The following is a 251,024-nucleotide window of genomic DNA, read 5'->3' on the forward strand; positions in this document are numbered from 1 at the left end:
CAGCAAGGGGCAGGGAATTGGGAGAGGGGCGGGGGCGGGACCCCCCAGCAAGGGGCAGAGAACCGGGAGAGGGGTGGGGGGAAGGGGCGGGACCCCCCAGCAAGGGGCAGGGAATTGGGAGAGGGGTGGGGGGAGGGGCGGGGACCCCCAGCAAGGGGCAGAGAACCGGGGGGAGGGGCGGTGACCCCCAGCAAGGGGCAGGGAATTGGGAGGAGGGGCGGGACCCCCCAGCAAGGGGCAGAGAACCGGGGGGAGGGGCGGGGACCCCCCAGCAAGGGGCAGGGAATTGGGAGAGGGGCGGGGGCGGGACCCCCCAGCAAGGGGCAGAGAACCGGGAGAGGGGCGGGGGGAAGGGGCGGGACCCCCCAGCAAGGGGCAGGGAATTGGGAGAGGGGTGGGGGGAGGGGCGGGGACCCCCAGACAAGGGGCAGGGAACTGGGGGAGGGGCAGGGAACCCATGGGACCCCCCCAGCCCCCCGCGGCCAGACACCGACCTAGGAGCAGCCTGCGAAGCCGCCTTGTCGCTGGTCCCCCCGCCCGGGGAGGCTCCCGCGCCCCCGCAGCCGAAACGCTCCGACCCCGGCCCGGGCGCTCAGCAGGACCGAGAGGCGCCGCCGGGAGAACCTGACTCCGGGACCCGCTGGGCCTGGGCGCCCACTGTGGGAACGGAGCTGAGCCGGCCCTCGGAGCCCTGGAGCCGTTCCTGGAGGATGGTCCCTCAATGGCTACGAGCCAGGCGGGCAGGGATGGGGGCCCAAGCCGCTGCCTGCCAGACGCTGGGAACGGGCGAGGGATGGATCACTGGGTGATGCCCTGTTCTGTTCACGCCCACTGGGCCCCTGGGACCAGCCACTGTCGGCAGACGGACTCGGGGCTGGATGGACCTTTGGCCTGACCCAGCCTGGCCGCTCTTATGGTCTAAAGTGCAACAGCTTAACCAAGGCTACGCCAAGTGCCTGGCTCGGGCCTGCAGACGCCTCAGCACTGTAAACGACAGGGCTAAGAGATGTTATTCAAATTGCATCTTCCATTCGGTCATAGCCCCTGCCCTCCCGCGGACCCAGCGTATCGGGAATACATGACCCGCATCACCCCAGGAAGACTGGAGTTGGAGCTTCTGAAAAATGCACGGGCTGTTGCTGTGCCCAGTGATCACTGGACTCTCCGCCCGTGCATCCTTGAGCACGCAGGGCAGCCCACCTGCCAGGTGCCGCACGGACCCTGCAGGCGGTTGCTTTAACAGCAACGCGTATTGAAGAGAGACATTGGATGTTGCAAAAGAATGGCATAGTCAAGAAAAGGCAACAGGTAATGCTAACAGTGCACTCAGAACTGGGATTAATCGCGGTTAATTTGTTTTGAGTTAATGGCTGAGTTAACTGCAATTAATTGACAGCCCTAGTTTCAAACCACTCTCTCTGAGAAGCAGGGAGCTGCCAAGAGAATGGCGGAGCCCCTGTGCTGGTGAGGCAGTGAGGTGAAGACAGCAGCCAGGCAGGGTCAGGCCACTGCAGAGACGCTCCATGGGGACACCTGGCTGCACTGGGCAGGTTTTTGAGAAGATGGCCAGGGTAGGTCACAAAGCCGAAGCACTGGCCCATTGCAGGATCAAAGGTGTGGAAGCAAATTCTAAAACTATACCAGCTCACGCAGCCTCGAAGGCTTCACACAAGGGTCACAGGGAAGCTAATGGTAACGCACAAAGCGGCACGGGGGTCTCTGCTTTCCCCCCCCACTGCTGTATTAAGGCAGCCTGACAGGTTAGGGGGTTACATTGTTTTGATCTTACAAAGTCAAACTTGGTTTTGCGGATGGTTCCAGTGAATTTCAGGCTCTCGGGTCTCACCTGGCAGCGCAGGGGCGCTGAATCAGAAGTTTTATTTTCACAAGTGGTCCTCAGGTGTTTGAATTACATGTTAACACAACCAGCCGGAGTCACTTCCTCTGGGGGTGTTTAAGATTTCACATGCATATGTCACAATCCTGTTAGACCAGAGATGGGCTGAGAGTTTCTAATGTAAACCAATCACACGCTCCCAGCTCCTCCAGCCACATCACAAAGCTGCCAGAAAGGCCAACGCCCATTTCTGCCACCTCTGCACGTCACCGTTAAGGCTGAGCGGCTAACGAAGCTGTGACATCATTCCAATCAGCTAGTCTAGCAGAAGGCTGGCGGGCAGCCAGCATCACACAGCGCCAGGGTGATCCTGGGAATTCCAGCCCTGGCAGTGGGCCCAGGCGGGTGGAGCAGAGAATAACCTCGTGTACCAAGCTGGGTTTAACAGTTGAAGTTTATTCATTTCCAGAGCCCGAGAGTGCTAAGAACTGGTTACATGAGGGGATGGTGCAGCAGCATGCGCACGTACCAACAGACCCAAAGCTCCTCCGTGCACTCACCCACTAGCCATGGGGGAACTCAGCTCCCAGCCCCCGCACAGCAGTAAAAGCTGCACTGATGTGACCCCCACAGCCCCTGGGGGAGAGGTCTGACACCAGCAGCTGGTGTGACGGGGTTTGAACTCACCCCACTGCAGGCATCTGTAGTGTTCAGAGCGGGAACCCCAGGGGCTCCCTTTACCCTCTGTCATGAACCCTTCATCCAGAGACAGGAGCTAGAGGCATGGCCCAACCGCCTGGCCAGGAGCCCAAACCCTCAGCACCAAGCAGGGCAGAACGGGGGCATCTCCGGCTGGGTTTCTCTTGTTGATCAGTTAGTCTGAGCTGGGCGGGGTTACAATGCCACTCCCAGCATCAGTGCAGGGCCAGTTCCTGAATCCCTGCCACTCAAATCCCACCTGGAGAGAGGTGTTCCTCCCCACAGAGCCCGGCCCGGGGGGTGTGCCAGGGGCTGAGCGGATCAGGAGCCATGAGCTCCCTGGCCAGGTCGGGGCTGTTAGGACAAGGAGCTGCTGGGGTGAGTGTTGGGAGAGTTTTCACTGGTGAGTGTAATGTGTACAAGCAGGCCCAGCCCCGACACCTCAGTCACCCCCCGCCCCAGGAGAAAGGCAGCTCTCAGATGCACCAGGAGGGCAGGGAGGAGAAAGGGCAGCCTGAGATCCAGGCAGGAGCGAATACACACGCGCACACAGTTATGCCAAGGTTCCCCCTCAGCGGGGCAGCAGAGCGAGTGGTTTCATGAGCTGGAACCCAGCGATCCAAGGCTGTGACCGGGAGGGGGAGCGCCCCAGCGCGCTCTGCTGGGGTCTGCTGCACACACAGGCTAGCACGTCCCTGCCCAGAAGGGGCTTGGAGAAGAGACTCAGCAACGGGCTGGGGAGGGGGGGCTGTGCAATGAACACCAGTCTCTGTGGGGGTGGCGGGTTCCCCTAGGAGAGGAGGCGGCCGTGCAGTTCACACAGCTGCTCCGGCGTCAGGACGAGCTTGTGCACTTGGCCATGCCCAGGCTGGCACGGGAAGGTCACTTTGCCAACGTACACAGTGTCTCCCTTCTTCTCCTCCTTGGCCTGGAAGAGCAGGGCGGAGGGTCAGGGGCAGCAGGACTCAGGCTGATAAAAGCCCCCCAAGCCCCCCATTACCAAGTGCCAGGAGGGTAACACTGTTATCTCCTAGGGCCAGCTCCAGAGGGTGTTGCCTGAGGGGGTTTCACACACCCCTGGGCCCGGTCGCCTTTCCTCCCTGGCAGGGACCCTTGTCAGCAGGCCCATGGAGCTCCATTCAGCCCAGAGCCACGCTGCATGGGGATGGCGTGTGCTACCCCCCAAGAACAGCGACTAGCTCCCCCCGGCTGCAGGTGCTGGGACCTGCAGCCCCCAGACTGCTACTCCGAATCCTCCAGATCCTGGCAAGGGAGCTCGTGTGCGCAGGCCATGGGAACTCAGCACAGACCCTACTCGGGCTTGGCGAGGACACCTGCCAGGCCACCTGCTCCCTCAGCTCCTGCATCCCGGTGCTGTGGGTAACGCTCCCAGGAGAGCCGCGTCTCACCTTGAGGAAGGCCAAGGATGGGAAGGTGGCGAAGTCGGTGAGGACATTGGCCCCGGGGTGCTGCAGGACCGTTTCCTTCATCACTTCATCCTGCAAGGGAGGAAAGGGGAGCAGGGCAGCATCATCCCTCCAGACGTGCACCCTGCAGGGCACCCAGCACCCCCGGCCGCAGGGGTGGGGTGGGGAGCTCCCTGCCTCTCCTGCCAGGGTCTCCAGCTGGCAAGAGCAGCTCCCCGCATCAGCCAGGAAGGGTTCGAGGACGGGGAGGCTAACCCTGCCTCGCCCAGGGTAAATTACAAGATGTCTAAGCGGCTCCGCAGGTGGCGTTCTCTTCTCCCCCCCCGTCCCCCCGACTCCCGAGTATGCAGCACGCCCAAGGCAGAGCACGCACAGAGCACACGGACATTTTCTGGGGGGTGGGAGTGGGGAAGACGTGGCTATCTGGGGTTGCAGCCGTTTTATTCACAGGTCAAAGGAAATATTTGTTCACATCAAAAAAGCACCAGGTGTAACAGTCTCCCCCTTAGATAGCAGGGGCTGCGGGTCGGAAGCGAGGGGCACCGGCAGAGCTGGGGGGGGGAGCCCAGGGCTGGGCTAGCAGGGGCTGCGGGTCGGGAGTGAGGGGCACCAGCAGGGCTGTGGGGGGAGCCCAGGGCCAGGCTAACGGGGGCTGCGAGTCGGGAGTGAGGGGCACCGGCAGAGCTGTGGGGGGAGCCCAGGGCTGGGCTAGCAGGGGCTGCGGGTCGGGAGTGAGGGGCACCGGCAGGGCTGTGGGGGGAGCCCAGGGCCGGGCTAGCGGGGGCTGCGGGTCGGGAGTGAGGGGCACCGGCAGAGCTGTGGGGGGAGCCCAGGGCTGGGCTAGCAGGGGCTGCGGGTCGGGAGTGAGGGGCACCGGCAGGGCTGTGGGGGGAGCCCAGGGCCGGGCTAGCGGGGGCTGCGGGTCGGGAGTGAGGGGCACCGGCAGGGCTGTGGGGGGAGCCCAGGGCCGGGCTAGCGGGGGCTGCGGGTCGGGAGCGAGGGGCACCGGCAGAGCTGTGGGGGGAGCCCAGGGCTGGGCTAGCAGGGGCTGTGGGTCGGGAGCGAGGGGCACCGGCTGAGCTGTGGGGGGAGCCCAGGGCTGGGCTAGCAGGGGCTGCGGGTTGGGAGTGAGGGGCACCAGCAGTGCAATGAGGGAGATGCATACGAGCGCCCCCAGCCCATGGCAGACTCTCAGCAGTGCCTTGATCTCCTGGAGCACTGGCTGCTCCCTGCTTGTGGCCTGTCCGGGGCCCTGCTGCCCGCTCGCGGCCTCGGCGCCAGACGGGGCTGTGGGGCGTTTGCAGAGACACTGATGGATCACGGGCAGCTGCTGCATTTACCTTCAGCTTGTCGATGGTGCTGCTCAGGGATTTCAGGCGGGCTGTCTGCTCCAGCAGCTGAGCGGCCGGGCTTCCTGCTGGGGGAGAAGAGACCTGGTAAGGGGAGCTCCCTGCAGGAGCGTGACTTCCCCGGAGAGAGGGTGCCGAGTCCCAGCTGGGCGAGGGGGAGGAACTGCCCTGAGCCGGGGTCTGACAGTGACCTTGGCTAGGAGCATCAGCCCCAAGCACCCTACAAGCTGTACAGCCAGGAATCCCATCACCCAGCACTGATATGCAGCCACCTCTGACTGGGGCACAGCAGCTGTTCAGCTGAGATGGGACAGCACTGGAGAATCCTGGATCCAGGTTATCGAATGAGAAACACGACACTGCAGAGAAGTTCCCATCCCAGAGGCCCATTGAAAGCAGGAGGAATAGGGAGACTAAGCCCCTGTTCCCCCGTCCTCCAGGAGGGGCCAGCATAGGAGAGGCCAGAGCGCAGATGAACAGCCCAGTGTGTGCAATGGGCAGCTCTGGGGGTCAGCAGGACCCTCTCACACAGCTCCCAGATCCCTAGGCAAGGGTGACAGCGTGGTCTGGTCCTTCAGCCCATGGGGAGCTGAGCTCCTGCCACATAAACCAATGCTGCCCATCCAACAGCAGGGTGGGTAGGGGCGGAGCCGGGTCTCGGGGGTGTTCATGAGGCCGTTCTGGGCCCTTCAGAAGGAAACCTGGTGAGGAGAACACCCCACCCCTCAGGCGTGGTACCTGGCTCTGCCCACAGGGCGTACACTGCCCGTGAGCACAGGGGAGGCCGGGGGCGCCCAAAAATCACTGGGAGGATTCACTTGGGGGACACCTTTCGCAAGGGGAGGCAGGAAATGGCCAGCCCCCCACTAGGTGCACGGGGCACTTTGGTGGGCTGCACAGCCAAGCACCCCCAGCAGGTTCTGGGGGCCCTGAATTCCTCGCGCGTCCGGCTCCCGACCGCGGGGTCTCAGAGTTCTGTCCCCTGGATACTGAGCGCAGATACACCACAGCGAGGGGCCCGAGTCGGCAGCTGCAGCCACGCAGCACCAGTCATCTCCAGAGCAAATAAAACCTTTACAGGGGCTAAAGTAACAAACAAAGATCTCCAGCCTGCTCCCCTGGACGTCCAGCGTCTGCTTCGCCTGCTCCCCAGCGCTGCCTCCCCTCGGGGAGCCGTCGGACGCAGCGAGGGGCTTTGTAAATACCACAATGGGACAGCCTGGGCTACACCCCAGAGACAGCAGCCACCTCCAGGAGAGAACAGAAGTCCCTGGCTGGTTAGCGTGACCTCCGAACCCACAGTTCTGCCCTGGGCATGGGCCGAGAGAAGAGCATGCCCGCGGGCCCCGCCCACAACCCGTCCGAGAAGGGCCCACCCGGCCTCTGCTGGCTCGGCCCTGGCGCTGACGCTGTTACCTCCAGTAAGTTCGCTAGCAGGCCTGGGCCGAGCTGCCCCCCTTGGGTCCCAGCTGACTCCGCCGACCTGCCTCCTCGGGGCACCTGCGCCAAGGAGTTGCGTGTGCAGGACGTACCCGAGCTCCTGCGTGTGACATCCACCACCTTGGCGTTGGCGCTCATCTGGTAGAGGGTCTGCAGCAGCTGGCTCGTCTTCCTGTACAGGGTGCCGGAGGCCACCTCCTCTCCCTGCCGATCTTTGGGCAGTGAGAGCTTCGGGACGTGCAGAGGGGGCAGCGCTGCCAGCTCCGTCTTCATCTGGGCTCCCTGAGCATGAAGCAACACGAGTGTAACCCACAGCTCCGCCCCGGGCCTGGCCCATTCTCCAATCGGCACCTCACCCCTGGGTCAGCCACAGGAGAACCAGGCAAACAGAGGGAGCCAGAGCTCCTTCCCAGGGATACCCAGCTACCAGCCAAGCCGTACAGTTCCCCTCGTCTGGGGGCGTCAAGACCCCCCCTCCCACTCACCCCAGTGCAAACTGCATGAGCCCAGGGGAGCAGGGACCCAGACTCACACCCTGAGAACCTGCTCTCCATTCCACACACCAGCAATTCAAGCAAAGGAGAACAGGAGCTGGCCTCCCAGAACAGAGCCCGGGGCCCTGGAGTGGGGGACTGCTGGCCTGGTGTCGCCTCCGTGCTGAATGGCACAGAGGAAGGAGGGATCCCTCCCCCAATGCCCAGCACTGTACCCTGGAAGCTGGTGGTGTGGGGGAGGGGAAGGATAAGAAACAGCAGCCTGAGGCATGGGAGCCCCTGGCATTTTATCCTTGCGAGTGGGTCTGCAAATGCCCCTCGTAGAGCAGAGGAGTCTGACGTTAGCTATTTGCTTCAGTAATGCCCTACAGCAGGGAGGTCCACAGGTTAATGGCACATTTCCTTTGCATTCCATCGATGGCCCTTTGCTCCTATAAACAGGATCCTGGTCAGCCAGTCTCCTCTAGATTCTCACCATAGCTCCAGACTAAAGCATCCTAGCTCCAATCCGTCTGGAATCCCCTTCCTCTGACCAGGCATATTGCCCTTCTCTGCTTCCCCCTGGGAGGGACCGGCTGGAGAGCAATGGGTGATTCCCGGTAGCCAGTCGGGGCATGTGCAGCCCAGGCCTGGCCGGATGAATGCCTGGAGGGCCCAGTGGTGCAAACCCCAAGAGATGCCCACACAGAGAGGCCCTCACCATGAGCCGGTTGTTCTCAGTTTTGAGGTGCTCAATGGCCAGCCGCATGGCATCGATCTGTTGGAGGAGAAGAGGCGAGTCCTTCACCTGGACAGGCCCTGAGCCACCCACCATCACCTGGCCAGCGCCGACACCTGCAAACGGGGAGAGAACATCAATGGTCAAAGGAGACTAAGGAGCTGGCCAGCAGGGGTCCGAGCATCCAGGCGGGTTTGCTGCAGCCGACGTGGTCTGTGCATGCAGGGGTCAGGCTGAGATGGGAAGGAAGAGGTGAATGTGGCCGTGCCAAGGAGCAACGACCCATCCATACGTCCCTGGCCGGGGCACAGAGCCATCACAGTCACGCAGCTGGAGCTGGAGAGCCCTGTGGCAGGGCCCTGGGGTCAAACCCATGCAAATACCTAGCAAGCAAGGGGGCCCAGCACCCTGACAACACCCGTCAGGGGCCATACGCCCAGGCCAGGATCCCACCCCTGCAGAATTGCCTCTTGTCTCTGCAGCAGAGGCTGCTCCGGCCCATTTCCAGGACAGCCTGGCACTGAGCTGGAGAGGGGATGCAGCCCTGCATTGCCCCCGGCGGAACCAGCTCTGGGCACCTTTGTGGATCCATCTCCCCTCTGTTCCCCAGCCGGTTCCTGCCCCTCTCGGACACTGGGCGGGCTGCAGGATGCTCTGGCCAGCGAGCCACGTGGCTTCCTTGCAGTTAGAACAACAGCACTGGAGTAGAATGCACGTCGGATTCCCAAAGCCTCAGAAGCCCCTTCTCACATGCACTGGGCCTGCCCTCCTGGGGCCTACAGAGACTAGGAGAGCTGGCAGGCTGGAGCAGGATACTGTACCTCTCTGCTGTTCCTCTGTAGTGCCGGGAGGGGAAGAAAGCACAGGAGAGACGAGAAGAAGCAGAATTAAAAGCTGAGGAGCAAGGCTCGAATGCAGCTCTGGCCAGAGAAGCCATTGTAAAAAGGGCACCGTCTTGCTCTGCAGATCTGCTCCCTACGCACATTCACACCCAGTCTGCTGCCTCTTACTCCAGGAGCCCCCACGGGGCCACACGGCCTTGGAGAAGGAGCTGGATTCCATCCTGGCTCCCACACTGCCTGCTGCAGAACCCGCACGGGGGCGCAGGACCGGAGTGCCCGCCTGAGTCAGCAGAGCAGGAAGTTTCCAAAACAATACAGTTCATCACTGGAGCAAATCTGGCAGGACAAACCCGCAGACCAAGATGCCACTCCTAGAGCAGCTGCATCTTGGGATGGATCCTGAGACCTGCTGACACCTCCCACCGCCTCCACTGGGCTCAGCACGCTCCGGATCGGCCTGCCGAGAGCACGAGGCAGCCAGACGGCTGTGTGAACCACAGGCAGAGAAGGAAAGATGCCAGAGCGCCAGCAATTCAAGAGAACAGAGCCTTGAGCGCAAGGAAGTGGGACACAGGACTCTCCTTTCCCAGCTCTGCCACTGACTCACTCTGGGACCTTGGAAAAGTCCCTTTGCTGTCCTGTACCACGGCTGCCCTGCTGCAAACCGGGGACCCCCGTCCCTAGCCGACGCGCAGCAAGCACTGATCAGCGGGGATGGGGCAGTGTTCTGAAGACGACAAGGGCTCCTGCTGCGATGCTCACAGCCAAGTGGTACCTGTGCATCGCGGCATCACCACCTTTCCCACTCTCACCAGACACTCAGCACAGACCAACGTGCACTGAGCTCGGGGAAGAAAACAGGCTACAATCCAGGGATCAGACCAGCTACTGCCAGCAACCCACCAGCCAGAGGCACGTCGCTGACAATCACCCCGAGGGTGGCGGGCCAGGAGGGCACCAGCGGCCAGTAGCATGGGCCATGTCCATGCTAGCACACAGCTGAAGGCGTCAGCACTGGACATTACCCCTCCGTATAAACACCAGCGGGATCAGTTCAGACCTACTAACCAATCACCTCTGGGCTCCAAGGAGCGCCTGCTGCTGGACAGACCCCTTGGCTAGTCCCAGGAGCCTCAGGTCTGGGCCACTGTTGTGAAACGCAGGCAGCCCTGGGAATCCCACGGCTCAGACTCCAGCTAGAGCCTGCAGGGAACAGGCCCTTTAAGGCCCTTGCTAGGCCCTGCCGCACTCCTGCACTCAGCCTGGGCAGGCCTGCCCCCTGCAGCTCATGCTGAGTGGAGAACTCCAGCCGTGTGCGCGGAAAGGATCCAGCTAACCCCCGCCTCCTGCCATGTCTGGAGAGGGCCCTAGCCAAGAGGAAGTGAGTGCAGCTGCTGTGCTTCTCTGCCAGCAGGGAAGGAGACCACGGGGAACCGCAGCCTCTCTGGGGAGCAACGGAGGCTGGACGCAAGCCAGGCCCGTGCTCCTACACGGGGCTCTGCTGGGATAGCGCCGAGAGACAGAACAAGGGGCTGGGTGAGGCTCTTCGACATCCACAGCGGGAAGCTGCCACCCCAGCCGTGGGAGCAAAGGGGAAGGAGGCAGCGATTGTGTGGCGGAGCAGAGGGAATTCCAGCAGCCTACCAGAGGCCTTTCCTCTCCAGCTGTCTGCTCACTGGGGTGCAGGTCAGAATACCACGGACTGGCTCTGCAATCACCAGCCAGTCGTCGTACCCACATGGCCCAGAGCCCTGCAGCGTTCCCTCCCCCTAGGCAGCTGCAGCCCGCTGGAGAGGTATTCCCTTGGCTGGCTGCCCTTGCAGTGACCCAGGAGCTGGGGGGGCAAGTGCCCAGCTGAGCGAGCACTGCCCAGAGAGGTCAGAGTGCAGGGAGGCAGTGCTGGGCCGTCACACATCACTCGGCTCATCCACTGATGCCTGGACATCTAGTTCGGGGCCTTCCAGCCTGCGGGCCAGCTGAGCCACCATGTGCACGATTGGCTCCAGATGTCTGAGGGGGCAGCCTGGTGCTCCCAGAACCGAGTGAGCTGCAAGGCCCCTGCCCCTTCCCTTCCTCAGGTCTAGAGCTCATTTCACGGGGCTCACACCAGGACCCGTCCACCCAACACTGCTCTGCCTCTCGTAGGGACACAGTGCGGCAGACTGAGTTCCCGCGGGGTTCCACTCCCCATCCGCTGGGCCTTTCCCCGGGTTTCCTTTCCAGCGTCCGGGCCGCAAGGCTGAGGCAGCCCCCCGATGCTAGGGGGGGGATGGGCGGCTCACGCACCTCCTGCAATGCCCGAGACGATGGAGGCGATTCCAGACGCAGGGGATCCCCGCAGCCCCTCGATGGTGCGCTTGGACTGGTTGTTCAAGCGCTGCTTTAGCTCCATCTTTTCCGACTCCAGCTGGTCAATGTCAGCCTGAAGAGCGTCCATGGTCTCCTCAAACTCCCTGCAGGGGGAGAGAGCAAGCCACCAGCCCAGTGAGAGACGAGACACGGCTCCGCTGGCAGAGTTCACAGCCTCGACCCAGCAGGCTTTGCAGGATCTCATCAGGTTTGGTAACTTCCAGCACCCTCCCCCAACCATACGCTCCCCAGACAGCTCAGGGCTTCTCACTCAAGAGAGGGGGGCCTCCACCCATTTCCCTGGGAGGCTGGTCTGTTCTGCAGGCGACGATCTCACGCGCAGGAAGCGTTGCCGGACAATCAGCCCTTCATCCCTTTCGCTTTCTCCTGGTTCTAGCTCTATCAGGCTGACCCACTGCTCTCTCCCTGGGAGTTCACGGCGCTCCAGCACCCGTCGTCCGGACACAGCTACGCTATTACCCGGGTCTGGCAATGGTGTGAAATACAAACGTCCTGCACCACACAGAAATGCAGCCTATTCTGAGATGCAACCTCTCTGCCCTGCCCAAACCTGCCTCACGTCAGCCACTAGCTGCCCCAGGGTAACGGCTGTGCCTAGCCACCCCTGAGCTCCAGAACGGCCCTGGAAACCATGGCAAGCTGCTAACACTGCTACCCCTTCTGCCCAGGCTCCTCCCTTAGCAGGTGCTCTCCCCTGGCCTAGACCATCCCGAATCCCCCAGGAGGCTGGGAAACCCACTCACTTCTCCTTCTTTTTGAGCAGAGCCTGGGTCTCGTCCAGCTTGGTTTGGATCTTCTCCACCCGGTCATCCGCGTCCTTGGACGAGCTGTCAAGCTTCTTCTCCAAGAGACTGAGGCGCACATTTGCTTCACTCAGCTCCTCGCCCTGGAGCAGCAGGGGAGAAAGCGAAGTGCTCCAGGCCCCTGAGGGTGGACAGCATGTTCCAGGGCCCTGGAGCGCCCACCCCCAGTTGCAGCCAATAGCCAGCACACACCACCATGTCCTGACTGGCTCCGGGGATCAGGTCAGGCGAACACCGACCAGCTAAGCACTGGCGCGTCCCTTATGGTTGATGCCACAGGCCACTGCTACAAGGGACGCTTGCGTCTCCCCCGGGGAAACCGATCCAAAGGGCTAACAGGCCCCAGGCAGCTCTACAGGAAGTGGGAGCAACCCAGGCAGGCAGCGGCCTACTGCCCAGGTGAAGTGCACTCCCCGAGGCTGCAGGGTTCTGCACTGGCCAACAGGAAAGGCAGATTAGGGAACAGACCACGGATGAGCTCACCTTGATTTTGAGCGATTTCTTCAGCTCTTTGATGACAGTCTCTCTGTCTTCCAGCTTCAGTCCCAGGCCCTCAGCATCTGTGATCTCGGCCCGGAGCGCGGCTGCCCTCAGATTGACAGGAGGAGGGGGCTGCAGGGACAAGGGAAGGGGGTTGGTCGGATATCGCCAGCTGATGGATTCCAGTGCTTGCTCATGGTGAAAACCGGGCAGGACGCTGCTGAGGGAATGCCCCCCGAATCTGCACGACAGGCAACTGCCCGGCTCCCCGAGTCCCTGACAATCCAGGGAGGGCTGGTCTCGCTGGCCGGGAAGGTGACAGAGCTAAGACACACCTACTGGTTTGTAAGCATCTGCCGAGCTGCACAGACAGCAGGGTGGGCTTCTGATGCAAGGTGCTGGCCCCTCACCCTGCGAACAGTGTCAAAGGAGAGAGCCCGCTCTGCCCAGAACACCCCCATCAAACCCAGCTACGAGGGGCTGTGCCCATCGGCATCTGCTGTGTGCGCTGCAGCGTGACCATCCGTGTCAGCACACGGCCTGCCGGAGATCAGGGTAGGCTTTCCATCTCCTCCCGCCATCCACAGGAAATCAGGGCCTCCCCTGGAGGAAGTGACAGCTCAGTTCAGCTGCCCTGGCCCAGCCCGAAGGTGCCCCCCAGCCGTGCCCCACCTTGGTCTGTGGCCGGTCGGCGTCATACTCTCCCTCCTGCATAGCAGTGGCCATCTTGTTCATGGTTGCAATGAGGACGTTACAGGACTGGCGCAGGCACTCGTAGGGGTTGATGCCCTGGCTGCCGTAGATCTGCAGAGGATGGAGAGAGAGAATTACCCCATTTCAAGGTGCACTCTGCTAGGGCCTCACTGCCAGCAAGGCTTCCTGCACTCGCTCCACACCGCTGATCACCGGCCTTGTGGTGCAGTCAGCCCCTGTGGCCACGAGGAGGCTGCAGACCGAGGGGATAGGTGAGTGGCAGGTCCCTACGCTTCAGCGTTAACTAGCTGTCACTCCACTCAGGCTCATCCCAAAGTCACCATGGGGCTGGAGTGAGATACAAGCTGCTCTGAGGCTAACAGGTATTCGTTCCCCATGGGCAGAGGGCTTAGGGAAGCTGAGAACAGGGTTCCCACCTGCTCGCTTGTTTTGAAGGCCAGATCTTCCAGCTTCACGGCCAGGAGCCCTTCGTTCTCCGTCAGCGGGGCGATCATCTGGGCCCCCGCGGCAGCCACCTCCTGCAGCACCGCCACCACCCAGGTCAGGTGCTTGCGGCAGTCCAGCAGCGTGTCCGACACCTGGGGTCAGGCAGACAGAGGGCGATTACGGGACTCGCTCCCAGCAGAGGCGAGTGGAGGCATTCACTCACCCCAACGGTAAGAGATCGCGGAGGGCAGTTCAGTTAATGTCTTTGGGAGCATCGTTAGGGAGAAGATCCTGGGCAACAGGAAGGAAGGACAGCCCAGGAAGTGAACAGGGCGGGGGATTCTTGTCACCACCTGAGCCCAAGGTTCCTGCTCTCTGCACTTGCCCTACTGGTTCCCTCAGTCCTTCCTGCTGGTGCGGCTTCCCCGGGCTGTGTGCAGTCCCTGCTGTGACACGGGCCACGTGGGCTCAGGTTCCTTTCATAGAATCATCGAATATCGGGGTTGGAAGGGACCTCAGGAGGTCACCTAGTCCAACCCCCTGTTCAAAGCAGGACCAATCCCCAATTTTTGCCCCAGATCCCTAAATGGCCCCCTCAAGGATTGAACTCACAACCCTGGGTTTAGCAGGCCAATGCTCACACCACTGAGCTATCCCTCACCCCCCATTTACCCAGGGAAGTTATGTTACCCAGACCACATTACAGATGGCAGCTCAAGGCTGTGGCTCAGTCAGGAAGCAGCAGCCAGGGCTCTCCTAGCTCGGTCTTATGCTCTACTCACTAGGCCATGTGCCTCCTGGCCATGCCTTCCTCCTCTCAAAGCAAAGACTCTGCCCGCAAGGTGACTGCAGTGTCTGTGTCCCACTCCCACCTCAGCCAGCTCCTCCCACTCCCAATCTGTTCCCTGCTAGCTGTTCTCTCTAGCGCTGCTCTGATCGGTCACGCGCCCCAGCCCATTCAGGAAAAGGGCCGGGGCAAGTCACTGCACGGCCATGTTTTTATGCAGGGCCCAGGTACACGTGTAACACAACCCGAAAGGCAGAAGAGACCCGCAGCAGCGAACGCCAGCAGTCCCAGCCAGGCAAACAAAGGCACGCGCTGGCTCGCCCACAATGCACTGATTGCACCAGCTCTCCCCCACTGCGCACTCTGCCTCTGCTCTCCCCAAGGGAGCATTCAGGCCAGGCAGGCGACAGCATCCTTAGCACCAGACTAGTACTAAAAACCCGTCGGGGGGGGGGGGGGGGTGAGATGAGGTGAGGGAGGGAGAGAAAATGGCATCTGGTGTGCAGGACTATAATGGAGCTGACTAAAGTGGGAGCCTCCCCTTCACCAGAACCCAAACGATCCTCCCCCTCCAGCCCGCAGCTGCCTCCCTCTGAGCAGCCTCCTTCCCCTCACCCCCGTGCAGCACTGCCTGCTGGCATGTGTATCCTGTGCAGGCTGCATCACCCAGCAGGAGGGTGGCTGCAGTGTTCAGCAGTTCATGGCCATCTGCGGTGCCCCTGTGGCTCCTGGCAAGCTGCCAGTGCAGCCCCGGCGGGGCAGCATTTGGCTGCCCCGTCCTACAGGAACTTCCCCCTGGGGCTGTTCGGCCCTGGCTAGCCCCACCTGCTGTCCAAAGCCAAGTGCTGCAGGTATCCCAGGTGCGTCTGTTCCGGGCATGCGGCGTCTAATCTTCTTGCAGAACTGGCGGATGTCGCTGCAGGAGGTCTCCAGGCCCTTGAGGAGGATGGCGAGGTCGGACGCCTCCTGCCCCGTCTGCCAGGCGCATGGAAGGGAGGAAGGGAGGGGGAGAGAAAGCTCAACACTTGAGATGCCGAGGGCCAGAGCATCAGCTGGCTCACGATGGCGTAGCCACTGGCTTCAATGGAGCAACGCCACCGTACGCCAGCCGCGGCGCTGGCCCCGAATGCAGAGGGGAAGAAGGGTGGCAGGAAGTCACCTGCTCACCTGCAGGAAGGACCGCAATCGACCCACTTCCACGCCCATGCAGTCCAAGGCACTCTGGGTGAACTGTGGGACAAGCACAAGCACCGTTAGTACAGGGCAAAGCAGACTAAGCGAGACGACCATGCCTGGGGACAGAGCGGGGCTGAGCTCTCTGGGATTACAGGCTGCCGAGCTCGGAGATTCTGGCTGCCCAGGAGTCTGGGCTGCTTCGCTCTAGGGGTGTTATGTTGTGAGGCACCAGGACACAGGTGCTCTCTGAAGGGAGGCCGGACAGCGCCGACTGCTCCTCTGCAGGTACCGGGCTCAGCGCCGTGTGTTCTCAACTCCTCTTCCCTGCTCTTTACTCACCAGCCCATTGGCAGGGCCCATCCCACAACATCTGTGTCCTCACCCTTCCCCCCGCACGCCCACTGGCGGGGGAGAAGTGGGACTCGGGGGGAGAAGCGGGCAGCTGGCAAGCCCACGCTAGCAGGGAAGGCGCCACAGGGAAAGAGGACGTGTTCCAAAGCTCTCATTAGGGAGGCAGCTGCAGCTCTTCCGGGCTGCAGCTCCACCTTGCCGGTCAGCCTGCCCGTGCAGTGAATCCTTCCCCAGGGCCCGCAGTAGGGGCCGTACGGCCACTACTCCACCTTAATGTGGTCCGCCAGCTGCATGGTGCAGTCTTCGGCTTGCTCCACCAGGTGGATGCTGTACAGGTGCTGAAAGGAGACGGAGAGAGGCGTTAGCACCCCCGGCGCAGCCCACCCAGAGCCACATGCCTACAACCCGTTTCCTAGCAGAGAACGGCTGGTCAGGCTGGCGCTGGGGAGCAAACGTGGGCCTGCCCCATCTGTACTCGGCCTGCGGGCAGCTGGATGTGCCGCAGACGGTAACACCGACGCAGAAGCACGCTCAGAGGTCTGCCCTTTGGTAACGGCGATAGGAACCAGACTGGAGTTAATCCAGCAGAGCCACACGCCGTCCCCAACTCCTGCACCTGGCTTCATATGTTTGGGGAGAGGGAAGTGTGCTGGGCCAGGGGGAGGAGGACAGCAGAATGGCTGCAGCAGCACATGCTGAGGGGCTCTCTGGGATACCTGGAGTGGACAATCAATCAGATGCCCCCTTGGGAACGGGGCCTGATCCCATGGATTTAGCTGAGATTCTCCTGCTCCAGTATTCTCCTCTGTGCTTGGACAGGGGGCATGGCGGGGCTGGGATTCCTGCCAAGCCTAGAGGGATTATGGGAAGTTCTGGCAGGTCTATTTCAGTCTCTGACGTGGGGACATGGCCCTGTGGGATAGCGGTGATGGCTTCTGCAGCCAGAGTCCTAGGACACCCAGATAAGGGATCCCGGCACAAGAATGGCTAGGCATCTCCCTTCCCTAGGGAGGGAATTCAGAGCACTGGAGAACAGGAGATCTCGTCATGGGCCAGCAGGGGAACCAGACCTCGGTGTTCAGGAGGCAGAGGGGAAGAAGGAAAGGTGGTGGCAGGAAGCTAGCTACTTAGCCTGCAGCCTGGGAGGGTTCCCTGAAAGCAGCAATGCCACATGGGGCCCGGCAACCCTCAACCCCACTTCGCTGCTCCCATCCTGCGCAGCTCAGACTGCCTTTCACCTGCCCTGGGGCCAGGGCCCGTGGCGCCAGAGGGGCACGCAGCCGGCACCTGCCTGCGGCACAGACCGCACCGCCTACCTGGTAGTACTTGATAGCTTTGGTGAGCGGCTCTACGTTGACCGTCTCATCCAGCTGGTCCTTGTGCAGCAGCTGAATCAGGAAGTCCAGCGAGCGCTCATGGACGCTCATCTCGGGGTAGAGCAGCCCCACCTTCTTGTAGACCTCAACGCTGCACTTACTCAGGGCCCTGGCGCGAGGAGCAAATACCATCAGCTCGTCTGGGACAAGTGTCTGGTCTCTACAGGGGCCCTGCAATCGCACGGGGGCTCTAGTTCTGGACGCCCCCACTTGGGCCTGACTGTCAGAGGCGCTGAACAGCCGCAGCTCGTCACAGCTAATGGGAGCTGCCGGTGCTCAGCATCCGTCCTAAGCCCAGGCCCCCAGCACAACCCAAGGAGGGAGGCACTTCTGGTGACTGGGACCAGCAGCAGCACTAGCCGCACGGGGCTCCGGGGAAGGGACCCCGCAAGTGAAAGTCTATTCCAATCTCTGGGCTCGCTGTCAGGTGTTGGGTGGGGAGCAGCCCCTGCGGGGCGCAGGGGGGGTTTCTCTGCGTTTCAGTGGCGCGCATGGGGAGGTGCCGGTGGAAGGATTCTCCGTCTGGCCTCGGCAGCAGTAACGTGAATGTCTGAGCCCAGGCTGCGGCACTCAGTGCTTCTAGTGGCTGTTCCCAATCCCATCAGACCTCTGGGAACGCCTTCCTGGAGACCAGAACCCACCACCCCCCTCCCTCGGCCGCTGTGTTCAGGACGAGGTGCCTCCCTGGCCCGCAGCCATTCTGGACGTGTGACGGGTTCCCCACCCTCTGCCGGAACGGGGCACCCTAGGTGCTCTCCTTGCAGAGCGCCGGGGATCCAAAGGCTGGGTGCATGATGCAGGGCACCTGGGGTACTCACTGTTCGTATTTGTGCAGCGTCGCTTGCAGGAGGCTGAGCGAATACACCAGCCCCGCAGCAAAGCTCAGCTGCTCCCCTGGGGCACCCCGCAGGCCTGTGCGCTCAGCACAGGTTTCATTCAGCTCGAACTTCTCCTGGGCCTGTTTGCTGATCAGCTCGGCCTGTTCCAGAAGAGACAGAGCAGTCTCAGCCCCGGGCTACCCAGCACGGCGACACATCCCCCCTTCTGCTCCCCGCTGCCCAGCATCCCTGCCTAGGAGCTGTACTTGCTGGGACAGGCTCCCCAGCACCAGCTGACGGGCATTTCACACTCAGTGCCATGGACCGGACCTGGGCAGGCACCAGCTTATGCAGCTTCAGTCACAGTCACTGCTGCCTTTTTATCCGATTCAAGGGGTTTTCTTGTGTTTCCATCAGCTTCACTCCCCTGCAGCCTGCCCTCCATACCCTCCCGCTTGCAGCCTCCCGCCTTTTCATCCCGGTGATGGGGTGTGCGCCTCACACTAGGCCTGCAGGAGCTGAATTAGGGCAGTGGGCCCAATCAGCTGGTTAGGCTGCAAACAAGGGAGCTTTAGGCTGGAGGCAGCTCATCAGAGAGACACTCTCCTGCTAGAGACAGGCAGGGAGCAGCAGGGCTGCAGAGACGAGTTGCCTGACATTACTCCCTGGGCGGAGGGAGTTGAGAGGCCAGCAAACCCAGAGGAGTGGGGAGGGCCAGGAGGTATGAAAGCGGCTCAGGAAAAGGCAGCAAGGTGCAGGGAATGGACCTTGGCTGCTGTGTGGAGGTCCCTGAGCCCCTGGGCTCCCCTGCCAGCCACTGTGGGAGTGGCACTGGGAGGCAGTGAAGTGGGACTGCTTGAGACTGCAGGTGAGCGGGGAACCTTGATGCCCTCCCGCTGGAAAGGGAAGAGGATGCTGCTCCTGTGTGAGAGAGAGCGAGAGAAGCTGCAGAGGAGATACTGAGGGCATGTACCTGCTGGAAGGACTCTCAGCCTTGGCAGACAGAGCTAATCCCCAGAACCACCAGGAGGCGGCGCCATCCAGCAGTGAGTAGAGCAACCCATCACAGGCCCCCAGTCCCCATCCTTCTGGCAGACAACGCCCAGATGAGATGCCCTTCAGAGCCCAGCAGTGCCGCTCGGGTGGGCTAGAGAGGCTCACTGAAGTCCTGCGGGAGGAAGGGCCTAGCTCTGCCACACAGTGCCACCCGGGGGCCAATGGAGCAGCCCTGAGCCCCTCAGCTCGCAGCACAGAAATAAGCTGAAGCGGGATGAAAACAAGCCGCTCGCTTTCTTCCTCTGCGGCTCCCTGCCCTAAACGTGTCAAAGGCGGAGATGCCTGGTGCAGGTGGGGGGGTGTCCTTCGCTACCTTGCAGATGAGCCGGGGGATGAGCAGCAGCACCAGGATGCAGTCGTGGTCCCCTCCGTGGCGCAGGAAGCTGTCAGGCATGAAGGAGGTGAGGAGGGAGACGTGCCGGTTGGCCTGCTGCACCTCCATCTGGCGCAGCTCCATCTCAATGGCCTGAAGGAGACAAAGGGAAAAATCAAACGGAGCCTGGAAGAAAGGACCAGGAGCCATGTGAGGCCGTCTCCCCAGGCCTCCAGCCTGCTCGCTGGCATTCCACGGGGGGGGCGCAGACGTGCCAGTCTGTGCAGTAGGTTAGAGTCCGAGCCACATTCCCGCCCCTGTCCCAGAGCCACATTCTCACGGCTGCTGGAGGGAAGGAGATTCCTTCTCACTATCTATTAGCTACACTGCCTTGGTGCTCATGGTCCAGAGCAGGCCCCGAAGGGCAGGGTCCCTGTCCTGGGGAGGGCAAACGTCAGTCATCCTGGCTGTACCCTTGTGACCATTCCTTCCAGCCGGCGCAAGTTCACGTCAGGGCTCAGCAGACAAAACCCCATTTTCAAGCACTTGCTGCTGTGCGAAAACCGTTACAGTTTGGGCCGACGTCTCTCAGAACAAAGGTACTCGTAACACCCCTTCCCCACCCCCACACGTTAATGCCCGATATCTCCCTCCGCAACACTCGCCCTTCCAGCACCCCGCCAAGTAGCTAAGATCTCCACTGCCACACAGAGCGCACAGGTGTCCCTGTCTGCCAGGGGTCTGCTAGCCACTCGCCCACACTGCTGGCCGTGGCGTCGATGCGGAAGAGGAGCGGTTCTCAGCAGTTACGCCATTTTGCAGACTTTTTGGTGCTCTCACTCACTGTGACGCAGCCCTTGGGGAGGCCTCTGGCACCTTCAGAACAACACGGCAGGCTTGGAAAGCTGCCAAGCACAGGAAGCTATGCTGTACGCTCTCGCCTGCACCTGGAGCACTGCCCATGGGAACACACGCACCTGGGTCCTACACACCGACACGCCCAGCCGTTCTCCGTACCTTCGCATGGGCCTTAGTCTCTGCAAATTTAATCTTGAAGTCGAACATCTCTGGCGGAGGCTGCTGTTGTTTCTCAACGGAAGCTTCTTGCTGGTTCATGAGCTCTCGGTTCACATCCTGATTGCAGGAGGAGAGGGGAGAATTGGCAGTACAACAGAACTGCCATCTCCTCGCCCCCGAATACCCGCAGGGAGACAGGCCGGTACGAGGGGATAACGGGGCAATCAAGGAAGAGGAAGGGAGTTGAATATCTGGGTGCACTCAGCTGAGGAGTCTCCCCAGCGCTGGGCCTAGCACCAGTTCCCAAGGGGACACAGGGCAGACTGCTCAGGTCCCAGGAGAACAATCACGCAGGGCGGGGAGGAGAACTAGATCCGTCTCCCCACCCGCATTTCCATGATGGTCTCACTTGCCTGCTGCCAGCGCCCCCAGGACTCCTTAGGGAATCCCCTCCACCTGCACACTTGGGGCTTCTCTTTCATGCCTGCAGCCCCCGGGACACAACACAACGCCCACATTTGGGAGCACGTTAGCCCACTGCTTCCAGCAGCTCCCAGCCTGTGCTTCCCCACTGCGGAGCAGATGGATGGCCAGGAGGCAGCAGAAACACAAGCAATCAGAGGAAGTTTCCCTCAGAGTAAACTAGTATTCAGGTTGCTCTGGCTTAGCTGGATGTTCTCGGTAAATCCCATCTAAATCAGGAGCCCAACTCCTAGGGCAGCAGCAGCTGGTTCCGGGTGCGTTTGCAGGGCCAGCAGCAGCCCCTGCAGGGTTGGTCCCGTCCCCTCTCCTCTGCAGTGCTCTTGCCTGCTGAGGGCTCTGCCTCCTTGTCACTAAAGCCCTTCCCCGAAGCAGCTGCTGCTCTGATGGGTGCTGGGCAGCAGTTCAGCCAGCTCCTCCCAGAAGCATGGCGTGCAGCCCCTCCCCTGGCCCCACCAGGCCGCAGTGGCAGGTGGTGCTCAAGGACTTTACCTGCAGGTGTGCGGTCAGCTCCCTGTATTTCTTGATGGTCTGCTGGTAATCTGCCACCGTCTCCTGGGCAGCCTCCACACGCTTCTCCGCCTCGCGGACCCGCGCCGTTGCCATGTCCAGCTGCTCACGCAGCTCCAGCTCGGTCTCCCTGGCGTTCTCCTGCAGCTCGTCATTCATCTCGTTCATGGCTTCCTAGCAGGAAGAAGGGGCTACACAGCTCGGCCTGCCAGGCCACAGGAGCGTGGGGCTTTCAGAGGAGGGAAGGGGCACAGCTTCGGGGCTGATCAGGAGATCAGCCGCAGTGATCGTGCCCAGCAAGAGCTTGGGAGATCAGCCAACCCTGGTGACTTCATTGAGCCTCGCCTGAGCCCTTCCAGCATCCCTGCTTAGGCAGCATCCAGCATGGCTCTGCCGTGTCAGGGGAACAGTCCACCCAGCGCAGCTCTCCCACTGCTGTGCCCCATCTTTTGGCCAGCCTGGCTGCAGACCTCACACAGACAAAGGAACACGCGTGGGTTCTGTCTCGCTCCTCTCTGACCCCCGACAGAGAGCTCTACCTGCTGGGCAGCTTACCAGGTCGCCGACGGTCTCGCGCAGCTCCCGGACCTTCTCCTCCAAGTCCAGGTTTCTCTCCGTCAGAGTCTCCACCATCTCTTCAGCACCCAGCGCAGCATCCACCTGCGGACCAAGGGCTCAAAAGCTTAACCCTGACCTGGACTCCCACATTCCTACACCCCTGCATAAGAACATAAGATCGACCATCCTGGGTCAACCCTATGGTTCATCTAACCCAGTGTCCTGTCTTCCCACAGTGGCCAGACGCTTCAGAGGGAGTGAACAGAACAGGGTCATTATCGAGTGATCCATCCCCTCGACCATTCCCAGCTTCCAGCAGTCAGAGGTGTAGACACACCTGGAGCATTGGGCTGCGTCCCTGACCAGCTTGGCTAATAGCCATTGATGAACCTGTCCTCCATTAACTTATCTACTTTTTTGAACCCAGTTATACTTTTGGCCTTCACAACATCCTCTGGCAAGGAGTTCCACAGGTTGACTGTGTGTTGTGTGAAGAAATACTTCCTTTTATTTGCTTTAAACCTGCTGCCTATTCAATTCATTGGGTGACCCCTGGTTCTTGTGTTATGTGAAGGGGTAAATAACACGTCCCTGTCCACATTCATGATTTTATAGACCTCTGTCCTATCCCCTCCCTCTGTCGTCTCTTTTCCAAGCTGAACAGTCCCAGCCTTTCTAATTTCTCCTTGTACGGAAGCTGTTTCATACCCCTCAGCATTTTGGTTGCCCTTCTCTGTACTATTTCTAATTCCAGAATAGCTTTTTTGAGATGGGGCGACCAGAACTGCATGCAGTATTCACGATGTGGGCGTACCGTGGCGGATATATTCTGTCTTATTATCTATGTCTTTCCTAATCACTCCTAACATTGTTCGCTTTTTTGACTGCTGCCGCACACTGAGCGGATGTTTTCAGAGAACTATCCAGTGACTCCAAGATCTCTTTCTTGACTGGTAACAGCTCATTTAGACCCCATCACTATGTATGTGTAGTTGGGATTATGTTTTCCAATGTACATTACTTTGCATTTATCAACATTTAATTTCATCTGCCATTTTATTGTCCAGTCACCCAGTCCCGGTGGCCCGCACTGCTTCCCGCAGCTCCCATTGGCCGAGAACGGTGAACCGCGACCACTGGGAGCTGCGGGCGGCTGTGCCTGCAGACAGTCAACGTAAACTAACTGTCTCGTGGCCCACCAGTGGATTACCCTGACGGGCTGCATGTGGCCCGTGGGCTGCATGTGGCCCACCACTGCTCTAGAGGAGCACAATGTTCCAGCAGGGTGAGGAGACGGGAAGAGACACTTGGCTTCAATTCTCACAGCCACTGTGGCCACAGAACCTGGGACACGAGTGCCTAATGTACTTTTATGCAACCTCCAGTCAGTTTAAAACACCTCAAAGAAATCTGTCTTCTACTGCTTTGCCAGACCTGAGCCCAACTTTTCCAAAGCCCTCTGTGCTCTGCACCGAAGCCCAGGACAAGGTTATGAGTCAGATTTATCAGAGGCAGAATGGGAGCTCACTCTCTTTACATCTGAACAAACAGGATTCGTTATTTCTCTCCCTTTGCATATTATCAAGTGGTGCCAGTGATAATTACCGCTCTCCTACCAAGCCAGGATCATGCTAGAGCTCCTGTACTGTGTGGCCTGCTTCTTCCACAGCAGACATTCGGTGCCTGCCTCTAGGAAGCCCGTAATAAGGAACCTTGCCCAGGGGGCCCCATGTCCTCACTAGAACCCCTGCCTGGCTGTGACTCGCCCGTCCTCCTGACCGCGCCGCACTAAGACAAACATGTTTAGATGGCACCGAATTCCAGAGGTAAGGAGACATCCGTTAGAACCTCCTCTAGAAAGGTTTCTAAGACTCCAGGTGCCAAGCGTCTCTTACGTTTAAGGAAGCCAGCCTGCAGCCAAGCACGAACTCGGAGTGCGACACAGCTCCAGTGCTGGAGGAGGGAGGGCAGACTCCACAGCAGGACCCCCGGGACACACCCCCTGCCGCCTGGGATGTTGCAGCAGCAAAGAGTGCTGCTCGAAGTGTGTGATTTATAAGCGAGAGCCCCACACCCAACAGTTCACAGGAGACACCAATTTGCCTGGCAGTAGTTTCCTGACCCTCTTTGAAGCCCAAAAGCACTTTCAGGTTGACTCACCTGCTCCTTCAACTCATCAATGGTTCTCTCTGCCTGCTTCACCTCCTCCTGCAGCTTCTCCTTCTGCTGACGCAAGCTCTCCAGCTCTGAATTCTTCTTCTCCATGTGTTTCTGAAGCTTCACGTGCTCCTGCTTCTCTGATGCAGACAGATCCCGCATCCTGAAACAGAGCAAACACACTCAAAGCAAATGGGAAGGGACCCAGGGACTGCGATCACAGCAGCCATTCCCTGTCCTTGCCACCACAGCCTTCCTCAGGTGTTTGCAGCCGTTCCGAGTCAGCTGGGCTATTCCTGTCCTTTCACTAGCTGTGACCATCGCATACAGGACAGCGTGCAGTCCCAGTGCTAAGATACTAGGGCAGCCATGCTGAGTGCAGAGGGAACTCATTTACTCCAAGCAGGCTCAGATTTCCATTCCGTGGTAACGGGACTCTCAAACAGGACAGCTTTGCAGCCATCAGTGCACATTCACTCAGAACAGAGATGTTTCAGCCCCTGGATATGGCTTGCAACTTAACTCTTCATGGGAACACGGCAGATCAGACTCTCGGGCTGTGACCTGAAGAGGCTAGTCAAAGAAGACCATAACAGATACATTGGTGGGACCATGCAGGGGAGGCTTTCTCCTAGGACACTACAGAGAGATGCAACATCCATTTCACAATGCAAAGCAGTTCAGTAGACACCTGACCAGGAGGTGTGCAGGACACTGCCAGAAGTCATCCCAATCTGGTCACCACAGCAAACACGCACATTATCAACCAGCTACGGTATTTAAGTAGCGTGCTCATAGCGAGAGTATCAGAGGAAAGCAGAGTGGTTGCTTCTCACGTTCTCTGCATGTATAACCTCAGCAGACCCACAGTGACCTACCCCACTTCCTACTTCTCTGAGGTTTAAAAGATGTGCCCAGAGTTAGAAAGGAACTGAGGGGCATTTGGAGGGGTGTATCTGTGTGGGACTAGGGGGTTAATACCCTGGCTCGAGAACAGAGGTCCATGGCTCACTGCTTTGAGGCAGGTTTTGTTGCCAGGTGGCAGGGAATGGAGCTTGCAGTGAAGATCTGCAGAGGTGAGATCACGGAGGAAGAGATTTAATAGGGAGGGAGCGTTATACCTGACAAGAGCTTCCTTGAGCCTCGCGTTTTGCTCTTCTAGCTGTTTGACCTGGTAGCTGGATGCAGCCCCATCCGAGCCTGGAGAAAGGGAGAAGCAGAGAGACGATACCCAGCATGCTCAGGAAAATCAGCTGTTATCCAGAGGCAGTTCTCTTAAAAGCAACTAAGTTTTTAAACCTGGGAGTGGGGAGGATAACGCACAGGGAGTTAACCCACCAGCCTATTGCCTCCTCAGCAGAGCGGCCCTCGAATCTAGCGTATGGCACAAATGATACAAGGATGGCAAGCTCAGGTAAGTCGATTAGTGGCCAGGGACTCAAACTAAGAACTACTCCATGGCACAGCACAATCTGCAATCTCAGCTCAGGGGGCTGCATGGCTAGAACTGCTGGCGCTGCAGGTCAGGCCGGAGGTGCCTGAAGCAGAGCTGTACTCTAGGGGTTAGATTAGATGGTGCTTGTGGTCCTTTCTAACCCTCGGGGTCTATGTACTTACCTGGCTGTAGCTAGTGTGACAGCGAATGTGATCCAAGTAGCCACCGCCCCCCCCATTCTCCTCCTCCATCTGCCCCACCGAAGATCCCACATCCCCTTCAATCTGTCCATCTCCCCCAGTCCCCCCATTGCAGCCCCCCTCAGTGCATCCATCTGCTGTCTCCTCAATCTACTGCTCCTTTGGCAGATGCAGGTTCTGTCCAGCTGAGCAGAGTCCTGGGGCTCTCAGATGACCATTCTGCAGGCCCTCTGGCATGGAACGCGGCTCATGCGGTCGATAGTCAATGGCTGCTCACTTCCTTGTCTGTGTATTTTTAAAGTCTGCCTTGGCTAGAAAGCCCATTAGGGAATCAAAACAAGGACAAAATATGTGAGATTGTCCCGAGTTTTGGTTTCAATGTCCTGTCCATAGAGGAGCTGAGCAGCTGGTCTGAAATCAGCAAAATGAGCAGACCCTGTGCACTACAGCACAAACAGCTCATCCCAGAGATGCTTCCAGGAGCAAGCATCCCCTGTCTGGGCAAGGGGCAATGAGAGCTGAAATGGCTGTTTTAACCTTAGCCCCTAGGTTCCCTAGTCAGAGGCCTGTATCCCGGCAGCCAGACTCCTACGCAAACTCAGAGATGATGGGACATGGCGAGTTGCTGACGCTGCTTCCTACTGACCAGTCTGTGAATAAGGGTCCTACCACTTCCTACTGGCCAGCGCTGCGAAGCCAAGTAATCGGACTGCATGCAAAGGACTGAAAGCATTTAGCTGGATGTCTAAGGAGTTATCACAGCAATCCCACAAGGGCAAATCCTAACATCAGAATGGCCAGACTGGATCAGACCAAAGGTCCACCTAGCCCAGTATCCTGTCTTCTGACAGTGGCCAATGCCCAGTGCCCCAGAGGGAATGAACAGACCAGGGAATCATCAAGTGATTCATCCCGGTGCCCATTCCAGCTTCTGGCAGTCAAAGAGGTTTAGGGACACCCAGAGCATGGGGTTGCCTCCTTGACCATCTTGGCTAATAGCCACTGATGGACCATCCTCCAGGAACTTATCTAGTTCTTTTTTGAACCGTTATAGTCTTGGCCTTCACAACATCCTCTGGCAAGGAGTTCCACAGGTTGACCATGCGTTGTGTGAAGAAATACTTCCTTTTGTTTGTGTTAAACCTGCTGCCTAGTAATTTAATTGGGTGACCCCTGCTTCTTGTGTAATGTGAAGAGGTAAACAACACTCCACACCAGTCAGGATTTTACAGACCTCGAGCAGATCCACCCTTAGTCGTCTCTTTTCTAAGATGAACAGTCCCAGTTTTTTTAATCTCTGTTAATATGGAAGCTGTTCCAGACCCCTCATCAGTTTTGTTGCCCTTTTCTGTACTTTTCCCAGTTCCAATGTGTCTTTTGGAGATGGGGCAACCGGAACCGCAGGCAGTGCTCCAGATGTGGGTGCCCCGAGGATTTACGCCGTGGCATTCTGTCCATTATCTGCCCTTTCCCAAATGGCTCCTAACATTCTGTCCCGCTGCACAGGGAGCAGATGTATGCACAGACCTATCCACGAGGACTCCAAGATCCCTTGCTTGAGTGGTAACAGCTCATTTAGGCCCCACCGTTTTCAATGGATAGTTGGGATGTTTTCCAATGTGCATTACTTTGCATGTATCAACATGGAATTTCATCTGCCATTTTGTTGCCAGTTACCCAGTTGTGTGAGACCTCTTTGTGGCTCCTCGCAGTCAACTCGGGACTTAACTGTATTCAATTATCTTGAATCATCTGCAAACTTTGCCACCTGGTCACCCCTTTTGCCAGCTCACTTACGAATACGTTGTATGACCTTGGTCCCAGCACAGATCCTTGTGGAATCCCGCCATTTACCTCGCTCCACTGTGAAAACTGACAATCAATTCCTACCTGTTGTTTCCTCTCTTTTAACCAGTTACTGATCCATGAGAGGACCTTCCCCCTTGTCCCATGATTGCCTCCTTTGCTTAAGAGCCTTTTGTGAGGGATCTTGTCAAAGGCTTTCTGAAATTCCTTGTACACTATTCACGGGATCCCCCTTGTCCATGTTTGCTGACCCCCTCAAAGAATTCTACTAGATTGGAGAGCCAGGAGTTCCCTTTACAAAAACCATGGTGACTTTTCCCCAACAAATCATGTTCATCTCTGCGTCTGGTTGAAACTCTAGTAAAGAAGAGAATCAACAATTTGTCTGGTACTGAAGTTAGGCTCACCAGTCTCTAACTGACGGGACTGCCTCTGGAGCGCCCCCCCCCCCTTTTTTAAACTCTTGGGTGAATCCCATCTGGTCCTAGTGACTTATTACCGTTTATTTCATCAATGACAATTAACTCCTCAATGACAAGGTTCCCACTGACACCAACGGGTGCAGGATGTATCAGCGTAGCTTGGTATTTATGCTGCACTCATCACAACAATGGGATCTCCCCAACATGTAGATTTACTCACCAACCCAGGTTTGCATTAAGATGGGACCCCCCCACACACCTGCAAGACCGTTTCACAATGGGTGGTCCCCACACCTCTCACCTTTCTCTTCTATCTCATGTTTCAGGATTTCCAGGTCCATTGTGAGATACTCCACCTTCTCTTTCAGGGAATCCACCTCCTGCTGCAGGGATTCAGCCCGCTCTTCCGCCATCTCCTTGTCCAGAGTTGCCATCTCGATAGCATCAGCCGTATCAGCCATCTCCTCCATGTAATGCTCCTTGGCTTCCAATGCATCTTTGGCTTCCTGCAGTCAGGCAGAAACAGGGTGAGGACACCTTGCGAAGGAAGCCTGATGGGACTGGGGCGCTCCTCAGACTCGGTCACTAACCGGAACCATTACCCAGCTGTGGGGCTCAGCTAATCCTGGCTGTGACAGAGTTCCTGTAGGGGGACTGCATGCAGTCAAATCCCAGTTAGTAAATGCTTACCAGGCGTGCAGGGGAAAAGGCCACTGCCAGGAAAACGGTCTTATTTCTGTTCCACCTCAGCACCTCTTCCCCACTCAGCCCAGCGACTGCACTTCCAACCCCTCCCACCTCCACCCTGGACCAGTAACACAGGGCCTGAGTGGCCTGGGATTCCTCCCACCCCACTTGGGAACAATAAGAAAGAAGCAGTTCCAGTAATGCCGCCGGACTCAGGCCTGGTCTACCCTGCAGAGCTCGAGTAAGGCAGCTTACTTCGACCTGTGTCTACACTAAACTGTCTCTCCCACCGATGTAAGTCACTACAATTGACTTAATAACTCAAGTGCTACACCTCTTGCGGAGGTGAAGTCGATGTAGTTTGTTTGACACGTTGTCAGTGCAGACAGTGTGCTACTTACATCGACCGTTGCTGCCTTTCAGAAACCATCCCACAATGCCCCACACTGGCAGTTAAATGGGTGCAAGTGCTCCTGGTAAGGACTCTCACGGCTGACACGAGGAGCGTAGTGTTACGTGTAAAACCGATTCAATGACTGTGGTGGCTGTATATCCATGTAACTTAGGTCGACTTAATTTTGTAGTCGAGACTTGCCTTCAGATTTAACCTTTGCATGATGAATTCCTGACTGCTCTGGTAACCAGGATGGGAGGTACCAGCAGGTTACATTACGAAGTATTACATGCCAGAGGACACAACTGTTTCATTTTCATTAAGAGAGGTTCCCCAGACCCTAACTGGGGATCACTAAAATCTAACCAAGGTGTTAACCTGACAAAAGGCAGGTGTGTTAAACACACACAAGGATGATGAGCTGGTCTGTTTGTGCAACTCACGGAATGCGCCAAGCCATGGCACCGGCTCACGGGCTGGGGCTGCATTTTCAGTACGGACACACATCAAGCATATTTTATATGTTTCTTTGTAGTAACAGCATTTAGCCTAGTCTGTTAAAATGGAGTAGTGATCTCGGATCATCCCCACTAATAAAACAAACAGCTGTGGGTCCATTCCCGTTGGATAACACCAACAGACAGTACTGAGCAGTTTGGCTGCTGTGTTAGGTTCTGAGCTTCCCTTTTATGTTCATGTCTTTCAATGCAGAATTTAGATCTAACAATAGCAATTTACCTCCTCAGGCCAGATTGCTGGGAAAGCAGGCATTGCAGAGCACTGGCGGATAATGCTCTGGCTGTGATGAAAGGTTATTTAGAAAAGGGCCTATTGCAAGGCACCTAAGCACACCACAAGTCACAATACACAAAGCATTCAAACATCTTCCAGACAATCCACCCACTCCAAGTTCTCCACACAATCTCTGTTCTATAAAGGTTCTTGTACAGCCCTCAGCACCGCAGTATCCAAGGACCTTTCAGTCATGTGTTAAGCGAAGTGACTTGTCACATGTGGTTCAGTCTCTTATTGTTTGATTTAGTTTTGAATAAATGTGTTCGTGCTGCTCTATGCTGATGTCCGAGGAGACCTGGCTCTGATCCAGGCCCCGCCCCCACTCCACCCCTTCCCCCAAGACCCCATCCCCACCCCACCTCTGCCCCGCCGAAAGGCCGCGCAGATCAGCACCTCCCGCTCCCTCCCAGCCTCCTGCCTGCCGCGAAAGAGCTGTTCGTGGCGGGTGGGAGGGAGGGGGAGGTGCTGATCTGCGCGGCCTTTCGGTGGGCAGGAGGCACTGGGGGGAGTTGGGGGGGCTGCCGGTGGGTGTTCAGAACCCATCATTTTTTCCCCGTGGGTGCTCCAGCCCCAGAGCACCCACAGAGTCGGTGCCTATGGCTGGAAGCCAAAGAGAAACTCACTCATCAGGTCCTACCTGGAGTCCAGGGAACAGAGCTCCAGGACCAAATACACTGGCTGCTAAAACTTGTGATATACAAGGTGGGTGAGCGAATATATTTTATTGACCCAACTTCTGTTGGTGAGGGAGACAAGCTTGGAAAACAGAAGTTGGTCCAATAAAAGCTATTACCTCACCCACCTGGTCTCTCTAATATCCTGGGACCTACGCGACTAACAACTCTGCCAAAGGCGTGTGATCGTAAGAATGGACCTGCCTCTCTCTCCTTGCTTTCAGGATTAGGGTCTGATAGAAGGGGCACTGGAAGAAGAAAACCCTCTCCCAGAGGGAGCACACTGAGGGCATGCATCTGAACATGGCCATACAGGAAGCACAACATTAAAATGCAATCCTGTAACCAACAGCTCCAGCATCCTGGATCTGATCAGAGGCTTGCAATGAGTTTCCCTCTTGCCGGTGCTGTGAGGATTTCCACAGTGGCTCTGTTTGTTAATACCACTAGGTCGGGCTCAGAATCCGTATGGCAAGCCACTCTCCAAAAATCATAGTGTTGGAACTGCAGTACCAGACTCCACCGACCTGGGCACATCTGGGGCCACAGTGACAGAGAAAAGCAGTAGACAAGGGACTCTCCCTAATCAAGGCGTGGGATCCTCGCTTGGTAGCCTCAGCTCTGGCTCTATGCTTGGCTGTCCTAGGTCTGTGCTTGTCTGCTGGGTCTAGATCCTTCAGAAGCCACGTTAAGCACACAGCCAGGCCTCCTAGATCAACCTGAACAGAGCCAGTCACCTCAACGGTGAGCAGAAAGCTGACAATGGACTCACACAGGGCCAGCCCCAGCTGACAGGCCTCATAAGCCTCCCATCTCAGTAGGAGTGTGCCAGGCAACCCACAGGTCCAGATGGAGCCCAGGCCACTGCATCTCCTCTCCTCCTCCTTTAAGGAATCTGACTGATTGACTAACCACAAACAAAATTTGCCCCCTAGGGCAGATGAAAGAAAAGGATGAGGAACGCGCTGAGGACACTGTGTGTGGCTGGAGACCGCTGCACTTTCTGTGGTTAGAAGGAAGAGAAGGGGAACGCCTGGGCCCCTCCGGGATGGGAGGGTAAGAGGAGAGGCCTAATGGCCACCACTCTCTCCAGAAGATTCCCATAGGGTCAAGGTGCTTCCATCACAAGCCAAAAGTGGGAATCTGCAGAGGCCACTGGCAGAAGGGACACATTATACGAAGCACTGCTTGGTTAAAGCTGGTCAGTGTGGCTCCATGACAAAACTCTTGCCTCAGATATGGGGAGAAAATAGGCCAAAATAAACCACAGTAAGATGCCACCAGGATAATGGACCCAGACATATTTAATGCCCTGTACAAATTAATTCAGCACTGAGTGTAGTTTACTTCCATTTGGCTTTTGCACTCTCAAGCCAGCACATAAGCCAACGTTTGCTATGTTGTGGTCACAGGTTGCGTTAGGGCCCACATCTCTTCAAAAGACAGGATCTGGAGGAGTTCATATTTTTATGCTAGTGGATGTATCAAAAAATAAAGTAAGAACTCCCCAATCTTATTTCCAACAATTAAATAGCCTTGAATGTACTGGTTCCCTTGACGTGTCATTAACGTGAGCTGCACCGCTCTGGTTGCTGCCACATGCCCGCCAAGAAGATGCTCACCTTTTTGGCCTCCTTTAGACGTTTCTGGAGGTCAACCTGTTGTTCCTGCATTTTGCTCTTCCACTCCTGCACCTGCTCCAACTGGATCTTGTATTTCTCCAGCTCTTTCAGCTTTGCTTTGTCTTCATTTCGCTTCATCTTCAGAGTCTCCAGCTTCTCCTCCAGGTCTCTGACTTGAGAACGCAGGTTCTCCTCCTCCTGCACAGCCAGGGGGAAATGGGAGGTTACTCTGAGAAGTAGAAATGTCATGTAACAATGCATTTCCCCAAATACCTCTAATTTAATGCACAGGCAACAAAACCTTCTAAGTCTGACCCAGTCCTCAGAATTCAGTCAACCCTTTTCCAACAGCAGCAGCATTAAAGGCCTCTTAGAATAATTTCATTCACTATGTTCTTCCATTTCCAAAGCCTGTATAATTTTTTAATCTCATTGAGTTTCAGTTCACCCACAGAACATGGTTCAATGCTTCTCGATGTGCTGAGAGATGGCCTGGCCTTCAAAGGTGCTGTGCACCTGCACTTACAAGTGACTTCACGGGGATTTGTGGGTGCTCAGCCCTTCTGAAAATCAATAATGTACAAAATTAACTCACCTAATTCCCCTCTCCTGCCCCTAGGGGTCAGAGTAGTGACACGTGCAAGGAAAAAGCGTCTCCACTAACAGGACTGGGGTTCTAATGTGACAAGCTATGTAATTTTAAATTACAGCGTGTGTAATGGCTAATGCTTTAAGGCTTATTTAAATGAAGTTTAACAACTTGCAGACACACACAAACTGCGCCCACTGTAAACTGGAGAGTTATTAGTTGATGCCATGGGGTTACTCTACTGAGTGCCAAAGGCACCCTAATCCTTTCCCATCTCTCCCCCATCAGTTGCTCCGATACGATGGGGCGGTTACTATACCAAAGGGGGTAAGCACGGCTAAGAGATTTTGTATGTTGGATTCTGAAGGTTTTGGAATCATGGCTCTGGACACTTTCATCTCTAGAAGGAAAGGCTCAGTGCAAAATCCAGCACACGTGTAATTCTTCACCCAGGTAAGGATGGAGCACTGCCCTGATCTCTCAGCAAGGTGACAGTGCCATAGAGGCATCTCGCCTCCGAACCACAAACTAGCCATTGTGTCTGACTGCAATGCCCTCTTTCAGGCTTTTCTAACCAGTGGGCTCTCCAGAGACAAGCAGGTGAGACCTTTCCCACTGAAAGATAACCCAGGTAACCAGCATCAACAGGAGGTCACTTGACTCTGTTAGGACAAAGAGCCACTGGCTGAATTTGGGCTGAACCAGTTGGGTTTCAAAACCCAGTTCAAAGACATCCTTTCCTTTTACAGGTGTAGCCCACAGAGGATTCTGGTGCCAGCAAGCAACACTCCATCTTGATCTGAGCAAAGGCTGCTCAAAGATGAAGCAGTGTATGCTGGGACCTGAAGTGTCTCCTCCGCACCAAAGTTGAAGGTGGCTGCAATCTACTCCAGTGCATGAGAATTAGGCACAGTCCCCAGGTTCCTGGCAAGCTTCTAATGCAGCCCTGTTGGGTCCCACCCTCCTGAGGTGAAACATCTCTTCCTGAAGCCCTTCACGCTGCAAGGGGACTTGGACTCTCCCTAAAACATGTGTAAGGCTAACATGTTTTTCCCTGGAAACCTATCTGCCCGGTAACTGGAGAGCTGCCTGCACGGGAAGGAAGAACATCCCTCAAGCAGCACAAAGCCTGGAAGGTATTATGCAGCCATGCTTGGGCTTTTCCTGATGGGAGAATCACAGAGCCAAGCGGAACTCCCAGCAATGCCTTCGTGACTGAGCAGACAAAGACGATCTCCCCCTGCACCAATGTTCAGCGAGCAGCAGTCACCTGCCCGATGGGAACAAATGGGTGCTGCTCAGCATGCTGATGGCAGAAAATGCCTTCAAGTGTTTCAGAAGATTCTTTGCTTGGCTACGCACCGTGCAGCTACAAGACCGGCACTCGCTCTTGATGGAAACGTGGGTCCCCCATCCATTTGAAGTCTAGTCCATTTTTTTAAATAGCTGCAACTCGTTTGGGGTTCTGCACCTGCTCCCAAGCACCCCACCAACACCTAGTGAGTTTTACAATCACATTTTCCTATTTTCTTTTTATTTATCCCCCCGGCTGCTGTGTGAAAAACCTACACAAACAGCACAAACTGATGGGCTCTGCAGAGCAACCAGTGGAATTGATGAGGCACTAAGTGTTGTCAGATACCAGAGTCTTTTCCTTCTGTGTTCAGCTGATTTGGGCATCAGTAACAGGGCGAGCAAGTGAGCAGGTTTCAGGCACAGGTGTAACGGACGATGAACCCTGAACTGATGAGGCTGGAATGCCTTTTCCCTCTACTAGGTGGTGCTTTTTCCAGCTCACAACTTCACACAAAACCTCAAATGCTTTTTCACATCTTGTGCTATTACTTCTTTGCCCTCCTGTCCTAAATCTTTCATAAGCTCGAAATTCAGCTAATTAAGAAGGTGCAGGAGGGAAATAATGAAAAACTATTTTAAACAACAAAATTGGCCTAGATAGTAATTATCAGCCATCAAACACCCATTAAATCACCCAGCCCACCTCTAAGGCCAGGGCAGGTTGTTCCCCACGGGATATTCCCTAGCAGTTTGTCCCATCCCAGAGAATGGGGCTTCTCCACCTTCCCTGGGGGAGAATATTCCTCAGCCCAGCACCCTCTCAAGGTCAGATCATCAGTCTGGATAGACAGGCAAAACAAAACACCCTTTTGACTTTCCCCATACAAGAGACCTAGAGTGTAAGCCGTGGGACAGAGTCAAGAGCCAGGGGTCTAGTCCCAGCTCCAATTTGTGTGACCTTCATCTCTGTGCCTCAGTTTCCTCATCTCTAAAATGAGATACCGCCATATTCCAGTCTCACAAACATGCTGGAAGGGTTAATGTTTGTAGAGTGCTGAGCTAAGCAGTGGTATTCTCACCATCCTGAACCTCCTTTTCAGCCTTGGGGTTTCGCCCCATATCTGCCCTTGGTCTACTCTTAGCCATGCTATACATATGCATCTCAGAAGACAATCCGTTCAAAACCCCGGATTGCTTTTGCAGGTCTTCTCTGTATTGCTTTCAGTCTGTGGTAGTGTGGGTGCCCAGAACCGACTGGGATATTCCAGATGCAGTCACACGAGTGCTGTGCTCCGTGCTCCCTGGCCGTTTTTGTTGGAGCATGGCATAGGGTGGGCTGATAAATGGTTCCCCCGCCATGCCCCCCTGCCTGCTTCCTGTTCTCTTGCCTCCTTGCCTTTGAGCACTCCCCTCCCCCTCCCCACTCGGGTAGAACGATCAGACAGCCACAGGCTGAAGTGAAGGTTCCACACCCCTGGGACATTGCCCTGTTTTACACCTTTACCTTCGTGGGGGAAGGAGCTGAAGGAGGTGCCACCGGAGAGGTCAGGGAAGGAGTTGGAATGACCGGCGCAGCCAGAGGCGTCTGAGCAGGTGTGCTGGGCTCACTGCTACTCATCTCGCCCCCTGAGGCGGAAGCGGAGCCAGAGGGCCCAGCTGTACCGCTGGATGCTGCAGAGTTGGGAGTCCGGGTAGGCTGCAAAACAACATTGTCAAGGGGGAAAAGAGTCAGAACAGCACTTGCTTTGGGAGGGATCTGCCATCACTCACCACTGTCTCCACCTTTCATTCGGGCCTCGCTTTGAACTTTGCCTCCGTGTTATTCTTAAAACAAGCCCTTCCTGGGACAGAGCACCATTACCAATTATTATGGCTGAGGGCCTGTGACTCCCAGGGCTGGTTTCAACACAGACGAACCCAGGGAGTAAAACCCTGTAGGGTGTAACTACTGCAGAACCAAAGGACTTACTGATGATCCTAGAACATGCAGGCACTGTGCGATATTCTACTTATCTGCAAGGGCCCGTGCTGGGCACGAGCATACAGTCCCCACTAAGCATACCCGATACCTTCAGGAAAGGGCTTCTGGCAAGGCTGAGGACAAGAAACATTTTGCTTCACCAGTTAGAGAGTGGTAATAGTGGGCAAGGGAATTGTAAAAATGGGCCAGTGCTAACCCAGAAGATCCACGCCACACCTTGAGTCCTATATGCTGCTATGAACAGACAACACTATGTTTTCGGTTCCCTTTATTACTGTGAGCCCTGCAGAGCTAGCACTGCTCTGGGCAAGGGAGCTGGAGCTGGGATCCTGTGCCCAGGTCTAGGGCCCACAAGTCAAGATGGATGTTGATAAATTGGAGAGGGGTCAGAGAAAAGCCATGAGAGTGACGGAAGGGTCAGAAAACCTGCCTTGTAAGGATCCTCTAAGAGCTCAGTCTATTTAGCTGAACAAGAGACATTTAAGGGTGATTTGATCCCAGCCTATAAGTACCTACATGGAGGAATAATGGGAGCAGAGGAAGGTCTAACATGATCCAATGGCTGGAAGTCAAAGCTAGAAAAACTCGGAGTGGAGATATGGCGTACATCTTTAACAGTGAAAGTAATTAACCTTTGGAACAATTTACTGAGGGTCGTGGTGAATTCTCTGTCACTGACACTTTAAAATCAAGACTGGCTGTTTTTCTAAAAGCTCCACTCCAGGAATTATTTTGGGGCAGGTCTCTGGCCTGTGCTTTGCTGGGGTCAGACTAGATGATCACAATGGTTCCTGCTGACCTTGAAATCTATGAATTTTTAGGGGACTAGAGAGGGGTAGATCCCAGGAGTGACAATAAACGAAGCAGCAGTAAGGAGTTTGCTAACGTCTAACAAAGGCTATAAAGAGAAATAATGGAGGGGCACTTATGGGGGAGCTGACAGTAGAAGAGGAAAGCCTGACACTTGTGACAAACAGACCAGCCTTTGGACCTGCAAAACTGTGTCCAATCACCCAGCCTGGGTCCAGCCAAATATAGCTTTGGATGGAGACTCTCCTACATAAACAAATGATGGACACACCTAATTCTGATAAACTTCAAGCAAGAGTGCCCCGAAGGCCTCCAGAGCCAGCCATTTGTAAATGGCATTTGCGTATTTGCATTTTCTGAACTTTAATTCAACGTATTATTCAGAATTTAGCAAACAGCTGCTACTGGGTACTTGGAGATTTTCAATTTTAAAGTCTGAATTGTTTTAATTTGCCATTTTAATCTTGTTTCTTCAGCATACCCTTGCAGATTTCACTCCTGCTTCTTGGGAAGAGTCAAATGGTCTCTTTTGTATGCTGTTCTTTGTCTCCAACTTTACGACACAACACGGAAGTTGGTAGTTTTCCTTTTAAACGTATTGCCATGATACATGGTAAATTCTGACTTCATCTAGAAGGGGCAGGGTTCCCCAAGAAGAGCCATGCTCAGTAATGAAGCAAGCCTACAACACACCATCACAGGCGTGGTAACAGTGGACACTACACTGTGATATGGGGCCTACGCAGCTGTTCTCTGGACTGGCTGAAGCTCCCAGCAGTGTGGCGTAAAAGGACTGCAATACAGGTGAGGAGACGAAGGGAATCTGGAGTCTACAAAAAAGCAGCAAACTTCTCAGAAAGTGCTGACTAGTGCTTATCTTCAACTCATAAGAACATAAGAAAGGCCAGCCTGGGTCAGACCAAAGGTCCATCCAGCCCAGTGTCCTGTCTGCCGACAGTGGCCAATGCCAGGTGCCCCAGAGGGAGTGAACCTAACAGGTCATGATCTAGTGGTGATCTCTCCTACCATCCATCTCCACCCTCTGACAAACAGAGGCTAGGGACACCCTTCCTTACCCATCCTGGCTAATAGCCATTAATGGACTTAGCCTCCATGAATTTATCCAGCTCTCTTTTAAACCCTGTTATAGTCCTAGCCCTCACAACCTCCTCAGGCAAGGAGTTCCACAGGTTGACTGTGTGCTGAGTGAAGAAGAACGTCCTTTGATTTGTTTTAAACCTGCTGCCCATTAATTTCATTTGGTAGCCCCTCGTTCTTATCTTATGGGAACAAGTAAATAACTTTTCCTTCTTCACTTTCTCCACACCACTCATGATTTTATAGACCTATATATAACTCCTCTCCGACATGCATTTCTAACGGACCCATCGCTGTGGTATCGAGGTGTGTTAGAGTCAGTCAGCTAATTTATTGAGGGTTAGTTTCATTTTATCCCTTGGCATTGGCTCTTTGGCGCACACACCACATTTGTCAAGTCTCAGGGCTGGTCTACACTGACCACTTACCTCGGCATAGCTATTTCTCGGGGGTGTGAATAACCTGAGGTCCACTGCACTAGGTCAATGGAAGGATTCTTCCATGGACCCAGCTTCCACCTCTCGGGGAGCCTGATTAACCACAGCCATGGGGGAACCCCTCCTGGGGCTGCAGCGAGTGTCTACATGGCAGAACTACAGCTTTGTCACGGTCGCATTTTAAGCTTAGACACAGCCTAACTCCCAGCTCAGCTCTGCATTAGCTAGGATACAGCCAGGCCATCACTCCAGATCAGCATGGGCACCAGCGCTCGAGAACCATTTACGGCAATGAACCAACGCTGCCTGAACCTTCCTGAGCAGCATTGTTCACCGGGACATTGAACTCTGGCCCCCCAGTAGGCACCATGCTGCAGAGTCTCCGGAGTGAGCGCTCTGGGCACATGACGCAGAAGTCTGGCCTACACAATGAACTGATGGAGGTACAGTGCCCTATGGAGAAGCAGGCTGCTCCATGTTTCCCTCTGAAACTAGGAGCATCCAGCCTTGGTCCTGGGAAGAGACCTTGTGGCACCAGCCTTTGCCAGGCATATGCCACCTCTGAGAAGCAGGCTACTCTACACAAGCAAATCTCTTTGCTGAAAGGAATTTTCATAGTACTTTGCAGATAAAACCGCATTGCCAGATCGAGCTGTCAGCGTCCGTGGGATCAGGGCAGTGTCACCAGTGGACAAACCTAGGCGAGTCTCCAGGGAGTGACACTGCTAAAGGGCTGGAAGTATTGGGGTGCTTAAAGGCCACCAACTGCAGCTTGGAACCTGGACCTCCCGAGGCGGATAGGGCCAGGGGGAGATGTTGGACCTAGAGCTTGTTGAGACTGGTAACACCTCTCTAGGGGAGGGTAGGACACCAGGTGTTCTGAGAGCAGCATTGGCAAGGCCCCTATTCAAAACACCACTGGATACTAACAACCCTGCTAGCTATCAAATGATGCTGAACCTCCCGTTTTGGGAGGAGTTCATGGTGAAGCAGCTCTGGCACTGCCTAGAGCCCTCTGACTTCAGACCTGGGTCCGGGGCAAACTGCATTAGTGGCACCAGCTGATGGACTCTTCCTAGCCAAGGCTGAGGCTGTGGTGTGCAGGAGGAGTTAGAATACTTATCACTGATCATGAGGGGCTATGGACACATCTGTGACCTGTCAGAGTTCGCTGGAATTGCCTAGGGAGTGGCTCTGCTCCCTGTGGACAGAGAACCCCACTGGTAAGTGGATAGCTTTGGTTCTGACAAAACACTTGTCTGGGGTCCTGCAGGGTTTAATTCAGTCTCCCCTTCTGATCAGGGTGTACCAGGGGACACTAGGAGGGGTAGTAAGGAGACATGGGGGGAGGTGCCTTCGGTATATAACGATACTCAGCTCTGCGGAGGGAGTGTCTGCTAGCTGGCCTTGCCCTGGAGAGCTAGCCAGCTGAGATAATGCTGACAAGGCTGGGGGAAGGAGCTAGCAGAACTCATTAGTATTGGATCAGCATCTGCTATTGGTCACTATAGTTTGTAACTTGGGCTTTAGTTAGACCCCAGGTGCGACTGGATGTGGAAGCAGCAAACATCAGCAAAGGTGCCACGTTACTGTCTGGGTGGAATGGGGTGACTAATGGCCGTGTCAGTCAGATGCAAGCCTACTACACTTATCCATGCCTTTGTTTCCTCGAGATCAGACCATCATAAAGCGTTCTCCATGGGGCTACATCTTAACATCACTCAAACTGAAGGGGATGCAGAATGCAGCAATCCATTTGAGCCGTCTCTCTCTCACTGGGAGCTCCCTAGGAACTGCATTGGCTTCCGGGTGGAATTCAAAGTGGTGGCTCAAACTTCACACCCTAAATGGTCTGTCCCATAATTACCCCAAGCAGCCGCCTCTCCCCCTTGTGGCACATGACCAGAGCAGCCATCAGCCCAGGCATTCAGGCGGGAGCCCTCTGGCTGTAAGCGAGAGTATGCTGCTAGCAGGGTACAAAGGCTGCGGGACTCAAACTGGCCTCTTTTCTTGATCCCCTAGAACAGAAACGTGAACTCTGGTCACACAGCAAAGCCCATCCCTTCTCCCAGGCATTTGGGAGGGGACATTTGAGGGGAAGGTTTTATTTACTATTGGAGGAGAGAGAGTGTGTGTCATTTACTTTTGGTGGTAGCAGCAGTCTGTTATTGGCTGGACTGTCAACTCTTGAAGACAGGAAGTGTGTACACATATTTGTGCCACACCTAGATTGGTGGGACCCCAGGCCACACTGGGGTCTCTGGATGCAACTGCAATATGAACAAACACTTCCATGGGGTAATGGCTGAAGATTTCTAATATTGTCAAAAAGAAAAGGAGTCCTTGTGGCACCTTAGAGACTAACCAATGAATGCATCCGATGAAGTGAGCTGTAGCTCACGAAAGCTCATGCTCAAATAAATTTGTGAGTCTCTAAGGTGCCACGAGTCCTCCTGTTCTTTTTGCGCATACAGACTAACACGGCTGCTCCTCTGGAACCTGATATTGTCAGAGCATGAATGGGAGCCTATAGGTGGAACAACATCTTTTAATAAACCGAATGAACAAATAAATACATCTTCCCTGACTGGAGTTAGCCACGCAACCCGGTGAAATCAAAGACACAACCAGAGCCCCCCACCTCATGAGATAGAATGCAACTGTTTCGAGAGACGAGGTGGGTGAGGTGGTATATTTTGTTGGACTGACTTGTGTTGGTGAAAGAGACAAGCTTCTGAGCTACACAGAGTTCGTCTTACGTCAGTGGACGAGCTCTGTGTAGCGTGAAAGCTCGACTCTTTCACCAACACAAGTCAGCCCAATAAAAGATACCACCTCACCCGCCTCGTCTCTCTCATATCTTGGGACCAACATGGCTCCAAGCACACTGCAAACGGAGGAAGTGTTTGCCATTTACAAATCATCATGTAGCCACAGGCTTTTGGAGGATCTGTGTCCAAGCTGTAGCCTCCCCCAACTCTCTAGCAGCAGAGTTTGTCACACACAGCAGGCTCTCTCCACAGCCGTACGAAACCCTGGATGACTTTGGCGTTGTCTCCTTAAAAGAGACTACTCAGAACTCCCTCCCCAACAAACAACCTCAAGCCCCCTGTAACGAACAGCAACCAGGGAGAGCCAAGGTATAACGTTACCACAGGGACGCCTCGAGGGGAGCTTCAGCCATAAAGTGGAAATAGGATCACCCAGGCATTTTTATGCTCTAATTCATTAAATTAGTTCTGGGTAACAGCAGAGAGTAACAGCCTTGATGACAATTGCACCCTTGCAGATTCACCCCAGGGAAGCGTCTCTATCTGTAGCGATTTCCCAGGTTCCCCAAAAGGACGGGAAAAGGAAACAGACATTGGAGTTTAGCATTTAAGTAAAGATCAATGCCCACTGACCACAGCTCTTGGTTCTCACCTTGGGCCGCCTGGTGGTGGTCTGGAGGGCAACAGGAGTAGAAGGCAGAGTAGGAGAAACATTCATACAGGGAAAGACAGGAACAGAGATACACAGACAGCAGCGGCAGCAGCAGCAGATGCAGCAAAGAACAAGGTAAAGGAAACAAAAAGACATGACCACCATTAGTGTGCGTAGCATCAGGACAACATGCTCATTCCCCCATGCTCCCACGACGGCCCCAGGTGAAACAGAACCCTGATGTGGCTCACCTCACACCCAGGCTAGAAAAATCTTTCAGTCATTTGCACTCAAGACACCAAAGTTCTCCCATGGCCACCCCATCTTTAACATGCAGATGCAGGACCGCAAAGATCTTCCCATCAGGAAGTCTTCCGTCATGAGACAGGAAGCCTGACTACTTGGACAATGGAGGCGCCCTGCATGCTGACACCTGCTGTCCTCGCAGCTGCCCTCGGGGCATCCACAACCTGATCCATTTAGTGGACTCCTGGAAAGATCTCAGAAAGGCAAAGTTTGGGCTCCCTTGGCTTAGCTGGAGAAACACCCTGCTGAGTTGTTGTTGGACTGCCCAGGGTTCTCAAGGCTTCTGCTGGCAGGAGCCTGGATTTCACTCACACACACCCTTTTCCTAGACGGGGTTACTGAAGCTCAAGTGTCACAAACTGCCCAAAGAGAAGCAGGAGCAAGAGGATTCTAACTCCTTCAGTTACACCATCACAGGCTTTGCATTTTGTGAAGCTTCACCTCAAACCTGAAGGCATTGCCATTTTCCCCTTGGCTCTGAAGAATAAAATGTGTCACGTTATCAAGTAGGCCCATTCAGACTTAGGCACCTGTCCTCTGTATCAAGGAAGTTGATATAAGATTACGACAACCAATCTGGCAACACCACACCTAGGAATTTTTCACACTATGTGCCTCTCTGCTGTGTGGTTACTACACACGGACTGTCCCATTATGTGGTGCCTCGTCGACAAAGATTTAACAGAAATCGAGACACCAGGCAGGAGCGAACTTGGAGCAGCTTTCTTCAGCCAGTGCGTAGCAGGGAAAGCATGAAGGGATATACTCCCTGTCTGTGTCACTCCCACTACTGGGAGCTAATCAGACAAGGAAAAGAGCAACACTTAAAGGTGGAGCGTCTGTTCTGTCACACTTAATGGCCTGCACAATATCACCGGGGCACATTAAACCCCATTATAGGCTGCTTTCCTTTACCATTAAAAGGTAAAACAATGCACTAGGAAGTCTTAAGGTTAGCAGGACCAGAGCAGGTCAAAAGAAACCAGCCCTCATGCTCCTCCCGCATTGGGTGGCACGAGGAACGAGGCCTTTAATCACACAAAGCCTACTGGCAACTATCTGGCTGCTACATCCACAGACACGCTGGCCAGTGCAAGGCCCTGTAAAACAGCTGGCCTGTATGTGAGAGACAGGAAGACAAAGCTTCGGAGTGGTCCACATCTTTATCTGAGGGGGATGGTCTCACTCGCACGTAACTTTGGTAAACCAGGAAACACATGGCTTCTAGTAATCCCTCTCTTCCTTCTTAATATCAGAATTGCACAGAATAGTCTAAGGGTCACACAGTAAAATGCAAACCCCTTCGAACACCTGATATGAGGCACATCCTTTGGGGATAAATCCTACTTTGCTCACAATTCCAGAAGAAAACTTCCCAGAGGGTCTAACTCTGGCTAGCTGCTACTTTTAACATAGAAGTGAAAGACTTACAGCCTCCAGAGCAGTTTTCTTACTTTGCAAAACACTAATTAGGAAAGTGTTCCCACCAAGCAGTAGAAGCTAAAAAACCTGGAGATTAATTTAGTGTTGAGGACTGGCAGTGTAAGGTCTTCCAGAGTGCTTTGGAAAAGCTAAGAGTCTCTCAAAACATCCACGGGAAAACCCATTGTGTGGAATGAATCTTTGAAAACTTGATGCAACTATCTGTTAACTCTGGCCATCCCCAGGTGGAAATTCTGCAGAAGAGCTTCCATCAAGTGGCCCTGCTCTGAGAAACCCTCTCTTCTCTGGGATTTAGCAACCCAGGCATGTTCTAGTGTTCCACTCCTTGCCAAGCACTGGGCTGCCACTACAGCATGTTAAAGAGGAACTCAACAAAATCTCTATTGTCAGAGAAATGTTGCTTCAAACATGGCTCCTGCTGTCCTATTATGGAATGGTTAGCACCAAAAAAGCCAGAGCCAACAATGGAGGTGCTAGCTGGATGGGCCTCCCGGCTTCCAAGAAGCAGATATAAGGAGTTCTTGGTACTTGACAAAAATTAGTAGCCAAGGGCTGAAATATTTTAAACTGACATCCAACTTTGTACATTCAAGAAATACATCAGAACTGCCTGTTCCAACAGATGGATTTATACTAACGATAAATACCCCCGAGGGTGTTAATGAAGCCCCCTGAAAGATACACCAGCATCTCAGATCAACCAACCTTGAAATGGTCACTTCTGGGGCACTAAGGAAGTTGAGAGCATTTTTCCTAGATTAAACCATACAGGATCCTAACAAAACTTGTCTCCTGGCAGCTCTAACTAAAGCTACCCTGCCATTCCCATGAAAGGAAAAACAGCTAAGAAGTGGGCAATAGCATTTTTAATCCTTGTGCTGTTTCCCCTGTGTTATTAGGCCTAGTTTAAGGGTGGAAGTTCATCAGTTTGGTCCCAGCCCATCAAACTCACTTTGTAAAGATGATACAGCCTGAGCGGTCAGCTATGAAATTCACTGGGGGAACGGCTCATTTGTAAATGAAGGTCATAACAATGGTTCACTGATCTCATCAGGGTGTAGAACAGACTGGTCTTGATGCTGCCTAGGCAGATCTGCTGTGTGTGTCCTGTATAACATTTGCTCGTTTCTTCTAATGAACGTTATAAAAACTACAATCAAAAACTTCCCTCCCTTTGGCAGGCATTCCGGAGCCCCAGGGTATGTCTACACTGCAGCCCAGGCAGAAAGCATGCTAGCTCTAGTCCCACTGGCGTGAGTCTAACATTAGCAGCGTGACCGTTGCAGGTCGGGCTGCCCCTCAGGCTCTCAGGCCCACTCAACTCCCTAGGCTGAGCGCCCAAGCTCCAGCCCAACCTGCAACAGCCATGTTGCTAATTTTAGTGCACCAGGGTGGGACTCCAGCCGGGCTAGCAGGCTTGCTCCAAGCTGCAGTGCAGACATATCCTCAGGGTCTAGGGAGCACTTGCTGGTCGCCTGCAGAGAGCCAGCTAGTTACAGATGCTAGCTCGTTTCCAGCCAGTAAAGCCCTCTGAAATACAGCTGGAAATACATCCCGTACGTTCCCAACACTCATTTTCCATGTAAACAATTGCTGCAGGTACCACAGGGAGGTGGTAGGATTGCCAGTGGAAGGGGAGCTGGTCTGCGTGGCCACGAACAGAAGAGGTGGTGACACTCTAGTAAGAAGCGACCCACTGCTATGAAAATGTTTGGGAACCTCTGTCCCACAGCTTGTCTGATACCTGAACTTTTTGAGGTCCCAGAAGAACAGGGCTACCAACTTTACCAGTTACAGCCTAATGAAGAACTTTGGGACCGCTTAAGAGCTCAGAAAGCTCTGTATCAAGTATTCCAGCCATGAATATTTCAACAGTCGGTGGTTCTGAACTGTGCTGCATAATGCAAATAAATATTTGATGCCATTCTGTAACCTGTGTTCCTCCACATTCAATAGGAAAAGAAGTATCTGGGACCCAAAATAGAAACACCCAGGCTGGGAAAGCTTCACTGCCAGCATGCAGAAATCAGGAAAGCCACCTGCTAGCTATCAATGTCTAGAAGAGCAAAGCACGGCCTAGGAAGTCCGCCTTGCTCTGTCCCCTTCCTCTTCAATATAAAGGTGCAGCTCCCAGGCCCTACTGGTCCCAACACACACCATTCCACCTGGAGTAGAATGGTCTCAATGTGGATCAAGATAGCAGTGTTCTCTGCTGGCGGCTGTAGGTGTGTGCTGCCCCCGTATACGGGCTATGAGAGCAGCTGCAAGGCTCTTCATTTTAAGACCCCTCGGTGTGGTCAGTGGGCTCCTAGTAAGTTATCACAGGCCCAAAGCCGGGGCTCGTGAACCACGGGAGCAGCATACAGCTGGAATTCCTGTTAACTGCATGTTTCCACATAGGCTACTCATATAGCGTGTGTGAGCGCTTCCAGCACCCAATGGGTGAGCCCTGCTTGCACATTATAGGAGCTGGAAGCTGCTGAAGATAGGTACCCTAGGAACACAAACACTTTACTTCAAGACTGCAGCACCTGAGCCCATTACTCAAGTCTTCTCCAGAGGATGCTCAGCAGTTGGATAAACCTGCAGGAATTAATGTAGCTTCCCATTAACATAATTACAGGGCTTCCTCTCTAGCTGATTATTCTGGACAGTCACATGTTCTGCGCATTATTGCTAACTGTACCTTACAACAAGAAGCTTTACATGACACCTTCAAGAATCCGAGAGACCTAGCGCATGATGGGCTTGCTCACACTCTCAGAAGTAGCCAAATACAGAGCAATCATAGGAGGAACAAATCCTACCAGGAAAGGAAATTTTAATATAGGGAAACTGCATATAAATCAGGTAATGATGGCAGACTTTAAAACTTCCCTGGAAGAAATGCAGGCTGGCCCTAACAGCCATCAAATCACCAGATATGGATGTATATGGATCTTGGTTTCCAGACTTGGCCACAGCTCCGTTTTCTTTCTGCTCCCAAGAGCGATACAGAATCAGCATTTGCAAAACTTTTCTTTTGGAAGAGGATTTTAAAGGAGCTTTAAAAATAATCACCATACAGGAAAGTGTGTCACTCCCTTTGGTCAGCTTAAGATTTCAGATCCATACACCAGGTGCATTTACTGGAACAGAATTAAGAAAACACCTTCTGGCTGCTGCAGCTGAAACAATTAAAGTGGCAGGGAAAGGTGTACGTTTGCTTTTGGGCTATTTGTATTTTTAAACTTGTATTTCTAGCAGATCACTAGATGTAGATCTCACTAATTGCTCTTTTGAACTTAAAACACTGATATGCTAAAAAAACAAACATAAGGACAAAAATCAGAGTCTCTACTGTAACCTACAGAAAAATAACAGCTCGACACAGGAAATCCACATAACAATAATCATTGGAAATTCTTAAAACACAGGCAAAAAATAAGAAGCAAAAGAGTCAATTAGCCAGCACGGCCAGAGAAGAGAAATAAAAACTATTATTAGCATGCGACTTTTATACAGCAAGCAGCCGTGGGACGCTAAACCCCTGTCCTCTGATGTGAGCTGCAGAGGCACTGCATGCAACACAAACATCAGGCTGCCAGGTGAAATGGAAAAAGGACTTGAACACAAACTCAAAGGAAAGACTACAAATTAAATTCAATTGCATCGTTTTGTCATTACACACCCACCCGCCCGGCTTGTCTCCCCAGAGACGCCTCAAAACTGAGTTGGAAACTCAAAATTAAATCTCTGCAGTCGTAACATACCAAAAAAAAAAAACCCCCAAAAAACCACAAGCAAAACAAAAAATGTTTAGAAGCAGCGTTAAAAATGATCATGTGGATACAGCGGATTGTACCTTCCGTGTTGTTGGGGCCTGCCTCATCATTGCAGAAAAGACAGAGGAAGAGCGAGAAAGAGAAAGAGGGAGGCAGAGAAAGAGAACGTTAAAACATTCAATCACAACAATGCAGCTCTCTGTAGACAGTCTCTCTCAAGCACAGTCTGCCCAGGAGCGCTTGCAAATGGCTGCAGCTTTTCCTTTTTATCTGCCATCCATTGACCCTGATAATCCAGCAACCGCTTCCCGAAACCCAGACTGCTAGGGACGCCGTTAATTAGCAAGACTCTAGTGTGCTGGAGTGCGGGTCCATCCTAGCAGCCGGAGCCATGGGCCACACTTCCTTTCTCCGCTGGCCTCTCCAACCACCGCCCCGGGCTCCTCATTACATCATCACTTATGGATTTTTCCCTCCCCTCTCCAAGTTCTTAGGCAGCCCTTAGATCCAGGCACAGCACCAGGGATTGAGCTGATGCTTTCCTTCCACAGGGAGGAGGGATGCACAGGGACTAACGTGCTCCTCTGTAACCTAGCAACACTTTAGGCTCAGCTGTCTCACTGGCTAATTAGAACATTTCTTCATCCCTCCTCCAGCAATAATGGGCCCGGCTCAGCATCTACGCATGCACGCAGAACCTCTTCACATGATACAGCCCAGCCTCCCTAGCTACTGGGAGCAGTCTACACACCAACCACAGGATCTACCAGAGCCCAAGGAACTGGTTCAAGGGGCAAGTTTGTTAGTTTCTGCAGTTTCAAACAAACACAAAGTCACCTTATAGTACTGAGAGTTCACCACCCAATACTACTCCTGTGTTCCCACCTTCCCCATTCATTCTCTCTCACACAGACACTCAGCTTCACAAGCACACAGGAAATACAACAGCAAAGATTTTTTAAAGTTTATTCAATTGAATAGCTGCGTGCAAAAATAGAGCCACAGTGAAACCCGCATCAGAGACCAGCCTTGAGAACCTCCTGCCTTGAGAGTTTGCCCCCAAAGGCTGCCAGGGCATGGTCAGGAGGACCTGTTCCGCCATCAACAGGAGACACTGCAGTTAAGCAGACATTTCTGAGCGCTAACAACCTGGCTTCGGGGTACTGACAAGCTAAACCTCAGATTTAACGCCTTTAAAGTTTTCTATCATTCCCAGGCTAATACCTGCCTAGAGGCCAGTGGTTGAGAACATATTTCCCTTAAAACACAGGCAAAACCCTCACTAATGCTGTAGAACGTGAATTTAAAAGATACAACAGTCTGGAAATTCTAGGTTAAGGCTTCCGTCCTGCCTGGCATCACTCTCCTCTTCCCCCGCTCCCCATTATAACAGCCTTCCGCTTCAGGCCAGAGACCCTACAAGAGTCCTAGCCTGTATGGGGACCTGGGGAGCTTGCAGCCTGGCTATGTGGGGTAAAGGGGGTCTCTAGGCTGTATCCAAAGAGAACAGTCTCTCATTCACGCAGGGAGGGTGAAAGAGCCAAACCAGGATCTCGATCCTGTGTTCAGAGGAGGAAATCTTTGGCCCTAGATGAGGGCAAGGTGTTGGAGTCTCAGGCCTGGACCAGGAAGGCGTAGGAGGTTGCGATAATGTTCACAGGCCAGTGTGCAGAGCACCAGTCTGACCAGTGCAGAGCTGTTGTTGCCTGTAATGGAAATACTGATGGAAGAATGGTGAAAGAGGAGGGTGTCTGTAGCCTAGAGGAGGAGAGTAGGGAGGACAGTAGGGCAGTGGTGACAGCGCTGGCACATTAACTAGGAATTCCCTGATTTACAAGAAAACTATAAAGTCTAGTTTTTAAAATGATAACATTCTACAGAATAAGGGCTTACGCACTTTTTTGAAAAAAGAAAGGAAATATTCTTAGCCCTGGATCCCTTACTGACGGCATGTGTCTGGGAATTATTGACCCTAAATAACTTTTTAAACTGGGGAAATGAATTTTGTCCAATGCGTCGGTGACAGGAGTTCTCATCTAGGACTGGTGCACAGCACCAGTCCGAACGCTAGCCTGAGGTTCTGCAGATATGAGTAGCAAAAAAGGTTTGTAAAACTGAAACCAACCCCCCCGGGCCCTGTCTCATAACAAAAAATGGGTTTGTCAATCACTTCAGGAATGTCTGAAGTTCTTCTCCTCTGGACCAGAGACCAAGTATGAGACGTTTGAGGCCAAACAAAAAATATTTTGGGGGAAGATACATTTGGAGAGGGTGGGAGGAAAAATAGATTTTGGAATGAAAACAGTCTAAATATGGAGTTTCTATGACTGGAAATTTCCTCAGGTATCAAAGTATCAGTTTCAAAATCAGGCAATGAAAGAGTTAAAATCACCCCACACTGGTCTAAGAAGTCCCCGCATGTGAATAAATCTGTGCCCTCCATCCACGATCCCAAGAGATTCCCCAGCACCGGATGGGAACTATACTTACAAATAAGAGCCACACATGCAAAGTGCAATTCCAACAGTACCAGCAAAAGGGGGGCTCTTACTCCCTTAATCTGCAGTAAGAGCTTTTATTATCCAGCATTTACTATAATTAATTTTGAAGAGTAAAAGATGTTGGTGGAATCAGAAGGATTCAATATAACAGGTATCAAACTGGTGCCAAACTCACCTTGACAGTGTCCCTTGAAATGAGAGAGGGTAGGCTGCTGACATCCCTGATACAAGTTTTTTTAAAACTACATTAAAGCTCTCCCTCACCTTCTATGCCTCTTCCCCTAACAATACAAGGAAGAAGCTCCAATGGGTAGCAACACAAACTCTTGATTCACAGTTCAATGAGCCCAAATAATGCCATCATGAACTCTATATCTGGATATTCCTACCATACCATATATTTTTCAGGGGCTGCAACATTCAGATTTCAAGGTCTTATTCATAATTTTGTTGATATGTACAAAGAGAACATTTTCCCTCTGAAAATTATCTATATATTTAGCATTAAAACCACCACTTCCAAGCTCCTTCTCTGGCCTATCAAGCTCTGAAGTATCTTAGAAGCTGACAATGAGAAAAGTTATTTGAACAGACCAGCATACATAGGGCCAAAAACTGAAATGGCCACCAATCAGCCCATCTTTTAATTAAATTAACTAGACTTGATCAGAAATTTGTGTTCATTTAAAAGCACTACTAAGTGCACCGGGTTCAGCTTACAAAAACCACTCAGTAGCCTAAAGCACTGGTTTTCAACCTTTTTATCATTTGCAGACCCCTAAAAATGTTCAAAGGGAGGTGCGGACCCCTTTGGAAATCTTAGGCATAACCTGCGGACCCCCAAGGGTCTGTGGACCACAGGTTGAAAACCACTGGTGGGAAAGGGGAAAGGAAAGCAGATTCTGGTTTTTTGTTGCACATTAAGAAAATAAAACTGATTTAGGACAATAGGAGATCAGCATAACAGGCTGCTCACCGATCACAGCCCCAGTTCGTTTGGGTTTAAAAGGAGATGGATTGCTGAATATTGCTCCTATCAACGGGGAGGAAGGCCGTTTTCTTGTTAATATCTGCCCAGCTGACACTGAACAGGGCAATCGTGCATCTCTTTTGAACAATACAGTACAGGTAAAGCCCATAGCACTCGGTCAGTCTTGAACTGAATTTTTCACTTGAAGCACTATGGACCAGATTCTGTCTGGCTCTGGCCACGTCCCTTGCCCTGCAAGGCTGTGCAAGTCCTGGGAAGAAAATAAATGATGCAGAGCTTGGTTAAAGTCTGAGTACAGAAAATGGAGAGCATATCTAACAATGCAGGCCTATGTTGTGCCACCAATTTGCTGCTAAGCATCAATTTATATCTGAAACACTAAGTTGCCAGGCCAAAGATTGTGTCTTCCTCTTGGGAAGCAGCTGCAAAGCCTAAAACCCCTGACGAGTACCAATGGAGAGCACAGACAGGTCCTTCAGGGACTCAGGACTTCATTTATTGGTAGACCCTATAACATGTGACCTAGATAGAGATGACAGAGCAGAGGAGCAGCTTGTCGGCTTCTCCCAAAGGAGCATGCCTTGGTTCCAAGCTGGATTATATACACACAGAACATGACCATATTTTTCAGAAATCTGCTGTCTGGCAACAATTTACTGAGCGAGAACACCTTAGCAACAAGAGGGGATTTCTGTTTAATTATTCAAAACATTTTCCTCTGGCAGCATTATAGATAATGGATGTCTTCAAGCACAGAATCCATACTAGCTACCTACAGCATCACCATAATATGGAGGGCAGACACAAGTTAGAGATCCCAGGACGTAACACGGCTACATGCTCAGCTCAAGATGTGGTACTGCAGGCTTGGGCTTATAGTTTCCGTAGGCTGCTTCTCTGTTGTCATCTGTTGTGCGCAATTTAGATACAGCCATCAGGCTCCTGGCAGGTGGCCAAGTGCATCCATCAGGCTACTTACCCATAGTTCCTGGTGCAGGGGTCAGAACCTTCAGCAATGCTACATTGCATGGGCTAATGGAACGTGGGAGTCCACCGCACATGCCAATCAGTTAGCCAGTGGCTTAGGACCTTTCTGTTCCTGCTGCTGCGGGGTGGATAAGAGGCATCTCTAAATTCAGTAAAAGAGGGTGATGCTTTATGGGTAGATTCCTTTCACTTCCCCCAGCAGGAGATGGAGGAGCAAGGAAACATCAGGCGGGTTCAGTCAGCGCCACCTTCCATAAAGTGGCCTCTGGTTGATTTCCAGACAGGATCTCTTCAGCAAGCTGAAGGTACTGGAGCTTTTCTGGATCTCTGTGGAATTCTGATAAAGACCAGCATCTGTCTGGGCATCTACCTTGAGGCAGCAGCTCTCCACACCACACCAACAGCATCACATACTTGATGTTGGCCATGCCAAAGCCTCTATGCAAAAAGCACGTATTATCTGGTGGTGGTGAAAGCTCTGTTCCATAGCTAGCCCTGCCTTTTGCTATGGAACCTGGTAGTCCAGAACCTGTAAAGGAGCAGCTCACAAATCCCAGCAGTACTAAAAGTTAGGGCTCTGGGATGCAGTGCCTTTAAAGTTTGGCCAGTCTTACCCCTGGGCATTGCTACCCCAACCACTAAGTTCTTATGCAGGAAAGAGGGTGGGAGATGTAGATGGCAGCATCCCCAGTGTAAGATATCCCCGTTTTCTGCTCCCTGGGACAAGGAGAGAGGCGTGAGGCGTCCTCCACACTTTCAGCTACTCATCAAGAATAGGCTGCAAAGGCAAGAGCAGTTTTATGCCAAGGCTGCTCTTGACCTAGCTACTCTGGCCCTTACGAATTCCCTGAGTGGACCAAAAATAATTAATTCAATCCAGCGGTTCTCGCAAGCTGCTTTAAACGTGGCGAGAAGTTTGGATTCTCCAGATCAGAATCACTTGTTTGCTGCTGTGGACCTTTAGCAAATCCTGATGGGTCCTCAGTGTCCAAAAGGTAGCAATAGGCCTCAAGAAAATCCCTCGGCTTCCTGACCCACCTGGGATGTCAATAAGGGGCAACTGCCAGTGACAACACAGCATCAGCTACCACAGCTTGCGCCAAACCCTGGAGCAGGTGGTTCAGGAGGGCTCTGCAACTACATCTGGTTGGTCATGTTGAGCCAACAAAGCCAACTCCCAGCACACACCTCACTGCAGGATCCTCTGAACGGCGTGTTAAATGGGGCACTTCTGTCTCTGGGATTAACCTGCTGGATCAGGCTCTGACCATGCGCTGTCGTCAGGGGTTTTGAATTCTTCTGTTTGGAGCTGCCTGGAGTCAGGGGCTTCAGCAGGGGCACATCTGATGGCAGCTGGCTCTGGGGACACCCCCCATGTTTGACAGTGCCCCGGAGGCAGTGCCATGTCGGAGAAACTGCAGCTCCGTGCCTCACTGTGAGCAGCAGGGCTCTCAGACGTCTGACAAAGCAGATCTGCTGAACCTCATGGGAAGCTGAATCCAAATCAACACAGGCACCACAGACAAACTCCAGTTCCCAGGAGTAGGACTTGTCATAGGCTTCCGCTTAAAGGTTGAAAAACCAACCAACCAAAAAAAAGGGGGTGGGGGGGGGAATCCACTGAAGCAGCAGAGCAGCAGGGAAGGAGCGCTGAGCACACACCCCCAAGAGCTGCCACACGGATGCACGGTAATAACAGAGCTGCAGAAACTATTCCAAAGAGAGGATTTCCAGAGTCAAGGCCTTCACAGCGCTAGGGAAAGGAGCCACCACCCCAGGAGGGCCATGAAGAGTGGGGTGCGCCGAAGAGTTTAAGAGGCAGAGAACTGAAACAGACATCACAATTATTTGACAAAGGCAGGGTCAGCCCAAGACTGGATACCCAGAAATGGATTGTGCCAGCTGAGCAGAGCCACAGTCCATGTCTAAGTGCAAGTATCTCTCCACCTCCACTAACTGAAGCTTCTGTGAGTGCTCTTAGAGCCAGCCACAGCCAGAGAACTGATGAAGTTTTCACAGGGATTTATTTATGAACCTTTCACTCATTTTCACCCACACAGTTATAGCAGAACACACTCAGGAGTTTGCCTTTATTGTTCAATTCTACCCGCAACAATCAGTCTGTACAAATGGCGTGGGGGACCCAGATAACACACACCAGCGTACAAGTGTAAAAAGTGCAACACACTGAGTACGTTTCCCAGACCTGAGGAAGAACTCGGGTGTAGCTTCAAAGCTCGTCTCTCTCACCAGCAGAAGTCAGTCCAATCAAAGATATTCCCTCCCCCACCTTGTCTCTCTGATATCCTGGGACCGAGACAGCTACAGCAACCTTGTTTTCTAAATGGCATTCATGGGAATATGCCATTGGCAGAACGCAGTGGAATCTAAATGTACACTACACTATCGGTGTGTGTTACAGTGAAGACTCTTGTCCACTATACACTGGCCACACACAGGCCTGGTTTACACTAGAAAATGAAGTTGGTTTAACTACATTGGGCAGGGGTGTGAAAAATCCACACCCCCTGCGCAGTGTAGTTAAGCCAACCTAAGTCCCCGTGTAGAAAGCACTTGGTCAATGGCAGAATTCTCCCATCCAGCTAGCTTCTGGCTCTCGGGGAGGTGGACCCCCTACGCCGATGGGAGACTCCTTCCCGTCGGTGTAGGTAGCGTCCACGCTGAAGTGCTACAGCACCGCAGCTGGAGTGGCACAGCCATGCCGCTGTAGCATTTTAAGTGTATGCAAGCCCACAGAGAAAGACTTCTGGACTGGACTTTGAAGGCACTAACAGCTCCAGAGAATCTCTAGTTACATTAGCACATTGCCATGTTCTCAGTTTGGATAATAGCTTTAGTTGGCAATTTTACCCAAACAGTGCCCAGCACTCCTCTGGAATAAGGTCTGTCTACTAGCCAAAGGCAACTGAGAGCTGCTTGTAGGATGCCCCTTACTTGGAAGTGTGCACAGCACAGCATTCACTGAGTCACACAGAAGCTGACAGGGATGTTCTTTTCAGTTATGAGAATCAGGGATCATATGAGAAGTGGAAAGAGCCAACAGGTCGTTGAATGACTCAACGCCTTTTCTAATGCAGGTTCCCGATTTTAGAAAGCTGGAATATATATGCACCTGTCCCAAGTCGTGTCTGTGTCAATGGGGTACTGCCAGCATCTTTTACAAATGCATTAGTCCTAGGACAATTACTAAATAGGTAAAGCTAGAGAGGAGAAAACACACTGGTTCTTAAATAGAAAAGGACGACTTGTGGCACCTTAGAGACTCACAAATTTATTTGAGCATAAGCTTTCGCGAGCTACAGCTCACTTCATCGGATGCATTCCTTCCTTGTTCTTAAATGGAACAATTAAAAATTAAAAAGGTGAGAAAGCTGATCAACACTGTCCAGTACAAAATAAGCGTTCTCAGAACTGGATGGAAGGTATGCATTGAAAAGTGACTGATTTCATGGTCATAGGAAGCAATAAAGGGCTCATGGGGCCAGTTCATAAACTAAGACATTTAGAGCTTCCTAACTGCTCTGGGCAGCGGGCCCAATACATGTTTTACTTCTGGGTCTTTAATGAAAGAGCTGCTGCCAGGCCAACGCTAGAACGGTCTGTGTACGCAAGAACACTGGAACACACTTGCAACAATAAACAGCAGCTACTGGCTTGTTCTACCATCTACTGCTCTTGTTGAACTCAGCAGCTTTCAGCACGATTCATATGGAAATAGTCATGAACCTGCACCAAAAATATTGCCATTAAGTAGCAGTGCTCATTCCTTAGAGAAATTACACTGTCATCACAGCTTATAGGCTGGGCGAGAGAAACGTTTGCCAGCTAAGTGAAGAATTCACTGTAAAAGAAGAGTTCTCAAGTGCATGGGATCCATTCTGTCCCCTCACCCCACACACACACACACACACACACACGCAGGCAGGCTCAGGAAAACTGACATGTCCGCTCTGCAATCCAGATGAGAAAAACACACTTCAGAAGGATCATCTGGTTCTTCTTTCATTTAAAAAATTAAATCGGGCTTGGGTCGTTCCATTTTCTTTAAAGAAAATCAAAACTCAGAGCATCCATAAGCAGACATGCACCTGGGTCCCTCAAGGACAGAGCAGGCGCATCTGCTCAAGAAACGGAGACATTAGTACAGTACACAAACTCCCAAGAGAGGCCCCTGGGAGTGGACACTGCGTGAAGTAGTAGAACAAGAGATGTAACACGAGATGGACAAAGTAGCAGCAGCTGCTGCATGCATGAGAGACGAGGGAGCCCTGTTTGTTATGAATCTTTTGTACTTGGGCTCAGAATACAACCCTTAAAAATGAGTCCAGAGCAATGAATGTTCTGCTGACAGCTGAATGGTCTCTGGGATGGTGCAAGCAATGGGGCTGCTCTTACAGGTCACCGGATGAAGCTCGGGTAGATTCTGCATACAGAGAATTATAAAGCTCGGCTAAAATAAAGGCAGGGAACAGACTGGCTCCAAGCCACCTGCTATGGGGCAGACACAAACTATTTGATGAATCACTGAATCAACTCCCAGTAATGCGCCCTAGAAACAAAGTTTTTCATTGCCTCCATTCAGCTGTGGTGTAAAATGGACAAAGCACTAGCTGGCTACGCTCCCCCTCACAAAGGCCTCAAACTTCCAGTATCAGATGGAGCAGGCCCTCGGTTTCAGCTTCAGACAACTCTGCCAGCCACAATCTGCCCATCCGATGAAGTGAGCTTATGCTCAAATAAATTTGCTAGTCTCTAAGGTGCCACAAATCTGCCCATTGCGACTGTTCGACTGACTGCAGCCCTGAATCTCTTCAGCTGGGACCCCGCTAGCCAGTCAGGCAGCTCCCCTGGTTGGCTAATTTATAAATCTGCCGAACCGTCAGCTAAACGGTACCATTTAGTTCTCCTATCTCTATTTTAAAACGACCCAGCATCTTCTGCCTCTGTACAGCACGAGGGGCAATGGAGGAGTCTGTTTGGTCCCTCAGAGTGCAGAAATGTGGCAGAGTGGTACTGTTAGCCCATACATATATGTTAGGTGCAGTATACACATTAATAGGTATTACATGCATGGTATTAACACAGTACACATTATGGAGATGGAGCTGGGAATTAATATTAACTGAATGTATTACGCTCTTCCCACAATTCTGTTCACCCATGTCAAGCATCCCACAATGCTTTGCAAAGCTGGAGTTAGCTTCGGCATTGGAAAACAGGAAACTTACCAAAGCAAAGATACATGAATGCTTTGTACCAAGTACAGTTAGCAAGTGCTTTCCTGGCTCATCAACACTTGGAATGTAGCATTCAAAATGGAGACATGAGAAAGTATAGGGATGCACCAAGGACAAAGCTGGCACAAAGTAGTGGGTTAAACTTAAAACTTTAAGTGATGTGTAAAGAGTTTTGTAACTTCTAAAATCACACCATAAATAGTAGCAGTTGAAATGCGCATCTTTGAAGCACACCTGTGTAAGGTGAACACGCAGCAAGAATTTGCGTCCCAGAAGGAAAGTATGTACATCTCCTTCTCGCACTGTATTGCTTTATCTTTATACATTTGACTAAGTTCGGTTATTTGGTCTTGAACATTAAGAACATGTAGTCAAACAATTGGCTACATCTCTGAAGGTATGTCTACACTACGAAATGAGGTCAAATTTATAGAAGTCGATTTTTAGAAAGCAATTTTATACAGTCGATTGTGTGTGTCCCCACTAAGCGCATTAAGTCGGAGGAGTGCGTCCACAGTACCGAGGCTAGCGTTGACCTTCAGAGGGTTGCACTGTGGGTAGCTATCCCACAGTTCCCGCAGTCTCCACCGCCCATTGGAATTCTGGGTTAAGCTCACAATGCCTGATGGGGCAAAAACATTGTTGCAGGTGGTTTTGGGTACGTGTGTCACCCCTCCCTCCGTGAAAGCAACGGCAGAGAATCGTTTCGTGCCTTTTTTCCATGCGGGCGCCATACTGCTTTCAGCAGACGGTGAGGTAAGACTGCTAACCGTCATCATCGAACCACCACTTCCGCTGCCACTCTGCTCTCCTGCTCTTGTCTCGATAGCGAATTTATCCATGTTGTCTCTCATGGGCTCCCACTTTCGCTGCAACTCAGCTCTCCTGCTCTCATGAATCCACCTCACAGGTCGTCAGCCACCGCTTCCGCTGCCACTCTACTCTCCTGGTGGTCTCGCAGAGCCACTTCCGCTGACACTCTGCTCAGCGGCTCTTGTCTCGCCATGACAAGGCGAACGTGCAACCCGCTCAACTGTTGTGTCCTGGCAGCAGACGGTGCAGTAGGTCTGCAAACCATCATCATTGAACGACCGCTTCCGCTGGCACTCTGCTCTCCTGCAGACGCCATGCCACGATAAGCATGGAGCCCACTCAGATCACCGCAGCAGTTATGAGCATTGTAAACACCTCTCACATTGTCCTGGGATATGTACAGAACCAGAACCTGCAAAAGCAGGCGAGGAGGCGATGGTAGCACGGTGACAAGAGTGACGAGGACATGGGCACAGACTTCTCTCAAAGCACTGGCCCCAGCAATTTGGACATCCTGGTGGCAATGGGGCAGGCTCATGCCGTGAAACGCCGATTCTGGGCCCGGGAAACAAGCACAGGCTGGTGGGACCGCAAGTGTTGCAGGTCTGGGATGATTCTCAGTGGCTGCAAAACTTTCACATGCATAAGGGCACTTTCATGGAACTTTGTGACTTGCTTTCCCCTGCCCTGAAGCGCAAGAATACCAAGATGAGAGCAGCCCTCACAGTTCACAAGTGAGTGGCAATAGCCCTCTGGAAGCTTGCAACGCCAGATAGCTACCGGTCAGACAGGAATCAATTTGGAGTGGGCAAATCTACTGTGGGGGCTGCTGTGATCCAAGTAGCCAATGAAATCACTAAGCTGCTGCTAACAAGGATAGTGATTCTGGGAAATGTGCAGGTCATAGCAGATGGCTTTGCTGCAATGGGATTCCCTAACTGTGGTGGGGCAACAGACAGAACACATATCCCTATCTTGGGACCGGACCACCAAGACAGCTAGTACACAGACCGAAAGGGGTACTTTTCAATGGTGTTGCAAGCACTGGTGGATCACAAGCGACGTTTCACCAACATCAACGTGGGATGGCTGGGAAAGGTACATGACGCTCGCATCTTCAGGAACTCTGGTCTGTATGAACAGCTGCAGCAAGGGACTTACTTTGCAGACCAGAAAATAACCATTGGGGATGTTGAAATGCCTATAGTTATCCTTGGGGACCCAGCCTACCCCTTAATGCCATGGCTCGTGAAGCCATACACAGGCCGCCAGGACAGTAGTCAGGACTGTTCAACTTTCGGCTGAGCAAGTGCAGAATGGTGGTAGAATGTGCATTTGGACGTGCATTTGGACGTTTAAAAGCGTCCCATTGTTATTACTGCTTGCTGTGTGCTCCACAATATCTGTGAGAGTAAGGGGGAGACGTTTATGGCGGGGTGGGAACTTGCGGCAAATCGCCTGGCCACTGATTATGCGCAGCCAGACACCAGGGCTGTTAGAAGAGCACAGAGGGCGATGCATCAGAGAAGCTTTGAAAACCAGTTTCATGGCTGACCAGGCTACGGTGTGGCAGTTCTGTTTGTTTCTCCTTGATGAAAACCCGCCCTCTTGGTTCACTCTACTTCCCTGTAAGCCAACCCCCCCTCCCGCCCCCCGGCCATCACTGCTTGCAGAGGCAACAGAGTCATTGTTGTTTCAAATTCATGCATTCTTTATTAATTCGTCACACAAATAGGGGGATAACTGCCAGGGTAGCCCAGGAGGGGTGGGGGAGGAGGGAAGCACTGGGTGGGGTGGGGGAGGAGGGAAGGACAAAGCCACACTGCACTTCCAAACTTATTGAATGCCAGCCTTCTGTTCCTTGAGCAGTCCTCTGGGGTGGAGTGGTTGGGTGCCCGGAGGCCCATCCACCCCGCATTCTTGGGCATCTGGGTGAGGCGGCTATGGAACTTGCGGAGGAGGGCGGTTGGTTACACAGGGGCTGCAGTGGCGGTCTGTGCCTTTCCTGCACCTCACCCATACGCCGAAGCACATCAGTCTGATCCTCCAGTAGCCTCAGCATTGCATCCTGCCTCCTCTGATCATGCTGCCGCTACCTTTCCTCTTGATCCCGCCACCTCTCCTGTTGCTCCCGCCTCCTGTCCTCACGTTCATTTTGTGCTTTCCTAGACTCTGCCATTGTCTGCCTCCACGCATTCTGCTGGGCTCTTTCAGTTTGGGTGGACTGCATGAGCTCAGAGAACATTTCATCGCGAGTGCGGTTTTTTCCACTTCTTATCTGTGCTAGCCTCTGGGACGGAGATCCTAGTCGCAGCGTTGAAACATTTGCAGCTGTGGGAGGAAAAAAAGGGAGATTAAAACTGAAAAAGACACACTGGCCATTTAAAAGGAGGGGCTGATGTTTTCGGGTTAACATACAGTACAAACCCAACTAACCCTCCCCTCCCCCCCCCCCCCCCACACACACCCAATTCTCTAGGATGATCGCTTCATCCCTCCCCCCACCGCGTGGCTAACAGCGGGGATGATTTCTTTTCAGCCACAGGCAAACAGCCCAGCAGGAACGGCCACCTCTGAATGTCCCCTGAATAAAATTCCCCTATTTCAACCAGGTGACTATGAATTATATCACTCTCCTGAGGATAACAGAGAGAGATAAAGAACGGATGTTGCTTGAATGCCAGCAAAGACCGGGCCCACAAGCTGCCATGCTTTCTTATGCAAGGATTCCAGACTACGTGCTACTGACCTGCCATGGTAAAGTGTCCTACCATGGAGGACGCAATAAGGCTGCCCTCCCCAGGAACCTTTTGCAAAGGCTTTGGGAATACCTCCAGGACAGCTTCATTGAGATGTCCCTGGAGGATTTCCACCCCATCCCCAGACACGTTAACAGACTTTTCCAGTAGCTGTACAGGCCGCGAATGCATCCCAAGTCTGCAGGGCAAAGTAATCATTAAACACGCTTGCTTTTAAACCATGTATTATATTTACAAAGGTACACTCACCAGAGCTTCCTTCTCCACCTTCGAGGTCCGGGAGCCCGGGTTGGGAGGGTATTAGATCTATGGTGATAAACAGTTCCTGGCTGTAGAGGAAAACAGTTTCTCCGCATGCCTGGTGTGCGCTATCATCTTCCTTGTCCCCAAAATCCTCATTCCTGTTGCGCGAGACTCCCCCCTTGCAGGAGTCCACGTGCAGGGGTGGGGCAGTGGTAGGGGCACCCCTAGAATTGCATGCAGCTCATCATAGAAGCGGCATGTCTGGGGCTCTGACCCCAAGTGGGTGTTTGCCTCTTGGGTTTTTTGGTAGGCTTGCCTAAGCTCCTTAAGTTTCACGCGGCACTGCTGCGGGTCCCTGTGATAGCCTCTGTCCTTCATGCCCTGGGAGATTTTTTCAAATATTTTGGCATTTCGTCTTTTGAAACGGAGTTCTGATAGCACGGATTCGTCTCCCCATACAGCGATCAGATCCAGTGCCTCCCGTTCAGTCCATGCTGGAGCTCTTTTGCAATTCTGGGACTCCATGGTCACCTCTGCTGATGAGATCTGCACGGTCACCTGTGCTGATCACCTTGCCACACTGGCCAAACAGGAAATGAAATTCAAAAGTTTGCGGGGCTTTTCCTGTCTACCCGGCCAGTGCACCTGAGTTCAGAGTGCTGTCCAGAGCGGTCACAATGGAGCACTGTGGGATAGCTCCCGGAGGCCAATACCATCAAGCTGCATCCACACTAACCCACATTCGACCCGGCGATGTCAATTTCAGCGCTAATCCCCTCGTCGGGGAGGAGTACAGAAATCAATGTTAAGAGCCCATTAAGTCGACAAAAATGGCTTCGTTGTGTGGATGGGTGCAGGGTTAAATCGATCTAACACTGCTAAATTCGACCTAAACTCGTAGTGTACACCAGGGCTCAGTCAATAGGACACTATGCACCAGCCTGGGCATTCCATGCAACTGCCCATAATCCCGTAAGTGAACTCTCCAAAGCCACTGTCCAGGGAGGCCAGGATCCCTGAATGTGGGAACAGGACACTGCCCATCTTTCTGAGTAGAGGTCAGGCTGTATCTCATGGAAAACAGAGTAGGGCAGTGCCCACCACAACCATCTTCAACTGCTTCTGCCCTTTGCTATTTCCCAAGCTGCTTACGGAAACTTGGGCATCTCTCCCCATTACTGATTGGGGTCAGTCTCCTTAAATGACCTGCACCTTGTCTCCTCAAGGAAGAAAAAGCTGGTGCCGGAAGCTGGTCCCATGAAAATGGCGACGTTGATTACTCACATCTGACCGGAGCGCCTCAGCACATGAGAGCAGAAAAGCTCCTGGGTCCCTGCTTCCAGCGTTACCACAACCTGAACTGCCAGGCTCCTGTGCCAACCTGCACATAAACGAATGGCTTTTCCACCACTCCCTGGTGGACATGATTCCAGGCTGAGCTACTGACATTTCCAAGGCAGATACCTACAGGTTTGGGTTAAGACAGAAAGGGGTCAAGCTTTTCGCTCATTGAACCCCTCAGATGTCAGTCTTTGCAGCTCTTACGCGCCACTATTCTACTGCAAGGCTGACATTTCAGGGAGGGGGACAGTCCCAGGTATTTGAGGCAGGACTTGCTCCCTGCACAGTAACTGCTATGCCAGACCGCACTGTAGCAATGAACAGAAGACTGTGTGAGCTGTAATTTCATTCCAAAACTGGAGAGAATGGCCATCTTGCTGCCTTTAAACAGCTAGCTTACTCTCCCTTCTCCACCGACCTGTCACACTGCAGGTGGCAGGAGGTTCCAGCACTCTCCCGGTGTTGCACTCCCTAGTGAGCTGGGCCAGAAGCGCACTGCAGCTGTTCACTCAGCTGTGTTCTTTATTTGTGCAAGTGCAGCATGGGCCAAAACATCAACTGCTCCCCTCAGCAGATTCACAACGCCTGGTCTTGGCACCTCTGGCGGAATGAATGCAGAATGACAAGAGCAGCAGATACCTTTGCAGAGGAGTACGAACTTCATTGCTCTGTAAGACTTTGTGCTACTGCACAGCTCCACGGTTACCAGCAAGAAGCTCCTGGCCTCCCCCTGCACCCAGTGTGCAAGCCTTAAAGGAAACTGACCCAAAGGTGCAGCAGAAGTTCTTTGATGTGTCATGTGGAAACAGCAACTGTCTCGACCCTTGAGAGAAATAGGCAACTGGGAGCCCTCGAGAAGAGTCACTCTGACCCCAGTGGAGGCCAGGGTGGAGTTAGTGTTACTCACTGAAGGTTATAAAGAGAGGCAACACCCTTGAGGCAAGAGGCTACCTATTCCACCCTCCCTGCTGAATACTGGGATCCAGATGGCAGGCAGAGAGTGGAAGAGCGTTGATTATTTGTATTTGCTCTTTGCCCCAGTTTAAGAGGTGGGCAATCTGCCACCCAAAATAGAGCAGGAGGAAACATCTTTTAAACCGATTAAAGCCCAGCATATACCATGCACTGCAAAGAGTTACCTAATCTCATTCATACGGATTTGCCTACTAATGATGTTATTTCTTTTTAAGCATTAGTAGTTTTACCAAATAGAACCTTGATTCCCAGACACTAAAATGGTCACAAGGGCCGCAAGGAAAAGAGCCAGCAAGTTGATTGACGGTTTCAACCCTTAAAATGGAACTGTGAGGAGCAGGTGGAGAAGAAATTTTACAAATGAGCTGAGGCTGGTTTGTCACACTGGGAGGAAGTTCTAGGACATACCTGTCTGATCTCGGTTTCCATCTCAGGGTTAGTCCCACAGTGTTAGTGAGGAAACCCCACTTGCATCATGGGCTCTCTGGTATCGGTTTGATTTATAATTACTCCTTTTAGAATGAGACAATTAATACTCTGAACAGATGGTACCGTGTGTGCACAGCCTGCCACCAACCCAATTCAGCGGCGATCTTCACAATGAAGTAAGGCAAAACTGGAAAGTAAAATCAACACACACTAAAGGTTGTATAGAAAGCGTCCAGGGCCAGGAAAGCCAGAGCTGGGTGTGAGTAATAGCAGCATGCAAAATAGCAGGGACAAGAGCTAGCGGGAGAGTGAAGTAACAGGGCCAAGCGCATGCAGATCAGTAAGCTCAGACACATGCGGAGATTTCAGACTGGCCAGAGGTCACACAGGAGGTCAGAACAAAGAGGCTTGGAACAGTTACTACAGTATCGCCCAGAACTCCAAACTTCCAGGGGAGCACAGCTTCTCCTCCTGCTCTGCTCCCCATTGGTACACGGTTTTGGAAGGGACAGACGCAGTTCTGGGCTCGGATTCTCCCTCCTCCCAAGTGCCAAAGGGTTCTATAGACTGGAAGTGAAAGCGCCACAGCAGCACGAACTGGCAGCCTATATGCAATCACTCACAGGAACAAGCAGGTACCGTCTCACCGCCTCTCTCTGGCATTTCTAGTGGGCCCATCACTGTAGTATCTGGGTGCCTAGAGTGTTTGCAGGATTTCCTTGTCAAAGTTACAACATTCCCCAGTCAGACTGCTCGGCTCCGCCGAGACCCGCATAGCTTTCCTTTTGCTACAACTGCAATTTGAAACAAACAACAGATTTGTGGGGATTTTCTGGCCTTCTCTTTTTCCCTGGCTGCTGCCATGATATAACAGGGGTGGGTGTAAGGGAGGTGGCTCTTTCAGGAGAAAAGTTAGTGTCTGAAAAAGAGGGATTTGGGAAAAACTGTCATTTTACAGGTTTCAGAGTAACAGCCGTGTTAGTCTGTATTCGCAAAAAGAAAAGGAGGACTTGTGGCACCTTAGAGACTAATTGGTTAGTTTCTAAGGTGCCACAAGTACTCCTTTTCTTTTTGTCATTTGACAAGTATTCCATTTAGGGAAAATGGCGACTTGTCTTCAAAGCAGAAAGAAAACGTTCGTTAGCCAGCAGTACCTGCTTCCAAATTCAGATTTTTTGCTCTTTTGAGACAGTGTTTTCCCTATTTCTGAGTTTATCTTCTTGGCTGTCTATTTGCACAAAATATTCCAGTGTCAACCCACCTCCCTTAGCAAACTGTTACACATCGATTCAAAAACCATACCAGGCCCTATGACAACACCTCTGATCATCCAGAGCAGTCACTGTCTGTTTTCACCTCTCCCTTTAGACAGTAAATTCAATGGGGCAGAGAGTGTGTCTACATCTATGGTGCACAGCTCTGAGCACATTGTTGGGGCTTTACTCAGGAGATTTACATCCATTACAGCAATAGCTGGAAGGAAACACAAGGCAACGGAATGTGAAAGCCAAGGTTAACGTATCAGCCTAAGCTATAGGATGAAGACCACAATACTTGTGTTGGGCCTTTGGATTCTAAAGCCAACTCTTGCGTGTTGGTGTCAAGAATTTCAATACATGCACCCAGAGAGAAATATGATGGGCACATTTCACAAGTACAAATAGTTAACTCACACCCAGCACTGGTGTGAAAGCTTTACCCTGTTGCTGTGAAGAAACAGCAGAAAGTTCTCAGAACTCCCAAGAAAAACAACATTGTTTGGTTTATGAGCCCATGTTCCCTACCAGGTTGTGTGGCAGGCTGAGAAGTGGTGAAGGATACCTTCCCACAAAGCAATGCTCTTCCCCCAGTCAGTCATGTGGACTCTAATTACCTAGCATCTTGTAAGCAAGCTGGGCCAATCTAGGCGCCGGAGAAGGGGAACACATGCAATGAGTAAACATGCGACCATACAATGGAAGGCACATCAGCAATGAGTGACAATGAGCCGAGATGTATTTGGGGGCATTTCATGCGGCCAGGAGATTCTGCGATGTACAGATTAATTGCCAAAAAAATGCACCACCTTTTTAGGTTTCACTCCGCGCTGCATGAAGAGGGGACAAAGGTTAGAAGTTAGAGTTTACACTGCCTGGACAGACAACAGAAGTGAACCATTCACACACCTGCATGTTACTATTCTGAGCGGTTATACAGCTTTCCCTGCTGTTCCTGAGGAAGGTACTTTGATCTGTACTGTTGAAGTCACCAGTCCCCAATGATACATACAATCAGCACGGAAGAAAGCACCCAGATTAACCTAAACAAGTCTGTGAAAGGTGACCTGCCAGCATGTAGCAGACAACTGAGCTGGCAGTTGCCTTGAGGCTTGTGGGCTTTATCCCAGAGTGGCTATAATCAGGCTTTGGCTCCTAGGGCATTAAGGCTTCTAAGGTTCCAGGAAAGAACATTTTGAAAGGCAAATGACTGCACATGACAGTTTAGTTAATTGTGAGGCAGTGGGGCCTAGTGGAGAGAGCACTGGACTGGACTCAGGAGACCTGGGCTCTATTTCCAGCTCTGCCACTGACCTGCCAGGTACCTTGGGCAAGTCACTGCCCTTCTGTGCCTCAGTTTCCCCACCTGTAAAAAACAGATAATGCTGTAGATACTGCCCTGCTCTTTGAAGGGCCTCACACTCTACTGATGACAAACGCTAGAAGAGCTGGGTATTATTTTGTTTCCAGTACTGTCAGTCAATGCATTTGGCCCCAGAAGCCTGGGATTGCTAGGGAGGTAGGTCTGCCCCAACCTCATCCCTAGCAAACACTTCCTATTCCAAACTGACCCCCCGTTCAGCAATCTCTGCTCAGCTGCTGACTGCACTACACCTGGTGATTTCTTTGCATCTTACAGCCATCAACACATCAAGTTCCCCACTGTAAAATTAGAGCTGAGTGAATTAAAACTGGGCAGGCCTGCAGTAACCAAGAGGGATATGAAAAATTGCTCATGACTGGGTTTGGGTTATAACTAATATTTAAGCCTCAAATTATACAAAGATAAGGGCTTGAACATGTGACTTTCCCCATTAGACAGATCTGCCCTGGCTGTGTCAAATCTATCTACCAAACCAGGCAGAAATATGTTGAGAGAGAGAGAGAAACAGACAGAGAGAATTTTCTCCTTTCCCCAAGTAGCACTGACCTCTACAGACATGCTACCATGAGTCACTTTCCATATCAAAACCAAAAGCACCATCATTATTTCAATTACCACAGCTGTCAGGGTGAGGCCGAGGGAGAAGGCTACTGTTGCCATATTTACACGTGTGTAAGCCTCTTATTTCATCCATGTTAACACAGGTCCAGTGTCCACCCTCCCAGAGATTAGCAGTACCGTTCTGCTTTGCCACCTCTATTCTAGCTTTACCAAGCAGCATGCTTTCTGGCAGAGCGTTCTCAGTCTGAGGCTGGGATGACAGACGCCCTTCGGGAATATGAACAGGTGGTGTTCACTTTATATTCAAATACCAGGAGCTTTTTACATAAAAACAGATTCAACAATACATGCATTTATTTATCCTCCATTTGGATCAGGACACAACACAAGGTACAAATTCTATGCTATTATAAAGTGCCAAGGGAAGTCTTAAAGCAAAGAGAATCTCTGATTTCTAAGTGGCTGGTTTACCACGATGCAGTCACAGATTACCAGCATTTATCCCCGGGATTAGCAGAAAGGACTGGAGATAAAATTCACATGAAATCCACCCCCAGCACAGAGACACATTTAAGTGATGCAACCTATGTCAAGAAACAACACTTTCCCGGTGTTACCCATACCACCTCAGTGTGTTAACATCTGTCCATTGCCCTGCTGGTTTACTGTTAACATTGCAATGGCTTTGGACCAAGAAATAGACCATTTCATTCCATTTTGGGGCTCTCATGAGCGAGCTTCAACGATGTGTTCGAGACAATATTTTAATTAAGGCAGGAATGTTTCTTAGTGATTAAAAAACTGGAACTGGGAAAAAGGACTCCTGGGTTCCATTCTCAGCTCTGCCACCGACTGATCGGGTGGGGGGATGTGCACGTGTTAACAACAGACACTTCTCCAATCTGCATCTCAGTTCAAAGTAGAAATCCTTACCTAGGATCATAGAATATCAGGGTTGGAAGGGACTTCAGGAGGTCATCTAGTCCAACCCCCTGCTCAAAGTAGGACCAATCCCCAACTAAATCATCCCAGCCAGGGCTTTGTCAAGCCTGACCTTAAAAACTTCCAAGGAAGGAGATTCCACCACCTCCCTAGGGAACCCATTCCAGTGCTTCACCACCCTTCTAGTGAAAAAGTTTTTCCTAATATCCAACCTAAACCTCCCCCACTGCAACTTGAGACCATTACTCCTTGTCCTGTCATCTTCTACCACTGAGAATAGTCTAGAACCATCCTCTTTGGAACCACCTCTCAGGTAGTTGAAAGCAGCTATCAAATCCCCCCTCATTCTTCTCTTCTGCAGACTAAACAATCCCAGTTCCCTCAGCCTCTCCTCATAAGTCATGTGTTCCAGACCCCTCATCATTTTTGTTGCCCTTCGCTGGACTCTCTCCAATTTATCCACATCCTTCTTGTAGTGTGGGGCCCAAAACTGGACACAGTACTCCAGGTGAGGCCTCACCAATGTCGAATAGAGGGGAACGATCACGTCCCTCGATCTGCTGGCTATGCCCCTACTTATACATCCCAAAATGCCATTGGCCTTCATATCCAGCTTCTCGTCCACTGTCACCCCTAGGTCCTTTTCCGCAGAACTGCTGCCGAGCCATTCGGTCCCTAGTCTGTAGCGGTGCATTGGATTCTTCTGTCCTAAGTGCAGGACCCTGCACTTATCCTTGTTGAACCTCATCAGATTTCTTTTGGCCCAATCCTCCAATTTGTCTAGGTCCCTCTGTATCCTATCCCTGCCCTCCAGCATATCTACCACTCCTCCTAGTTTAGTATCATCCGCAAATTTGCTGAGAGTGCAATCCACACCATCCTCCAGATCATTTATGAAGATATTGAACAAAACCGGCCCCAGGACCGACTCTTGGGGCACTCCACTTGATACCGGCTGCCAGCTAGACAAGGAGGTAAGCCCCAAGGATGTTGGATCAGGCTTAAGGGAGGTAAGACACAGGATCCTTGGATGAAAGTTGCTACAGTTGGGCAGTGTCTTTTTTTTTTTTTTTTTTTAAATCTGTCTGTAAACTCTTTTGGACCTCAGATGTTTGTAAAATTATCCCATGTCCCTTTAACCTTGGGAAGACCTGAAGAAAAGGGAGACTATTTTGGCTAAAGGTATCATCTCAAAGACATGGCTGGTAACTCAACTATAGGGTGGCAAAATTAGTCCCCAAAGGACATGGAGACAGCTTTTCCGGTCACGTGCCATGTTAGATCACTGAACACTCTGATGCGATGTATTTTAGGGTTATAGCTCAAGGGGGCACAGGGTGCCTATTATTTACAATAGCACTTTCCCTTGACTCTAGTGTCATCTAGTGGCAAAATACTGTTAATCTGCAGCTCTTGAATGTAATGAGAGGCAGCAAACAGCAGTAAGACTGTCCTTCGGAGAGGTGGGAAGCTGCTCTGTGATGTCATCAAGCTTCTAGACAGTATTTTTACTAATACAATTAGGCTCTTCTTGAAGAGCAGGGTATTGCCTCAAGCAACGATCAGGGTGCTCTGCAAATCCAACATGCAATCATCAAGGGACAAAAACAGTTGTAAAATGCATTTCAGCACAAAGATGTGATCATTCCTCATGCCCAGTAAAAATGGGAAAATGGGAAAGGTCTTCAGTATCATTCAGATTACAAAGATGATGAAACCAAGGCAGAGAGGAGAAGTTATCTGCCCAAAGTCACACAGAATCAATAATGGCCCATCTACACAGGAAGTTAATTTGGATTAAGGTAGGATGTGAATTTAAAACAGAATAGCTATTCCTGATTAACTCCCTGTGTGGATGTTCTTAGACGCTCATATTCCAGAATAAGCGCATCCACACAGGGAGTTAATCAGAAACTCTTCCCTGTGTAGACAAGCTTTAAGTAGCTGAGCACTGCAGATGGCCTGAAGGAGAGCAAGGCTTGGCTTTGATGTCTCAGGGCCTAACTTCACTGTCTTGCACCTTGTAGAGTTATTTACCCCTGTGCAAAGGGGATGTAAATGCTCCCCACAGAGTGAGCGAATGGACTGTTCTGATTTGGTAGCATTTTTACAATGACTTTGCACACATGTTCCATCGCCTTCATGCTCTTAGCTTTGTGCTAACTACCATGCTGCTTGAAACAGCCTCCGCTCCCCATTTGCCGAGTCCCCTCTTCTGGTAAACCCACTTCCTTCCAGGAACTGATCCTTCTTCCTCACTCTTCTTGAGATGCTGTCCCATGACTTGCCTAAACAAGACTAAACCTTGTGAGGGCACAGAACACATCTTACTCTAAAACCCCATGTAAGTGTTGTTTAGTAACAGATTGAGCCCAATAACTTGTGTGACTATCAAGGATTAACGGGATACAGTTCTAGGACTCTGCTCTTTTTGCTTCTCATTAGACCCACACTCGCTACTGAAACAGTTTTCAAGAAGAGGGGATCAGACACCACATCCCCTTCCTGAAGAGAAGGAAATATGTCCAGAAAAGGCAAAGCAGAGAAATGAGGAGAAAGCTATGAAGTCTGGGTGTCTCACGACTTCCTATCAGTCCCACCTTGGTTCTTGGTACCACATTCTCAGAAGCAGAAAAGCAAAGGAGGTACCATGTTAACAAGAGAGAACTGCAACGAAGCAGTAGTTATCTGCCAAGATCAACATGCTAGAAGAGATGCCACAACACAGAAAATCCACATCTCAGAGATAGATATTGTGATTTCTAAGGAATTTGTGCTAATGACATGTCAGTCTAATCAATGGATAGTCCACTCCTAACAGGCCATGCTTTACACTCAGGGTACGTCTACCCTGCGGCTAGGAGGTGTCATTCCCATCTTGGGCAGACGTACAAGTGCTAACTCAGCTTGACCCAACTGCAGTGTAGACAGCCTCTGGGACTGCAAGGCAGGAGCGACCACTGCTTCGCAGGAGCTGGATTTGTTCTTATACTAAACATTCTTTAAGGTTGACTTTACTGTGAAACATTCGACTGATAATTTTCTGGACTTAGATGATTCAGTGTCTCCACAGAACGTGTCTCTCTGTATAGGTGCTAAAAACTGGATTCAGGATGAAAAACAATTGTGGCAACATGCAATGAAGGCTTGCATAGAGACGTCATTCAGAATAAAGATGGGCTTCTCAGACAAAGAGAACCACGGGCTACAAGCAGAGGTGGCTTCCAGTACTAGGCTGGGAACACTGCTGACGACAATGCCAGGAAGCTCTCAAGCAACCACTATGGATAGCCCAGTAGCTCTGAGTTTTACAGAGTAACATCTGGCCAAGGGAAGGGTCATCTCACAGAGGAGGAGATGACACGGATTTTGAGGGCATTTCCTAAGCTATTGCCATACTCCCTAGCAAGACACTTGCCATGTAATTTCAGACAGCAAATGTTGGTTCCTCCATAACTGGCCAAAGAATGGGGTTAGTAAAAACAAGACTTGCTTGTAAGAAACCAAACCTGGATCAGACAGTGGTAACTTATCAAACCAATTCCCCTTGCAGAACTGAGTGCTTGTTGTTTTGAGTGGAACAGCCTCCATACCATCAGCAGCAACTTGATTTAAATGGGCAGCAATGCTGGGGAATGCTCAGTCTAGAGCATGTGCTTTGTTAGAGATTTTGGTCCCAGGACTCATTTGGCCCTCAGCACCAAAGCATCGAAGGAATGGGCAGAGTCTCCTGGCATGGGGGAACATGCAGAGTCTCTAAATCAACCAATATGGAGCTTTGGCTCCTTTGCCTAGGATTGTGTGTCGGCTCAGAGCCAGATTATCAAGTGTCTGGGCACAGGCTTGCCACGCGCTGACAGAGGGGCGAACTGGGCAGTCAGAATGTTTAACATTAAGCCCTAAAGCAAAACCCTTTCCAAGTATCTTCAGTATTTATAGGGTACCAGTCAACAGAGTGTCATTTACGCCCCAAGATACATGCACAACTTGCCCACTCATGGGCAAAATGCTGTGCGGGCAGCTCAGAGCATTTAGCCCACCTTGTTTCCACGTGGGCAGCTATCCCAGGTCACAAGGAAACAGAGCCTGAGCTGGCAGAGCCCTAACTTGCAAAACTGGTTTCCAGTACCGAAGATGAAAGGAAGTCTGTATGTAGCTGAGCATGCAGCTTTCACGGGTATCAGTGGGCGTTTTGCATTCTGTCTGACAGCCGTAAACAGCAGTTAAGAGGATGCCCAAATAACCCTACAGTACATTTAGAACACTGACAATTTCCACAGTGAACGTTTAGGAGGAGGACTATCCACAGCATGTTACAACGCAGGAATCAGTAGATGGGATAGGCTGCATGTAGTCCAGTCTCTGACAGGGGCCAGCACCAGATTCTTCAGAGGATGGTGCAAGAAAAACCCAAGTGAGCCACTACGGAATAAACCCAGAGGTTCTCAAACTGGGGTCGTGACCCCGTTTTAGTGGGGTTGCCAGGGCTGACTTAGACTTGCTGAGGCCCAGGGCCGAAGATGAAGCCTGAGCCCCACCACCCGGGGCTGAAGCCTGAGGGTTCAGCCCTGCGTGACGGGGCTTTGGTTACAGGCCCCCTGCCTGAGGCTGAAGCCCTTGGGCTTCAGTTTTGGCCCCCCCCTGCATGGGGCGGTGGGGTTTGGCCTTTGGCCCCCCCCATCCTGGGGTGTGGGGCTCAGGCTTCGGTCCCCTCTCCCAGGGTCATGTAGTAATTTTTGTTGTCAGAAGGAGATTGCAGTGCGATGAAGTTTGAGAATCCCTGGAATAACCTGTCGAGTGGGGAAGTCTCCGCCTAACTGCAGGAGTTAGTGTTTGGCTTGTGTTATGAAGATGTACAAAACCTGTGCACCCTAGCTAGTGTAACAGTGAACGTCCGAGCCTTTTGAACGTCTGAGCAGCTCTTTGACTGCATGTGGTCAGGTTGTCCAAGGTCTCTGAAGGGTTAAAGTATGGCATCTATGCCTCTGCTCCAATTTTCCGTTGGCTTTGGAAACATACATTAAAACTAGGTTCAACAGGGGCAGGTGACCAAAGCCCACAGGTCAGTCAAGAACATGGAGACCTGGGAGACGGTTTGGAATCTGGGGGGAGCATGGGCCGTTATAGCAGGGATAAAGGAGAGACAAGACAGAACTGGGGGAGAATCGAATCAGCATCTTAGATGTCTGTATACTAATGTGAGAAGTATGGGGAATAAGCAGGAAGAACTCTAAATACTAGTAAATAAACACAACTATGACGTAGTTGGCATCAGAGAGATCTGGTGGGATAATACACGACTGGAATATTGGTATTGAATGATACAGCTTGCTCAGGAAGGACAAGCAGTGAAAAAAGGGAGGAGGTTTTGCCTTGGATATTAAAAATGAATACACTTGGACTGAGGTTGAGATGGAAACAGGAGACAGACTTGTTGAAAGTCTCTGGGTAAAGATAAAAGGGGTATACCACAAGGGTGATGTCATGGTATGGCTCTACTACAGAGCAACTAACCAGGAAGAAGAGGTGGATGAGGGGTTTTTTAAACAACAAAATCATCCAAAGCACAGGACTTGGTGGTGATGGGGGACTTCAACTACCCAGATATCTGTTGGGAAAATAACACAGCAGGGCACAGATTATCCAACAAGTTCTTGGAATGTATTGGAGACCATTTTTTATTCCAGAAGGGGAACACAGCTACCGGGGAGAGGCTGTTCAAGATTTGATTTTGACAAATTGGGAGGAACTGGTTGAGAATTTGAAAATGGAAGGCAGCTTGAGTGAAAGTGACCATGAAATGACAGAGTTCATGATTCTAAGGGATGGTAGGAGGGAGAACAGCAAAATAAAGACAATGGATTTCAAGAAGGCAGACTTTAGCAAACTCAGGGAGTTGGTAGGTAAGATCCCATGGGAAGCAAGTCTAAGGGGAAAAACAATAGAAGACAATTGGCAGTTTTTCAAAGAGACATTATTAAGGGCATAAGAGCAAACTATCCCACTGCATAGGAAAGACAAGGAAGCATGTGTAGGAAGTTTCTTACCCCACTGCGTAGGAAAGATAGGAAGAATGGCAAGAGACCTCCTGGCTTAACCAGGAGATCTTCAATGATCTAAAAATCAAAAAAGTCCTACAAAAAGTGGAATCTAGGTGGAATTACAAAGGATGAATATAAACAAATAATACAAGTATATGGGGACAAAATTAGAAAGGCCAAGGCACAAAACGAAATCAAACTATCTAAAAACATAAAGGGTGACAAAAAAACATTCTACAAATACATTAGACGCAAGAGGAAGACCAAGGACAGGGTAGGCCCGTTACTCAATGAGGAGGGAAAAACAACAACAGAAAATGTGGAAATGGCAGAAGTGCTTAATGACTTCATTTCGGTTTACACCAAGCAGGTTGGTGGTGATTGGACGTCTAACATAGCGAATGCCAATTGAAATGAGGTACGATCGGAAGAAGCTAAAATAGGGAAAGAACAAGTTAAAAGTTACTTTGGACAAATCACATGCATCCATCGAACTGGGTATTCACCCACGACAGCTTATGCTCCAATACGTCTGTTAGTCTATAAGGTGTCACAGGACACTGCTGCTTTTACAGATCCAGACTAACATGGCTACCTCTCTGATACTTGTACAAATTAGATGTCTTCAAGTCACAACGGCCTGATGAAATGCATCCTAGAATACTCAAGGAGCTGACTGAGGAGATAACTGAGCCATTAGCAATTATCTTTGAGAAGTCATGGAAGATGGGAGAGATTCCAGAAGACTGGAAAAGGGCAAATATAGTGCCCATCTATAAAAAAGGACAACCCAGGGAATTACAGATCAGTCAGCTTAACTTCTGTACTCAGAAAGATAATGGAGCAAACAATTAAGCAATCAATTTGAAAACATCTAGAGATAATAGATGTGATAAGTAACAGTCAGCATGGATTTGTCAAGAACAAATCATGTCAAACCAACCTGACAGCTTTCTTTGACAGGGTAACAAGCCTTGTGGATTTTTTTTGGGGGGGTGGGGTGGGGGGGAGACGCGAGGGAGAAAGCAGTAGATGTGGTATATCTTGATTTTAGTAAAACTTTTGATACTGTCTCACATGACCATCCCATAAATAAACTAGGGAAACACAACCTAGATGGAGCTACTATAAGGTGGATGCAAAACTGGTTGAAAACCATTCCCAGAGATAGTTATCAGTGGTTCACAGTCATGCTGGAAGGGCATAACGAGTGGGGTCCTGCAGGGATCAGTTCTGGGTCCGGTTCTGTTCAATATCTTCATCAATGATTTAGATGATGGCATAGAGAGAGTACACTTATAAAGTTTGCAGACGATACCAAGCTGGGCGGGGTTGCAAGTGCTTTGGAGGATAGGATTAAAATTCAAAATGGTCAGGACAAACTGGAGAAATGCTCTGAAGTAAATAGGACAAAATTCAATCAGGACAAATGCAAAGTACTCCACTTAGGAAGGAACCATCAGTTGCACACATACAAAATGGGAAATCACTGCCTAGGAAGGAATACTGCAGAATGGGATCTGGGGGTCATAGTGGATTACAACTAAATATGAGTCAACAATGTAACACTGCTGCAAAAAAAGCGAACATCATTCTGGGATGTATTAGCAGGAGTGTTGCAATTAAGATACGAGAAGTAATTCTTCCACTCTACTACACTCTGATACGGCCTCAACTGGAGTATTGTGCCCAGTTCTGGGCACTACGTTTCAGGAAGGATGTGCACAAATCGGAGAAAGTCCAGAGAAGAGCAACAAAAAATTATTGAAGATCTAGAAAACATGACCTATGAGGGAAGATTGAAAAAAATTGGGTTTGTTTAGTCTGGAAAAGAGAAGACTGAGATGGGACATGATAACAGTTTTCAAGTATGAAAAGGTTGTTACAAAGAGGAGGAAGAAAGTTTGTTTTTCTTAACCTCTGAGGACAGGACAAGAAGCAATGGGCTTAAATTGTAGCAACGGAGGTTTAGGTTGGACATTAAAGAAAAACTTCTTAACTGTCAGGGTGGTGAAGCACTGGAATAAATTGCCCAGGGAGGTTGTGGAATCTCTATCATTGGACATTTTTAAGAGCAGGTTAGACAAACACCCGTCAGGAATGGTCTAGAGAATTAGTCCTGCCATGAGTGCAGGGGACTGGACTAGGTGACCTGTCGAGGTCCCTTCCAGTTCTATGATTCTATGACTGGACACCCAGACACAGGAGCAGGCACCCATGTAGGTCTTGTACGAGCCACCAGAACTCCCGGACAAAGATAATTAGGGCAGTATATATAAAGCTTAACTGTAAACTAGGCACATATCCAGGAAATCCAACATGTTTTCAGCAGAAAAGGTGAATTTAAAATATGCTCTTAAAGAGTGAGTTACTTCCTTCTCTGAAATGTAAGGGTCATTTGGAGGGAAACAGCAATGTCACATTACTGGAGAGCAACAGGGGCAGGCTCTGCAACACTGAATCAAATAAAGAATGACCCCCCCCCCCCAAAAAAAAAAAAAAAGATCGAAAACAGGCTGCAATGATAGATTGTTCACCTCCCTCCCACCAGTGCGATCCCACTGAGAGAGGACTGTTTGTAACTAACTGAAAAGGTTTCTGGTCATTTGGAATAAAGCTATTTTTGATTTGCCTTGCTCTCTTGACTGACCCCAGGAGGAATCCCTTGTGTCCAGAACCAGCCCAGACTGAGCTATAACACCCAGATAACACAAAAGCTAGACTTTCCTCACTGGCCATTTTATTTGGGGGTTTCCTTTTTTGCCCCCTTTAATCTAAGATGTTCATTGGCTAAAATCCTGGCCCTGCTGTATGCATGTGTGCTAGTTCTGTGAGGCTGCAGACAGACCTTTGGTTACACTCTGGAAAGGCAGCAAGAGCTAATGAAGGGAATTCAGCAGATTAGCGTGCGCAAACCCTCCCAAAAGCCAACACACTGACGTAGTGGAATGAGTTTCTCCAAGCAGGCAGCAGGGTCTCAAGCTGAAGTACTCACCAATTTGCTGGCTTTGGCAGCTTCCAAAGATTCTGGAAATAAAATAGAAAAACAAAGAACCATAAGACGTTTGTCACATATGCCACACAGGGCTCTTAGCACATGAGCAGCATGGCAGAGGGAAGTCCCAACTCACTCTCTGGAATCCTTTGCTTCACTTTGAGAGTTAAGCCAAAGTCTAGGTCTAGCTGAAGGATCACTAGAGGTGACTATGAGGACGAATGAAAAGTCTGGGGAGAAGCAATGTCAAAACAAGCAGGCATGCTGAATTAGATGGCCTTTTCTAGGGCGGCAAGTGCACTGTGTTCTTAAGGATAACTCAAGTTGGTTATCCTTGGTGTTGATCCTGCTTTGAGGAGCGGGTTGGACTAGATGACCTCCTGAGGTCTCTTCCAACCCTAATCTTCTATGATTCAAGGAATATCAACTATTTCAAAACGTAACAGCAAGCCCATGACATCTATCCTCGCCTCTGGTTAGATGACTGCAAGATTTCAGAGAGCTTTGGATCATCTCAAGCCTAAAAAGCCCCTTTTTCAGGACCACAGAAGGACACTTGACCCTGTCTCCACCAATTCGATTCCATCTGGTAATCAAAGGTGATTATATCTCCATAAAATAGGGCCAGCTAAAGGCTTCTCAGGCCTGTAACATCGCTTGGTAAACTAAAATATGTTTCTATAGTTAGCCATGTGAAATTCTCCATATGGCTAATTTATGAGCACAAGTCAGGTATCTCACTGAGCACAAGGAAAGTTAGGCATTTAACCAGCTACATGTGTGCAAATAAAATGAAGTGCATAGAAAAGACCAGCTGTATGAGGCAATTTCTTGCTTTCTGAGCGCCTCTCAAAAGGTACCTCCCAACTTCCTCCACCTTTGTTAAATGGCCGTCTCTGTTCAGCAACCAATGCTTGTCGACCCCTCAAGAGAGGTTGCACTACACTTGATTTGCACACGCATGTAAGTTGCACACTCAGACGTATCTGTGCAGTTGCCTAAGTTTAACTTTGAAGATCTAGATTACAATGTAATGCGTGGAGAGAGTTTAATGCTTCTGGAGCTGTGATCCTGTCAGGGCTCCAACTAATCAGAGTCAGGCTTTCTCACTATTAGAATGGGAGAATCCCCGCCCAGGAGAATCCAATACACTGCAGCATATGCTGACTATTCTGTAGCTGGCATTCTTCCTTGAATTATTACACTAAAGCCCCATAAGTTGTTATGAGGGATTGTGTCCGTCGTAATTGGTCAGGTGCTCTATTTGCGGTTTCCTCTATAAAACAGCAAATGGAGCTCCTGACCAACTCTGACAATCAAGGGTGTCCTGGCATTTAAATGAACAGCTGCAAACGCTAGAGTCTGGGCTAAAATCCAATTCTAAATAAAGGGCCCTGGCATTTTCACCTGGATTCGGGATTTTTCTTCACCTCCTGTCCTGTACTGTTTGTATCTTTGATGTACCCTGTTAAACAGCTGCTGCATTCCACCCCAAAGACAGCTACAGTTTAGCGGTGAGCAAAGCGATTCCCATGTATAGGTGTGTGTAGGCATGATCAAAATATACCATTTTATCATACAACCTTGATTTAAGTGCAGAAGTTGTGTGTACTAAGCACAGGAGGAGGATTTGTTTGGGTAAATTTCATCCTTTGTTTTGTTCCTGGATATTTGATAGGTCTGATATTGTGGCTTGCAGCCCTGGTAGCTGTTTATATGTCATTCATTGTGGGTAGCACTCTGATTGCATGTCTGTAATAACGTGAATTGAAGCATTAGCTGCCCAGACAACAGACATTATAGAAGCAGCTCATAAATCAAAGACCCCAACCATCTCCACTGTGCTTCTCACACCTTTATTCCTTTTAGCAGGGAAGGTGCTAGATTTATGGGAATTGAAATCTCTGCATCGTATACTGCAGAGGCAGAGACTGCAGCAGGCGCTGGTGTTTCTATGGAAACTCCCTGGCATGGAGCCACGCTTCATGTGTCTATATTTTGCTTCTCCAAAGAACACTGCAACCAGTGCTGACCCTGTGTGCTCTGACCCCTTCCACCTTCCTCTTGGTCTCCCACCATCACCTCCACCAGCCAACTCCACAGCTCACACCTTTGAGCTACTCATTTCAAACACCCCTGTCTTATCCCTCTGATCCAGGAGTGACTGCTCCTCACCGTTCAATTCACCCTCTCTGAACTAGTATCTGCAGTGTGAGAGAGAGAGAGAGTGTGAGTGTGTGTGTGTGTCCGTCCGTGTCCCCCTCCCTCATTTTCTGAGGCAATCCCCCAGATCCCTCTGTCAATATCCACCACTCTAGCCTCTCTGGCTCTTCATTAGCTCTTCTCCTCCAACCTCTTACTTCTTCAGACAGCACCCGCTGGGATGCCTTCAGGTACAGGAGTCCAGCTACCAGCGCTGGAGAAAGCAGGGCAAACTGGAGCTCCCTCTCCACCAGGAGGTGGGCAAAGTCCAACTCACAATCTAAAAGCCTTTCTCCAGAATTTCTCTCAAACGAGGAGCTTCAGAGGGATCTATCAACACTAAACGACTGGGCAGCACAATGGCAGATGAAATTCTGTGCAAGGTAACGCACACAGGCAGGTACTAACTGAGCTGCCCCGACACTTTGCTTACACTTAATTGAAAACCCAGCACTTAGGAAAGAGACCTGGAGATAATTGTAAGCCGCTCCTCCTCAGAGTGACGTAGCGATCAAAAAAGCAAACAAAACATTAGGAATAGGAGGAGCAAATACTGACGCTATTCTAATACTATTGGCTAACTCCGTGGGATGCTCTCTCCTGGATACTATGTTCAGTTCTAGTCACTGCCTATCAAAAAGAATGCAGCAGAAATAGGCCCCCCCGGGGGGAGAGGGGGGAGGACAGCATAAGGCAATGGGGATTAATAGAGGCCTAGAAAGACTTCCATGGGAGGAGAGACTGAACATTAGGGACTATTTAGAGAGGAGACAGAAATGAGATGACAGGCTCATCATACAGGGACAAACAGAGGCCTAATGAAATTAAAAGGCAGCAACATTTAAAAAAAAACCCAGCTGCCACCCACTGCCAGCCCCCTTACCACTGGAGGCTCGTTCTGGACTGCTTCACTTAGACTGCCTTTCTCCAGGCGGTTATGGACATACTTCTTGACTCATTTACCTATCCCCCACCAGCATTCTACTTGAGCTTAAGCCAGCGTGGATTTCAATACCACTAAACACTCGAGGACTTGAGGAAGAAAACCAGTGATGTTCTCGCCACCCTGGACTTGAATCCTAACCTTACCTGCATGATGGCAAACTTGACAGCAGCCTCCCACCAACTTCAGAGGGCTCTGGATCCAGCCCTTAGCGGGGATCCGGGATGGCCTTTATAGCCTTTCCCTGGATGCTTGGTAAGATGCACTTGGAAAGTTAAACTAAAAGAGCAGTGCACCAGTAAGTGCTGTGCTTGCACCTCCACGTGCCCCAGCGGAGGCTCCCCTCTGGCAGAAGAAAGGGTAGAAGGGATGGGTGAAGATTTCCTCAAGAGGTCCAATTCTAGGCAATGCTGGATGTCTGACATATGGATCCCTCTTGGGCTGGAACGAAGGGGAGACTAGGACTCATAAGAAAGACGAGCGGACCTTACCTCTTTTGGGGACCTTTGAGGCAGAAGATTCTGGGGTTTCTGGAGATGTTGTATCTGCTCCATCTTCAAAAACCTGGATCTGAATAAATAGAACAAATTCAATGTTACCAGCGAGGAGTGGCATGAAAATACAGCAGCCCCATTCTTTAATACAACAGACTTCACTTTGTGCTGATTTTTAGCTCATTTCTTGGTGTTCCCCCCTTCCCATTTTCCTGAAAACTTATATTTAAAATGGACTAGAAATCCATTGTGGATTGGAGGACCCAGTTGCCCAAGCAATCTAAAGCAGTTTACAGGTCGCTATCTACTTCAACCCGGTCTGTGGATCAGTTTACGGTTCTGACAGATAAGGAGAAGCTAGGATTTTTTTTTTAAGTATATTTTATCTGATCTGAACAGAATTGTAAAGACTCCCACATTCCTCAGTAAGAAAAGCTGCTTTTCTCCAAGATGTAGCAACCTTTGAGGGCTCGGAATGGCAATACAATCAACACAGAGGTCCTAGTGAAAGCTGCAATGCTCTCAGGGAGATTCCAGTGCCTGAAACCAGAGACGGTCTCAGGTTTGGGGCAATGCGATGAAATCTAAAGCACTGGGGTTCTAGGGGTCTTTTTAAACAATCTTTTTTGGCCAGGCTCTTAACTGACAAATAACGGAGGACAAGAGGTTTGTTAGCAAGCAGGCAACTCTGCTGTAGCCTGCCAGTCTGTAATTGGTTCCTACTTAGATAAGGTGCCCAGGTCACCAGATACACACATCTTAAAAAAGCAAAGGAAGAGGCATTTTAATGAGACACTATGCCAGCGGCTCTCAACCTTTCCAGGCAGACTACTGTACCCTTTGCAGGAGTCTGATTTGTCTTGTGTACTCCAAGTTTCACCTCACTTAAAAACTACTTGCTTACAAAAGCAGACATAAAAATACAAAAGTGTCACAGCCCACTAGTACTGAAAAATTGCTGACTCTCTCATTTTTACCATATAATTATAATTGGAATATCAATATTGTACTTATATTTCAGTGTAGAGTATATAGAGCAATACAAACAAGTCATTATCTGTATGAAATTTTAGTTTGCACTGACTTCGCTAGTGCTTTTTATGTAGTCTGTTGTAAAACTAGATGAGTTGATGTACCCCCTAGAAGACCCCTGCGTACTCCTGGCTGAGAACCACTGCTCTATGCTATAGAAATAATGACAACGCCATTGAAGGCAGCGCAAATACTCAAAGCAGTGTTTAAAAGAAGGTGGAAAGGGAGAGGCATCCTTTGATCCTGCTGACAGGGCACCCCTCAAGTAAAACCACATGCTGCTGACCTCTTTGGATGAGTTCTGTAAAAGGGAGGGTTTTGAGCCATCTCAGCAGTGCACAAGGGAAAACTTTTCACTTGCCCTTACAGGAATCCATCCTAGGAGGAGATTATATAGTCTTGATAATGGGGCCTCCCACTCCCTCATACAGACTAGAACGGCGGCTGCATAGGATTGCTCTGCCTACAGCCATCAGACCTCTCCATGGCATGGGAATCAGCACTACTGTACCTGAGGACAAACTCTAAGGTCTCCACCTGTTATAGGAGGACTCATGCTTGAAATCCCTGACCCAGTGAACGGAAATCCCAAGTATTTTACAGCTGCCAAAACATGCGCAGGAAACACATCAGTGTAAACAACTCTCAGTGTTGACACAGTTGCTCACCGTGCTGTTCCAGGCCTTTGGTGAGCAGTACAGGGACATGGATGGGAAAGCCACGCTCAGAAACAAAGAGCAGGGAAAGAACAATGGCTCTCCCAACACCATTTCCATGCTTGGGTCCGGTACTTACAGTCTCCTGAGGCAGCTTGCCAGGATGCCAAATCTAACCCCTGCAATGTGCATCTACAAAACACAAGTCAGCCTCTCCTCCTCCTGCCATATCAAACCCAAATTCCCTCCATTAACTTCCATTTAATACTGGCTAGGAGGCACACGGTTCCAATCCAGCCCGGCTGCTCACTCGAACTGCCTGGAAATTCTCCAACAGAACAGTTCTGCATCAGGGACAACAGATTCCCTAAACAGAAACAAAGCAAAGACAGTAAGATTTTGACAAAGCTCCGACAGAATCCAGACAGGTATCCAAACCAGCCAAGTCTCCTGCCAGCTCACTCACCTAGCTCCTCAGCAGCCCACCCGGAATGCTGTCAGGCACCCTGTACGTCCAGCCTCCTGCCTGGGGGGCTAATGGGGACCCAAGACCCTGGAAGTTTGGACACTGGGGATTCCAGCTCCTCTTCAGCCCACCAGCAGAATTGTTTGAAAAAAGATTGCTAGGAAGGATTGCTAGGAAGAGATGGAATCCACTTAAAGAGCAGGAAGAGCATCTTCACAGGCAGGCTTGCTAACTTAGTGAGGAGGGCTTTAAACTAGGTTCGCGAGGGGATGGTGACCTAAGCCCAGAGGTAAGTGGGGAAGTGGGATACCGGGAGGAACAACAGGGAGGAGGGTGTAACAGGGGAGGCCTCCTGATTCATACTGAGAAAGTAGGGCAATCGGCTAGTTACCTTACATGCCTGTACACAAATGCAAGAAGCCTGGGAAACAAGCAGAAAGAATTGAAGTCCTGGCACAGTCAAGGAACTATGAGGTGATTGGAATAACAGAGACTTGGTGGGGTAACTCACATGACTGGAGCACTGTCATGGATGGGTATAAACTGTTCAGGAAGGACAGGCAGGGGAGGAAAGGTGGAGGAGCTGTGCTGTATGTAAGGGAGCAGCATGACTGCTCAGAGCTCCAGTATGAAACTGGAGAAAAGCCTGTTGAGAGTCTTTGGGTTAAGTTTAAAGGCGAGAGCAACAAGGGTGATGTCGTGGTGGGCGTGGGCTATAGACCACCAGACCAGGAGGAGGAGGTAGACGAGGTTCTCTTAGGACACCTAACAGAAGTTTCCAGATCACAGGCCCTGGTTCTCGTGAGGGACTTCGATCACCCTGACGTTTGCTGGGAGAGGAATACAGCGGTGCACAGACAATCCAGGAAGTTTTTGGAGAGTGTTGGGGACAACTTCCTGCTACAAGTGCTGGAGGAACCAACTAGGGGCCATTCTCCTCTTGACCTACTGCTCACAAACAGGCAAGAATTGGTAGGGGAAGTAGAAGTGGATGGCAACCTGCGCAGCAGTGACCATGAGATGGTTGAGTTCAGGATCCTGACAAGTCAATAGTTGGTTGCTGTGATTATTAACACAGCAGTCAATTGGTGTCATAGGGGTATGTGGCACCTCAAGTGATTAATAAACCAAGACCCTTACATAATTCATGCAAGTGTCATCAGTACCGAATGAGGGAGGAGAAAAAATAAAATTAAACCTGGGAAAAACAGACACTAAATAAAAGGGTTTCACAGTTTATCAGGTACCAGATCTGCCTTTATTTTTTTTAATTGGTTCACACAGCAAAGTTTCATTGTGAACCTAGTAAGAAAGTGCCTTCTAATTGCCTTCTATGACGAGATAACTGGCTCTGTGGATGAGGGGAAAGCAGTGGACGTGTTATTCCTTGACTTTAGCAACACTTTTGACACTGTCTCCCACAGTATTCTTGCCTGCAAGTTAAAGAAGTATGGGCTAGATGAATGGACAATAAGGTGGATAGAAAGCTGGCTAGATTGTCGGGCTCAACGGGTAGTGATCAATGGCTCCATGTCTAGTTGGCAGCCGGTATCAAGTGGAGTGCCCCAAGGGTCGGTCCTGGGGCCGGTCTTGTTCAATATCTTCATTAATGATCTGGAGGATGGCGTGGACTGCACCCTCAGCAAGTTTGCAGATGACACTAAACTGGGAAGAGAGGTAGATACACTGGAGGGTAGGGACAGAATACAGAGAGACCTAGACAAATTAGAGGATTGGGCCAAAAGAAATCTGATGAGGTTCAACAAGGACAAGTGCAGAGTCCTGCACTTAGGATGGAAGAATCCCATGCACCGCTACAGACTGGGGACCGAATGGCTCGGCAGCAGTTCTGCAGAAAAGGACCTAGGGGTTACAGTGGACGAGAAGCTGGATATGAGTCAACAGAGTGCCCTTGTTGCCAAGAAGGCTAACAGCATTTTGGGCTGTATAAGTAGGAGCACTGCCAGCAGATCGAGGGACATGATCATTCCCCTCTATTCGGCATTGGTAAGGCCTCATCTGGAGTACTGTGTCCAGTTTTGGGCCCCACACTACAAGGACGATGTGGAAAAATTGGAAAGAGTCCAATGAAGGGCAACAAAAATGATTAGGAGGCTGGAGCACATGACTTATATGAAGAGGCTGAGGGAACTGGGATTATTTAGTCTGCAGAAGAGACGAATGAGGGGGGATTTGATAGCTGCTTTCAACTCCCTGAAAGGGGGTTCCAAAGAGGATGGATCTAGACTGTTCTCAGAGGTAGCAGATGACAGAACGAGGAGTAATGGTCTCAAGTTGCAGTGGGGGGGAGGGAAGGGAGAGGGTTAGGCTGGATATTCAAAAACACTACTTCACTAGGAGGGTGGTGAAGCACTGGAATGGGTTACCTAGGGAGGTGGTGGAATCTCCTTCCTTTGAGGTTTTTAAGGTCAGGCTTGACAAAGCCCTGGCTGGGATGATTTAGTTGGGGATTGGTCCTGCTTTGAGCAGGGGGTTCCAAACCTAATATTCTATGAAAAGGAAGAAAGGAGAGCAGCAGAGTATGGACCCTGGACTTTAGAAAAGCAGACTGACTCCCTTAGGGAACTGATGAGCAGGATCCCCTGGGACGCAAATATGAGGGGGCAAGGAGTCCAGGAGAGCTGGCTGCATTTTAAAGAAGTCTTATTGATGGCACAGGAACAGACCATCCCGCTGTGCAGAAAGAATAGCAAATATGACAGGCGACCAGCTTGGCTTAACAGAGAAATCTTCAGTGAGCTTAAACACAGAAAGGAAGTTTACAAGAAGTGGAAACTTGGGACAGATGACTAGGGAGGAGTATAAAAATATTGCTCAAGCATGCAGGGGTGTAATCAGGAAGGCCAAAGCACAATTGGAGTTGCAGCTAGCAAGGGATGTGACGGGTAACACGAAGGGTTTCTACAGGTATGTTGGCAACAAGAAGGAGGACACAAAGTGTGGGACGCTTACTGAATGGGGGAGGCAACCTAGTGACAGATGATGTGGAAAAAGCTGAAGCACTCAATGCTTTTTTTTGTCTCAGTCTGCACAGACAAGGTCAGCTCCCAGACTGCTGCACTGGACAGCACAGTATGGGGAGGAGGTGAGCAGCCCTCAGTGGTGAAAGAACAGGTTAAAGACTATTTAGAAAAGCCGGACATGCACAAGTCCATGGGGCTGGATCTAATACATCCGAGGGTGCTGAGGGAGTTGGCTGATGTGATTACAGAGCCATTGGCCATCTTTAAAAAAGGGAAGAAGTTGAATCTGGGAAACTACAGATCAGTCAGTCTCACCTCAGTCCCTGGAAAAATCATGGAGCAGGTCCTCAAGTAATCCATATTGAAGCATTTGGAGGAGAAGAAGGTGATCGGGAACAGTAACATGGATTCATCAAAGGCAAATAATACCTGACCAACCTGATTGCCTTCTATGATGGGATAACTAACTCTGTGGATATGGGGAAAGTGGTGGACACGATATACCTTTACTTTAACAAAGCTTTCGATACGGTCTCCCACAGTATTCTTGCCAGCAAGTTAAAAAAACATGGATGGGATGAATGGACTATAAGGTGGATAGAAAGCTGGCTAGATCGTCGGGCTCAACAGGTAGTGATCAATGGCTCCATGTCTAGTTGGCAAGCGGAGTGCCCCAAGAGTCGGTCCTGGGGCCGGTTTTGTTCAACATCTTCATTAATGATCTGGATGATGGGATCAGTTCCACACTCAGCAAGTTCACGGATGACACTACGCTGTGGGGAGAGGTAGATATGCTGGAGGGTAGGGATAGGGTCCAGAGTGACCTAGACAAATTGGAGGATTGGGCCAAAAGAAATCTGATGAGGTTCAGCAAGGACAAGTGCAGAGTCCTGCACTTAGGATGGAAGAATCCCATGCACCAATACAGGCTGGGGACCGAATGGCTCGGCAGCAGTTCTGCAGAAAAGGACCTAGGGGTTACAGTGGATGAGAAGCTGGATATGAGTCAACAGTGTGCCCTTGTTGCCAAGAGGGCTAATGGCATATTGGGCTGCATTAGTAGGAGCACTGCCAGCAGATCAAGGGAAGACATTATTCCCATCTATTCGGCACTGGTGAGGCCACATCTGAAGTATAGTGTCCAGTTTTGGGCTCCCCAGTACAAAAGGGATGTGGACAAATTGGAGAGAGAGTCCAGTGGAGGGCAAGGAAAATGATTAGGGGGCTGGGGCACATGACTTATGAGGAGAGGCTGAGGGAATTGGGTTTATTTAGTCTGCAGAAAAGACGAGGGAAGGGATAGCTCAGTGGTTTGAGCATTGGCCTGCTACACCCAGGGTTGTGAGTTCAATCCTTGAGGGGCCCATTTAGGGATCTGGGCAAAAATTGGGGATTGGTCCTGCTTTGAGCAGGGGGTTGGACTAGATGACCTCCTGAGGTCCCTTCCAACCCTGATATTCTATGATTCTAAGAGTGAGGGGGGATTTGATAGCAGCCTTCAACTACCTCAAGTTTGGGGTTCCAAAGAGGATGGAGCTCGGCTGTTCTCAATGGTGGCAGATGACAGAACAAGGAGCAATGGTCTCAAGTTGCAGTGGGGGAGGTCTAGGTTGGATATTAGGAAACACTAATTCACTACGAGGGTGGTGAAGCACTGGAATGGGTTCCCTAGGGAGGTGGTGGAATCTCTATCCTTAGAGGTTTTTAAGGCCCAGCTTGACAAAGCCCTGGTTGGGACGATTTAATGGGTGTTGGTCCTGCCATGAGCAGGGGGTTGGACTAGATGCCCTCCTGAGGTCTCTTCCGACCCTCATCTTCTGTGATTCTATAAACAAGTTCTTCTGGATTCTGCTCCACAGAGAATTTCAAGATTTGGGGGTTTTGTTCCAAATCTCACAAAAAACAAAATGTTGAAATTCCCAAATCCTTCAGGAAACAGAATTCCCATTCTTCTCTGCACAGTTCTACTGCTCGCCAGGCCCAGGAGTTCCTGGTCACCGCATTCATGTGGAGACCAACCCCTGCCATCCAGGTGGAAGCTGCAGCATGCTGCGTTATCACAGGGCAATCACCATGGCTCCAGCCTCTATTATTTTCTTTTTTTCTCTTACTTCCCTCTGAACAAGTAAAAGCATCGTTAGCGTGCACAATCCGTAAGAGAGACTTTATGATCGCTTGCCATGGTGCTGGGGATCAACAGAGCAGCCTTGAGCTGAGGCCCTACACGGGCTCACTCTCTCTGCGTGCATCTACGCTACAAGCACCACAGAGGCACAGCTGCAGCCGTGGTGCTGGAGCGTAGACACTTGCTACAGCGACGGGCTTCCACTCCTATAGTAAATCTGTACAGGGAGACTTTGGCAAACCAGTAAAGTGCCTGAAGCCACTATGGCTTATTGCTAAAAGCAGCCAAGGCAGCAGGCTTAGCTTAACCAAGGCAGAAGGGGAGGTGGTTTTTTGGGTGCCACGGAGAGGGCAGCTTGACCCCGCGTCCTTCCTGATAAGGATTGTGTTGAAGTTGCTGATACATGCATCTTAGAAGAGCAGGATGTGCCCCAGGAATGTCTATTGGGGCCTCAAGGCTGCAAACTCTGGAAAAACCCACACCTGGTTAATCGATAATAGAAGGAGCCTCTTGCTTGCCCATTGGAACTGCTTGCTTAACAAGTCTGCTTTAAGGGACATGTCATTCTATTACTAATGTATAAATAAGGGGGGAAAGTTTGCGGTAGTGGGACTCTTCAGGACTGGACTCTCCCTCTGGATGCATCATGTGTTCCTCACCTGCCGACGGGCTGCCGCTGCGCCACTCAAGAGCCACACTCAGCTTTGGTAATTATCCAGGGTTGGGGGTGTTTTACTAACCTGTTGCAGACGTGTGTATAAGTGCTTGAGACTAAAGTAAAGCACTCTTGTGTTGTCCTGTTTGTGCCAGCCATCGATCAGTCGGACGGCGATGTCTCCCCGATTTATTCCCCGACACCACCTCGCACAGAGTAAAAGTTACCAAGGGCTTTGGGTTGAAAGAACCCCAGGTAACAAATCCACTCACTTGAGAGGCGGTAGCTTGGTCAATGGTAGAATTCTTCCATTGGCCTAATGGTGTCTACACTGGAGCTTAGAGGGATTTAACTAGGTCTCTCCAGAGTGTGACTATTTCACACCCCTGAGCTACATAGCTATGTTGACCTACATTATAGGTGCAGGCCAGGCCTCTGGAAGAGCTTAGCACCTTCTCACAGGTTTGCTACATCACCACACCTCTACCACAGAGTTTGTTTTTCCTAAAGGGATTTATCAGCTCCAAGACACTTACTGCCTAGTGTATTTAAGATCTCTGAAACTTTGTTTTTATGAACAGTCTGGTTTTGAAGCTAGCACTCCATAAACAAGTTAAAAGACTACTGCTGTGTTTTATGGATGCAGTTTCTATTTGCACTCATTTGCAATGGGGTAGGTAGGGTTTGGTTTGTTTGTTTTTTGGAGGGGAGAGTGGGGAAAGTTTATTTGGGCCTTGTAAATTCCAAGAAATAGTTTTTATGGGTTTAACAGGACTCTGGTTGCATCAATTTGATTAAAGATCTGTTTTATTAGCAAAAAAATAAGTCACAAAGTTAGAATGCTGCTCAAGAGAGCCTCATTTATTGTTAACACCCCACGGTCCCACATTGCATGTAACCACAGAGCAGCGATGCGGCAGTGGCTTTTGATGGCGACCTAGAGACGAACTACAGAGGTGAAACAATAGTTTCATTTATAGCCGAGAACAGGAGCAGGACGAGAATCCTGTTGAAAGCGCCTCTAAAAGAACCTTGTCCTTTTCTGATTATTTTTTTAAACTGATTTTTCAAAAATTAACATTGGTGTTTTAGTGGTTGCTTTTGGTTTAAACTGAAAACTGGAATCCTAATGACAGGTGTGATCCCTTGGTTATGCACTCTAACCAGTGCACAGAACAAGTAACAGAGAAAGCAGCATACACAGCATAACAACACTCCTAGCCCCACAATGTGCTTGCATCCTCTCTTTTCATGAGAAGAGACCTCACCTGCAGCAAACTCCCATTCCAGCTGACAACATTGCTATAGCAACCGAGCTGTGCTCCCTAGCAGCATCAGAAAAAATTTTGCAAAAAGAAAAGGAGGACTTGTGGCACCTTAGAGACTAACCAATTTATTTGAGCATAAGCTTTCGTGAGCTACAGCTCACTTCATTGGATGCATAATGTGGAAAATACAGAAGATGGGTGTTTAGATAAGCTATTACCAGCAGGAGAGTAGGGTGGGGGGGGGGGAGAGAAAACCTTTTGTAGTGATTAACCAATTTATTTGAGCATAAGCTTTCGTGAGCTACAGCTCACTTCATTGGATGCATACTGTGGAAAATACAGAAGATGTTTTTATACACACAAACCATGAAAAAATGGGTGTTTATCACTACAAAAGGTTTTCTCTCCCCCCCCCCACCCTACTCTCCTGCTGGTAATAGCTTATCTAAACACCCATCTTCTGTATTTTCCACATTATGCATCCAATGAAGTGAGCTGTAGCTCACGAAAGCTTATGCTCAAATAAATTGGTTAGTCTCTAAGGTGCCACAAGTCCTCCTTTTCTTTTTGCGAATACAGACTAACACGGCTGTTACTCTGAAACCAGAAAAAATTTCATTACAGAAAACAGGGAGCAAGACGTTCACCACCCAGACTCTCAGACAGTCCCAGTTTGTGCCAACCCCCCACCCCCAAAAGCAAAACAAACACAAAACTATGAATGTTCTTAACCATCTGACTGCTGGACGAGGAAAGGACTGAACAGCAGTGGGCACCTCTCTCTCCAAGCGGTTTCAATTCGTTATTATAGATTGATTCTCCTCCTCCACTTTTTTCCTGAGCTCTCAGGCTGGAGCCAGTCAGTGAAGGATATCTGTGCTCCACAGAAAGGAGCTTTATAAAAAAAGCGAACACTCTTACAGGGTAAGACTCTAAGAACAGGCAAAGAAGTTATTAAGCAGCATGCTCCCATCATACGGAGCAGACATTTTAAAACCTCTCATGGATTTGGAGTCCATCCTCCCCAGCTCTCAGCTGCCACGCTGGATTTGCCCCTCTAAAAGGATCCAAGTCCTTGCAGCTGCTTCAGAGTTCCGCTTGTACAGGCAACGGTGCTCCCAGGCAAAGTCAAACTGGCCTCACAACTGAAAGCCTCCTTTCAAATCTGGGGAAAGAGAGGCTACTCACCAGCCTCTGCACACTGGTGGGATGTGTCCCTTCCCCGCACAGCCCACAGGTGTGCCTGGGCAGAGGCAAGGCACTGCAGGTACTGAGTAACTCCTGGAAAAAGGACAGCCTGGTACACCTTGCCCGAAGAGGAGGCGAGACAAAGAGGGTAAAACAAATAATCCAAGAGGAAAGATATGGAGGCAGAAGCACAGACACAGATAGCTACCTGCTGCTCAGAGTAAGTCCCTTCCACTTCCAGGAAGAACATTTTAAGAGAGACACTTTCCTGGAACGTAGCAGAATTTGTTGAATTCCCACAGAACAGGCCAGGCCAGGAACGACCTCTGGGATCCAAATCATTAGATGGAACAACTGCAGAGCGGGATGAAGGACGAGAAGCTTTCTGAAACAAGGGGACTGGCAACACCAAGAAACAAGACAGAGACTCCCGTGCAAAGTCCCAGGGAAGAGTGTATCAATAGTGACCGCGCAAGACAGGGCCGTCAGTCTGACCCGAGCCTTGTCTGCATCTCTTCTAACCAACGGCCTGGCATAACTTAGCCCTTTCCTCCAGTCTAACAGGAATGCACTGGTGTGACGAAGCAGGACTGTTCTTAATGTTTCCTCTGAATACTGTAGGGGTGCCTATGCAGTTCTTAAGTATCTAGGGGGTGGGATAAGGGTGTATGATCGTTGCAGAGCCCTAGAGGGCAGGTGTGTGAAGGGGTCTGGACACAGAGAATGGCCGACACCCTGTTTCCTGGCAACTGATGGCCTGGGCCCTTCTCCCCTGCAAAGTGAGAGCTAAAGGGTTGGAGAACAAAGGAATCAGGTGACCTCCTGGCCCAGGAAAGGGACAAAGCCCAGAGGAGGAGGGGCTGGAGAGAGTTTCAGTTTGGGGCTGGCTGGAGACAAGGAGTGAAGTGCAGATGGGGTTGTCTGACTCACTGCCCCGCAAAATGGACCCAGCTGAGGGGTCCTGTTCTCTGCACCTACAAGCTCTGGTTTAGACCATGTTCCTGTCATCTAATAAACCTCTGTTTTATTGGCTGGCTGAGAGTCACATCTGACTGCGGAGTTGGGGTGCAGGACCCTCTGGCTTCCCCGGACTCAGCCCGGGCAGACTCGCTGTGGGAAGCGCATGGACGGGCAGAGGATGCTGAATGCTCAGAGGTCAGACGCAGGAAGGTGGAAGCTGTGTGAGCTGTGTGTCCTGCAGAGAGGCTGCTCACAGAAAGGAGACTTCCCCAGAGTCCTGCCTGGCTTCGTAGGGAGCAGTTCCAGAGCATCGCCCGGGGACTCCGTGACAACTGGTGATTGAGTGTGCATCCGTTTCTGCTCTGGATTCAAACACACTTTGCATTGCTGGTTAGTGTGAAAAGATCTACCAATGGACTGTCACATTTCTTGAATACCTCTACTAACATCTGCTTAATCAATCACTCATCCTGGTCCTGTAGCCTGAAACTTTTCTTGTAAGCTCACACATTTTCTTTCCCAGCTGAGTGAGCTAAGGGACACACCTGATAGACCAGGTACCAGTCGAGAGGGCCAGCAAAATGGCTGGCAGTGAGCACCTCCTTGCTTGATGATATTGAACATTGCTGTGACGACGTCTGTCAGTGCTGGACCAACAACCCTTTTAATCATTGTCAGAAAGGACTTCAGAACCCACCTGATGGCTCCTACTTCCAGGCCATTTACTTGCAGCTTGGCTTCCCATATAGTCCATCAAAAACATACCATCACATTTTGGACATGGGTCAGTCCATTTCGGGGCATCTGCCGAGACTCACACAGCTGGGGATGGAGGACAGAAATGAGCTCTCACTCAGCATACCGCCCTTAGCTACCACAGGGCCACAAATGTAAAGTGAGGAATAACTACTGTTAATTTTTCTCTGGAGGACACTTGGAGGCAAGGAGTCAGACAACTGTTGGATTGATTAGCAGCCATCTCTAACCCAACCATTCTGTCACGGTGGGACTAAAAATATTTTGCGTTGCTTGGATGCAGTGGACTAGCCATTCCATTGGAAAAGTGCACAAAGGGACCATTAAAGGTGAAAGGATTAAAACTGTGTTTGCACATCGCCTCGTACAACAGGGTCCCAGCCCACGACTCGGGCTCCCAGGCACCACGGTAACACTGATACTAATTAAAAATTAAAAGTTAAAGAACTTTAAATCCAAGCTACTAACCATACATGTTTAGAGTGACATGCCCCATGTTCGTCAGCGATATTACAGAGATATGATTATGGCATAACTATGATGTATTTTATGCAAGATAGGTCATGTAGGATGTCACTGAAAAGGTTCCGATTCACTGACTAGGATTATCCTATTTGTATGCATGTATCATTTTGGTACCTGAAGTTAGGAATATTGTCTATGCATCTATTACAAATGTGTTTACACCTGGGGAACACCCACTAGGCAGAATGCAATCAGTCTAGATAGCTGGCTGGGAATGGCCATTAGGGAAAATGTTAATCTTCCACTGGGGATCTTTCCTGAGGACACCACAAACAGGTTCCGAGTCATTGCTGCTGTGTCCCTACAGGGAAATGCGACCAAATCACCCGTTACTGGACTCCATCTTGGAACACCAGTGTTTTTCCACTGAAAGGCATGGGAACTAAAGTTGGAGACAAAGAGTTCCCGCCATATACAAAAGCTATTTAAGGAAGGGGAGTGACATCATCAAGGTTCTTCACTGACCCCCCACCCAAGAAACTGCTGGAAACACCTGAGGAACAAAGACTGGACTAGGGGAGAAGGGCTGAAATCAGGCTAAAGGGATTTCTAGCCTGTGAAAGGAATACCTGGACTTTTAAGCTGCAAGCAAGTGTAGCTTGCCCTCAAGAATCTCTGCAAACTGCCTAAAACAACAGAAAGCTGTTGTAAAGCCTTCTCCACATTGAGGGAGAGGGCAAATTTCACGAGCTTCCCTGTATAGTTCCCTGTGTGGTGCAAGACGGTATAATTTTGGGTTTACATTCCAGCAGGGGGTGCATGCCTTAGCAACTCGGAGGTGCCTTAGCTGAGCCTTCCCTTGCAGAGCTGATCTCAGCGTCTGTGTCCCCCCACCTGTATGTGTGCTGGTAGGGGCTTGTGGGCCTGTCACAGCAGTACAGTGTAAAAAGAGCCCAGGCTGGTGGGTCAGGCAGGCTTAGTGGTACCCCAGTTCCAGGCAGCACCCCGGAGGAACCTGTCACATAGAGTTAATTCCTCATTTAGTTTAAAATGATGTAATTTCCTGCTTCACTTGAAGGTACCTTCCCAGCCTACACTCCCAAGTTTTCCTTGCTGCGCTCATTTAGGGTATGCCCACACTGCAAAGAAAACCCTGTGGCACCAAGTTTCAGAGCCCAGGTCAATTGACTCAGGCTCACGGGGCTCGGGCTGCAGAGCTAAAAATAGCAGTGTAGACATATGGCCTCTAGCTACTGCCCAGGCTTTGAGACCCATCCCCTCATCAAGTTTCAGAGCCCAGGCTCCAGCCCAAACATCTACACTGCTATCTTCAGCCCCTGCAGCTTGAGCCAACTGACCTGGGCTCGGAGACTCAGAACCGCAGTCCTTTATTGTAGGGTAGACATACCGACACTCCTGGGAGTGTGAGAAATGCAGCTCCCCCCACTGTGGTTTTGGTGGTGTTAACGCTACTCTCTGCTTCATGAAAAACAGGGAACTCTTTGTGCAGTTCAGCGTCATTTCACGATCCCATAACCGTCACTTGTTGTGACACCCCTCCAGTAATACACAGATGAAAGACTGCTGACAGAGTATAAATGCGTCGAATGGTATAGCTAACTAGGCCTCCCCCTTCTGAAGAGGATTCCAAATTGCTCAGCCTTCACTCCATAAGTGATTGAGGGACAGGAGTCCTGGCACTGCCACTCTCCCTGGAATGAAGGAAATGGGAACTATCTTATTCACTCCCATGAATGGGTGTGGAATGTCTCAATTTTTTCCTATTTAACCAAGACCCCTTTTTGATCGGGGTGCTGCATATATATAACCATAGACACGTAGGGTGGAAGGGACCCCGAGAAACCACCAAGTCCAGCCCACTGCTCTGAGGCAGGATCAAGTGAACTTAGACCATCCCTGACAGGTGTTTGTGCAACCTGTTCTCAAAAATCTCCAAGGATGGGGATTCCACAAACTCCTTTGGAAGTCTGTTCCAGAGCTACCCTTACAGTTAGAAAAATCTTTCTAATATTTAACTTAAATCTCCCTTGTTGCAGATTAAGCCCATTACTTCTGGTCCTGCCTTTAGTGGACATAGAAAACAGCTGATCACCATCCTCTTTATAACAGCCCTTAACGTATTAGAAGACTGTTAGCAGGACCCCTTTAGTCTTCTTTTCTCAAGACCAAACATGCCTAGATTTTTTAACCTTTCCTTATAGGTCAGGTTTTCTATACCTTTTCTCATTTTTGTTGCTCTCCTCTGGAGTCTCTCCAATGTGTCCACATCCTTCCTTAAGTGTGGCGCCCAATATTGGACACAGTACTCCAGTTGAGGCCTCACCAGTGCTGAATAGAGCAGGATAATTACCTCTCATCTTACATACAATACTGCTCTTAATACACCCCAGAATGATCTTAACCTTTTTCACAACCACATTGTGACTCATATTCAATTTGTGATCCACTACAACCCTGAGATCCTTCCCAACAGTACTAGTACCTAGACGTTATTCCCCATTTTGTAGCTGTGCATTTGATTTTTTTTCTTCCTAAGGCAGTATTTTGCCCTTATCTTTATTGAATTTCATTTGGTTGATTTCAGGCCAATACTCCATTTTGTCAAGGTCGTTTTGAACTCTAATCCAGTCCTACAAAGAGCTCACACCACCATTCGGCTTGGTGTCATCTGCAAATTTTATAAGCATACTCTCCACTCCATTATCCAAATCATTAATGAAAACATTGAATAGTACCGGACACAGGCCTGATCCCTGTGGGACCCCACTAGATGCAACCTCCCCGTTTGACAACGAACCACTTGTAACTACTCTGAGTATGGTCTTTCTATGACCCTAGCAGCATCCCAATGCAAGAGGGCAAAGGGCTCACTGGCAGAGAGTTATGGATGTTCTAAGCAGTTTGGTGTACCCCACCTCATGAATATCCTAACCTGTATCTAAAAGGTGTCATGTAAGATATCAATAGAAAGCTAATAACATACTGATCATTAATATTATGGTGGGGTGTTTGTATGGAGGACGAATGCAAAATTACAAACATGTTGGGAATTATGTTCTTAAAGTGTATCTGCCAGGCAGGGCTGAAGTTATCCCTCCCCAGACAAAGGAATATGGTTCTGCCACCTTGAAGGTACTTCCAACATGCATTAAGAAACAACAGGAATGCATTTACATAGAAGGTAAACAGAACCATCAAGCTAACAAGGGAAGGAGAGAACTACTCAGCATCACAGCAGTGCGAGGAGATTGGCGGAACAGATCAATCTGCATTTTAGCAAACACCAGCAGTGGAAGAAACCAGCTTGGAACTTCCTTCACCACAAGACTCCATGCCATCTTCCTCACAGCTTGAATGAACTTTACTTTGGGGGGTAGCCACCATAAGAATCTGTTTCAAAGGTTCACTGGACTATACAAGGGACCCCAAATTATCTTTCACCTAAGACAACAATGGAAAGCAGCACTTTGGACTTTAGGGGGCATCCTGGCCAATGGGGTAGTCAGCCATCTTGCTGGAAGGTAGCATGGTCAGAATCTGATCTTGAGCCAAAACTGTAGTTTTGTTAAGTCTTAGCCCTGGTCTACACTACGGGGTTAGGTCGAATTTAGCCACATTAGGTCCATTTTAAAATGACTGCATCCACACAACCAACCCCATTCCATCAACCTAAAGGGCTCTTAAAATTGACTTCTGTATTCCTCCCCGATGAGGGGAGTAGCGCTAAAATCGACCTTGCTGGGTCGAATTTGGGGTAGTGCGGACGCAATTCAACGGTATTGACCTCCGGGAGCTAACCCATAGTGCTCCATTGTGTCACTGTGGACAGCACTTTGAACTCCAATGCACTAGCCAGGTACACAGGAAAAGCCCCGGGAACTTTTGCATTTCATTTCCTGTTTCTTCAGCATGGCAAACTCAGCAGCACAGGTGACCATGCAGTCCCCCCAGAATCGTAGAGCACAGAATGTTTCTACACTCCCCCTATCATCTCCGTCCCTGAGGTTATCGCAGATTAGAAGGTGAAAAAAACCGCACTCACGATGACATGTTTTCCGAGCTCATGCCGTCCTCCCACACCGATAGGGCACAGCTTAATGCATGGAGGCATTCAGTGGCAGAGGACAGGAAAGAATTAAGTGAGCACGAAGAGCAGAGGCAGGATGCGATGCTAAGGCTAATGTGGGAACAAACAGACATGATGAAGTGTCTGTTGGAGATGCAGGAAAGCCAACAAGAGCTGTCAAGGTTCCTTCCCCACTCTGAACTCTAGGGTACAGATGTGGGGACCTGCATGAAAACCTCCTAAGCTTACTTTTACCAGCTTAGGTTAAAACTTCCCCAAGGTACAAACTATTTTACCCTTTGCCCTTGGACCTTCCAATGCCACCACCAAACGTTTATCTGGGTTTATTGGGAAAACGTTGTTTGGAAACGTCTTTCCCCCCAAAATCCTCCCAACCCTTGCACCCCACTTCCTGGGGAAGGTTTGGTAAAAATCCTCACCAATTTGCATAGGTGACCACAAACCCAAACCCTTGGATCTTAGAACAATGAAAAAAGCATTCAGTTCTTGAAAAGAAACATTTTAATAGAAGAAACAGTAAAAAGAATCACCTCTGTAAAATGAGGATGGTAAATACCCTACAGGATAATTAGATTCAAAACATAGAGAATCCCTCTAGGCAAAACTTTAAGTTACAAAAAGACACAGACAGGAATATTCATTCTCTTCAGCACAACTTAATTTCTCAGCCATTTAAAGAAATCATAATCTAACACATATCTACCTAGATTACTTACTAAATTCAAAGACTCTATTCCTGTTCTGTCCCCGGCAAAAGCATCACACAGACAGACACAGACCCTTTGTTTTTCTCCCTCCTCCCAGCTTTTGAAAGTACCTTGTCTCCTCATTGGTCATTTTGGTCAGGTGCCAGCGAGGTTATCCTAGCTTCTTAACCCTTTACAGGTGAGAGGATTTTTCCTCTGGCCAGGAGGGATTTTAAAGGGGTTTACCCTTCCCTTTATATTTATGACAAGAGCACAGACTCCCACTGCATCCACTGTATAACCGCCTACCCTCCTTCCCATGTTCCATAGCCTCCTCACCTAGACGCGCAAGAATGCGAGGGGGGAGGCTCCAGACACCCAGCTACTCCACTCCAGAGGATGGCCCAAGCAACAGAAGGCTGCCATTCAAACAGTTTGATTTTTAGTGTGGCTACAATAAGCAATGTGGCCTTGTCCTTCCCTCCTCCCCCACCCCACCCGGACTACCTTGTCCGTTATCTCTCTTTTTTTTTTTTTAATTCATAAAGAAAGAATGTATGGTTTCAAAACAATAGTTACTTTATTTCAAAGTGGGGAGGGTGGTTGGTTTAAGGGAATTAAAATCAACAAAGGGGGCAGGTTTGCATCAAGGAGAAACACACACAGCTGTCACACTGAAGCCTGGCCAGTCATGAAACTGGTTTTCAAAGCCTCGCTGATGCGCAGTGCAACTTGCTGTGCTCTTCTAATCGCCTCGGTGTCTGGCTGCTCAAAACCGGACTCCAGGTGATTTGCTTCAACCTCCCACCCCGCCATAAACGTCTCCCCCTTACTCTCACAGATATTATGGAGCACACAGCAGGCAGCAATAACAATGGGAATGTTGGTTGCGCTGAGGTCTGACCTGGTCAGCAAACAGCGCCAGCGAGCTTTTAAACATCCAAAGGCACATTCTACCACCATTCTGCACTTGCTCAGCCTATAGTTGAACTGCTCCTTACTACTGTCCAGGCTTCATGAGCCGTGGGAGCAAGGGGTAGGCTGGGGTAGGTGCGATCACGCGGGTGCTGCCGTCTGGGAGAGCAGCCTGAGGCAGAAGCCTCCAGCTCGCATGATATTCCAGACAGGACTGAATCTCCATGAGACAAAACTTAGAAGAGAATGATCTGGAGTCTCTGGCTCCCATTTGGTGCTCTAAGAGGAAGATAGCCATATCTGTCCAGGAGCCCCTGATTGACCTCATCGAGGTCTGCCAGGAGCACCCAGGAGATGTATGACGGCTATCAGCCCTACTGCACCATCTGCCGTGAAGGCAAGGAGCTGCTGCTGTGTAACAATGCAGTACCACGTCTGCCAGCAGCACCCAGGAGATGTACGGTGATGGTGAGCTGAGCGGGCTCCATGCTTGCTGTGGTATGGCGTCTTCACGGGTAACCCAGGAAAAAAGGCACGAAACAATTGTCTGCCATTGCTTTTACGGAGGGAGGGAGGGAGGGAGAGGGGCCTGACGACATGTACTCAAAACCACTCGCAACAATGTTTTTGCCCCATTAGGCATTGGGAGCTTAACCCAGAACTCCAATGGGCAGCGGAGACTGCAGGAACTGTGGGATAGCTACCCACAGTGCACCGCTCTGTAAGTCGATGCTAGCCACAGTCGTGAGGACGCACTCTGCCGACTTAATGCGCTTAATGTGGACATACGCAATCAACTGTATAAAATCGATTTCTAAAAATCAACTTCTATAAAATCAACCTAATTTCGTAGTGTAGACATACCCTAAGTCTCTAGAAAGTGTTTTTCACTTTTATTTGCTTGTAGCCATTTCTTGCTGTCCTTTATACTTTAACTTGCTCACAATTCTCTCTCCTTTTGTTAATAAACTTGTTTTAATTTCATCTAAACAACCCAGTGCTGTCTTTGAATTGATGTGATAGCCCGACTCCAGTTGAAGTGAAAAGCTGGGCAGTTTGTCTCTTCAGAGGAACACATGAACCTTATTGCTCTGAATGGTCCAGGAAAGGGCTGGACATTGCAGAGCACTCAGTTTGGGGAAAATGTCAGGGGCGTTGGGGCATCTTCCAGGTGTAACCAAAGCTGGTCGAGGCCAGAATGTAGCTCTGGTGTAACAAGCAGGCTGCTCCAATCAGAGCTGCTGGCCCAGGGTGGTTTATCACACAGATACTCAGTGCACGGTGCACGCTGGCAGGGAGCAGCCAAACAAGGGAGCTAACACCAGTAAAGCATTTTAAGGAAGAGTTACAGGGCAAGTGATAACCACCCCTCACTGGTCTGGACTGCACCCCAGAATGTGATATCCACCTTAGATTCATTCCATCTAGACCACAGTTCCCTAGTTTGCTTATGAGAATGTGTCAAAAGCCTCACTAAAATCAAGATATATCACCATCTATTGCTTCGCTCACCCCAATCTACTAGGCCAATAACACTGTCAAAGAAGGAAATTGGTTTGGTATGATTTGTTCTTGACAAATCCATGCTGGCTATTCCTCATCTCCCTATTATCCTCTAGGTGCTTACAAATAGATTGTTTAATAATTTGTTTCAGTATCTTTCCAGGTATCAAAGTTAGGGTGACTGGTCTGTAATTCCTCAGGTCCTTTGTCCCCCCTTTTAAAGGCAGGTACTATGTCTGTCCTTCTCCATTTTCTGGGGCCTCACCTGTCGTCTAGGAGTTCTCAAAGATAATTGCTAGTGATTCTGAGATTGCTTCAGCTAGTACCCTAGGATGAATTTCATCAGGCCCTCCCAACTTGCAAACATCTAACTTATCTAAATATTCTTTAACCTGTTCTTTTCTTTTTTGGTTTGCATTCCTTCTCCGTGGTTAATATTATTTGTGTTGAGTATCTGGTCACCATTAACCTTTTTAGTGAACACTGAAACAAAGTGGGCATTAAACCCCTCCGCTTTCTTGATGTCATCAGTTATTGGCTCATCTTCCCTGCTAAGTAGAGGACCTACACTTTCCTTTGTCTGTCTCTTACTTCTAGTATATTTAAAAATCCTCTTATTGCATCTTTTGTCCCTTGCTAGGTGTATCTCATTTTGTGCATTACATGGCTTGTGCTATTCTTGCTATCAACAATCGGCCCATGTTTCCACTTTTAGTAGTATTCTTTTTTTATTTTCAGGACATTAAAGAGCTCCTCATGGAGCCACATTGGCCTCTTACTATTCTTGCTGTCTTTCCTTCACATAGAACAGATTGCAGTTGTGTCTTTAATAACATCTTCTTGAGAAACTGCCAGGTCTCCTGAACTCCTTTTTCCCCCTTAGACTTTTTTCTCCATGGGACCTTAGCTACCAGTTCTCCGAGTTTGTTAAAATCTGATTTTTTGATGTCCACTGTCCTTATTCTGCTGCTTTCACTCCTTCCTTTCCTATGAATCACAAAATTTATCATTTTATGATCACTTCCACCCAAAATTGCCTTCCACCCAGAGATTCGCTATCAATTCCTCCCTGTGGGTAAGAATCAAGTCTAAAATGGCTGTCCTCCTGGTTACATCCTCCACCGTCTGGAACAAAAAGTTGTCCCTGATACATTTCAAGAACTTATTGTATATGTTGTGTTTTGCCATATTACTTTTCCAATAGATGTCTGGGTAGTTAAAATCCCTCATTCCTATCAGGTTTTTCCTTTTGGATATTTCTGTTATTTGTTCTAGAAATGCCTCATCCAGCTTCTTTTCCTGACTTGGTGGTCAACAGTAGACCCCTACCATGACATCACCTCTATTTTTTACTGCTTTTATCTTTACCCAGAGACTCTCAACTGGTCGGCCTGCCATGTCCTTCTGGATCTCAGAACAAGTGCATATATTCTTGGTGTGTAACACAACACTTGCTCCCTTTTTACCCTGCCTGTCCTTCCTGAACAAGTTGTACCCCTCTATACCAATATTTCTCTCATAAGACTTAACTGCCATCACAGACTGGGTGGGTAAGTCATAAGTTAGTTTGTGTACTAATACTTCTAGTTCTTCCTGTTTACTCCTCATACTCCTTGAATTTGTGTGCAGACATCTAAGATGTTGAGCAAATTCCCCCATTGATTCCCTCTGATTTCTCCTTTGACCCTATTGCAATTTTCCATGTCCCCCGCAACATCTAGCCCTCTGTTACGGTCACCTTTATCTATACTTAACTGTGGGCTTTTGTCACCTATCCCCTTTGAATCTAGTTTAAAGCCTCCCCACATTAGGCTGGCAAGTCAGTAGCAGCAGCCTGGCAAGCACAGACCAGACCACGCTGCCCTGAGGGAAAACATACCTGTGACTGTCGCACAAAGATGCCATGATTCTCTTCACAGGTGAAATACTTCCTGCCCTGCACAGTTCCATCGTTCTTGCCCTTCGCTTCATCCAAGATGACTCCAACCCACTTGCCTGTGGCGAACAACGTGGCACCAACATATGCCACTGTACCACGGTGTCCCTTTCCGATGACTTCCACTCTGGAGCCCACTTTCAAGGGCTTGCCACTAGCTTCCACACTCATCCTGGTTCCAGTACTTGACGCCTAGAGGAACAGCAGGAAAATAAAACTGTCAGCAAGTTAACATATGAAGTTACTATCAACTGTATTTCTCTCACTATTTAGGAGACTGAAATCTCATTCTCAATTCAGCTGAAAACCACCACCCTGTCTGATGTGACCTACGTGAGGACAGTGTGTGTCTTCCATTTTAGGATTTTGCCTGAAGTCAGATGAGAAGGTGGAAACGGTTTTGAACGAAGTAGGCCAGTCGTCAGAGTCATTTCTACAATTCGTTATTTTCAGAAGCAAACATAATATATGCCCTTACACCTTGGGGCTGTCACAAGCATTAAAATCACGCACACCAGCAAAGCCTCTGAAATATTAATTACTGCTCCTATTAGTTTTTAATACACCACACCCCAAGCACAGATACAATGTATATTTTTGGAAGATCCATTTAGTGGCTTTGGGAAAGACCAATATGAAGCAGCAGCCCTTCGCAAGTCACCATATACATCTGTCACAGTGTCAGATGGTCACAGATCATCTTCCAATGCGGGAAGCACAGGATCACCGTCTCAGAAGAGACTACTTTATTTCCCTGCAGCATCCCTAGCCCCTAGCATTAGAGGCCCCTATAACCAGGGCTGTTGGGTTTGTGAACCCTCCTCTTCCACAGCATCATGCTTTCCTGCCCCTCTTCAAAGAGATATGGCTGGTCCATGGCTGATATTTGAGAACTAGCAGCCTATCTGCATGGATTGAGGAGACAACCTCTGGGCCAGGATCACCCATTCATAGCTTTACTAGCGCTCCAAATCAGGCACTAAGCAATTAATCAGAAAATAGAGACGTTAAACTCTCATTATGTTTTCAAGACATTCAGTATCCTCCTAATTACCCATCCACGCTTGTTAAAGTCTAATGTGCACTACTGCATTTTTAAGTTGTCATCATCTCAAACCTATATCTATCTGCCTAGGTACAACTAAATGCATTCCAAGATTCACTTCTGGTGCAGAGAATAAGGCCATGGGTGTAAGCAATTCCATCAATGAAGAGTGTTACACACTCAGAATCTTACTAGAAATACACACGTGTTAATGTAACTGTGAAGCACGTGCCTCCATTTTCAATTTACTTTTCCAGGGGCTGTGGGCCCCCGCCATTCTACTGTTGTGCGAGCAGTCACTCACTGAAAAGCAGAGTTCCATCTCGATTAATACCACCAGCCTAGACAATAATGTTGCTGTCACATTTCACTGGCCTCTTCAGGCGCTCGTACTGTGTCCAAAACAAAAAGGAGTCTAAAGCTTTACACAGTTAACTGCTATCAGAAAGGCTCCATAATATAAATGCTTACAAACCACTTCAAGTAATCCTTAGCATACAGGGGTTCTGAAGAAAAATGTTCGTAAACAAAACAGAAACTGATGCAGGAAGAAAGGGAACAGATCATAAACAGAAAATGCCTCAGTCGTATTCCAGTAGCTCTGGTAACCTGCAAGATATTATTCTATTTGACTGAAGAAGCAAATATTATTTAACCAGACAAGTCCACAGGAAGTAGCATCCATCTTCTAGTGTAAAGAAATATACTTGCAGCTCAACCAATGGCTAGTCTGAGTTTTGGGGGCTCTTTATGCAAACCACACGATATTTATACTTCCATTCATTATTCTAGTGATGTGACTTTCTGTTACAGAAACAGCACACCCCAGGTTAGGCTCCAGCGTGGCCTAGCAACCGTAGTTTTCTTCTGGATCATGAAGCTATTATACGGCTCTGCACAGACAGCATTAACCACCATAGTAGATTTGTACACATTATACCATGGCCCTGATCTGATGAAACAGACAGATTCCTAAACCCAATTCATAGTCATTCATCTTGCCAATGGGCCAGGCCAGGAGTGGGCAAACTACGGCCCGTGAGCCATTTTAAGCCGGCCCGCAAGTGGGGTCTGGGGCTTGTCCCGCTCCGGTGCTCCAGCTAGGGCGCCGGGTTGGGGGCCGCACTGCGAGGGTTGGCCCCGCTCTGGGGCTCCAGCTGGGGCGGGGGCTGCACCACGCGGCTCAGCCCTGCTCTGGCGCTCCAGTCAGGACACCAGGTGGCTCCTGGAAGCAACCACGTGGCCCCGCTCCATGCATAGGAGCCGGAGAAGGAACATGCCACTGCTTCCGGGAGCCGCTTGAGGTAAGTGGCACTTGGAGCCTGCACCCCTGAGCCTCTCACCACGCCCCAATCCCCTGCCCCAGCCCTGATTCCCCTCCCGTTCTCCAAACCCCTCGATCCCAGCACGGAGCACTCTCCTGCACCCCAAACCTCTCATTCCCAGCCCCACCCCAGAGCCTGCACCCCCAACCAGAGGTCTTACCCCCTCCCCCACCCCAACCCCAATTTTGTGAGCGTTCATGGCCAGACATACAATGTCTATTCCCCGATGTGGCCCTCCGGCCAAAAAGTTTGTCCACCCCTGGGCCAGCCTGTCAGTGCCAGAACCTTCAAGAGTTTTCTTGGCTAAAATCTGTTAAATAGAATTGATGACCTGAAATTACCTTAATTTCTCCAGATTGGAGACCTCACAGCTCATATGACCACCTCATGGAAGACATAAATTCTCTTACAAGTTGAGCTTTCATTTTACAAATGATCTTTCAGTGACCTCAGCTGAAACTCCCCTCCCTGGTACACAGAGATCCATAAACAAAGGGTGCCCCAACCCTCAATAGGAACATGGACATCCATTGTGTAGGTCAGCCTGTTACACACCATTTCTGTTCGAAATACAGACAGGAGGACAATCCCTGCTGGAAAGGGTACAGAACAGATGCTGACATCAAGATGAATGAATGGAATTCTAGAGCACTTGTCACATCAGCTCCACTGATATGTTGGGAGAAGGGTTGAAGGGATTTCTGCTTCATGGTTTCATTAGTAGGCGTGCCTCTGAAGGGAGGACTAGGACTTGTGGGCCTCCTGGATAAAAGCATGTTCTCAGGAGGGGCATTCCAAACACAAGGACAGAGGGAAGGTGTGGAAATAAGTGCATGAGGAGGACATGAGCAAGACAGTTATCCAATTTAGCAAGAATGAAGGAAACAGCCAAGTTGGACACCACCAAAGAATCAAGCAGATGAAAGCCAGTGAAGGAATATGAAAAAAAGGCCAGATGTGGCTGGAATGAGGGCAAGGTACATTACGCCTGCAGTGTTCTGGTTGCATTGAAGTGGGACAAGGTGAGAGTCACAGAGGCAAGATAGCAGGAAGTTATGGTACTCAAAGTAGTTTAAAAGGTGATCTGCAAATGTTTTTAAATTCTGTTTCCCTGAAACTATTTTATTATGTGTAAAAATGACCTGAATGGTTGATGTTAAAACAAGTGTTTTTACTTCCTTTTACATTAGCAAGATCATGAATGTCAAGTCTGGGTTTGCTGGAGGAATCTGTGAGTATCTCAGATATTTATTGTGAGTTCCCACACCTTAATTGAAAGGGTGAGAGTGTTTAATCTTGAACAGATACCCTTGCTCCCAAGCATTCATTAGGCATTGGAGTACAGCAGGTATTAACAAAAACAAGAGTTTTAAGTCATCTGATTGAACAGCCAATCCCAGTCACTATCTATGTCTCTGGCCACCATAGACTCTTCCACGGTAGGAGACCCCTGAGTCTTTAATGGGAAAAAAAGAAGAGTCCCTTAAAAAAAAAAAAAAAAAAAAAATCACACAAAAGCCTTCTAGCCCTGCTTTCCACATCATAAACTGGGCAACAAAATGGCAGATGAAATTCAATGTTGATACATGCAAAGTAATGCATATTGGAAAACATCCCATCTATACCTATAAAATGATGGGGTATAAATTGGCTGTTACCACTCAACAAAGATCTTGGAGTCATTGTGGATAGTTCTCTGAAAACATCCAGTCAATGTGCAGCAGCAGTCAAAAAAGCGACCAGAATGTTGGGAATCATTAAGAAAGGGATCGATAATAAGACAGAAAACATCATATTGCCTCTGTATAAATCCATGGTACGCCCACATCTTGAATACTGTGTGCAGATGTGGTTGCCCTATCTCAAAAAAGATATATTGGAATTGAAATAGGCTCAGAAAAAGGGCAACAAAAATGATTTTAGCGGTATGGAACAACTTCCATAGGAGGAGAGATTAATAGGACTGGGACGTTTCAGCTGGGAAGAGGGGACCATGATAGAGGTCTAGAAAATCATGACTGGGGTGGAAAAAGTAAATAAGGAAGTGTTATTTACTCCTTCTCATAACACAAGAACTAGGGGGTCACCAAATGAAATTAATATGCAGCAGGTTTAAAGCAAATAAAAGGAAGTATTTCTTCACACAATGCACAGTCAACCTGTGGAACTCCTTGCCAGAAGATGATGTGAAGGCCAAGACTATAACAGAGTTCAAAAAAGAACTAGATAAGTTCATGGAGAACAGGTTCATCAACGGCTACGAGCCAAGATGGACAGGGATGGTGTCCTTAGATGCTGTTTGCCAGAAGCTGGGAATGGGCGACAGGGGATGGATCACTTGATGATTCCCTGTTCTGTTCATTCCCTCTGGGGCACCTGACACTGGCCACTGTCGGCACATGGGATACTGGGCTAGATGGACCTTTGGTCTGACCTAGTCTGCCCATTCTTATAAAGAGGGGGTGCGTGGAGAGAAAGCATGTGCCCAATTTTTTTATCCTTTGAAAATCACCTTTTCAGACCAACATGCTGCTTTAAGAATTAGCAGCAAGCTCCATGCTACACTCAAAGCAGGCAAAAACCCTTATCCATCGGATTGGAAATTTCATAGCCTCTCACTTCAAACCCATTTAGACATTGATTCCTGCCACATTCACTTCCTTCCTTTTCAGTAGATGAACCAAGAGAAAGAAAGGGCCTTTTCCCAAGCTGAATAAGCTCCTCCTCCTGAGATTGCAGCTAACCAACCAGATAATGCAGTAGCAAGAAATGAATTCCACAGATTTTACTGGAGAAGAGTTATTTTCTGTAATGTTATAAAAGGAAAAACTGTGGCCCTTTCTTATATACATTACCAGACCAAAATATGTTAAAATTAACTGAATCCAGTTTAGTGTACAGAAAGCTAACTGACAAGCCAGGACATTCCTGCTATCCCTTTCAACAGTCTTTTTCTCACCAACTTCCACAATCTTCACTGCTAAAGAAAGGAAGACTCTACATTTCTTTGCTACATATCTAGTCATACATGTAACGTATCTGAAGGTTACTTTTAAAGTGGTATAACCTTACTGAAAACAGTTTCCTGGGAACTATAAAACAAACGTCTCTGTAAAATCACCTGTGAGGGAGACAGACTCTAGATGTAGTGGAGAGAAAGGGATTTATATATACATTCTCTCTCTGTAGTTTTGGAAGCCACTTCCATGAACACCATCTTTTCGACAAGGTTACTAGACGTACTGTAGTATGCAGATGCAGTACAGTCTCTAACATAGCGCTAAACTTATTAAATCATCCAGGCCATCTCAGCTGATGGAGAGGTGAACTGGTTGAGCTAATAGTTTCTTTTCCATTTTGATTACAGACCTAAAAGTGGCAATTCTTCAACAAAAATACTTCAAAAACAGACTCCAACGAGAGACTGCTGAATTGGAATTAATTTGCAAACTGGATAAAATTAATTTAGGCTTGAATAAAGACTGGGAGTGGATGGGTCATGACACAAAGTAAAACTATTTCCCCATGTTTATTCTCTCCCCTCCCTCTTCCCCCCCTCCTTCCCCCCACATGTTCTTGTCAGCTGCTGGAAACGGCCCACCTTGATCATCACTACAAAAGGTTCCCCCTCCCCCGCTGGTAATAGCTCACCTTACCTGATCACTCTCCTTACAGTGTGTTCTCTGTGTATATACAAATCTCCCCACTGTATTTTCCACAGTATGCATCCGATGAAGTGAGCTGTAGCTCACGAAAGTTTATGCTCAAATTTGTTAGTCTCTAAGGTGCCACAAGTCCGCCTTTTCTTTTTGCGGATACAGACTACTCTGAAACATTTCCATTTCTGACTTCTTCACTGCTGAGGCATTAGGCTCATATCAAACCTTTCAAACTTAAACTCAGAAACCCTGAAGTCCTAGTGGCTTTGCTGATCATCCACTGGGAATTTTCCAAGATCAGTAAAACCCCTCAATCCTCATATGAGGTCTGCAACTTTTCTATTCCACTGTAAAACTACTATTCTTGAAATCTGATTGCTGACTTTTTCTTGGTCTTTTGCAAATCATGTAAGCTTTTTGGGTGACATTTTGCTGTCTTCGAGATCAGTGGGGTTGGTCTGGTGAGGGCTGATTTGGCCTTTTACATCTCGGCTACCCGTCCAGTAAAGTGGGGGTAATACTTGCATACTTCATGGTGAGACTATAAAGCTAAAATTAAGATTTGTAAGCACTACATCACTGCTAAGAATTAATTTAAAAAAAAGAAGAAAAGATAATAGCACTTCAGTAATTGATGAATTAAAAAGGGCAAAATTAATTCCTAGCTTCACCCTCCCCCATCTCCCTTACCTTCTTCCCTGCTATGTACCTTCCTTTATCAAATCCACTCCCAACAAAACCCCAACCAAAACATTAAAGTGAAATTAAAATCATGGAATTACCGTGACATTTGCAGGACACCATATTGTTCACTCTGCAGAAATGTTACATTCCTTTCCTCCATCCCTTTGTTGGTCTGGTCTATTTACACTTCAAGATAGTGACTGACTTATTCTAGGTGTGTACAGTCCCTAGTACAATGGGGTATTGAACCTAGTTGGGGCCCCTAAATACATTAGCTACAGATATTAAATGGACTGTTTTATCTGTGTTTCCAGACACTGTACAATTTAGCAAGAATTCTACTTTTGATCAGTTCCAAATACTAGACTTAACTAAAACATTTGATATAGTTATTTAAGCAACAGGTACATCCGTTGGCCTCAGTTCTGAAAGCAGATTTAAGATGTACTCTCCCACACATATGCACTGAATGGTATTTGCTATTAAGTTTTTAATTAATAAAATGGCATCTAAGAAGAGTTTTGCCTTAATTGGCTTCATTTCTCATTCTGTATTAATGCACTTTCATGAAACTAACTTACATGAAAATACGGCGTCAGTTTCTTAGTTTTATTTCTCACTGGAAGTCAATAGTTGGTTGCTGTAATTATTAACACAGCAGTCAATTGGTGTCATAGGGGTATGTGGCACCTCAAGTGATTAATAAACCAAGACCCTTACATCATTCATGCAAGTGTCATCAGTACCGAATGAGGGAGGAGAAAAAATAAAATTAAACCTGGGAAAAACAGACACTAAATAAAAGGGTTTCACAGTTTATCAGGTACCAGTTCTGCCTTTTTTTTAATTGGTTCACACAGCAAAGTTTCATTGTGAACCTAGTAAGAAAGTGCCTTCTAATTGCCTTCTATGACGAGATAACTGGCTCTGTGGATGAGGGGAAAGCAGTGGACGTGTTATTCCTTGACTTTAGCAACACTTTTGACACTGTCTCCCACAGTATTCTTGCCAGCAAGTTAAAGAAGTATGGGCTGGATGAATGGACGATAAGGTGGATAGAAAGCTGGCTAGATCGTCAGGCTCCACGGATAGTGATCAATGGCTCCATGTCTAGTTGGCAGCCGGTATCAAGTGGAGTGCCCCAAGGGTCGGTCCTGGGGCCGGTTTTGTTCAATATCTTCATTAATGATCTGGAGGATGGTGTGGATTGCACCCTCAGCGAGTTTGCAGATGACTCTAAACTGGGAAGAGAGGTAGATACACTGGAGGGTAGGGATAGGATACAGAGAGACCTAGACAAATTAGAGGATTCGGCCGAAAGAAATCTGATGAGGTTCAACAAGGACAAGTGCAGAGTCCTGCACTTAGGATGGAAGAATCCCATGCACCGCTACAGACTAGGGACCGAATGGCTAGGCAGCAGTTCTGCAGAAAAGGACCTAGGGGTTACAGTGGACGAGAAGCTGGATATGAGTCAACAGTGTGCCCTTGTTGCCAAGAAGGCTAACAGCATTTTGGGCTGTATAAGTAGGAGCATTACCAGCAGATCGAGGGACATGATCATTCCCCTCTATTCGGCATTGGTAAGGCCTCATCTGGAGTACTGTGTCCAGTTTTGGGCCCCACACTACAAGGACGATGTGGAAAAATTGGAAAGAGTCCAACGAAGGGCAACAAAAATGATTAGGAGGCTGGAGCACATGACTTATATGAAGAGGCTGAGGGAACTGGGATTATTTAGTCTGCAGAAGAGACGAATGAGGGGGGATTTGATAGCTGCTTTCAACTACCTGAAAGGGGGTTCCAAAGAGGATGGCTCTAGACTGTTCTCAGTGGTAGCAGATGACAGAACAAGGAGTAATGGTCTCAAGTTGCAGTGGGGGAGGTTTAAGATGGATATTATGGAAAAACTTTTTCACTAAGAGGGTGGTGAAGCACTGGAATGCGTTACCTAGGGGGGAGGTGGTGGAATCTCCTTCCTTTGAGGTTTTTAAGGTCAGGCTTGACAAAACCCTGGCTGGGATTATTTAGTTGGGGATTGGTCCTGCTTTGAGCAGGGGGTTGGACTAGATGACCTCCTGAGGTCCCTTCCAACCCTGATATTCTATGAAAGTGGATTAGAAGATTTTTAAACTTGATGACATGCCCATGCTGCCAGGAGTCCCCAAACATGTCAGGTTTGCAAGTTGTAGCTCAAAAAAGCCTATTTTAAATTTACAAACCTATTGTCATCAGTTTGGACACAGCAAGAACTTCTAACAATGGAAATTTCCAAGATGGCACCCTGACCAATGCAGTGCACTACTCTAAGTATATTTCAAAGGTTCCTTTTAAAAAGTGAACTTTACTACTGGCACTATTTACCAAAACTGATAAGCTACAAAAAATTATGCTCCAAAATCCAGAGGCTCCGTCCCCCAAGCTAATTCCAACACTGAAGCAGCCAACTGCCTAGTCAAACTACCCCCTCACCAGAGCTTCTGAAATGCTAATAGATACCTGTAACAAACCCAAAACCTGCTCAACTGTAATGGTTGTAACAAGGGTTTCTGCAAGGCAAAGTTCACAAGTCTGGCACTGAATCCATCCTACTGGAGCTTCCCTACTGCAAACACCTGAAAAACTGATTTTCAGAGGCTTATTTAGCTCCTCTCTCAAGTTACCACTGACACTGGAGGCTACTGTGAACAGGTCTCTCTGGTCAGTCCCATGGAAATATAATTTTTCACTCAGAACAGTTAGACAAGAGGAGCTAAGTGTGGTCCCAGAAGTTACAGATTAGTGAATATTATCTGTAAAACTGGGGGAGAAAATCATTGGGGACAGTAAAGTTCCCAGGCAAAAACAAAGAGACAAGCCAGTCTGGCTTTTACATGGGAAAACTGTGCCCCTCCAAAACTCTTTGTCAATTCGTTCAAACAGTAGATACAAGAAACAGGGTGGACAACTTGGGCTTTCAGAAGGCTCACAAGAAGCTGTCAAAAAAGCTGGTAAACACAAGGTGACAGGTAAAGTCCCATCACGGATTAGAAGCAGGATACAAGATATGAAGCAAAAAGATGGAATAAATAGTCAGTTCTCATTATGCGAAGGTTAGGAAGATGGCCTGGCTAATCTAACAGGAAAAGTGGATCTGCTTACCTGCTTACTAAAGGCTCACAGATTCACCACAATGCCTATGTCAACCAGCTGGCAGCTTCGGGGCAGAACCAGACCCATCAGTACTGGCAACAGGGGAATGACCCACCCCATGAAGTTTCCACCAGTTGAAACAACTTCCACAGCCAGGATAATTCAATTGCACTTTCTTAAATTACAAATTGTGCTAAGTACAAAGCGGAAAACGTACAATTTCCCCTACTGCAGGGCATGGGAAATAACTCCTAACAACAAAACCCAAATCTTTCACTGTTAATTTCCATCTAAGTTCTGAATGATATTCTCATCTCCAGGCTGGGTCATACCTCGGGACTTCATTGCTCAGAAAAAGGACATTTTCAGGTAGGCACAGATACATTTTCCTATTCTCCATTGTGCTAAGGTTCACAGATCTGTTACAATGGGATTTTCACAGCAGCGTACCCCCACTATCATCCTTTAAATACGGACATCCAAAATGAGGTATATTACATGTCCTCCATCTTCTCCTGGGCACTAAGGTGTGGAGAATGCTTCTGCCAAAAAAAATGACGCTGGCTAAAGATTGGATGGCCAATATGTAAAGTCGGGGTGAATTTAGGCATTGATGGTCATGTGGCCACCTAGCAGATCTCAGTGTAAAAGACTTAACTTCTCTGCGCTATGAATGTCAGTGCTCTTAAGGAGCACACTTTGATAATTAGGGATTTACCTTGGGAGCAAATGCTACGTCAGGAGTGAGGACTACTTGTCTGAATTACAAGTACAATAGCAGTGGCACCAGCTGGGGAGAGGGGAGAAGATGAGACAGACACCAAGGCTTTTGCACTTGCTCATAGTTCCATAGGCTGCGGAGCCTGGGGGGCCAAGCCCAACCACTTTTAAGCAGTGTTCCTGTACTAAATCAGTACGGCTGCTGCCAGAGCGGTCCAGAGCATCGATCCAGAACATCGCTCCAGCTGCGTGGTTACAACGCCACTCCATTTGACCAGGCCACCTCAACCCCTCCACAGCTGGGCAGCAAGGCCAAGTTTCAGTGAATGATGTTGTGACCAGGCGCATGGGGTCGCAACGCAACTTGGGCTCCAGATAGAGGGGTGGCTGGGCCAACGGTGTTGTAACCTGATGCCCAGGACATCTGTTCCTGTACAGCGGAGCACAGAGGAGTCCCCTGACAACTTGCCTCTTGGCGGTACCAGCCCAAGGTACTGGGGAGAGGGGAGACTCCCTTGCCAAGGGAGACCCAAAGTCCCTACAAGAGAAGTGGGTCCTGGATCAGAATTTGCCTTCTCTCTCCCGCCCTTCCAAAACATCTGAATTGCTGCCTGAATACTGGTCTCATCTGAGAAAGCTCCCAACTTCAAAACTCAGCTGATCAGAAATAGGTAATGCACAATTTCATTCATTCCCTGGAATTTCCAGGGGTTTCTTAAGAACGGGAATGGGACAAAGCTGTTCCTGCGATTCTTGCACAGTACTACAGATTACTGCCTCTGGCTACTCTCCAGGGACCTCACTTTAACCAAAGCTGCAGGGAGCAATTTACTCCCAAAATAAGAGAGCCTGGCTGTGATCTGTGTTTACCTCCAGACAGGGCTGGTTCAGAGTCAGAGCTCTGAAGTAACTGAGGGTAGCTGCTGACCTTGCCGCAGCAACCTGCACTTTTTGAGCTACCGTTCAAAGAGGTATTTTCTCCTGTTGTAGTTCAGGGACAGCTTCCACTTGCCGTACGATCTGTATTCCTTTCTATAGCACCAGGCAGGAGCTAGGACAGCAAGTTCACTTTTCTGAGGACTCTGAATAGCCTCAGCTTACCATAGAACTCCCCACTGTATCCGTAAGAAAGCTAGGAACTGATTTGCCTGAGTGTCTGATTTCCAGGACCAGAACCACATCTATGCCCAAAGGAGGGGGCTTAGGTGGCCTGGACTTGGTGGTCTGTGAGGAGGCCACTTGCAGGTAAAAAACTGCCCACGCTGGAAACAGAGTCCTTGCTACCAGGGAAGACAGCCACATTCACCTGGGGCAGTGACTCCAGGTTGGATTTGGACAGATGCACACCGAGAAAGCGTCTGCCTTTATGAAATGGAGGCCAGGGGCTAGAAAGACGTAACGGGTGGGCCAAGGGCTTGTTCTTCTATAACTAGGCTGCTGCCCCCTTCTTCACCCCATAGCCAGCTTCTAGGGGGAAAGGAAGTGCTGGTGACACACAGCAACCTGAAACAGCTGCTGGGAACAACAGCCCAGACGTTAGGGTGTGGCAACCCACAGCGGCAGCTGGGGATGGCAGCCCAATACTCTCCAGTCTTCTAGGTATGTCAGGAAAACTCCCTCTGTCTATTACAACTTCTAAGGGAACACCAGAAGGGATGCACAGCTATCACTTGTCCAAGGTGACTGCAGACTCTCTCAGCGTAGCTTCACAGTACCCAGAAAGTGGAAGTACCCAGTACCCAGAAATGGAATTTCACAGTACCCAGAAATGGAAGAAAGTGTCCAGCCGCTCTTTTGTTATTTTTAATAGAATATAGTATATCTATTATATAATCCCCTAACTCTGATCTGGACTGCTGGCTCCCCTCTCCTAAGGTGGAAGAATACCCTCTACATATGGACACAGGTGTGAGCGCGACACACACACACTAATCAGCACGTCTATCGCCTGGTCTTTCTGCACTGACCCGCCATACTGCACTCCATGGAGGTTAGAAGGAGAAACAAGCACTGATTTTACTTCCCCCTTGGGAGTTTGTCCCTATGAACCCGCAATGGAAAAGTGAGGGGATAATCTGGGCTCAGGTCGCTGAGCTCTCAGTGATCACCCTGTTTACAAAGAGGCTGGGCTTATTCTTTTCCCTCCCCAACATGGGCCCCTTTCTGGGTCTCTCAAGGAAGGTGGGATTCAAGAATGGACTTCCCAGAAGCTCTGCCCCTCTCTACTGCATAAGTGCTAGGTGGGCCAGCTGGGTCTGTTTTTCCATGGGGTGCCTGGGCTATCAGCAGGGAGCCCTGTTACAGAGATGGCAGCCGGCGGCAGGAGCTGGCCCTTACTCACCTCTGGCGCGAGGTGGCCGGTGCTCTCTACCCATGGCCCAATGGGAGGCAGAGAGGGAGGAGGCAGCTGAGCTCTGCCATCTGTTGGGGCGAGCCATAGGGGCTCAGTGTAATTTTCCATCTGGCATGCTGCCCCTCTGGTTTAACCCCCCCATACCGAGATGGGGGCACCCGCCTCACAGACAGTTCTTTTCCAATACTGTGTGTCTCCTTTCCTGCCTAGGGGAGAGGGTAGGGGTGACCCGCCAGGGCCTGGGCTAAGGGAGGGGAATGCATTCTGCCCCCAGAGCTGGTCAACCACCTTGAGACTCTCCAAGGACCTGTCTCTTGTTCCCCACTTATCCTTCAGCCTCTGGCTTTTCTCACCTGAGCGCTCCCTGAAGTCTGCAGGGAACCAGGCGCTGCAAACAGGGGAAGCAGAACTCAGGGACAAATCCCAAAGGGCAAACACAGCCCTGGGATGCAGCTGGGAATTGGACGGACCGTTACAGGGCTGAACGGTCAGTCAGAAGCGTGAAATAAAGACTGGAGTATCCCTGCAGCAGGGAAGAGTGGGGGAGCAGGGGGCACATCAAACTGGAGGAACTTCAGAGGCAGGGCATTCCCCTTCTGCCAGTGACTGACAAGCTGCAAGCAGACTGAAGTATCCATTGTAATAGCTCTATAGACTTTAGAACAATGAAGGACTGGTCTTTGGTAAGTTAAATGTCTATGATAGGCTAACAATAGTGCCAAGCATCGCTGGGAATGTCTGGTATAGGTCTGGTGGTAGTCAGGAAGGTGGGATGTAGAGCAAAGTGGTTACATTTGCCAATTACAAAGTCAAGGCAACAAAGGATTGTGAGGAATTCTAGGAAGAACTAACAAAAGCAAGTAACTGAACATTATAAAGACCAATTGAATTCACAGACTAATCCAAGGTGAGGAGCACTGGAAGGAATAATTTAAATCAGTCATGCGCACTGATGGATTCTAAATTAGTTAGAACCCCTCAGGAAATATACCGAGACATCACTGTGGACAGCTCTATCATAAATATCAGCTCAATGTACAGCAGTGGCCAAAGAGGCACGTAAGCTAGTAGGCCATTCTGAAACGAGACAATGCTATGGAAACTGCACGGTTATGGAAACCCATGGCTCCGTCCCCACCAAGCTTCAGAACCATCAGGTTAGCTCAAAGCCTCCCAGGTGCAGCATTCCTGCAGAACTCCTTTGCCCTAGATGAGTCCTCACCCTACTGTGCCTCAAATCTTGGGTGCTGTAGGGAGACTGGATGTCTCAGGCAACTGTGGATAGGACAGAGCACTTTTCACACCCAGAAAAACTATTCAGATCCTCCCCAGGTCAGTTCTCTCTCTCTCTCTCTCTCTCTCTCTCTCACACACACACACACACACAGACACGCTCACACAGGTTTAAAAAATACCAAAAACAGAATATATTTCAACGCACTTATGATTTAAGCACAAATATTTGGGTCACTAATGTGCGCTGCCTGCACACAACAATTTTAGAGCTTTGTTTCACCAGGCCACATAACCCCCCAAATATGCGTGTTACATTTTGAAGCCAGGATCATGTCATTATGTGAGCGCACAGTGATACCTCCCTACATGCATATGTGACTAATTGCACCCTTAATCTGTCACTCAAAGTATAGATCAAAAGTTTGGGGGCAAACCTTGAACACAGCAGCACTTCTCTGGAAGTCTCCCAGGAACAGATTCATGACCGCAAGTTAAAATCCTCTTAGCCTCAAATTTAAGAGGTAGCTAAAGAGGACTTGAAAAAGGAGAGACTTAGAAATAATTCTAGTCTTCGTTTGCGCTAAGGCTAGTTATTACTGAATATATAATATCTGGTGCGGCCATATTCGGTCCTCATCAAAGGCGATTACTCAAGGATTAATAACAGACCCATCATCCAGTGACACAATGCGGGCGGCTGCTGTCTCATCTAACAGAATCTTAAGCAGCCTGGATCTGTTGCTGTTAGACTTGTAGATGAACTAGCAAGGCATTGCTGTGACAAAGCTCCTACTGTGCGAGCACCACTCTAGTGCTGGACTTACTCTGGTTTGACACCTAAAAGCAAACAGAGCAATTTCAAATAAGAGATTAGAAGATTATGGTGGGGCAAGGGCAGGGGAAAAGAGGGCACAAATACTTGTCAACTCAGCAAATGGGAAAAATACTAAGCTGAACCCACTAACCCCAGCCCCGAGGAGAGAGAGTGGGAATCCCACAGGGCATGTATGGTTACTTGGGTGTGCCAGGCAAATGGTTTGGGTGTTTCTAGCGTTGCCAACGCAGTTGATCCAGAGTCATTCGGATAATCAACCTGTTAATATATTAGGTGTCGTATTACTCCCAAGACAAGTAAAGTACCACAACCAACCAGCTCTCTCTAGAGGGGCGCTCACAAATTTGGTTCTCTTGACACGGGAGTCTCAACATGTAGTTTGAGTAAAGTAATAGTTAATGTTGACTAACTTCAAACCCAAAAAGAACAGGAGTACTTGTAGCACCTTAGAGACTAACAAACCCAAACAAATCCCACCTGGCCTTAGCCATTGAATGGAATTAAACACAGCTAACAGAATACTAGTGCGAAAGCCTCAGAGCCAGCCCATGGATCAGGGACGGAACATCTTAGAAAATCCAAACTCCAGGAAGCTAGTGAGCAGCACATACTCCAAGGCTTGGCTGTCAAGAGTAGAGGACAATCATAGGAGACCTAGTCAAAAAGAGGGCTTCTACACACAAACCACATTCTTTCACCATTTCTGAAGCACTTTAAGTAACTTTTCAGACATATTCCCTAAGTGACCATCTTTAGTCCTTCCGGATGGCTGTTGCTATGCACCATGGCCTCTGCTACTTCCATCATCTAGCTAACCAGGGATAACAGCACGGAAACAAAAGCAACCAAGTCATTTTGACTATATACACTCTTAAGTTAAACACAAAAATCAACCAATGATTCCTTGGTGTGTTGTCTACTACCCTAACAATGCTCTTTACTGGGAAGCCAGTGCAGTTGCACACTGCATTCTTTCAGTGCTTTTTCCTAAAGGAGGTTTGAAATGAGTTCAGCATAACCTGAGGTGATAAGAAAGGTCTCTCTCTTCTCAGGATTTGCAAAGATGAAGGAAGACATGGCCAAAACATGGCCCGATAGTGTTTGAGATCCACCTAGAGTTATCGAGCTCTTTGCCAAGTTGGCAAGCACCAAGTAATAGAGAAGCCTGGAAATGCACTAACCCAGCCTCTCCAACACCTAGAGACTCAGACAGAATACCACTAGATTCGAGAAAGAGAACAAAACGGCAAAGAAAAACTCCAAAGAAAGGCCTCATTGTAAGGCTATTGCTCATTTTAAGTTCTGTTGCCGACTTCACAGCCCAAGTTTAATGGCAATATGGAAAACCTTGGGCTTCCAAATATCTGAAAATCATTTCAGCACCTCACAGTGCAAGTTGGAAAACAATCAGATGGAAAAAACAAAGAAGGCCTGGGGGGGAGGAGGCATGACAACCTAGAATCTTTGTGCTGAAAAGCCCCAGAAAAATTCTGTCATCGCTGGAGGCTCAGCTGACACCTCATTACATTATCAGCAATAACTCATAAGAAATAGAGACTAATTTAAATCAAAAGGAAATGACTAACAGTATAATTCAGGCTATTTATCTACACTTTCCTCCCCCACCCGATATGTATTAACAAGTGAGATATTGCTAATAGCCAGACGCACAGTTCAGAAAATGGGAAAAGCATAGTAAACAATCTATATTTCACAGTAAATATCTATATTCTTCATTGCACCAATAACATTCAGATATATTGTAGGTATAAGACATATAATAGATCCAAGTAGTTTGTAAATAACCCCCCCGCCCCCCCTCAACTTACCCGACTGTATGTGTGTCTCTTGCTCTGGGCCATGCTGCCGTTGCTCTATTTTAATGGTTTTTTTTTTTTTTAAATGATGGTCTCAGTTCATGGCTAGTAGTAATTCAGGAAGGATTTGGCTGTTACGTTCCAGTTGATCCAACCATACCCGCACCCCAACCCACGCTCTGTCTGGCCACACAGAGGAAAAAACCCTTTTCTGTTAGAGGATTCTTGAATACATGGATATACAAAAATCCAGCCCAGCTGACGGAGACTCACTTTGCGCTAGTGCTGCTCCAGACTCTTGTCACAGATTTTGCCAGCCCACTGGGTCCTAATGCTAAACAGTTTCCTATTTGAAACCGGAAAAGAAAAGGCAAGCTGCCTGGGCTGGGGCACTGGAGACACAAAAGCCATGAAATGACACCAATGAGCTTCTCCAGACCAACACCAAAAGCATCTACATGGAACACAGCCTCGTCCTGCTTTGGAGGGAAGCGCTGGATATGCGGTGTGCCTGCATTCTCCTCACTAGACAGGGCCATCCGCATTCCTGCTTGCGTGGAGCAGATGATAAATACCCAGAGTTGCAGTGAATTTTACTCAAAAACAGGTATTTTCAGTTGTTCTTTTCTGCTCCTCCCTTCCCAACCAGAGTTATTATTACACTTTACTGCAGGACTTAACAACATTCTTAAAAAACTGAGCCATGCTGCAGCCTAGGTGGGACAGAAGCACAGGTATGGAGACCAAACAGTTAATCATGGGGCATTTTTAAATCAATAATTGCTCTTCCTATGGCTGATCTGAATAGATGTCTAATTAAAGTCATCAGCCGCTCTCTTCAGGGCTGCCTACAGCATTAATTGCTGCCTGTGAAACAGCGAGGGGGGCTGGGGAGGAGGGGACATGCCTGACACCAGGTTTTGGCAAAGCTGGGGTTCCCAGTGTGTTCCACTCTGCTTTTCTTCATTATTTCAGGACATCACAGCTGCACTAGTGATCATCTTCCAGTTCTTACCCCCACCCCAAGGGTGGGCAAACTTTTTGGCCTGAGGGCCACATCGGAGTTCCGAAACTGTATGGAGGGCCGGGTAGGGAAGGCTGTGCCTCCCCAAACAGCCTGGCTCCCGCCCCCTATCTGCCCCCTCCCACTTCCCACCCCCTGACTGCCCCCCTCAGAACCTCCGACCCATCCAACCCCCATGCTCCTTGTCCCCTGTCCGCTCCCTACCGGGACCCCGCGCCCCAACCGCCCCCCCCAGGACCCCACCCCCATCCAACCCCCCCGCTCCCTGTACCCTGACTGCCCTGAACCCTATCCACACCCCTGCCCCTTGACAGGCTCCCTAGGAATCCCACACCTATCCAACTGCCCCCTGCCCCTTATCCAACCCCATCACTCTCCACCCCCCTACCATGCTGCTCAGAGCACCAGGACTGGCAGCCACGCCGCCAAGCAGTCTAGAGCCCTGGGGCAGGCAGGCGGCTCTCGCAGCTGCGTTGCCCAGCTGGAGCTCGCAGCCCCGTCGCCCAGAGCGCTGGTGGCACGGCGAGCTGAGGCTGCAGGGAAGGGGGGACAGCAAGAGAGGGGCCGGGGGCTAGCCTCCCCGGCCGGGAGCGCAACAGCTGGGCAGGAGGGTCCCGCAAGCTGGATGTGGCCCACTGGCCGCAGTTTGCCCACCTCTGCCCTACCCCCACACACACTGCAGTCTTTGAAATAGAGTCTAGGATCCTAGCTTCCCGTATGCTCAGCACGGACTCGGCAGATGCAACTCAACCTTGCACTGAACTCTACCTCAACTTTATCCCATTCATATTTCCAAATCTGTCCAAACCCACTCCCGCTCTCATAACACAGCACATCTGCATTGTTAAATTCTCACCCTTCAGCTCCTGATGGTAGCTAGGAGTTCTAAGTACGTGCGGCTGGTTTTATACACTGCCTACTACAGAAAAGAAAAATCAAAAGAAGGAAGTCTGAATCCTTCCTTGGCCAGGACATGGACTACTTGGGCCAACAGGCTCTAGTCCATCTCTGATTTCCATGATTCTGATGGAAAATACTAATTATAGAAATGTAGAACTGGAAGGGACCCTGAGAGGTCATGTCCACCCCACTGCGCTGAGGCAGGACCAAGTATCCCTAAATCATCCCTGATAGATGTTTGTCTCACCTGTTTTTAAAAACCTCCAACTCCACAGTTCCACAATCTCCCTTGATAATCTGTCCCAGTACTTAACTATCCTTAAGAGTCAAAAAGTTTTTCTTATTATCTAATCTAAATATCCCTTTGTGCAGATTAAGTCGACTGCTTCTTGTCCTACCTTCAGTGACATGGAAAACAACTGATCACCATCCTCTTTATAATAGCCCTTCACATATCTAAAGACACCCCCACCCCCTCTTTTCTCAAAACAAAATATTTCTCTTTAAAAAAAATTTCCTCATAGGTTGTACTTTCCAAACCTTTATAATTTTTGTTGCTCTCTCCAATTTCTCCACATCTTTCTTAAAGTGTGGCACCCCAAACTGGGCACAGTACTCCAGCTGAGGCCTCACCAGTACCAAGCAGAGTGGACAAAAACCTCCCATGTTTTACATACGACTCTCCCGTTAATGCAGAGGTGGGCAAACTACGGCCCACGGGCCACATCCGGCCTGCGGGACCATCCTGCCCAGCTCCTGAGCTCCCGGCCAGGGAGGCTACCCCCTGCCCCCCCCCCCCGCTGTCCCCCCTCCCCTGCAGCCATGCTGCCCATGGGCAGTGCGGCTTGCGCCCGCCCACCTCCCAGGCTTTCCAAAAAGCTTGTCCTGCCACTCTGAGCGGCCTGGTAAGGGGGCGGGGGCTGGATAAGGGACAGGGGGCGGTTGGATGGGGTGGAGGTTCGGGGGGAGGCACGGTCAGGAGACAGGGAGCAGGGGGGGTTGGATAGAGGGTGGGGTCTGGGAGGTCGGGGGGGATTCTGGGGGGGTACGACAGGGAGCAGGGAGGGTTGGATAGGGGGTGGGGTCCGGGGGGGGGGCAGTTCGGGACAGGGGTCCCGGGAGGGGACAGTAATGGGACAAGGAGTGGGGGGGACAGTTAGATGGGTCGGGGGTCCTGGGGGGGCTTGTCAGGGGGCGGGGTGTGGATAGGGGTCAGGGAAGTCAGGGGACAGGGAGCAGGGGGGTTGGATAGGGGGTGGGGCCCCGGGGGGCCTGTCAGGGCAGGGATGTGGATAGGGGTCACAGCAGGCAGGGGGGTTGGACAGGGGGTGGGGCCCCGGGGGGCCTGTCAGGGCAGGGATGTGGATAGGGGTCAGAGCAGTCAGGGGGCAGGAAGTGAGAGGAGGCGGATAGGGGGCAGGGCCAGGCTGTTTGCGGAGGCACAGCCTTCCCTACCCAGCCCTCCATTTTGGCCTCCGTTTCGCAACCCCGATATGGCCCTCGGGCCAAAAAGTTTGCCCACCCCTGTGTTAATTCATCTCAGAATATATTAGCCTTTTGCACAACTTCACCACACTGTTGACTCTCATTCATTCAATTTGTGATCCACTACAACCTCCAGATCCTTTTCAGCAGTACTACTGCCTACACAGTTATTCCCTATTTTGTATTTGTACATTTGATTGTCCTTCCTAAGTGTAGTACTTTGCACTTATCTTTACTGAATTTCATCTTGTTGATTTCAGCCCAGTTCTCCAATTTGTCAAGGTTGTCTTGAATTGCAATCCTGTCCTCCAAAGTGCTAGCAACCCTCTCAGCTTGTTTCACCTGCAAATTTTACAAGCATACTCTCCACCTCTTGTACAGCATGTAAAGAAGATTATCTGCCACAAAATCTGAAGTTAAGTTTGCAAATAGCTCTCACTTTAACCCTCCCACTTTTCATTTACTGAGAACTTTGTCCAAAAGTTTTCTTTTGGGCTGAAAGGTTCCATGATTGGTCACAAGTCCAAAGGGTGAGTTGTCTTCTGGGATTTGTGAAAGTTTGAGTTACATTAGTGGAGAGAGAGAAAGCATTTTTCCTATTTTAAACTAATCATTTTTGCAGGTGCCTAGCTCAAAAATGGCTGAAAAGGTTACATTTTGCAGGTGGTTAGATGTCGAAGGTACCATTCGAACAAGTTGTAAAAAAACTACGATTAAAAAAACTTTTAATTAAACATAATACACAAATTTCTATTAGATGTTTAGTTTTCTAAATAGCTTTATAACTCCCATAATGCTATAACTTGAATTCTTATTTTCTCTCCCTCCAACTGCCTTTGCCCCTTGAAAAAATCTCTCTCTCTCTCAGGGACATTAGCTGGGAATACCTAAATTAATGCAACAGTAACACTGCAAATCTGAACATAGAACAGTCAGTAACTACAAAAAGTAGGACTCAAATACCAATTCTGCCACACTGCACGAACAGTGTTAAGTTATTGTATGCAGAGAACAGAATCAAGAATATTCTGTAAATTCAATGCAGCTGAGCCAGTGCTACTAATGGGACCTTACGTTTTGCGTTTCCTGAGAGCATTTGTTTTTTATACATGTTATAATACTGTGAACATCTATAGCCCTTTCAAGAAGGATTTCAGAGGGTACAAAGATTGAGAAGGATTACTTTGTGGCAAAGGCTGAGAATGGGGAATACCAGAGTGCTGTGTTCCCACTCAGCCACAGATTTGCTCTCTCCCCTTGGTCTTGTCACTTCATAGAATCATAGAATCTCAGGGTTGGAAGGGACCTCAGGAGGTGACCTAGTCCCACCCCCTGCTCAAAGCAGGACCAATCCCCAATCATAGAATCTCAGGGTTGGAAGGGACCTCAGGAGGTCATCTAATCCAACCCCCTGCTCAAAGCAGGACCAATCCCCAATTTTTGCCCCCGATCCCTAAATGGCCCCCTCAAGGATTGAACTCATAACCCTGGGTTTAGCAGGCCAATGCTCAAACCACTGAGCTATCCCTTCACCTCTGCATGTCTCAGATCCCTGTTAACTAGGACAGTGGTTTTCAACCTGTGGTCTGCAGACCCTTGGAGGGGGACGGGGGTGTCCACAAACAATCTCTAGTGGGTCTGCGAAAGGTTGTCGTTACCACAGAACAGTGGTTTTCAACCTGGGGTCCACAGACTATGTCTAGATTTCCAAAGGGGTTCGCACCTCCATTTGAAATTTTTTAGGGGTCCACAAATGAAAAAAGGTTGAAAACTGCTGCACTAGGCTAAAGATAATCACTCTCACAGGACTCTGGTGAGGCTATATTAATACCTATAAAGCACTTGGCAATCCTCAAGCAGAAGGTGCTAAAGAAGGGTAAATATTATTACTACAGGGCTTGAGGGCGGGATACGGGTTTTGAAGTACAGGAACTTAAAACATCCAGCACCATATTCGACAGACAGACGTTGGGGGCAGGTTCCAGTATTGTGAATGGGGAATAGGATCTCAGGTTAAAGTATTACCTCTCCTCACATCCCTGCAAGGAGTTTCTTTTCCTCAGCACACAGGTCTCCCTTCCCAGGGCTAACCCCCTTCTCTGCCTCCACATCGAACACTGAACTGAGAAGCTCCTCTTTGCTCTCTGTAGCACTGCCAGTGTCCACAGCAATGGACAGGAAATGCTAGAAGGCAGCGTGCTGCACACCAGTGGGGCATCAGGTCCCTGCTCCGCCAGGACGCTAGGGGCAATGAATTTGCCCATCTTGGGAGGGAAATGGCTGGCATGATTCTGTAGTGTGTAACCCCCACCACTGTGCAGAGGATTCTGTAACTGCTGAATTATCTGGGTAGCTTAACAAAATTGCCCGGAGCATAAGTATTGTCACAAAGTCTGATAATGGATCCAAAGACTAGTAACAAAGAGTAATGGTAAACGAGCAGCCCAGACTACAGAGCTGGGTGGGGAAGTCAGTGAGCTGCCACATGAATTAGGCTGATTCACAAAGATGTTAATTTAAGAACAAGGATGGCCTTGCGGCTAAAGCACAGGACTAAGTCAGGAGACCCGGGTTCTAATTCCTGGCTCTGTACAGATGTTACTGTATGGCCTCAGCTTAACCCCTTTGGGCCTCAGAATTCAGAGAAGAGCAACAAACAATGGCTGGCTAGCGGGCTATGAGGAAGAATTAAATATGGGCAGAGCAGTCTGGCTGAACAACAACTACTAAGTGAAGGTCAGAGTGTGCAAATATTTGAGGGTGTAAACCCCAAGCAGAGAAAGGAATTATCTAGAGCTGTATGACAGGGCAGAACTACAAAGGATGGGACAAAAATCCAGAAAGATAACATTTAGGCTAAATATCAGGAAAACGATCTTGAAAGTGAATGGCTCCGACTGTAGAATCACATTCCAGGAGGAGGAGAGCTGGTCTGTTCACTCCCTCTGGGGCACCTGGCATTAGCCACTGTCAGAAGACAAAATACTGGGCTAGACGGACCTTTGGTCTGACCCAATATAGCTGTTCTTATGCCACTCAGCACATTTAAAGCCAGACTGAGCAAAAAATTAGAAAGTGTACGATAGTGAACAATCCTGTGCTGGCCACTGAGCGAGAACTAGATGAGGCCTAGTCTTCTCTCTCTAACTTCCATAAATTTGAATCTCTTATGCCTAGATTCCTAGACGTAATGAGATCCAATTATGCAAAGGGAAAACTCAGGCTGAACATCAGGAAGACATTTCTCTATTAGCAAGGTCAACTGTAGGAAGGAATAGTTGGAGCACTATCTTTGCATTTAGACCTGAAAGCAGAAAATACAAATATAAATATAGAATCATAGAATATCAGGGTTGGAAGAGACCTCAGGAGGTCATCTAGTCCAACCCCCTGCTCAAAGGGGGACTAATCCCCAATTTTTTTGCCTCAGATCCCTAAACGGCCCCCTCAAGGACTGAACTCACAACCCTGGGTTTAGCAAGCCAACGCTCAAATATACACACACACACTTCCTTCAAGCAAAATTTAAAATATAAGGTTAAATCTTGCTGTTTTGTTTTGCTTTTTTAATTTCCCCATGGAGCCAGCCCCCAACTTTGTTGAAGTGTTGCAGCATCATCCAATTAAGAAGCCAGTTGCTCAAATGGTCATCTGTCAATCAACTTGCAAATCACATGGCCTACCCCAGGGGTTGGCAACCTTTCAGAAGAGGGGTGCTGAGTCTTCATTTATTCACTTTAATTTAAGGTTTCGTGTGCCAGTGATACATTTTAACGTTTTTAGAAGGTCTCTAAGTCTATATATTATATAACTAAACTATTGTCATATGTAAACAAGGTTTTCAAAATATTTAAGAAGCTTCATTTAAAATTAAATTAAAATGCTGATCTTACACCGCCGACCCACTCAGCCTGCTGCCAGTCTGGGGTTCCATTCACCTAGGCTGGCATCGGATTGAGCGAGGCTGGCAGCCGGGACCCCAGACCGGCAGTGGGCTGAGCGGCTCAGCCCACTGCCACTCAGCCCACTGCCGGTCTGGGGTTCCGTCCACCGGCCCAGCTCATCCAGGGTCCCGGTTGCCAGCCCAGCTCAGCCCGCTGCCGGTCTGGGGTTCTGGCTGCCAGCCCCTTGCCAGCCAGGGTCCCAGCCACAGGCCCTGCTCAGCCTGCTGCCGGCCTAGGTGAACAGAACCCCAGGTCTAATACCTTCTCCCTGATTCTAACCAGACCGGCAGTGGGCTGAGCGAGTCTCTTCTTCTCTCTGCACTGAGATGAGGGTGGGAGTGCACTGAGAACAGGGCTGGGGGATGAAGGAGCAGACTGGGGTTGGGGTGCAGGGTCTGGCCAGGAGCTAGAATGAGGGAGGGGGCTCAGGGTTGGGGCAGGAGGTTTGGGTGTGGAGTGATTACCTGGGCAGCTCCCATTTGGTGCAAGGGGTGCAGGTGGGAATGTAGGTGTGTGCACGCAGGAGCTCCCGTTTGGTGCTCAGGGTGGGGGTGTAGGGGTTGCAAGAGTCAGGGCATGGGGTGTGGGGGGGTGCAGGGGTCGGGGCGTGGGGCTGGGGTGTGTGAGAGGAGGGGTCAGGGCAGAGGGCTGGGGTCGTGGGCTGCGGTCGTGGGGGTGCTCCCAGCCCCCTGCCCTGAGCGGCTCATGGCAGGGGGCTGGAGGGGATATGCCCCTTCCCCAAGGTCCCCGGAGCAGAGCGCGCACTGCGGCTCCGCTTTTCCCTCTCCCCCTCCGTAGCAAGAGCTGTCAGCTGATCGGCGGCAGGGACGGAGAGAAGGAGGGGCAGGAACCCAGCACGCTGGGGAAAGAGGCCGGGGGAGGGGGAAGCTTGCCTGCCCTGCAAGAAGAGAGTGGTGGGCAGGGGGGCGGAAAAGAGCGGGCTGGGCCAGGCAGGATTTTTAATGGCATGCTGCTGTCTGCTGGGGTCAGCAGCGTGCCATTAAAAATTGGCACGCATGCCACAGATTGCCGACCCCTGGCCTACACCTTCACCAGGCCACTTGAATGCCTGCTGACAGCACTGGTGTGGAGGCCCTCGCCAAGCCCACACAGTTCCATTCTCACCAGCACAATACACATTGTCAGTGACAGTACTGTCCAACTGATGATGCATTTCCACTCATAGCAACAGCAGCAGCAGATTCATATGGCTATCATGTAGCTATACTGGCATGTAAAATGGATTTCCATCTTGAATAGTCCCTTGCAAGTCTTCTTCCTTCAGCAAGAGTCAGCATGGAGGATTTGGGTTTCTTCAATCCCTCAAAATTGCATCTTCTAACCTCATTCTAACCTCATTCACAGTTGGCCTTGTTGCTCCTCTTCCTTCAACCTGAGCTCTATAAACCTTCTGCAAAAGCATGCATTCTTCTGCACGTTGGACATGACCCCACTACTGCAGTCGTCTTCTTTTCAACTGCTGCAAGACTGCAACTTGCCGGGATCATCTAAATATCTCCACATTTGTGGCAAAAAAATCAGACCACACTATTAAGAATACACTGTAACTTTCGATACGGACAACTGTTTGGTTTCCGCTCCTCGGCTGCTTTTAATTGCCATGTTTCTGCTCCATATAATAAGAGTTATCACCACTACTGAGTTGAACACTCGGCTCTTAGTTATCACACAGACATCCCACTGCCCAAACAGAGGCCTTTGAAGATCCAATGTCCGTGATGCAAGACTGATCCAACATATGACTTTTGACATAGAACCTCCTGGTGCCAACCGACTATCCAAACAGATAAAACTATTCACCTATTCAATGTCACTGCCATCTACATGTAGTGCTCACAGGTCATTAATTTCTGTTTTATAGGAGGCACACACAGTTCCTAGTAGATCATGCATTTTAATAGCTACTCGGGGACCTTGATAACATCACATAGAAGCTGAAAATATTTATATAAAACCTGGGAGTAAAGTGTCTTATTTGAAAAACAAAAACAGTTAACCCCAAATTTGCTATTTTCACCCCATTTTCAAATCCCAAAAATCTAAAAACAAAACCTGAAAGATACCATCTTCCAAAGGAAGCGGTGGAGGCCTTGCCCTCTGGGTCATTGAAGAGAACACTTCTGCCTTGGCACCTAGTAGGACAGACTACACAGAACCGAAGATGGCACTCGCTTCTCATTTCTAGAGTTCTAGGACTGGAACCTGAGAAGCACAAAGTTCCGCCTCCTCTGAGACAGAGCCTCTTAAACCAGTGACACCACAAAATGACTAGAACGTGAGCAGCAGTGACGGCTGCCAAATGAGCCTTCAACAAAATCCCTTGAAATCCTGCCACAAAGAGAAAAAACTCCACAGCTATTGAAATAGGTCAAGAATGAGAAACAGAGCCACCTGTGTCCCATGCTTATGGACAGTCTTTGCCACTTACAGGCATGTGTCTCAAGAGCTGAGGCTTGAGAGAGTCCAAACTTTAATACTTCCCAATCTCTATCTCTCTCTCTCACACACACACACACAACCAGCCCAACAGCCCAGGTGCTACATGGAGGAAAAACTGGATCAGCATGGAGAGGATTCTGTTCCTTGTAGGAAAGAGGGAAATACAAGCAGAAAAGCAACATGAATAGAGGTGTCTGAAAACACAGAAAATTCAGGAATCATAGCACCTGGTTGGGCCTGCTGGCTAATAAGCAACACTGTCCTGTCTTGCCCCACTGAGCACCTTGAGAAAGAGAGAAAAGCAGCTGCCGGGAACAGAGGTTTCCCAGGGAGGCAGAAAGACAGCCATAAGTAAATGTTAACCAGTTACACTGTCCACAGACGCAACAAAACGTTCGACTGGTGGCTTTGGCAAAACAACTGCCAGAGGCCACTCCATTGCGGAAGTACCCTACCTGTAGGTGCATCTCCCCTTTTGGTGGGACGCAGAGTACAGACACTGCACACCTAGCTAGCACAGGTATAAACAGCTGGGTAGACAGGGAGACATGGTGTAGGCGCGCAGACTCGACTAGCGCGGCACACATCCTCTACGTGCCTGAACCCTGTGAAATATACCTACACAGTTCTCTACATGCCCAAGCAGCGCCTCCCACATCTACACTCCTATTTTTAGCAGTGTAGTGTCCGCTGCTGGCACCTATCCCTCCTGAAGTGAAATACTCTGGCAGGGGGAAGGCTACCGGGAAATGCTTGTAACACATACATAAGGGACCCTCACTCCCTTCAACTCAGGCTGGTCACTGCAAGTATACTACCCCTGCAATAGGCAAACAGAGACCACCACTAGCTGAGATGAACAATCTCCTTACCTAAGACACCTGAGCCCTCCCACAGATGATTGAGACAGTCCACTGCTACTGAGCAGTCTTCAAAGGATCTGGAACAACTTGGCTCGGATCACTAAGGAAAGTGTCAGAGTCAAACCTATAGTTCATAACTGTAGCTGTGGTGGCCACAAAACTTGTTTATATAGCTGTCCTGCACAACAGCCCCAATCAGGGTTTGCTAGGCAGCCGACAAACACTTAGAAAGACACAGTCCCTGCTCCAAAAAACTTATAACCTAACTAGACACAATGGAGACAAATGGAAGGAAAAGGGAGACTAGCATACACACAAAGTGAGCAGGAATAATAATAAGGAGTCCTTGTGGCACCTTAGAGACTAACATTTATTTCGGCATAAGCTTTCATGGGCTAGAACCCACTTCATCAGATGCATGAAGTGGGAAATACAGGAGCTGGTATAAATACATGAAAAGATGTGAGTTGCCTTACCAAGCAGGAGGTCAGTCTAACGAGACAATTCAATTGAGAGCAGGATACCAAGGGAGGAAAAATAACTTCTGAAGTGGTAATGAGAGTGGCCCATTTCAGACAGTTGACAAGAAGGTGTGAGTAACAATAGGGGGAAATCAGTATTGGGGAAAATTAGGTTTAGGTTTTGTAATGACCCAACCACTCCCCAGTCTTTATTCAGGCCTAATCTGATGGCGTCCAGTTTGCAAATTAATTCCAGTTCTGCAGCTTCACGTTGGAGTCTGGTTTTGAAGTTTTTTTGTTGAAGAATTGCCACTTTTAGGTCTGTTATTGAGTGATCAGAGAGATTGACGTGTTCTCCTACTGGTTTTTGAATGTTCTGATTCCTGATGTCAGATGTGTCCATTTATTCTTTTGCGTAGAGACTGTCCGGTTTGGCCAATGTACATGGCAGAGGGGCATTGCTGGCACATGATAGTATATATCACATTGGTAGATGTGCAGGTGAACGAGCCCCTGATGGTGGGGCTGATGTGGGTGATCTTTGGCACATGGTATGTTAGCTCCAGCATTTTAAAACATTTATTAACTTACTTTTTTTAAATTTTATTATGGAGCCAGGTATGGGGCATTAGCAGGAGTATGTAGGAACAAGGAAGCAGTGGGAAAAAAGGAAGGAAGGGGAAAGGAGGGGAACTGAGGGGGAAAGGGAGAAAGGAGCAGGGAGAGCAAAGCTGGTAGAGGAGGTATTGAGATGGAGAGAGTGGGGGGGAAGTCAGACAATAACATCCAGACTCAGACTGTAAACAGCAGTCTGCTGATATCAGTGGCCTGCCCAAGGCATACAACGGTATTAAGAGTCCTTGCTGCTCCCAAGGGCTGGCTACAACACTAGGAGTCCCTGTTCTACTTTCCCCAGCCCTTTGAAGGAGGGGTGTCTACAGGGATTTGGTGCACTCCTCCCGCCTTTTGAACCTCAGACATGTACGGCCTTTTCTTTCCGATGCTGACACTGCCACAGCTCTCTCTGCCTGTGTCACTCCAAGACATTAATGCTGTAGTGTGCTTCGCACAGGGACCAGCTGGAAACCAAAATTATTGCCGAACAATGCTACACATTTAAGCAGTGCTTCACAGAGAGTGCCCATTGCATGGGTGCTGCTCTGTAGTTTGCACCGACTCCCAATTAGCTTTAGGATGGAGTCCCTGGATAGGTCTATACGGCAATAACAGGGCGTGACCGCAGTTCATGTAGAGAAAGCTGAGCTAATGCAGGAACCAGAGCAGCAAAGCCACAGCACCATGCACGCCAGTGCAGGCTAGCTGCCCAATTACCCAGGGTCCATCCGGGCTCGTACAGCCCATGCTGAATCTCAAGCTGCCATGGTTTCACTACTCCAATACCTAAGCTGACTAGATTAATGCTAGCTCAAGCATGTCTACACATGCTGCAATCCCACCCAGTGACCACCGTATAGACATTCCCAAAGAGGTTTGTTTTGACCTATGGAATCCTAAATGGCTGGATCACAGCCACCAAAGAGTCCGCCTTGTTCCATGACCAGTGTAGGTGCTTGAGCTAGCCAGCCCTGGTTTCAAAGGAGAAGAGTGCGTGCAGGGTGCATTCCATGAGACTCGAGAACTTGCTCCCCCGAGTGCTGCTCAGGGAGTGAGCCTTTTGTCAGGTAGGTCTCCAAAACCTTTTGGGGCTCTATAGCCTATAGGTCACAATCAACAAAATTCCCAGGAACCCCCTCATCAGCCAATGCAGATCACAAGAGTGCTGACATCACGTGCTCCAGCAAAGTGCACTGTTTAATGAGCAGGCTACTGTATATTGCACCAGCTTCAGTTTTGGGAGAGGAAGTGTCCATCAGATCGTTTCTATATTAAGATGTGGGCTACACTATGAAAACTTTGGAGAGCCCTGCTGTAAGCATTGTGATATTTACTATTTGTAATACAATTAGAGACCCCAGCCATGCCTCACACAAACAAAGGCTGTCCCTGCACCAAAAATCCTGCAATCCAAGTATAAAATCAGAGACAGCAGGTGGATACAGACTGGGGGGGCCACAAGGTAACGGTGAGACGGTAAGTGTAATAAGCAGCAGTCAGCAGCACACTCACTGTCTTGCGTTTTGCAGGCATCGTGGCAGAGGTGAGTTTTAAGGCGAGATTTGGAGGCTAGCATAGTTGCTTTGCAGATATTTATGGGGAGCTTGGCACGAAGTATGAAATATACAAATATTTTGTATTTTATGGTATATTTTTCCATGATCCTTAAAAGCCAAGTCAAAATATGTATTTACTACATAGGTTTACATTAGCATTCATGACTGAATTAGATAAACTCAAGGCAGAACACAAGTAATGAGGTCATCTGTGTTTGACTTTGGATGAGTTTTCTACCATGACTTGCTTTAATCTGTTCAAACAGGAGCCTGCTACATGACTGACAGCTTCTGCACCTTTCTAACAAAGGAGTAGATGGCAAAAGCCATAGTTCTACCAGCTAGGGAGATTGTTTTTGGCCAGACTTGCTATGCACACTGAAGTCCAATGGTCTTGATACGAGTCTTGAATTTTCACTCTGCATTCAAGGTTTCCCTTGAGTCAAGAAGTTAACTTCTGAAGCAGGATCTAGCCAGGTGTCTTTTAATGGAGTACTAAATAGAACAGTCGACTATCACAGCAACAAGCACCTGAGAAAAAGCTGATAAGAGAAACATATTGTAGGGAATCATTCTGCACTGACAAGGGAATAGACATGAGTGCTCCTCAGTTCATTGGCAAGCAGCGGCAGAATCCTCCCCTTAGATGAGGAGCAGGCTACCGTACCTCACCAGCCCTGCCTTCCTGGGGAGTGAGGTCACCAGGCTAGAACCATGTCCAATGGGGTTTTTCCACCAGTGCTATAGCTGCGAGTTGTCATTACTGGACCATCACTAACTAGCTCATGTGAGAGGACGGCTGGTCTTGTAAGTAAGGCAGTGGACACATGGGATCTGTTCCTAGCTCGGCCACAGACTCATTCAGTCCATTGTTCCCCTGGTGCAGAGTGGGGATGTTATGCACCCCAGCTCACAAGGGAACTGCCAGGATAAACTCAGCAACGCAGAGGTTCTGATTTTTTTCGTAACACAGACTACACTTTAAATGGCGAGCGAGCGCCTCTCAGGCACTTCCCCACATTTGCAGTCATAGAACATCCCCGTAGCAACTACAGTAACAATCTAGTGGAGGTGCCCATATGCTAGTGAAGAGTGCCATAGATATTACCCTAAATATCAACAACAAAGCCAAAGCTTTTTAACTAAAAACCAACCTTAAAATGTCACAGGACATGGGAAGTCCACTGGAGAGAGCAGCTAGCACTTTATAAGAACAACCTGATAATTTGATCAACTAAACTGAGCAAAAAGTTTAAGAAACTCCACAAGCGTCAACATAATTTATTAACAAACAGCAAAATTCTGTCTGGCTATGTTACACTTAACATGCTATTGGGGTCCCTTGAAATAGCTTCAGCACTTATCAAACCTCTTGCTGACCTTTCAGCGGCTTGGAGTCTTGCAGCGAGACGTTGGTGTGAAAAGCGATTCGCAAAACAAGACTGAGTTTCCATCTTTACTGTGAGAATTGATCCACTTGGCACTAGGACCCTGCAGATGGTGAGTGCTGCGAGTCTGCGCTCTGAAAAACTGCACCATTTCACAACTTCAGCAATAGCCGGAGCAGCAGTTGCAACAAAGCCAGTCTGCAAGCACTGAAGGACAATGAGGTTGTTATTTTTGTTTTATATTCCTTATGCCACCCATTCAAAGTTTTTCTGTTTAGCTAAAACTGAAGCGATCAAGATTACAATCAATATATCAGAAGCACCTCATTGAAAAGGTAACCATAGCAACACACTGAGGAACACAGGATGCTGCATCCAAGCTACATCTGTCTGGTAACAGGAGGAGGTTAGTCAATTTCAGCTCAAGATCATCTCCATCAAAACAGCTCACCCATTATTTCACAGCTGAATACCTTTCCATAGTCATCAATAACTCTGGCCTTTAACCATCTATACACTGTACATATCCTTTAACCTTCATTGTTTCTAACTGTATCAAGGGAAAGCCCTTTTTAAAATATGCCTACTCTGCTCTTATAACTCAAAGATTTAAAGCAACCAAAACAAATGTTTTCATTGTTCCTTCCTTATTTGGATTTAAACGATACTGCTGACAAAACATAATTGCTTTTTACCTATTAGCCGCACTCCTGTCATTTTCCTCTGCTCTCTGAATGATTAATACACATTTTTAATTCAACTCATCTCATTCAGTGCATTGCTGGTTTTCTGACATGCAACATTATTCTTTATATTCAGAATACTGAAAAACTGAAATTAAGGCTCATTTATAAAGGTACCTAGGAAGAGAAGCAATATAACTCTAGAAGAAATCACCCACACTGTAGCGTTAACACATACATGCAAATCATTTAACAACCCAGACAGACAGATGGAGAAGAACATTCATCAGGATTCTGAAGGGGAGATGTGGCTAAAGGTTAATTTTATATCTGAGTATATCATAATCCTCATGTATTTTCTACATTATTTCTATTCTGACTCATTTTGTCATATATTATTCTTTAAAATGGGTTTAATTCAGAACTCCCAAGCCCTCGGAGGGTAAATGCAGAAACCCCTGTAATTCAGGGCCCAAAGGTCCCAATGGGGATTTGGGTCTTTATGCTGCATCAGACATCTCACAAATGGAGGTCCAAACCAACAGTTCCAGAGACCTCCCTCCTAATAACCAGTTATACTTGGCGCTGCTCGACCTTTCCAGCAGAGGATCTTAAAGTGCTTTGCATTTCATTTAGCAATGAATCTTCCCCAAACATGTGTGAAGTGCGTCAATATTCTTGACCCTATCTGAAGTCGGGGGAATTGAGGTACAGAGAGTGACAAATGACTTGCCCGAGGTCACCTGGTAAGCTTTTGGCAGAGCCAAACGGAATCCAGATTGCCCATGTCCTAGTTTGAGACTGTCCCTCCCACCTACATAATAAATGATGTGATGTTACAGGACTCCACCAAACATGCTCAGTGAATCTACTGTGTGGCACCTGAATGAACTGGAAGTAGTAGTGAATTTCGGCTCACAAAAGAGAAAAAAAAGAGCACTCTACGGAGAGTTTCTCTTTGGAGTCGGCGCAGTGTTCTAGAATGCAGCCATTCAATCAGGGGCACCATCTAGGCCGACACATCCTTTTGTGGCTTACTGTAATTATGAAATGGCCTGATTCAGTCTGGAGTGAGTCCCATTGAAATTGTTTCTTGCCATCAGAGCCATCTGGAGGAAAGATTTAATTTGTAATCATGAGACTTAAGGTCTGTAAAGGCATTTAAGCAACACGACTGCAGTATGCAAGTTAACTGGGGACTATTAGTCATTTCTCTTTTGATGTCAAGACACAAGCACCATCAGGCAGAGTTTTCAATTCAGAAATTAGGGTCGGTTTTTTGCCGCGATAAAACAATCCATCTGACAATGAAGCAAGCTGAGGGGAGCTCTCTGCTCTCCAACTCATCCATTAAAGGTCTTTGGGAAGAATTGGTTACAGAGGCTGACTCTCTCAAGAGAAGTGCAGGAGGGTGAAGAGGGTGTGCATAGGTATCTCAGAGAGGTAGGAAGTAAGAAGGGCGTAGGAGGCAGTCAGGCCTCTCAGCTGTGTGCTTTGAGGGAAGGAATCCATGGAAGCAAGCTCTATTAAGGAAGAGCGCAAACAAGAAAGGTCTAGAGGGTGGAGGAGAGAAAGCAGGCCACCACAGACTTGGTAGAAGTCAGAGGCTCCTTCCCTCTTCGTGTTATGTCATATCTGTGGTAGCACCTCAAAGGCCCAGTCAGAGTCAGGGCCCCATTGTGACGGGCACTGCACAGACACACAGGAAAGAAGAGAGCCTGCCACTATCAGCCTCCCGCAAGCAGATCCTGGTAGTTTATACCACTCCAAGTTCCTGCTGAAGAACCAGTGCATTTAACAAGTCTCACTCTTCAGGGCTGCTTGTTTGTGACTCTCATGGAAGGACGCTCTCTCTCTCTGTTGGAGGACAGGGGTGGGCGGGAGGGAAGAAACATTCCTTCCCTTCCACGCATTTCACTGCTACTGAGTTAGTAGCACAGACGGCCTGCTGTCTTACTGCCTCCATCCCTCATCTCTGACAGAGATGCCACTAGGCCCTGGGCAAACATCCAGCAATGTCACCAGAGCAAGGGGCCATCCCCAGCTACTGCACTGTGAAGAGGTGTCATCCTTCAGACCAGCATTACACCAGGGTCCCCTCTCCTCATTGCCAGTGTCCGTTCATGTGGAAGCTAGAGGGTAAGGGGACATTCTCATGCTCAGTACTGGGGTGAGGTACCACTAAGCGCAGAAAAGCTGCTCACAGTGTGACTGCACCAGCAACATCTACCTTGTTATGTGTGAAAGGAGTTACAAAATACCAGCTTCTACTCAAATACCTCATGTGGAGGTTCACGTTTATCAAGTCTTTTCAAGATGACAGCTTACATTGAGCACAGAAGTAAACACACTGGACAGTAACAATGAATATCAGTGTCTCAACAAGCACTGCTGTATTTACCCAATGCCCAAATGTCAACACTAACACTAAATTACAGAGCTAATCAAAGACCCAGCTTTCAGACACCTACTTAAGAACATAAGAACGGCCACACTGCGTCAGACCAATGGTCCATCTAGCCCAGTATCCTGTCTTCCGACAATGGCCAGTGCCAGGGACTTCAGAGGGAATGAACAGAACAGGGCAATTATTGAGTGATCCATCCCCAGTCATCCACTCCCAACTTCTGGCAATCTGAGCCTAGGGACACTCAGAGCACAGGGTTGAATCCCTGAACACATTAGCTAACAGCTATTGATGGACCTATCCTCCATGAACTTATCTAATTCTCTTCTGAACCCCATTATAGTTTTGACCTTCACAACATCCCCTGGCAACAGGTTCCACGGGTTGACTGTGCGTTATGGTGTATTTTGTTCTTGTGCCCAAGGAACAGTAGTGTCTGGCACAGAGCAGATCTATTTAGAAAAATGCACAGGGTTGAGGAATCAATGCCATTGGCTAACTAGAGCTTCAACCTGTGCCTTAGGGGACATCTGACTGGCAGAATTCTCAGCCAATCAGAGGAGTAAGCTGCTGTCCAGTTACTGACCCATAACTGTAGAAGTCTTTCTCAAGGACTATACACCAGTAGCCAATCAGAAAGCAGGGATTTGCATTTGTGCCTCATCAAGCACATATCCACTTGTACGGATGGGACATTATCCAGGGCTCAGATTTGCTACTGCCCTCAAAATTTCACATTTTCCCTGCAGCAAATGATCAGCACCTCAACTTCTGCCCCCGCAACATATGCCCCCAGGAAGGCTTACCCCATAAAAAAAGCATACTTTTAAAGCTTTCCCTCCTTATGAATGTGCTTTCAGATGGAAGTCTAGACTACACATAAACGTTAACTTATGCTAGCAAAGATGTGGGGCCAAGGATTTGTGTTTTGGATTATCTTGTGTTTTGTCCCATAGAAAAGTTTCAAACCAGGAGGCAGGCAAATCTGTAGTTTTAGAACGTTGTAACCATAACAGAGTACCCCAAAACCACTAAAACACAAAACTTTCTAAATCAACACCTGGGTCGGAAAAGTGTTTTATTCATGTTTCACAGAGGCATTTTAAACTTTAATCTGTTTGTTCTTTAAAGCATTCTGAAGATGTTATAAGAGTTATAAATGTGAAATGAAGTGAGATACTTTTAGTAGAAGTCAGATTTGGGTTTATGGGGGCAATCCATAATGATTTTGCTTTTTTGTGATTTTATTACACTCTGCAGAGTTCTTGATCATCAAATGCAAGATGCTGAAAGAATATGTAACTACAGTCAGCAAAACAAAACCTGCTTCCATGCCTGAGATGGGTTGAAGGTTGCAAGCATCCCACCACGGAAAAAGGTGAATTACACTGAAATTTTAAAAAATTGTAGGAACAGGCAGCATCTGACTTAAACTGAAAAAACTTGCGTTTTTTAAAAAGTTCTATGCAGCTGTCATTATGTTTAAGAACAATCCTGCTCTGTAAGAGTCTCTGGGGGTATTTTGGAGTAGCAGCCGTGTTAGTCTGTATTCGCAAAAAGAAAAGGAGTACTAGTGGCATCTTAGAGACTAACCAATTTATTTGAGCATGAGCTTCCGTCAGCTATAGCTCACTTCATCGGATGCATTCTCTTTATTGAGCTCATGCTCAAATAAATTGGTTAGTCTCTAAGGTGCCACTAGTACTCCTTTTCTTTTGGGGGGTATTTGGCCTTTCTGGATATGCTCTCATTTGTTTTTAAGTTTGCTGATGGGAACAGCTACATAAAAACAGAATCTTTGTTCCACAAATAGGTCACCTGCTTGGTAACAATTATTTCCACAGTAACAGATTGTGTAAATAGTTCATTCATTGACATTTGTACTAGCACTTCTCTTCCTAAACTATGACACCTTTCCACATCCCTCTAACAGTGCCACTGCTGTACGTGTGTGAATTGTATCAAAGTGCTGTCTGGACAGCACTGATACAAGTGGAAAGAGCTTTACAAATTAATAAATAATACCACTAATGTTTGGGTCTCCAGGTGGGGCAGAAAGCAAATGAATTAACAAACAAAGAACCTGTTTTCATGATGATATCCCTAGCAACATTATCAACGGGGAATATAAAGATTAAATTAAGCAGAACTGTTTCTAACCACACAGTGTTTGTGGTCTCAGATGAGAACTAGGAGCCAGAAACTCTAGAGTTCTAATTCCAACTATGCCAGTAACTCACTATGGGGAAATTATTTCACTTCTTTGTGCCTGAGGTTTCCTGTCTATAAAATGGGAATTCTGCCACCTACCTACCTCATAGGGGAAATGCAAGGCTCTATTAATGTTTACACAGCACTCCAATGAACACTATCTAGAGACTAAGTACAACCCTACTAAAGAAAGGGGATTTTTTTTTTTAAATTTACAGTAAAACATTAGCAAAATTCCTGGTTTCTGTGCTGCTGTCCCACCATACAAGAACTGATTAAGAATGAGAACAGCTGCCAAAGCACTGAGCGATTCAGCCTCACTCTTTTCTTGAAAGGTTTCAGAGTAACAGCCGTGTTAGTCTGTATTCGCAAAAAGAAAAGGAGTACTTGTGGCACCTTAGAGACTAACCAATTTATTTGAGCATGAGCTTTCGTGAGCTACAGCTCACTTCATCGGATGCATCCGATGAAGTGAGCTGTAGCTCACGAAAGCTCATGCTCAAATAAATTGGTTAGTCTCTAAGGTGCCACAAGTACTCCTTTTCTTTTCTTGAAGTATATTATGGCCACACAGTCTTGTTGATTTTGAGAGAGCTGGATTAGGCTTCACCCCCACAGAGAGGCAAAGAGAACGGCTGCTGGGTTACGGTGCTCCCTTCCCGCAGAAATGCCAGGGTGAGCTGGATACCTGAGCAATGCTAAGTGTCGCTCATTTCCTTGGCATTTGACTTCTTTACATTACATAAAACAAATCCTTAGAGCGGGAGCATTTTGGGGCAGGGACAGGAACCCACCTCCTCCCTGTGTTTGTGCAGCTCCCAGGCCGGCAGGGCCAGAGCCCAACCAGGCACTACCGTGATATTAACACTAAACCTCCAAACAAAAGGTCAGGTCCTGTCTGCAAGGGCCACATCAGCAGCCAACAGGAAACCGGCTGCCAAGAGAAACTTCTGCAGTGCCCCGCCCTGGCACCAACCCGGGGCAGGGGAACGAGGCTGCCCCACCCCAACGCCAACCCTCACAGACGGGGAGCCCCCCCACATACCCACACTGGCCCCCCCCCCGGGGCCACCCCCATTTCCAGGGGGGGTGCCCCACCCCAGCGCCAACCCTCGCAGATGGGAGCCCCCACACATACCCACACTGGCCCCACCCCCCAGGGGCCACCCCACCCCCATTCCCCGGGGGGGGGGCTGCCCCACCCCAGCGCCAACCCTCACAGACGGGGAGCCCCCCCACATACCCCCACTGGCCCCACCCCCCCAGGGGCCACCCCACCCCCATTCCCCGGGGGGGGGCTGCCCCACCCCAGCGCCAACCCTCGCAGATGGGAGCCCCCCCCCACATACCCACACTGGCCCCACCCCCCAGGGGCCACCCCACCCCCATTCCCCGGGGGGGCTGCCCCACCCCAGCACCAACCCTCACAGACGGGGAGCCCCCCCACATACCCACACTGGCCCCACCCCCCCAGGGGCCACCCCACCCCCATTCCCCGGGGGGGGGCTGCCCCACCCCAACGCCAACCCTCGCAGATGGGAGCCCCCCCCCACATACCCACACTGGCCCCACCCCCCCAGGGGCCACCCCTCCCCCATTCCCCGGGGGGGGGGGCTGCCCCACCCCAGCGCCAACCCTCGCAGATGGGAGCCCCCCCCCACATACCCACACTGGCCCCACCCCCCCAGGGGCCACCCCACCCCCATTCCCCGGGGGGGGGCTGCCCCACCCCAGCGCCAACCCTCACAGACGGGGAGCCCCCCCACATACCCACACTGGCCCCACCCCCCCCGGGGCCACCCCACCCCCATTCCCCGGGGGGGCTGCCCCTCACAGATGGGAGCCCCCCCATCGCCCCGGCCCCACAGGCAGGGGAGCCCCGCGCAGCGGGGGCCCTGTCCGGTGCCGCGGGGGGGGGGGTCGGTACCTGCTGCCCGGCCGCCCCTGGGCTGCTCACCCTCGGCTCCGGCCCCCGGCTCCGCGCGCCCTGCCCAGCCCACCCCCGCCCGCGGGTGGCGATCGCGCCGCCTGACGCACCCACACTCGCCGGGCTCCTCAGTGCGGAACTTTCCGGTCAGGCATCGCCACGGGCAGCCCACAGGGGTCCTGCAGAAAGGGTCTCGCAGGCGCAGTAGGACGCTGAGGCCAGGAAGACGCGGGGCGTGAGATCACTCTACGGCAAGGGGAAGGGGACATAGGGGGCGGAGCCTAGAGCAAGGAGGGGCGGGGGCATAAGGGCAGGCGCGCGAGAGGGAGGGAGGGACCGGCGGGTGCACTAGCTTGAGGGGAGGGGCTGATCGTTCGGGACTCGGTGCGGGGGGGCTGGCACCGGGGGGCAGGTGTGGGGGGGGTTGCGGGGGGGGCTGGCACCGGGGGGCAGGTGTAGCGGGTGTTGTGGGGGGGGCTGGCACCAGGGGGCAGGTGTAGGGGGGGTTGTGGGGGGGGCTGGCACCGGGGGCAGGTGTAGGGGGGGTTGTGGGGGGGGCTGGCACCGGGGGCAGGTGTAGGGGGGGTTGTGGGGGGGGCTGGCACCGGGGGCAGGTGTAGGGGGGGCTGGCACCGGGGGCAGGTGTAGGGGGGGTTGCAGCACCAAGTGTCTGGGTGCCCCCAGTCTGTTGGCAGGTTGCTGCCCATCCCAATGCAATTTCTGCCTCCTGTCTTCCAGGGTTATGCGCAGCTTTCGTTTGCTTTCCAGCCTGGACGCGGGGACACTGTGTACGGGGGGGGGAGGGGGGTGGAGAACCATGAACCCAACTGTAAACCCTGCATGTGATGGAAACCGCTTCCAGCCAGGGTGCTGCCGCCCCCCTCCACGCAGACACCCCCCTAGTTCCTGCTCCTATGCTTTCCAGCCGATTTTTAGTGTCAAGCAAACACTTTTCACAAAGCAATCGCTCCTTATCTGACCTGTCAGGCCTCATCCTCAAAGGAACCTGCCCCTCTCGGAAGAGCAGCCTGGACACGTACATTCCTAACGTAGCCAGACACTCAAAATCATGGTCTTAAATTACTGCAGCGTGTAACCCACTAGCCCTCCGTTTTGTCCTCTAGCTACAGGGGCATCGCCTTGAATGGTCCCTTTGAACGTGGGCTAACTCCCTATGCTGCACTATCTGTCGGGTCTGGTATGTAGCTGGGACACTCGCAGTACGTTTCCCAGACCTGAAGAAGAGCTCGTGAGGCTCCAAAGCTCGTCTCTCTCCCCAGCAGAAGTTGGTCCGATAACAGCCATTCCCTCCCGCACCTTGTCCCTCTGATACCCTGGGCCTGCTCGGCTTCAACATGCTGCCTGACAGGTTCCAGAGGAGCAGCCGTGTTAGTCTGTATCCGCAAAAAGAACAGGAGGACTTGTGGCACCTTAGAGACTAACCAATTTATTAGAGCATAAGCTTTCGTGAGCTACAGCTCACTTCATCGGATGCTGTCTGTGCCTCTTTAACCCGCTGGAGGCCAGGCGAGGAAACTTTCTCTCCCCTCCCTCGGGTAGGTGGGGCCAGCCAGGCCACCAGGACAGGAAGCAGGCGGGAGCCCAGCTGTTGGCGAGGGCTCAGGTAGGGTGGCGTTGCTGCTGGTAAGGGGCTGTCACTTTGAAATTGTGGTGTCTTTCTGGGGGGAAGGGATCCAGCCCAGGTTCCTCCCTGCCCTGTGCTGCGGTCCCTGGGATCCTGTCTCTGGCAGCCTCCGTCTGTCGCTCTTTCGTAAGCTGAGGTGGGACGGTGGGAACCGAGAAGGGCTGGACAAGGGTGGGTCAGAACCGGGAGGAAGCTGCGGGAGGGGGGGATGTAGATGGGATTGTTAAAATGGAGTAATGGCAAATTAAAGGTGAGACCCCCCTCGCAGGAATAAAACCCAGGGGCAGTTTCCAGACCTCCAGCGGGGATTCAGCCAAACCTCTCACTCTCCCTGGAGGCCTCTGTCCCCACCATGTGCGAAATCCAGTGTGCAGGGAATGGACAGGGAAACGGCCCCTGAAGACCATGGCGGGTGCGATCATACCTTGTATGGGACCAGCTTCCGGTGGTGAAAGAGACAAGCTCCAACCACCCTGCAAACAGCGAGAGAATCAAAGGCTGGGCACAGGGGGCTGCAACAATGTGTACAGCGGGGAGGCTGAGAGCCACTGGACCCAGCTGTAAACCCTGCATGTGATGGAAACCGCTTCCAGCCAGGGGGTGCAGCAGGAGCCCCCCTAGATCCAGCACCTATGGCAGAGCTTGGGGGGCCTCGGGGGGGAGGTGCATGCATGCCAGAGAGACCAAGCCTGCTGCTAGAGCCGGAGGTGCAGGGGGTGGAACACAAGCACTGGGATAGCACATCAGCCCAGGGGTTTCCTTCCAGTCCAGTTTCCTGTCTCTGTCAGGGGTCAGGCCTCCTGGCTCCGAGGGACTGGCTGGACCCTCGGGCGCTTGGCCGGTAGATGGGGCTGCCCACCCTGCTGTGCTGTGCTCCAGGAGGAGCGGGCAGCCTTGCCTCCTGCTTCTCTCGCTTTTCTTGAGCAGGTCCTGCAGGAGGGTGCTCCCTGCCCGCCCCCCTCCCCTGGCCTTCTAGTCAGGCCAGGCCCCATCCTGCAAGCCGCCCCAGCACACCCCCAAATGACAGCCAACCAGTCCATCTCTGAGCCGCAACCAGGAAACATCCCTACACACTCTGCCTCAGACCAGCCACTTCCTTGCCCTTGGAGACTAACCAATTTATTTGAGCACAGTCTCTAAGGTGCAACAAGTCCTCCTTTTCTTTTTGCGAATACAGACTAACACGGCTGCTCCTCTGAAACCTTCCGTGCCCTTGTGTCCCACCCCAACCTGCTGCCAGCTGAGGAGGGCAAGGAAGGGCCAGTGGGCCAGTCTGAGCTATTCTAGTTCCACAGTCTGCCCGGGGAGATCAGCTGGCAGCTCCTCCGTGGAGCTCTGAGCATGGTCACGTACCTGGCACCACTCCTCACTCCCCTGACCTCTGTTCCTTGTGCAGCTAGAGGGAGACCCTGGCGTGTGTCCGTGGAGGGGTGCACCAGGTTGCAGCCCCTCTTCCAGCTCCTTCCCAACCTCTTCCTGAGATTCTGGCCCCACTTCTCCCGCCCCTCCTAATTCACCCCCTCTCCCTTCCTATCCATGGCCCCACAAAGTTGTGGGACCTCCTCCGCCTGGCGCTGGCCAGGATGGCCATCCACCATCCCAGGAAGATAAAGCTGGAGGTGACTGTAGGGCCTGTTTCTGCTCTGCACAGTCACGCCACTAAGCAGAGGTTCTCTGGGCAGCGTCCACCGACACCTTTGAGGAGCAGCGGGTGCTGGCAGGGGCTCTCTGCTGGCTGACCCCCTCTGACTCCCTGATTTTTAACCTTTGACCCTCATGCCCATTCCAGTTTTTTCATTAGTTGTCCCCAGTATTTACTTGTGGCCTGGGTCCACTGCCTGCCCCTGCCCTTGATCGAAGGGCAGGCCTTTAGCTTTGGGCAGGCTTAAGCCCACCATCTCCTGGCAATCGCAGTGGGACCCAGATCAGTCCCAGTGGCTTCCGAAGCAGACCCAAGAACCCTGCTAGCAGACAGCCAGGGAATAATCTGCCCAGAGTGGCAGGGGCATGGGCGAGATGGCTGGCAATGTAGGAATGAGGGGGCAGCAGAGAGATTTGAGGGAGAAGAGAAAGAAAATCTAGAGGAGAAGGGAGAGCACCTGGTGCAGGGCAAGAAAGAAACCAGGGCAGTGTGAGGGAGAGAGGCATGGAAGACATGCAGGAAGAGCGCCCTGGGGCTAGTCCAGGGCAGAAGTGGAACCTCCCAGCAGACTGGTCCAGCTCCCTCTTGACCCAGTTAGTGCCAGGCAGTGGGCTGCCCCACAGGGCTTGCTGCAGAGGGCTCTGCGCCATGCCCCTGGGCTGTGCAGGCTGCCTCCCTGGCATGCCCTGGTGGACTTGAACCCGGAGACCTCCCTGAGAGGAGGCAGGATAGTCATGTGGCTGAGGCACAGGGACTGGGGACCAGGACTCCTGGGTTCTATTTCTGACCCTGCCGCTGAGTTGCTGCATGAGTCCCTTTCCCCATCAGTCCCTGACCCTCCCTGTGTGGCTTCAGTCTCTGTGGGCCAGTGCTTTGAGCTCCTTGGCTGGCAGGTGCAGAAAGGGCAGGCAGAGCTGGGGTTGTGGGCTTCTCCCCTCTGAACCCCTCCTCTGCTTCCCCCCAGCAACCAGATGCCCAGGAAGAAAGCCGTAGCGCCACTGAGCAGCTTGTGCCTTGGCAACGTGGCCAGGCACATGCAGGGCGTGTGGGTGAAGGATTACAGCGAGAACTACCTCGACGAGTTCCAGTTCCGCTACGTCATGGGGCCCTTCAACGAGCTGGGTGAGAGGCAGGCCTGTCCTTCTGCCCCTGCCACCCTCCCATCCCAGAGCATCTCCTGGCCCTGTCCCGCGGGGCCTCGCAGCGTGGCTCTGACTAGCACCCGGGAGGGCAGGGGACCACATGGGCACAGCCGGGAGGAAACACGCTGCAGCGCTGACTTCCTGGCCTTGCCGTTTCACAACGCAGACGCCCTCCTGCCCCCTGCCCGCCATGGGCAGCCCCTCTGCCAGCACAGCCCCGTGCTCAGGGCGGCCGATTACCACGCTGTCTCCCACACAGCCGGCTGCTTAGTCCAGGACCTGCTCCAGTTACTGGGTGAGAGTCGGCGCCTGACGCGGGCCGCGCTCCATCTGCTGCTCGTGCCCCACCTGACGGCGCTGAGCCTGCGCTCCTGCCCGGGCCTGGTCAGCAACGCCATCACCCAGCTGGTCACAGTGCGGTGCAAGGTAAGCGGAGCCCCAGCTGCCTTCTGGGACACCAGAGCCACCTCCGGACCAGGAAACGAGGAGGGAAGGGGTCTGAGCGGATGAACTCCTGGGTTCTCTCCCCGGCTCTAGGAAGAGGTGGGGTGCAGTGGTCAGAGCTGAGGACTGGGATTCAGGACTCCTGGGGTCTGCCCCTGGCTGTGGGAGCGGAATGATGTCTGCTGGTGAGAGCGGGGGAGAGGGAGATACCGTCTGGGAGCTAAGTTCCCCCTAAGTTGCGCGGCTCCGCAGCAAGGAGAGGCACCTCTCCCCAAGCTGCTGCAGCAACAGGGGTCTGGGGGGAGTCATCTCTCCCCACCGCAGCCCTGGGGAAGCTTGCACCCCAAACCCCTCATCCCCACCCCCCCGCACCCCAACCCTCTGTCCCAGCCCTGAGCCCGTACCCCAAACCCAGCGGTTCACCTAGCAGCATGGGGAGTGGGTGTGGTGGGCAGATGGGCTCCCAGTGTAAATAGACAGGGGCGCAGAGGGATGCCGGGGAGTGTCTGCCTGGCTCCTGCACAGCACTGGCCTGCTGCCCCTCCCCAGGGTCAGGTGAGAAGCCAGGACTGGACAGGTCTCCTCTCCACCGCAAGAGTGGGGCCCTGCCTGGGGCAGCTGGGCGGGAGGGGAGAAGCTCCTCCAACCCCTGCCTGTGTCCTGCAGCTAATGGACGAGCCCGTTGTCCGCCCCCCAGCCATTAACCTCCCCCCCGAGGGAAGCGCCTGGTCTATCTCCCTGGTTCCTGTTGCAGAACTTGTCCTCCCTGGACCTCAACGGCTGCAGCCGGGTCCCGACAGCCGCGCTGGTGGACCTGCTGGAAGGCCTGCCGCGTCTGACCAAGCTGGGCCTGGCGGAGACGCAGGCCAACACGCAGGTGCTGGCAGCCGTGGGCTCCTGCTGCCGGCGCCTGCGGGAGCTGGACGTCTCGCATTGCCAGAAGGTGACGCCGGACTCCCTGCTGCACCTGGCCTACGATCAGACCGAGAGCGCCCTGTGCTGCCCCGCACTGCGGGTGCTGCTGGCCCAGGGGATAGAGCCCAAGGCCCACAGCCAGGACTTGGTCACATCCCTGGCCTTTGTGCTGCTGGCTCTGCCCAGCCTGGAGTTCCTGGCCACCAGCCACCTCAGGGAGGCCCTGTGTCTCATTCACACTCAGCAGTTCGGTGGCACGCAGGGCTTGCCGGGATTCCCCTCGCTGGAGGAGCTGGCCCAGCGCAGGCAGGGTGCCCAGGCAGCCGGGGGCGACTCATGGCTCACGCTGCCGCTCAGGCGGGTGGAAGAGGTGGAGGAGCCTTTCCTCGCCACGTTCTGCTCCGTGTGCCCAGAGATGGCGGAGGCGACCGTGTCTCTCAGCGACAGCCCTGGCGCCAGCTGGGACAGCCTGGCCTGGAGCCGCCTCACCCAGCTTGCCGTGCACTGCACGGGGCACCAGGAACGGGGGCTGGCAGAGATGCTTCCCGTGGCTCAGGGCCTGGGAGCCCAGCTGCAGTCCCTCTCCCTCCATGGCTTCTTCTACGGTGACGAGTTTTCCTTCTGCGCCCTGCTGAACTGCTGCCCCAACCTCGCCGCCTTCAGCAGCCACCTGAGCGCGCCCGCGGGGCCCGTGCGGCCGGCCGACGCTGTGCCCAACGGGGAGCCTGCCGCGGAGCTGCAGGACTGGGAGCTGGACCTGCTCCACCACCCCTTCCCCAAGCTCCGGCACTTCAGCTTGGGCCTGGCCGGCTCATGTGGGCCTCTCCCTTCCCAGCATGCCACTGTCCTGCGGTCGAGCCTGGCCTCCCTACTCAGCCGCTCCCCCAGCCTGGAGACCGTGGCCCTGCTCAGCATCCCTTTCTCCCTGGATGGCGTCTTCCAGAAGGTGCTGGCAGCCCCCGGCGCTGCCCTCCGCAATCTGCGAGAGCTGTCGCTGGCCGAGAGCCAGGTGTCCAGCCCCACCCTGCACTGCCTGCTGGCCCTGGACAATGGGCTCAGCTCCCTGAACCTGGCCGGCTGCCCAGCCATCCACCGCCGGGACTACGACCAGCTGCTCCACACCGTCAGGAAGGAGAGGCTGGAGCTGGACATTGCTTGGCAGTGAGGTGTCCTGCCTCGCCTGCCACGCTGCCCTCTGCCTTGACGCCGGGAGGGGAGGCCCCGTGCCGCGGGAAGGAGCCCACACCTCACGCAGGCGCCAGAGAGCTGTATTTAATAAAGCAGAGTGAACACGGGGGGAAAAGCACCTGCAAGCGAGCTTCTGTCACCCTCCCCGGGACTGCGCGTTCATCTGCACAGCCTTGAACAGGGAGGTCCCTTGGCTCAGCCAGGGCAGCGAGGGCCCCTTTGTGGGGGGCATGGGGGAGAAGGCGAGTGAAGGGCCTAGCTGGGCCCAATGCCAGGCCTGCCCTGTATGCTGCCGGTCACAGGCGTGGTCTCTGAGGAGGTTGCTGAATGACTTGGCCCTCCCCACATCAGCAGCTGCACTGTAGAGGCTCCTCCAAGCAGAGCCCCCACTGGAGCAAGGGTAGTGTAGACAGGGCCCTGCCCTGCCCAGGTTATTTCTGAACTGTGCCCCAGATAACGGGCGGGGCTGCCACAGGCAGCAGGATGGGTGGGGGAGGAGCTGGCACTCGGCAGCACGGAGGCAGTGGGCCCTTGCAATAGGGTTGCCAGGTGTCCGGTTTTCGACTGAAAGGGACCCTGGCAACTCCGGTCAGCACCACTGACTGGGCCGTTCAAAGACTGGTCAGCGACACAGTGCGGCTAAGGCAGGCTCCCTGCCTGCCATGGCTCCACGCGGCTCCCGGAAGCAGCGGTATGTCCCCTCTCTGGCTCCTTGGCGTAGGGGCAGCCAGGGGGCTCCGCGCACTGCCTATGCCCATAGCGCCGGCTCCGCAGCTCCCATTGGTCGAGAACCGGAGCCAGTGGGAATTGCGGGGGCGGTGCCTGTGGACAGGGCAGCGCCAGAGCCTCCTGGCTGGGCCTCTGTGTAGGAGCTGGAGGGGGGGACATGCCGCTGCTTTCGGGAGCTGCTTGAGGTAAGCACTGCCCGGAGCCTACACCCCGACGCCCTCCTGTGCCCCAACCCCATGCCCCAGCCCTGATCACCCTCCTGCATCCCAAACCCCTCATCCCCAGCCCCACCCCAGAGTCTGAACCCCCAGCCAGAGGCCAGGCCCCAACCCCCTGCCCCAGCCCTGATCTCCCTCCCACCTGCCAAACCCCCAATCCTAGCCTGGAGCACTCTCCTGCACCCCAAACCCCTCAGCCTCACCCCAGAGCCCGCACCCCAACCCACTAAGCCAGTCTGGTGAAAGTGAGTGAGTGAGGATGGGAGTGCGAGTGACGGGGGCATGGGAGGGCTCGGAGAAGGGGCAGGGAGTGGGGCAAAGGATGTTTGGTTCTGTGCGAGTAGAAAGTTGGCATCCCTACCTTGCAATGGCTCAGCTAATTCCCACCTTCCTGGCTTCCGCGCGACCCCATCTCCCCTCCTGCTCGCCCCGGGTCCCAGCTCCCGCGGGAGTAGCCGGGTGCTGCAGGGCAGGGGTGACGGGCTCCATGGCTCACATGCCCCTGCTCTCAGCGAGGCCCGTCCGTCGCTCCGACTCCTCCCACAGCTTGCGGGCCAGGCCCGGGTCGCGGGCAGCCGCAGAGGGCAGCATCAGCCTGCAGTCGCTGTCGAAGTATTTCCCCGTGACACCCGCTACCTCCTCCGAGACGGCGCAGTAAATGGTGCTGGCTGCTCCCTCCTCGGCAGACTGGAGAGAAGGGGGGTCAAACAGTCTCAGCAGCAGCTCCCCATCCCGCCAGCCCCCCGGCACTGCGCAAACCCCACCTGGCAGCACCAGAGGGGCAGAGCTCAAGCCCCCCACCGAGGCTTTGATGCCATCGCAGCCCCACAACTGCAGAGACAGGGAGCAGTGAGTGGGACCAGGGCCCTGCAGCAGGGAGGGAGGGACAGCGGGGCCGAGGCACAGTATGGGGGGCTGGGCCCTGGGGTGGGGGGCAGGGAGAGGGGCAGGGAATAGGTGGGCGTGGGGGCGAGAGGGGCAGTAGGTGGGGGGTGGGCGAGGCACAGGGAATAGGTGGTGGGGTGGGGGCGAGGGGGGCAGTAGGTGGGGGGGTGGGCAAGGGGGGCAGTAGGTGGGGTGTGGGCGAGGGGCAGGGAATAGGTGGGGGTGGGGGCGAGAGGGGCAGTAGGTGGGGTGTGGGCGAGGGGCAGGCAATAGGTGGGGGTGGGGGCGAGAGGGGCAGTAGGTGGAGTGTGGGCGAGGGGCAGGCAATAGGTGAGGGTCGGGGCGAGGGGGGCAGTAGATGGGGGTGGCTGAGGCACAGGGAATAGGTGGGCCTGGCCTGGCCTGGGGGGGGAACAGCAGCCGGCAGACCCCAGGGGAAGCAGAGCAGCCCGGAGTGCTCCCCGGGAGGCCCCCAGCTCTCAGCGCTGGGGTCACCCGCTGGGAGGGGTGCTATCTCCTTGCCATGCTGCCTGTCCTCCAGCAGGGGGCACCCCCCAGACAGTGGGACGCGCTCCAGCCGGGGGCAAAGTCCCTGCACCCAGGTCCAGGCAGTTGTGTTAGCTGGCTGCACTGTACCCTGCGGGGTTGGGCTGTGTCTACACTAGGCATTAGGGGCCCCAAGGCCGGTAGCTAACTCCGTTTTAAAAGCAGCCTTCTCTGTCGTCTAGCCGGACCCCCCGGCCCAGCCATCCCACTGCAGTCCTGGCCAATGTGCCCTCTAACTTTTTCCATCCATGTGCGGAGAGAATTTTGCTATGTGCACCAATGTGGAGATGATGTGTGGAGGGGGTGGGGCTGAGGATTGGGGCAGAGGGTTGGAGTGTGGGCGGGTGATGGCTTTGGCTGGAGGTGCAGGCTCTGGGGTGGGGCCGAGGGGTTCAGAGCGTGGGAGGGGGCTCAGGGCTGGGGCAGAGGGTTGGGGGCGGGGGGTGAGAGCTCCAGCTGGGGATGCGGGCTCTGGGGTGGAGCCAGGGATGAGGGTTTGGGGTGCAGGCTGCCCCGGGGTTGCAGCGGGGAGACGGGACTCCCCCCAGCCCCCTCTCGCCGCAGCAGCTCCTGGGCCGGGGAGAGGCGCCTCTCCCCAGCTGCGCGGCCCTGGATAGCTCGCTGTGCGGCCGGGCAGCTTCGAGGGAACTTAGGTCCTGGCCTCGCCTCCATGGCAGCTCTGGCCAGGGCAGCAGGGGCCAGGTTCTCTGGTCTCTTTGGGCTCAAGCACTGAGGCCCAGTCATGTCCCCTGGGCATGGAGGAGAGGAGGGCTCCTTAATGGTGGGAGGGTTCGAATACCCCCCAAGGGGACTTGGCTCAGTCCCGCTCCGTGCAGAGGGTGACGTGCCTTGGAGGTGGGAATTAGGGTAAAGCCTCCCTCTATGGCTGCTGCTACTCCCCCGGGTTTACTCTCTCCGTGGCGTTTGCTCGGGGATGCTCCTGAGGGACCCCAGAAATGCCCCCACCTCTCGGTGTGACTCCCTTCCTGCAGCACCCTGGCAGTCAGAGCCTGTGTGCCAGAAGCTCCCCACCCTGACCGCAGCTGCCTGGACCCTCAGCCAGCCCCACTGAGCTAGACCCCAGGGTCAGACCTTCCGGGAGCAAGGTGCGGACCGAGCTTTTGGGGACCCCGCTGTAAGTCAGCCCACAACATAGCCAACTGGACACTTGTGCCCTGCCCCCCGAGGGTCTGCTCTATTCACTCGCTGGCCCTACGCTGCCCCCATCCCGTAGGGCCATTGCCGTCTGCCAGAGCAGCCTATGCCCTCCAGGCCCCACACACTTCTGGGCTTTGGGGAGAGTCCATCCTGGGCCCCCCACTGCCCCGCCATTGCACGTACCATTAAGAAGATGCCGGCGATGCTGAATAGCAGGCGAACCAGCCAGTTGAAGTGGCGCATGATTTGTGTCTTCACGATGCCAGGGTTGAGGGAATTGGCCGTCACCCCTGCAGAGGAGCAAAGTCAGTCACTGCGTGGGCTCTGGGAACCGCGCCGGGGGGCAGCACTTCGGCAGGGCCTTATAGTCAGACCCCCGGAGCCCTGAGGGGCGGGGGTGAGTTTTGTACTCGCGGATCTAGAGCTGGGGGCCTGCTTATTCCTCGAGCAGGTGCAGCCCGGACACTCCCACGTACTTTTCCCTGCCTGGGAGGACACCTGCCACAGGGGGGCCTGCCCCTTCCCGAGGAGCTGGACTGAGCCCCACTTGTGCCCAACTACCTGCCTCCCCGGTGCTTGTCGGGTCAGGTGACCAGGCTTCACATGATGATGCGGGGAGTAATTAGGATCTAGGAAGGAGCTGAGGGCAGGCTCCGGCAGCACCTCCCCAGCAGAAAGCTCTGGGGAACAGAGACAGCTGGGTTTGGGGGAGCACGAGACCTGCAGGGGGTCCCCCGGGGCCGGGACGCAGCTCTGCATGCCAGCCAGGTGGCACGAGCAGGAGACCTGCAGGGCTGGGCAGGAGCAGCTCTTCCGCGGGGCGCTTGGCCGGGCAGCCTGGCAAAGCAGCTAGGAGTCTCTGGGGGTTGAAATCTTTCTTTTATGCTAATAAAACAGGCCCAGGCAGACGAGTGACTCAGAAGCCCCAGGTGCCGTGGCCTGTCTGGCAGCAAAGAGACTGGGCAGGGCCTGGGTTTGGCGCAGATGAGGCAAGAGCTATCCCAGCTCCTTCTCAAGGGATTCTCCCGCCTGGGTGTCACGCTTCCAGTGTGAGGCAGGCTGGGAACGCCCACAGCTGCACCCCAGCTGGCCCGTCCTTCCCTCGGAGACGCTGTGGGGCACAGGAGCCTCTGCCAAACTGCCATCAGTACCCCCCACTGCCTACACCCCACTGGGACACCGGCCCGGCTGTGTCCCCACGGTGCCGTGCCAGTGACTGAAACCCTGAGGCAGGGCAGCTGGTGGCACCCAGTGACTACAGCAGTGGGCAGAGGGAGCAGGCTGGGGGGAAGCCATGCCTGGGGGGCGGAGGGGAGATATCCAGGCAGCCTACGCGGTTTCTGGATTAGGCCTTCCGGGACAAAGGGAAATCACTTCAGTGGAGCAGAGACCGTCCAGCCCTGCGCGGGGAGTGCCGTGGGGAAAGGAGCCGCGTCTCTCTCATAGGCACTGAGGGGTCTCCGGGCTATTCTGGCCCCCCAAGCTCGGGTGCCGATGGCTCTGCTTCCCCAGAGTGGTTCTGGGAGGCTTGGCTTCCAACCCTGCTGCCCGGAGCACTGGCAGCTCGCCCCCCAGGTGATCGCTCACCACAAGGGCACCTTGCCCTAGGCCAGCCCCCAGCCTGCCGCCTGACAAGCATGGTGTGCTCAGAAGGGCACAGACTCTGTTGGGAAAGGCTTGTGGGGTAAAGCAGCCAGGGCCTCGTGGCCTCTGTATCCCGGGTTTCTGAAGTTTGAGTTTTGCTGAACTCAGCATTCAGGAAGAGCCCGAGATACCCCAGGGCAGCCTGACCTCTGCAGGTGTAAGCCCCACACTTCCGGGGTGTGGAGTTCTGTGGCACCAAGACCACTTAAAGAGAGAGAGAACACGAGTCTCTCAACAGCCAGTTGGCTTTTAGCTCCTGCAGTAGAGGTTCCTGCGCTAAGCTCCAGCGGTCCCAGGTTCAATCCCGCCCGCCGGCGACTGGGGTCTGCCGGTGTTACACAGGCACAAAGGGTTTGTCAGTAACTGATGGTCAGGCCAGCTCAGATACCGAGACCGGTTAAAGCAGGGGCACCTTGCAGGTGGTGACGACTGTGGTATCACGGGGGAGGGGAGACGAGCTCATAGAACCATGGAGTTAGAAGGGACTGCAGGGGTCATCTAGTCTAACTCCCTGCCAAGATGTGCTGTGTCTGACCCATCCCAGGCAGACGGCTCCAGCCTCCTTTTGAAACCCTCCCGTGCAGGAGATTCCACGACCTCCCCAGCCGTCTGTTCCATTGTCCTCCTGTTCTTACAGTGAGGAAGTTTGTCCTGAGATTTAATCTAAATCTGCTGGGCTGGAGTCTTTCAAGTATCTGAAGTTCACTGGCATGTCCCCTGTTAATCTCCTCTTTTCCAAACGAACATACCCGTTTCTTCAGCCTTTGCTCGTAGGGCTTGTGTTGCAGTCATCCCTTTGATCATCTTTGTTGCTCGCCCCTTTCCAGTTTCTCTACAACCTTTCTAGACATTGGTGACCAGAACTTCAGCTGAGGCCTACCCAGCGCCAAGTAGAGCGGTGCTATCACCTCCTGCGACTTGCATGCGAGGCCTTTGTTAATGCAAGCTAAGCATTTGCTTTTTCTGCAACAGCATCACATTGCTGTGGAGGTTGTGACCCACCCCGACTCCCAGATCCTTCTCAGCAGTGCTGCTGCCAAGCCAGTTCTGCCCCATTCTGTATTTGTGCATTTGTTTTTTCTTCCCTAGGTGTAGCACCTCACATTTGTCTTTGCTGAATTTCATGTTGTTGTCTATAGCCCAGTTCTCCAATTTATCAAGATCCCTCTGGATTTTAGCTCTAGCCTCCAAAGTGTCTTCAACCTCCCCAGCTTTGTGTCATCTGCAAACTGGATCAGTGTGCTCTCTATACCTACAGCCACGTCATTAATAAAGATGTTAAATAACGTCGGACCCAGAACAGATCCCTGTGGAACCCCACTTGAGACCTTCCTCTAATCTGACATCATTCCATTAATAGTTACTCTTTGTTTGTGGTTGTTTAGCCAATTATGTATCCACCTAATGGTAGTTGTGCTGAGCCCACATTTCTCCAGCTTACTTATTAGAATGTCATGTGGAACTGTGCCAAAAGACTTAATATCCAGGTATATTATGTCCACCACTTTTTCCCCATCCACCAAATCAGTTACCCCATCAGAGAAGGAAATCAATCTGGTTTGGCATGATTTGTTCTTGGTAAATCCATGGTGGCTGCTGGTGATCACCTCTTCATCCTCCAGGTATTTGCAAATGGAATGTTTTATACATGGCTGTCGTAGCTTCCCAGGTATGGAGGACAGGCTGACTGGTCAATAGTTCCCTGACTCCTCCGTTTTCCCCTTTTTAAACATGGGCACCACTTCAGCCCTTCTCCAGTCTTCCGGAACCTCTCCTGTCATCCATGAGTTTGTAAATATTATTGACAGTGGTGCCAAGATTTCTTCTGCCAATTCCTTCAGTGCCCGGCCGTGAACGGCACCAGCCCTGCTGACTTGAATTCATTCAAATTAGTTAGAAGATCTCTGTCGTGTTCTTTACTTCTCCAGATCTGCGTCCCTTCCCCTTTATTGCCTATGCTTTATGGACTAGCTGTCTGGTCAGATGACATTTTTGTGAGCAGACTGAAGCAAGGTAGGCATTGAGCAGCTCTGCCTTCCTATCATCTTCTGTTACCAGCTCACCTTCTCCATTGAACAGCGCACCCACTCCGTTCTTGTGCTTTCTTTTTTGTGTGACGTATTTGTACAACCCCTTCTTGTCTCTAACATTCCTTGCCAGTTATAACGCCTTCCTTGCCTTGGCTTTCCTGATTTTGTCCCTATACACTCACGCTGTCCCATGTATCCTTCTGCGATGTTATGAGTGTAAAATTTTTAATATCTCATTGAAAGGTGACACAGGGCCAGAAAGAGTTAATTAACTCACAGACTGACATGACCCATGACCGAACTTTAAAGACAGGATAGGAAGAGATGTAAATTAATAGAGCTTTGAAATGCAGCCGGCATGGTTAGAGATAGAAGGGTAGATGTTTCCTCAGGTCTTGTGATGTAAGCAAACAAGTCTTCTCTAGTGTTAAAGCTTTGCTTCAAAGATCAAAAAAGGGGTATTAATATTTAGGAAGATACTTGAGTGAAATAAGAAAAGGAGTACTTGTGGCACCTTAGAGACTAACCAATTTATTTGAGCATAAGCTTTCGTGAGCTACAGCTCACTTCATCGGATGCATACTGTGGAAAGTGTAGAAGATCTTTTTATACACACAAAGCATGAAAAAATACCTCCCCCCACCCCACTCTCCTGCTGGTAATAGCTTATCTAAAGTGACCACTCGTCTTACAATGTGTATGATAATCAAGTTGGGCCATTTCCAGCACAAATCCAGGTTTTCTCTCCCCCTCCCCCCCCCACACAAACCCACTCTCCTGTTGGTAATAGCTTATCTAAAGTGACCACTCGCCTTACAATGTGTATGATAATCAAGGTGGGCCATTTCCAGCACAAATCCAGTGTTTAACAAGGACGTCGGGGGGGGGGGTAGGAAAAAACAAGGGGAAATAGCTTACCTTGCATAATGACTTAGCCACTCCCAGTCTCTATTCAAGCCTAAGTTAATTGTATCCAATTTGCAAATGAATTCCAATTCAGCAGTCTCTCGCTGGAGTCTGGCTTTGAAGTTTTTTTGTTGTAATATCGCAACTTTCATGTCTGTAATCGCGTGACCAGAGAGATTGAAGTGTTCTCCGACTGGTTTATGAATGTTATAATTCTTGACATCTGATTTGTGTCCATTTATTCTTTTACGTAGAGACTGTCCAGTTTGACCAATGGACATGGCAGAGGGGCATTGCTGGCACATGATGGCATAGATCACATTGGTGGATGTGCAGGTGAACGAGCCTCTGATAGTGTGGCTGATGTTGTTAGGCCCTGTGATGGTGTCCCCTGAATAGATATGTGGGCACAGTTGGCAACGGGCTTTGCTGCAAGGATAGGTTCCTGGGTTAGTGGTTCTGTTGCGTGGTATGTGGTTGTTGGTGAGTATTTGCTTCAGGTTGGGGGGCTGTCTGTAGGCAAGGACTGGCCTGTCTCCCAAGATTTGTGAGAGTGTTGGGTCATCCTTCAGGATAGGTTGTAGATCCTTAATAATGCGTTGGAGGGGTTTTAGTTGGGGGCTGAAGGTGACGGCTAGTGGCGTTCTGTTATTTTCTTTGTTAGGCCTGTCCTGTAGTAGGTGACTTCTGGGTACTCCTCTGGCTCTGTCAATCTGTTTCTTCACTTCAGCAGGTGGGTATTGTAGTTGTAAGAACGCTTGATAGAGATCTTGTAGGTGTTTGTCTCTGTCTGAGGGGTTGGAGCAAATGTGGTTGTATCGCAGAGCTTGGCTGTAGACGATGGATCGTGTGGTGTGGTCAGGGTGAAAGCTGGAGGCATGTAGGTCGGAATAGCGGTCAGTAGGTTTCCAGTATAGGGTGGTGTTTATGTGACCATCGTTTATTAGCACTGTAGTGTCCAGGAAGTGGATCTCTTGTGTGGACTGGTCCAGGCTGAGGTTGATGGTGGGATGGAAATTGTTGAAATCATGAGTGAAATAGTATCATTGTCTATATGTCTCTTTGAAGGTTGTGGTAACCAGTATCTGAACTGTTTAATGGATAAATTATCCTGTGATGTTTGGGAGAAGGAAAGTTAAGCCTATTGTTTTCTCAGGCCAAAAGGCTGCAGGAAATGTATAAAAACCCTGGGACACGCTCCTTCTTCATCTCAGATCTGCTTTGGGTTTCAAGAGGGGGAAACCTTAAGCCATAAGGATTGAGATCCCCAGTCACTGGCTGGAGTCACCCTGAATATGGACATTGGACTAAAACCTATGGACTATTTCTAAAAGGACTTTTTGGCAACTACAAGCTCATCTCTGCTATGTATCTGGACCTCAAGAAACTGAACTCAAATCTGTCTGTATATTGATCTTTTAAGCAACACTCACTCTCTTTTCTTTTTTAATAAATTTTAGTTTAGTTAACAAGAATTGACTATAAACATGTATTTGAAATAAGATCTAAGTTTTATATTGACCTGGATGTGTGGCTGGTCCTTTGGGATCAGAAGAACCTTTTCTTTTATATGACGAGATAAGATTTTCAGTAATCATCGTCACATCTGACATGCGTGTCTGGATGGAAACCTGAGGCTGGATACTTTAAGGGAACTGTGTTGTTTGGACTTCTAAGTAACCAGGGAGGCACTATAGAAGTCGTTTTGTGCTGGCTTAGTAAATCTAAGTATTGGAATATCCACCAGCGTTTGGGGTTTGTCTGCCCTGTTCCATTTGCAGTTCACCCTAATTGAGTGACCTCAGCTGGCTCCCACAGACAGCATCATCACAACTTCCTTGGTGACATGCCCCTTCTTCCATTTCCTGGATGGATCCCTTTTCGTTTTTAAAAACTCCCTGGTAGCCAGATCCTTCAGGTCAAGACCAAGGACCAGAGACCTAGTGGGAGCCACTGGAGATCACACGGGCCACTTGCTCCCGGGGAGAAGCAGTGTGTCATACATTCTGCACCAGCTGCAGGCTCTGAGTGGCCTTCGGGTGCAGTTAGCGTGACCAGATGTCCCCATTTTATAGGGACAGTCCCGGATTTTGGGGTTTTTTTGTACATAGTCTCCTGTTACCCTCCCACCCCCTGTCCCGATTTTTTTGCTGTCTTATTGTTTTATTTGTTTATTTATTTGTTTTATTTGCTGTCTGGTCACCCTAGGTGCACCCTATGTGGAACCAATGGCACTGACCAACTTTCAGGGGACGTAGGCCTGGAGAGCTACTATGGGGTCTGCCACCGAGGGGCCAGCTCGCAGTGGGGCAGGAAGGGCCTTAAACAGCAGGGTGAGAGAGTGGGGGTTAGTGACAGCCTTGGAGTGACAAAGGCCCCTGAGAATGGATGATCAGACAGACTTTCTGCCATCTAACATGTGATCACGTGAACAGCGTGGGCGCCCAGAGGTAATCACAGCTCCCTCCGGGGCAAGGAGCCAGGCCTTGAGGCTGCACTGTGCATCACGCAGGCCCAAGCCAGAGGGATAGGTTTGCAGATGAAAGCAAGGCTGATATAAGGACATGATGAAATGAACGAGATGCAAAGATCATGCCCAGCTTGTTCTCAGGGACAGCTGTCTCCCGCGAAGGAGTCACCACACCGAATGACTCAATGGAAAGGCCCAAGGCAACAGGATTTCAGTGCAGCCAAAGCAGATCCCAGCTGGAGACAGCAGCTGGGTGAGGAATGCTAGGGCTCACAGCACCGAAGAGCTGGGAACACATGGGGCATTTCTCACCTGCTCCGGGCATGCCTGTGAAGCTGTAAGAGGAGATGGACCCGGTTCCCCTCTCACTAACACTGGTGTGGATCAGTGGAGCTGCCCCAGGTCAAAACCACCAAATGAGGGGAGAATCAGGCACTGTGAGATACGGAGAAAATCACAGCGCTGAAAGAGGCCTGGGAGGGCAGAGATGCCAGTCAGGGCACAATGCCTGGGGATCAGAAACTGCAAATCCTTAGAGCCATTGTGGCCATGCCGGCTGCCAGCGCCAGTAACATGGGAAGAGCTGAAGGAGCATGGGGCTTGGCCATGGCAAGTTCCCCCAGAGTCTGTAGGAGTCCAACTAAGTGCCCTTTTCTAGACCCAGCAAATGGACAGAAGGGGGGGGAAAGTTAGCCCAGGATAATAAGCTCCAGACAGGTGACTTGCCAAAGTCTGCACTCCAACCAACTCGGTCTCCTGTTGCTGACAGTGGCCAGCACCAGCTGCTCCAAAGCAAGGAGCAAGAACCCAGGCAGGAGGCAGTGATAGGATAATCTGCCCCGGGAGGAAATTCCTGACCGCTGATCGTTAGAGATTCATGTGTGCCCTGACGCAGAAAAGTTCCCACCCTTTATTTCTGTAACTCTGATTGTTCTCATTACCCAGGTGACCCTTCACTGTCCCCTGCTAAACTCTTGGTCTCAACCACATGTGGTGGCAGTGGGATCCACAGGCTAATTACACACAGTGTAACAGTATTGCCTTTGATCAGTTTTAAATGTTCTGCCTGTCGGTTTCATTGACTTTTGCCTTGTTCTTGTGTTGTGAGAGGGTCAATACAAGTGCCCCATTTGCTCAACCCCATTCGTTATCCTGCCCCCCAGTATTCGTCTTCTCTCAGAACAAAACACCCCCTCGCTTGCCAGGAGGGCTGCAGGAGGGCTGAGATCATGCAGGGGCTGTTCTAATTTCTGTCCATCTCAGGTGCTATCACTGTAGTATCTGAAGCCTCACAACCTGAATCTTCAGTGCCTTGATCCTCACAGGCCCCCATGCACCGGGCCGCATTACAGCTCCTGGTTCGGTTATACCTTGTTATGGGTCAGGCCTGGGCACCACCTTCCGTTGCGGATAGGTGTCAAGAAATCATTGTAAGGAGGTCGCTGAAACAATAGCAGTAGCCCCCCAAAACACAGGCACATGGAAATGGTGTGTAGAAGCTAAAACGTGGCCCAAGAGGACAGGTGGAAGGTTGGGGCGTGGGGGGTGAGAGAGAGGGAGGGCACGCAGAAGCAGCAAGAGAAAGCCAAGTCAACAGTAACGTGGCCATGAGCGAGAGCGCGGAGAGACGGCTCTTTGGGCGCAGAGTGCTGGCGGTAGGCAGGCTTGGAGCAGTGAGCAGACACCGGCTCCTGCTGTTTGACTTCTATGTTCAGGGGAACAGGGCTTCGTATGCCTTTTGTAAAGAAACAAGACTGCACCAAAGAAATCCCTGACTCTCACCAATTCATCCTCCGACCTGGAACAACGAACAAGAGCCCCAACTTCTGCTTAGCTTCTCAGGTCACAAAGGGCAACACTGTTATCCCCATGGGTACAGAAAGAAACTGAAACCCAGAGATTGATTTCAGTGGGAGTTAGGCACCAAAATACCTTTGAAAATCTGGCCATTGGGTCTTGATTTCACTGTGGCATCAAGAAAGGATTGGAAATTTACATGGATGGTGAAAACAACCCAAGTTACAGAAATAAAAGCTGGTAATTCCTGCTGCCTGGTTAGCCCAGCCTTGCCCCAGACCCTCGCCAGCTACATAGGACCAGTGCGGCCACATGGGAATTGCTGTGAAGTCAAACCCCACCCCACTCCCTGGAATATGCGCCGGGACCCTGGCAGCTTCTCACCGAGCCCTAGAAAATGTCCACGGTGCGGTGTCCTCCCTAGCGCAGGAAGCCGCGGAAGGGCTAGCAGCGCTCACGATGGAATGAGCAGCCCCCTGCACAGCCAGCCTGGGAAGCAGACAAGCTCTCACCCCCCCCACCCCCCACTTACACATCTTCCTGCAAAGCTCACAGCCCCCCCCCTGGAGTTGCTCACGTGCGAGGAGGCCATGACGCCTAGCAGCATCTGTTCTTTACCTCGAGGAGTCACACCCTTGACATTGGTGGGGAGTAATTTGGGAATGCTGCAAGCACAGACTCCCTCTCCCCCCCTTCCCCCCCGGGTCCCACGACTGGGGCGAGTCGAGTGAGTGCAGCTGCCCAGTGGAACAAGAGCCGGGACAGAGCACCCACAGCTGCAGTAACTGGGCCAGGGGGTATTTGCAGGACAGGGCAGCTCTTAGATGGCAGGGATTAGGCTCTGGACCCTCCTCAGGGAATTCAGGGCTGGGTGGGACCACCCCCCGGGAGGCCTGTCTGCTGCAGGGCCCGGGACAGCGCCTCTGAGTCACAGGGCCAGTGGCCATCCCTTCCCTTTCTGCCAAGGTGCTGCGTAAATCCAGGGGGGCGTGAGGCGCGAACACAGCTGTGGGAGGGTTCAGGAGGGGCCACGGGGCCCTGGTCTCTTGGGGGCACTGGCCTCTGCCGGCACCAGGGCGGGATCACACTGACCCGTGCCCTGCAGCCTCCTGGCCAGCTCCTTGGTGAACAGGACGTTCATGAGCTTGGTGTTCCTGTAGGTCTGGTTAAAGTTCTTGGTCCTCTCCTCCCCGGTCAGGTGCTTCACGTTGACCATGCCCTGGAAGTGTACGAAGGACGAGACGTTCACGATGCGGGCGGGAGCAGAAGCCTTCATGGTGTCTGTGCAGGGGAGGGGAAAAGTGAACAGGCAAGTCAGTGGGTGGCGTGGGAGGGGGGCTCCCACATGGGAAGGAGGGGCCGGGGAGAAGCCCCAGCTCAGAGAGACCCTTTGGCAGCAGACGGGGGGGTCAGCCCCCAGCCCCGGCACAGCCAGAGCAAGACCTGGGTCCATGCCCCAGGGGAATGCCCGGGGCAGCAGGGCAGCCCTCTCCCAGCCCAGCCAGTCCCCAGTTCCTGGGGTAGCCCCTTCCCCAGCCCCGCAGTGCCCAATGCCGGGGGCAGCCCGTCCCCCAGCCCAGCGAGTGCCCAGTTCCTGGGGCAGCTCTTACCCAGCAGCAAATTGGTAAGAAGAAAAGGGCCCAAGTAGTTGGTGGCGAACGTCTGCTCCAGCCCCTCGGAGGTGATGGAGAACGGCAAACCTGGAAGAGAAGAGGGGACTGGCACAGCGGGCCCTGGCTGGGCAGTCGGGGGTGGGTGGCTGTGTGTGCCATTCGGATTCGTGCTCCCTGCCCGCCACAGCCCCAGGCTGAGCTGAGACACCTGCTTTCCTGCTAAGCTCTGTCTGTTCACTGGTACCACCGCCCAGGTGTCCGTCCCAGCCCCGGCCGGGCTGCATCCTGCAGGCACCCAGGCTGAGTGCTCCGGTGCAGCGCCTGGCCCAGTGGGCCCCGATCCCTGCTGGGGTAATTCAGTGCTACTGTCAGACAGGGAATAACCTTGGCGGGGGATCTGCTGCGGGCTGGGTAACGAACAAAGCTCTCCCAGCCACCCAGGGAGACCTGGCAGCTTCGGAGAGACGACATGTAGAAGTCACCGTGGCAAGGGCCAGCCGCGCCATGTGCCCGGTTAGCAATGGGGCATTGGACTGGTGCTGGGCACCTCACAGCAGGTCCGCGTGCTAATGGAGACTGGCTGTTGGGAAAACTGAGCAACAAAGGTACCTGGCTTGTGAGCTCCGCTGTGAAAAGCAAGTGCACAGTCGTAGGATGTGACCGTAACCTACGACAACAAACGCAGAGGGGCAAAGGCAGACAGGCTGAATGAGTACAAAGAGAAAGGCCTCATGACGGAACTCAAGGACTGTGCGAAGACCGGGCCTGGTCAAGGAGAACAGCACGGAACCCGAAATCAGGGGATCCAAATCGGTGCGTTGGAAACTAGACCTTGCTGCTGGATAGGATAACGAGGGGACGGGCTGGGATGACACCGGCTTGGATGTTGACAGCAGCAGCAGCTCCAGCCTGTCTCAGCTAAAGTCTTCTCCTTTCCCCAGAAGCCCAGTTATCGCCGTCACTGATACCCTCTAACAGACTGTCAGACCAGGGCGGTCATGAAAACTCTCCCCCGCGCAAGGGAAAGGGAGCAAGGGATGGCGTCACCATGGAAGCCTCACGCAATACTTGCTTGCAGTGTAGCTGTAGCCGCTTCGGCCCCAGGGTATTAGAGAGACTAGGTGGGCACAAGGCGGCTGAGGTGGGTATTGGTCCTATAAAGGCCTCACCCATCCTGTCTCTTTACTTAATACTTGACATTTCAAAGGTTTTCGCTGTTTTCCCTTCTTTTCTGTATCTTTAATAACCGGCTAAACGGATGCTTCATGGGGTCTTTGCCAGGGCGCTAAGCAGGCTGAGGTCTGTGTGTACCAAACCCCAGACCTGGTTTAAACACGGCATAATGTGGCTGGGTTACATTAACACCTGTAGCCCATATAGTTCATCTAAATGAATACATTTCTGGTACCCAGTGTGGGGCTAGAGGGTTAAACACCTGGAGGTTGCTTTCCTGTACCTGGAGGTTCTTCGAGATGCGCAGTCCCGGGCCGTATCCCACACGTGGGGGACGCATGCAGACCTGCACGCACTGTCGCTTTCCCCCTGCTCCAAACTGAGGGCACAAAAGGCCGTGCAGTCCGATGCCTCTCCAGTTCCTTCTCTTACAGCAAATCCAGAGAATCGGCAGGAGGAGGGATGGAGAGTGGGTGTGGGATACAGACGGGACCACACATCTCAAAGAACCTCCAGTTACAGGTAGGTCATCTCCATTTCTTCTTCAAGCGTGCAGGAGATGAGCAAGCAGGGAGCAAACAGGAGGTGGGTGGGAGGAGGCAGACGTGTCTGTAGTACTGTAGCTGTCTCTAGTACCTCTGTGCCCACAGCTAGATCTGCCGTAGCAGGCTGGACCAAAGCATAAGGTCTCATGAAGGTGTGTGGGGCGCTCCAGGTGCCTGCTCTACATATCTCGAGTCGGGGTACGTCTCTCAGGGGTACAGCAGAGGTTGCTTGAATTCTGGTGGAATGGGCCCTCACCCCTTCTGGGGGAGGCACGTGGGCTAGTTGGTGACAAAGAATAAGGCAGCCAGGGATCTATTTCAAAAGCCGCTGCACAGATAGAGCTGGACCCCTTGATCTCTCTGCTATGGAACAAATCGTTGAGGTGTCTTTTGTCCTTTGTAGATAAAAGGCCAGTGCCCTTCAGATGTCCAGAGAACGCAGCCTCCTCTCTTAAACTGAGGCCCACGGCTTAGGAAACAAATACTGGTAAGTGGATGGTTGGACTCGTCTGAAACTACTGTAGGGATGAATCTTGGGTGTGGGCGCAGGGAGAACTTTTCTTTACTGAAGGTAACGTCTGACAATCCACCGTGAGCGCTCCCAGCTCCCTGAATTCTGGCTGATGGTCTTACGACTAGAAAGGCCACGTTCATAGAACGATGGGCCACGAAGCACATGTCTAGAGGTGACTTCTCCTTTTATACATTGATACGAGCAGGGTCCATGTTACACCCTTACGCTTTCTGTTATTATCCTGGACCTTGTACTGGCAAGTTTGAGCAAAACATCCCCATCCATTATCCTGTTGGTCCCCCCTTACCTTCGGAGAGTCCCTCTCCCATCTCCTAGGAATCTCTTCAGGCCATTGCTCTAGGTGCTACTGCACGATCCTCCCCAGTCAGGAATGTCCTTACTTGGGGCTAGCTCATGCCTGCCCCGCCCAGGCCTACTCTGCTTCACCGTCTCTCCTTCATACAGTTAGCTGTGCCAGGGGCTCCAGCAAGGCCTACAGGGGGTTCTGCAGGCAGGGCTGGGCAGACGTTGCTGGTATCTGGGCACAGGGGAGGGGTTCTGCAGGCAGGGCTGGGCAGACGTGGCTGGTATCTGGGCACAGGGGAGGGGGGTTCTGCAGGCAGGGCTGGGCAGACGTGGCTGGTATCTGGGCGCAGGGGAGGGGTTCTGCAGGCAGGGCTGGGCAGACGTGGCTGGTATCTGGGCACAGGGGAGGGGGGTTCTGCAGGCAGGGCTGGGCAGACGTGGCTGGTATCTGGGCACAGGGGAGGGGTACTGCAGGCAGGGCTGGGCAGACATGGCTGGTATCTGGGCACAGGGGAGGGGTACTGCAGGCAGGGCTGGGCAGACGTGGCTGGTATCTGGGCGCAGGGGAGGGGTTCTGCAGGCAGGGCTGGGCAGACGTGGCTGGTATCTGGGCACAGGGGAGGGGGGTTCTGCAGGCAGGGCTGGGCAGACGTGGCTGGTATCTGGGCACAGGGGAGGGGGGTGCTGCAGGCAGGGCTGGGCAGACGTGGCTGGTATCTGGGCGCAGGGGAGGGGTACTGCAGGCAGGGCTGGGCAGACGTGGCTGGTATCTGGGCGCAGGGGAGGGGGGTTCTGCAGGCAGGGCTGGGCAGATGTGGCTGGTATCTGGGCGCAGGGGAGGGGTTCTGCAGGCAGGGCTGGGCAGACGTGGCTGGTATCTGGGCACAGGGGAGGGGGATTCTGCAGGCAGGGCTGGGCAGACGTGGCTGGTATCTGGGCACAGGGGAGGGGGGTTCTGCAGGCAGAGCTGGGCAGACGTGGCTGGTATCTGGGCACAGGGGAGGGGTTCTGCAGGCAGGACTGGGCAGATGTGGCTGGTATCTGGGCACAGGGGAGGGGTTCTGCAGGCAGGGCTGGGCAGACGTGGCTGGTATTTGGGCGCAGGGGAGGGGGGTGCTGCAGGCAGGGCTGGGCAGACGTGGCTGGTATCTGGGCACAGGGGAGGGGGGTGCTGCAGGCAGGGCTGGGCAGACGTGGCTGGTATCTGGGCGCAGGGGAGGGGTACTGCAAGCAGGGCTGGGCAGACATGGCTGGTATCTGGGCACAGGGGAGGGGTACTGCAGGCAGGGCTGGGCAGACGTGGCTGGTATCTGGGCGCAGGGGAGGGGGGTTCTGCAGGCAGGGCTGGGCAGACGTGGCTGGTATCTGGGCGCAGGGGAGGGGTTCTGCAGGCAGGGCTGGGCAGACGTGGCTGGTATCTGGGCACAGGGGAGGGGTTCTGCAGGCAGGGCTGGGCAGACGTGGCTGGTATCTGGGCACAGGGGAGGGGTACTGCAGGCAGAGCTGGGCAGACGTGGCTGGTATCTGGGCACAGGGGAGGGGTACTGCAGGCAGGGCTGGGCAGACTCTGCTGAAGGCCTGTCCCCATCCCTGCGCAGCGCCACCAACCTGAGACTCCGGCGTTATTGACCAGGATGTCCAGCCGCTTCTCCTCCTGCCGGATCTGCTTAGCAAAGCGCCGGATGGAGGCCATGTTGCTGAGGTCCACGATCCTCAGAGGCACGTTTGGGTTCCCGGTGGCCCTCTGGATTTCCTCCGCGGCCGCCTGCCCCCGCTCTCTGCTGCAGCAGGCGAGGATGGTGCGGGCGTTCCTGTGGGCCAGGTCTAAGGCGACGTATTTCCCGATCCCTGTGGGCACAGGCCTGCGTCACACGGTGCTGGTTACGCTGGCTGCTCTAACGGCCCCTTCTGCCTCCAGAACTCAGCCCCTTTGTTTGCCCCAGTGCCCGACACCTCTCTGCCATTCCCTGCCAACATCCGCCCCCTCCCCAGCGCGAAGGAGCAGGTCACTGGAGAGAGAGGAGGGTGCGGGACACAGCCGAGGGGGTCCTGTTTTCTTGCAGGCATCTCAGAAGAACTGGGCTTGCAGGAAGGGTTGAGCGGAGGGCCCGGGCAGTGGGGCAGGAAGGAGAGGGAGCAGGGGGGAAGCAGACAGGTAGGAGCATGGCTTCCAGCAGTGGCCAGGCTGGAGCAATGGCAGCAGGAGTCCTGCAGATCCCAAGGCGACCGCGGGAGGTGGTGGGGAAGGGGTGAGGAGCCCCCCCCCCACAACGAGGGAGTAGACCCCGGATGCCCTGCCCGTAGGAACAGCCACCCCCGGGCCCACCGGCAGGGCTGGCTGCCCAGAGGGGCCGAGCAGCGGCACTGATTGACCCGCACGGCATGGGGCAGTCAGAGCAGCTCGGAGGACGCCTCTGTCCCAAGGAGCAGAGGGGTCTCGGTGCTGGCCCTGGGGAGCTGGGCCCCCTGCCTGCCCTGCCGGCGAGGGGCAGCACTCAGCTCCCTGGGGCCTGGACTCGGTGTGGGGAGGGGAGAGTGGCCAGATGGGGCACCGGGGGAGTGGGGGAGGACGGCCAGACGCGATCCTGGAGGGGGAGCGGAAGGACAGCCAGATGGGGCCCCGGGGGTGTGGGGGGAGGACGGCCAGACGGGGTCCTGGAGGGGGAGGGGGAGGATGGCCAGACGGGGCCCTGGAGGGGGAGCAGGAGGACGGCCAGACGGGGCCCTGGAGGGGGAGGGGGAGGACGGCCAGACGGGGCCCTGGAGGGGGACGGGGAGGACGGCCAGACGGGGTCCTGGAGGGGAGCGGGAGGACGGCCAGACGGGGTCCTGGAGGGGGAAGGGGAGGACGGCCAGACGGGGTCCTGGAGGGGGAGGGGGAGGACGGCCAGACGGGGTCCTGGAGGGGAGCGGGAGGATGGCCAGACGGGGCCCTGGAGGGGGAAGGGGAGGACGGCCAGACGGGGTCCTGGAGGGGAGCGGGAGGACGGCCAGACGGGGCCCTGGAGGGGGAGGGGGAGGACGGCCAGACGGGGCCCTGGAGGGGGAGGGGGAGGACGGCCAGACGGGGTCCTGGAGGGGAGGGGGAGGATGGCCAGACGGGGCCCTGGAGGGGGAGGGGGAGGACGGCCAGACGGGGTCCTGGAGGGGAGCGGGAGGACGGCCAGACGGGGCCCTGGAGGGGGAGGGGGAGGACGGCCAGACGGGGCCCTGGAGGGGGAGGGGGAGGACGGCCAGACAGGGCCCAGGGGGCGGGGGGGGGCAGGGGGTTTCACTATGTGGGTATGCACTGCGTCACCCCAGCTTTAGTTGCCTTCTCTCCCTCAACTGTTCCCCCCCCGCCTCTCCCTGCCCCGGCTCCTCACTCAGTGCCTCCGGCGCACCCCAGCCTGGGCTGCCCAAACCCCCCTGCCGGGCCCAGCATGAGGCAATCGCTGGAGGGCAGCCAGCCGCCTGGCCCCCCGGGCGCTCGGCCCACACCCCCCGCTGAACCAGGCCGATCTCAGTGCCTGCCGGGGGGCAGGCTGCATCAGCTGCGCGAGGGCCGGGGCGCCCCCTCCCCACGGCGCTCACAGGCTCAGGCGGGTCGGTGGCTGCTCCACGGAGGGTCTCTAAGATTTGGCAATCAGCCCCCCTTCCCACCCACTGCCCGTGGGGGCTCCAAGCTTCCCGGTGCGCCAAAGGGGGCAGAGGTCCAAAAAACAGGGGTGAGAATACAGCCTCCGGGGCTGGGGGGGGGTGGGGGGGGGCAGGGAAAGCAAGCAGCCTGCCGGCTCCGTTCTGGTTTCTGACTCTTGGCTCCGGCTCTGACTCTGGCTCACCCTTCGGCTGAGGCTTTGGCTTCTGACTCCAGTTCTGCCCTTCAGCTTGGCCCCTCGGCTCTGACACCAGCTTCACCCTGAGACTGGCGCCTGATTCCTGGATCTACGCTTGGCATTTCCCCGGGCTTCCACCACAGCCGCCAGGCAAGGCCCTGGCAGCTTGCAGTTCGAGCAGCCCAGAAAAGACCAGGCATAGGAAGGGTGCAGGCTGAATGACGTGGAGGTCCCTTCTGGAACTACCACAGCAGAAGCCCTGCACCCGTAGGTGCAGACTCTGTGGGTGCTCCAGCCCTGGAGGCGTGGGGTGGAGGGGGGCAGGAAGAGGTGGGGCAGAGGAGGGGCTCGAGGAAGGGGTGGAGCAGGGGGTTGAGCACCCCCCCCAGGTGGAGAGGCAGTTGGCACCTATGTCTGCACCCCCTCCCAACGCCTGGTAGTCCAAAGTGCAGCCAGCCACTGGCACCACGGCTGGCAAGGACTCAGAGGCTCTTTTACAGCTGAACTAGCTGGGGTGGAAGCCCTTAGCCGAGGGGCCCGGAGCGAGCCATGCATCGGGCCTGGCAGCCAACTAACAGAACGAGGGCAGGCAAAGACGTGTATCAGCCAGAACCAGCCCCTTCCCCTCATATGACTCCAGGTAATCTGCCAGACCCCGAGCCAACGCAGAGTGACCAAATTCCATCCCAGCTCTCCGCCGATGAAACGGACCGGCATCAAACCCAACCAAGACCCTCTGCCCCTCTGGGTCAGACAACTCCAGGACCCAGGTCCAGCAGCAGGGCCGGAGCTGGGTCAGTACCTCACTCCACCACACCATGAGCCACCCCACTGGAATCCTGACACCCCTAACCGGAGCACCACTCCACTTCGTCTGACCCTCCCCTTCAGCACCCTGCAATGCCCAGCCTCCACTTGGAAGCATTGGTCGACTCGGACACAGCTGGTAACTTCATTGATCAAGAAATTGTCAAGGGTCATCGGGTTCCTACCCTCCACAAGGACTCCCCTCAGCTCGTTGAGACCATCAAGGCGTCACCTCTCTCTTTGGAGCCTGTCACCTATCAAACATCACCTCTGGAGATCATCACCAGCAGCGGTCACGGGGAATCATGGAGTTCAGGGTGATCTGTGCCCCACATTCACCAGTTGTTCTTGGTGCCCCTTGGCTTGTTCCCCATGACTCCCTAATTGGCTGGTAATCGTTGTTCACTGCAGTGCCAACGAGAATGCCTCCTGAGCCCCTGTCCACAGTCAACCATGCTCTGTGGTTCACTCCAACCCCCAAGACTCCAGGAGAGGCAAGCAGCAGGCCCAGCCACACCGAAGATTCCTGTCAAATACCTGGAATTTGCCAAGGTGTTTGACAAACCTAAGTCAGACCCCCTAGCACCCCACTGCCATTACAACTGCCCTATTGAACTTGGCCAGGGAACAGAGGTTCCCTTCGGATGCATTTATGCTCTCTCTGAGCCACAGCTCCAAGCCCCCTGGGAATAGCTAGAGGAAAACCTGCAGAAGGACTTTAACCTTGGTGCCGCTATATTCTTGGTAACCAAGAAGGATGGTTCTCTCTGTTGGGGACACTGGGGCATGGCCACTAGGTAACTCGAGGGGATGGAAGACCACGAGTGTCGATGAAGCCCCCTCGCACTAGGCCCAGGTGTCCTTGGGCCCCCCCCTCCCGCCTGGAGGCACTCGCAGCAGCTCTGCGTACTAGGCCCAAGTGTCCTTGGCCCCCCCGCCTGGAGGCACTCGCAGCAGTTATGCTGAGGATCTGCAACAATATGCTGCAGAGTCAGACTGCCTGAAACTAAGCAAGGCCAAACAGGGTAGATATGGAAGAACAATGCTGAATAAAGCAGCTTTATGTATAGTTTAACAAATGATACAGAGAATCAGGGAACTAGCTGGGAACTGGATTGGCTGGCTATATGGATACTTGGGGCAGCTTGCTATTGGATAAGTATGCTGGGAAAAAGGATGTGTAAAAGCCTGTGTAACTTCCTGCTCTGTGTACAGGATTTGAGATTCAAATCTCCCTGTACCTATTTGAAGCTTCAAATAAACTTTTCTGCTTCTCCACCCCGTTGTGATTATTGGGTGTAGCACACCGGGTAACGAACCAACTCAAGCTGTTGTTCAGCCTCTCGGCACTGGGTGCCGGCAACAGCTTTTGGCGTCCCTGGGTGGGCCCGAGGCTGCAATTTAGCCTTGCCCGGACCCCTCCTGGAGGTCAAGGATTGCGGCGAGAACCGACGCCCAGTGCGCACCGGTGAGTTCACCGGGGCCTCGGAGGAGACGCGATTTGATCGACCCCAGAGGGCACAGCGGTGCAACGCACTCATATAGTGGAGAAGCAGTTGTGGACGGCGGTGAAGAACCGGTCCCTTACACATGGGGGAGGAGCAGCTGCAGGCCACGGTGAAGAACCGGTCCCTTGGATAAGGTAGGAACCTTTTGAAATCTGGATTGTATGCTCTGTTGGAACCTGGGGACGCCCAGAGTTACCCTGTAGGTATGGGACAGGGACAGAGCTCAGGGGTTAGGGCACGGTGTACGCCCCTAGAGTGCATTCTAGCAAACTGAAAGGTATTTGGTGCGGATCCGATGACTAAGAGCCAATTAAAACAATTCTATACAGTTGACTGGCCTCAATATCAACTAGAGGACCAGGAGTGGTGGCCACCAGGAGGGTCAATTAATTACAACACGATCCTCCAATTAGTTTTGTTTTGTCAGTGAATGGGTAAATGGAATGAACATATGTATGTGCATTTGTTTCTGACTTTATGTACTAGACCAGATATTTTAAAGCACTGTAATCTGACTCCGACTGGTTCGGTAGCAGCTAATGTTAGTCCCCAGACCCCCACCCCCACTGTAATGGCAGAGCCGGTGTCCCCTTCGGCCCCTACACCCACACCTTGTAAGTCCCCCGAGCAGACCCCAGGTGGGATCCAAATGATGAAAGGGATATGACCCGCCTTACCTCCTATAAGGAGTTGCTTTTGCATGGACTCCGTCACTCGGCTGTCCGACATAATAATTGGGCAAAGCCATATGAAGTAATGCAGGATTTAAAAGAAAGCCCAGGGGCCTTTCTACAGCGTATTCGGGACACCATTCTACAGAACACTAATGCAGACCTCGATGATCAGGCAACTGAGTCAATTATTAAGGGAATTTTTACGAGCAGAGCAGCCCCTGATATTAAGAGAAAGTTACAAAAAAAGGAGGATTTAATGGGCATGACCATGGCACAAATCTTAGAGACTGTAAACTGAGCTTATAGTCTGAGAGAGACAGAGAAGGAGAAAAAGCAAGTGAGAGTGATGGTAACAGCGGTACAGGCCGGCACTAAGAGAAGTGGCCGGGGAGGAAGGGGCCGTGGACGCGACCGTCCGGGCCCGCAGGAGAGACGACTGGGTCGCAACCAGTGTGCCCTGTGTTGACAGGAGGGACACTGGAAAAATGAGTGCCCAAAGAGGAAAGAAAAGGGGGGTTCCCCTATGATGGCGATGGCGGAGCAGGAATAGGAGTGTCAGGGGAGACGGACCACCCTACCCCCGGAACCCCGAGTAAAGATGCAGGTGGGAAGCTCAGAAATAGATTTTTTAGTGAACTCTGAAGCGGCCCAAACTGCCGTAAATCAGCCTCTTCAGTTGCCAGTAGCAGATTCCCTTACTGTGGTGGGAGCCACAGGCAGGGACACCAAGTGCCCAGTGTATTCCCCAGTGGAATGCGCTTTGGGAAACAGGACTATATCCCACAAGCTGGTATCCCTCCCTGAGTGTCCAATGCTTCTGCTGGGATGGGATCTACTTTGTCACCTCGGTGCCACCCTGCATTTTACTGAGGACGAAATAACCCTTACCTTACCCCCTGAGAATTCATCAATCATGACCCTTGCAGTTGAGCCCTCAGCCATTGCAAGCCCCAGAATGGAGCCCGTGGGAAGACCAGGTGTACCCCCTCGTGTGGGCATCAGGGATTCCAGGAAAGGACACCCACCAGACCCCCATTACTATTCAGCTCATACCAGGAAAAGGCCCAGTGCAAGTAAAACAGTATCCAATCAAGAGGGAAGCCAGAGAAGGTTTACAGGAAACTATAGATCGATTCCTAATGTATGGTATTCTCCGGGAATGTCAGTCAGCCTGGAACACTCCCATTCTACCCGTACAGAAGCCTGATGGCATGTATCGGCTGGTACAGGACCTAAGGGCAGTCAATGAACGGGTTAAGACTCTGCACCCTCTTGTCCCTAACCCGTATACCTTATTGGCTTCTATAGGGGGACAGTATACCCGTTTTTCAGTCCTTGATCTGAAAGATGCTTTCTTTACCATCCCAGTTGCCACCCCGTCACAGGAGATCTTCTCCTTCGAGTGGGAGGACCGAAAAAGGGTTAAAAAGCAACTTTGCTGGACAGTGTTGGCCCAGGGATTTAAAAACTCCCCCACCCTCTTTGGCCAGGCTCTGGCCAGGGACCTAGAGGAGTGGGATAATGAGGAGGCCCTCCTTCTGCAGTATGTATATGATTTGTTAATTGCCACTGTGGGCCAAACCCCCTGCCTTAAAGCCACCGTGAGCCTCCTGAATTTTATTGGACTCCGGGGATATTGGGTAGCACGGAGTAAGGCTCAAATTGCCCTCCCAGAGGTACGGTACCTCGGGTTTCACATACGACAAGGGGAGCGTCAGCTTTCAAGCGAAAGAAAGGAAGCTATCTGTCAAGTTCCTACCCCAAGTAACTGTAAGTGGCTCAGGGCATTTCTGGGTATGGCAGGCTTTTGCAGGATATGGATCCCAGAGTTTGGACTGTGGGCTAAACCCCTGTACGACTGTGTAAAAGAAGCAGATCGTGACCCCTTCTATTGGACCCCAGAGGCTGACAGGGCATTTAAAATCCTGAAAAGAAAATTGATGGAAGCCCCGGCTCTGGGCCTGCCGGATCTCTCTAAGCCGTTTCAGTTGTATGTATATGAACGAAGGGGGGTGGCCCTAGGAGTGCTCACACAGCTGTTAGGAGCATGGAGACGTCCCGTGGCTTATTTTTCTAAGCAATTGGATCAGGTTGCAAAGGGTTGGCCGGTATCTTTACGGGCGGTCGCAGCTTCTGCCCTAGTGCTTGAGGAAGCCGAGAAGCTAACATTGGGAGGGGTTATGCAAATCTATACTCCCCATATGGTCCGAGCCATATTGGATGCAAAGGGAGGGCTCTGGCTCACCCAGGCTCGGATTGCTCGGTACCAGGCTAAGCTGTTAGAGAACTCTGAAGTCACCTTACAGCCTTGCCCCTCCCTTAACCCAGCCACTCTCTTGCCAGAAACAGAGGAACAGAAACATGACTGTTTAGAGATCATAGATGTCCAGTACTCCAGCCGTCCGGATTTAAAGGATGTACCCTTCCCAATTGCAGATTATGAGTGGTACACTGATGGTAGCAGTACTGTAATAGATGGACAAAGGAGGGTGAGTTATGCTCTTGTGACCCTCCATGACACTGTGGAAGCTGAAGGTTTGCCTGCTGGGACCTCTGCCCAGCTTGCCGAACTAATAGCCCTGACCCGTGCACTTGAACTGTCAAAAGGAAAGCGGGTCAACATTTTTACTGATTCAAAATATGCTTTTGGGGTGCTGCATGCTCATGCTGGCCTATGGAAGCAAAGGGGAATGCTGACAGCCCAAGGCTCCCCAGTCAAGTACGGGCCCCAAATCCTCCGGCTCCTAGAAGCCGTACAACTTCCCTCAGAAGTGGCGGTGGTACACTGTAAAGCCCATCAAAGGGAGGATCAAGATGTGGCCAGAGGTAATGCCCGGGCAGATAGAGAGGCGAAGCATGCTGCCACCCTGCCATCCCCTCAGAATGAGAACGCCCATATGCATGCCCTTATCCCATCAGTAGGGGAGCTTCCAACCCCTCAGTACTCTGGGGAGGAGAGACAGCTAACTGACAAACTCGGTCTCCGGGAAAAGGAGGGATGCCTCCATTCCCCGGAAGGGAAGGTCCTCTTACCAAAGGGCCTAATCTGGCCAGTGCTGCAGAAACTACATCAAACCACTCATGCTGGCAGGGAAGCACTTATCCAACTAATGGGAAAATACTTTATCACTTCCGGACTCCGACCCCTGGCTGCCCAGGTACAAGCGGACTGCTTAGTCTGCAAAAGAATAACCCCCGACCGGGACATCCTGTGCCACCAGCTGCCCTAGAACCCACTCCGGGCCCTGGACAAGTGTGGAAATAGACTTTACTGAGTTTCCCTGGACCCCAGGGTTCAAATATCTCCTTGTCATAGTGGATCGGTTCAGCGGATGGCCAGAAGCCTTCCCATGCCGTAACTGCACTGCCAGAACAGTGGCCCTCAAGTTTGTTAAGGAAATCATTCCTCGCTTTGGACTCCCCCGTGGATGGAATCTGACAACGGGACACACTTCATGTCAAAAATCATTCAAAGCATCTCACATGCCTTACAGATCCCCTGGAAACTCCATACGCCCTGGAGACCGCAAGCCAGTGGGGTAGTGGAGAGTACCAATCAGACCCTCAAATGGCATCTCTCAAAAGTGTGTCAAGAAGCCTCACTGCGATGGCCTGATGCTTTGCCCCTCGTCCTGCTCCGTGTCTGCGTTCTCCCAAGGGGTAGATTAGGGCTCAGTCCCTTTGAAATTATGTTTGGAAGGGCATGGCCTATGAATGGCACCTGGTTCTGTCAGGGGAATGGGAGTTGGGTAATGGTTTTTTGTCACAGTATATGTGTTCCCTGTCTGCTGTTCTCTTGTCTCTTCACAGGTATACCAAGGATTCCCAGCCTCTCCCCTTGGACTCTCCCGTCCACTCCTTACAGCCTGGTGACTCTGTGCTTGTTCGCACCTGGAAAGACGAGCCTCTCCAGGAAAAGTGGAAAGGACCCTATACCGTCCTGCTGATCTCCCACACAGCGGCAAAGGTCGAGGGACACACGAACTGGATCCATCACTCTCGTCTGAAGGCAGCACCCGCCCCCTCGTCAGCAGAACAGTGGACCGTCCAACCTGCTGACTCCTCATCTAGTGACGATCTCGGGCTAAAGCTACTGTTTAAGAGACACAAATAGCGGGCACCTTAATGCTAAAATGGGCCCACCCAGGTACTGGAGGCCCTGGGCTGGGAAGACTCTGGTGATAATTAATTGGGTAACATTGTTATTCTCTGTATTGGTATTTCCAAACCGTGCATATCGGGAGTATAACTCCTTTGTTTCGCTTGCGCACCATGTTGCTACTTTAACAAACCAGGCTGATTGCTGGGTACGTGCTCCAACTCCACTGTCCCCCCAAACGGGAATGCCCCTTGACATGCTGCCCCTGACCCTAGCAGAATTAGCTGCCACCAAAGAGCAGGAAAGAACGGACTCGCCGTTCTGGAATAAGACCTCTTTACAGCAAGCCACCTATCAGGACCAGGAGTATTCAGTTGCAGTACTCACTGAGGGAGTGTTATGTTTTACCCGAAACCAATCTGATCACTATGGGCATCCTGTGGGAAAGAGCTCCTGTGTTATCACACAGTGGGCTGATGGGTATTGGATAAAGACCAACAGGGGAGGCCAACAGTGTGGGTGTAATGGTTCCTCCCCTTTTAGGGAAACTCTTACAAATAATCTTACCACAAAAAAAGGGGTTTGGAAATGTAACTTGCCGTCCAGTTAACATTTCCAATGTAGCAAGCCAATGGTGGGTTTGTAGTGGTCCCTATGGCGAGTGTAATTTGAACGGCACAATTAGAAACGCCCCCACTTGTACCCAATCAAAAAAATAAGATGCCCCCTTAGGGGCATATAAATTGTTTAAAAAAGCAGCCAAAGCAGCCTTAAATATCCCAAGAATCCCCTTAAGAAACAGTCCTTACTGGGCCCTACAGGGTCACTATTTTGTATGTGGCCAAAAGGCTTACAAGGTGCTGCCAGCCAACTGGACAGGTAGCTGTTATATAGCTCATGGAGTTCCTCATCTTTCCATAACTGCCACACTGCCCAAAGGAAAGATTAGAAATGCCCGAGACACCTCTGTTGAGTCACGAGAAAAGACCCTGCGGCGACTGACTACGGCATTGGAGGGCAATATGTAGAATTCAATCACAACCGAGAAGCTTGTAGGGTGCTCTGTACTGGGAATAGCGCCACTGTTTACCGGGCCAGCCATGGCATGCATAGGCCGCTATACTATAAGGCTGCAGATGGTACTTGAGAAAGTTGCCTTAGAGTTAGAGGACTCGGTTACTGATTTAGGGTCAGCAGTAAAAACATTAAATAAAGAGGTACAGCAGCTCAGGACATTTTCCCTCCAAAACAGGCTGGCTTTGGACTATCTCTTGGCATCCCAAGGAAGGGTTTGTGCCCTCGTCGGGCCCCGATGTTGTGTATATGTAAATGATAGCAGTTATGAGATCTATGAAAAGGTGGTACAGGCTGAGGCCCAGGCCCGAGCCGGAGCACAGGTTGCCTATACTCCCCCCGAGAGCGATTGGTTGCAAACCTTGTTTTCAGGCTGGGGTTTGTCGTCTTGGCTTGGTGGTTTATTTAGCCTGTTATTGAAACTTCTCTTTCCTGTATTGCTTGTATTACTGGTATTATGCTGTGCAGTATCATGTCTCAGGGCCCTTTTGCAGAAGTTAATAAGTCATTCTCTTCAGGGCTATCACAGAGTGCTTATGCAAAGTCCTATTGTAAAGAAATAAGTAGCCCAAGTGAGAAAACTCAGAGCCAAGGTTGTTGAATGTTCTCAAAGGGGGGAGTTGTTGGGGACACTGGGCATGGCCACTAGGTAACTCGAGGGGATGGAAGACCACGAGTGTCGATGAAGCCCCCTCGCACTAGGCCCAGGTGTCCTTGGCCCCCCCTCCCGCCTGGAGGCACTCGCAGCAGCTCTGCGTACTAGGCCCAAGTGTCCTTGGCCCCCCCGCCTGGAGACACACACAGCAGTTCTGCTGAGGATCTGCAACAATATGCTGCAGAGTCAGACTGCCTGAAACTAAGCAAGGCCAAACAGGGCAGATATGGAAGAACAATGCTGAATAAAGCAGCTTTATGTATAGTTTAACAAATGATACAGAGAACCAGGGAACTAGCTGGGAACTGGATTGGCTGGCTATACGGATACTTGGGGCAGCTTGCTATTGGATAAGTATGCTGGGAAAAAGGATGTATAAAAGCCTGTGTAACTTCCTGCTCTGTGTACAGGATTTGAGATTCAAATCTTCCTGTACCTATTTGAAGCTTCAAATAAACTTTTCTGCTTCTCCACCCCATTGTGATTATTGGGTGTAGCACACCGGGTAACGAACCAACTCAAGCTGTTGTTCAGCCTCTCGGCACTGGGCGCCAGCAACATCTCCAACCCTGCGTCGAAGACCTGTCACTAAATCAAATCACAGAATGCAATCAGTATCTCTGTCCCCTTATTAAAGAGTTCCTGCAGAGACCCCTCTTCATAAATGTACTCCTGGGTGGAGCAGATAGCATGGTCAGAATCAGCGAGGAGATGAGCCCGAGAGCGCTCTGAATGAAGCACGACCATTTTAAATATTTGATCACGCTGTATGGCCTCTGTAAGGCTCCCACTACCTTCCAGCGTTTCACAAATGACATCGTTAGGGACATCCTTGATCAGTTCATGGTCATCTAGGGGACGTTCTCATCTTCTCTGCAAATCAAGAGCTCCGTGACTGCTATGTATGTATCATTCCAGATAGACTTCGTCAGAACTAACTCTGTGCCAAGCCTGAAACATGTGAATTTGACAAGGACACAGTGGAGTTCCTAGGTTACATCATTTCCCCAGCAGAACTAACCCTGGACCCCACAGAATAGCAGCAACCACAGAGTGGAAGGCACCCTGTAATGTGCTGGGGGTTCAGCGATTCTTGGGCTTTGCAAACCTTAACCGGCAATTAACAGAACAAGGAGTAACAGTCTCAAGTTGCCGTGGGGGAGGTTTAGGTTGGATATTAGGAAACACTATTTCACTAAGAGGGTGGTGAAGCCCTGGAATGGGTTACCATCCTTTTTAAGGCCTGGCTTGACAAAGCCCTGGCTGGGATGATTTAGTTGGGGATTGGTCCTGCTTTGAGCTGGGGGTTGGACTAGATGACCTCCTGAGGTCCCTTCCAGCCCTGATATTCTATGATTCTATGAATTCATTAAGGGGTTTGTTATGCTGCACTCCATATGTTTTATGGAAATATCCTAATGAGTGTGAATATAATGTAACTGGAATATGCTTCATGCAAAAGGTCTCTTGTAAAATATCATTAAAAAGATTATAATCTACTGAGTGTGTTCACCCTATTTGTTTGCATGTTTCACTCTTGTCTCTGAAGCTAGAAATATAAAGTATAACTCTGAGCTACGATTGTAATTATGCAAAGTGTGGGCCATTGATGGTGGTTTAGAATCTTGATGGCTCCCATTGACTAGGACACTTGGCTGTCAATGGCTCTGTTTACTTGCAAGCCTTCCTGCCTACGTGTCAGCCAGCCCGGGAAGAATGGAGGTTGGGGGTCTCACAGGACATGTGATCAGGTCACATGATGCTGAAATCCATCTTAAATCTGGTACGTGTCCATTTAGAAGGATGGGTGGGGACCCGGAGAGACAAAGGATTCCCGCCTTGGGCCAAAGCTATAAAAGGGGGTGCAACAGAACAAAGGGGCTGCCAGTCGTGAGAAATCCCCTAGTTACCACCTTAGCTGGAACTAACAAGGACTGTACCAGGGGAAAGGTCGGGCCCAGACTAGGAAGGAGTCTTTAGTCTGTGAAAGAAGCTTATTGGAACTAGGCAGTCGCCTAGGGCATCAAGTGGTTGGGGGTGCCAAAAAGCGGTGCCCGGGCTCGGCAGGGAGAAGCCGCCTTCCGGAGGCACCGGAGAGCCAGAGTGTCGGCTTGCGGGGGCGGCGAGCCCCAGCTGTGGAGGAGTCGGTGCGGCACGGGGGGAGCAGCCCTGCAAAGGTAGTGGCACTGCTAGCAGGGAGCGGCCATGCTCCCCGCCCCTTCTGCCCAGGCTGCGGCCCGGCACCCCCCCCGGGGGGCTCCTGCAGGCTGCAGAAGATGCATGTGGGCAGCTGCCCCCATGCACCCCCTGGCTCCCCCCTCGCCGCGCTCGGGCTCTGCGGCTCCTGGGAGTGTGAGCCGCCGCTGCCCCTCCGGCTCACATGCCCAGGAGCCGCAGAGCCCGAGCGCGGCGAGTTTAGCCTGGAGGTGCACAGGGGTTGGCGCATAAATGCATATTTAGGGCTCTTCAATAACTTGATATCCCATCACATTGCATTTTTGGCCTTTTGTGTTTGAAAAGCAGATTCTGTGTTCACCGTTGAAAATCTTGGTTACGTTCCAGAACAATGGCACAGAATTCAGAAGAAGCCCTGCCTAGATTATAGTTTATCATGCAAGATGGGAATTCTTCAGATTTTCAGATAAAAAAAGACCAATTACATGGTTGAGGAGTAAATATAAAGTATTTTAATGTGTTTATAGAAAGTGAGTTTGTTTATACTTGGACCATCACATCTTAAAAACAGTCGTGTTTTACTAACTGTAATATTGTTAAAAATTCACAAAGAAAGAAAATGATTCTGAAAGTTGAGGATGGAAAAAACAGCCACACGCACCACTGTTGTTTGCCTATGCACCTGTTATATCCTGTATTTAGACTACTACATGCCACAAGTGGCCACAGCAATGGTTCCCTTAACCCACCCAGCAATACTGTTAATCTATCCAACTATACTCTCAGCCCAGCAGAAGAATTTGTCCTATCTCGGGGCCTCTCCTTCTGTCCCTCCACCCCCACGAACATGATACAGTTCTGTGGTGACCTAGAATCCTATTTTCGACGTCTCCGACTCAAGGAATATTTCCAACACACCTCTGAACAACATACTAATCCACAGAGACCTCCCTACCAACACTACAAAAAGAAGGATTCTGGGTGGACTCCTCCTGAAGGTCGAAACAACAGACTGGACTTCTACATAGAGTGCTTCCGCCGACGTGCACGGGCTGAAATTGTGGAAAAGCAGCATCACTTGCCCCATAACCTCAGCCATGCAGAACACAATGCCATCCACAGCCTCAGAAACAACTCTGACATCATAATCAAAAAGGCTGACAAAGGAGGTGCTGTTGTCATCATGAATAGGTTGGAATATGAACAAGAGGCTGCTCGGCAGCTCTCCAACACCACTTTCTACAAGCCATTACCCTCTGATCCCACTGAGAGTTACCAAAAGAAACTACAGCATTTGCTCAAGAAACTCCCTGAAAAAGCACAAGAACAAATCCACACAGACACACCCCTGGAACCCCGACCTGGGATATTCTATCTGCTACCCAAGATCCATAAACCTGGAAATCCTGGGCGCCCCATCATCTCAGGCATTGGCACCCTGACAGCAGGATTGTCTGGCTATGTAGACTCCCTCCTCAGGCCCTACGCTACCAGCACTCCCAGCTATCTTCGAGACACCACTGACTTCCTGAGGAAACTACAGTCCATCGATGATCTTCCTGATAACACCATCCTGGCCACTATGGATGTAGAAGCCCTCTACACCAACATTCCACACAAAGATGGACTACAAGCCATCAGGAACAGTCTCCCCGATAATGTCACGGCAAACCTGGTGGCTGAACTTTGTGACTTTGTCCTCACCCATAACTATTTCACATTTGGAGACAATGTATACCTTCAAATCAGCGGCACTGCTATGGGTACCCGCATGGCCCCACAGTATGCCAACATTTTTATGGCTGACTTAAAACAACGCTTCCTCAGCTCTCGTCCCCTAACGCCCCTACTCTACTTGCGCTACATTGATGACATCTTCATCATCTGGACCCATGGAAAAGAAGCCCTTGAGGAATTCCACCAAGATTTCAACAATTTCCATCCCACCATCAACCTCAACCTGGACCAGTCCACACAAGACATCCACTTCCTGGACACTGTGGTGCTAAAAGAAAAGGAGGACTTGTGGCACCTTAGAGACTAACCAATTTATTTGAGCATGAGCTTTCGTGAGCTACAGCTCACTTCATCGGATGCATACTGTGGAAATTGCAGAAGACATTATTATATACACAGACACCATGAAACAATACCTCCTCCCACCCCACTCTCCTGCTGGTAATAGCTTATCTAAAGTGATCATCAAGACGGGCCATTTCCTGCAGAAATCCAGGTTCAGGGGGTGAGAGAACCTGGATTTCTGCAGGAAATGGCTTACCTTGATTATCATACACATTTTGAAGAGAGTGGTCACTTTGGATGGGCTATTACCAGCAAGAGAGTGAGTTTGTCTGTGGGGGGGCGGAGGGTGAGAAAACCTGGATTTGTGCTGGAAATAGCCCATCTTGATGATCACTTTAGATAAGCTATTACCAGCAGGAGAGTGGGGTGGGAGGAGGTATTGTTTCATGGTGTCTGTGTATATAATAATGTCTTCTGCAATTTCCACAGTATGCATCCGATGAAGTGAGCTGTAGCTCACGAAAGCTCATGCTCAAATAAATTGGTTAGTCTCTAAGGTGCCACAAGTACTCCTTTTCTTTTTGCGAATACAGACTAACACGGCTGTTACTCTGAGACTATAGTGCTAATAAGCGATGGTCACATAAACACCACCCTATACCGGCAACCTACTGACCACTATTCCTACCTACATGCCTCCAGCTTTCACCCTGACCACACCACACGATCCATTGTCTACAGCCAAGCTCTACGGTACAACCGCATTTGCTCCAACCCCTCAGACAGAGACAAACACCTACAAGATCTCTATCAAGCATTCTTACAACTACAATACCCACCTGCGGAAGTGAAGAAACAGATTGACAGAGCCAGAAGAGTACCCAGAAGTCACCTACTACAGGACAGGCCCAACAAAGAAAATAACAGAACGCCACTAGTCGTCACCTTTAGCCCCCAACTAAACACTCTCCAACGCATCATCAAGGATCTACAACCTATCCTGAAGGACGACCCATCACTCTCACAAATCTTGGGAGACAGGCCAGTCCTCGCTTACAGACAACCTGAAGCAAATACTCACCAGCAACCACATACCACACAACAGAACCACTAACCCAGGAACCTATCCTTGCAACAAAGCCAATAGATATGTGGACACAGTTGCCAACTGTGTCCACATATCTATTCAGGGGACACCATCATAGGGCCTAATCACATCAGCCACACTATCAGAGGCTCGTTCGCCTGCACATCCACCAATGTGATCTATGCCATCATGTGCCAGCAATGCCCCTCTGCCATGTACATTGGTCAAACTGGACAGTCTCTACATAAAAGAATAAATGGACACAAATCAGATGTCAAGAACTATAACATTCATAAACCAGTCGGAGAACACTTCAGTCTCTCTGGTCACTCGATTACAGACCTAAAAGTTGCAATTCTTCAACAAAAAAACTTCAAAAACAGCCTCCAACGAGAGACTGCTGAATTGGAATTAATTTGCAAACTGGATACAATTAACTTAGGCTTGAATAGAGACTGGGAGTGGATGAGTCATTACACAAAGTAAAACTATTTCCCCATGTTTATTCCCTCTCCACCCTCCACTGTTCCTCAGATGTTCTTGTTAACTGTTGGAAATGGCCCGCCTTGATTATCACTACAAAAGGTTTTCTCCCCCCTCCCCCTGCTCTCCTGCTGGTAATAGCTCATCTTAAGTGATCACTCTCGTTAAAGTCTGTATGGTAACACCCATTGTTTCATGTTCTCTGTGTATATAAAATCTCCCCACTTGTATTTTCCACAGTATGCATCCGATGAAGTGAGCTGTAGCTCACGAAAGCTTATGCTCAAATAAATTGGTTAGTCTCTAAGGTGCCACAAGTCCTCCTTATCATTTACTATGTAGCAATTTAGTTCCTAGCACAATGGGGCCCCAACTTGGTTGACGCCTCTGGCAATACAAATCTTTAAGACTAATATTTTTAAAACACAGCGCCCTGGGAATTGTACTCCATAACTCCATCCAGAGCAGCAGCGTTTCTCCAGCCCCCATGCGACAGGCACTGAAGCATGTGAAAAGAAAAGGAGTACTTGTGGCACCTTAGAGTCTCTAAGGTGCCACAAGTCCTCCTTTTCTTTTTGCGAATACAGACTAACACGGCTGTTACTCTGAAACCTGAAGCATGTGAATAACTTTAAACAGAGCAGGACGGCTCACGTGGTTGAAGTTCTGCGAGTGCTTCAGTGCTGTATTGTCTAATCATCAGTTCGTAGATGCAATGGCATTTGACGTGCTCTTTAACTATAAACTGACAGATTAGTGTTGTCCTGCACCCTAGGACCCTTAGGACGTGGTTGCAAGTAGTCCTGCTTCGGGACTCACTCTGGGGACCCTTGGTGCACAAATTCCCTCAAAAGGTGCTGGGCTTCAGACTTGGTCATGTTCCCCTTACACCCTTCTCCACAGTGGTTGCAAATAGGGTAGCCTATAGGGTAGTCCTCTAGGGATGGTGTACCATGCACACGCCCTATCCCTGCTCGCTGGAGTTCTTGGGAGGCAATGTGCCTATTCCATTGAAAACGAGGCATATGGGTGTCATGTTGGCCCAAGGATATGTCTATGTAAGAGCTAGCTCTTCTAGATGTTCCTCTGAGGTGCCTTGCAAGGGAGAAGAATTTGTGTGTTGCAGGAATTCGGAGGAAAAGCTGGGAATAGAATATGGATCTGCTCACTCCCAGGGACGTGACTCACACACAAGACCTTCCTTCTTCGCAGCATGTATGATTTATATTATAAGAGAAAAAGATTTATAACCCAATAATAAAATATCCCCTCTGCCCTTGTATTGTATGATTGTATTCATTACTGATCATTAAGAAATATCTTTTTAATAATCAAGACGTAACAGGTGCAGTTAGGGCTATAAAGGCTTGTTGGGATTTGCCCCTCAATGAACCGATGTGCGGGGGTGGGGGTGGGGCACGCAAGGTGGAAGTTTTGCCTAGGGCGCAAAATATCCTTGCATCGGCCCTGATTCCTCATCAGACCCTTGTGCCCCCGACACACCCGCTCAGAGAGCCTCAGGTGCTCTGGGAAATGTGAAATGAGTGGGAGCGATGCAGAAACGGGGGGTTGGTCCAATGGCACTGCCTGGGTGACCCTGAGAAAGACACTTCATCTACTTTGGACCTCAGTTTCTCACCTGTACAATGACGATAACAGCCCTGCCCTCCTCATGGGGGTTGAATCTATTAATGGTTGTGAGGCTCAGATTCCCCAGTGAGGAGGGCATTTACACTGGAGAGGGGTCAGAGAAGAGCCATGAGAATGATTAAATGATTAGAAAACCTGCCTATAGTGACAGACTCCAGGAGCTCAAAGAGAAGGTTAAGGGGTGACTTAATCACAGTCTGTAGGTACCCGCATGGGGAGAGATTAATAAGACTGGGACTGTTCAGCTTGGGAAAGAGGCGACTAAGGGGGGATATGACTGAGGTCTATAAAATCATAACTGGGGTGGAAAAAGTAAATAAGGAAGTGTTATTTACTCCTTCTCATAACACAAGAACCAGGGGTCACCCAATGACATTAATAGGCAGCAGGTTTAAAACAAACAAAAGGAAGTATTTCTTCACACAACACACAGTCTACTTGTGGAACTCCTTGCCAGAGGATGTTGTGAAGGCCAAAACCCTAACAGAGTTCAAAAAAGAACTAGGTAAGTTCATGGAAGATAGGTCCATCAATGGCTGTCATAGGCGCTGACTCCGTGGGTGCTCTGGGGCTGGGGTCCAAGAGGGGCAGGGAGGGGGCGGAGTTGGGGCAGGGACTTTTGGGAAGGGGTTGGAATGGGGGTCGGAGGGGGTGGGGCAGGGGTGGAGTCAGGGAAGAGCCGGGGAGCAAAACTCATTGGTCCCAAGGAAGGAAAATCACTATAGCAACAGGGGGCCTTGCTATGAAACTTTGGGTTTGTCCTGCCAAGACTTCCCTGGAGCATCATGTCACGACCGACAGATCCCGGCTCCTCCCTACCCGCGATCAGCCTAGCTGGCCACTAGATTGATCCGGACTCTGGACTGGTAACTAGAACCTCGACTGGCAGGACAGTGTGTGTGGTGTGACTGAACGCATATGCTAATTGCTGTATCTTCAGTAAACGCGGCGTGTTGCCTTTTCCCCTGAAGCAAGGTCCTGTGTGCTCCTTATTTCTACACTACAAAGTTAAGTTGACTTAAGTTACGCCGACGTGCAGCCATTGCTGTAATAAAACCGCGGTCGCATGCCCACGCTCTGCTCTTGTGTCAGTGCACTGTGGGTAGCTATCCCACTGGCCGCAGGGTGCTTTGGGAAGGGTTTGCAGTGCCTCATGGGGCAGCCACAGCGTCAGAGGATGAAGGTTTCTCAGTCCCATTGTTCCATGGGCAGCCTACTGGATTGCCAGCCGCTTTTCAACTGCCCTGGTAACCTGCAGCCCAGCCATCTCCGTCAGGAAGCCTGGGCCCTGCACTGTGCTCAGAATTGTGCTGGGCGTTATCCGCACAAGGCTAGGCGGAGCCCAAGGGGAGGCTATCCAGCTGGAGATGCCTTGACCAAGCATGTTAACCCTGAGCCATGGGGCGTGTTGCTGCAGTGTGCGGAGCCTGGCACTGTTTGTTTGCACCGAGCCAGGAACCTGTAACGATCGCTGTGTGCGCCCGAAAAGCAACACGTTGTACGCCGCTCTTTCCATCAGCCCTCCGTAACATCACCAAACCGACATCGCCGAACAGGAACAGGAGAAATGGGGGGGGGGGCGTGTGTGTGCGTGTGAGAGAGAGAGGCGGTGTGTGTCGGGGGGAGCGAGTGTGTCGGCACGCTGTCTCTTTAAATTCAGCCAGCAGCAACCAAGCCTGAGGTAGAAGCTAGTGCACAGACAGCTGGTGCCCCCCCACCCCCTCACCTCCTCTCAGCAGCGACTGGTACACAGGGGAGGGGGGCACCCTGCAATCAGCCCCCGCCCCCTCGCCGGCTCTGCACAGCCCAGCCGTCTCTCCCCCTCTGGGCCACAGCAGCCCGTCCTGCCTGCCTTCTGCTGTGGTCCTAGTGCCGGGGAGTGCGGGATTCTGCGCTAATGCTCTGGTTCCAAGATTCCCTCCGCGTCCTCCCCACAGACCCAGGAGATTCCCCCCGACCCCCGGGCGTGCGCTGCCGGGCTCAGCGGGGGCAGTAGCTAGGGGAGCAATCAGCAGCAGCAGACCCGCCGACAGCAATTCTGAAAGGAGAGGGGCACCTGGATGCAGGGCAGCCGAGTTCACAACGGTCACGGTGGGCTTTGTGGGATACCTCCTGGAGGCCGGTTACAGCGATGTAACGAACGCACGCAGTGTCTACACTGACATTTCTCGATCGACTTTCCTGCAAAAAGCTCCCTGCCTCTTGGCAAGGTGGCTTAGTTTTGTCGGCCAGGCAGGAGAGTTTTGTCGGCGGGAGGAGCATTGTAGCGTATACACCTCCACGGCTTTGTCGGCAAAAGCTGCCTTTTGTTCACAAACCTGTGCAGTGCAAGGCAAGGTCTAAGCCGACTGGAGAGCTCTCTGCCAGTGTGGGGTGGACGCCCCATCACACATACTCCCCCTCAGGACCAGTACCCTTGGGGAGAGGGGTGGGATTATCACCTCCCCTGTTTCCCACTCAGCTGGACCCACAGGGCATCCCTCTCTTGCCTTGTCCCTTTCAATAGGAAACAAACATTTCCTTTTGTGATGTTGCACTCTATATGACTTTATGAAAATATGCTAATGAGTGTGAATATAATGTAGCTGGAATATGCTTCATGCAAAAGGTCTCTTTTCTATCTGAAACTAGAAATATGAAATATAACTCTGAGGGCCTACTGTAATTATGCCAAGTGTGGGCCATTAACAGTTTGGAATCTTGATGGTTCCCATTAACCAGGACAATTGACTGTACATGGCTCTGTTTACTTGTAAGTCTTCCTGTGTAGCTGTGTGCTGGCAGGTGGGTAATGAACTCTTACAGTGACATGTGATCTTGTCACCTGACCTGGAATCCATCTTTAATCTGGTGCTTTTCCATTTAGCAGGAGGGGTGGGAACCCAGAGGGACAAAGGATTCCCGCCTTGTGCAAAAGATATAAAAGGGGGTGGAACAGAACAAAGGGGGCTGCAGTCATGAGAAATCCCCTAATTACCCACCTGAGCTGGAACAAGGGCTGCACCAGGGGAAAGGATTGGGCCCAGACCAGGAAGGAGTCTAGCCTGTGAGAGGTTTCAGAGTAGCAGCCGTGTTAGTCTGTATCCGCAAAAAGAACAGGAGGACTTGTGGAACCTTAGAGACTCACAAATTTATTTGAGCATAAGCTTTCGTGAGCTACAGCTCAGCTCACTTCATCGGCTGCATATCGGAGCTGTAGCTCACAAAAGCTTATGCTCAAATAAATTTGAGAGTCTCTAAGGTGCCACAAGTCCTCCTGTTCTTTTTGCAGTCTGTGAAAGAAACTTATTGAAACATCTCTGCGGGTGAGATTTTATCTGTATTCAGTTTTATTACTGTATTAGGCTTAGATTTGCATGTTTTATTTTATTTTGCTTGGTAATTCACTTTGTTCTGTCTGTTACTACTTGGAACCACTTAAATCCTACTTTTTGTATTTAATAAAAATCGTTTTACTTAATTACCCCAGAATATGTATTCTGGCGGGCAGAGGAGGGGGCAAACACTGTGCATCTCTCTCTATCAGTGTTCTAGAGGGCGAACAATTTATGAGTTTACCCTGTATAAGCTTTATACAGAGTAAAACGGATTTATTTGGGGTTTGGACCCCATTGGGAGTTGGGTATCTGAGTGCTGGAGACAGGAACACTTCTTAAGCTGTTTTCAGTTAAAGCCTGCAGGTTTTGGGGGACGTGGTTCAGACCTGGGTCTGTGTTTGCAGCAGGCATGAGCGTCTGGCACCACCAGGCAGGGCACTGAAGTCCCAAGCTGCCAGGGAAAACAGGCTCAGAGGTAGTCCCAGCACATCAGGTGGCAGCTCCCAAGGGGGTTTCTGGGATCCAGCCGTCACACCTCTCTCCTCTCTGGCATACCGGGTGTCTCTGGAACTCTCGATAAGTACTGCCGCTGCACAATAATCTCCAGCAAGTTCTCCTGCAGGTACCAGTTCGCCTCCCACCCTCTGTGCTGATTTTCTAGCACCTGCCTCAGCAGGGCCTGGATCCACTCTGGCTGCTTGTCTCTCCCCTTCTTTGGGGGTGACAAGTCTGGGGACAACAGCCTGGGAAGGTTTTGCTGCCCTCTTCAAAGAGTGCCTCTGCCCAAGGCAACTCCATAGTCTTTTCTCTTCCTACCACACCTCAGGGTTGCCTGTCCTGTGCCACACTCTTCCCTTCTGTCAGGGGTGACAGTGCGATTTAATCTCTTTCCGTTCCCCTTCCTCTGAGCCAACTACCCGGTGCTCAGTCCCCCACACCATCCCCTTACCTCTGGGCGACTGAATGCCCGTGTTCTCCACCACCTTGTCACAGGGCGCAGCCCTCAGCACCAGACTGGCGCCCCCTCCTGGCAATGCTGGGCATTAGCTCCAGGCTGACACCCATGGTCTACACACCAGCACTTTTTCTCTGCTCCCGCCTATAGCTCCTCTCTCAGTTCCCAGGATCGCAGCATCCTCTTCTCGACGCAGCTCCCCACCTGGGTTGTCATCAGTGTTTCCCCTTCTGGGTGAGATATCTCTGTCAAACAGTCCAGCCACTTCCCCAGGGGCAAGTGGAGGGGGACCCGGGCTTGTTGTCAGACATCACCGGTGAGGTGCTCTGCTCTTGTTTGATGATGATAACAGTCAGCTGCATGCGTGTGCTCCCTCTGTGTGCTGCCCCGGCTCTGCGCAGATGGCTGGCACAGCAGACCCCGAGAGAACCCCCAGAGACCACAGACTCTAGTAAGGTACGAAGGCACCTGGCCAGGTTTATTGTCCAACGAAGCACAGTGATAGTTTCCCGCAGACCCTACAGGACATACTACGAATGTGTGCCCCTGACAATGGACACAGCTCAGTCAGGGGAGGGACACTCCACTGCCCCTTAGGCTGGACAAAGACATCCACTCAGGGATGTATTCTTATACCCAGGTGCAAACAAGTTACACATCACTCCTGACGCATTGAGGAACACCCCTCTACACATTAGGGTGCTGCCTTTCACAAAACAACTCTACCATATTACCTTCCTGCCCCTGTCCTGAGGATAGGTCAGCCTCTTCCTGTTATCTGGTACTACCACATTCCCCACAGAGTGTTCGGTACCATCTTGGCACGTGGTCCCATAACTAGTGCCCAGGACCTTGTTGGGATGTGTATTTTTGCAACATCAGCCCTCTTCTTGCCAGATTCTGGGAGCAGGGCCTGCCTCTGGCTCACAGCTTAACTTTGCTTTATGTTAGCAAAGTCTTGACCATTACTTTAGTTCAGGCCTCCAGCCTCATACCAGGCCTCCGATGCAAGAGTTTCAGGACCTCGTCTTACTACAGGGCCCACCCACTACTCTGGGTCCCAGCCCAGGGACCCTGTAGCTAGCAGCCTCCAGCTGCGCCTCAAATTCCTTTCACTGCTGCTATGTCTCCCTGGGCCCCTTCCCCATGGCCACAGCACCTTCTTTGCCCTCACCTAAGGGAACTCAGCTGCTCAGTCCCAGGAGCCAGCCACTGCCCTGTCCAAGGGGCTTACCATTCTCAGCCCTTCACGGGCACAGTCCTTAATCCCCAGGCTCCCAGCAGCCACTGACCCTGCTCTGCCCTGCAGCTCCCTTTTATATAGACCAGCTGGGCCTGATTGGCTGTTCCTCACAGCCCCTCTCCTACTGGCTGCTTTCTACGCAGCCTCCCTCGTGCTCTGTTAACCCCTTGCATGTCAGCGTGGGGCAGATGCTCCATCACGTAACCGATTCAGACTTTTATGTCTCTTTACTTGTATTCTCGTCAATCTATCCTTGTGTAGCTAACACACGTGTTTTCTCTAAACCCAGTATGTTTGAACTGAGGTGTTTGGGAAGCTCCATTTGGGCTGACAGGGTTGGTGCACATCGTTGTCCCTGATGAACGGCTGGCGTTTCTAGGAGCTCGTGTGGAGTGGGAGGGGGCTGGGCCGTGCCAGACACACGTTGCTGGGGGGTGTCTGGGCCTGGGCAGTAGCTGGTGTCACGCCGCAGTGTAATGTACGAGCGGCTGCCTGCGGCTGCAGACACACTACCTGGGAGTAACTCCCATGCCGTTCGCCAGCCCAGATTCCCCAGGCAGCGGGTGCAATCCTTGTGGAGCATCCCTGTTCCAGTCAGAGAGCAGGTTTCTGGGGCTCCCTTGTGTCAACTGGGAAGAGGTTAAAGCCAAACCCCGAGAAGCCTCGCTCGTCACCCCGATCAGCACATTCCCCTGGGGCTCAGCGCTGGCTTGGCTGCCTGGCTCAGAGCCTGGCTGCAGTTAGAGCAGGGCCCTGTCCCGTGCACTCAGGGCCTTGGTGCTGGGGCTGGAGCGTCGCTAACAGCCATGCCCCCCCCGGAGTTCAGAGCCCTGAGCAGGTGCTGCTGGGCTAGGCCGTGGCCTTGGCAAGACAGTCGTTAACCGCAGGGAAAGCTGAGCAAAGGTATTAACACATTGGTGCCCGGAGGGGGCGGAAATCAGCAAATAGCTTCCCTTTTGGTGGCAGCGGGGCTCTGAGGCTAACGTCAGGCTGGAGAGGAGCAGGGGAAATTGAGGATTACAGAGGATTGGAACAGGCAGCTAAGGGGTGAGAGGCCCCCCGCCCTCTATGAGCCATCCAGCCCTTCCCCCCCAGCCCTCTGTGAGCCGTCCAGCCCTTCCCCACCCGCCCAAGCCCTCTATGAGCCATCCAGCCCTTCCCCCCCAGCCCTCTGTGAGCCATCCAGCCCTTCCCCCCCAGCCCTCTGTGAGCCGTCCAGCCCTTCCCCACCCGCCCAAGCCCTCTGTGAGCCATCCAGCCCTTCCCCCCCAGCCTTCTGTGAGCCATCCAGCCCTTCCCCCCCAGCCCTCTGTGAGCCGTCCAGCCCTTCCCCACCCGCCCAAGCCCTCTGTGAGCCATCCAGCCCTTCCCCCCCAGCCTTCTGTGAGCCGTCCAGCCCTTCCCCACCCGCCCAAGCCCTCTGTGAGCCATCCAGCCCTTCCCCCCCAGCCTTCTGTGAGCCATCCAGCCCTTCCCCCCCAGCCCTCTGTGAGCCGTCCAGCCCTTCCCGCCCAGCCCTCTCTGAGCCATCCAGCCCTTCCCCCCCAGCCCTCTGTGAGCCGTCCAGCCCTTCCCCACCCGCCCAAGCCCTTTGAGAGCCATCCAGCCCTTCCCCCCCAGCCCTCTGTGAGCCATCCAGCCCTTCCTCCCCAGCCTTCTGTGAGCCGTCCAGCCCTTCCCCACCCGCCCAAGCCCTCTGTGAGCCATGCAGCCCTTCCTCCCCAGCCTTCTGTGAGCTGTCCAGCCCTTCCCCCCCAGCCCTCTGTGAGCCATCCAGCCCTTCCCCCCCAGCCCTCTGTGAGCCATCCAGCCCTTCCCCCCAGCCCTCTGTGAGCCGTCCAGCCCTTCCCCACCCGCCCAAGCCCTCTCTGAGCCGTCCAGCCCTTCCCCCCCAGCCCTCTGTGAGCCGTCCAGCCCTTCCCGCCGCCCGCCAATGCCACAGTATGAGCCAGCTGCAGTCCCCTCCTGAGCTCAGCCCTGGCCCGCTCACCAGCCCACTGCACCCTCTTTCCTCTGAAACTCCACCTGCCGCGAGAGGAAGTTCTCCCAGGCTGCGCTCAGGCAGGCAGGGCCCTGAGGGGACTGGAGGCAGAAGCAGCCCCTGCATGCTCATGTACATCCACACTCATGCACACGTACCACACGCATCCACACGCACCCACACACATCCACACGCATGCACACGCACCACACACATCCACACGCACCCACACGCATGCCCTCCCTGCACTGCTTATTTACATTTCTCTTTTAAGCGACTGATTCCCCCCCAAGCTGGATCCCTACGTTCCCCTCACACGGCATTGCTGCATTAATCCGTCCCTTAGTAAGGCTGTAAAACCTCCTCCCTGCCTGGCTCACGCTGAAAGGAGTAGGGGTCCCATTTCCTCTCTGTGAGCCCAGCCATGAGAGGGCACCACGGCACACTCCCCCCCACGGGGCGTGTGTCCATCTGGTCTCCCCTTCCCCACAGGCCCAGGGGAGCAGGGCTTTGGAGTCGCAAGGCAGGGGACCCCCAGCCACCTTCTTCCCCTCTCCCTGCCTGATGGCTGGCTGGGCTGGCCCAGTTCCACTGCGGACAGGGTGTGCCAAGGGAGAGGGACGTATGGAGAGGCTGACGCCTCCAGCGACTACCAGTGACCAGCACTAAGCACTGGCCAGCCCCCCGCCCCGCTGCCCCCATGGCAGCAGCCCTGCCCCAGGTGGCTGGGGCCAGACTCACCGCAGTTGGCTCCGGTGACAATGGCTGTCTTGCCCGTCAGGTCAGTGGGAGACATGCGGGGGTGCCAGGAGCCCTTTCTCCTGGCTCGGAGGAGCAGGGCCAGCACCAGCACACATGTAGCCCAGCCCAGGTGGCTGCTGAAGCAGGAGATCTCCATAGCAGGCTGCAAACCTCAACTCCTCTGGGATGATCAGTGTGGTGAGTTCCCAGGGAGGCTGGCATCAGGAGCAGGGACCCCGCCCACGCACCACACCGTAGGCTGCACCCCACGCTCCTTCGGGGTCTGAGCTTCTGCCACACCCCCAGCTGCCTCTGCCAAGAGGAATGTCAGCTGCCACGCAGGGAGGGGCAAATAGCAGGCTGGGATGGAAGCTGAGCACACACTGCCTGGCTGCAATGCCTGACCACACAAGTCTCCCTCCTGTGATAATCACTCACAGTGAGGGGCCCGTGGTTTCCCACTGAGGTCGATTTCTAGCTGGGTCAACTCCCGTGCCCCTGTTGGGGAGCCACAGGGCCCCCAGCACTTCCCCCAGGGGCGATTCCCAGCCCGCTCAACCCCTGTCGGGGAGCCATGGACCCTGGCCCTTTCCCCCGGGACAATTCCCAGCCGGCTCAACCCCTGTTGGGGAGCCATGGAGCCCGGCCCTTCCCTTTGGGGCAATTCCAGGATGGATCCACCCCATGGGGGAGCCAGAGGGACCCCAGCCCTCCCCCCTGCTCCTGGGGCGATTCCCAGCCAGCTCAACCCCCATCAGGGCCCCCGGCCCTTCCCCAGCAGGCATCCATCTGGCCTGGTCTCCTGACTCTGACACCAGCCAGTCCCAGCCCTTCAGTGTGTGACTCTTTTGCCAGGCGGAGTCGGCAGCAACAAGGGTCAGGTTCAATCTCCAGGGGCCCCTCTTAACCATACAACACAGAACCGGCTCCGTTGCGGGCTGCCCATGACCCCTGCACTCAATGCGAAAGTGATCTGTAGCCCAACGCCAGCCGACGGCGATCAGCAGACAGCTGTGTTCAGAAGGGAATACCTAGGCAGCACACGTGGGTTTAAGCAAATACGGCCTGGTCCTGAAGCCTTGTCCCCCAGCTCATGACTAGGTGCCAAAGGAGAGCTCACTCACACCCTGCTTTCACAGGGAAGGGAGAAAAACCCATAATGGACAATTCCAGACTAAGCTGTCACAGGTGAGGTGGCCCTCTGGGGCTTTGGGGCTCAGCCTGCCCCATGCCAGCCTCAGCCCACCGTCCCAGGAAGAGGGGATGAATGCAGGACCCCATGGTGGGAGCATGTGATTCAGAACCAGGCCTGCTGGGGTTGCGGGGAGGAGGGCAGCCTGAGCTCAGCCCGGGGCGGGGCCCTCCTTTCCAGTGCAGGACTCTCTACCACCCTTTCTGCAGTGCAGGTCTGGCCACGGCAAATCAATTCACTCCTCAGGGATTTCCTCAGCTATTCCTTCCTGAATGGCCGGCTAGTGCAACAAGACCCCCTCAGGATCTGAGATCCGCCAAGCATGGACAGGAGCTTTCTCGCCTCCTAGATCGAACCAAGCGAGAGTGATCGGAAGAAACGGGTTCAGAATTGAATTTCAATTTAGAAGTGTGAGCAACAAGGGTGATGTCGTGGTGGGAGTCTGCTATAGACCACCAGACCAGGGGGATGAGGTGGACGAGGCTTCCTTCTGGCAACTCGCAGAAGTTACTAGATCGCAAGCCCTGGTTCTCATGGGAGACTTCAATCACCCTGATATCTGCTGGAAGAGCAATACAGTGGTGCACAGACAATCCAGGAAGTTTTTGGAAAGTGTAGGGGACAATTTCCTGGTGCAAGTGCTGGAGGAACCAACTAGGGGCAGAGCTCTTCTTGACCTGCTGCTCACAAACCAGGAAGAATTAGTAGGGGAAGCAAAAGTGGATGGGAACCTGGGAGGCAGTGACCATGAGATGGTCAAGTTCAGGATCCTAACACAGGGAAGAAAGGAGAGCAGTAGAATATGGACCCTGGACTTCAGAAAAGCAGACTTTGACTCCCTCAGGGAACTGCTGGGCAGGATCCCCTGGGAGAATAACATGAAGGGGAAAGGAGTCCAGGAGAGCTGGCTGTATTTTAAAGAATCCTTATTGAGGTTACAGGGACAAACCATCCCGATGTGTAGAAAGAATAGTAAATATGGCAGGCGACCAGCTTGGCTTCACAGTGAAATCCTTGCTGATCTTGAACACAAAAAAGAAGCTTACAAGAAGTGGAAGACTGGACAAATGACCAGGGAAGAGTATAAAAATATTGCTCGGGCATGCAGGAGTGAAATCAGGAAGGCCAAATCACACCTGGAGTTGCAGCTAGCAAGAGATGTCAAGAGTAACAAGAAGGGTTTCTTCAGGTATGTTAGCAACAAGAAGAAAGTCAAGGAAAGTGTGGGCCCCTTACTGAAGGAGGGAGGCAACCTAGTGACAGAGGATGTGGAAAAAGCTAACGTACTCAATGCTTTTTTTGCCTCTGTCTTCACGAACAAGGTCAGCTCCCAGACTACTGCACTGGGCAGCACAGCATGGGGAGGAGGTAACCAGCCCTCTGTGGAGAAAGAAGTGGTTCGGGACTATTTAGAAAAGCTGGAGGAGCACAAGTCCATGGGGCCGGATGTGCTGCGTCCAAGAGTGCGAAAGGAGTTGGCGGATGTGATTGCAGAGCCATTGGCCATTATCTTTGAAAACTCATGGCGATCGGGGGAGGTCCCAGATGACTGGAAAAAGGCTAATGTAGTGCCCATCTTTAAAAAAGGGAAGAAGGAGGATCCTGGGAACTACAGGCCAGTCAGCCTCACCTAAGTCCCTGGAAAAATCATGGAGCAGGTCCTCAAGGAATCAATTCTGAAGCACTTAGAGGAGAGGAAAGTGATCAGGAAGAGTCAGCATGGATTCACCAAGGGCAAGTCATGCCTGACTAATCTAATTGCCTTCTATGATGAGATAACTGGCTCTGTGGATGAAGGGAAAGCAGTGGACGTGTTGTTCCTTGACTTTAGCAAAGCTTTTGACATGGTCTCCCACAGTATTCTTGCCAGCAAGTTAAAGAAGTATGGGCTGGATGAATGGACTATAAGGTGGATAGAAAGCTGGCTAGATTGTCGGGCTCAACGGGTAGTGATCAGTGGCTCCATGTCTAGTTGGCAGCTGGTATCAAGTGGAGTGCCCCAAGGGTCGGTCCTGGGGCCGGTTTTGTTCAATATCTTCATAAATGATCTGGAGGATGTGTTAGGATATAGATATTCAGGCCTGTCTGTAAAGGCCTGTACTTTAAGAATTTAGGGGTATTCTTATCACTTGGCTAGTTAGAGGTATAAAAGAAAGAATCAAAATCACTGTCTGCTGGTGTAAGGGCCTTCTCTTACTGTGACAGTCTGAGGCCCTGTTCTTAGGCTAAGGCCTTTGGCTAAGCAATAGGCAGCCATAAACTGGGAAGCGACTGGTCACCTCCTCACATTCCAAACTAGTCACATTGAAATAAGGTGCTATTGGGCTGTCAGGCACTATCAGGACAGGATTGTATTCCTATCACCTCCAGAGAAAGGGAAGTGCCTAGAAAATGTAAAAGGAAACTTAGTTTGATAGCATCCTGTCTGGCAAGAACTCACTTATCAATAGCTGGGATGTGAAATCCTCACTTCTGTATTGTTTTGTCATTATAGCTCCCACTTTGCTATTGTTTGTCTGTATAATCTCTGTCTGGTTCTGTGATTGTTCCTGTCTGCTGTATAATTAATTTTGCTGGGTGTAAACTAATTAAGGTGGTGGGATATAATTGGTTACATAATCATGTTACAATATGTTAGGATTGGTTAGTTAAATTTCAGTAGAATGATTGGTTAAGGTATAGCTAAGAATATTACTATATAAATTGGGGGCAAACAGGAAGTAAGTTGGGATTCGAAAATAAGGAAAAAGGAACTTGTATTTAAGCTTGCTGGAAGTTCACCCCAATAAACATCGAATTGTTTGCACCTTCGGACTTCGGGTATTGTTGCTCTCTGTTCATGCGAGAAGGACCAGGGAAGTGGGAGAGTGAAGGAATAAGCTCTCTAACATCTTGGTGCCGTGACTCGGATACATCGCATTGGATAGGTGAGTGGCAGCCTGTAAGTCCCCCTCCCCAACAGTCCATGCAGCTGCCTGGAGGGGGTATGGCGAACTCTCGTGATGGTAGTTGCGGGTTCTGGCAAGCTGGGGTAACGGATTTTTTGAACAAATGGATAAGGAAGAATCAGGGCCCATACCAGGTGGAGGGGTTCACCTGGGATGAGATTGAGAAGGAGATGGGAGAGGTTTTGGGAGACCCCAAGGGAAAGGAGTGTAGGAAAAAGGGAATGGTATTACAAGGTTTGTGTGCTGGGATGGCATACTGGGTAAAAAGGGAAGCTGATCTCCTCCAACACATTAAGGATTTGGAGGGGATTGTGGATCAGCAACGGATTTTAACAGAAAAATCTGTGTTAGCAGTAGAGGTAGCGGATTTGAAGGCACGGGATGCTGCACGGACAGAGGAGTCTTGTGAGGCAATCCGGAGAGAGAGGGACGAACTGCTGGGGAGAGTAGGAGACTTAGAGGAGGAATTGTATCATTGTAAACATGGGGGCAATGGACTTGGGGACCCCAAACCATCCGCCCCACTACTGGAACTGAAGGAGACACCGCCACCACCCTACCCTGAAAAAACACTGTACCCACCACTGCCGGTGGACGTTGTAAGCCGGCGATCCACAGTTACAGCCCCCGCAAGAGAGGCTACCCGGGAGGAACTGCAGGAGGCAGGAATAGTGGCCCCGGTTGTGGGGTGGGGGGACCAGGCCCCACAAGTAGTAGAAGAGGCAGAAATCCGCCCCTTGTCCCTGAAGGACCGGGAGGCAGTACTGGGCCGTTTGGGAAAGGTACCCCACGATGATTGGGATCAGCTTGTGCTGTGGCTAGTGGAGGTGGGCAGGGAGATGGAGGCTCTAACTCGTGAGGACCAGGTGATCTCATGGCGTAGTCTTTTGGGACGAGGTACCTTGGGAATCGATGTGGCAGGAGTGGCACACCCCTTTCTAATCCCCGGACAGGTGGCAAAACACTTGTTTGGGGTGTACTCTCGTACTGCGGGGATGAATAAGATGAAGCGAATCCCTGGGGAAACAGGGCGGGATACACTTAATTGCATACAGGCATGGGCACGGTGCTGGGTGGATCCCCTGGATGGTCCATGGGTGATGCCACAGGCAGGGGCACCGGGACCTGGTGGGGGTGTGGAGCAGGGTAGGGGTGTGGAATTGCTGGAGAAATGGTTGGAGCTGAGCAATCCGCAGTTCGTGGGGCATTTAAGGTTGCAGCACCCTGAACTTGCTCCCAATCAGCTACCCCAGTTTCTGGAACAGGCAGATGTGTGGAGGCAGATGCATCAGGGGGAAGAGCCAGTCCATGCTATTACTGCGGGGGATCAATACAAGGTGGAAAGGAGTGGGTCAGCCTGGAGAGGAGGAGGTAGAGGGAGAGTTCGTGGCTTTGGGAGGGTAGTCAGGGATGAGCGGGCAGCTATAGAGCAACAGATCCAGAGACTGCAGGCTAAACTGACTACCCACGATCTTACCAGATCAGGGGGAAACTGGTCCCGGAGGCCAAGGGACTGGGACTGCCTGAAATGCCAGACACACAATTTTGCATGGAGACAGGAATGTGTTCGGTGCCAGGACCCCCGGTCCCCCCATGAACCAGTGGGAGGGACAGAGATGGGTGCTGCAACTTAGGGGTGCCCTGGGAGGCGTCCCGTCCACGTTCTCAGTTTAGGACGGGATACATCTGGTTGCCCCACGCTCCAGGGGGCAATCGAAGGGAGTCCCATGAGGGATTTTTTGATAGACACTGGAGCAGCCATCAGTTTAACCACATGGGGGCAGGGGAGACCCTCAGAAGGGACTGTGACAATTGTAGGGGCAACGGGAGGGGAGACACAGTTAACCCTGAGGCGGGGACAAATCAAAGGAATCTGGGGGGAAGGGGAGATTATGTGGGGTTGTAATGATATGCTTAATCTGTTGGGGGCAGGAGATTTACACAAACTGGGACTTGTACTGGATTTAGCCAATTGGGTGTGTTTACTGGGGCAAACGCAGGACGGTCAGGGCTATACCATTCCTATGGGGATAGCCACTATGACCATTAAAGCGGCACATGCCCTCCCACCACCCCCAGCAGGGTGGGAACACATCCCTGCGTGGGCGAAGGATAACCTGGATTGTGGTAGGGGCAGCATGGAGATACTGATGGAGGGAGGGGACCCTCCCCCACAGAAACAGTATCCTATTGCTCGGGAGGCATTGGCAGAGGTGGGGGCAACTATTGGGGAGTTGGAACAGAGGGGACTGATTCGGGCAGTTGCATCCCCTTGTAATGCTGCTGTGCGGCCCGTGAGGAAGCCAAATGGTACCTGGCGCCTCACTGTGGATTACAGGGCACTAAATGCTCTGGCCAATTCGCCAGCCTCAGTGGTGGCAGCATACCCTGAAATGTTGGCCCGTATTGGACCCCAATTCCGAATTTTCACTGTTTTGGACATAGCGAATGGGTTTTGGTCTCTGCCACTAGCTACCTCGTGTCAGTATAAAACTGCATTCACATGGGAGGGCAGACAATTCTGCTGGACAGTCCTACCCCAGGGATATAGGGACTCCCCTGCAATTTTTCACAGATACATGAGACAGGCTCTGGAGGGGGTGGATTCAGCAAGGTGCATACAATATGTAGACGACCTGTTGCTAATGTCAGGGACAGAGGAAGAAGACAGGGAACTAACTGAGCAGGTCCTGCAAGCTTTGGCAAGAGCAGGATTGAAGGTCAATGGGAAAAAGGCTCAGATGGGACAGACAAGAGTGACCTACTTAGGAGTGGAAGTGTCTCAGATGGGAAGGGAAATCGATAAGGGACGGGTGCAACTGATCCAGTCCCTGCCACTGCCTACAGATGTTAAAAGCTTGCAAAGTTTTCTGGGTCTAACTGGATTTTGCAGGGATTTTGTGGCCAATTATGCAGAAATAGCCCAGCCTCTATTTGACCTAACCCGAGCCTCAGCTTGGGAGTGGTCAGAAGAGTGTACTGAGGCAGTGAGAGTGCTGAAGGAAAACCTGGCCAGTGCTCCAGTGCTGGCCTCCCCGGATGGGGAGAAATTCTTTTATCTGTATCCTTTGGTATCGGACACGACCATTGGTTATGCATTCACACAGGAGTATGGAGCAAAGGACCGACCTGTGGCCTTTTGAGTGCTGTGGAACTGAAGTATGGATGGTGTGAAAAGGTGCTGTTGTGCTCCTACTGGGGGGTAGGGAAATTCAAATACCTCCTGGGAATGCAGAAAGTAATAGTCCGATCTCATCATGACCCCCTGCGGCTGTTACACATGCACACTGTCTTACAGGGACAAGTGAGTGGGCCGCGTACTGCCCAATGGTTTCTGCCTGCAGGCAGAAAACATTAAAGCAGAGGTGTTAAAGGAACCCACAGTCTGGGTAGCTGGATTACATCTGGCTGGCACCCCACACCAATGTGAAGCCAGCCCAGGTAAAACCCAACATCAGGTGTTTCGGGCGGCTAACCCCAATCAGGTAAAGGAGGGGACACTGGTGTGGTTTTTGGATGGAAGTTGTAGGTATCAAGGGGGACAGAAAAGTGCAGGCTTAGCTGTTGTGGGAATCAGAGGAAATGAGACAGTCAGCACCATTGGTTTCTCACTAGAAGCAAAGTCAGCTCAGGAGGCAGAATTGGCAGCCTTGCTAACAGCTTTAAATGAAGTGGATCCCAAATTTGAGCCAGAATGTTGGGTGGTGGTAGATTCAGATTATGTATTTCGTGGTGCCACATTAATGCTGAGATGGTGGGCAGATAATCATTTCAGGGCAACAGACGGCTCCACAATCAAGCATGCTACCTGGTGGAAGCGAGTGGAGGAGCTGAGTCACTGTTTTACACGGATCAATGTGGTAAAGGTAAAGGCACACAAGAAAACAGGACCCCTAAGCAAAGGAAATAATCTGGCTGATGTAGAGGCCAGGCGGGCTGCAACAGAGGCACCCCCATGGCCCTGGGAGCCAGAAGAGAGAGTGCCTGTAGCAGTGATAACAAGAAGCGGGGTGGATACAGATCGGGGAGGGCGAATTCGAGAGTTGCAGGAATCTGACCCAGGACTGGAAGGCATCATGAAACTTGGGGACAGGCATGTGCCAAAGGTGGAACTAATGGAAGGGATTTAGTGTGTCTTAACAATTGAGGGACCGGTAATGTTGTGCCCTCAGGGAAGTCGGACGGCTTTCTTAAGCTGAGTGCATGGAAGCTTGGCAGGGGGACACCCTGGGTTTGAGGAGGCACTGGGAACTTTAAAAAGGTTGTGCTGGGGGCCAGGAATGGCAGCTGATTTAAAATCACATCTGGAACGTTGTTTGGACTGTGCCAGGCACAGCCCACCTCACAAGGTGCTAAGGGGAGAATTAATGAGACAAACCCCAAGGGGACCATGGGAAAGAATACAGATTGATTACACAGGACCCTTACCACCAGATCACAGGAAAAACCGATTCATGTTGGTGGTAGTGGATGCTTTCAGCTGGTGGGTGGAAGCTTTCCCCACAAAGTATCAAACTGCCCGGGTAACTGCTGCAATACTGGTAAATGAGGTATTCACTCGCTGGGGGGTCCCAAAGGTGATTGACTCAGACCAAGGAGCTGCTTTTCGGTCAGATCTGTTAGGGGAGCTATCAGCCCTCACTGGAATCACACAGTTCATAGAATCATAGAATATCAGGGTTGGAAGGGACCTCAGGAGGTCATCTAGTCCAACCCCCTGCTCAAAGCAGGACCAATCCCCAATTAAATCATCCCAGCCAGGGCTTTGTCAAGCCTGACCTTAAAAACTTCTAAGGAAGGAGATTCTACCACCTCCCTAGTTGTTCCATATTGCTTATCACCCCCAGGCTGCGGGGCAGGTGGGACGCATGAACCGCACCATTAAAAGTGAGCTAAGAAAGGGAGTGGAAATCGGAGGAAAAAACTGGTCACAGTTACTGCCCTTTGTCTTAATGAGAATAAGGGCCCGAGAATCAAAGGGCACAGGATTTTCTCCATATGAAGCTCTCATGGGAAGGCCTATGGAACGGTGGGAAAATCTACTTACCCCAGTACCTGGGGAAGTCACTACACATGGCTTAACACAAGAATGGATTTTAACTTTAATCGAACATGTGAAACAAGTACAGCAGGCGGTGGCCTGGCGAGACGAGCAAGGAGCAGCAAGAGTCAAAGCATGGTATGACCTGCCTGGGGAGCGTTATCTACCCATGGTGGGAGATCTAGTGATGTACAAGATTCCAGGTCAACACCATCCATTCCCAGCTCCTAAATGGAAGGGCCCCTATCTTGTCCTTGACCAATTAGGGCCCAGTCTGCTATTACTGGGTACAGAGAATGGAGGACGGGAGTGGGTTCACTGCACGCAAATAAAAAGGTACAAACAGGGGATTGGGAAAGGGGACGTGTAAATTTTGTGATGTGTGTATTACAGGTTAATTCAAAAAGGAGAAAAGGATGAAAATTCCCTGGCCCTGGATGGAACAATTACTAGTGCTAATCACAATTGTCACATTTACAAATTCTATTCAGATCCCACGATGTGAAGTGTCAAAAGGAGAAAACACATGGACGGCTACACATGCAACCTGTGATAATAAAGCTAATGAAGACTATGAGAATCTCCCCATAGAAAGATGTACCACTAATACTCCAGCAGGAATTTGGCAGTGTCGGTATATGGTTTATGGATTAGATGGGGGAATCCCAACCAGGTGGAGAATATCAAATTTATCAGGAAATATGGCATGGTACTCCCTGGGTGCTGCCATGATTAACGATAGGGAAAACACAGTTACCCAGCTATGTGGTTTGTTACAGAGGGTCCAAAGAATATAACCCTCTGGTCCCCCAGAGCAAATGAACCCTCTTGGGAAAATAGGGCCCCACATTTAGGGTGTGATGTTACCATATGTAACCACAATGGTACTTCCATGGAAGATAATCCCCGAGGGTGTGATTGTTATGTACATATTACATTAGGCGTAAAATTCCCTTTGGGACGCTGGGTGTACGATGAGTTAACCATTTTACAGAATGTAACCCTACAGGTGATATGGATGCCAAGTTGGAAGAATCCAAATTTAAAGTGGCCACAGCCTGGAGCCAAGAACATTCCCCGACGAGCAAATGTCTGGGAGCCATTGTGGGAACAGGTGCAGCCAGCACTAAGAGGGTGGTGAAACACTGGAATGGGTTACCTAGGGAGGTGGTAGAATCTCCTTCCTTAGAGGTTTTTAAGGTCAGGCTTGACAAAGCCCTGGCTGGGATGATTTAACTGGGAATTGGTCCTGCTTCGAGCAGGGGGTTGGACTAGATGACCTTCTGGGGTCCCTTCCAACCCTGATATTCTATGATTCTATGATTCTATGAATGTGTCCTTTCACTCTATTACATGGGTGGTATGCCCCAAGGAATGGTGGGTGGACCAAATCCATCCTAATTGTAGTATGTACATAAAAGGATTGAAACAACAATTCAATGCATGGGTGAGGGGACACACCTGGAATCGTCGTCGGAAAAGGGGATTGTGGGCAGCTGGGAACACTATGCTGGGTACATGGAATCTGGGGGACGAGTGGGTAACCAAACAATTAGTAAGCCAAAATGGGAAATTTCAACAACAAATTAATGAATTAATGGCACAGCAACTATCAGCAATTGCCACAGGGTGGAGGACAGCAGTAGAGGTAAACTTGCAGTTAACTCATTGGGCAGGGGACCTGGTGACATGGGTAGAGGATGGCTTCAGAAGACTAACATGGGGAGAAGTGTGCGTAGGTATTCAAAATGCTCAGTTAATAATGTTAATGGATATTATGAGAGATGCTTGGTCAGAACAATGGCCTTCAGTATTAAATCGGGAGGCTAGCCCATATCTATCCACAATTGCAAAAACATACCCATCTACCTGGAAAATAACATCCCCGACCTGTGGGGACAGTTCTTGTGTAATTGTTACTATGATACCATGGGAAGGAAATGCAAATAAGGTGGTTCCCTTGAACCCTATGGGAGTAAGTAGGGAAGGGGGAGCACGTTGGGAGCCACTAGGGAATAGGTGGGGGGGGGGTGGAATGGGGTAAATTGGACTGTCATCACATTAAGCAGTTGTATATCCAGAGAAGGGATATGGATGTGCCCCTCTCCTATGACTATGGAGGAGCAGGATCAGTGGCCTATTGCAAAGGGGGGGCATTTAGGGGTCATGTGTATGGGGTACGGTGTATTCTGTTGGGAATGTATGCAATCCTGCAATATAACCCTAGGAGGCAAAATCCTTCCAGTGTATGACCAAATTATGAACGTCTATACACTGCCACCTGGACTAGGGTGCACCAATGGATCAGTGGACTTAATCGTTGTAAACAATCGACCCAGCACCTACTACCCCACACCGTACCAAGTAGTTGAATTGGTTTGGACAATACCAAATTTCACTGTGGATATTCAATGGACACACAATATGGACAAAAGTACACAAAGATTACAAGAGCAACTTGCTGCAAGCGCCAACAGTTGGACACACTTACAATCCACACGACAGGATGGTGCTGACAAAATTTTAACCTTATCAAAGGAGGAGAAGCAGTGTCTTTGGTGGTGGCCAGGATGTCGGACCATACTGCAGTGGTCAGGACTCTCGGTGTTGCTGTGGATTATCATAGCAGCTGGTGTATTGTTAACTATATGTGTGTTACATTGCATATGGAAACGATCAAGGGGGGCACAACCCCCTAGAGAACAGCCACTAATTATAACCTGTAAGTAATGTAGTAAGCCCCCCCAAGTGTACTAGACAACCCGGACCCAACTTTCTCGGGCCCACTATACTGGGAAGTCTGGAACACTAATTGGAATAGGTGTGGTATGCCCGTACGAGAGAAGGTGCAGGGCACTGTACTACCCAAGGGGCAGTGGGACAGATGGAGCATCGACACCTTCCACCTTGATGCCTGGCCCTATCAGGAAATGTGTCGCCATATGTCCTATGCTTTTCCAGGGATACCTGGGCAGGAGGATCCCAAAAGAAAAAGAAAAAAAAAGGGGTGGAGTGTTAGGATATAGATATTCAGGCCTGTCTGTAAAGGCCTGTACTTTAAGAATTTAGGGGTATTCTTATCACTTGGCTAGTTAGAGGTATAAAAGAAAGAATCAAAATCACTGTCTGCTGGTGTAAGGGCCTTCTCTTACTGTGACAGTCTGAGGCCCTGTTCTTAGGCTAAGGCCTTTGGCTAAGCAACAGGCAGCCATAAACTGGGAAGCGACCGGTCACCTCCTCACATTCCAAACTAGTCACATTGAAATAAGGTGCTATTGGGCTGTCAGGCACTATCAGGACAGGATTGTATTCCTATCACCTCCAGAGAAAGGGAAGTGCCTAGAAAATCTAAAAGGAAACTTAGTTTGATAGCATCCTGTCTGGCAAGAACTCACTTATCAATAGCTGGGATGTGAAATCCTCACTTCTGTATTGTTTTGTCATTATAGCTCCCACTTTGCTATTGTTTGTCTGTATAATCTCTGTCTGGTTCTGTGATTGTTCCTGTCTGCTGTATAATTAATTTTGCTGGGTGTAATCTAATTATTGTGGTGGGATATAATTGGTTAGCTAATCATGTTACAATATGTTAGGATTGGTTAGTTAAATTTCAGTAGAATGATTGGTTATGGTATAGCTAAGAATATTACTATATAAATTGGGGGCAAACAGGAAGTAAGTTGGGATTCGAAAATAAGTAAAAAGGAACTTGTATTTAAGCTTGCTGGAAGTTCACCCCAATAAACATCGAATTGTTTGCACCTTCGGACTTCGGGTATTGTTGCTCTCTGTTCATGCGAGAAGGACCAGGGAAGTGGGAGAGTGAAGGAATAAGCTCTCTAAGAGGATGGTGTGGATTGCACCCTCAGCAAGTTTGCAGATGACACTAAACTGGGAGGAGAGGTAGATACACTGGAGGGTAGGGATAGGATACAGAGGGCCCAAGACAAATTGGAGGATTGGGCCAAAAGAAATCTGATGAGGTTCAACAAGGACAAGTGCAGAGTCCTGCACTTAGGAAGGAAGAATCCAACGCACCGCTACAGACTAGGGACCGAATGGCTCGGCAGCAGTTCGCAGAAAAGGACCTAGGGGTTACAGTGGACGAGAAGCTGGATTGAGTCAACGGTGTGCCCTTGTTGCCAAGAAAGCCAATGGCATTTTGGGGTGTATAAGTAGGGGCATTGCCAGCAGATCGAGGGATGTGATTGTTCCCCTCTATTCGACATTGGTGAGGCCTCATCTGGAGTACTGTGTCCAGTTTTGGGCCCCACACAACAAGAAGGATGTGGAAAAATTGGAAAGAGTCCAGCGGAGGGCAACAAAAATGATTAGGGGACTGGAACACATGACTGATGAGGAGAGGCTGAAGGAACTGGGATTGTTTAGTCTGCGGAAGAGAAGAATGAGGGGGGATTTGATAGCTGCTTTCAACTCCCTGAAAGAGGGTTCCAAAGAGGATGGCTCTAGACTGTTCTCAGTGGTAGAAGATGACAGGACAAGGAGTAATGGTCTCAAGTTGCAGTGGGGGAGGTTTAGGTTGGATATTAGGAAAAACTTTTTCACTAAGAGGGTGGTGAAACACTGGAATGTGTTACTTAGGGAGGTGGTGGAATCTCCTTCCTTAGAAGTTTTTAAGGTCAGGCTTGACAAAGCCCTGGCTGGGATGATTTAGTTGGGGATTGGTCCTGCTTTGAGCAGGGGGTTGGACTAGATGACCTCCTGAGGTCCTTTCCGACCCTGATATTCTATGATTCTTTGATTCTATGATTCAAGCATTCTAGTCACAAAGCCTAGTAAACTACTCAGACGTGAAGTGTCAATGGAAGTCTGGGCAAGAGGGAGTACCCAGACATACCCACTTCCCAGGGGAGCAGTGGGGCCAAAAAGTGTAACTGGCTTCAAGACAGAGCTAGAGAAGTTTATGGATGGGGGTGGTATGAGGAGATAATGGCATGTAGCCGATCCGCGACTGCTAGCAGCAAATATCTCCTATGGCCAGCGATGGGACACTCGATGAGGAGGGCTCTGTGTTACTACAGAGAATTCTTTCCCAGGTGTCTGGCTGGTGGGTCTTGCTGAAATGCTCAGCATCCAACTGACCACCATATTTGGGGTCAAGAAGGAATTTTCCTCTGGGTCAGATTAACAGAGACCCAGGAGGTCTTTTGCCTTCCTTTGCAGCATGGGGCACGGGTCACTTGCAGGTTTGAACTAGTGTAAATGGCGGATTCTCTGTAACCCAAAGTCTTTAACTCATGATCTGAGGACTTCAGTAACTCAGCCAGAGGTCAGGGGTCTGTTACAGGAGTGGGTGGGTGAGGTTCTGTGGCCTGTGATGTGTGGGAGGTCAGACTAGATCATGATGGTCCCTTCTGGCTGCAAAGTCTACGAGTCCACAAGTGCCCCTCCCTCCAACTGTTTTCTCAGTATTATCCTGAAGGGGGCCACATGTGGTCTCTGCCAAGAGCTAGGAACTAGCTGATTGGCATGGTCCTTGTGAGATGTTTGTACAGGAAATAGTTTATGAGCTATGTCAAATGGAGACTATTAGGTTGCAAAGCTACTGAAGTGACTCATCACCTGAGGCGGGGCGGGTTTCAGGGCTAATTCAGCCAGCATAGAGAACAATAGATAACCGTGGGACCAGCACTTCGGCCTGGCCTGCACTAGGGCCTGGTCTATGTTGGGATGGTGCCAAATTGATGTGGCCGTGCTGAATGAATGATGTGATCATAACTTGACATGACTTAAACGTGGCTGAATGGTTGCAGAGAATCCTGGGAGCAGGGTCCCTTTAAGCAGAAGCGGATTTGATAAAGGACTGGCAAAGCCTGCATGGACAATCGATAGTGAACCTATTGGTCAGCAAATATGGGCCCAGGCAAAGTAAATATCACATGCATACGCTTCCAGCATGGAGCAAAGGCCAACCTGCTTATAGTGACCCTACAGCAAGGACACCACGCAGCAAGCCAGAGGGAATCATAGAATCATAGAATCATAGAATATCAGGGTTGGAAGGGACCCCAGAAGGTCATCTAGTCCAACCCCCTGCTCGAAGCAGGACCAATTCCCAGTTAAATCATCCCAGCCAGGGCTTTGTCAAGCCTGACCTTGAAAACCTCTAAGGAAGGAGATTCTACCACCTCCCTAGGTAACGCATTCCAGTGTTTCACCACCCTCTTAGTGAAAAAGTTTTTCCTAATATTCAATCTAAACCTCCCCCATTGCAACTTGAGACCATTACTCCTCGTTCTGTCATCTGCTACCATTGAGAACAGTCTAGAGCCATCCTCTTTGGAACCCCCTTTCAGGTAGTTGAAAGCAGCTATCAAATCCCCCCTCATTCTTCTCTTCTGCAGACTAAACAATCCCAGCTCCCTCAGCCTCTCCTCATAAGTCATGTGATCTAGACCCCTAATCATTTTTGTTGCCCTTCGCTGGACTCTCTCCAATTTATCCACATCCTTCTTGTAGTGTGGGGCCCAAAACTGGACACAGTACTCCAGATGAGGCCTCACCAGTGTCGAATAGAGGGGAACGATCACGTCCCTCGATCTGCTCGCTATGCCCCTACTTATACATCCCAAAATGCCATTGGCCTTCTTGGCAACAAGGGCACACTGTTGACTCATATCCAGCTTCTCGTCCACTGTCACCCCTAGGTCCTTTTCCGCAGAACTGCTGCCTAGCCATTCGGTCCCTAGTCTGTAGCGGTGCATTGGATTCTTCCATCCTAAGTGCAGGACCCTGCACTTATCCTTATTGAACCTCATCAGATTTCTTTTGGCCCAATCCTCCAATTTGTCTAGGTCCTTCTGTATCCTATCCCTCCCCTCCAGCGTATCTACCACTCCTCCCAGTTTAGTATCATCCGCAAATTTGCTGAGAGTGCAATCCACACCATCCTCCAGATCATTTATGAAGATATTGAACAAAACCGGCCCCAGGACCGACCCCTGGGGCACTCCACTTGACACCGGCTGCCAACTAGACATGGAGCCATTGATCACTACCCGTTGAGCCCGACAATCTAGCCAGCTTTCTACCCACTTTATAGTGCATTCATCCAGCCCATACTTCCTTAACTTGCTGACAAGAATACTGTGGGAGACCGTGTCAAAAGCTTTGCTAAAGTCAAGAAACAATACATCCACTGCTTTCCCTTCATCCACAGAACCAGTAATCTCATCATAAAAGGCGATTAGATTAGTCAGGCATGACCTTCCCTTGGTGAATCCATGCTGACTGTTCCTGATCACTTTCCTCTCATGTAAGTGCTTCAGGATTGATTCTTTGAGGACCTGCTCCATGATTTTTCCAGGGACTTAGGTGAGGCTGACTGGCCTGTAGTTCCCAGGATCCTCCTTCTTCCCTTTTTTAAAGATTGGCACTACATTAGCCTTTTTCCAGTCATCTGGGACTTCCCCCGATCGCCATGAGTTTTCAAAGATAATGGCCAAGGGCTCTGCAATCACAGCTGCCAATTCCTTCAGCACTCTCGGATGCAACTCGTCCGGCCCCATGGACTTGTGCACATCCAGCTTTTCTAAATAGTCCCTAACCACCTCTAACTCCACAGAGGGCTGGCCATCTTTTCCCCATTCTGTGATGCCCAGCGCAGCAGTCTGGGAGCTGACCTTGTTAGTGAAGACAGAGGCAAAAAAAGCATTGAGTACATTAGCTTTTTCCACATCCTCTGTCACTAGGTTGCCTCCCTCATTCAGTAAGGGGCCCACACTTTCCTTGGCTTTCTTCTTGTTGCCAACATACCTGAAGAAACCCTTCTTGTTACTCTTGACATCTCTTGCTAGCTGCAGCTCCAGGTGCGATTTGGCCCTCCTGATATCTTTCCTACATGCCCGAGCAATATTTTTATACTCTTCCCTGGTCATATGTCCAACCTTCCACTTCTTGTAAGCTTCTTTTTTATGTTTAAGATCCGCTAGGATTTCACCATTAAGCCAAGCTGGTCGCCTGCCATATTTACTATTCTTTCGACTCATCGGGATGGTTTGTCCCTGTAACCTCAACAGGGATTCCTTGAAATACAGCCAGCTCTCCTGGACTCCCTTCCCCTTCATGTTAGTCCCCCAGGGGATCCTGGCCATCTGTTCCCTGAGGGAGTCGAAGTCTGCTTTCCTGAAGTCCAGGGTCCGTATCCTGCTGCTTAACTTTCTTCCCTGCGTCAGGATCCTGAACTCAACCAACTCATGGTCACTGCCTCCCAGATTCCCATCCACTTTTGCTTCCCCCACTAATTCTTCCCGGTTTGTGAGCAGCAGGTCAAGAAAAGCGCCCCCCCTAGTTGGCTCCCCTAGCACTTGCGCCAGGAAATTGTCCCCTACGCTTTCCAAAAACTTCCTGGATTGTCTATGCACCGCTGTATTGCTCTCCCAGCAAATATCAGGAAAATTAAAGTGACCCATGAGAATCAGGGCATGCGATCTAGTAGCTTCCGTGAGTTGCCGGAAGAAAGCCTCATCCACCTCATCCCCCTGGTCCGGTGGCCTATAGCAGACTCCCACCACTACATCACCCTTGTTGCTCACACTTCTAAACTTAATCCAGAGACACTCAGGTTTTTCCACAGTTTCATACCGGAGCTCTGAGCAGTCATACTGCTCCCTTACATACAGTGCTACTCCCCCACCTTTTCTGCCCTGCCTGTCCTTCCTGAACAGTTTATAACCATCCATGACTGTACTCCAGTCATGTGAGTTATCCCACCAAGTCTCTGTTATTCCAATCACGTCATAGTTCCTTGACATCACCAGGACCTCCAGTTCTCCCTGCTTGTTTCCAAGGCTTTGTGCATTTGTATATAAGCACTTGAGATAACCTGTTGATCGCCCCTCATTCCCAGTATGAGGCAGGAGCCCTCCCCTCACAGACATTCCTGCCTGTGCTTCCTCCCGGTATCCCGCTTTCCCACTTACCTCAGGGCTTTGGTCTCCTTCCCCCGGTGAACCTAGTTTAAAGCCCTCCTCACTAGGTTAGCCAGCCTGCTGGCAAAGATGCTCTTCCCTCTCTTCGTAAGATGGAGCCCGTCTCTGCCCAGCACTCCTCCTTCATGGAACACCATCCCATGGTCAAAGAATCCAAAGCCTTCTCTCCGACACCACCTGCGTAGCCATTCGTTGACTTCCACGATTCGACGGTCCCTACCCAGGCCTTTTCCTTCCACGGGGAGGATGGACGAGAACACCACTTGCGCCTCCAACTCCTTTATCCTTCTTCCCAGAGCCACGTAGTCCGCAGTGATCCGCTCAAGGTCATTCTTGGCAGTATCATTGGTGCCCACGTGGAGAAGCAGGAAGGGGTAGCGATCCGAGGGCTTGATGAGTCTCGGCAGTCTCTCCGTCACATCGCGAATCTTAGCCCCTGGCAAGCAGCAGACTTCTCGGTTTTCCCGGTCAGGGCGGCAGATAGATGACTCAGTCCCCCGGAGGAGAGAGTCCCCGACCACCACCACCCGCCTCCTTCTCTTGGGAGTGGTGGTCGTGGAACCCCCAACCTCAGGACATAGCATCTCATGCCTTCCAACCAGCGGAGTCTCCTTCTGCTTTCTCCCCCCAGACATATCATCTGGTCCACTCTCCGCAATGGTACCTGTGGAGAGAACATGAAAGCGGTTGGTTACCTGTGTCTGCGTTGCTGGAACCCGGACATTCCCCCTTCTTCTTCTGGAGGTCACATGTTGCCAAGCTTCTTCACTGGCCTCTTGGCTCCTCTGTGCAACCTGCTCTATATCTTTAGAGCTTTGTGCCCCTAGAAGCCTATCCTGAGTTTTGTCCAGAAAATCCTCAGTTTCTCGTATACAACGCAGGGTCGTTATCTGTTGCTCCAGACCTTCAATCTTCTCTTCCAATATGGAGACCAGCTTGCACTTTGTACAGACAAAGCCGCTTCTGTCCTGTGGAAGAAAGACAAACATGGCACATCCAGTGCAGGTCACAACAGCTGAACCCCCCCCTTCCATATCACCTACCTACTATGAGCTTCCTCAGAGACGTTTGCAAGATGTAAGCCTCACTGGGCTCACTCCAGGCGAACTCCCAGGCAAACTCCTGCTGTGAGCTGCTCTGCTGTCCCCGCTGCTCAGCTGGTTCGTTGTCGCTGTCGCTGCCGAATGATTGATGAGTGGTAAATGTGGAGTGGTCTTTGTTTGGTACCCGGCCCCAGCCCCTTCCAAAATACTAATCAGCCAAAATTAATAACCACACACCCACTGGGCATGCTTTTGAGACATGTGACTCCTTTGAGAATAAAGAGTCTAAGAATCAAACAAAGTAAATTACTGGAGGGAGCAGGGATTCCTTAATTGATGCTTGAAGAAGCTGCTAGACCAGAGGTAGGCCACTCTGTGGGCCACATCTGGCCTCTGGGACCATCCTGCCGGGCCCTTGAGCTCCTGGCCGGGGAGGCTAGCCCCCAGCCCCTCCCCCACTGTCCGCCCTCCCCCACAGTCATGCCACCGGGAGCGGGGGGTTGGATAAGGGGCAGGGGGTCCCAGACGCCAGTCGGGGACAGGGGGCAGTTGGATGGGGCAGAGGTTCTTGGGGGGAGGGGAGGAGGAGGAGGTTTGGATAGGTGTGGGAGTCCCAGGGGGCCTGTCAGGGGGCGGGGGTGTGGCTAGGGGTCGGGGCAGTCAGGGGACGGGGGGGGTTGGATAGGGGTGAGGTCCCAGGGGGGCGGTTAGGGGTGGGAGTCCTGGGAGGGCGCAGTCAGGGGACAAGGAGCAGGGGGGTTGGATGGGTCGGGGGTTCTGAGGGGGGCAGTCAGGGGGCAGGAAGTGGGAGGGGGCAGATAGGGGGCAGGGGCTAGGCTGTTTAGGGAGGCACAGCCTTCCCTACCCGGCCCTCTATACAGTTTTGCAACCCCAATGTGGCCATTGGGCCAAAAAGTTTGCCCACCCCTGTGCTAGACAGAGTAGCTAAAACTCTGCTCCGTGGGCTCGAGTAGGACTGTGATCGGAGGGTTTTCCCGGCAGCCAAGGCCTGGCCTCGAGGGAATCTGAGACAGACCAGAGGGCTGAGGAGACCAGACCAGGAGGGAAGAAGCCATCAATAGAATTGGTAACCACCTTCGTTGTTGGCCAAGCAGGAACTGTGTGAGGCTAGCACAGGGCCTGTTTGCGAAAGAGAGGCTCGCTAAGAGGAATCAGAGGAGCAGCCATGTTAGTCTGTATCTGCAAAAAGAACAGGAGGACTTGTGGCACCTTAGAGACTAACCAATTTATTTGAGCATAAGCTTTTGTGGGCTACAGCTCACTTCATCGGATGCATTCAGTGGAAAATATAGTGTATATATACACAGAGAACATGAAACAATGGGTGTTACCGTACAGACTGTAACCAGAGTGATCAGGTAAGGTGAGCTATTACCAGCAGGAGAGCGCGGGGGGTGGGTGGGGGGGGAACCTTTTGTAGTGATAATCAAGGTGGGCCATTTCCAGCAGTTGCAAATATCCAGTTTGCAAGTTCATTCCAATTCAGCCGTCTCTCGTTGGAGTCTGTTTTTGAAGTTTTTTTGTTGAAGAATTGCCACTTTTAGGTCTGTAATCGAGTGACCAAAGAGATTGAAGTGTTCTCCGACTAGTTTTTGAATGTTATAATTCTTGACGTCTGATTTGTGTCCATTTATTCTTTTACGTAGAGACTGTCCAGTTTGACCAATGTACATGGCAGAGGGGCATTGCTGGCACATGTCACTTTGACAGAGGCTTGTTCACCTGCACAGCTACCAAGCATTCTTACAACTACAATACCCACCTGCGGAAGTGAAGAAACAGACTGACAGAGCCAGAAGAGTACCCAGAAGTCACCTACTACAGCCATCACCTTTAGCCCCCAGCTAAAACCTCTCCAGCGCATCATCAAGGATCTACAACCTATCCTGAAGGACGATCCCTCACTCTCACAGATCTTGGGAGACAGGCCAGTCCTCGCTTACAGACAGCCCCCCAACCTGAAGCAAATACTCACCAGCAACCACACACCACACAATAAAAACACTAACCCAGGAACCTATCCTTGCAACAAAGCCCGTTGCCAGCTGTGTCCACATATCTATTCAGGGGACACCATCATAGGGCCTAATCACATCAGCCACATGATCAGAGGCTCGTTCACCTGCACATCCACCAATGTGATCTATGCCATCATGTGCCAGCAATGCCCCTCTGCCATGTATATTGGCCAAACCGGACAGTCTCTACGCAAAAGAATCAATGGACACAAATCAGACGTCAAGAATTATAACATTCATAAACCAGTCGGAGAACACTTCAGTCTCTCTGGTCACTCGATTACAGACCTAAAAGTGGCAATTCTTCAACAAAAAAACTTCAAAAACAGACTCCAACGAGAGACGGCTGAATTGGAATGAACTTGCAAACTGGATACAATTAACTTAGGCTTGAATAAAGACTGGGAGTGGATGGGTCATGACACAAATTAAAACTATTTCCCCTTGTTTATTTCCCCCCCTACTGTTCTTGTCAACTGCTGGAAATGGCCCACCTTGATTATCACTATAAAAGGTCCCCCCCACCCCGCTCTCCTGCTGGTAATAGCTCACCTTTCCTGATCACTCTGGTTACGGTCTGTATGGTAACACCCATTGTTTCATGTTCCCTGTGTATATAAAATCTCCCCACTATATTTTCCACTGTATGCATCCGATGAAGTGAGCTGTAGCTCATGAAAGCTTATACTCTAATAAATTTGTTAGTCTCTAAGGTGCCACAAGTCCTCCTTTTCTTTTTGCTAAGAGGAATGCATCGCTCTTAACGTATAGTTCTTGACTGTCTAACATAGGAGTTATGTGTTTAATGTAGCCCATTACCACTTGTGTAATTCCCTCTCACTAAACTGCAGTGTATGCAAGGTAATTACTGTGGACCTTTTTCATTGGCATGACAGTAACCTGCTCCACTGGGAGCCAGTAAAGATCCATTCAGAGGTAGTAGCCCCCTGGTGCCAGCATTTGGTGGCAGAGGATGGTTACTGTTGTGTCCAAGAAGAAAAGGTCTTTAAACTGAATCAAACTGTTTCTGAACTGGTTGCCTGTGAAGAACTTGGTATCTTGAATCACTGGTGTTAACCAACTAATTTAAATATTGTTCTGAATCAGTTCTCCCTTATATTAATTCTAGCTCAGGGACCAGATTCAGTTACAGCATGCAGAGAGGGAAATATACCGGTGAGCAGGGTTGTATTGGTCGTTCCTATGTTGGATTAAAAGTAATAATTAATACATTTATGTTGTGGAAAATGTAAGAAAGAATAACTCCAGAACAGGCCACGGACTTAGCCTGACCATTAGAAAGAAATAAGTCTCTCAGCCTGCTCTCTCAACTGGCTGAGTTTGTGCTAATTGAAACAGGCCTGCCAGTTTTCAAGGTCTGTGCTAACTGTAGAAAAATATCCAGAGACAAAGAGTTTGTTCTAAAAGTAACAAGATAACGGCTGTCCTTTATGGCTGGAACAACTTTGTTTTCCTGAACTCCAGAATAAGATTTGTGAACCCCCCCCGACTCTTGCATGCTTATCTTGTTTGTTTCCTTTTAGTTGTAACAAGTGGGATGAATAGACTTACTGAAGTCTGCCATAGCCCACTGATTTTAGAATAGTTATGTTAAAGGATGGGTAGATGACAAAATGCAGATGTGACAGGATATATGCTGGAATCATAGAATCATAGAATATCAGGGTTGGAAAGGACCTCAGGAGGTCATCTAGTCCAACCCCCTGCTCAAAGCAGGACCGATCCCCAATTAAATCATCCCAGCCAGGGCTTTGTCAAGCCTGACCTTAAAAACTTCTAAGGAAGGAGATTCCACCACCTCCCTAAGTAACACATTCCAGTGTTTCACCACCCTCCGAGTGAAAAAGTTTTTCCTAATATCCAACCTAAACCTCCCCCACTGCAACTTGAGACCATTACTCCTCGTTCTATCATCTGCTACCACTGAGAACAGTCTAGAGCCATCCTCTTTGGAACCCCCTTTCAGGGAGTTGAAAGCAGCTATCAAATCCACCCTCATTCTTCTCTTCCATAGACTAAACATCCCCAGTTCCCACAGCCTCTCCTCATAAGTCATGTGTTCCAGACCCCTAATCATTTTTGTTGCCCTCCGCTGGACTCTTTCCAATTTTTCCACATCCTTCTTGTCGTGTGGGGCCCAAAACTGGACACAGTACTCCAGATGAGGCCTCACCAATGTCAAATAGAGGGGAACGATCATGTCCCTCGATCTGCTGGCAATGCCCCTACTTATACATCCCAAAATGCCATTGGCCTTCTTGGCAACAAGGGCACACTGCTGACTCATATCCAGCTTCTCGTCCACTGTAACCCCTAGGTCCTTTTCTGCAGAACTGCTGCCTAGCCATTCGGTCCCTAGTCTGTAGCGGTACATTGGATTCTTCCTTCCTAAGTGCAGGACTCTGCACTTGTCCTTGTTGAACCTCATCAGATTTCTTTTGGCCCAATCCTCCAATTTGTCTTGGGCCCTCTGTATCCTATCCCTACCCTCCAGAGTATCTACCTCTCCTCCCAGTTTAGTGTCATCTGCAAACTTGCTGAGGGTGCAATCCACACCATCCTCCAGATCATTTATGAAGATATTGAACAAAACCAGCCCCAGGACTGACCCTTGGGGCACTCCACTTGATACCGGCTGCCAACTAGACATGGAGCCATTGATCACTACCCGTTGAGCCCGACAATCTAGCCAGCTTTCTATCCACCTTATAGTCCATTCATCCAGCCCATACTTCTTTAACTTGCTGGCAAGAATACCGTGGGAGACAGTGTCAAAAGTATGGAGTATGAGTGTGATTGTGATTGTATGTATGATTGAATGAGGAATGAAAGATTAAAGGTTGAGGTGCCAGTTTTAAATTAAGGGTATGTCTACACTATGAAAATTAGGTCGAATGTATAGAAGTCAGTTTTGTAGAAAGCGTTATTATACAGTCGATTGTGTGTGTCCCCACACAAATGCTCTAAGTGCATGTAGTCGGTGGAGTGTGTCCACAGTACCGAGGCAACCGTCGACTTCCGGAGCATTGCACTGTGGGTGGCTATCGCACAGTTCCCACAGTCTCTGCCGCCCATTTGAATTCTGGGTAGAAATCCCAGTGCCTGATGGGGCTAAAACATTGTCGTGGGTGGTTCTGGGTACATGTCGTCAGGCCCCCCTTCCCTCCCTCCCTCCGTGAAAGCAAAGCAAGGGCAGACAATTGTTTTGCGCCTTTTTTCTTGAGTTACCTGTGCAGACGCCATACCACGGCAAGCATGGAGCCCGCTCAGCTAGCCATCACCGTATGTCTCCTGGGTGCTGGCAGACGGGGTATTGCATTGCTACACAGCAGCAGCAGTTTATTGCCTTTTGGCAGCAGACAGTGCAGCATGACTGGTACCCATCATCGACGTAGTCCTGGGTGCTCTTTTAACCAGGCGCCTGGGCAAACATGGGAGTGACTCAGCCAGGTCATTTCCCTTGTTTCGTCTCGTGGCGATTGAGTCCTACCGGCAGTGCGCTGTCTTTTAACCTCCAGCCAGCAGAAGAGGATGGCCAGCAGTCAGACTGCACCGTCTTCTGCCGAGCACCCAGGTGTTGACGATGGCTAGCGGTCGTACCGCACAGTCTGCTGCCAGCAAGATGTATAAAGATAGATGAAGTGGCTCAAAACAAGAAATAGACCAGATTTGTTTTGTATTCATTTTCTCCTCCCTCCCTCTGTGAAATCAATGGCCTACTAAACCCAGTTTTGAGTTCTATCCTTGAGGTTTTGAATTCTATCCTTGAGGGGGCCATTCAGTTTCTCGCAAAGCCACCCCCTCTGTTGATTTTAATTTCCTGTAAGCTGTGTCATCAGTCGCCCCTCCCTCCGTCAGGGCAACGGCAGACAATCGTTCCGCGCCTTTTTTCTGTGCGGACGCCATACCACGGCAAGCATGGAGCCTGCTCAGATCACTTTGGCAATTAGGAGCACATTAAACACCACACGCCTTATCCAGCAGTATATGCAGCACCAGAACCTGGCAAAGCGATACCAGGCGAGTAGGCAACATCAGCGTGGTGACGTGAGCGATGAGGACATGGACACAGACTTCTCTCAAAGCAGGGGCCCTGCCAATGTGGGCATCATGGTGCTAATGGGGCAGGTTCATGCTGTGGAACGCAGATTCTGGGCTCGGGAAACAAGCACAGACTGGTGGGACCGCATAGTGTTGCAGGTCTGGGACGATTCCCAGTGGCTGCGAAACTTTCGCATGCGTAAGGGCACTTTCATGGAACTTTGTGACTTGCTTTCCCCTGCCCTGAAGCGCATGAATACCAAGATGCGAGCAGCCCTCACAGTTGAGAAGCGAGTGGCGATAGCCCTGTGGAAGCTTGCAACGCCAGACAGCTACCGGTCAGTTGGGAATCAATTTGGAGTGGGCAAATCTACTGTGGGGGCTGCTGTGATGCAAGTAGCCCATGCAATCAAAGATCTGCTGATATCAAGGGTAGTGACCTTGGGAAATGTGCAGGTCATAGTGGATGGCTTTGCTGCAATGGGATTCCCTAACTGTGGTGGGGCCATAGACGGAACCCATATCCCTATCTTGGCACCGGAGCACCAAGCTGGCGAGTACATAAACCGCAAGGGGTACTTTTCAATAGTGCTGCAAGCTCTGGTGGATCACAAGGGACGTTTCACCAACATCAACGTGGGATGGCCGGGAAAGGTACATGACGCTCGCATCTTCAGGAACTCTGGTCTGTTTCAAAAGCTGCAGGAAGGGACTCTATTCCCAGACCAGACGATAATCGTTGGGGATCTTGAAATGCCTATAGTTATCCTTGGGGACCCAGCCTACCCCTTAATGCCATGGCTCATGAAGCCGTACACAGGCAGCCTGGACAGCAGTCAGGAGCTGTTCAACTACAGGCTGAGCATGTGCATTTGGATGTTTAAAGGCGCGCTGGCGCAGTTTACTGACTCGCTTAGACCTCAGTGAAACCAATATTCCCACTGTTATTACTGCTTGCTGTGTGCTCCACAATATCTGTGAAACTAAGGGGGAGACGTTTACGGCGGAGTGGGAGGTTGAGGCAAATCGCCTCGCTGCTGGTTACGCACAGCCAGACACCAGGGTGGTTAGAAGAGCACAGGAGGGAGAGGTGCGCATCAGAGAAGCTTTGAAACCCAGTTTCATGACTGGCCAGGCTACGGTGTGAAAGTTCTGTTTGTTTCTCCTTGATGAAACACCCCGCCCCTTGGTTCACTCTACTTCCCTGAAAGCTAACCACCCTCCCCTCCTCCCTTTGATCACCACTTGCAGAGGCAATAAAGTCATTGTTGCTTCACATTCATGCATTCTTTATTCATTCATCACACAAATAGGGGGATAACAACCAAGGTAGCCCAGGAGGGGTGGTGGAGGAGAGAAGCACCAGGAGGGGTGGTGGAGGAGGGAAGGACAAGGCCACACAGCACTTTAAAAGTTTAAAACTTTAAAAACTTATTGAATGCCAGCCTTCTGTTGCTTGGGCAATCCTCTGGGGTGGAGTGGCCAGAGGCCCCCCCACCGCATTCTTGGGCGTCTGGGTGAGGAGGCTATGGAATTTGGGGAGGAGGGCGGTTGGTTACACAGGGGCTGTAGCGGCAGTCTGTGCTCCAGCTGCCTTTCCTGCAGCTCAACCATACGCTGGAGCATATTGGTTTGATCCTCCAGCAGCCTCAGCATTGAATCCTGCCTCCTCTCATCACGCTGCTGCCACCTTTCAGCTTCAGCCCTCTCTTCAGCCCGCCACCTCTCCTCCCGGTCATTTTGTGCTTTCCTGCACTCTGACATTGTCTGCCTCCATGCATTCGTCTGTGCTCTGTCAGTGTCAGAGGACAGCATGAGCTCAGAGAACATTTCATCACAAGTGTGTTTTTTTCACCTTCTAATCTTCACTAGCCTCTGGGAAGGAGAAGATCCTGTGATCCTTGAAACACATGCAGCTGGCAGAGAAAAAAGAAGGGACAGTGGTATTTAAAAAGACACATTTTATAGAACAATGGGTACACTCTTTCACGGTAAATCTTGCTGTTAACATTACATACATCGCACATGTGCTTTCGTTACAAGGTCGCATTTTGCCTCCCCCCAGCCCGTGGCTAGCCCCTCCACCCTACCCGAGGCTAACAGCGGGGAACATTTCTGTTCAGCCACAGGCAAACAGCCCAGCACAAACGGGCACCTCTGAATGTCCCCTTAAGACCTAAAAGTGGCTATTCTTCAACAAAAAGTCTTCAGAAAACAGACTCCAACAAGAGACTGCTGAATTGGAATTAATTTGCAAATTGGATACAATTAACTTTGGCTTCAATAGAGGCTGGGAGTGGTTGAGTCATTACACAAAGTAAAACTATTTCCCCATGTTTATTCCCCCCCCCCCCCCCGCCCACTGTTCCTCAGACATTCTTGTTAACTGCTGGAAATGGCCCACCTTGATTATCACTACAAAGGGTTTTCTCCCTCCTCCCCCACTCTCCTGCTGGTAATAGCTCATCTTAAGTGATCACTCTCCTTACAGTGTGCATGATAAACACTCATTTTTTCATGTTCTGTGTGTATATAAATCTCCTCGCTGTATTTTCCACTGAATGCATCCGATGAAGTGCGCTGTAGCTCACGAAAGCTCATGCTCAAATAAATTGGTTAGTCTCTAAGGTGCCACAAGTCCTCCTTTTCTTTTTGTGAATACAGACTAACACGGCTGCTACTCTGAAACCTGTCATTATGCAAGGCACTGCATTTAGCCATATGGAGTGGAAATCTATCAACTTCATGAAAAAACTCATACAGATACAGACGGACATCATCTTCCTTTCCAAATGCAAACAGATGGACATCGTACCAAAAGGACTGAAGGTAAAAAATCCATTACAATCTACACACCACACAGACTGTGCTGACAGCTTGTGCCACACGCTCTCAAAGAAACTGCGGAACCACCTGATCAACATCCTCTACAGCAAACAGGGAAAGATTAAGAATGAGCTCTCGAAAATGGATACTCTCATAAAAAACCAACCTTCCACACAAACTTCCTCGTGGCTGGACTTTACTAAAACTAGACAAGCCATTTACAACGCACACTTTACTTCTCTACAAAAGAAAAAGGACACTAAACTATCTAAACTACTGCATGCCACAAGAGACCACAGCAATGGTTCCCTCAACCCACCCAGCAATATTGTTAATCTATCCAACTATACTCTCAGCCCAGCAGAAGAAGCTGTCCTATCTCGGGGCCTCTCCTTCTGCCCCTCCACCCCCACGAACATGATACAGTTCTGTGGTGACCTAGAATCCTATTTTCGACGTCTCCGACTCAAGGAATATTTCCAACACACCTCTGAACAACATACTAATCCACAGAGACCTCCCTACCAACACTACAAAAAGAAGGATTCTGGGTGGACTCCTCCCTGAAGGTCGAAACAACAGACTGGATTTCTACATAGAGTGCTTCCGCCGACGTGCACGGGCTGAAATTGTGGAAAAGCAGCATCACTTGCCCCATAACCTCAGCCGTGCAGAACACAATGCCATCCACAGCCTCAGAAACAGCTCTCACATCATAATCAAAAAGGCTGACAAAGGAGGTGCTGTTGTCATCATGAATAGGTCGGAATATGAACAAGAGGCTGCTCGGCAGCTCTCCAACACCACTTTCTACAAGCCATTACCCTCTGATCCCACAGAGTTACCAAAAGAAACTACAGCATTTGCTCAAGAAACTCCCTGAAAAAGCACAAGAACAAATCCGCACAGACACAGCTCTGGAACCCCGACCTGGGATATTCTGTCTGCTACCAAAGATCCATAAACCTGGAAATCCTGGGCACCCCATCATCTCAGGCATTGGCACCCTGACAGCAGGATTGTTTGGCTATGTAGACTCCTTCCTCAGGCCCTATGCTACCAGCACTCCCAGCTATCTTCGAGACACCACTGACTTCCTGAGGAAACTACAATCCATCGGTGATCTTCCTGAAAACATCATCCTGGCCACTATGGATGTAGAAGCCCTCTACACCAACATGGACTACAAGCCGTCAAGAACACTATCCCCGATAATGTCACGGCAAACCTGGTGGCTGAACTTTGTGACTTTGTCCTCACCCATAACTATTTGGGGATAATATATACCTTTAAATCAGTGGCACTGCTATGGGTACCTGCATGGCCCCACAGTATGCCAACATTTTTATGGCTGACTTAGAACAACGCTTCCTCAGCTCTCGTCCCCTAACGCCCCTACTCTACTTTCGCTATATTGATGACATCATCATCTGGACCCATGGAAAAGAAGCCCTTGAGGAATTCCACCATGATTTCAACAATTTCCATCCCACCATCAACCTCAGCCTGGACCAGTCCACACAAGTGTAGCCAGACAGCCAGCCCCCCCCCTCAGACCAGCATTGCTGGAAACACACGGGAGCCAAAACACCAGGGCACTCCAGCACAGCCTTTGAAGCTGAGAGAAGCACAGGTGTGCTGCGACAATGTGCCTCTGGGAACGTATACAACAATTGGGCTCACAGCAGGCAGAGGCGCTGTGACAGACATGGCTCTTAGCCCCTACTAAAACAGCATGATGCACACACACCAACATCCTAGGTGGGAAAATATTTACCCTGATAAAAGAAGTGTCCAGTAGTCGAAACTTATTGTTTCTCCCTTGCAAGTGTGAACTACTCTTGCGAGAGCTGGCGTCACCCCGACAGACCAGCCCCAATTTAGCATAGAAAGGAGAAAGAGAATAAAGGAGTACAGAGGTATAAGTAGGGGACCTACAGCACCATGATTTTTGAGTGCTTTTCACTATCTATCTGCTGGTCAGATAAGTGACAGCCTCCCAAGGCTTCTGCAGCTAAGAGGGTCCCTAAGCCTTGTCCCTTATTCGTCTTTCCGCGGAATTGAGTGACCGATCCTGGCTTGGCACCGCTGGAATCGAGAGATGCAAGGAGGGTAAGAAGCACCCACACCTGATCTCCTATCTTTAGTGTACACATATTTTGAAATAGAGCTCTATACTTTGTTTTCTTTCTTTGGGATTGTAGCTTCAGTTTTGTAACTTGTTTGTGTGTGTAACATCTCTACATTTAAATAAGTAGGCACTAGCAATTTTGTAACCACATGATTAGAATCTAGTTTAATAAATTTTGGTAACCATTTGTGCATAAGCCTGACTTGTTTCTCTGGTTTACTGTAAAGCAGCCAACACAATTAAAAGAACCTCAGCCGTTTTGGCTATAAAGCCTGGCCATTAGGTGAGAGTACTAAGAGCCTAGCGTTGAGTTGTGCCGCCTCCACGGGGCAAACTCTTGGGGCACCTGTCAGTCAATCCTGACTGCCCGCTGCGAAGGAGCTCTGAGCTCTAGCAGTTAAAGTCACGGGTGTGGAGAGGCTCTTAGTGCTGCCATTGGGGCACCTGTCAGTCAGTGTTGACTGCCCGCTGCGAAGGAGCTCTGAGCTCTAGCAGTTAAAGTCACGGGTGGTTAGGACCTAGGACATCCGTCAGCCTAGCCCGGGCTGCCCGCCGCGAAGGGACAGTGCGTCCTAGCGGTTAAAGTCACGGATGGTATAAACGGGCATAGCTGGCACCTCACCAAACATCCCTGGCCATCGGCTAACAACAAGAGATCCACTTCCTGGACACTATGGTGCTAATAAGCGATGGTCATGTTGGGGACACTGGGCATGGCCACTAGGTAACTCGAGGGGATGGAAGACCACGAGTGTCGATGAAGCCCCCTCGCACTAGGCCCAAGTGTCCTTGGCCCCCCCACCTGGAGGCACTCGCAGCAGTTATGCTGAGGATCTGCAACAATATGTTGCAGAGTCAGACTGCCTGAAACTAAACAAGGCCAAACAGGGCAGATATGGAAGAACAATGCTGAGTAAAGCAGCTTTATGTATGGTTTAACAGATGGTACAGAGAACAAGGGAACTAGCTCGTACCTGGATTGCCTGGCTAGATGGATACTTAGGGCAGCTTGCTATTGGATAAGTATGCTGAAGAAAGGATGTATAAAAGCATGTGTAACTTCCTGCTCTGGGTGCAGGATTTGAGATTTTATTCTCCCTGTACCTTCTTTGCAGCTGCAAATAAACTTTTCTGCTTCTCCACCCCGTTGTGATTATTGGGTGACGCATACCGGGCAACGAACCCCTGCTGTTGTTCGCCTCTGGCACTGGGTGCCGGCAACAGCTTTTGGCGTCCCTGGGTGGGCGACGAGGCTGCTATTTAGCCTTGCCCGGACCCCTCCTGGAGGTCGAGGATTGCGGCGACGACCAACGCCCAGTGCGCACCGGTGAGTTCATCGGGGGCCTCAGAGGAGACACGATTTGATCGACCCCGGAGGGCACAACGATGCAACGCACTCATATAGTGGAGAAGCAGCTGTGAGAACTGGTCCCTTGGACATAGGGGAGGAGCAGCTGTGGGCGATGGTGGGGAACCAGTCCCTTGGATAAGGTAGGAACCTTTTGAAATCCGGATTGTATGCTCTGTTGGAACCTGGGGACGCCCAGAGTTACCCTGTAGGTATGGGACAAGGGACAGAGCTCAGGGGTTAGGGCACAGTGTACACCTCTAGAATGCATTCTAGCAAACTGGAAAAAGTGTTTGGATCAGATCCAATGACAAAAAATAAATTGAAAAGGTTTTGTATAATAGACTGGCCTCAATATCGGCTAGAGGACCAGGAACGGTGGCCACCGGGAGGGTCAATCAATTATAATACGATCCTCCAATTAGTTTTGTTTTCTCAGTGAATGGGTAAATGGAATAAACATTTGTAAGCACAAGCGTTTATGGTTTTAAGAGATAGAAGAGAGCTGTAATTCTGCAGAGCTGTAATTTGACTCCGACTGGTTCGGTAGCAGCTAATGTTAGTCCGCAGACCCCCACCCCCACTGTAATGGCAGAGCCGGTGTCCCCTTCGGCCCCCCACCCCCACCTTATAAGGGTAGGATGCCTCGGGTTACAGAGACCCCTCGGTGGGACTCTATCCTTTGATTACCGAGACTGTTATGGCTCGCCCAGGGGCAGACGGACGTCAGGCTACCACTATGCAAGTTTACACCCATGTGCCATTCAATCCAATAGACTTAGCAGCTTTTAAAACACAGGCTGGGGAATTCTCCACGAACCCAAGCCGGTTTATTTCAGTCTTTGAGGGGTGTCTCAGTAGTCACAAGCCGGATTGGGACAACTGTAATGTCCTCCTGAGAACTCTGTTGTCTGAGGTGGAGCGGAATCAGGTTACAGCTAAGGCAAGGGGAGCGTCAGCTTTCAAGCGAAAGAAAGGAAGCTATCTGCCAAGTTCCTACCCCAAGCAATCGTAAGCGGCTCAGGGCATTTCTGGGCATGGCAGGCTTTTGCAGGATATGGATCCCAGAGTTTGAACTATGGGCTAAACCCCTGTACGACTGTGTAAAAGGAGCAGATCATGACCCCTTCTATTGGACCCCAGAGGCTGACAGGGCATTTAAAATCTTGAAAAGGAAGTTGATGGAAGCCCCGGCTCTGGGCCTGCCGGATCTCTCTAAGCCTTTTCAGTTGTACGTACATTAACAAAAGGGGTGGCCCTAGGAGTGCTCACACAGCTGTTAGGAGCATGGAGACGTCCTGTGGCTTATTTTTCTAAGCAACTGGATCAGGTTGCAAAGGGTTGGCCGGCATGTTTACGGGCGGCCGCAGCTACTGCCCTAGTGCTTGAGGAAGCCGAGAAGCTAACATTGGGAGGGGTTATGCAAATCTATACTCCCCATATGATCCAAGCCTTATTGGATGCAAAGGGAGGGCTCTGGCTCACCCAGGCTCGGATTGCTCGGTACCAGGCTAAGCTGTTAGAGAACTCTGAAGTCACCTTACAGCCTTGCCCCTCCCTTAACCCAGCCACTCTCTTACCAGAAAGAGAGGACCAGGAACATGACTGTTTAGAGATCATAGATGCCCAGTACTCCAGCTGTCCGGATTTAAAGGATGTACCCCTCCCAAATGCAGATGATGAGTGGTACACTGATGGTAGCAGTACTGTAATAGATGGACAAAGGAGGGTGGGTTATGCTGTTGTGACCCTCCATGACACTGTGGAAGCTGAAGGTTTGCTTGCTGGGACCTCTGCCCAGCTTGCCGAACTAATAGCCCTGACCCGTGCACTTGAACTGTCAAAAGGAAAGCGAGTCAACATTTTTACTGATTCAAAATATGCTTTTGGGGTGCTGCATGCTCATGCTGGCCTATGGAAGCAAAGGGGAATGCTGACAGTCCAAGGCTCCTCAGTCAAGTACGGGCCCCAAATCCTCCGGCTCCTAGAAGCCGTACAACTTCCCTCAGAAGTGGCGGTGGTACATTGTAATGCCCATCAAACCCCCATCCGATGAAGCAAGCTGTAGCTCATGAAAGCTTCTGCTCAAATAAATTGGTTAGTCTCTAAGGTGCCACAAGTCCTCCTTTTCTTTTTGCCCATCAAAGGGAGGATCAAGATGTGGCCAGAGGTAATGCCCGGGCAGATAGAGAGGCTAAGCATGCTGCCACCCTGCCATCCCCTCAGACTGAGAACGCCCATATGCATGCCCTTATCCCATCAGTAGGGGAGCTTCCAACCCCTCAGTACTCTGGGGAGGAGAGACAGCTAACTGACAAACTCGGTCTCCGGGAAAAGGAGGGATGCCTCCATTCCCCGGAAGGGAAGGTCCTCCTACCAACGGGCCTGATCCGGCCGGTGCTGCAGAAACTACATCAAACCACTCATGCTGGCAGGGAAGCACTTATCCAACTAATGGGAAAATACTTTATCACTTCCGGACTCCGACCCCTGGCTGCCCAGGTACAAGCGGACTGCTTAGTCTGCAAAAGAATAACCCCCGACCGGGACATCCTGTGCCACCAGCTGCCCTAGAACCCACTCCGGGCCCTGGACGGGTGTGGCAAATAGACTTTACTGAGTTTCCCCGGACCCAAGGGTTCAAATATCTCCTTGTCATAGTGGATCGGTTCAGCGGATGGCCAGAAGCCTTCCCATGCCGTAACTGCACTGCCAGAACAGTGGCCCTCAAGTTTGTTAAGGAAATCATTCCTCGCTTTAGACTCCCCCTGTGGATGGAATCTGACAATGGGACACACTTCACGTCAAAAATCATCCAAAACATCTCACATGCCTTACAGATCCCCTGGAAACTCCATACGCCCTGGAGACCGCAAGCCAGGGGTGTAGTGGAGCATACCAATCAGACCCTTAAACGGCATCTCTCAAAAGTGTGCCAAGAAGCGTCACTGCGATGGCCTGATGCTTTGCCCCTCATCCTGCTCCGTGTCCGTGTTCTCCCAAGGGGTAGATTAGGGCTCAGTCCCTTTGAAATTATGTTTGGAAGGGCATGGCCTATGAATGGCACCCCAGTTCTGTCAGGGGAATGGGAGTAGGGTAATGGTTTTTTGTCACAGTATATGTGTTCCCTGTCTGCTGTTCTCTTGTGTCTTCACAGGTATACCAAGGATTCCCAGCCTCTCCCCTTGGACTCTCCCGTCTACTCCTTACAGCCCGGCGACTCCATGCTTATTCGTACCTGGAAAGACGAGCCTCTCCAGGAAAAGTGGAAAGGACCCTATACCGTCCTGCTGATCTCCCATACAGCGGCAAAGGTCGAGGGACACACAAACTGGATCCATCACTCTCGTCTGAAGGCAGCACCCGCCCCCTCGTCAGCAGAACAGTGGACCGTCCAACCTGCTGACTCCTCATCTAGTGACGATCTCAGGCTAAAGCTACTGTTTAAGAGACACAAATAGCGGGCACTTTAATGCTAAAATGGGCCCACCCAGGTACTGGAGGCCCTGGGCTGGGAAGACTCTGGTGATAATTAATTGGGTAACATTGTTATTCTCTGTATTGGTATTTCCAAACCGTGTATATCGGGAGCATAACTCCTTTGTTTCGCTTGCGCACCATGTTGCTACTTTAACAAATCAGACTGATTGCTGGGTACGTGCTCCAACTCCACTGTCCCCCCAAACGGGAATGCCCCTTGACATGCTGCCCTTGACCCTAGCAGAATTAGCTGCCACCAAAGAGCAGGAAAGAACGGACTCGCCGTTCTGGAATAAGACCTCTTTACAGTAAGCCACCTATCAGGACCAGGAGTATTCAGTTGCAGTACTCACTAAGGGAGTGTTATGTTTTACCCGAAACCAATCTGATCACTGTGGGCGTCCTGTGGGAAAGAGCTCCTGTGTTATTACACAGTGGGCTGATGGGTATTGGATAAAGACCAACAGGGGAGGCCAACAGTGTGGGTGTAATGGTTCCTCCCCTTTTAGGGAAACTCTTACCAATAATCTTACCACAAAAGAAGGGTTTGGAAATATAACTTTCAGCGTAAAAGCCATGTTAGTCTGTATTTGCAAAAAGAAAAGGAGAACTTGTGGCACCTTAGAGACTAACCAATTTATTTGAGCATAAGCTTTCGTGAGCTACAGCTCACTTCATCCGATGAAGTGAGCTGTAGCTCACGAAAGCTTATGCTCAAATAAATTGGTTAGTCTCTAAGGTGCCACAAGTCCTCCTTTTCTTTTTGCAAATATAACTTGCCGTCCAGTTAATATCTCCAATGTAACAAGCCAATGGTGGGTTTGTAGTGGTCCCTATGGCGAGTGTAATTTGAACGGTACAATTAGAAACACTCCCACTTGTACCCAATCAGGAGGATGGGATGCCCCCTTAGGGGCATATGAACTGTTTGGAAAAGCAGCCAAAGCAGCCTTAAATATCCCAGGAATCCGCTTAAGAAACAGTCCTTACTGGGCCCTACAGGGTCACTATTTTGTATGTGGCCAAAAGGCTTACAAGGTGCTGCCAGCCAACTGGACAGGTAGCTGTTATATAGCTCATGGAGTTCCTTATCTGTCAATAACTGCCACACTGCACAAAGAAAAAAAAAAAAAAAAAAAAAAAAAAAAAGATTAAAAATGCCCGAAATACCTCTGTTAAGTCCCGAGAAAAGACCCTGCGGCGACTGACTACGGCATTGGAGGGCAATATAAAGAATTCCCTCACAACCGAGAAGCTTGTAGGGTGCTCTGTTCTGGGAATAGCGCCACTGTTTACCGGGCCAGCCATGGCATGCATAGGCCGCTATACTGTAAGGCTGCAAATGGTACTTGAGAAAGTGGCCTTAGAGTTAAAGGACTCTGTTAGTGATTTAGGGTCAGCAGTAAAAACATTAAATAAAGAGGTACAAAGCTCAGGACCTTTTCCCTCCAAAACAGGCTGGCTTTGGACTATCTCTTGGCATCCCAAGGAGGGGTTTGTGCCCTCGTCGGGCCCCGATGTTGTGTATATGTAAATGATAGCAGTTATGAGATCTATGAAAAGGTGGTACAGGCTGAGGCCCATGCCCGAGCCGGAGCACAGGTTGCCTATACTCCCCCCGAGAGCGATTGGTTGCAAACCTTGTTTTCAGGCTGGGGTTTGTCGTCTTGGCTTGGTGGTTTATTTAGCCTGTTATTGAAACTTCTCTTTCCTGTATTGCTTGTATTAATGGTATTATGCTGTGCAGTATCATGTCTCAGGGCCCTTTTGCAAAAGTTAATAAGTCATTCTCTTCAGGGCTATCACAAAGTGCTTATGCAAAGTCCTATTGTAAAGAAATAAGTAGCCCAAGTGAGAAAACTCAGAGCCAAGGCTGTTGAGTGTTCTCAAAGGAGGGAGTAGTTCTTGGGGACACTGGGCATGGCCACTAGGTAACTTGAGGGGATGGAAGAGTGTCGATGAAGCCCCCTCGTACTAGGCCCAAGTGTCCTTGGCCCCCCCGCTTGGAGGTACTTGCAGCAGTTATGCTGAGGATCTGCAACAATATGTTGCAGAGTCAGACTGCCTGAAACTAAACAAGGCCAAACAGGGCAGATATGGAAGAACAACGCTGAATAAAGCAGCTTTATGTATGGTTTAACAGATGGTACAGAGAACCAGGGAACTAGCTGGTAACTGGATTGCCTGGCTAGATGGATACTTAGGGCAGCTTGCTATCGGATAAGTACGCTGAAGAAAGGATGTATAAAAGCCTGTGTAACTTCCTGCTCTGGGTGCAGGATCTGAGATTCTATTGTCCTTGTACCTTTTTGAAGCTTCAGATAAACTTTTCTGCTTCTCCACCCCATTGTGATTATTGGGTGACGCATACCGGGCAACGAACCCCTGCTGTTGTTCGCCTCTGGCGCTGGGTGCCGGCAACAGTCACATAAACACCACCCTATACCGGAAACCTACTGACCGCTATTCCTACCTACATGCCTCCAGCTTTCACCCTGACCACACCACACGATCCATCGTCTACAGCCAAGCTCTGCGATACAACCGCATTTGCTCCAACCCCTCAGACAGAGACAAACACCTACAAGATCTCTATCAAGCATTCTTACAACTACAATACCCACCTGCGGAAGTGAAGAAACAGATTGACAGATCCAGAAGAGTTCCCAGAAGTTACCTACTACAGGACAGGCCTAACAAAGAAAACAACAGAACGCCACTAGCCGTCACCTTCAGCCCCCAACTAAAACCCCTCCAATGCATCATCAAGGATCTATGACCTATCCTGAAGGACGACCCATCACTCTCACAAATCTTGGGAGACAGGCCAGTCCTTGCCTACAGACAGCCCCCCAACCTGAAGCGAATACTCACCAGCAACCACACACCACACAACAGAACCACTAACCCAGGAACCTATCCTTGCAACGAAGCCCGTTGCCAACTGTGCCCACATATCTATTCAGGGGACACCATCACAGGGCCTAATCACATCAGCCACACTATCAGAGGCTCGTTCACCTGCACATCCACCAATGTGATCTATGCCATCATGTGCCAGCAATGCCCCTCTGCCATGTACATTGGTCAAACTGGACAGTCTCTACGTAAAAGAATAAATGGACACAAATCAGACGTCAAGAATTATAACTTTCATAAACCAGTCGGAGAACACTTCAATCTCTCTGGTCACTCGATTTCTGACCTAAAAGTGGCTATTCTTCAACAAAAAGACTTCAGAAACAGACTCCAACTAGAGACTGCTGAATTGGAATTAATTTGCAAATTGGATACAATTAACTTAGGCTTGAATAGAGACTGGGAGTGGATGAGTCATTACACAAAGTAAAACTATTTCCCCTTGTTTATTCCCCCCCCCCCCCCCCAACTGTTCCTCAGACGTTCTTGTTAACTGCTGGAAATGGCCCAACTTGATCATCACTACCAAGGGTTCTCCCTCCCCTCCCCCCCACTCTCCTGCTGGTAATGCTCATCTTAAGTGATCACTCTCCTTACAGTGTACATGATAACACCCATTTTTTCATGTTCTGTGTGTATATAAATCTCCTCACTGTATTTTCCACTGAATGCATCCGATGAAGTGAGCTGTAGCTCACGAAAGCTTATGCTCAAATAAATTGGTTAGTCTCTAAGGTGCCACAAGTCCTCCTTTTCTTTTTGTGAATACGGACTAACACAGCTGCTACTCTGAAACCTGTCCTACCATGGTGGATGGAATAAGGCTGCCCTCCCCAGAAACCTTTTGCAAAGGCTTTGGGAGTATATCCAGGAGAGCCACGAATGCCAGGGCAAATTAATCATTAAACATGCTTGCTTTTAAACAATGTATAGTATTTTAAAAGGCACACTCATCAGAGGTCCCTTCGGTGCCTGGCGGGTCCGGGAGGCAGCCTTGGGTGGGTTCGGGGGGTACTGGCTCCAGGTCCAGGGTGAGAAACAGTTCCTGGCTGTCGGGAAAACCGGTTTCTCTGCTTGCTTGCTGTGAGCTGTCTACAACCTCATCATCATCCTCCTCCTCCTCCTCCTCCTCCCCAAAACCTGCTTCCATGTTGCCTCCATCTCCATTGAAGGAGTCAAACAACACGGCTGGGGTAGTGGTGGCTGAACCCCCTAAAATGGCATGCAGCTCATCATAGAAGCAGCATGTTTGGGGCTCGGACCCGGAGCGGCCATTCACCTCTTTAGTTTTCTGGTAGGCTTGCCTCAGCTCCTTCAGTTTCACGCGGCACTGCTTCAGGTCCCTATTATGGCCTCTGTCCTTCATGCCCTGGGAGATTTTGACAAAGGTTTTGGCATTTCGAAAACTGGAACGGAGTTCTGATAGCACGGATTCCTCTCCCCACACAGCGATCAGATCCCGTACCTCCTGTTCGGTCCATGCTGGAGCTCTTTTGCGATTCTGGGACTCCATCATGGTCACCTCTGCTGATGAGCTCTGCATGGTCACCTGCAGCTTGCCACATTGGCCAAACAGGAAATTGAAATACAAAAGTTCGCAGGCCTTTTCCTGTCTACCTGGCCAGTGCATCTGAGTTGAGAGTGCTGTCCAGAGCGGTCACAATTGAGCACTCTGGGATAGCTCCCGGAGGCCAATACCGTCTAATTGCGTCCACAGTACCCCAAATTTGACCCAGCAAGGCCGATTTCAGCGCTAATCCCCTTGTCGGGGGTGGAGTAAGGAAATCGATTTTAAGAGCCCTTTAAGTCGAAAAAAAGGGCTTCGTCGTGTGGACGGGTGCAGGGTTAAATCGATTTAATGCTGCTAAATTCGACCTCAACTCCTAGTGTAGACCAGGGCTAAGACCGTTTGGCTGAAGAATACAGTGGATGAGATATGCCCGCAGGGTTATTGGGCTACTTGCCCCAGGGACAGGAAGGCCGAAGAACAAGGTAACATACTGTCATTGTTGTGCCATCTGCATGATTGATTATCACTTCAAATGTGAGAACAGTTGTTGGGGGGCTGATTCCTTCTGGTCCTTCTCGCATGAACAGAGAGCAACAATACCCGAAGTCCAAAGGTGCAAACAATTCGATGTTTATTGGGGTGAACTTCCAGCAAGCATGATTCCAGTTTCCTTCCTTAGTGTCCCCCTTCCCAGCTCTGACACCACAGAGCCTTACACCTGTGTCCCTGTTCCCATTCCTGCCCTTAGCCAAACATGATTCCAATTCCCCACCCCCATTTCCTGTTCCCATTCCCCCACACACACACACACTTCCTGATTGACTGCAGACTATATAGTAAAACTTGAGTTCTGCTTAACCATCATTTTCCTGAAATTTAACTAACCAATCCTAATCATGTTATAACATTATTTAACCAATTATATCCCACCACCTTAATTAGTTTACACCCAGCAAAATTAATTATACAGCAGACAGAAACAATCACAGAACCAGACAGAGACCATGCAAATAAACAATAGCAAAGTGGGAACTATAATGACAAAACAATACAGAAGTGAGGATTTCACAACTACATCTATAAAGACATAAGGGTTTCCCAGCTGTGTCTATTGATAAGTGAGTTCTTACTGAGCAGAAAACTATCAAACTAAACTTCCTTTTACATCCTCTAGGCTCTTCCCTTTCTCTGAAGGTGATAGAACAGCCCCAGATTGCCTTATTTCAATGTGACTAGTTTGGAATGCGAGGAGGTGACCGGTCGCTTCCTGGCTTATGGCTGCCTCTGCTGCTTAGCCAGAGATCTCAGCCTAAGCACAGGGCCTCAGACTATCACAGTAAGAGAAGGCCCTTACACCAGCAGACAGTGATTTTGATTCTTCCTTTTATACCTCTATAACTAGCTAAGTGATAAGAATACACCTACATTCTTAGAGTCTAGGCCTTTACAGACAGGCCTGAATATCTATATCCTAACAACAGTCACTGATTATCACTTCAAACATGATAACAGCATGATGAGGCAAATACATGACGATGGATCCCTATAGGAACAGACCCTGAAGACTTTGGATCTGATTTTGCAAACCAACTTCCAGGAGCATCGGATGTGCATCTGACGAGGCCCGGCTCCATCCTTGTGTCCAGGCCACCTGGCCAGTGACTTGGTACAAGCAACTCCTAGGCTGGTAACTATGACAACAACCTTGCAGAACCTGTGTGTATGAATGAATGTGCGAATGAATGTGAAATTGAATGGAATGTTTAGCTACAATTGCTTATTAGGATTCTTTCTGTATTCACAATAAACATGGCGTACTGCCTTATCCCCTTTAATATGACCCTGCTGGTTTGTATTTTTTTGGTATAACATTTTGGTGGAGAATTGCGAAAGGGGAAATATTGGCATATGTCTTGGTTATTGTGAAAATCGGTGTGCACACTGCCAGCTCTAGAGAGCTTGGCACTTCTATCTTGCCAACCAGACAAACTCTGAAGGATATAGGAGTTTGTCCAGCCCCTAGGTCTTGGAGGAGATATATAGATATACATAGACAGGTGTAAATCAACCTCCTGACCTTGAAGGATGTATGTGTAAAAAGTACTATTGAGCTCATACTGACAAACTCGGAAGGATAGAGGAGTTTGTCCACCCCCTAGGTCTTGGAGGAGATATATAGGCAGAGGTAAATATTATTCAGCTATGATTTCAGAATCCAGGCTGTGTCACTCGCTGACCTGTGTCAGGGGTGATGGGAAAGTTTGAACAAGTTTTAAGAAAAAAGTTGAAGCCAGGGGAAGGGGGAAGTAGAACTAGTGGGAGCCCCAACCTCCCCTTTTGTTAAGGGGATCACACCTTTTAAACAAATCCTTCAAAAATTTGGGCCCAGTCCTTGGACTGAACAAGCCCTAGCTGATGTCTGCACCATTTCAGAGCTAGAGGATAGATTGGCTCAGTATCTCCTCACGTACAAACCCTCTAGTGCTGCCAAAAGAGGTGCAGCAGCAATTTGGTTGTTGTGGGAGGCATGTAAGGATTGTTACCTTCGCTTAGCTTCCTGTAAAGAGGATGAGGCATCTCTACAGTAAAAGCTAAACCAAACAGAAAAGGGAGCAGACAATTGGAAGGTACTGGCTATGAATATTCAGAGCCAGCTGGAACTGGTAAAAGAGGCGCTCTGGGAATGCAGAGAGAGGGGTAGCTGTGTTAGTCTGTATCAGCAAAAACAATGCTGAGTCCTTGTGGCATCTTAGAGACTAACAAATTTATTTGGGCATAAGCTTGTGGGCTAGAACCCACTTCATAAGATGCTTGGGGGGGGGGGAAATAGAGGAGCAGGTATATTTATACTTAGTACATGAAAAGATGGGAGTTGCCTTACTAAGTGGGAGGTCAGTCTAACGAGACAATTCAATTAACAGTAGAATACTAAGGAAGGAAAAAAAAAAACACTTTTGTAGTGGTAATGAGGGTGGCCCATTTCAAACAGTTGACAAGGTGTAGGTAACAGTAGGGGGAAATTAGTATGGTAAAATTAGGTTTTGTAATGACCCATCCACTCCCTGTCTTTATTCAGGCCTAATTTGATGGTGTGCAGTTTGCAAATTAATGCCAGTTCTGCAGTTTCATGTTGGAGTTTGTTTTTGAAGTTTTTTTGTCAAAGAATTGCCACTTTTAAGTCTGTTATTGAGTGACCAGGGAGATTGAAGTGTTCTCCTACTGGTTTTTGAATGTTGTAATTCCTGATGTCAGATTTGTGTCCATTTATTCTTTTGCATAGAAACTGTCCGGTTTGGCCAATGTACATGGCAGAGGGGCATTGCTGGCACATATCACATTGGTAGACGTGCAGGTGAATGAGCCCTGGCAGATCAGGCTGAAGCCTCTGAGGGAACTGAAAAACATAATTGTGTCCAAGGCATGGTAAAAAAGAAATTAAACTTGGAGAAGGGCAGAGCACCGGCAAATCATAGTCATGGCAAAATCACAAATTAAGAGCCTGAGACAGAAGTTGGGCTTTGCCACTCGGCAGGTGGCAGCTATTACAGCGGGTGAAGGTCGTATGTACAGGACCCCCAACCACGAGGAAAGCACCCCGTGGGGTGATTACGAAGAGGAAAGGGACCAGAAGGGGTGGAGGCTAGTTGAGGAGCCCACCCTCCTTGCTAAACGGGAGGGTGACAAAGCCTGTGCCCATGGGAAAGGATGGTTCAGCGAGGAAAGCAGGATTGTGCCCAAACAAGCAGGCACCAGATAAAGAGATTGGAAAACAGGTTAGGAGCCCTGAGGGACACAGTAAGAGGAGTAAGGGAAGGAGTAAGTACAGGCATGGGGATTTCAGACCCCTGGGACAATACTTGGAATGGTGAAATCTGAGCTAATGAAGGTGTCATTTGGGAGATAAGCAAGTGATTTAAGAAAAAAAAAAGAGAGCGAGAAGTTAACTCTGCAGAGGCTGGTGGGAATTAAGCAGTTGAATGTAAATATTAAAAAAGGAAGAAGTATTATAGAAAGAGAACTCTTGGTTTCTTTGCAACCATTCAAAGGAAAGATGGGCCCTTTTCCAAAGGAATGTATGTAAATAATCCAGGCAAAGAGACAATCTAATTGAAATAATGTGATTGGACAATTTAGTCAAATTTGCTAAAAGAACATAAGGGGTTTCTGTTGGAACTTAACTACCCCAAATGTATAAAGGGAATGTAATCTATGTAACAGAGCAGTGTAAGGGATGTTAAGAAAAAATAATGTGTGTGTATTTATACATTGTGTAAGTAGGTGAGATTTTAAGGACTAAATCAACACTCCTGGTTTGTAGGTTTAAGATGAATTGGTTTGGTTTTGTTTTTAACTAATACCACTAAAATCCATTTGCATCTTTTATTCAAAGTTGCAAAACTAAAAAACACTTTTTGCCAGACACAGGTAACTAGTGTTTGGCTTTGGTATTCAGCATTTAACCCTCAATGCTTTATAAAGTTTAATTGGTTTTTAAAAAACAATGTCGTGGCTGCACCAGGGCAGTCAAAACCAGGAGACTAGGAAGAGATTCTGGGTTTGTTTTTTGGTAACAAAATAGCAGACGAAAGCTGTAGTAAAAGAATAAGAAATTAAAAAAACAGTGCCCCTCTGAAGCAACAGAAGGGGTGAGGTGCACAAAACAAAAAGAAGCAACGTTAGAAACACTGAGCCTTAGGTGGCTCTGAGTAATCAGATTGTCACTTTAATAATCTAGTATGCCAAGGGGGTGGTGTCTGTATAATAATTCAAAGGGGGAAAACCCAGTTGAGGCCTGAGGTACCTCCCAGATTGCAAACATAAGGTAGAGTAGTAGGGTGTCCCAATCCTTCCCATCTCAACTTACCACTTTCCTTATCATTGCCTTGAGGGTTCAGTTACGCCTTTTTACCAGCCCATTGAACTGCGGATGATACCCTGAAAACTTCAGTCTATGTATATGGAGCAGTGTACAGAGGTCCTTCATTAGCTTTGACATAAATGGGGTACCTTGGTCTGTTAGTATCTCCTTTGGAAGCCCCACACAGGCAAAGATCCCCACCAAATCTTTAGCTATCGTTTTAGAGGCCGTGTTCTGCAGGGGGATGGCTTCTGGGTAGCGAGTAGCATAATCCAGTAGCATCATCCGATGAAGTGAGCTGTAGCTCACGAAAGCTTATGCTCAAATAAATTGGTTAGTCTCTAAGGTGCCACAAGTCCTCCTGTTCTTTTTGCATAATCCAGAATGACAAGTAAATATTGGTGGCCCTGGGCTGTCTTCTCCAGGGGTCCCACTAGATCCATGGCTATTTGCTCCAAGTGGACCTCTATGATGGGAAGGGGTATTAAAGGTGCCCTCAAGTGGGGACGCGGACTGTGCAGCTGACACTCCAGGCAGGATGCACAGTACCTCCGCACTTCTTCATATACTCCGGGCCAGAAGAATCGTCGCAGGACCCATGCCAGGGTCTTCTCTACCCCCAAATGCCCCCCAAAAAGATGACTATGGGCCAGACTTAATACAGCATTCTGGTGTTTGAGGTACTAGGATCCGCTGTACCTTCTGCCCCTGTACTGGTGCAACCCGGTAGAAGAGATTCTTCTTCATTATGAAGTAGGGTCCTGGTCCCTGGGTTTTCCCTTCCATGGGGACCCCATCTATTTTGGTCACCTCCTTCCTAATGTTGACCTTGGGTCTTCAGCCTGGTCCTGTCCAAAATTTCCTCTCCCGGGGCTAATCTGAATTCACAGTACAGGAGGAGTCAACCTGGGTCTGTCCAGGAGTTGGGAGGATTTGGGGGGAACCTGGGCCCGCCCTCCACTCCGGGTTCCAGCCCAGGGCCCTATAGAATGCAGCTGTCTAGAGTGCCTCCTGGAACAGCTGTGTGACAGCTACAACTCCCTGGGCTACTTCCCCATGGCCTCCTCCCAACACCTTCTTTATCCTCACCATAGGACCTTCCTCCTGGTGTCCGATAATGCTTGTACTCCTCGGTCCTCCAACAGTCTGCGTTCTCACTCTCAGCTCCTAGCGCCTCTTGCTCCCAGCTCCTCACACACACACACACACACCACAAACTGAAGTGAGCTCCTTTTTAAAACCCAGGTGCCCTGATTAGCCTGCCTTAATTTATTCTAGCAGCTTCTTGATTGGCTGCAGGTGTTCTAATCAGCCTGTCTTGTCTCCAGAAGGTTCCTGATTGTTCTGGAACCTTCCCTGTTACCTTACCCAGGGAAAAGGGACCTACTTAGCCTGGGGCTAATATATCTGCCTTCTATTACTCTCCTATAGCCATCTAGCCTACCCTGTCACAGTCCCTTTTAAGACAGTCTCAGAGCTGCTGATGGCTTTGAATCCAAAAGCAAGCCAGAAAGCATCTGTGTCGATGCAAATTACTTAACGGATAGAGGAAGGTGAGAACTGCCCACAAATGGCAGCACAAAGAAGCTGCAGATAAAGAACATACCTGGTCAGCATACAAACTACCTGAAACCAAAAGGCTCAAATTATAAACCTCCAGAGGAAGGTGGAAAAAGGAGTCAAACCTACGAATAAGAGGAACAGGTTAACCCTAAGTAGAAAAATGCAGTATGCAGTGCTGAAATCTGAAGACAGGTACAAAAGGGGTCTGCTCATATGCATGACACCCCTACCTTTTAATTCACCAAAACCCCAAGGATATAATTCATGGTATAACAAGATACCTTTAATAGATTTGATGCTAATGGTATTGTTAATATTAAACATTGGAATAAATTGAATGTTAAGAAGTACCCCTGTAACAATGTATAGTGTGTATGATTTAAAAAAAAAAAAAAAAACCACAACAACCACCACAACCACACAGACCTTTAGGGTCATATGGTAATGATACTTCTCAGCTATTACCTGTGAATAAACTTAAAGCTTAGCACAGCAGAGAAACGTTACAAACCTGGCCTGCCTAGAGAACAAAAAACCACAGGAAAGTATGGGGGTAATTTCTCTGTTTTGCCTGCAATCAGCAAGGGTATTTTTAAAAGAAAGGGATATTTTAAGCAATAATCTGCTACCCCAAAAGGGGTAGAAACATGTTTTTGTCTTTCAGAAAATCAGAAAAAGCTGGTGCCAGCTGAAGAGCAACCCAGAATACCATGGATCTACTGTTGTGACAAAAATTGCGTTTTGTGTTTTATGTTTTGTCTTGTGTTGTCTGTCTTCTTGCTACCATTGTTGTGTATTGAAAACGACCAATGTTGCAGAAGGGCAGAGGTCAAGGAATGCCAGTCTGTTAACAGGGAAACATCCTCAGGTAGCAAACACCATATTAGAAGGGATTGGTTTTGGAGCAGGAATTATAAATACCTTAGACTTAGAGATAATTAAGAATAAGTTAAGTTCCTTGACACAACTGCAAGATAGTCTCATTCACAAGCGGGCAGATACTACTGTGGATTTGCAAAAAAAACAACAAGGAGTACTTGTGGCGCCTTAGAGACTAACAAATTTATTTGGGCATAAGCTTTCGTGGGCTAAAACCCACTTCAGATGCATTGAGTGGAAAATACAGTAGAAAGATATATATACACACACACACACAGAGTACATGAAAAGATGGGGGTTGCCTTACCAATTCTAACGAGACAATTCAATTAGAGTGCTCTATTATCAGCAGGAGGAAAAATCACTTTTGAAGTGCTAATCAAAATGGCCCATTTCAAACAGTTGACAAGAAGGTGTGAGTAACGGTGGGGGGAAAATTAGCATGGGGAAATAGTTTAGTTTGTGTATTCACTGTGAAAATCTAAAAGCAAGGGCACAGTGGGACAGATCTCCACATTAAAATGATTGTGATGGAAAAGTCCCTCCAGCAGTCTGTCTCAAGAGACACCAACAACTCAATCACAGACCAGCAAAACTTCTCACGAGGGCAATGCTCAGCCTTCCAATACCTCAAGGAAGCAAGCTTCGACTTCCCCGAAACGGAACTGTAGCGAAGCGACGACTCACCGGCACAACACCTCCTGCTAGTCATCGGGGAATTAGCTCTTCTCCAGCGTACAGAGCGCCCTCTGCAGGCTGGTGTCTTTCCTGCTGCTGGCCCCGTGTCTCTCTGGAACCCTGGTGCCCTTTACCTCAGGGTTCTGCTCCCCGCAGTACCCCTGCACTCTGGGTCTCCCCTCCCAGGGGAGCCCCCAACCCTCTAAACCCACCTTGCCTCCGTGACTACTGCCAGTCGCCATCTAGCCCTCGCTCACTGGGGCAGACTGCAGTCTGTAATGGCCACTCATCGCGGGCAAGGGGGTTGGACCAGCTGCCTCTGCCTGTCCCCGGGCTGCCCCTCTCCAGTCCCAGTACCTGCTTAGGCCTTTAACAAGGCCTCAGCCTGGGGAGTTGCCAGGCTGGAGCTTCCCAGCTCCTCTTGCCCTTCCCCAGCCCTGCTCAGCCTCGGGTACCCTGTGCTCCCAGGCAGCCAGGTCCTTCCCACTCCAAGGCTGGAAAGAGTCTGACCCAGCTCCTCCCTGCGCCCTTATATCAGGGCCACCGCTGTGGCCTGATTGGGTGTGGCCCCAACTGTGGCCGCTTCCCCAGTCCACCTACTTTTTCCCCCAGGAGCGGGGTAACTGCCCTGCGACAATGGCACATTTGTGAAGCCCTCGTTGCTGCTGCTGCCACGCCTCTGTTACACTTGTGGGGTAGGCATGTGGGGGAGGCAGGACCCAGGGAGACCTGGCTTCAGCTTCTAGCTCTGCTCCGGGCTTTGTGTCACCTCTGGGCCTTGCGCCAACGCACCTCCTGGAATCCAGGGCCTTGGGTAGGCCCCTGCCGTAGCACAGAGCTGCCACAGGAACAGCTCACAGCTCTCACAGCCCCCCTGGCTCATGTAACACCTGGTGCAACCAGTCCCCACAGGCTAACACCAGCTAGGCTGGGAGGGCCTGGTGTGAAAGGGGAGAGGCAGGCCCAGAGCTGGGTGACATGGGGAAAGCAGGATCCCACTGCACCCAGCTCCCCCAGCCCCTGGGACATATGTGGGGAGAGGTCTCTGCTCTCTGGGGCAGACAGGAAAGAGGGCAGAGTGCAGTGGCGATGCAGGAGAGGCAGCAGGATGCAGCACAGTGAGGGAGGAGAGGCACCTGGTAGTAAGGTGCGGTTGTTCCTATTGCTTCCTCCTCTGGCAAACAGCATGTCAAGCTCCCACCCGCTGAGCGCAGCTCTCAAATATAAAGGGAAGGGTAACAACCTTTATTTATGCAGTAGCATAAAATCCCTCCTGGCCAGATGTACTGAGGGGGTTAAGGAGCTCAAATAACCTGGTTGGCACCTGACCAAAAGGACTAATAAGGAAAGAAGATACTTTCAAATTCTATGGGGGAGGTTTTGTTTGTGCTCTTTGTTCCCTCTCTGGATGGAGGGAGAGAGACGAGGCAGGTAAAACATCTCCTGAAAACATACCTGAAATGATATATTTAAAATTACAGAAATTGTAAGTAAGGGCAAGGAAATGTATTAGATTATCTTTTGGTTTAGCTTGTGAGTTTTCCCTATGCTAAGAGGGAGTTTCATTCCTGTTTTTTGTAACTATGAAGCTGAGCCCAGAGGGGAATCCTCTGTGTTTAAATCTTTTTATTACCCTGTAAAATTACCTTCCATCCTCATTTTGCAGGTGTGATTCTTTTACTTTTTCTTTAAATAAAGTTCTTCCTTTAAGAACCTGTTTGATTTTCAGTGTCCTAGAGACAAAGGGTCTGATCGGTACTCACATTATTCTCAAGCCTCCACAGGAAAGGGGGTGAAGAGGCTGGGGGAATATTTTTTGGGGGGGGGAAGACAGGGACTCCAAGTGACTCTTTTCCTGAATTTCTGTGTAAGTCACTTGGTGGTGGCAGCAATACCATCCAAGGACAAGGAAAGGAATTTGTACCTTTATTGGTATCCAAAATACTGACAGGTTTCAGAGTAACAGTGGTGTTTTTCTTTTTGAGAATACAGACTAACACCACTGTTACTCTGAAACCTGTCATTATGCAAGGCACTGCATTTAGCCGTATGGAGTGGAAATCTATCAACTGCATGAAAAAACTTGTACAGATACAGACAGACATCATCTTCCTTTCCAAATGCAAACAGATGGACATCGTACCAAGAGGACTGAAGGTAAAAAATCCATTACAATCTACATACCACACAGACTGTGCTGACAGCTTGTGCCACACGCTCTCAAAGAAACTGCAGAATCACCTGATCAACATCCTCTACAGCAAACAGGGAAAGATTAAGAATGAGCTCTCGAAACTGGATACTCTCATAAAAAACCAACCTTCCACACAAACTTCCTCGTGGCTGGACTTTACTAAAACTAGACAAGCCATTTACAACACACACTTTGCTTCTCTACAAAAGAAAAAGGACACTAAACTATCTAAACTACTGCATGCCACAAGAGACCACAGCAATGGTTCCCTCAACCCACCCAGCAATATTGTTAAGCTATCCAACTATACTCTCAGCCCAGCAGAAGAATCTGTCCTATCTCGGGGCCTCTCCTTCTGCCCCTCCACCCCCACGAACATGATACAGTTCTGTGGTGACCTAGAATCCTATTTTCGACGTCTCCGACTCAAGGAATATTTCCAACACACCTCTGAACAACATACTAATCCACAGAGACCTCCCTACCAACACTACAAAAAGAAGGATTCTAGGTGGACTCCTCCTGAAGGTCAAAACAACAGACTGGATTTCTACATAGAGTGCTTCCGCCGACGTGCACGGGCTGAAATTGTGGAAAAGCAGCATCACTTGCCCCATAACCTCAGCCGTGCAGAACACAATGCCATCCACAGCCTCAGAAACAACTCTGACATCATAATCAAAAAGGCTGACAAAGGAGGTGCTGTTGTCATCATGAATAGGTCGGAATATGAACAAGAGGCTGCTCGGCAGCTCTCCAACACCACTTTCTACAAGCCATTACCCTCTGATCCCACTGAGAGTTACCAAAAGAAGCGACAGCATTTACTCAAACTTTTTTCAAATTGGTTAGTCTCTAAGGTGCCACAAGTACTCCTTTTCTTTTTGCAAAATACTGAAGCTCCCTAATTGCATTGTGAGCTCCCTCCAAGGAACACCGCCCATAGCCAGGAATGATCAGTTCCCATTGTCTAGCCTGAACTAAACAACTCTGGTTTCCTCCCTCGAGCCATCAGTTTACCCATAAACAAATCTAGTGTTCTCCCTTGAACCATTATTCTTTCCCCATTCGCTCTGCAGCGACGCTCCTCATCCCTAAGCTAAAGATCCCTGCAGTGCCCAAAAATCCTGTGGGGTTTGCTCATCAAGTTGGTTACGACCAGGCCAATTGTAACGTGGAAGTGGGGATAGGGACGTGCTGAACCTGGGGCACATGAGGGTGGCAGTTTGGAAGTGCTGCTCAACCCGGCCTGCTGAGTCCAGGGTCATATAAGGGGTCAGCTTGGGAGTGCTGATTGACCCAGTCCTCTTAGACACGCTCTGTTAATGTGTGTGTGTCTGATTCTGGGGCTGGAGGAACTCAGCCTTGGGGAACCTAGGTCCTGCAGGATAGCTCCATTGGGAGGGAACTTGCAGCAGGGAGAATCAGAGCTCCGTATGAGAACACAAGTGACATAAGCAGTACCTTGACAGCATTACAGAAACCGCCTTCTCCCCCAGAAGAGTAACCCTAATAAATGAGCATACCCCAAAGTAACGGGCAAAGTAGCACACTCCTCCACAGAGCCCACAAGGAAAGGAGATGAGCTACAGTGAGCAAAGCGAATGTAAAGGGCCTCGGCCAGGTCTACCTGCCCCCAGGGGGCTCTGGAATAGGGCTGCCAACTTTCTAACCACACAAACCCAAATACCCTTTGTCACGGAGTGTGGGGGAGTCCAGGCCCTGCACCCCTCTTCCTGGGATTCACTGAGACTCTCAGCCAGCCAGTAAAACCGAAGGTTTATTGGACAACAGGAACACAGTCCAAAACAGAGCTTGTGGGGACACCCAGGACCCCTCAGTGAAGTCCTTCTGGGGGAGCAGGGAGCTTAGACCCCAGCCCTGGGGTTCCCTGTGTTCCTCCACCCAGCCCCAAACTGAAACTAAACCCACCGAGCAGGTTCCCTGCTGCAGCCTCCCTCCACATTCCTGGGCAGAGGTGTCACCTCCCCCTCCCCCTCCTGGCTCAGGTGACAGGCTCTCAGGTCTCCCGTCCCCAGGGCACATTCCCAGGTCAACACTCCCCCCTCCCTGCTGCGTCACATCGTCACATCTCTCCCCCCTTCGAGACTGAACTGAGCGGGGTCACTGTGACCAGTGACCTGGGGAAGTTCGGGGCCCCCTCTCCGGGACAGCGCATCCGCTATCAGGTTGGCACTTCCCTTCACGTGGACCACGTCCATGTCGTAATCCTGCAGGAGCAGGCTCCACCTCAGGAGCTTGGCGTTGGCTCCTTTCATCTGGTGCAGCCAGGTCAGGGGAGAGTGGTCGGTGTAGATGGTGAAGTGTCGCCCGAAGAGATAGGGCTCTAGTTTCTTGAGGGCCCACACCATGGCCAGGCACTCCTTCTCGATGGCCGCGTAGTGTTGCTCCCGGGGTAGCAACTTCTTGCTCAGGTACACGATGGGGTGTCTCTCCCCCTTTTCATCCTCCTGCATTAACACCGCCCCCAGTCCCGTGTCGGAGGCGTCGGTGAACACCACAAAGGGCTTGTCAAAGTCTGGGTTTGCTAGAACTGGGCCACTGACCAGAGCCTCCTTCAGCGCCCGGAAAGCCTCCTGGCACTGCTCGGTCCAGACCACCTTGTCTGGCTTCCCCTTCTTGCATAGCTCAATGATGGGGGTGGCTATGGCGCTAAAGTGGGGCACAAATCTTCGGTAGTATCCTGCCATCCCAATAAAGGCTTGGACCTGCTTTTTGGTGTGGGGAGCGGGCCAGTCTCTGATCACCTCCACCTTGGCCAGTTCCGGCTTTAGGCGGCCGCTCCCCACCCGATGGCCCAGGTAAGATACTTCAGCCATCCCCACCTTGCACTTCTCCGCTTTGACAGTCAGCCCAGCCCCCTGGAGTCGGTCCAGCACTTGTCTAACCTGGGACACGTGGTCCTCCCAGGTCTGGCTAAAGACACAGATGTCGTCAATATACGCCACGGCAAAACTCTCCATCCCCTTCAGGAGCTGGTCCACCAGGCGCTGGAAGGTGGCCGGCGCTCCCTTGAGGCCGAAAGGCAGGGTCAGAAACTCATAGAGCCCCAGAGGGGTGATAAAGGCCGATTTCAGCCGGGCATCTGCATCCAGCGGCACTTGCCAGTAGCCCTTTGTAAGGTCCATGGTGGTAAGGTACCGAGCTCCTCCCAGCTTGTCTAGGAGCTCGTCCGGCCTGGGCATGGGGTAGGCATCCGATACAGTGATGGCATTGAGCTTCCGATAGTCCACACAGAACCGGACTGACCCATCCTTTTTGGGGACCAGCACCACCGGCGAGGCCCAAGGGCTGGCCGATGGCTGGATCACCCCCAAAGCCAGCATGTCCCGGACCTCTCTTTCCAGGTCCTGAGCAGTTTTCCCTGTGACTCGGAAGGGGGAGCATCTTATCGGCGGGTGCGACCCTGTCTGCACCCGGTGGACAGTCAGATTAGTGCGTCCAGGCTGGTTGGAAAACAGCTGTCGGTACGGATGCAGCACCCCCCTGACCTCGGCTTGCTGGGCAGGGGTGAGCTGATCCGAGAGGGGGATTGTTTCCAGGGGGGAACCAGCTCTGGTCCCAGGGAATAGATCTACTAAAGGGTCATCTCCCTGCTCCTCCCACTGACCACACACAGCTAACACCACATTCCCCCTGGCATAATATGGCTTCATCATATTCACATGGTACACCCGGCGGTGGTGGGCCCGGTTCGACAGCTCCACCACATAGTTTACCTCATTGAGCTGCTTGACGACCTTGAACGGGCCCTCCCAGGCGGCCTGTAGTTTGTTCTTTCTCACGGGGATGAGAACCATCACCTGATCCCCGGTGGCGTAGGCCCGGGCCCGCGCCGTGCGGTCATACCAGACCTTCTGCTTCCTCTGGGCTCTGGCCAGATTCTCCCTGGCCAGGCCCATGAGTTCAGCCAGTCTCTCTCGGAAGGTCAGGACATACTCCACCACTGACTCTCCATCGGGAGTGGCCTTCCCCTCCCACTCGTCTCTCATCAGGTCCAGGGGGCCCCTCACCCTCCTTCCATATAACAGTTCGAAAGGCGAAAATCCGGTAGACTCCTGGGGCACCTCCCTGTACGCGAACAGCAGGTGAGGTAAGTACTTGTCCCAATCCTGCGGGTGCTGGTTCATAAAGGTTTTCAGCATCATCTTTAGCGTCCCGTTAAACCTCTCCACCAGCCCATTGGACTGGGGGTGATACGCTGAGGCCCAGTCATGCCGGACCCCACATTTCTCCCACAAGCACCGGAGCAGGGCCGACATGAAGTTGGAGCCTTGGTCTGTCAAGACTTCCCTGGGGAACCCCACTCGGCTGAAAATGGTCAGGAGCGCATCTGCCACAGTGTCTGCTTCAATGGAAGCTAAGGGCACTGCCTCGGGGTAGCGGGTGGCGAAATCTACCACCACCAGAATGTATTTCTTCCCCGACCGGGTCGTCTTGCTGAGAGGCCCCACGATGTCCATGGCCACCTTCTGGAAAGGCTCCTCTATGATGGGCAAAGGTCTCAACGCCGCTTTCCCCTTGTCCCGGGCCTTCCCCACCCTCTGACAGGGGTCACAGGATCGGCAATACTGCCGGACCGTGGTAAAGACCCCGGGCCAGTAAAAGTTCTGTAGCAACCTCTGCCGGGTGCGCCGGATTCCCTGGTGCCCTGCGAGGGGGATGTCATGGGCCAGGGACAGGAGCTTGCGGCGGTACTTCTGGGGGACCACCAGCTGCCTCCTGATCCCACAGGACTCCCCTTCCCCTGGGGGAGCCCATTCTCGGTACAGGAACCCCTTCTCCCACAGGAACCTCTCCTGGCAGCCTCTCCTCATGGTCCGTCCCACACTGAGGTCGGCCAGGTCCCTGAGCTTCTGCAAGGAGGGATCTTTCCTCAACTCGGCCTGGAACTCAGCGGCTGGGGAAGGGATGGGGCCCGGTTCCCCCTCCGTGGCCAGGTCTGAGGCCGCAGCCTCTCTGAGCCGTGCCCCTCGGCGCTCCCTCCCCACCCGAGTAGGGTCTCGCGCCTCCAGTGTGGTACCCTCCCCAGGGTCAGGTCGCAGTGCCCCTCGCCGGCTCTGGCTACGGGTCACAACCAGGGCGGTCTGGGGGTCGCTTGGCCAGTCCTCTAGGTCTCCCCCCATCAAAACTTCAGTGGGCAAATGGTGGTGTACCCCCACATCCTTGGGGCCCTCCTTGGTCCCCCATTTCAGGTGTACCCTTGCCACGGGCACCTTAAATGGGGTCCCGCCCACCCCCGTCAGGGTCAGGTAGGTGTTGGGCACCACCCGATCTGGGGCCACCACCTCGGGCCGGGCCAGCGTCACCTCCGCGCCCGTATCCCAGTATCCATTGACCTTCCTCCCATCCACCTCCAGGGGAACAAGGCACTCTCTCCGGAGGGACAGCCCCGCACCCACCCTGTAAACCGAGCACCCTGAGTCCAGAGCCTCCAGCCCTCTGGCGGGGCTGGCTGGGGGTACTCTTCCCTCCTGAGCAGGTGGCAAACTGGTAGCCCCCCTTTCCTGGGTCGCCTGCCCCTCGTCCAGCTGAGTCCCTACCCAGTTAACCCTGGGTAGGTTGGGTCTGCTCAGTTTGTCCCTGAGCCCGGGGCACTGGGCCCGTACGTGGCCTCTCTGGCCACAGTGATAGCAGCTCAGGTCACGTTGGTCCCCTCGAGCGGGTCGGAGGGGCCCGACACCAGGCGTTCCCCTTTGGAGGGGGTTCTCCCTATTTCCCCGCTGGGAGGCCCCATGGTGACTCTCTCTCTGCATCGGGGGGGGGCCTGTTCTTTTGGGACTCCTCCCGGCTACCCCCTGACCGACTGTTCACAAACTCGTCGGCCAGCTGCCCTGCATGCTGGGGGTTCGCGAGCTTTTTGTCCACCAGCCACAGCCTCAGGTCGGAAGGGCACTGTTCATACAGGTGCTCCAGTACAAACAGGTCAAGCAGGTCCTCTTTAGTTTGGGCCCCCGCTGTCCACTTGCGGGCATATCCCTGCATCCTGTTGACCAGTTGTAGGTAGGTGACCTCAGGCGTTTTACGCTGACTCCGGAACCTTCTCCGGTACATCTCGGGGGTCAGCCCAAACTCACGGAGCAGGGCCTGTTTGAACAGTTCATAGTCCCCTGCCTCTGCCCCTGTCATCCGGCTGTAGACCTCCACGGCTTTGGGGTCCAGTAAGGGGGTGAGGAACTGGAGCCTGTCTGCAGGGTCAACCCTGTGCAGCTCGCAGGCATTCTCAAAGGCCGTCAGGAAGCTATCTATGTCCTCCCCCTCCTTCCGCTGGGCCAGGAAGCACTTATCAAAGCTCCTTGCAGTCTTGGGTCCCCCCTCACTCACCGCAGCCGGGGCCCCACTGCTCCTCAGCCTGGCCAGCTCCAGTTCATGCTGTCTTTGTTTCTCCTTCTCCTGCTGCTCATGTTGACGTTCCCTCTCCTTCTCCTGACGCTCCCTCTCCTTCTCCTGACGTTCCCTCTCCTTCTCCTTCTCCTGACGCTCCCTCTCCTTCTCCTGACGCTCCCTCTCCTTCTCCTGACGCTCATGTTGACGTTGTTTCTCCTTCTCCTCCTGCTCATGTTGACGTTGTTTCTCCTCATGTTGACGCTGTTTTTCATGATCCTCCAGCTCCCTCATTTTCCTCTCCCATTCCAGCCGCATCCGCTCCAGGGATGGGGAGCTCCGCTGGGAGGATCCCCTGCTGGCTGCTGGGGTCAGGGGGCCCTCGGTATTCGCTGGGCTTCCCACAACCCCTCCCCCAGGCATAGGTAGGAAGGGTCTCGGGGTGTCCTGGGCAGCAGTCTGACCCCTCCCAGCCTGGTCAGGCCCCAGGGCCCACGCTGCGTCCGCCGGGCGGCTTCCCTCAGGGACAGGGATCGGGTCATCCAAGCGATCCCTCTCCTCCAGCTGGGCAATCAGCTGTTCCTTGGTGGACCTCCCGACGCGCAGCCCCCTCTGCCTGCACAGCTCCACCAGGTCGCTCTTAAGGCGTTTAGCGTACATCTCCCGGCTGGCCACTCGCAGGCCGGGCAGCTGTCCACGGTTTCCAGGAAAAGCCCCTAGTGTGCCAGTCCTTCTTGAGGTCACCACCTCTTTGCCAGGGTCGAGCTGCAGACTCCTCCGCCCCTGGGACCGCTCGCTGCAATCCCCCGGGGGACCCTGTTACTGCAAAAGTCCTTCTCTCTGGTCACACACTCCCAGGGGTTAACCGCCCCCTGAAACCGTCTCTCTCTGAATCTTCAGCACGCCTGGTCCCCGTCAATCCCCCTTCGTTTTACTGTTCCCCAGTCACTTACTGCAGGAAGCGCCGTTCACGGGGTGCAGTAGATCCCACCGCTGCCACCAGTTGTCACGGAGTGTGGGGGAGTCCAGGCCCTGCACCCCTCTTCCTGGGATTCACTGAGACTCTCAGCCAGCCAGTAAAACCGAAGGTTTATTGGACAACAGGAACACAGTCCAAAACAGAGCTTGTGGGGACACCCAGGACCCCTCAGTGAAGTCCTTCTGGGGGAGCAGGGAGCTCAGACCCCAGCCCTGGGGTTCCCTGTGTTCCTCCACCCAGCCCCAAACTGAAACTAAACCCACCCAGCAGGCTCCCTGCTGCAGCCTCCCTCCACATTCCTGGGCAGAGGTGTCACCTCCCCCTCCCCCTCCTGGCTCAGGTGACAGGCTCTCAGGTCTCCCGTCCCCAGGGCACATTCCCAGGTCAACACTCCCCCCTCCCTGCTGCGTCACATCGTCACACCCTTGCCCCACCCCACCCCTTTCCTGAGACCCCCTGCTCAGCCCATCCCCCCCTCACTCTCCCCCACCGTCACCAGGCTCAGTCAATGGGTTAGGGGGGTGAGAGCTCCAGCTGGGGGTGTGGGTTCCAGGGTGAGGCCAAAAATGAGGGGCTCAGGGCAGGAAAGGGGCTCCAGGCTGGGGCAGGAGTTGGAGTGTGGGAGGGGTGAGGACTCTGGCTGGCAGTGCGGGATCTGGGGTGGGGCCAGGGATGAGGGGTTTGGGGTGCAGGAAGGGGCTCATGGCTGAGGCAGGGGGTTGGGATGTGGCAGGGGGTGAGCAGTGTCTGTTCTGGGAGGGAGTTTGGGTGCGGGATGAGGCTCAGGGCGGGGACAGGAGGTTGGGGTGCAGCAGGAGGTGAAGGGTGCGGGCTTTGGCCAAGTGGCTCCTGGAAGCAATTGATACGTGGGGCTCCTTGGCTTGGGGGCGGCCAGCTGGCTCTGCGCGCTGCCCCTGCTTGCGGACACTGCTCCCATTGGCTGCGGTTCCCAGAGTGGGCGCTCAGGTTGGGGCACAGGGCAGCACACAGAGACCCCCTAGCCACCCTGGCATGTAGGAGCTGGACATGCCGGAGCTACGTGGAGCCAGGGCGGGTAGGGATCCTGCCTTAGCGCCGCTGCTCCGCCAACTGGACTTGGGCCTATTAAAATCTCCCAGATTGCCTATAATAGTCATGGGGAGATTGAGGCCATGTAAGGGGACTCGGCCGGGGCTTGTCCCTCTGCGGGGTGGTGGGGCACCACCCTGCCTCACTACACCCTCTTTGCCGGGTTGGGGAATACCCAGTCTACGGCCCAGACCTTCAGGCAGGGCCCCACAAGCAGTACAATGTCAGCCCCGGGTCAGGGCGGGC

The 251,024-nt window shown here is 51.1% G+C and overlaps 3 protein-coding genes across 3 annotated transcripts; 1 reads left to right on the top strand and 2 right to left on the bottom strand.

Annotated features, from left to right (window-relative positions):
* Positions 1-2,926: 2,926 nt before the first annotated feature.
* On the bottom strand, positions 2,927-119,297 carry DCTN1 (dynactin subunit 1). Its single transcript, XM_074951989.1, is given in 34 exon segments — positions 2,927-3,281; positions 3,283-3,344; positions 3,347-3,464; positions 3,946-4,035; positions 5,304-5,380; positions 6,845-7,034; positions 7,947-8,080; positions 8,786-8,800; positions 11,093-11,259; positions 11,920-12,062; positions 12,463-12,591; positions 13,132-13,263; positions 13,590-13,751; positions 15,212-15,361; positions 15,554-15,616; positions 16,183-16,251; positions 17,230-17,398; positions 18,108-18,268; positions 19,477-19,629; positions 20,494-20,610; positions 21,466-21,657; positions 22,039-22,143; positions 24,202-24,361; positions 25,320-25,398; positions 28,363-28,567; positions 32,234-32,431; positions 35,623-35,814; positions 41,868-41,888; positions 47,461-47,478; positions 65,743-65,763; positions 76,857-76,888; positions 80,493-80,571; positions 102,142-102,390; positions 119,017-119,297. Coding segments are annotated over 34 exon segments (4,059 nt in total). The 5' UTR covers positions 119,050-119,297; the 3' UTR covers positions 2,927-3,107.
* Positions 119,298-142,526: 23,229 nt separating this feature from the next.
* Positions 142,527-148,268, top strand: LOC141986927 (uncharacterized). Its single transcript, XM_074951993.1, has 4 exons — positions 142,527-142,572; positions 145,180-145,337; positions 145,617-145,783; positions 146,556-148,268. Exons 2-4 carry the CDS (start codon positions 145,187-145,189, stop codon positions 147,879-147,881), a joined length of 1,644 nt encoding a protein of 547 aa, XP_074808094.1. The 5' UTR covers positions 142,527-142,572; positions 145,180-145,186; the 3' UTR covers positions 147,882-148,268.
* Positions 148,269-149,246: 978 nt separating this feature from the next.
* On the bottom strand, positions 149,247-192,901 carry LOC141986929 (retinol dehydrogenase 13-like). The gene is made up of 6 exons (XM_074951997.1): positions 192,725-192,901; positions 166,047-166,286; positions 161,898-161,987; positions 161,380-161,568; positions 151,624-151,730; positions 149,247-149,538 (listed from the first exon to the last, which is right to left on the bottom strand). Exons 1-6 carry the CDS (start codon positions 192,879-192,881, stop codon positions 149,344-149,346), a joined length of 978 nt encoding a protein of 325 aa, XP_074808098.1. The 5' UTR covers positions 192,882-192,901; the 3' UTR covers positions 149,247-149,343.
* Between the last annotated feature and the right edge of the window lie 58,123 nt (positions 192,902-251,024).

This window comes from Natator depressus, chromosome 4 (assembly GCF_965152275.1).
Source record: "Natator depressus isolate rNatDep1 chromosome 4, rNatDep2.hap1, whole genome shotgun sequence".
Taxonomy (NCBI): Eukaryota; Metazoa; Chordata; order Testudines; family Cheloniidae; genus Natator; species Natator depressus.

Excerpts from the sequence above, each read along its gene's own strand:
- LOC141986927 (XM_074951993.1), top strand. The coding sequence starts at position 145,187 with ATGCCCAGGAAGAAAGCCGTAGCGCCACTGAGCAGCTTGTGCCTTGGC. Across the intron at positions 145,338-145,616 it reads GGGGCCCTTCAACGAGCTGG|CCGGCTGCTTAGTCCAGGAC; the intron begins GTGAGAGGCAGG and ends TCTCCCACACAG. Across the intron at positions 145,784-146,555 it reads TGGTCACAGTGCGGTGCAAG|AACTTGTCCTCCCTGGACCT; the intron begins GTAAGCGGAGCC and ends TTCCTGTTGCAG.
- LOC141986929 (XM_074951997.1), bottom strand. The coding sequence starts at position 192,881 with ATGGAGATCTCCTGCTTCAGCAGCCACCTGGGCTGGGCTACATGTGTG. Across the intron at positions 161,988-166,046 it reads CAATAACGCCGGAGTCTCAG|GTTTGCCGTTCTCCATCACC; the intron begins GTTGGTGGCGCT and ends CTTCTCTTCCAG. Across the intron at positions 151,731-161,379 it reads CAGGAGGCTGCAGGGCACGG|GGGTGACGGCCAATTCCCTC; the intron begins GTCAGTGTGATC and ends GCTCCTCTGCAG.